The sequence below is a fragment of the Stegodyphus dumicola genome, chromosome 10, assembly GCF_044657685.1.
Source record: "Stegodyphus dumicola isolate Sdum_Otavi_A_Nest chromosome 10, ASM4465768v1".
NCBI classification, from domain to species: Eukaryota; Metazoa; Arthropoda; class Arachnida; order Araneae; family Eresidae; genus Stegodyphus; species Stegodyphus dumicola.
Window position 1 is genome coordinate 172870215 of NC_140777.1, and position 288358 is coordinate 173158572.

General features: G+C 33.6%; 1 protein-coding gene across 2 annotated transcripts; it reads right to left on the reverse strand.

Moving 5' to 3' along the window:
- Positions 1 to 56593: 56593 nt before the first annotated feature.
- LOC118193995 (POU domain, class 3, transcription factor 4-like) lies at positions 56594 to 213861 on the reverse strand. 2 transcript variants are annotated; one of them, XR_004759030.2, is made up of 4 exons: positions 213585 to 213861; positions 186446 to 186570; positions 180745 to 182627; positions 56594 to 64119 (listed from the first exon to the last, which is right to left on the reverse strand). XR_004759030.2 is itself a non-coding variant. In XM_035365167.2 (3 exons), exon 3 carries the CDS (start codon positions 182356 to 182358, stop codon positions 181150 to 181152), a length of 1209 nt encoding a protein of 402 aa, XP_035221058.1. In that variant the 5' UTR covers positions 182359 to 182627; positions 186446 to 186570; positions 213585 to 213861; the 3' UTR covers positions 180740 to 181149. The 2 variants fall into 2 exon arrangements, 1 of the variants encoding a protein (XP_035221058.1); XM_035365167.2 differs by lacking the exon at positions 56594 to 64119 and having other exon boundaries at positions 180740 to 182627.
- Between the last annotated feature and the right edge of the window lie 74497 nt (positions 213862 to 288358).

A 288358-nucleotide genomic window follows, 5' to 3' on the forward strand; every position in this document is an offset into this window, starting at 1 on the left:
ACTATTTTAAAATGTAAATGCTTGTCATCCTTCTTCCCAATATTATACATCTATACCCAATATTATGCTTATAGAACTTTAAGTGGCTGTTTAATGTAAAGAAGATGCATTAAAATATTGTTCAAGGAAATGTTCGAGCAACATTTTATTGAATATTTTATGCAATTTCTCGGAATTAATTTCGTTCGTAACATTTCATGTAAACATTTCATTGAAAGAATAATAGAATTAAAAATAACTTGAAATTAAAATATCAGGAAGTATAGAAATTGTGCCGTTCTTTTTACTTGTTTAATTATTTTAATACTGACGGAAGAACCAACACAAATTGATGCTACGAGGTTCTTTGTGATACCTTTATTAAGAGTGAATAGCGTTATTTAAATAAAAATTACTTCAACGTAATTTTTTGCATTTAATAAATAAAAACTTAATGATTTTTTTCCTTTTAAGATTTTATTTCATTTGCATTTGGATCATGATAGGAAACGAACTCATTAAAATAAAAAAGAATATTTTATTGTAAGCATTTCATTCTGTGAAGTTTTAATTTATTTAGATTTTTCTTGCAATGAAATGAAATACAAATATATTTCCTAAGAGCAGTAATTTGTTCTTCATACCTAATTTTTCTTTCTTAGGTTTTTCTTTATATCGATTTTGTTTTTCGCTGAGATTGAACAAACAAAGCTGTGTTGTACTATTATTCGCTTGCAAGCTGGAAGGAGATAAATTTATGCCTGAAAATCAAGTTCCCGTTATTAAACATAGCGAAATCTTCCTTAAACAACGACATCTGTAGTCATTTTATGCAAGTAAAAATATACCTTTTCATAAATTTTGTCTTTGCTTTCGATGTACTTAGGTATACATAAAAAAATGAAAGCTTTAGAACTATTTTTTCACTTTGTTTCGAGCTGTCTGCCGAAGAATTTGAGCAAAATTTTATCGATTTACTAATTAAACTTTGTTTTTCGTTCTTTGATATAAGCTTAATTACCTTGGTTTTAAAGAGCTTGCTAAAATTACAGTTCTTAACTTTGCTACTTAAATCCAGATTGTGTATTGCTGAATGATTGTGAACGTAAGACAGAGTTCCTAGATGGAATGAAATTCTGTGAAATTTTATGAAAAATACGCTCCTGGAAACTTTTTAACTCTATATTAAATTTTTAATTAAATTTTAAACAAAATATGATTTAAAAATAGCATGCCAGCTAACTATTAGTGGAGGAGTTAAGGCAACAAAAGTGAGCGAAATATTCATAAATTTGCAGGACTAGGTCCGAAGGTTTAAATATAGAACTTTCTTCTTCAGCTGCAGAAATGTGAATGACGAAAGAGAAACCTATGTTCAAGCGATAACAATTATTAATATTACGCTGCTTCTTGTTGCATTAACTTCTCCAAAAATCATTTTAAATGAGTTTTATTAGTTTAAATTTTCTTGAGAAATTTCTTAGAAACTATGCTGTAGAAACTGTTAGTAAATGTTGAGCTTTGCTATGAAATTTAACCAGAAATATGCAATTTCTATTTTTAAAAAAGTGTTGTTTAAAATTGAACGTTTGAGACGATTTTTAATACCCAAGGTTTTGGTATAAATAACTGATGCTTCATTGTACGAGTAAGTTTATAAGGAATCAGTCATAAGTGAGGAAAAATAAGTCATTGATCTTGAGACCACTCCCATTTAGAAAATAAAGCTTCATGATGCCGCAGATAGGAAATACAGATTTCTAGCACATACAAGATGTGACACAAAAGAACACAAATACAAGGTGTGACACATACAAGGTGTGACACAAAGAGTGGTCCAATTAATCATTGTACTTACAGAATCAGTTCTTCGTGACATTGCCACCTTCAATGTAGCTCCCTTCAGCATTCACACACTTCTGCATTCGGTGCTGCCATTGCTGGTAACAGTTCTGGAACGAGGGTTTTGGAAGGCCCTTCAGGGGATTCTCCGTTTTTGCCCGAACCTCTTCAGCTGAGGTGTAAACTGGGAGTCCCTTTAAGTAAGATTTAACTTTAGGAATTAAAAAAAAATTCGCATGGAGGCAAATCAGATGAATAAGGAGGATGCCCATCACAGTAATGTTTTTGCTGGTCAAAAACTACTTGACAGATAGAACCGTGTGAGCGACTGCATTGTCCTGGTGCAACAGCTATCCAGCAATCCACAACTGTGACCTTTCTTTTTTTCCTAATTTTTTCACGAAGTCTTTTTAGTGCTTCAATGTAGTAATATAGATTAACAGTTTGACCGCTGGGAACTTTTTCAATCATGATGAACGTGCTGGACTCATCATCTTCCACACTGTCCCTCCGCCCTGAAAACCCCTTATGTCATTCAAACACACGTGCATGAGACAAAGTTTCATTTCCATAAGCCTCGGTTAACATTTGAAATGTTTCTTCCGTGGCTGATTTCTTAAGTTTGATAAGAAATTTGATGTTGATTCGCTGTTCGGTTTTTACATTAGTCATTTTTCCGGCAGACTGCAGTTACACGTGTTAACTTAATGACGCAGTACTCCTCACTAGTGTGGTCGGTTAAGACGAAATTGGCCGTATGGATAGAGAAGGTGTGTGGCATGACGTCACCAAAACAGTTGTTGCCAACTCCGTTATGTTTTCAAGCTACACATTTAGTCTTCTTTTTTTTTTTTTTTTTTTTGTGTGTGTGTGTGTGTGTGTGTGTGTCACACCTTGTATATTTTGGGGGATACAAGACTCACTCCAAAATCTATGCAAACTAAAGTCCAGCAAAATGCAGTGTAGTTGAAATGACGCAGTTAATAGCTGATATGCTGTTGCGCCTACCGTGAACCCTAAGCTTTACATGAAAGACCTCTCTTATTGTTTAAAATTAATCTTAGACTTGAAGACCCTTAATATTTCGAAAATTACACCTTGGTGAGAGTTAATGGGAATAAATTAATCCCCCCCCAGGTTAGAAGTGTTGAAACTAGTTGCTATTGTAAGTATCTACTAGATCTTATACGCTTCTGTTATTATTGTTACTTACCTCCCATTCAGCATGTCATGAGCAGAATCTAGACCCCGTCCAAGAATTTATCATGGCCAAGATGAAGAAGCGATTTTCGTTGACTAAGCCTTGGGCACCTTTTAAGGTGACAATACAACTTTGCTGAACTCTGTCTCAGGTTTGGTCTAGACGGAATGGACTGCGACTTAATGCAAGGATCTCTCTATCCTTCTTTGCTTACCACTCACTGTCAAAGAACTTTTGGGGTACAGAAATTTCTAAGAATCTCTAAGCTGCAGGGCACAAAACATTTACAAACATTTATGCTTTTTCCGGCATTTGAAACCGAGCCCAACGATGCAACATCTGCCTTCGCTACCTACCTTACCGAATAGGACAGCTTTATGTTTATGAGACGTTCTTTTGTGATTCTGAAGCTTTAAAGGCTACAGAAATTTCCATTTGCAATTATCTGGATCTTATAAAACTGAGAACATGCTAACTCTATGTCTCATTCTCAACTCTATGTTTATTTAATGGATCTGTGGTGACTTCTCCAACCGTGGGATCTCGCCGGAAGTAGATGACGGCCAGACAGTGTAACTAAGAGAGCTCAAGAGATAAAATTCTGGGATAAATCTCACAAAGTTAATAACAATTAAACGTTATTGAAAATGAATCCAAAAGAAACTGATAAGTTACTTTTACTCCTAACTTTGGATCACTATTAAAGAATTCCGTACCCCCGTCAATGGATTTTTTTCAGCTTGTCAGAGGTTTTGGACAACGGTAAAGAACCGAACAAAAGCACCAGCGATCGCAAACCATCTGCGTGAGGTTAAAAAAAAAAGTTCGGAACGTTATTTCAGGACCCTATTTATCAAGCGGAATCTCCTTATCTGATCTAATATTTCCTACTGGAATGAAAGATAGTCATCGTAAAAGTCAATACAGTGTTTCAACCTGCACGTCGACACGCCAACCTGCGGTTCGCGTGAGGGCTTCTAAACAATTATTGTTATTTTTTTATTAGTTCTCTCTTTCCGGAGAATATAGGGAAAAAGAACTTCTTTTCCTGCTTCCCAAGATAAATAATGGGGCGACTGTTTAGGGACATATAACATTGTTTTATTTTCATAAACACGGTGAAGTGGACTGCTCGTGTGCTTAGCTGAAAGCGGAGGAGGGACTCTGGATGATTTATATGAAGTTTTTTTTTTTAATGTGCGTTTTGGTAATTCAGATGCGATAACAATGCATGGCAAATTTATCATCTTTTGAATAAAAAGTGTGAAAACGGATTAGCAAAGATAGCAAATTATAATATTTAACATAGACAGTGCTCCAAAACACGCAAATCAGCTTAGTAGATAATGGTCCAGTCCTCGTTGTCTTTTAATTTTATAATAGGATCAAAAATAAACCATTGAAGTTTTCCAACAGAAATATGTATATAATATTTGATTCCTTCGCGTTTCAAGTCCTGCTGATATTTTGAATTGTTTTTATGCATTTAAAACTGGAGCAAGTTTTGATATAAAGCAATAACAGGAAGTAAACGCATTCTTTGACGCTATTTCTCACCGGCTAAAATAATTGATTTATATGACCCAAAACCAATTGTAAATGTATTCTGAGATGAAGAGTGTTTTTAAAGAAAGAAAATACAACCATTATGAATTTAAGCATTATAAAATTTCGTTGTTACGAAATTAATCAGCACAAAGCACGGCTTAAGTCAAAATATTCGTTTCATTCACAGAAATCGTTTATTGGATTAAACTCCCTTGAAAGTTCGTTTATTCAAAACTTTTGACAGCAGTCATCGATAGTTTCATTGCACTTTTTTACTTCCTTGTGCGATGTAAAGCAAGTATTGCAATCGCGAAAAACTTTGGGTATCATATTTCAACAAAAATATCTGTTTTGACTTCTCTCGAATCAATTTGAAAGATGTATTTGCCTGACATATGTGCTTATAGACAGAATAAAGAACTCTGTAGAGTCATTAGTTTAATTGGAAGCAGAAAAGATGAAAAATATGCAACCGCTTTTGCCGGGAACCGAACCACGGACCTCTGGAATACCGGCCCAGCGTGCTACCGTTACACTACGAAGGCACGCTAGGGAAGTGGGAGAAATACCTTATAACTCTTTTTTCCAAAATAGATTCTAAAATGTATTTAAAATAGATTCAGAAGGGAATTTCTTCGGGACGTCCGTCCGTCCGTACGTATGTATGTATCTCGCATAACTCAAAAACGATTAGCCGTAGAATGTTGAAATTTTGCATATTTTATAACATGTAATTGTGTACCTCCCCCCTTTTTTGTTGCAATCGGCAGCAAGTAAAAAGTCTAAAAATAAAAATGAAAATGCGAAAGGGGCGAGGAATATAAGATAGAAAATATAGTAATTAAACTCCTTTTACTGAAATTTCCAATTCAAAACTCATCAGGGGAAAATGAATTAAAACTTCACAAAAGTCAATTAATAGGTTTCAAAAACATGTTTCGTTCTCTTGATTCATTTGAGATCAAAAACCGAAAAAAGAACGTACTAAATTTTCATTTAAGACACTAAAATTTATATAAAAGCAAAAAACTCTAATCTCAAATGTACCAGGATTTTCCCTACACGCCTTCGAAACACTTGATAAAATGCATAAAACATAACATTGTGCTAACTTTCAAAAAAACTTCAAAACTTTACATTGTGCAAAAAGACCATTAAAAAAATTCAGTTGGTCTAAAATCCTTATATGCAAATGCGAAATTCAAAAGCAAATAAATATGAGTAAAACTAATATACTTTAAACCAATGAAAAAACATTCAAAAATTGGATGGCTTCCGATTATGCTAAACTTTTAATGCCAAGAAAAGGAAAAACTTTTCGCAAGTATTCTTTAAATAATAAAATCAAATTTGAGCTTTATCAGCCAAAACTATATACATATATTTATAGCCCTACGAGACCGCCATTTGTTTATATTTGAAACTCTTAGTAGAATAGTGAATTAAAAGTAAGTTGGTGCACTAACTTCAGTATTTTTTTGCCCAATGGGACCAAAATTAAATTTTCATTTTTGTACACCGAAAATTTTGTATTCCATTCCGTTGGTCGAATTGCTTGTTTTGGCCTAGAAATTCTAATTTTAATTATAAAAATTGTGTATCTGTTTTTGACATAAAAAATACAGTAGAATTCCATTAGTCCGGCATCCAACAGTCCGGAATGCCCGATAGTCCGGCATCGCTCCGGAAAATTGTAAAAATTTTGGTTTTCTCCAAAAGTGTGTCTTTAAAGCAAATAAAACCGCTCGAGAGCTATTCGGAAGTTTTCGGGGTAGTTCGAGATCATCCGGAAGCGCTCGGTATTGTTCGGAAACAATTAGCGGCCGGCTAGTCTCAGCTGTCACAACAAATTCAGGTGCAGTGCAGCTCCGTTAATCAATCACGAAGCATCTTCGCCATTTTTTTGTGTGTTGTTGTTTTGTGTCCTTTCACATCGCAGTAAACGTAACTTTTGAAACTGTTTATAAAAAAAAGTGATTTTCGTTCTAACTGTACAGTGACCATGTCTTCAAAACCTAAGCCTTCGAGTTCAAAAGGAGAGAAACGAAAACACGTAACACTGACTCTCAATCATTAGAAATAAATTTTATACTAAACGCCAAAAGTCAAGAAAACAAAAAGACATTCGTGACTTTTTTAAATCTAAGTGAAATATGTTTTCAGTACGTGTACATACATTATATGAGTGAGTGAGTGAGAGATTATGGCGCAAAACCAGAGTTGATTATAGTGCGCCAAACGCGAGATGGGGTCATACATTATATGAAATGTAAAATAAACTTTCTTGTATGTATTTGCATACTGTATTTTTAGTTTAATTATTAACCTAATTGTTCTTATAATTACCGCCCGATAGACCGGAATTTTCGGTAGTCCGGCACCGAGCCGGTCCCGAACGTGCCGGATTATCGGACTTCTACTGTACAAGTAAATTAAATTGTAAAATTGTAAAAAAATGTAAAATTTAAATGTAAAATTAAAAATTGTAAAAATTAAAAAATACAGGTTGTTACTTCATTAAAAATTGTAAAATAAGGTTTTTCTGTATTTTACAATTTTTAATGAAGATGTTTTGAGTTTTTAATATATTTTTGACTTGCCACGAAATGAGGACTGAGTTAATTGAATGAGAAATATATCTTTAATGAAATTCTACTTTTTCAGATAAGTGAGACTGGTAACGACAACAACAACTGTTCGGAATTGCTATATGTTAGAACACATCCAAAAAATAAAAAATTGACTGATCTGCAAATTTTTATAACATGCTCATCATATTTAAAATGCACTGCGCATTGTAATGCTAACTATAGTTAGATAATCACCGCTGTGGTAATGCTTCACACATGTTGTTATTTTTTACTGAAATTATCTGTGGAATTTTTAGGAAAATAACTTGCAAATAACTAACGTTAAGTCCTTGAATTTCATCAAAGGAAACAATGGAAATTCTAACTTCAAAATATATCAACCCTTCTGTGTAAGACGCCAAAGAAAACACTTTGCCCACTTCCCACTAGAAAGAACGTAAGTTAATTAATGCTTTTTCTGGCCTTTTATATCTTCATGTACATTCCCTTTTCTTATATGTTAATTTTCAATTTTTTATCATTTGGTTTGTTTTTGCAAAGACTGCATTATATTTCTTATATTTCTTAATTTTCTAATGTTTTAACTTTGAGTTTGAAGAATTTGAGAATTCAATTACTTTGAGTTATATTTCATAATTTCAAATTCCAATGTTTAATTTTTTTACAAATAAATATGAATTAAAAAGAATAAACAAAAGGGTGTCGGGGACAATTACTCAAGTAATTTATCAATTTTACTGCATAAATTGATTTTCACTCAAAATTGTATTCGCGAAAATGCTTAATCAGAATGAGTTCTTTGGTGCTCTGCATTCGTTCTGGATCCCTTCACTTCACGGAAATATTTGGTCTAAATTAATTTGCCAGTTTGGCATCACCTTATTACTTGAGTAAACGACGAAACACCTTCGTATTTATTTATTAATTATTGTTCATTGAGCGGTGTTGGTTTGTTCCCCTTGAAAAGTCAACTAATTTCCGATCAATGGCAATGATTACTTGCTTTTAATTTAATTTCTTTTTCCAATTGAAATTTTGTTATTCATGATTTAATTCAAGTCCCCGTAAAACATTTTTAACAATTTACATTCAAGTTACTTTAAAACAATTTTCGGAATTAAACTTACTACCTATGGGTTCCCTCTTTTTAGATACTTCTACTAAAATTAATTTTAGGAGATAATATAATCAATATTTCTTTAGTAAATAAATTATTATTATCTTACTTTGCAGCTATTGCGCAAGTATTAGAAAAACTTGATTTCGAACTAAGTGAATTTAAAATCATTCTTATATGAAGATATATGAATTACGGAATAGCATAAAGAGAGGGTTTAAGCTTTTCTTAAACTATGTTTCAACTTTCTGATCTTAGAAAAAATTCATGTATAACGTCAGAATTAAGGAAAGTGTAACAGACCTAAAGATGATGCATCTTCGAGGCGGACCATAAGTATGCAATGAAGTACGCTAACATTCATGTGCACTAGAAACTACAGATTTCTGCGAGTGACCAGAAAATTGCAGCTTGGGCTGATATTAAATAATTTGTTTAATGTTTATAGGATTAAATAAAGCAAAAATAGTGCTATCTTTTTCAACTATTTAAATGATAATATTATTTACATGATAGAATTTTTTGTAAATTATTTTAAATTCGTATGTAAGCCGAATCCTAAACTTAGGTAAGTAAGATTTCATTTGCTAAAATTTCTCGGCTTATGCACGGAAATTATCTGGGTTAAGCAATACAAATTACTCCAAATTAAACTATATGAAAAAAGGTCGACATTTATATATGAGTATAACACAATACCTCATGTGGACACAAGACTTCCTTGTACGGCCTATTAAATTATACATATTTTTTGCTGCACTTCATTTAAATTTACTTCCTCGAATTTTATTAGAGATATATTTCTCATTAATGAGTTCAGTTCTATTTTGAGGCAAGGCAAAAATACGTAAAAACTCACATCGTCATTAAAAGTCCTAAAATACCGAATAACATTAAACACTAAATACAGTTAAAAAAACAACTTTGCAATTAAAATTAGAAGAGGAAGACAGATATTTCGGTGGACAAAATTGAAAGCTTACTTTTGGTCCCACTCATCAAAAAGACACTGAAGTTGGTGCAGAATCTGACTTAATTCACTATCCTACTAAGAAATTCAAATGTAAACAAATGGCGACCTAACGCCAAGTTTAAGTGGCCTAACGCCACTTAAACTTTTAAATTGTTGATAATTCTACAACTATTGCATGTGAATTAACGAAAGGCATAAAATCTTACCGGAACATAAGGACAACGAAATTCAATCAGTTTTAAAGCAAAAAATGCACAATTTACCAGCATATACGAATAGGAGCTCATCCAGCCGAATAATCGAGTGGGTATATATGTATATTTGGTATGGTCGATTGCAACGAAAAAGAGAGGTGCATAACTACATGTTATAGCAGTCTCATATATAAAATTTCAACGTTCTACGGCTAATATTTTTTGAGAAACATACCTACGTACGTATACATGTCAGTATTCCTTCTGAATCCATTTTAAAACCCTTTTGCAATCCGTTTTGGGGAAAAAAATAGACTTTTATTGTGTTCGTGCATATAGATTACAGGCAAAAAAAGACGTTTAAATGGATTTGAAATTGAGATATCCGTCGAAATATTACACCCAAAATTTTCGTAATTACAACACTTCCTTTACCTCGTACAAGGATATAAAAGAAAAATCCCTTTAGATACTTGCGATCAAAACTGAGGTAAAATATTTTCAAAAATTTGTCGAGTGCTTTGTCATAAGCAAAAATGCTCCTTGTACCAATATACTAACGGAAGCTATTACGCAGCAAAAGAAAAATGGACCAAACGAAACGATATGAAAAAAAATTCTGAAAGGCTTCACATATTTTTTAATTATTATTTTTTATTATTATTCAGACTTCATATTTTAAATGACGTCTAAAGGGGAGCAATATCGCAAAAGAATTTTAAAATGAGCATATCTTCAGAATTTCCGATACACAGTCTCGTTAAAGTTTTACAAAATAGTAAATTGATAATAAAACAAATTGCAAATTTCAAATTTGGCCTTCCAGATGCCCCTGTTAAGGTTGATTACGTTATTCAAAATCGGATGACTCTAGGTACCGTTGTTTTCTCACAATGCGAGAAACATACATACATTTTTGCAGATTCTTAATTATTTAATTTCTTCAAATATAATACAGGGCGATAACAGTTGGTGGCAACAATTTGAAAAGTGAAGCAACGCTTGTATTGAATCTACGCAAAATGCCGAAACGAAATTAATAGTCCTTCTGGGCAAATTGCAACTTTCTACTAACAATTTAGAGATATAAACACAAATACGTTAGCCCATAATTAAATTTACCCATATTTAATTAATTTTAATAACTTAACCCATTATTAAATCATATGTATCCATCTTTCTAGTAGTAACTCATTGCTTAAATGTGAATTACTATTCTCGCTATAAATTAAAAAAGGCGCCAGAAGTATTTTTTCTCATAAGTGAGGATATGTTCCAGAAGATAATTAATGTAGTCTCGTTGAAAACCGACAATCAATGATCAAAAGACAATTTGTTCTGAAAACAAAAGCACGCGCACAAGGAAACAAGAAAATATGTACAGAGTTCTACTTCGCGAAGTTCAGAGAGAGGGAAAAGACCACCCACAAGACAAGGATTCGGGACATCGGTGGCTAATTACTTCGTCATGGACGTCCGCACCAGGATGCGCCCTGGCATCGAGTGCATCAAGTCGAGGACAAGCGTCAACACTTGACGCCACTTGCCACCTGATCCACCTCCTTCAAAGGCCACCTCTGAAATAAAACAGCGCCCTCATGAGTTGAAAAAACGGTGGAGGGGGTATCTGAATGTTTCGAACATGGAATTCCCTCGGATAGGAATGCCTGCTTTGTGCCACCCAATGAAGAAACGGAGCAAAGAAGAAAATCCGTTAAGAGGATATTCGAAATGAATTTGGTTCCATGTACCCGCTGTAAGATTTTAAATACAGTGAAACTTCTCAGTGCGATCTCCTCTCTAAAATAAAAGCAACGGCATATTGCCGATAGTCAAGTTCTGCAAGGTGATCACCTCCACAAAAGTTCAAAATCGTCTAGAACTGCGATTGTCAACTGGTGGTACGCCTACCATGGGTGATACGCAAGAGAAACATAGGTGGCAAAGACACAAAGTATTTTTAACTATTAAATCCAAAATTCTAGTGAACGAAAAGAATAATTGATAGACAAACTTTCCACAAACACAAACTTTCCTGTGATTGAACTGTCCTGTGAAGACTCAAATTTTCCTGTGATTGAACTCTAACTATAGATTTCTAGAATAACACACTCGTTAGCTTTTGGCTGAACCGAAAAAAAGAATTTAAAGGCATTTCAAACAAAACTATTTAATTTACGGCTAAATCTAAATGAATTAAGGTTAGATATCAAGAAACAGATATCTCTTAAACAGACCCAAATTTCGTACTAAATCTATAACTAAAGTATTGTAACTTAAACTCTCATAATTAAAATGATAACCAATTTTTAATCTAACATTTTCTTATGTGTGCACATTTAATACAAATAGCCAATAGGTTGTGCAAATGGCTATTAAAAAATATGAAATATTTCAGATTTTAAATTACGTCCAAAGGGGCGTTTTTTTAACGTTTTGTGTGTTACCTTTATTTATTAAATATCGTGTTCTTTACACTTTTAGCTCAATAGCAATGTCACAAAATAATTTTAAAATGAGCCTATCTTTAGAATTTCCGATACGCAGTTCGACGCGCTGGAGATAAAAAGGTTCCCCCCCCCCCCCTCCGTAGAGTGTTGCCATTTCTCGCTTTTAAATCGCTCAGTTTGTTATTCAAAAATTCGTTAAAGTTCGTTTGTTATTCAAAATATGAAATCGATAATAAAACAAATACCAAATTTCAAATTTGGGATTTCAGATGCCCATATTCGCAGTAGGATTACGTCATTCAAAATTGGATGGCTCTTGATACCGTTATTTTATCACAATGCGAGAAATATACATACATTTATACAGATTTTTCATTATTTAATTTCTTCAAATATAATGCAGGACTGTAACATTTTTTGGCAACAGTTTGAGAAGTGAACCGAGATTTAAAGGAGTCCGACGCAAAATGCCCAATCAAAAGTAATAGTCCTTCGGGACTCAAATCCCTTTGGACTAATAATGTTTTTAATATTTCTATTCAGAAACTGGAAAATAATGATTGTAAAATGTAGTGGGTGGTACAAAAGTATTTCAATTTTTGTTTAGATGGTACGCGTTAGTCAAAAGGTTGAGATCCGCTGGTCTAGAAGATTGGCTTAAGGAGATTTCATTTTACTTATATCTGAAAACAATATGCTGGAGTCTGGAACTTATGTTCTTAATCTAACTGAACGAGTAATATGAGTAAGCAAAACTGTGAAACTTCTCGCGTAGACCATCATTTTAAGAAAATCACATATCAGAGTAGTCAGTATTTCGAAGATTATACATATCGGTATTGTACGTCAACATTGAGACGATCGTTTCCATAAAAATGCAAAATCCTCTGGGACACTAGTGGTCAATTTAGAGAGTATTCAACTGTGTCTTTATGCACTTGCTTATTCATGACATAGATATTTCCGTTTTTTATTTGTGCAAATAACAATGTTGCAAAACTGTTGCAAAATATAAAAGTAAAAAATGTCCACTGACATAGAGAATTTTAAAAATGTTTTAATCATTTATAAGATATTTCTCCCGCCTTCTTAGCATGCCTTCGCGGTGCGGTGATCCGCACGCTGGGCGCGTATTCCAGAGGTCCGTGGTTCGATTCCCGGCGAAGGCGTTGCTCATTTTTCATGACTCCTGCTTCCAAAAATACCTAATGTCGCTACGTATTAAATCACAGAAATAGCACGTTAGAACTAGTTCTTCCTTAGGTAGTTGTTTACCTTTCTAGTAATCTTCAGTTTTAAAAATAGTCTTCAGAATGTTGAGTAGTATATCCAAAGTGATAAATTGCTTAAAATTTTTAGGAGATAGCATTAGTACATGAGGATGATTTTATTTAAAATAAAAATAGTTATACTATATGGCATAGGCGGAGAAACATGATTTGGAAATAAAAGATGAGCTGAGTTCTGATTGCAAATACTAAATGTAAAACCTAAATTTTTGTGTTTCTTGCTATTTGTGAACAACAAGAAAACCAAATTTGTACTTTTTTTTTTAATATAAAAGCTGTGAAAGAACTCAATATGCATTCTCTCTATGAAACAGTTCAAAAAATGGATTAACATAATATGTAATTGCAAAATTGAAATCAAATAAGCTTCGAAATTACTCAAAAAAAATTAATGATAAATAAATAACAAAATAAAAACAAGCAGGCTCAGATGTCGTGTCAGATTTTAAATTTTGCATTTACCTCAGTCTATTTTAGACGAATAAGCTTTTAAACAAATGAAAAAATCTAGAAAATGCTCCACGAGGTAAAAAATCTAGAAGTATTTATTATCCCTAATTAATAAATATTTTATTTAATCAATAGTTTATTAACAGAAAGGACGTTAGTCCCAAAGTCCCAAACGAGATACTAGTCTTGAAAGGGCATTTTTTGCTAAAAACGGCGTTTCACTTTTCAAGCTGTTGCCACCAAATATTATCGTTCTGTATTAGAAAAATCCTTAAAGAAATTAAATAAAAAAGAAGCTGTGAATGAATGTATGAATGTTTTTTCGCTCTGTGAAAAATCAACGGTACCTACAGCCATCCAGTTTTGAATAACGTAGTCCTCCAACCGAACATGGACACATGGAAGCCCGAATTTTTAATTTCGAATTAGTTTTATTACTTATTTCATATTTTGTAAAACTGTAATGAATTCTTGATTAACAAACTCAACGATTTCAAAGCGAGCCATGACAACGTTGTACAGAAAAACCATTATCTCCAACGAGCGAGACTGTGTATCGAAATTCTAAAGGTAGGCTCATTTTAAAATTATTTTGCAATACTGCTCTTGAACTGAATTTTATGGTTCAAGTGCGAAGAACATGATATTTAATAAATAAAGGTAACACACAAAATGTTAAAAAAATTCCCTTTTCGACTAATTTAAAATCGGAAACCTTTCAGATTTTTATTTTATTTGCTTATTTTATCTTTGAACAACTTACATGAATCAAACTGTTTTAATGAAAAAATTAATGAAAAAGGGTCAGTTGTGGAATATTATCTGCATTATGTGTTAATTCACTGTAAAACTTGATTCTGCATTGCTTAAGTTTCTAGAGGTGAGGATGAGTTAATTTAAAACGTTATAAGTCGAAAGATGGAAATTTCGCAGGAGGCACTTGATCTGACTGAGACTGATTTTCGTACTCCATACATCTTTAACATACCATTCAATAAAAACAAAAAACCGAGAGATTAACAGAATCAATTCATGATCGACTCCAATTGCGGCACATTTTAATGCAAATATGGTGCTGCTCGCTGATACCTTCATGAAGACGCCACTGCAGAAAATGCCTGTCCCATCGTAAAACTTCAGATTTGAAGAAGAGACACATCCATTAAGGAGCTTTGATACCGCATGTAAGCGAGATTTTAATTTTGAACTCTGTGCCCTCATAAAAGATCAGATTTGAAGAAGAGACTCTTTCCTTAAGGTGCTGGGATACCACATGTAAGTGAGATTTTGATTTTCAACTCTGGCCTAATAACACAAACCAAGATCCTACTTGCATAACGGCGCCCTGCCATGAAGGCGCTTTCATCCTTAATAAGGTTTGCTTCCTTTAAATTCAAAGTCAATCTTCATGAAGGGTCGAGCGCTATAATGCCAGGACAACCTTTTGAAAGTTTCTTGTCTCGTATGAAGATGCCCACCATGGAGGTAGGAAGTTCCTTTCTTACCTCTGATGCCGACACCTTTCTACCGGGCATCACTGTAAACCACTGTAAAACGTCTTAAATGACGTTTATATATGCAGAGTCTCATCTTTGTCGGAAGCATACACTCAATCCAAAGCTCTTGATGATTTAAGCTGCTTATCGGTATGTCCAGTAAGAAAATAGAAAAACTTAAGAAGGGTGTAAAAGACCCTTTTATTCAGAAAACTCAAATAATTTAACAGATGCCACTTTTTGGGCTTACAAACCAGCCAGCATTTGTGGCGTAACTCAAAAGTGATGAATTTAAATTAAAACTAAGTTAAGTTGTAAGTTAGCCAACGGCTCACGGAAATGAATAACGCGCAGACCTACACAGGCGTGATTGGCAAGAATAAAGACAAACTGCTATCATACAAATTCAAATAGTAAGTGACCTTCAGCAAGCGGAACAAGCTCTGCTTAAAACGGTCTAAAAACCTTCCTTTAAATACTATCTTTTCCTATCTCATTTACATACATGCGAGCTAAAAATTAGCATTTTGGCAGGAAAACGAAAAGGGAGACTGACAATAAAGATATTGGACATCTGTTTAGATAAAAATAAATAAATACATATAGGTATGTATATAAATTTATTTATTTATTTTTAATATTTTCCTACTATTATTAATTTATTTGACGAAAATTAAAAATACTCGAAATTTCTTCAGCGAAATTGTAGATGAAAACCACAACAGACACAGTCTACACTCGCGTATTTCTTTCGTTTGTGTAGGAAGTGTGTGTGGGGGGGAAATCAGAGAGAATGCGATCTCCCAGAAATCCCCAGTCCACTCTTTAAAGCCGATAGACACCTGGCGAGAGAGAACAGTTCCCTCCCCTTCGAAAGAAAATAACTAAGGGGTGGTCGTCGGTGACGTAATACGCAGTGGGCAGCCGCAAGTGGCTTGGAGTGTTTTACCAAGATTAACTCAACCCGGTAGTCAGTTCCAGAACATTGAGCATTTACGGAGCGTTCGCGATTTCCCCCTTTCGAAGGGATAGAGAGACGGGGTTGTGCGATCGGCAACCATCCCTTCACCTATTAAGCAATGACGATGATTGTTTTTTAGCGGGACGACCATTGATGCAGTCGAAAACATGCGATTAAGGCAAAGTGCTTTAAAAAAAAGGTTATAGTAAAACCATAAATTTATTTGGATCCAGAGAATTTTACTTACACAATTACCAACAATGCTTTTAGCAATGTTCTCACTTGCTCAAAATGGTACAGAAATAATCCAGTAAGAACAGAGCCCAGGTATAAAAGTGACCGCACTCCTATGAAGATCAGTTTCCAATTCAGAAGAGGAAAAAAAAAAAGCAGTTTTTCGTAAAAGTCAGGCACCTTTCTATAAGAGGCACCGTTATCTAAGTAAAGATTTAGTTTGTTAGTCTGACATGCAAATTTAGGTAATAAACTTCCTCGAAACTAGCTCCCATTTCTGTCTCAACCATATGATGCAAACTTTCATATTCTTGCATGAACTCAGTTTATAGGCTAGGTTAGGTTATTCAATTTAATTATGGCAAAGCACACGAGGTCTATCTGCCTAAAGGGAGGGATACCTTCGTGGAGGATTTTCTAAGGAAACTGTCTCGTATACACGTTACACATGGGGAAAACCACGAAAACGCCCATGCAGCCAACCCGTCCGCGGGATTCGAACCTGGCACTGAACTACCAGTGTTCAGCCTCTTTACCGCTCGGCCGCCGAACTCAGTTTATAACACTTTCGTCAGTGTATTGATTTTCAGACGTCTCCGAAGCTAACGTCAGATGTCTTTAAACTTTTTAACTCGAGATTTATGGAGCATCGGATTTAATTGACGTTTATACGACAAACCGACAGTCGAATCTTCGATGGTGAGTCAGAACAAGGTATCCCTCACAATAAGAATGTCATTTTTCTTGTCATCTCATTGTTTATTTTCTTGAAGAATGGGTAAGGAAATTTGATATGTTATTCAAAGACTGAGGTACCTTCCGTTGCTTATTTTGTCAAAAGTCAGTCATTTCATTCTTTCTTTGTCCTGCATAAGCTTTTTATAAGAAAAGATTAACAAAGAGTTGCTGGTTTTAGTGTTAGAAGATCACATACCTGTTGGACGATGACTGCAACTATTGTTGCAGTCTTTTAGTGCCAAAAACTACAGCTTAACAAATAAAAAATGGAAATGTGAAGGATGATATTCGATACAGCTCAGACAAATACTTACATCCTCACAAATACCTTCGCTTGGAATTCACTGCTGTTAAGTTTAAGTTTCATACGATTTTTCTATATTTGCCAATTTTCCGCAGAAATGATCAGTACGTAAGGACAACCAATATTGTTCTTTAAACCCTCTCACCGGCCAGGGTTTTCGCTGAGAAAGCACAAATTTCCCAAATCTACTATGAGAAAAAATTATTTTCTTAATTTTAATGTAAAACTTCTCCTGGTATTTTATACATGGATTTGTGTACTTTTGTTATATTGCCTTGATTTCTCTGACATATTTTAATATGCACGTATATATACGTTCTTACAGATATCACAAAAAATATTCTAGGCCGTATTTAGAGGGTTAACTCGGAATCATCCGTGAATGCAACTGAATAGTTCACTATATTATTCGTGCTCATATCTATTTTTCAGTGAAGATGTATTTTTGCAGAAGGATGAAGTAGATGTCGATTTCTCTTTTCAAATTAATCCACAAGAATATGCAGGATCTAATACTGATGTAATTGTCTAAGTCGAGAACAGACACTAAGCCTGCTTTTTTCAAAGACTTTTAAGGATTGGGTGGATTGTTAAACAGGATACAAAATGTGGTTGTAGAAAATGTTCGAAAGCTTTCAGCGGGTTTCAAGGAGAAAATGCCTCTGAATACAGCTGAGCATTTTCTTTTGCATCATACAATAGAAAACACTACCATCATGCGATGAAGTTCTTTCTGCAATAGTGCAATACAGAGTTTTATGTCCATGTGGATATAATCCCCAAGACGAGTTTGGCATTCTTTGAGGAGCTTTCTCGCCTGCTGTTGTTTTGCTTTTAAATTTCTATCAAGCGCGTGATTCAATTTCTTTTACCCCCAGCTTGACTTCTAAGAGTTTAATTTTTTTACAGATATTTAAGTTTTCTGATTATATGAAAAATTGTTTTTCTTTTCAGTTTCTGTGAAGGTTTATGGAGCAATATTTTCCTTCTGTCGTAATTAGTAATTTTTGCTGTTTGGCTGAGAACATTTAACTTACAGTGGATGGACAAAAATATGGAAACACCTTGTGAAGTGCATGTTTGAAACGAAAGATTGATTTTAATGAAATATGTAGGTGGCGCTGGCGTTTTTGACTACTGACGCCACCTATACAACTTCGTAAATGTGCTAAACAGTTCAGTTGTTGTCGGAGTACTGTTATGTGAGGTTTTCATTGCATTATGTCAGAGTTAACAGACTTCGAACGTGGGCAATTGTTGGAGCACGTATGGTAAGTGCTTCCGTGAGCAAGGTAGCCGAGGTGTTTAGTGTTTCAAGAGGTACTGTATCGAAGATTTATTCCGCATATTTGAAAAGCGGAAAAACATCATCTGCTAAATCACAGCTCGGACGAAAGTGTGTCCTGAGTGATCGTGACAGACGATCATTAAGGGCAATTGTGACGAAAAATAAGAAGACCATAGCTGCAAAAGTTACTGCTGAAATGAATGTTGTGTTACCGAACCCTGTGAGTACCAAAACAATTAGAAGGGAGCTTCATAAACAGAGAATTGCTGGCCGTGCTGCAATTGAGAAGCCACTCATCAGTGATGCTAATGCCCGTAACAGGAAAAGGTGGTGTTTAAGTCATAAAGCCTGGACTATAGAGCAGTGGAAACGAGTAATATGGTCTGACGAGTCTTCTTTCACATTGTTTCCCACTTCTGGCCGAGTTTGCGTCTGGAGAACGCCATCTCAAGCCTATAATACAGACTGCTTGTTGCCAAGAGTGAAACATAGCGGGGGTTTTGTTATGGTTTGGGCAGCCATATCGTGGTTCTCTGCTAGCCCCATGATAACTGTGTCAGGGCACATGACTGCCAAGACTTATGTGAAAATTTTGGCCGATCAAGTTCATCCCATGGTACAAACTTTGTTCCCCGATGGTGATGGTGTCTTCCAAGACGCCAAAGCCCCTGTTCACACAGCTCACATTGTCCAGGACTGGTTTTCTGAGCACGAGGATGAGTTGTCCCATCTCCGCTGGCCACCACAGTCACCAGACCTGAATATTATCGAACCTTTGTGGTCTACGTTGGAACGGAAAGTGCATTCTCGTTATCCACCGCCAACATCGTTATCTGAACTTGCCACCGTTTTGCAGGAAGAATGGTATAATATTCCCTTGGCAAACATACAGAAACTGTATTTATCCATTCCGAGAAGACTGCAAGCTGTTTTGGATGCCAACGGGTTTCCTACACCATATTAAGCAAAGAAACATGTTTTTCTAAAGGTGTTTCCATATTTTTGTCCAACCCCTGTATTTAATATTTGATTATAATTTTCCTGTGATAAATCTTTCGCTTTACTATTGTAATGAACGTAATGTCATCAAATAAGGTGACCATTTTGTTGTGTGGGGACAGTCGTGAGAGGTTATATTATAGAACATGAGGCTCTGTAAGTCAAGACTTAAGCATGAATTCTATGGATACCCTGTTTTTTGGGCACATGTGACGATTTTGATATTGCTGCTTTTATTGTTTGCCCTATATCTAAGGTATTTGATGAGAATAAAGACAATGTTCTTGTGCATTGAACATCATTTAAAGATTTTAGAATAATAAGCTCCCTCATCGGTTCAAATGCATTTTTGAGATCTATGCACAACACTGCGTATGGTGTTGGCTGATTTTATTTCTTTGGATTTTATGTAAAGCTACATGTATTGCGAGTGTAGCCTTCAGAAGGCAATAATCCATACTGACTTTGTTTGTAGTATTATTATACATACGTCTAGCAAGCTGATGACGAAGACGTCCTGCCAAGTACTTTTCCAATTGCTAATAACAAATTAATGAGACAAAATGAACTTGAATATTGTGGTTTCTATTTTGTTTACGAAATAATAGAATTTGATCTGCTTTCAAGCAGCGCGGAAAAGTAGAAAGTTTGAGGCTTTTATTGAGCAAGTTTTTTGCAGAAACTGGATTAGGTAACCTGGGTTGATTTTATTTTTCTCCTGCTGATCCTATTCAGATTAAAAATCTTCTTATTATCCAGGAATCTGAGGATTTCTGATATTTCTTGTGCAGTAAATTTACTTCATTTTCTGTTTCTGAAAAGCGATTTTTTTTTTCAACTCTTCTCGAAAAGGAGTATCCTGTTCTCCAAAAAAATTATCTCTGATAAGACACGAGAAAAGGTTAAGAAAATCTAATCTAGCGGTTTTTTTATGGAGTAATCTGTAGCAGTGTCATTTGTTTTATTTTGGATGGATTATTTCGACTGAAGGGAAATATGAGGTGGGTCGCAGCCTTTCTCGTCGACATTTTATAAAGTTGGCCTAAGTATCTTTGCTATGTACAACATTTCTTCCAGTTCTGTAGTTTAGCTTTGGTGATTAACTTCTCTCCCTAGCTTTGGCTAGTTGCTCTTTGACTACGATCAACGTTTGTTGGTTATATTCAGCATAAGTATTAAATTTTACATCTGAGTGCTTTAGGGATTTTGCTCACTACAGAGTTCTTTGGTCCACCAATTTGTTTTTTAAATCTTGTTGGATATTTTGAATTTAAAAAGGATTAGTGCAATGTTCTGAATATTAAAGTTAGTTTTAAGTTAGGAAGCTCATGTTTTCTTTAGAACTGCTGCCTTATCTTTTAAATTCTGCAACACGGGAAGAATTAATTACAAAACTGCCGAGGTATATTTCTGTAATTTTTTGTTTTGTTTTGTTTTTTGTTTTGCTTATATATATCAGATTTTTCTTCTTCTGTGAAAGAGTTATAATTACGGTCGGAAAGATTAAAATCCTCTAGAACATTCCAATCGCTTATTGATTTGATAAGTTGTTGTGTAGGAACGGCGAGGTCAGCATTACGTGAGCTTCTAGAGGTCTCAAACGTAAGTATATCTGAAGATGAATTATGAATAAAAAGTTGATTTGCTACGATAAAACTCTGCATCATCTGTATCATTACAATTGCATAAATTATTATAAGTCTCATGTCAGCACAGGGGAAAACCACGAAGTGAGTTATAAATTTAGAGCTCTCTGTGGACAGTAGTAAGTTGAGGAAACAAAAGTTAACCATTACTAATGCTGATGGTAATTCCTGTGTCTATTGATAATTCTACAAACCAAGTTGTATTGGTGTAAATGATCATTGTTACTGGATTTTGTCATGGATCATTTTTTTCTTTTTGGAAGACTTGCCAATAAAGTAGAAAGGAGCTAGCTCTTCCTTGAAGCAGTAGGAATCTTGTGCCTAGATCAGATCATGATGATTGTTGGATATGAATTCAGCTAATTGTTCCGTAGCATTTTTCACTTTCTGCAAATTGATCTGAAAAATATTATTTGGGGCAAAAGATAGTTTTGCTGAAAGTGTAGTATCAACACCGGCATACTAGTGAAGCACAATAGATATTGTCATAGGTTTAAAAAAGGGAAAAACACTTAAAAGGGAAATAATTTGACTCAATTATAAATTTTAAGGCCCCCTACATAAAATTTTTATTGGTGAAGAATCGACATCGGAATGAAATCGATACTGGTAATGCATCGAAATCGATTTTTGAGTTGTCGTATCAATTGTGAGCTGGCTGATAGATTTTCGATCCTATGCAGTATCGACCTCTGTCACTTAGCCATTTAAAATGCTTGTTTTAAATTGGAATACTCAAACACTTTCTCCCCCAAAAGAATTCTCTCTCTCTCTCTCTCTCTCTTTTTTTTTTTTTTTTTTTTTTTTTTTTTTTTGTAAAGGACATGTCTTTTTAGAACCAAGATGGGAAAACAAAATGTCAGTTAGATGGTTTCTAACAAATGTCTCTGGTCCGCTGGTGCGTTTGCTGCTACGAGGGTGGAAAAGGTGTCAGAGTGAAACGTGGGGTTCTTCTCTTTCTACACGATTTAATTGCGGAATGGGAAGAGACGTTACTTACGTTAAATGGGTCGGCGATCCCGAGGCCCGTACTTCGCTTCGATGACCCTCACCCAAGGGACTCGCTGTTCTCTGAAGGGAAATCGTTCGCGAGCTGGCGCTGGAAGTCGTGGCGTTGAAATGTAATTAACTTAGATTATGTAGAGTTTCATTGGAGATGCGGTCGAAAATGAAGTTGTATTTTTCTTGTAGAACCTAATATTTTTCAAGAACATTTTAATTCAAATAAAAAAAAAATGGATAGTATCTGCAGCTGATTTCTTTTCTCATTTATTTATTTAATAATTTTATCATTAGTTCTGGAATAGACGTTATACTAGATCTCCAAGAAATAATTGTGGTATTTCACGAGGTTTCAGCGAATGTTGTTTTATAATGTGTTTTTACTTAAGTTGGTGAACCAAAGAGATAATGTGTGTAACTAGATGAGGCCATATTCTGTGTAAACAATTGTATAAATTTCTTCGTCGCTGAATTTGGAGTTTCCGGAAATCCGAGTATATTTCAGATTCTCCTATTATGGTTGATATATTACACGTAAAAAGATTTTTACCCTTTGTTGAAACTGATTAAAGCCCCAGGATGAACCTGTTCACGCTACAGATCTTTCTATAATCTCAAATCCGTAAAACAGAAGTGAAATCAACAGATGCAAGCCCACGACTTTGCGAATCACGTAACAGACAGCCTGAATTGTCGATTTCCAGCACCACAGAAACGGACCTATCCTATGACGGCCATTAATTAATTTTCTTACCGCCTAAACTTTTTCTTGCGGAGCTTTGTCGAAAATAAAATTCACAGTGAAAGAAAAGATAATCTTGACCATCATGGGAGACATCGAATACCACAAACATCTGCAAGCATTGCATGGTCTTATCAGAACTGAATATCGATATGACGTCTGCGTGCTGTTAATGGTACAAATACTGAAACTTATCGATTTGAGGGACAGAATTAAATCAAAATCCTTTCAGTTCATTTCTCAATAACACATACTTCACAGAAGCCGCATCATCAATTAAATAACAAGTTTCTGAATTACTGTTGTCATCAATATTATTTTCTTACTGACGCTCCCATTTTCCTTTTTTACAAATACACATGCCATTTTAATTAGGAAATGTTAAATTTCGATCGGCAAGAAAATTCTAAAATGTTGTAAGGATTATGTTAATTTTATTAACAGTTAAATTTTAAGTTTCTTTCCTGTCGATTCTTAACTTAAACTTACTACTTCCGGCCAGGACGTAGTTTTAGAATCACGTCTGAATACATAATGAGGAAGAACGGTATTTAACCGCGAAGTTCTTTGGTCTTAGTCAGAGAGATACCAGGTATTCTGGCTGCACGCGTCCGCCTTTTTAGGCTACTCTCTCGTAAGCTATGATTACGCTTGGCTGTACTTTAGACCCTTGATAGCTTCGCAGTCTATTAACGTTAAAAGGCCAACTCCAATCTGCGAATAATCTCCAATCTCCAATCTTAGAATCTTGATAGCTTTGGCTATATCTCTTAACATTAGTTTAGTATTATTCTTAGTCTCTTAAGTTCAAGGCCAAAGTTTCGGCTTTATTGTACACTCCAAGAAGGAGTTTTGTTAAACCTTAGTTTGAATAATAAAGGGTTCGTTTACCCTTCTATCTTGTTGTTTCCTGTCCCACGAACTCAAGCGATTATTCGCTTCCAACAGTAACTTAGAAATTACAAAGTGAGGAACTCTATAATTATGTTAGCAATAGATTCGTTCCCAATAAAAGAGAGAATAATTCTCTTAAAGGAAGATAACTTTTTGCATATGAATTATTAAAGCATAATGGACGTTTTATTGACTGCGTTTTTTTTTTTTTTTTTTTTTTTTTTTTTTTTTTTTTTTTTTGTCTTATGCGGGCTACGGAAAAAAAAAAAAAAAAAAAAAAAAAGTTAAATTTTATATTAGCAAAACGACAGGCGCATTTGACTCTTCACCACGAAGGGATTATGCTGACCGTTGTTAAAGAAATTAGATTGGTCACAATAGCAGCAATCTTATTTTGATAAACATGTTAAGCTAGTATCAACAATCAACATACGTAAATGAAGCTTCTAGGCACATTTTTCAAGCGGCTGAAAAATTTATATTACAGAGGAAAATAGAGATGAAAATTAATTAGTTGAGCTTTGTGGATCATCTACAGTGACTTCCTAAGGGCGAAACTAAGTCAGTATGTTTTGCCTGAACATTTCTCAAATTTTGACGATTCCGAAAGATATGAAATAACATACTTTCGGAGAACTTTATATATTAAAACTATTATATCATCAATAACGTCATTTTTTTCTCTTTTATAACTTAAGGTTTTATAAACTATAAATTCATTAAGAAAATATAATATGTTTTTGTCTTATAGTTGAATTAAACAAAAAACAATTTACATTTTTTGGTCCAATTTATTGACAATACGAAACAAAAAACGGAAAACGAGGGGGGGAGGAAATCAAATGATGTTTTCAAGAGGTCTTACATCGAAGATTTCACTCACTCAAAAAATTAACTTCTAACTATAAACATGGTGCCTTCCCACATGCGGTCAGCCTAGGTGCTTTCACGGTGAAGAAACACTGAAGCATCATAAATTGCATTAATGGAATGGTAAATTGCGGATGGTTCAAGAAGAGAGGAAAAACGATAATTGCTTTTACTTGCAATCAAGAGAAAGATTTTGAAGGGAGGAATCTGTTGTAAAGTTATTCTTAGATTATTTTCTCTATTGGAAATTAAACAAGAAAGCAAACTTTTTCACTGGGCGGAAACAAGAACAAGCGGGTTTCTGTTATTTTAAAAGGCATGATCTATCTTAATAAAATTTAGACCAAAATCAGTTATCAAAAAATATATATCTATAGTATATATGTAGTATTTGAATTGCGTAAGAGAAATCCGGTACTTTTAACTTGTGTTGTAGATATGGCTGAATGGAATGGCATATAGATGGTGATAACAAAACTGGATTTTAATGAATCACCAAACTTTATTTTCCCAAATATCAAATCATCTTGGTAGACATTTATCTAATCATAGTTAAAATACGATACTTTATATTTACACTGGTTTTGAAAGTAAGTCGAAGGCATCTTAGATTAGGAAGCAAAGCAGCGTGGATGTTGGCACGGCGGAAGCTAGGAAAAGGAATGACGTAGTTTTTTGGAAAGCAGTATTTATACCGAGTAGATGCATAAGTATATCTGAGCTGTGATTGGTTAATTTTAGGTTATTGCGTAACGTGGAAAGATCTCGAATTTGGGAGAACAGATGACCTTACGGGGAGAACACCAAATTTAGAATAGCTAATTTTGAGGTTGCCAATTACTTCTTAGAGCAGCCATCGTATTTTGTTATATCTTAGATAATTATTAATTTTTGAAAATACTTTATTCTTCAAATGAATATCAGTTCAAGCACATGTTTTCATATTTAGCCGATGTGTGCGGTATCATAGCTCAGTTTATGCATTAAATAGTTTATTACTGACACTCCAAAATTCAGACTCTTTGCTTTAGACACTTAATAGTCGCTAATAAAGTTATAGAATATGCACTAGTTTCTTGTGGGCCCAGCCATTGGTTTCACATTGAGGTAAAAATCAAGAAAATTGCCTAATTGATATTTTTTAAAAGGAGATGAAGAATTTGTTTTACAATATTTATAACTTTCATAATTTTAAAGACTGATTTAAAAAAAGAAAGAAAATAGCTTTTATAAAGAAGTCCAACGTATTCAAAAACGTTTTGGAAAAATTATTTATTTATGTTTTATTATCAATTTGTTTATCATTTATTTTTGTTAGAGAAAGCAAAAAGGGTTTTTTTTTTCTTCCCCTAAACCAGTTGAAATATCCAAAATTTTAAAACCGACATATTTTTGGATGTTGGAATTTTAAAATAACAGATATGAAATTGCAAAAAAATAAATAAATAAAAATAATTAAAAAAATCTCAAAGGTTTCAGATTTTAAATTACATGTAAAGGGGCGTTTTTTTTTACATTTTGTGTGTTACATTTATTTATTTCACGTTATTAAATTCACGTTCTTTGCACTTAAACGATAAAATTCAGTTCAAGAGCAGTATCGCAAAATAGTTTTAAAATGAGCCTATCTTTAGATTTTCCGATACAGAGACTCGCGCGCTGGAGATAAAAATGTTTTTCCTGTACAACGTAGCCATTGCTCACTTTGAAATCCTCGAGGATGTTAATCTAAAATTCGTTAAGTTTTATCAGATATGAAATCAATAATAAACCAACTTCCAAATTTCAAATTTGGGCTTCCAGATGCCCCTATTCGCCGCAGGATTACGTCATTCAACGTTGGATGGCTCTAGGTGACGTTGTTTTATCACAATGCGAGAAACATACATACATTTATGCAGATTCTTCATTATTTAATTTCTTCCAATATAATACAGGGCGATAATATTGGGTGGCAACAGTTAGAAAAGTGAGACGGGCATTCAGAGTGCTTGGACGCAAAATCGCAAAACGAAAACAATAGTCCCTCAGGGACAAAGCCCTTATGGACTAAAAAGATTGAGAGATTTTCAAAAAGTTGATAACATTAGCTACTACATAAAAATTTTTGGTACAAATATCATTTAAAAGATTTTCGCTGCTCCATCCAAAGGTGCAAACAACAAATTCTGAGATTTTTCAGTTTTTCGGGAGGGGGGGGGAATTGTGCATAAAATCGGCTTGAAATCATAAAACATTAAATAAAAGAAATCTAAACCAAATTTTGAGAAAATCGCTTAGAGGCTTACACCTTTATTGTCCGGATAAAATATGCTCCAAATTCCTATCCGTCTTTGCTCTAATGAACTCCCACATTCACAGATTCTTCATATTATAATAATGGGGATTACTAGCGTAAGAATCAACATGCTTCTGGAACGCTTCGTGGGTAATTTCCTTTCAAAACATTGATCTGCATATGGCAATATATTTTTAAGAAATGGTAATTAACAGGATTTTATATATTAATGCAGAAAGGCATTTTAAGTCGTATTAATCCTGTCGGATTCTAACGAAAGAAATTAACTAAAAGCATCTTTAAATAGGATTTAACGCATAACAAAAGCAGATAGTATTAGAAGAGTGCGAGTTAATGAATTAACTAGAGCTGTGGCCAAGTTCAGTGAATTATAGAGAAAACTGGGAAGAACGAAAAATTTTTCAAACCTTGCACGCAAATGGGAACGCTGAAGAGAGACGAACCTTCGATGATCTAAATGCGAAATAAATATTGAGCATCTGGGAAGAAACGCCTCACTTTGTAATGCTATTTATTCTTCGAGGAAGTTGAATATTTACGAAAAATTAAATATATATCCGTCCCGTCAAAAGAGCTTTAAACGGATGAAAAGCCAATGTTAAAAAGTAAGTTTATCTGACCGCAAAGAACACTACTCAAATCTTGCCATAATTGGTATTCATCTTTCGTTTACTGCCATTTTATTTTATTTAATCCTTCAACATAAGTACCCTTTTCTATGACGTTATCACACGCGCCGAGTCAAACTGATTGGTTATTTATTTATGGGAAAGGACTCGAGGCTATCCGCCTGAGCGGGGGATGTCTCCATGAAGGACTTTCTAAGTAAAGTTGGCTCGTATACACGCTACACATCAGGGAAAACCACGGGAGCCCATGGGGTCAGCTCATTCGCCGGGATTCGAACCACTAGACCGAACTACCAGTCTTCAGCAATTTTACCGCTCGGTCGCTGTGTGCCCTAAGTCAATTTGAATATATTTGCTGTCTTGCAGAAATTAAGTATATTAATAATTCAGTGCAAAATGAGTATTTAATTTGTATTCTTTCTGTTATTTTTCTGTAGTTTTGTTGATTTCTGCTCTGGTGCTGAAAACTTAATCGAGTGTATCATGGCTTCTGCATATTGGTTCAGGTGTTGTACAAATAATTTCTGTCTTCCTTTGTTTATTTTGAATCTGACGATTACGGTTGCTTGCTGTCGGTTCGTTGATGTCGAAGGTAACATATTTATGCTCGTATTCAGTGTGATCGTCTCGAAAGTATCTGTTGTGGACTTTATTTGTTAAATGTGGGGACAGGATGAGGAGATCAGTCCAGCCTTGGCTTCGCTTGTTGCCGAATTTTGTAAGTTTGATTGGTTGATTATGAAAGATCAGATCACTGGAATTTATGAATTCTTCCAGTTCCAAACCTCTTGGGTCCGTGTGTGAATAACCCAAAAGCGTACTGTGGGTGATGAAGCCTCCACTGATGACTAGGGGACAAATGAAGCTCTAAATTTGATGGTTGAGTAAATCAAGAATTGGGATGAGCTTTCCCGATGATGAGATGTAAATACTGATGAGCCCAAGGCTGGTTATCATTATTTGTGAGGTTTCGGATTTTATCGAAAAAGTGATAATATCTCGTTGACTTGTAATAATAGTTGGGCTTCGCATTTGCTGTTTGTGAATATGGTCTTTCGACGGGTTGAATTGTTGATACCCTTTTAAAGCATTTGGGAATTCTATCAAAGCAGTATGTCTGTTGCATACAGACGAAGTGTGCTTATTATTCATTAAGTGTTGAGTTAGTTGATCGGTTACGGTTTTAATTTGGTGGTGATTGATCTGTAAGCAGTTGATCGGTGTGTTGTCATTTTGGTGTATACTTGCGCTGTTGAAGAGATATTTACTTGTTTCCGTTGCAGCTACTTTTGATTTAGAATTTGTATGCTATTCTTGTTTTTACTTTCTCTGCTTTTTCTTGCTTTACTCTTTCACGGCACTTCAATAGCACTTCTTTCCGTTTACTTTGTTAGCGTCGTCCAGGAGTAGAAACAATGAAATATATTTTAAAAGACAAGAATTCTTAATTAGATGGTATTATATGCTTACATCTAATGTCCATATAAATCTCTTTTTATGATCATTCAGATAACTTCACTCACAATATTAGTGCTTCGAATTTTACTGGTCTTTGATACTGTTAACAGAAGAGCTTCGCCCACGCCCGCACAACGTCAAGAGGGAGTGTAGTTGGTTGTGGTAGTCGTGCCGAGACAGATAAGCATCGTTGTATTATATTGTAGCGTAGGGTTCAGTTGCTTCACACATGTCACCGTCGATCGACGCATAGATGACACCCATTTTTTGTTTGTTTAACAATAAACTTTAATAAGTAAACAATTCTTGATTATTATACATTATATGTACAAGCATGAATAGGTAAGTCCGGCATGGTCTCCGCCGGATGAGAAAAAACAATCTCTCCATGACGAAAGAAAATGGCGATTGTCATCCGCCCAAAAAAACTCCGACCGTCCCGTCCGACAACCAGGGCGCAAAGTCCTCTTCGCCCCCCTCGTCTTTTTGTTCGTCCTTTCTCCTTCCGTCCAACGAACCACCTGCTCCGTCGGACTAATTATTTCGCTGGCTAGGCTTTTCCTTCTCCTTCTCGGGTTATGGGCATTACACGCCCCCACCAAGATGAAGATTTGCCTCTTAAAGGCTAATTTTCACAACAGGTTCAACCGAACCGTTCAGCTTTCATTAGAAATAATGTAGAGTTCATTAGATACAAAACCCAGCGTTCATCCTAATCAATTCCGAGTTCGTCAGAATCAGAGTTCAGAGGTTTATTAGTTGACATACTTGATTTCATACAAAATGTCAAAGTTCCTGATGGCTGACATGGATACTGAAATTTTTCAGCCCCCTACCCGACCAGGTGCAGGGGGTACTTAAAAACCAAAATCTGATCAGGATACAAAAGTCTTCTTACCATGTTTTTTCGTTTAACAAATACAAATATTACACTAAACATAACTGCATAAATACATTCTACATTAGACAAACATTTTTTGTTTACCAACATCATTTAAACAAATTATCTCAAAAAGTATTTTAAGGACAAGAATTAAGAACCTCTGAATATCTGTGGTTCCCCCCTTATTCACACCAATCGTGACAACGCATCTGCGGCTCGATGTTGTACTCCTGGACGATAAGTGATTTTTAAATTCCATCTTTGTAAAGAGAGAGCCCAACGCGTTAATTTTGGACTCCTAGGTGTAATTTCAGTGAGATATTTCAAAGGATTATGGTCCGTAATGATTTCCACCGTCCCCCCGAAAATCCACTTATCAAATTTCTTGAGCCCGAATAACACTGCCCAACTCTTCTGAGCCCCAGAAAATTTTTGGGATGCAAAGGCTATTGGTTTAAAATGCCCTTGTGTATCTCTCTGAGTCAGACAACAACCGAAGGTGACATCTGATGCATCCGAATGCACCTGAAATGGTAAATTAAAGTCAGGCGTGGACAGAGACGTCACCTGACACAGCATATCTTTCAACTTCTGGAAAGCCGCGTCTTCAACTTGACCCCACCGTACATTATTCGGCGCATTCTTTTTCGTCAAATCCGTCAAAGGTTCAGCTATCTCGGCATAGTTCGGGATATATGTGCGATAAAATCTCATGAGACCCAATACCGAACGGACTCCCTTTTTATTCGTGGGCCTTTCTAGCACTTTAATTGCTGCAATCTTACTAGGATCTGGGCCGTGCTTGCCGTTTCCTATCTTATGTCCTAGGTAATCTATTTCCTTAGCTGCAAAATCACACTTATTGAGCCTGACAGAAAATTTTAACTGTTCCAGTATCTTAAGGATCGTTTCTAGATGCTTCAGGTGTTCTTCAAACGTGTTTGAAAAAATTATAATATCGTCTATATATGCTTGGGCGAAATCGCTGTACCGGAAAAGAATCTTGTTCATTTCTCTTTGAAAGGTACCTGACGCTCCTGCCAAACCAAACGGCATGACGTTCCACTGAAACGTCCCGTTGTGAGTTGAAAACGCTGTCAGTGGTTTACTTGATTCCTCCATTCCGATTTGCCAGTATCCTCTGCGCATATCTAAACTTGATAGCCATTTTGAATGCCCAGCCACATATATTAATTCATGCATATTCTTCATAGGAAATGCCGGCACTTTAGTGATCGAATTCAATGCCCTGAAATCAACGCACATCCTGATTGTCGCGTCTTTCTTGACCACACACACAACCGGATGGGCTATGTCCGCTTCCGACGGTTCAATGAGACCCAGTTCTAGAAGTTCCTTGACTTGTTTGTCCACCTCTTTGCGATATGCCATTGGAATGCCATAAGAATGAGGTTTTTTCCTGTCTGCTCCAGGCATAAGATCAATCTTATGTTGTCCTACTCTAGCAGGTTGAACATGTCTCAAAAATAAGTTCTTGTACTTTCCCAACAGTAGTTTTAGATCATTAATCTGCTTGTTGTTAAGATTAGTGGTACTTAGATTATTTAACATACTTTCAAAACTACTATCCTGGTCTAAAGTAGAGGGAATATTGTCTACCTCCCCGAACTCTTCCCCGTCAAACATTACATTGATTACATTTGACCGCACAATGAATTTCCTTATTTTATTTTGATGTACATGCTTAATGCTCCCGTCTGCCAATTCTACTAAAAAAGAGTGTGGGTTTTTCCTTTGCTTTATCACTGCAGGACCCTGCCAACGAGCATATAACCTGTTGCTTGAATCAGGTATGAGGACTACAACCCTATCTCCTATTTCAAAAGTTTTACTCGAAGAGCGCAAATTATAATACTGCGCCATCCTACCTTGTTGGATTTCGCTCGTAAGATCAGCTTGCTCAGCAGCACGTTTTAACCGCTCCTTCAAATCTTGCAAATATTTATGAATTGGCTTCAGATCGAATTTTAATTCGTCATGCTCCCCTAACCATGTAGATTTTAAAATAGATAACGGTCCTTGTGGGGGTCTACCATACAATAGTTGGAAAGGTGATACCCCTGTAGTACTGTTAGGTATTTCTCTGTATGCCCATAATGCGTAAGGTATTTGGACATGCCAAGCTCGACCTTCCTCTCTAATAATATGATGCAACATACGTTTCAAAGTCTGATTAAACCTTTCGACTAAACCATTTGACTGAGGATACATGGGTGTCGAAAATCTCGGACTGGATCCTAATCTTTTCTCAAATTCCCGTGTTAAGTCTGCGTTAAAATTGGTACCATTATCTGACGCAATCACGTTAGGAATTCCGGTCCTGGAGAAAATCTGCAGCAACGCGTCGCAGGTAGTTTTTGCCGTCAGACTGGTTAATGGCACTGCCTCGGCCCATCTAGTATGCTGGTCCACCAAGCACAAAATATATTTATGCCCCTTCGAACTAGGAGGATCTATAGGTCCGATTATATCTACATTGACAACCTGAAAAGTTAACCCTGGTCTTGCTACTGGAGTAATTGGCGCTCTGTCCTTCACTTTCACTGGCTTTGTTAATTGACAACTTTCACATGATTCGCAAAATTCCTGGACATCTCTTTTCACGTTTTCCCAATAAAAGGAATAACGAATCCTCTCTAATGTTTTTTTAATTCCCATGTGTCCTCCAAACACTGATGCATGCGCGAGCTCTAGAATTTCATTCCTTCTGCATTTAGGAACAACTAATTGCTCTGCACTCTGTCCCAAAATCTTGTCCCGATGAAAAAGAAAACCGTCCCTCACAAAATAATTTCCTTTATCCGTTTTCGCTCTTTCCCACATCTTAGATAAGTCAGTGCATTCTTTCTGTTGCTGACGAAACTCCGTTGTCTGAGATAAATTAGTTGTTTTCTCCACTAAGGGCGCTCCGACATCTGGGATAGCAGCTACGTGGCTTTGAATGTCCGTTTCTAACTTACCCTGAGGTGTTTCTGCCTCTCCCACGTTCGAGGAATCCTTCGATTCGCAGAACCAACCACTGCTACTTCCGTCTCCGTTGAACTGTCGATCTTTACAAGTGTTTTCGCCCCGTAACATATATAACACCTGTGGGGGTAATAAAACATCTTCAACTAAAGATTTTGCCACCGCGCAAAGTATCTCCTGATGCACATTTGTACCCTTTCCATTAATTAGTGCTAAAGGTAATTTTACTAACTCACACCTTCTCGGCGGTCCAAAAATCCCCTTCAAATAAATTGCCGATCCGCTTCCAGATCTAAAATTTGGAATTATACTTTTCTTTACAACCGTTATCTCATTGCCAGAATCGATTAATCCGTTACATATCCGACCGTTTACACTAACCTGCACTCTATCCAATTTGCATAACTCCTCTTCGAGATTGATTGTCTAGAAATTTCCTTTCCAAAATGTCCCGCTTTGGCAACAATAACTCTATTCTCTTGAGTTTCGCTAACCTCTCCGCCATCTACTGCACTTGCTCTGTTCACTTTCGCAAATTTGTCCTTCGTATTTTTATTTTGAGGGCAATCGCGTTTAAAATGTTCTCTTGACCCGCATTTGTAACATGCGAAATTTTTCTGAGGAGAGTTTATTTTGCCTTTATTTGACACTGTTGAAGCCTGCTTCTCTGGACCAAGTTTATAGCTTTCTTTTGGCTTTACTTTAATCCTCTCTGGTGATACTCCCTCTTTAATAACATTCTCTTTCCTATAACCCTTAGCGTAAGATTTCCCCGTAGCCGAAAAAAACATATCGCATTCCCTCGCTAACTCCTTTGGTTTCCACCAATTTTCACCTTGCTTAATACCAATATGAGTAGCAGTTTCCGTATCAAGCGTTTCCATTAATCTGTCCGCAACTACTAACTGATTGACAGTTTCCAGATCCGTCGCTCCCCTCAATTTGCAGTAATAACTCCACATAGAATTTAATCTTGTAGCAAACTGAGTAAAATTTTCATCCGGGTTCCTTCTAGCCCGTTTAAAATTTTCCAAACAAGCCTTAGGTGATGGTTCGTATTCCCGAAGTACTATGGTTTTCAAAGCCTCGTAATCCTCGTACTGTTCTTCCTCTAAATAAGTTAAAAGATGCGCAGCTTTGTCTCCTAGCAAACACATTAACACCTTAGATTTTAAATTATCCGCTACTTTCTCACTCGCGAGGGCCTTTTCTAAACTGTTAAAAAAATAATTCCAGCCTTCTGACCCTGCGGGAACCCTCACCGTCAGCAATTTTATAGTTTTCACAATTTCATCCAAACTTTTAACTCTGGGACTTATTGTCGAATCCACCGGACCTTCCGAATTTAGACTCCGTTTTTCCGCTTCGAGTCTTAATCTTTCTAATGCTATCCGTTCGCTTTCTATGCGTAACCTCCCCTCGGCTAGCTCCATATTTTCTTTCTCTTTTCTCTCGGAAATGATCGAAGTTAACAGCTCTTTAACTACATACTCTTCGTAATTTTTACTTCCCAGAATGATATTTTTTAATTCGATCATTTTTAAATCATCCGAGACAACTTCCCCTAATTCATCGGCCAGAAGTACAAGATCGTCCTTCTTTCCTTTCATTAAATATGCCATAATGAAATATTAAAACAATATGCACAGCAATAAAATCAAAAACTTCACTGATAATTATTATAACATAAGTCATAAAGTATAAATACAGCCACTTATTTTTGTAAAAGAGATATACAAAAATCAACCAGTTATTCTAAAAAAATTATTTTACCTACTAAAATTTAAATATACAAGCATATATGCACTCTAATCAATTATCTGAGCTTTTACATACTTTATGAGTTGATACAAAAAATGACATCTGTCAGTTAAATGTTACAACAATCCTTTTAACAAATTTTAGTACTTTACCTCAGAATAACTTTTCATTTGATATGAAACAGTAATAAAACCGTAAATAGTATTTGCAGTAAGAAAAAATATCACTGAAAATTACTCTTCACTAAATACACAGTTCCCTAAATTATTCATACGACAAAAACACATACAAAAGTTTACATACATAAAATATATATATAACACTTAAATTCTACCGAGCTTCCACCATTTCCGGAGCTCCAAAACCAGAATTTCAATTGACCTGTGTTATGATACCCCTAAACTTTTGTATCCTGACGCAGAATAATTTTAACTTAAAGAATATAACTTAAATAAACTTAAAGAAAAGTAATTTAACTTCAGATAAAATATTCTCCTACAATTTGCTTTACAATCTTGCACCTTTTAGCCGTACCCAAACAAAAAAAAAAAAAAAAATACCCTGCATCCGATCGAATAGAGAACTAAAAAAATCAGTACTCACCCCTGTGATGAAGCATTTGATCGCAAAGCTGCCACCATTGTAGTTGGTTGTGGTAGTCGTGCCAAGACAGATAAGCATCGTTGTATTATATCGTAGCGTAGGGTTCAGTTGCTTCACACATGTCACCGTCGATCGACGCATAGATGACACCCATTTTTTGTTTGTTTAACAATAAACTTTAATAAGTAAACAATTCTTGATTATTATACATTATATGTACAAGCATGAATAGGTAAGTCCGGCATGGTCTCCGCCGGATGAGAAAAAACAATCTCTCCATGACGAAAGAAAATGGCGATTGTCATCCGCCCAAAAATCTCCGACCGTCCCGTCCGACAACCAGGGTGCAAAGTCCTCTTCGCCCCCCTCGTCTTTTTGTTCGTCCTTTCTCCTTCCGTCCAACGAACCACCTGCTCCGTCGGACTAATTATTTCGCTGGCTAGGCTTTTCCTTCTCCTTCTCGGGTTATGAGCATTACAGGGAGCCTTCTATACACATCTTTTGGTAAGACAATATCTGCTAATACTGTGCTCTGGTGGCTTCGCATGATGGAACTGTACGCCCGAGTACTAAGTGTTTGTGTTCCACCAATCACGGCACGGCATTGGGTCCAGAAATGATCGAACATCACACATTCTGAGGTGGCAGCATCATTGCGTGGGCTGGAATTTCGATGGGATACTTAGTTGTACATATTTAAAGACAATTCTGTGACTGCTACGAGTTATCGGAATGAAGTCCTCCACCCCATTGTGAGATTCTATGCTGCAGCCAGCTGGTTCTGATTTCCTCCTTTTGAATCATAATGCCTGTGCCCATCGAACTAATATCATTCATGAGTACCTCGAGTGTGAAATCGCTTCTCGTATGAAGCGGTCGTTGCATTCTTCTGACCTTAACACCATCAAAAGTCTTTGGCATACCTTAGAGTATGCTGTTTGCGCTCGTTAACCTCCTCCAGCCTGTCTCAGATAGTGGGAAATTGAAATGGGCATTGCTAGCATCTGCGATCGTGTATCACTTCAATGAAAGCACCCTGTAAATTTTGCGTGAAAGTTCAATTTAGTTACATACCTTATAAATTAAGTTTTGCTTTTTTTTAAATAAATTTATTAATGACCCAAATAAGGCTCCGCCAATTAATTTACGAAAATTAAATATTTTTTTCATCTTTGTTCATTACTTGTTTTCTTTCATGCATAAACACGTTTGCTGATATTATGTACAATTGGGTGTCAATGAAAGTTTTACTTTTCCAGTTTTGTTGATTTTACCTCATTGTTGTTGATTTAACTCTTGGAAGCTAGTATTATATGCCTGCCCTCCAACATTTACCTTCTGTGTGTATGAATTTTCCCATCACACCCTATAAATGCGAATACAGCTTATACATACGAATTGTTCCATCACAGAACAATGTATCTAAATTTGGCTAAAAATATGCAAACAATGTTCGCATTCAAATGGCGTTAAAGTGATTGTGCTAAAGCACGAATATTATGAGTTAACGTAAAGAAAATAATAATGAATAAAAAAAAAAGCGAGACAGAGAGGACGCAAAATTTATCTTTTATGTAAATATTTTAAATTTTACCACGAAATAAAAGACAAGTGACACTTTTGTTATCATCAGACTAAAGGCAGTTAAGTTCTTCGCTTCCAATGTCCGCTAAAATTTAGTATTTGTACCTGTGAAGTTTCTATTTGTATCAATTCATCTTGTGACTTGTAAATAAATATGTAAGGTTAGGTTTATAAGTTATTTCTCCCGCCTCCTTAGCATGCCTTCGTAGTGTAGTGGTTAACACGCTGGACGTGTATTCCAGAGGTCCGTGGCTCGATTTCCGGCGAGGGCGCTGCTCAGTTTTCATCTCTTCTGCTTCCAATTAATCTGATGTCGTAAAGTGGCGCCTGAACTAAAAGGGTGGTGGATTCTCCACACCCAGGATTTGGCGATTGTGTCCCCTAAATCCAAGTCGCCCTTTAAAAGGAGGAGTATATAAGATATTTCTCCAGCCTTCTTAGCATGCCTTCGTAGTGTAGTAGTCAGCACGCTGGGCGCGCATTCCAGAGGTCCGTGGTTCGTTCCCGGCGAGGGGGTTGCTCATTTTTCATCTCTCCCGCTTCCAATTAAAATACATGTTATGTTATTTGAATACTAAAATACAAAGGAGGGCTATCTGCGTAGGACGCGGTATGCCTTCCTGGAAGACGTTCTAAAGGAAACTGGCTTGTATTCACGCTACGCATGGGGAAAACCAACGGAAAGTAATAATGCAGCCGCTCGTTTGCCCTGGAGTCGAGCCCAGGTCGAAACATTCCGAAGCCTTAACCACTTGGCCAATGGTGGTTCCAAATAAGCGTGTCTGTTAGAGATGAATTACTTATTTGTAGCTAAAAATTAATCTGTAAGTGTGTAAAACATTTCAGCGTACTCCCAAATACAAAGAAAGAGAATTAATAAATGTGTGCAATGTATGAGTCTGGCTTTAAAAAGAAACCCCACGTTCCATCAAGTAAAATATTATCAACTTCTTTATAGCTTTCATCGCCAGCCTTTTCAAATCGTGAAACTTACCCGGGCATAAGTATGCAATGAACAGTTCCATGTGAAGTGAGCAGTTCGCTCCGAAACTTATGCATGGGTAAGTGTGGTAGTTACTTCCAGTAATTGCGGAGGGCATCGCTGAATGCCGAGCGGTCGTCGGATGGCAGATTAATAATCGATCATCGACCGCCCTCGGTTCGAAACCGCACACCGCACATAATTCGCCCTCACCACCCGAATCGCCTGTTCGTTTTAGTTTTCTACCACCATTCGATGGATGGGAAGAGCTGCAGAAAAGAAGCCGTGATTCGCAAACTAAGCGTTTCGTACTTGTTGTTGAATCGTTACAGGACGCAAAACTCTGCGTGATTTCTTCAGGGACTTGCTGTTACAATACTCGTGAAGTAGTTCTTTCCAAACATGACTTCATGGAGCATAACGATGCATAGTTCTACCTTCCCTCCTATTTGAGATCGTTTGTACTCAAGCTTTCGTATTATATATTTTCTTGTTTTAGATGTTTTAGGCTCCGAAATGCGTTTATAATAACACGCATGTCAGCATTATGACAGTATGTCAGCATTTCTTAACTGTTTCGCCTTAGAGCAGTGATCTTCAGAATGTGTTCTTTTGATATAATCAATAAGGATAAATTTAAATTATTCGGTAACTTACATTTCCATTAACACGCAATTCGAAATATTTTTGGAAATTTAATCAAACATTTTTAGCTTGGATTTTTTCAATTCCAGTGCAGCACGCATCAAATAATTTTCTATAGAAAGATATATATATCAATTTGATACTTTGTAGAGTTATTAGGCTCTTTTTAGTCCAAAAGGGCTATCAATTTCGTTTTGTTCACCATAAAAGGCGTTTCACTTTTCAAATCGTTGCCACAAAATAATATCGCCCAGTATTATATTCAAAGAAATTAAATAATAAAGAATCTCCATGAATGTATCTATGTTTCTCGCATTGTGAAAAAACATCGGTACCTAGAGATAGCCACTGTTGAATAACTAATCATCCACTCGAATATGGGCCTCTGGAAGCCTAAATTTGGAATTTGTTTTAATATCTATTTCATATTTTGTGAAATTTTAATGAATGTTTAATTAACAAACTCAACGATTTGAAATCGAGCAACGGCAACACTGTACGGTGGGAAAAATTATCTCCAGCGCGTGAGACTGTGTATCGAAAATTCTAAAGATAGGCTCTTTTTAAATATTCTGTGATATTGCTGTTGAATTTAATTTTTTTGTTTGACCTCAAAGAACTTGATATAATTAATAAATAAAGGTAACAAACAAAACGTTAAAAAAAGTCTCTTTGGGCTTAAAGCTTTCAGATTTTTTATTTACTTCTATTTAAGAAAGATATGTGAAAAATGTGCACGGCCCTCGCCGGGATTTGAAACCTGGACCTTTGAATACGCGTCGAGTATGCTCCCAGTTATACCACAAAGGCATGTGGAAAGGAGTGGGGGAACTACTTTAAAACTTCCAAACTTCCAACGAGAAAACATAATTTAATCACCAATTCATTTAGACTCTAGTAATTACCCTCGACGGAAATATATCTCTTAGGTTAGTTGCTTCAATAAACAAAGAATGAAATAGTAGGACACACTAAAAACTTTTTATTAGTAATCTTCTGTTGGAAAACAAGAGCCCTCTCATCGGAAATATGTAGGCAGTTAATTTTAACTGTGGTTATAGGCAATGTTAGCTGATATATTTGTCTGCAGAAAACTGTTTGGCGTGTATTGTCTTACAATAAAAAAGATCCGGTGGTTTATCAGTGACCAGACTTATGGTGGATATGAAGATTGAGCTCACTTAGGGTAATGGGCGGCAGATTGGTTCGGAATTTCTTTCGGAAACTAGCCTGCGGGTAATTACATTAAAGAAAATAAATTTATTATTACGGAAATACCTACACCAAAATATGCGTATATAGTTGAAGTCATGCACTCAGCTTCAGGTACACTTGTTCTGGTACTTAGCTGCTCAGCTGTAGATCCTGTGGTTTCAACGTGCCTGGTGAAGCCTCTTCGCATCGCACAGCTGCACCACAGGTCCGGGGTTCGATCTCCGGACTGGGCAAGGTTGACTCAGCCTTTCATCCTTTGAGTGGGTCGATAGAAATGAGTACCAAGTTCGCTTGCAGACTAAACACCGGGAGGTCCTGTGACAAGCTGATCACTTGCCCAAGGCATATGCTGATGCACTCCGGGACCCAAGGTCAAGAAAGCAGATTTCAGGGCACTGCAGGCCATCGCCCACTAGGGCTGTTGCGCCAATGAGTATAGTATTAGTGAAGCCTCTTGATCTTGTCGTGATCAAACTGTCTATTAATGACTTTGAGTGGTGACCACAGGTAGACCTGTCGAAAGGCGTCATGAAGGTAACCGATTCTTTGAGTGTTCCGATATGTCTTTTTTCACTTCTTATATACCAACTTTTAATTTATATTCTTTTATAAAAAATGTTTACAAAACATAATGAATGAATTTGCTCATCAATAAACTGGCGCTTTTACCAAATCACGTGACTACTACATACTTGGTTATTATAAAATATCTGTTGAAAAGATAAAGTATATTTATCCATTATTTTCAAAAACAACTTCAAGAAAAATCTTACCGTGACGTAATAAGATTTGTGAGTCGAGAGCTGTAGGTGAAGGTAAAATCAAGCTTAACTCCGTGACCCCCGGAAACCAGCGCACCGAGGGCAACCCAAATATATTCTCAGACACCCCCTTCTTCTATACGCCCCCTCCTGTAACCCTCTGGGTGGCGTAGTAAGGGAAAGTAAAGAGGTCAGAGGTCGGAACGGTAGACTTTATTTATGGAGTGGGTCGGAGCTGTTGTTACAAGGTGGCTGTGAATCGTTGTTCCCCATAATTTCATCCTCTTTAAACGGTACAGGAAGTGACAGATGCGGGTGTTTTAGCGGTGGTGTTACACACTTCATTTGCGTAACGACCTCACATAAGATTAGAATGTTGAATATTATTTAGAGTAAATGAAATGATACTGATGCCCTGCTTATAACACAAGTTTCTTCGAACTTCGAAAGAATCTGAACCAAGGAAACCCACCCTTATAGTATGAGGTTCTTTATGATTTAAATCGGTAGTATTTCGTGTTTAAAAATGTTTACATACATACGGGGCATATATAAAAGAATTATACGATTTCAAAATTTTTAAAATAGTATTTCTTATCTTAAGTAGAACACATTTTACATAACGGTAGCGGAATTTGTCCAGATTTTTTTCATACTTTTATTATAGTGCTTTAATGCGTCCGGCTTGGGTGACACTACTTGCATTCAGGTGGGAACGAATTCATTCCAAACTCGGTGCACCATAGCTGCTGAAATGGTCTGCAGTGCAAACGTCAGCTGGTCACGAAAGTTCTTAGATGGACATCTGCAATGGTGGTACGTGAATGCTTTCAACTTACAGAAAAGAAATCGCATAGTATAAGCTCCAGCGACAAGGCTGGTAGTTGGCAACATTTTAAGAAGGCTGATCCGGAGCTGATGAAGAACACAACTGAGGAGTATTTCCATACTCCTGGGAGGGGGGTAAGAATGGAAGGGAGTTCGTCCATTTGTAAATCATGAGTAATGTATTCGTTTGGAGTAACAGTTAAACTTTATCAAAGGAATCGGTCATCAATCCCATTTGATTCAAGGAAGAAGTAGGGGTTTCCGCCGGAAACATCGCGGACGAAAACGTCGCGGAGAAAGCAAGCAAGGCGAAAATATCGTGGAACAAAACGTCGTAGGAGAAAATAAAGCAAAGAGAAAACACCGCAGTTCTAAAACGTCGTGGTACAAAATATCGTCTTCGAAAAAAAAAGCGGTTCAAAAACTTCGCAGTATAAAAACTTCGTCGTCGAAAATATCGTGGTAAAAAACATAGTACTTAGCAATCATCGCATGCCGATAACATCGCAGACATGCGTTTCTTTAATAATTGTAAAAGGATACTCTAATAATGATTTATGAGCGCAAGATGGAAAGAAGGATAATTTCTACTTTCATATTTTTTTATTAACTAATAAATGTTTGTTGAAAATGGAAAATGGAAACTTAAGCATAGAAAATTAATGCAACTTACAGCACTTAATAGAATTTTAAACTGACACAGTTAGCTAACAAAGGTCATTAGTAAATTATTTTTTTTATAAAGTTTTACTGGTAACTTTTCATGAAAAGTATAATCTAAAATGAATAGAAAAAGGAAGATAAGTAACTGCATGACCTTTATCTATAAAACAATTGCTAAGTTAATAATGAGATTGTGTTCTTCACTTTGTTAATCTGATACTCTTATATTGAAAATTACTTCTTGTCTTCTTTAAATTTCTTGTTCTGTTTTCTAGAAATTTATCAGTTAATAAAATATATGAAAGTAAAAATTATCCTTCTTTGCATCTTGCGTTCGCAAATCATTATGCGAATATCCATTTATAATTATTAAAGCGTGAAAAACTCACGTCTGCGATGTTATCATCATGCGATGATCTTTAGGTACTTTGTTTTTTTACCACGATATTTTCGACGAGGATGTTTTTAAACTAAGAAGTTTTTGAACAGTTTTATTTTCGACGACGATATTTTGTCTGCGACATTTTAGAACTGCGATGTTTTTTCTTTGCTTTATTTTTCTCCCACGATGTTTTGTTCCACGACGTTTTCACCTTGCGTTGTTCTCTCCGGGATGTTTTCGGCTGTAACCAGAAGAAGGACATTTTCTTTGGGGGCCACTGCACATATAGCTTTGATGTTTCGCAGTATCTGTTGCATGTTTTTTAAATTTGGAACTGAAATAATAGATATGAACACCTTAAAACAAAATAAAACGTCTTCTGCTGTGATACCACCTTGGAAATGGGCCCGACGATCGGGAAATGAGCACGAGAAGAGATCTACTAGCAGCACATGAGAAACGTGGACAGCTGCCACTGTTGAAGTTGTGGTTTGTGCTTACTCAATTTGAGAAATAAGTCTGTTACGGAAAATTTACGAAAGGTCTGTTACGAAATTTTAAAATTGTATCATTTTGAAATCCTAGAATTTTCAATCATTGAAATTGTATTGTTGCTATGTATAATGTGGTGTATTGGGAATGGCACACAGCTTTCAATGAGAAATACTATTGTATTTCATGCATCATTATAAACCTGATCGAGAGATTATTTCACGCGATACTTTTCCCGCTAATTTTATGTACGGAATGGAAATGTAAACGTTAAAGCATAAGAAAGCAAAGCTTTCACCAATCTACCGTCCTGTAGATAACATGTCATTTAGACAAAACTGTTCGCATTAACTCGTGAGACTCTATGTGAAATGTTGTTGCTGTTGTTGATTAATGTTCACTTCTCTGACCTATAATCAGCACAAGCCCTTGAAATTCCTCGTGGCAAGGAGCTCAAGATACGCTTGTCGTTGGCAACAGCCTTGAGCACCTTAGAGGTGGCAGGGCGATTTAGCTCCGTTCCGCCCTCAATTTTGAAGGAGAGCACAACTGGGGGACGGGTTCGAGGGTCTTTCATCCCTCGCTCCCTACCACCAACCTCTCGAAAAGACCTTCGGTTAGCCGCACATTTAGAGTGCCCTCATGCCGCACGAGCACTATACATTTACAAACATCCATGCCTTCTCCAGGATTCGAACCCGGGCCCTTCGGCACTACAGTCAGCGATGCTAAATACTATACTGGTAGGGTGGCATGTGAAATGTGACATATTTTGAAATTTTCGGACATGTTGTTACTCATCGATTGTTACTCATTGATCGTACGCGGAGTTGAGTGTGCTTCCGTTGCACCACGAAGACGTCCTGGAAGGAGGCAGAAAATACCTTATAAGGTAAATACTTAACTAAAAGATTTTGTTAAAAAGCTATGTGTTGTAAACGATTAAAAATTTAAATATGTACAATATAAAAGATAACTTTCAATACCCAAGTAATCCGGCTTTAATTTACATTGGTCAAACTAAGACAAGTTCTTAAACAATTTGCTTAAAACAATTTCGCTCTAAGGAATATGGTGGAATAAATGTAAAAGTTAGGTATGTATTCAACGCATCAGCAAGAAGACATGAATTTCACCATGTTTTGCAAATATACGAAAATAGCAAAGTAAAGGCATAGGAGTAGCAAAGGAAATAAGATACACATAAATCCTTTGTTGTCCAATACTGCTGGTCAGGAAAATTCCACTTTCCTTTTTTCTGCAGCCAAAATTATTCGGAAACCTGTTCCGTTGACGAATTAGATTTTCTAGAGGCGTTCCACACTCGTAAAAAATCTTTCAGTTCTAGTGTACGATCCCAATTCGTCTTTACTTTCAGCTTTTAAGAAAGTTATTCCATTAGTTTCATTTTTTATCAATACATGGCTTCAGTAGCTTGACTTCCTTCTTTCCGTTGTTACTGCTTCAGCGCAGACTTCCTTTTATTCATTTAGACGTCTGCAGCTGAAGAGGAAGTTTCTACATACAAATCTTCAAAGCTAGTCCTGCAAGTTTATGAATATTACGCTGATTATTGTTGCTTTAACATATCCAATAATCTGGCAGCGAATTCAACACTAGCATAAATTCGACATTAAAGTATATTAAAAGGCGTCCACAGCGAGGCTCTGACAGGCGAGCTGTGTGGCTTTATCCAAATAAACTTGTACGGTTACTATTATTTTGTTTTAAACGGTTATTTATAATTTATAATTTACCATCACTTCTCCTTTTCAGTTTTTTTTTTTTTTTTTTTTACCAGAAATATAAATGAATTAGAAAGCATTTAAGCTGATTTTTGGGGATTGTAAGACAGAGCATGTTACTGCCTCTCGAGACCATGTTGTTAGGTCTCGCCGGCTCTGATAAAACTAATTATTCGGCTTAGCGTTATAGCTGCCGTCATTTAAGTAGTTACACTAGTGAGAAGTTCTGAGCCGACTTATATTTTAAGCTAATTGTGTATTCTCTGACTACTAGCTAACATTTTTAATTTTGAATTTGACTTGCTTTCTGTTGCATCGCCCCAAGTGTTGGCTGATTATGTGAACACTAGATATGCATTTTATATTCAAGTTTTGATTTAAATAAGAAAAGCTATTTTAACCTTATTATTAAAATCAATCTTTTTTTTTTTTTATTTAACCTAAGTATCTGTAGCTATTTCAGACACAGTGATCATAATTATCTATATATATTGTTACGTAATGGCCAGCTGCGTTGAGATAGCTTTTCCGGAAAGTGGAGTTAGGGTTGCAGAACGTGGCAGGGAAAGGCAGGGTTGCCAGATTTAACGCGAAATCGCCCATTTGGCCACAAAATTTTCTATATACCATTGACGGAGCGAGAACATTCGAGAACGTATTCTTAGCTGTTTTCTCGGGAACATTCTTAAAGGTAGGTTAAAGCTATATGTACCCTGCCTGAATGAGTAGTATCTTGAGTTTAGAGATTAGCTTGAGAAGCGATCGACCGAGTCGAGAGCTGTACTTTAGTACTTTGTCGTGAAACTGTCTTCACTGTTATAGCCTAAAGGCTGTGTTGCTGATTGTTTCAGCGTGTTTATCGTAGTTTTTCGACTATTGTAAACGTATCTTTGGAACTTTCCTGTGAATTTCTGTCGAATAAATTGTGTTTTGATTCTTCATCAAGTGTTTTCATCAATTACTCCAAATCCATGAATCTTTAGAACGTAAAAATATAAAATATGGTAAGTTAAAACTACTCATTGTCCCAAAGAAAGTAACTAATTTACTTCATTTCTTTTTACAAAGTTAGCAGACTATTTTTCTTTTCGAATCTTGTTTCATTGTTGTTAAGTGATGTAAATATGGACTTGTGGCTTTTGGAAAATCAAGTTGCGGATCTCGAAATTTCATGAACTCCAGCATGCGGCTGATACTAGCATGAAGTTTGACCACGCCTGTTCTAAATCATCCTTTTGCTTGATATTAACTTTTTGATCTTAGTGTGAATTAAACAGGACAGTGAATTCGATACTGAAGTACATTCTAAACCATTTTTTTTTCGTTTGTTACTAAATAAAAATTTTTTCTATTTGGTAGTGAATAAGAACAAAATTCTGAAATATATATTTATGCACATTTAAACTGTTTTCTATTTGTTACTAACTAATTATATTTTGCATCTGAGAGTGAAACAGACAGGAACGAAAATTCGAATTAAAATTACATTCCAAATCATTGATTTGTTTGTTACACTTATATTCCGCATTTAAGAATGAATCAGACAGCCAACTAAGACATTACACGAAATAACCCTGATTTTATCGATACTTGATCTCGGCATATGTTGAGTAAGATAAATTGCAATAAATATTTTCACAGATGCCGACAGCTAGGAGGACACGTCGACGACATTTCAAGAATTTTTTTATCTTTATTTTTGAATTTCCTATTAGCATTCTATGTCCTCTCGGGGGATCTTCAGTTGATGATCTCCAAAATCCCTCCACAAAATTCCTCTGCACAGTATATAAGTGGTCGAGAATATGATAATATATTCAAGTCTTTAAGGATTTCATTTGAGAAGGGAGACATAATAGGTGATTAAGTAAGGTTATTAAAGGTAATTAAGGGGGCAACGTAAGTGAAATTAGATGATATATTTATGTTAAATAGCAAGAGCGGAACTTAGAAAGTGGTGACAATTTGTAAAGGTAAAAATAAATCATTGCTGACAATAGATAATAAATTTCCTGCAATTGTATTCATTTAAGTATAAATTCACAAATATACTAATGATATTTTGAAGGAATAGGAATAGTCGAGAATAATTTTAATGCTTATTTTCTGTACAGAAATACTTGATTTCTGCTGTGTTATTTGATAGTTGCTTACTTTTTTAAGAATCCCGTTTGTTATAATCTTATCATTATTCATTTTAATACTGTAATAAATTGCCTTTTAATACTATAAATTTGGGGAAAAATAAAAATATCGTTCATTTCAAATTACATGGCGAGACTATCCCAAAGGTTTTAGGACTAATTTTTTAAATAAATTTCTGCAAACTTGCCGTAAGATAATCAGCGGCATTTATTAGTATGAAACTAACTTCCTTTTTCCGAAATATCGTCTGTTTATGGACAGAATGTTCTAGGGTCTAGGCAGTGAATCGTATGCTTTCACCCAGTGAATAGCTGATCCCACTGTTTCTAGAAATTTTTGAGCCAAAGTGGCAAGAGAAGCATGGAAAATTCGCAAAAAGTTAGAAGGTGACGTCAGAGATCACGTGATTTTTCGACGTCACAGGTTCGTAAGCTCACATGACCTCTGATGTCACCACGGGTCAACCTCCAAGGGTTCCGTCGGTTGTAGATTATAATTCGATTCTTGGTTGTTATATTACATATATTAGTTTTGACAAAAATATCAAAACCAAATTCTTAATTTTCACTGTTTGAATTCCCCTTTCCTCTTTTAATTAGTTCTCAGTTAACTGTCGACCAGCTGAGCCCTATATTATAAGGTATTTCTCCCACTTCCCTAGCGTGCCTTCGTGGTGTAACGGTAGCACGCTGGGCCGGTATTCCAGAGGTCCGTGGTTCGATTCCCGGCGAAGGCAGTTGCATATTTTTCATCTTTTCTGCTTCCGATTAACCTAATGACTCTACAATATGAACGAGCATTAATAAGAAGCCAGGAACAATTGCGTCCCTGAAAAGTCGAACTTAAGTCTCTGAGTTTTTCTATATATACTTCATACCAGAGAGGAGACCTCTGTCAAACACATGCAGTGGTGTGCGGCCGTCCAACACAATGCTTGCCAAAACTGTTACCTATTCACCGCAGTAATATTCCTTTTCCCTGATGCGGGAGGGATTAACAAACTCTTTTGGGTGACCGTTAAAATTTAGAAACCTTTATTGGTCGAAAGGAGATTTGTCCCTGAAGGACTATAATTTCCGTTTTTCGATTTTGCTTCGAATCACTCTAAATGCCCATTTCACTTTTCAGACTGTTGCCACCAAATATTATCACCCTGTATTTTATTTGAAGAAATTAAATAATGAAGAATCTGCATAAATGTATATATGTTTCATGTATTGTCATAAAACAACGGTACCTAGAACCATCCAATTTTGAATGACGTAATCTTACTGCAAAATGGGCATCTGGAAGCCAAAATTTGAAATTTGGAATTTGTTTTATTATCGATTTCCCATTTCGTGAAACTTTAACGAATTTTTGATTAACAAACTCAAGGATTTCAAAGCGAGCCATGGCAACATTGTGCAGAAAAATCATTTTTATCTCTAGCGTGTGAGTTTTTGTACGGGAAATTCTAAAGATAGGCTCATTTTAAAACTATTTTGCGTTATTGCTGTTGAACTGGATCTTATGGTTTAAGTGCGAAGAACATATAATATTTAACAAAGAAAGGTAACGCAAAAAATGTTAAAAAACGCCCTTTTGGACGTAATTTAAAATCTGAAACATTTCAGATTTTTTTCTATTGTTTTATATATTTTTATTTTTTTAATTATAAGTTTGAGTACGAAAAGATTGTAAACATTAAAGCTTGGATTGAATCTTATTCAAACCCAAAACTTCTTCGTTTCAAGGATTGGATGTTGTCCACTGAGCTATCAAATCCGAGAATCAGCTACGGATAATTTTTGCTGGAAATTATTACTGGCTACCAAATTATTTCTCGTTTGAACATTATGGATTAGCGAATGGAATCTGAGGGAATACGGATTTAAGCTTTTACGTATCTTATTTTAATAACTTTATATGGTAGGTGAAAGTAAAATATCCTCTCTTTTTAAAACCAAAATTTAAAGCCTTTTTGTCAGAAGGAGCAGTTGAAGTAATCCTTTAAAATGACAGAATTTTTTTAATAAATTAAATTAAGAATTTTTCAAGGCGCACATGAACAATTTTTTTAAAAATCCTTCATGCTTCGCGTAGATCAAGGATTGCATGCAATGCTAGTTTAAAAAAACACTTGTTTGAACAATTATAAAACATTTAAAATAAAGATACTAAATTTCATCTAGCCTAGATATGATTAAATTTTAATTACATCTTTTCAAAACAAAAATCGTTCCAACTGTTTCATTATTCTTTAATTTACGTGAAAATTAATGCTGTAATTTACTCGTACACAGTTAAAGAATGCTTGAATATTCCTAATTAATACTCAATATGAAGGAAAGTATTATGTAAAAGTCCATTTGCGATAAGATGAATAATTAGTCTTTGATTGTTAATGACCAGTAAGCCCCCAATTCTCTAAGGAATTGAATGACGCTTTAATATAAAATGGCCAAAATGTGCCTACGTGTCCTGTCCAAAAAAACTCAACCCTTGTTTTCAATTTCCATTGATCTGTCTTGAATATGGTTGTGTTAATACTAACGTTAATTATTCCAGCGTACAGATAGAACTAAATTTTTTTACTGTTCAATGATCTCTCCAAAATTTTTAGTCTAAAGGGGCAAATTGCCCTGAAGGGCTATTAATTTCGTTTTGCCATTTTGAGTCAATTCACTATAAACGTTCATTCACTTTTCAAATTGTTGCCACCAACTATTAGAGCTCTGTATTATATTTAAAGAAATTAAATAATGAAGAATATGCATAAAAGTATATATGTTTCTAGCATTTTGATAAAGCAACTATACCTAGAGTTAACCATTTTTAAATAACGTACCTTTGCAACCGAATATGGGCATTTGGAAGCCCAAATTTAATTTGTTTTATTATCTATTTCATATTTTGTAAAACTTTAACGAAATTTTTATTAACAAACCCAACTATTTCAAAGCGAACAATGGCAACATTGTATGGAAAAAAAAAAAAAAAAAAAAAAAACATTTTATCTTTAGCGCGAGAGACAGTGTTTCGGAAATTCTAAAGATATGCTCATTTTAAAATTATTTCGCGATATGGCGGTTGAACTGAATTTTATGGTTTAACTGCGAAGAACATGATATTAGAAAAAAAAAAAAAAAAAAGAACAACTTTAGGCATAATGCAAAATCTCAAAGCTTTCAGATTATTATTATTATTATTATTATTATTTTGGATTACTCTTAGAGTGTTTCTTTTTACTAAAAGAAAGTGAGTAATTATTATTTTTTGGAATACTGCCAGCTGCAGCTGCAAGCCCACGCTACATACATTTTTTTTTTTTTTTTTCTATTCGCCCTTCTTTTAGTTCGCCTTTTTTTTTTCCTTTTTTTTTTTTTTTTTTTTCTCTTAGACTTTCTGAATTATACTCACCAAGATGTTGATGTCATTACTAATGCTAGGAATAATAATTAAATTAACAATAAATAATAACTAAATAAATGATACAATAACTCAAGTAAACAACTCATGCCTTAAAATTTATTTATCTCATATTATCTTAAAACTAACATCAAAAAAGTTCGCAAAACGCAAATAAAAAAATTAGATAATAAAAATCCTTATGACATCCTTATAACATCCTACTGGCCAACCCATCGAATTGCAGTTTATTTTTGAGTCGATTCTACATTCATTACATTTATTAGAGTATTATTTTATGTTTTTCTGATGCACTAGTAGATCGTGAAATAACCAGAAGAACTCGCACCATTCCGAAAAGACTGAGCGCCGCCTGACATAACCACTGACCTGACTTTGTTGTAAAAGTCTTACAGTGTTAGTAGTCATCCTGGCAGAAGGGAAAATTTCCTCCGTGTAAAATTATACATATAATACCCGAAAAGACTGAACAGGTTAACTCCCTGAGCGAGAGAAAGTTACTTTCTCTTCTTCCTCCCTTTTTAATGATTGGTAGGTAATATTTAGAGATGATATGGCATCTCCTTGATACTTTGGTTACCCTACTGTAATGTTAATATCAGAAACAGAACGATAGCTTAATTGCTGAAGGAAATCTCAAAACTGCGCCCCTAAATATATATATATATTTTATAATTTCACATTTATAGGTAACTTATTATATTTTAATTTTGTGCCCCTTTACATTTTTTACCTGAAGTAAGCACCATATTTTTTAAGCCCTCTTAGGTTTAAACGAATCGAAGTACAATATCCTCTAAATCCCCTTTAGTTAAAACGAAATTTGAGTCGCCTTAGGCTAAAACTCTATTTCATAGGGAAATGTTAATAATTCGTATCTGTACTTAATCTAAAAATCCTGACTAATATATTACGTTAAAAGAACTTTAATGATTTTTTAAACTTAAAGAAAATACTCAATTCACAAGTGTTTTGCACTCAATTTTTTTTTTTTTTTGGTAGTACTTTTCCTAGTTAATTAAACTAAATTTGTTAACTCAGCTTTCACTAGATGGCGCCAGTAGTACTTAATAGTTAACTGTGGCGTCTTAAAAGTACACCTAATACGTGAATATTTATCGAATTTTAATAGCTGTCTTTTCTAAAATATGATTAATTATAAAGAACTAATAAGGGTATTTCCTAACTTATAAAAAAATAACTAATAATTATGGGAAAGTAATGCGTAATTTACGGAAAAATTTGTACCTGGCCCTGCGCACTGACATTTACAAGAAGTGTTCTCGAAAAGAAACACTGTTAAAAGTTGAGATTTATTCTGTTTCGGTTTCATTCCATTAATATATGACTTTTTGCAAATTAAAAATTCGAATGAATAGCAAAAAAAAAAAAAAAAAATTGTATGATTTTGTTTGATAACCAAGCTTATTTGTTAACCATTTGTGACACTAATTAGAAAAAGAATAATTTATCCTTTGAAATTACTCCTTTGTATATTGCAATAACTTTAAACCCATGAAAAAGATCAAATTGTTGGATTTTTGAGGATACATATTTCTTTAGCACATGCATACACCTATGATTCAGATTCAGAAATTTGGTACTGCGTGTGCGTATGTCACGTAACTATTTTATGTACTATTATGTATTTTATGTATTATGTGTATGTGTACTATTTTAAGCATAAAATTATAATAAATAAATATTAATACTATTAAAATCTATGCGAGTTTGTTACATTATCATCTCTGGAACGGCGGTGAGCTGTGTTTCGAGAAAGGAAGCCTCCCCCCCCCCGACTTCAAAAATTCTTGGGAAGCCATTTCGACCATTCTCATTTTCGTATGACTTTAATCAGCCAAAATATTAATTAAAAACTCAGGAAAACGATAATTTTCGCCCTCATTTTTCCGAGTGGCAACAGTCTCGCACGCTGGAGATGAAAATCTGCTTTATTTCGAAAGTTGCAATGCTCTTTTCAAATCGTAGAGTTTGTTAATAAAGAATTTGTAAGTTTTACAAAACATGAAATAATAATAGCATTGTCAAATATTAAATATATTACTATAATATAAGGTCATGTTCTGACGTCGAAGAAATCACGCGATTGCATGTGACGTCAGTGTATGTGGAAAACTTTTCGTTAATATCAGCATTTTAAATAAATGTTGGCAACCCTTTTTGTTTCAGATTAAGATAACTGACACGCCATATTCGCAGTAGGATTACGTCATTCAGAATTGGTTGTCTCTAGATACCGTTGTTTCATCACAATGCCAGAAATATACATACATTTATGCAGATTTTTCATTATTTAATTTCTTCAAATATAATGCAGGACTCTAACATTTGGTGGCAAACAGTTTGAAAAGTGAACCGACATTTATAGGAGTCCGACGCAAAATGCCAAAACGAAAGTAATAGTCCTTCGGAACTCAAATCCCTTTGGACTAAAAATGCTTATCGAACCGAAATCAATATTGCAAAATTCTTTCCCTTTAAAAGTAGAAAACAAGTGAGTGGCAGATGCTGCAAAATGCACAACCTTTGCTGTGACACGGATTCAAAATTCTTGTATTCTTGTCTTGAGATTGTGATTGTGGATCATTGCGCGTTTTAATATTTAGTGATTCTCTTTCTTCGCTACAATTATTACAGAAAATTAGAGTTTCAAAGAAACGTGTTGTAATTCAGGTTATTATTAAGAACTTGCAATACCTTGATATCGACATTCATTTTGCTTACATTCGTGGACACTGTGGAAATTTTGGAAAGGAGAGATCTAATGTTTAGCATTGATTTTGGTTTTTAAATATACGGAAGATATATATCATTCTCACGACAGTTTAAAAAAGTGTTTTGCTAGTTCCCTATAAAATGTTTCGCTATTGTACCTGGGCCATCTGTATAGATAATCTCTACTGATACATCATATTAAACTTTAAAAACTTTTTTGGGGCGATCATTAAAAGATGAACACTTTCAGATTTGTTCACCCCTTTTTTTTGGGGGGGGGGAGGGGACAATTTTTTTATTAATGCACAACTGTTGTAAAAGGTAAAACATTTAATTTTGATATGTTGTTTTTATAAGATAGAATGTTAAAAATCTCATAACTTCATTAAAATTGTCATATTTGTAGTACCCCTAAAACTGTGGTCACGTGAGTCGTAGTGGTAACTAGTCTCTGGTTGTTGATAGAATGGAGCAGACATATAGTTTAATTTTATGTCCTTAATGTATACTGTTTTCTCTTTTCTGGAAGTTTTCGCTATCTTTTCCAGTATATCCAATATTAAACTATCAAAAATTTTCACGATAGTAGATATTGTAAGGAGCACTGAACACAATGTAAAACTTTTAAAAATTTATCTATGCCACATTAGCAATTAGTTCCTGAATATACAAAAGAAAGTTGACTCTTTCACATTGATAGGGGCAAAACTCTGTTCCTCTCAAAGATCTGAAACGCCCGTGTGTACACATTTCTGTTGCAGTGGATTTCCCTCCTCCCTGGCAAGTACACTCATGTCCATAAATTAAGGATAATTCAGAGTCACGCGGAAATCGAACTCTAAAATAAATATATCACCTGTAAATCACTACACACATCTTCAAGAATCATATGCAAATTTCAGGAAGTAACCAGATGACACCGATGGTACGTCACAATGACGAGAGTGTAAGAGAGTGATATATAAGGAATACAGGCAAAGAAGTAAAATTGTTTGCATGCGCTTTATAAGCATTTCAGTGCAATAACCGAATAGTTATGACACAAAGGACGCATTTGGATCATTTTTTACGTGGTAGAATTATCGGCTGTCTGGAATGTGGGTGTACCCAACTGGAAGTATCAGAAGCACTTGGGATTGCCCAGAGTGTCATCTCCAGGCTTTGGCAACGATTCCAAGATGATGGTAATGTGAGTAGACGTTACAGCACAGGTCGCCCCAGAGTTACAACGCCGAATGAGGACCGGTATTTGGCAGTTACTGCCAAAAGAAACAGGCGGAGCACAGCCCCAGACCTGTCTCGTCAGCTCTCTTCAGCCACTGGTACGACAATTTCAAGGCAGACCGTGTACAGACGCTTAGGGCAGATTGGGTTATATGCTCGTAGACCTGTCAGATGCGTTCCACTTACTGCAACTCACTGACGCCTGCGGTTAGCCTGGAGTAGAGAGCATGCATTGTGGACACCGCAACAGGGGGCTTGTGTGATGTTTTCCGACGAGTCCAGGTTTAGCTTGCAGTGTGATTCTCGCCGGACTTTCATATGGAGAGCTCCAGGTACCCGTTGCCACCAAGCAAACATCATTGAACGACACCGTTACGGTGGTGCAGGAGTGCTCGTTTGGGGTGGAATTATTCTGGGTTCCAGAACTGACCTGCATGTTCAAATTGGAACCATGACAAGCCAAATCTATTGGGGACTTCATTCTGGAACAACATGTACGTTTGTTTCGGGGCGTCATGGGCGCACAACTTGTGTTTATGGATGACAACGCCCGTTCTCACCGTGCAATATTTATCTGCGTCCTCACCGTGCAATCAACGTAAGCGAATGCCTTCAATCGGAGGATATCACACGTATGGACTAGCCAGCATTCTCACCGGACTTGAATCCAGTACAGCACGTGTGGGACATGCTTGGCCGAAGAGTTGCAGCCCATCAACCTCCTCCTACATGTCTACCGGAACTTCGGAGAGCATTTCTTTTTGAGTGGTGTAATATCCCCTAAGCTCAGATCGATAATTTGATACTCAGCATGCCTAGGCGTTGTACGGACTGTGTTGGATCGTTTGGGAGACGTACAATGTATTAACAGTCATACCAACCATGTAATATTGGTTTTTTGTTAAACAAAAGTCTACAAGTTATGAATTTTTTTAATATATATTTTATATTTTTATTACGTATTAAATTACTTTTTGAAGTAATAATGTATATTTTATTCATTCTCTTAAAGTTCAAACGAACTGTAATTAAATTTACTTTTCAGTGACATTTAAATAAGGGATAGCAACCGAAACTATACAGTCAGTTTTACTTTTACTTTTCATTAAAAATGAATGATAATAGAATAATCCCCTTTTACTTCTTTGTACGAAGTAAAGGAAATATTGTATTCGCGAAAATTTTGGGGTATCATATTTCAACGAAAATATCCATTTGAACAATGCCTTTGTGTGACATCTGTACGGACGGGCAGATTAAAAGACTCTTTTTTTCAAAAGGAATTGTTAAATGGATTCAGAATGGTTTCAGAATAGTTTTCTCCCGTGATATCTGTACGTACGTACTTACGTATATATGTATCTTACATAGTTCGAAAACGAATAGCCGTAGGACTTGAAATTTTATATATATGGAACTGTTATAACACGCAGTTGTGCACCTCCCTTTTTGGTTGCAATCGACCGCACTAGAAGTATATATATGTTGGTAAAGTGTGCATTTTTTATTTTAAACGTGATTAGATTATGTTGTTCTTATGTTCTGATTAAGGATCTTTTGTCTTCAGTTAATATGCATGCAATCGTTATAGAATCATCAACAATTTAAAAGTGATGCTAAGCTAACGCTACCGCCATTTGTTTACATTTGAAACTAATAGAAGAGTGAATTAAGTCAATTTGTGCACCAACTTCAGTGTCTTTCCGCCGCGTGAAACCAAAACTAAACTTTTAACTTCGTGCACGGAAAATTTTGTATTCCAATCCGCTGACCGAATTGCTTGTTTTTGCGTAGAAACTCTTAATTTTAATTGTAAAAGTTGTTTTTAAACTGATTTAATTTGTATTCGGTGTTTTTATGTTTTTCTGTGTTTGACAATTTTTTGCAATGATGTTTTGAAATTTTATGTATTTTTGCCTTGCCGCGAAGTGAAAACTGAATTGATTGAATAAGAAATATATTTCTAATGAATTTCTAGGAAATAAATTTAAAAGAAATGCAGCCGTGCAAGGCCTAATTTAATAGGCCGTGCAAGGAAGTCACGTGATGTCCACATGAGGTATTTTCTATTAAATAAGTACAAATGTCCCCACGTGGCTTTAATTATGATGTATTAATATCGTCATGTTTCTCTTTTATAAGATCTGGTATTGCTCTTTTAAGCAGCTATTTTCCCACCTCCTCCAAAGTACAGAATTTTATTCCCTGTAGGCTAAATTTCTGGGGATTAATTCTTAAAGTTGTTTTGTTATTTTAAAGGTGTTTTAGGATCCATGATTTTGGCTAAAGTGTTTCATATTACACGGATATATGTCGAAAAATGTTTTTACATAAATAAGTCAAAATCCAAAAATGTTTACAGGTTTTATTTATCAATAGCCACGTGCTGCAGCACGCAAATCTTTACATATATACATTCATGATTTTCAATTCTTAATTAATACAAACAGAAACATCAAAACAATTAACGAGGTTGAAAGCAAAACGGGATCAAACTCTGCAATGAATCCGAGAAAACTCAAAACACAGCGAGTGATTCCGTTGTTACAAATTTCCTTTGTAGAACATTTCATTTGTACACGACAACAAACTGTAAGTCCTTCTTCCTTATATACATTTACTCGCACTCGGAGCAATTTTGCTTCTTTTCTTTTTTGAGCACCAATAAAGCAAAAACAGTCTTTAAATGCATGGACCGGAATACAGATGGTTTTGGTGGGGATTTGTGCTTCGAATCTACAGATTTGATTAGATATAAATCCAGTAAAAAATACCCGTTTACAAACTTTAGCAAAATTCCGCAGCATGACGTCATAGTTGCGCTTCGGTTTGATTGGACAATCTGGTTTATTTGATCGGAGGAAAAAAGATCATCAATTCCGCCGACATAAAAATTGTTATTCTGCATAAGATTAACTGTCCAAACGCAAATTTTATTCTTAAAGGAGTCTTTTAAATGCCCGTATGAAAGTGAATTGGATACAAGGTTCTGAATCTAAAACTGTGTAGTATAACAGAAAAATTTAAAAATGATAAAACCTGTTTATAGCTCTTCCCCAAAAGGATTTTAATTGCTCAAAATACAGAAATCCTTTTCTTCAAGACTAGTTCTCTAAAACGACCACGTCTAAAAATAACCAGTATTTTCGAGAACAGGAAAAAAAAAAAAAAAATTGATAGCTATTAAAAAGGGCTTGTCTGAAATGACAGCTTCCACACAAGAACAAAATCATCTGGAACTATGGGCGGTCGGCTTGGAGAAGATTCACTCTGTTTAAAAGGAGACATTTCACTTCAGAAGTAGTATGAAATGTAAATACTATAGGAACATGTAAGTAAAACTCCAACTATCTGGAGATCATAACTCGTCCGGATAACTGGTAAATTCGGATAACAGGATTTTTACATCTCGAATATTAAATACATAATTATTTTAACGAGCATGAGAGAATTTTATTTTTTTTAAATGTTTTAATAGTTTATTTCTACAAAGGTTACATAATAAGAAAGAATAAGATACTTTAATTTAATACTAGATTTCCATGAAATTAAATTCAAAACATTTATTTTTATGATACTGATTCATGAAATTTAGATTTACCTAAGTGTATTTATATTTCAAATAAAATAAACCAGTGATATTAATTTTTATTATTATTTTATTTAATATTAATTAACGTTTCAGCCTTAAAACAGAACACATAATTTTGTGTTTCTACTAGCATCTGCTTTTAAAAAAGAAGCATTCGTTATGGTTAGGCAATGCTTTACAGAGTAAATAATATTAATCCTGTCATGCAGTATATTATTGTTAACTGTAACTATTTACAAACTGTATGAATTACAATTTATTAATAAAAAATATTAGTTAGTCATTTATTGAATTAGATGAGATGAGGTCTCGATGGAATTTAGTCGAGTTTTACTCCATTTTCAAAAGACATTTTATTGAAGAACATTTTTTTTAACTTCTAATAAATGAAATATTAAATGAAATAAAATTATTAAAACTCAAATCAACTAATATGAAAATATTGTTGACGAAGAATTACTGGAAACTAATTCAATTTATTAAAATAACGATACAGGTTCAAACTGACATAATATTTACAAACCCATTTTAAAACCAATGTTTGCAATAATTACATAATGTTTAATGATAAAAATATGTTTTTATTCTAGTTTCAAATTCCATTATATTATTAATAAGACATAAAATCTTAATGGACCATTCTTATCATCATTTATAATCGAAACAATACGATTTAGAACAAGTGCAATTTAAAATATTTAGCATAATACACACGTAAATTCCTTTAAAAGTTAAAATTATTACCTTCATCTATGCAGAGCGAAAAATGTAAAATTTAATGTGGTATAAGTATGAAATATAATTAGATGTAAATGAAAGAGGAACACTCTAATATAAAATTTGAAATCAAGCAAAAAAGTAACTTTGGACTGCATTCAAAATTAATGCCTATCCAAAACTGCCCCTTTTCCAAATCTTAAAATGTAATGAGGTTGTTTACTTTACTTATTGCATTAATATACTCGCTTTGAGCATTAGATATTCCTGTAAAATTTCTCCCATACATTAACTAAAATGACTTTTAAGAAGCAAACATTAAAAGAAGCACCACGATCTGACTAGCTACCAACTGGATGAGGCTCGAAAAATTATGGTGATGGAAAATTCGGCAACTATGACGTCATTTACTGCCTGACAAACAAATGAGAGTGAGACAAAATCATTAATATTATAAACCGCCAAGTCAAGCCAAGATAACTAAATTCACGTGCTAGGGAATTCAAAATAAACATACTTATATTTATTTAGCACACAATATTCTAGAAGCAAATTATTCGATTAATACAGACAGAAATGAACAGGCAGTAACAGATTTCGAATAAATTCTAGAACTGAAATCTTTTTTCATTTCTAGAATTAATCTTATTTAGATTTCAAAAGCATTTCAAACAATATTTCTCGTCAAGGTGAAATGAAATGTTTCTATTGAAATTACGCCTCAATCGACTAAAATAAATGCGGTTTTATAAACTCCATTTTAAGTAATCGAAAGAAAAGTTAAAATAGTTGCCTTGAAGATGCATCATTTGATGACACAGAAATAAAAAAAAAAGAATAGAATAATTTGAATCACAGTGATTTAAAAAGAACTTTATTAAAAAAGTTTTATTTTTTAATTAATATATTTTTGTGCTATATCATTATTAGGCCTTTTCTATATTATTCACAGTTATATTTAAGTTATGCGGCAATATTTGTAGTGTTAATTAGGACATTTACGTTAGTTATTGCCATTAATTTAAAAAGGTTTTAATATTTTTTACTTAAAACTGTAGAAGATGTAATATAATCTCATCATATTTCGGTATTTAAATTCCACTTAATTTCCATTAAAAGCCGATGATAACATTAGCAATTTACAATAACATTTTATTCTTAACTGTTTGATAAAAATCACATCTGCTTCCGTGACCAAAATATTAAAAATTTACTTTTCTTTTCACGAGTAAATTTATGTTTGATCTTCAAACTCTAAATGCTTATAATAAGGACATTTGCAAAGTTAAGTCACTTATAGAAATGCATAATTTTAGTCATGCTTTATAAGTTACAGCTTTTAATGTTAAAAATATCTGGAAATAAAAGTTGGTTAATAATAGTTGCTCACACAAATGAATACATAATTACATAATTGAGCCGAACGAATGATAAATATTTATCTGTATTGTCTATAAGGAAATTTGTACAACTATAAATACATTACTGTGATACATAAAATAGACGAAAATCTAAAAATAGAACAACTTAAAATTTTGTATTCCACAGTATAGAAATCTGATGGATTTGCCGATTGCTTTAGCAAACATGTGTTATGTCAAATACATATCAAATTGCATTTAAAAAAATAAATATATTTCTACGAAAATACGGACTTATGGGAAGGAATCGTAATTATAGTGGCAGTAAAATTTGTAACATTTTTTTTTCCTGTCATTGTTTGTGAAATTAAAATTTAAAAATATCATTAGTACGAATTCCTTTTATAATGGGAAATTTTGGCATTATTTATATGGGAAAAGACAGCTATCAACTATGTTATGCTTGAAATTTTAGTTACCATATAATGGTTTTGCTTAACCCATACAACCGAGCCGATATCCGTGTGCATTACATTTGTTTTCCTTCGTAGGATTTAAATGAAATGGTGTAGAATTTTGAAACTAAAACTATGAAATTATATTGATTTGAAAATCGCCATTATGATCTGAATTTATTAAGAAAATCTAAATTTTACCGGCTATGATCGAAGTTATTAATATTTATCAAATTTTGATGCAACTACCATGCGAAAATTTGAGGAAGGGTCAGAAAAAGAGGGAAGAAAAGATATGAAAAATTAAAACTGTCACAAAAAATTATAAGTATTAAAATTGTTATGAACAACCAGCAAAAATATGATATAATAATAGTTTCATATAATAAATTATAATAGAATTATAAATTTTTAGGAAAGAAAGATTATTCCATAATGAATGATCAAGAAAATTAATCATTGTTATCCGGAAGTAAAATTTAAAGAATTCAGAGATTTTTGATTTTATTTTATGTGAAAATATTATAATTAAATATTATTTTTTAAACAGAAAACTGCTATGGTGTTCGAGTTACATGAATTTCAAAATACAGAAATTTATTCGAATGTTCGTGACAACATTGTTATGTATTTAAATGTTTCCAATTCATCATGTACATGTATGTCTACGTTTAAAATTATCATATTGTGGTGCATGCCAATTTTTGTTTTACCTTTTTTTAAAGTAATATTACTCTGAAATAGTATATAATAAATTGTATTTCCATACAAATAAATCTGCATTTCTTTTCATATAAATAAATTTGCATCAATAAACGCAAATCTTAAGTTTATATTACTTCCTTATTTCTATTAATATTTCCTTTACTGAATAGTATTTAATCTATTTTTACAATAAAAATATCACATACTCAAGTCGTATGATTCTGGCCTTATACTAGAAAACAAGAAAACAAGCTTCATTAAAAAGTAGTTATTTTGCTAACATTTACGGTAAAACATTTTTTTAGCTTCGGGGTTTCAGCAATGAGATAATATTACAATAATTCAATTTATTGTAACAAATTGTTCAAAAATTGCATTTAAAGAAATTTTTAAAAATCGAATTTTTTATTCCTGCTGATTTGTATCCCAAATAGCAATAATTTATAAAAGGATTCTTATTCCAATTATAATTATCGTACGCGAAATATTTATGCAATTAGAATATTTCTAATTTCATTAATAATATATGGCAAGAAAAGAAAAGAAGCTTTTTTAAGCCAATAAAATATGTTGTCGAATTGTTTTTTTTTTAAATAAAAGACAACTTTTTAATCATATCTCTTTTAAATAATTACAAAGCTAGCAAGCATTTTTTTAAAGAAATCTTTCGTAAATTAAGATTAATAATGCATTTCAAAATAATACTGAAATTTAAAGGCGCTAAAATGACCTCAATATTTTACTTTAAAAAGTAATGAGTATTGTATTATTTTTATACTTTATTTTACTTTTACTTTTTTACTTTATAAAGGTGAGGAACAACAACCTCGTTTTTAAACAGATTTAAAGCTTTATTCCATTACGTGATAAATTATAAAATTTCCTGAAAACTGCTGCCATAAATATTTCGTAAAAATGTCTGAAATTAAAGCTGATAAAAAAATATTGTTATTACATAAATCTGTCTTCCAGCACTTCACGCATGTATTACGAAAGGCTCTTATTAATTAGGAATTACTTTAGTGTATTTTCATTCTCTATAATTATATTTTTTATTACGTACAGTAGTTTTAGGATATTATGTAAGAAAGCAAAAGAATTATTTTAGAATGTCTCCTGAAAATTTGGAATGCAGTTTTATAAATAACAATTTCCGCCCCTGTTTATACAAGTCAAAAAATGTTAATGCTATGTAACATTTAAACACTTTTGTGACACGTTCAAGTAAGCAGAAATACATACTACAGGCAAGCAAGATAAAGTAGAAACAATACTGAGGTAAAAACTGCCTGTAAAGTTTATGAAACACCATATTACATTACCGGAATGTTTTGCTTCACAAACAAAAGCAGTTTAATCCGCTTAAAAAGAATAGAGGAAAGACTTGAAATACAACCAACACAATTCGTTGCGAATGTAATTATAAATTTAAGACAATATTCCATATTTTTATCTTTTTGCTGTACAGAAAACATTATAAAACTTTGAGTTACGATAATAAAAAATAAAATGTTAAAAAATTATGAAAAGAAGAAAATTACAGTCAACTAGTTTCTATTAAATTAGCGAACTGGAACATTTTAATCGGTTAGAATAATTTTATATTTTATTGCTGTTTTCAATAGATTTTATGAAATATTTCTTCAGTAAGAACAACTTAAGTAACTTTTAACTTAAGAATTCAAATGACAAAATTATACGCTAAAAAGCCATGTGTAAATTATTTAATTGTCTCTAAGACTGTTAGGTATAATTCAGATGATAAATATAGAATTTATTAACCGTAATTAGTTTGTTGACTGTAATTACTTGTAATTGTAATGCATTTTACATTAGTGCACTTTCTGAAAACGAAATACGATAATATTTAAAACTTTATCAAAAAGATACTAATTATTCAAAATATATTTTAATATATTAAAAATATAATAGAAGCATATTTGGAATGATTATTTCGGAAGAAAACATACTTTTATATAAAAAATAGGAGCTAAAGAAGGAATGCAGTTAAGTTTAAAACTGACATATATAAGTTTTATAAATATTTCAACCTCCGTATCTTTACAACTTATTTAAAATTAATAAGGAGGAAAATAAATATTCCCTATCAAAAACTCATATACCAAAAAAAAAGAAATTTTACACAACTGAAGTATTTCACCGCAAGTAATGGTAACAAGTAGTGCAGTTAATTCTAATTATGTGCCATTTCATCTACGTTTAAATATTCTCAGGATATTAATGTACAAATATTAATTTTGACGTGAATTCAGCCTTAAAATGCGTTTCATTTTAAATTCGTTTCCCTCAATATTTTTATGCAAATAAATGTAAATTTCCTATATGCAATATTAGTAATATATGCTATATTAGTAAATTTCCTATATGCATCTTTACAAAAAACGATCCATCTGCAGGGAATATTTAAAAATTTCTTGATAATATTATATTATTTGAAGGGTAGTATCTGTTTCATAATGAAATATTTCGAGTTTATTTTTTTATTTTTTAATTTTTCAATAGTTTTAGTACCATGGATATATATAATTTTACAGTAAAATACTATGTTACATACATAAATTTTAGTTACTATTTATATAGAGTAGTACTTATTAATAGAATAAGTAAAACTGCACGAACTCATAAATATCACAACTTTTAAATATTCCAAAAAAGAAAACATAAAACTCTTGGACTGGATCCAGCAATTAATCTTTTGTATTGAGACATTATCCAAATTATCTGTAGCCACACATTCACTTGTAGAAAATTCACCGCCGTTTAGAACATAGAATAAGATAAGCCTGCTTGGCGTGAGTGCTCAAAGAGTTTAAAAAAAAAGGCGAAAACAAAAACAGAAGGGGGACGAAACTATGTAGTTCATGAACTGAAATGCAGGCCCTTGGAAATGTCTTTAGATGAAGTAAAAATGAGCAGTAAAACAAGCAACACAGCATTTGATGACACTGAGTAGATTGACTACTTGTTTCTCAGAGACGTTCTGGCAGTGTTCTTGGCCAGTGGAATGAGGAACTTTGTTTTCTAACCTGAAAGGAAACAAAAAGAGGAATAATTATTCATCTGATAGTGTGGACTTCCAAATGCATCAAATTAGTAATAAAAAAATCATAAAACATAAAAACTATGCATACTAAATACATGAGGCTTTTAGTAAATAATTTTTAAATAATTAAAAAAAACCTTTCAAAACAATACCAGATAAGTGAGTGGCATAAGTATTGGTGAATAACGAAATTATTTGGGACATTACCTGGAAACAGATTTATTATGGTTTTATAGATAAGCAAGGAGTGCAAATAAATATGAGGTATTAAAGATTCGGCTCCATTTCACAGGAATAAAATGAATTCAACAATAAATATTTGATGTGGACATCCCACGACTTTCTTGCACGGTCTTATTAAATTATACCCATTTTTTGCTGCACTTTATTTAAACTGATTTCCTAGAATTTCATTACATATTTCTCATAAAAACAGTTCAGTTCTCACTTCGCAGCAAGGCAAAAATGCATAAAAACTCAAATCATCTTCGTTACAAAATTGTAAAATACAGCGAAACTTAAAACACCAAAACTGCAATTAAAAATCAGTTAAACAATTTTTAGAGTTAAAATTAGTGTTTCTAGGCAAAAAGAAGTAATTCGGCCAGCGGGGAGGAAGACAAAAATCTTTGGTGCACAAAATCGAAAGTTAACTTTTGGCTTCACAGGGCAAAAAAGGACACATAAGTTGGTGCACCAACTGACCTAATTCACCAAGAGTTTCAAATGTAAACAAATGGAGGCCACTTTTAAACTGTTGATAATTCTACAACTACTGCGTGCAAATTAACTAAAGGTATAAAAAATTGAACCAGAACATAAGAACAACATAATAACTTTTAAAACAAAAACTGGACAATTTACCAACATATATGAGAATAAAAACACAAAGTTTATCAGGTATTTCTGCAACTTTCTTGGCATGCCTTCGCGGTGTGGTGGTCTGCACGCTCGGCACATATTCCAGAGGTCCGCGGTTCGATTCCCAGCGAAGGCGTTGCTAATTTTTCAATTCTCCTGCTTCCAAAAATATATCTAATGTCTCTACAATAACGCCCGAACTAAAAGGGTTGTGGATGATGATTCTCCTCACCCAGCATTTGGCGATTAGGTCCCCCTAAAAACCCCAGTCGCCCTTTAAAAGGAGGAGTATATACGGTATTTCTCCCGCCTACTTGACACGCCTTCGTGGTGTGGTGGTCTGCATACTGGGCGCGTATTCTAGAGGTCCGCGGTTCGATTCCCGGCGAAGGCGTTGCTAATTTTTCAATTCTCCTGCTTCCAGAAATATACCTAATGTCTCTACAAGCTCACCAAGCAAAATTTCAACGCTTTAAGGCTAATCGTTTCTGAGTTATGCGAGATATATACATACCTACGTGCGTATATACGTAGAGACAGCACGGAACAACACCCTTCTGAAACCATTTTAAATCCATTTTAAATTCCGTTTGAAAAAATAGTCTTTTATTATGCCCATACGCACAGATATCAGAATAATTATTATCATTAATAATAATTATTATTATTTATAGTAATAATTATTATTATAAATTATTATATTATTTATTATATAATAAATATTATTATTATTATGATTTATTATGAATAATATTTGGTGGCAACAATTTGAAAAGTGAAACAACGCTTGTAGTGAGTCAACGCAAAATGCCAAAACGGCATTAATAGTCCTTCTGGGAAAATTCCCCCTTATGGAGTACTAAAAAAAACTTTCATGTTGAAGGCACTGTTCAAGAAATTTTAAAATTTCAATGTTTTTGTTTAGCTATTAAATTTTAAATTTCTCTGTATTCTTATATCTTACTAAGTACTTAAAGTTGTATCAGAACTGCAAAACATTAGTTTATTCGACCTGCATTTTGCTTTCTGTGTGCAACTTTTATCCGTTTCCGTTCTTGGACATAAGTTGTTAAGCTTTTGTACTTTTCCACCATCCCCTGACAACACTTTCATTCGTATTACTTATTTTCCACACGTTTTGTGTTCGGAAACAGGTAATATCATGAGACAACTTGCAAGAGTATCTTTAAGTCGTTCCTCTACCGATCAGAAGTTTACTGCAAAGTGAGTTGTCAACACACTGAAAAGCGTCACATGAAAATGAAGTGTGCCGTCTCATATGTATGCATTTCACATCAAACGTTTCCGCTGGTGTAAAAACAAGTAGCAGATGCGACGTCGAGAGGAACAAAATAAATAACAAAAATAAAGGAGTCAGTCATTTGGGGACGAAAACACGAAATGAAGAGAAAAGTTTTAGGACAGCGCATCATTAATCAAGAGCGAACAGAGCGTTTTTACGAATCGATTAATTTCACCTTTCCGTCAACTTTCGATCCATCACAATTAAACGATATATATCGATAACGTCTCGTCCCTCCCTTAATAGAGCGAGAAGTAAGCGAGATGTTCTTTGGGGAAAAAAGATATTCGTTGTACTAAGTACACCTCAGAGTGGTTCGATGACCCAAAATCACTACTGCCCAAGTAATCGTTGGCAGCGAAATTGCGTATCAGACGACTGTTTTAAAAACTTGGGAATTTTTTTTTTGATAGAGATGCAGATTCAGATAATGATTTTAATTGGTACAGACGCACATTACGTCTGTAAGTTGCTGCACCTACAGATTCGTTTTGTAGTAGTTCGCTCACTACAGACACCTTTCAATTACAATAACTTTCAAATTATGAACCACTTCAGTTTACATCTTAAGACAAAATATCCATTAAAAAATTATTTCTGTAAATTGGGAATTGGGATGTTAACAATTCGAAGGATTCTTGTTAAAAGGAGATATATAATAATGTTTCAGAGAGCCATTTATACAAAAGCTGCTTCAGTTGGAATTGGTTAACTGTTACACCCAATAAGAACACGAAGAATAAGGTTTTTGTGATCGAAAATCATGCAAAATTTTGAGATATAAAAGATATCGAGGTTAATGCATAGCTTTCTGACAATAGATGTGGTTTCCTAGAAAATTTTCCAAAAACAAAACTGTCTCGTATTTACGATACACATGATGAAATCCACCACAAAAACCAACCCAAATCATTCTGTTCAGCCAGGATCGTGAATTCAGACCGAAATAATTCTAGTTCACGGTCAGATCACTTAGCCACTGATGGGAATCAACTTGGGCACTTCTCTTTGAATTTGATGATGTCCCCTAACTGTATTTCTTGCCTTCAAAGTACTTGGATGGGAAAGGACCATGGAATTACTTTGACAACGTAAATGTTTGACAAATGGCTTCCGTTTGGACAGATGATTATCCGACAACGTTTTCACCGTCGATAAAAAAATTTTAAATATACAGTAGAAATTCTATGATGCAGATAGCTTGTCCTATGAAATTAAACTCATTTATATACATATTTTTTATCTCACCTTTGATTTAAATAGCATAAAATGATAATATAGAACAGTGCATGGTTTAAAGGAGCCTTTTAAATTAATTTAGGTGCAGAATATGCAGAGTGGCTCGTAATAGGTAACAAAAATGTAGCCTAGGCACATAAATATGAAAGAAATTAGATATTGTATATTGATTTCTGCTCTTAGCATATTCAGCGAGTCACTGTATAACCATAATATGCTTCTCGTTATATGTATATACATTAAAAAAATCTGTTGATATAGAATTTACTATAAGAACAACAAAATCTGAAAGTTTCAGATTTTATATTACGACCAAAGAGTTTTTTTTAGTAAAAAAGGGGCTTTGTCCCTGAAGGACTGTTGTTTTCGGTTTGCGATTTTGCGTTGAATCACTATAAATGTCCGTTTCACTTTTCAAACTGTTGCCACCAAATGTTACAGTTTTGCATTATATTTGAAGAAATTAAATAATGAAAAATCTGCATATCTATTTCTCGCATTGTGATAAAACAACGGTACATAGAGCCATCGAATTTTGAATGACGTAATCCTCCTACGAATATGGGCATGTGGAAGAATAAATTTGGAATTTGTTTTATAATCGATTTCATATTTTGTAAACCTTTAACGAATTTTTGAGTAACAAACTCAACGATTTAAAAACGAGAAATGCAACACTCTACAGCGGGGGAAAAAAAGAAAACCTTTTTATCTCCAGCGGGCGCGGAACTGTGTATCGGAAATTCTAAAGATAGGCTCATTTTAAAATTATTTTGCGACATTGCTACTGAACTGAATTTTATGGTTTAAGTGCAAAGAACATGATATTTAATAAATAAAGGTAACACACAAAACGTTAAAAGAATGTCCCTTTGGACGTAATTTAAAATCTGAAACCTTTCAGAATTTTTTTTTTTGGGGGGGAGGGCTTGTATTTTATTTTATTTTATTTTTTAAAAACCTTTTTGTGTGTTACCTTTATTTATTAAAAGCCATGTTCTTCGCACTTAAACCATAAAATTCAATTCAATAGCAATATCACAAAATAATTTAAAAAGAGCATATCTTTAGAATTTTTCGATACAGTCTTGCGCGGTGGATATAATTTCTCCCACCCCCCTCCTACAGTGTTGCCATTGCTCGCAATCATTGACATTGTTAATTAAAAATTCGTTAAAGTGTTACAAAATATGAAATAGATAATAAAAAAAATTCAAATTTGGGCTTCTAAATGCCCATATTCGGGTGGAGGATTACGTTATTAAAAAATTGATGGCTGTAGGAGCTGTTGTTTTATCACAATGCGAGAAACATACATTCATTTATGCAGATTCTTCATTATTTAACTTCTTTAAATGTAATGCAGGGCTCTATTTGTTGGCAACAATTTGAAAAGTGATGCGCCGTTTATAGTGTTCCGACGCAAAATGCTAAAACGAAATTAATAGCCCTTTGGACTAAAAATATGCTTAAAAACAATAGATGCGAAAGTTTAATAGTATTTTATAATTAGTATTATTAATTTTATAATTTAAATCAATAAAAATAATGTCTTAACAGTGTTAGCGTACTAAAATAAATTATGTTTATCACTTCACCCCCCCCCCAAAAAAAAAAGGGAAAGAAAGAAAGCTTTCATATTTTATATTACGCCCAAAAGGACGTTTTTTAATTACCTTTATATATTAAATATCATGTTCTTCACACTTCAAACACACAAAATTCAATTCAACAGCAAACACAAAATATTTAAGAACAGCAAAACAGCATATCTTTAGAATTTTACGATACACAATCTCGCACGCTGGAGATTTCTTCGTACAAGTGTTGCCATGGCTCGCTTTGAAATCTTTTGAGTTTTTTTTAATCAAAAATTCGTTAAATTTTTACAGAATTTGAAATAGATAATAAAACAAATTCGAAATTCCAAACTCGGTTGGAGGACTACGTTATTCAAAATTTGATCGCTCTAGGTTGTTTCTTCACAATGCGAGAAACATTCAGGCAAATTCTTCATTATTTAGTTTCTTTCAATATAAGATATGGCGATAATACATGGTGGCAACAGTTTGAAAAGTGAATCGACACAAAATGCCGTTTTGAAATTAATAGCCCTTCAGGGCTAACGCCCTTTGGGCTAAAAAGGAGAAAAAAAAAAAAAAAAAAAGAAAAAAAAATTGTTTTATTTTACTAAGTAAAAATATAAAATAATATTATATACGTAGTTTTATAGCCTACACAAATAAAAATTTCATCATTTTATTTTCGCCGAATCAGGAATGATGTATGTACTCAGACAAATAAACAATTTCTGCTTGCTTAATTTTCTTTCCCAATAAGAGCGCATTTTATTATGTGTTGCTGTTGCGACTAATCTCACTTGTCATCTAGCTTTAAGCGCCTTTACAAGTTGCGTGAGTTTGTACTCATTGGCATTGTTTAAGATCTCTTGTAAAATACTGCTCTTTAATGCCGTTTATGACTTAAGTTTCTTTTTTTTTCAATAATGCTTATTTTTTTACATTTTACAGTTTCTTCATTTCTAATGGTATTTAGTCTTCCGTTATTTACAGTTTTTTCGTCTATAACGATGTTTATTTTTCCGTTATTTACAGTGTATTGTTATTGTTCTGAACATACCGATTTAATTTATACATTATATTAAGCGAATTTTTTCGTTAGATTTAATTTGTTTGAAAATACCGATAAACTGCTAATAAATATTTTTTTTTTAGCCCGAAAAGGGGCTATTCGTCTCGAAGTGGGACTTTGCGTAGGTTCACTATACACCGGCTTTTACTTTTCAAATTGTTGCTAACAAATATTATCGCCTTGTTTTAGAAGAAATTAAATTCCGAATGTGTTTTATTATTTATTCCCCATTTTGAGAAATTTTCATGAATTTCTAATTATTATACTCGACGATTTTAAAGCATTTGTGATCATTTTCGTTTGTGATTTTCATTTCGAACTACCTTTTTAAAATTCCTACTATTCCCTATGTCTTGTTCAAATTATCAATCTTTAATGATAATTTAGACTTTTTATTCATCCACTCAAGTTCAAATACATTTTTTTAAACTTGTAGTGGATGATACTTGATATTAATACAGTTTTTTCATATATTAAACATTCTTTTAATTTTTAATTTAATTTTTTTCCTGTATTTTTAAAATTTCTCTTTGTTGACCTAAGTAGGAATTGACTTTAAATTTTTTTTATTTAATTAATTAATTTTCAGTCGTTAATAAAATACTTTTTATTCATCCACTTAAATTCAAATAGATTTTTGTAAACTTGTGTAGTGGACACTTGATGTTAATACAGTTTTATCACATATTAAAATTTTTAATTAATTTTTTTTTATTTTACTTTATTTTATTTATTTGTATTTAAAAAATTTTTTTCTTTGTTAGCCTAAGCAGGAATCGACTTAAAATTTTTTTTATATTACTTGTTTTAAATAAACTCAGACATTCTACACCATTAATTTTTTACATAATAAATTGTTCCTATTATACGCTATTTATAAAAATAATTCAAGCATGATAATTGTACTAGCACTGTAAAAAATTAAAAATACTTCACCCTTCTGTTAACATTAAGGAGTTCCATTTTCATTATAGTTGTTATATTTAATTGATTTAACATTTTTCATCCTTACAGTGACAGAATGAGATAAACAGCTGAAATATTAACTGTAAAAAGTTATTTTGTCTAGAATTATAACTTACCACGAAAGTCTTAAAATGTCAAAGGACAGAGCACAAAACTAAAAAATTGCTGGGTTCTTGTACGTTTTCACGCCGTTTTAAAACTTTCAATTTTGAGGAAATATTGTTCACCTTAATCAATTATGGTTTTAGAAATATATCTTTTAAATGTGAAACAAAATACGTGTTTATGAAATTGGTCGACTTTGAGTAATGATTTTAGTTCTAATTATCTTTCTGGAATGCTTACAGATCTTCGTTTCCTAATTAAACCTTCACTACTTCAAGAGATTGTTTTGTTTGATAATTACTTCAACAGGTGCCGCTATAAGACAGCTGGATGTACAAAACTCGCTGGATGAAAACACGACTCGTCTGCCGCCCAACCTTGATAGTGGTTAGTGACCCTGATTGCGGTATCGAAGGGCCCAGTTTCGAATCTCGGAGAAGTCATGGATGTTTGTAAATGTAAAGCGCCCGTGCGGCATGAGGGCACTTTAAATATGCAGCGAGACGAAAGTCCTCTCGGGAGGTAGGTGATAGGGGAAGAGGGGTAGGAGACCCTCGTACCCGTCGCCTTGGTGTGCTCTCTATCAAAATTGGGGACGGAACTGAGAAAAGTCGTACTGTCACCTATATAGTGCTCAAGGTGCCAACGAGAGACGCAGTATTTCACTCCTTGCCACGATGAAGTGGCATGGGCTCGTTCTGATATTGTTATCCAACATCAGAAGGAGCCCATGCCACAAGGGCTATAAGTCACAACAACCCGATTCGTCTTTTCAAAAGCACTTCTAAGCGAAGTCTACGTGACTTTTCTTATACTATAGATTCATCAAGCATTTTGAGCCCATTGCCTAACGACTAGGTCTCTACAGACTTTGAATCTCAAGGTTCCACTTTAACTATACTTGATAATATATGTGCAGTCACCTTATGACGCTCCCCACCTTATGAAAACTTTCCCAGATACGAACGCACCTGTTCTCAAAGAGTGAAATTTTTTCGGAGTCGAAAAGTTTTAAAATCCTAATCAGCATGTCACAGGTGCCTCTAGTTTTTCCATATTTTTTAATTTCTTAACGACGGCCCGTCTGCTTGTTGAGGAATAGCTTTTACTAGTAGTTTACCAAATTAAATAAATGTGGCATTGGTCCACTAGGCTTACCGAAAACTCGAAGAATTATTAATTGAACAAAACAATAGAAAACCCCATCTTACAAAGCTGCAAAGTAAATTTCTAGTACGTAAACATACTGGATCTTACTGTATATTTAATTTGTAAAAATCTCATTTATATGTTCTTCATTTGATTACTAGGTAGATGAGTAGGGGAGAAAAAAATTCCACGCAGTCCGCAAGACTGCATGCGATCTACGAACTTCGCTACGTCATTTTATTTGCAATCAGCATTAAATTAAAATTTAATTTTGTTTATTTTTAAAATTAACATGAATCTGTTACATTTGTTAAATAATATTTTTAGTAAACAAATAAATGGGCGCCCTATGATGGCTAATTATTCTAAAAATATCACACATCAAAATAAACAAAAAACAATCATTTCCATTTCGGCGGCGGATATATTTTAACGTTAAATTTTCCAAGCCTCTTCAACACCACTGATTAAAGGTGAGATACAAAATCATCATGCGTACACAAACCAATTCACAAGAGAGAACGGCACCTCCCCTAAGCCCCAAAGTACTCATCCCCACCACCCCTTTCCGCAATATGCTCGTCTCGTATGATGGCTTTTAAAACAAAACGCAGACTGGAGTAAAACCATTTTATTTGGGTAGCATCGACGGCGATTTACTGCCGCCTGACTCATCCATTCGGAAGGGAAGCCAACTTCATGAATATGCATGAGATCCAACGTTGACCTCAATTTGTTGTATTTTATTTAGTTCTCCCCCCCTTTTTTTATTATTATTATTACTCTTCGCAACACTCTCTTTTTCGTTTGTTTCTTTTTTGATTGCTCTTTTATTTATTTATATTTTTTTTTCAGCAATGATTTCTTTTTCACTATATGCATTTCCGCTGTCTATATCTTCTTTCGCCATTTTTTTTTTTTTTTTTTTTCCATTTTAATGTTCGGGTTGTTGATTATGCATTCGTTTTAACTCTCTAACCCCCTCCTCCAACTACCAAAAGCGCAGCAGCCACGCTAGGCAGACACGTGTACTATTTTGCATATTTGCCCAGAGATGTAATTTTATCATCAGCGAATGGCAACCACGTGCTTTTCTACGTATATTCATCTTTCTCGGCGCATTCATTTCGCCGCGAAAGGTATAAAATTCACGAACAGGAAGCCTTTTTTCTGCAAAGAGAAGGCATACGCTAAGTTAATCATAAGGGATATTGCATTATATTGCTTTCAAGGAGCAAATGTATATATTGAGTTATTTCTGTACGCGTTGGTTTAAAACTCACTTTTGCGGATTTCAACTAGTAGGTCTGCTTACATGCTTTTTTTTTAATAAATACATCCGAAAATGTTTTGTACAATAACAGCGAATATTATACTCGTATAAGCTAATTTTATATTGCAGATTTTAACTAAAAATAATAGTACATTTAGCATACAGCAAGCAATAATAATTATACAAGTAACTTAATTGTAACATAAAAGTATTACATAACGCATATATAACATAACGTAAGATACAAAAAAATGCAATCAGAATTATAATTTAAAATGCCTCTTAATTGCTCATTTTTAATTTGGGTACTTTGTCTCTAGTAATAACTTTCTCTAAACTGCGTCATATCTGGAAACGTATTCCGCATTATGCCATCTTGAAACCTCTGCATTGCCTATAAATTTAGGCGAATCAGATTAAGGAAAAATTTTACTATAAATATTGTTGCAATCCTACGATATTTTCAGTGACCTTCAATCCACTCGAGCTTGCAAAATAATGTCTTCCTTACGCAAGCATTGATCTTTCATCAATTTACTGCATTTTACTTACTAAATCTTATCATATATATAACTACATTATATAATGTTGATTTGTATTATTATACTTAGTATATTGTAATTGCAAGTATAAGTAATTAAGTTAATATATATATATTATTTTTAATATGACTGAAACTCGCATTAAAATTTCCAAAGAATGTACAAACAATTATATATTAATATTTTTGTTATTGATAAAGCATGCAATCAACTTCCAGTTATTAATAATTACGCTTGGGGGAAGGAAAATATTATACTCGGATTCACAAGTGTGGTGCATGTTACCGACCCAAATTCCAACTTCATTGAAGCTTCAGTAGTCATTATTAATGCGTGTTCCTTGGGTTCGTTTATTTGACTATGGCAAAACACGCGAGAGCTGTCTACCTAAAGGAAGGAATGTCTTCGTGGAGAACATTCGAACGAAAAACCAGCTCGTATTTAAGTTACGTCTGATGTGGGACCTTTGTGAAGATGTACGACGACGAAGATCCCCACCACTGGCCTGTTGAATAAGACCACTGAGCATTAAATAATTCGTATCGAGTTTTGTATCTGGCAATTGATAAACGGGCTACAAAACTAGCTTTTTGCGCTTATGTAACGTGAATTATTATTTACGTGTTCCGCACTACATGAAAGAGAAAGATGCCTTAGTGGATGACTTTCTAAAGGCAATTGGCTCGTATTAACATGTTACACATGGGGAAAACCACGAAAATGTCCATGCAGTCAGCCCGTTCGCGATATTTTAACCTCGGAGCGAACTACCAGCGTTCAGGGACTTCCGCTCGCCTATATAACGTGAATGAGAGCTAGTTCTTTAAAAAACTTCAACGAAACATCTCTTCTAAAGTACACAGCTTTCGAGTACTTTTTCAAAATAAATAACACTTTAACCTAATGACGATTCAGGAGGGAGCCTTTTACCTTACTAAAGATTTTACTTTAACTGATCGTTACTGTGAAATCTGAACTTCGACAGGAACAAATGACAATGATGATCCGGCAGGTTGACAATGATAGCTAGAAAGTTCCTTGTCACTTGAAAAAGGCAGTCGAAACTTCTCAGAGTTTCTGAGGTGTAACTGAATCATTCATTCTAGAATTTGGAATGATATCGGGCAAAGTGGTTCTTCGCATCTTACGATCTAGGAAAATGATAATCGATAATAACTTTTCTAAAATGTGACGGAAAGCCAAAATTATTTTGATTAAAATAAAATTTCTGAGGAATTGAAAAACCTTCAATTCCTTGTACACGCTCTTGTACTGCATGAAATATTTAATACACAAGGGTGATTATTCGAAGGCCCCCAAATTTGACTCTGGCAAGCATACGGTGAATTTTTCACAGAATCTTCCTCTATAGTCCTGTCGTCTACACGCCATATGTAATAATTTCATTTATAGAAATTATGCTGAATATAATGCACTAACAACAACATGAATCAAGGAATTTGCAGAAGAGCAGGAATTCCGCAGAAAGCTGTGCATATATTCTGTTTTTATTGCTTTGCCTTGAAATAGTGATTCAATTAATTGTCAAATTTAACAAACATTTCTTATGTTATTATTAATTATAAGAAATATTAAGATAACTTCTATATTAGCGAAATTATTCTGAGAAATTGTAACTGAATCGAAGCATCTCCGTTACAAAATAACGCATGCCAAATTGTATTCTGTAGAAATACATGCCGCAATTTGAAACAAGTGTACCGTGTTGCTATTTTATTTTATTTTTTGTCGTGTGAACTCATGTGGAAATGTTACAATAAAGTCAAAAATCCCTTTGAATATATTTTAGCGACGTTGTTACCTCTGGCCAACACCTTAAGTTATTTTATGTTGTTCTCTTTTTAACAATCTTTGTTTTTAATGTAAGATTTGTCATTAAAAAAGATTTTAAGTGTGCCATTCAATATTTTAGTTCTTTGTTATTGAAATAATTAACTTAGGAGATTTAAACAGGAGCACAACACTTGGCACATTAATTCACTGCTTGATTCCCTCGTAGAACTTATCTTTTAGAACACTGTTTAAATCTGTGGTTACGCTTTTGTGAATCTCTTCAATGGTATTACAATAATCACCTTTGAGGTGAAGCTTTATTTTAAGGAAGGGAAAGTAGTCTGCTAGTTCCAAATGTGGCGAATGAGGGGAGAGGGGTTAAGAATAGTGATACTTCTCTTTGCCACAAACTTCTTGACAAGAATAAAATTGCATGACGACTGTCGTGCAGTAGTAACCATTTTTAATCAACTAGCCTTACGCGCTGAATTCTTTTCAAAAAGTCTGCCTATTACATCTTTCTAAAACACGGAGTTAATCATCTGTCCCTCAGAAATAAATCCCTCGTTAATTATCCTTTTACAATCAAAAAAGATAATCAATATGGTCTTTCTTTCCAACGGCGAAGTTTCTGTGGCGGTGGTGGACCTTCTCAAACCCAAGCAATTATTACCAATTTGCCTCAGGATTATTAGCAAAACGTCAAGTTTCCGCCTCACTCACAATCTGTTTGAAAAAAAATCGGAGACGTTCTCTGAATCGAAGTAAACGGTTAACTGCATAGAAAATTTTATCCGTAAGAAGCGATATTTTTGAAAAGCAATATGACACGTCACGGTTATAAATGTTGTCATTTGGCAAGTTTGCTGGAATTTGCTAAAAAAAATTAGTTCTAAAATTTTGTAGAAGAACTGTGTATGTTTTACATCTACCAAAATTTTACCACCCTTTTGTCCTATGACAAAAAGAATTCTCTGATAGACTCAACAATTCTCATTTGAAGGCATTTTTTTATGATAATTTTTTTCATCATTTTTTTATGATGAAAAAGGAAGAATAAAATGGCAACTTTAAATTTAAAAAAAATCAAGATTTTTTTGAGCGATATTTTTAAATTCATCGGCTAAAAATACATTTCCGTCTCTCGGAAAGGTGAATGTTCATGAAACAAAAACAAGCTCTAGCAGCTGTTCTGAGTCCGTCCTTGCACTGCGTTGATCGTTATCACAATATATGCGTTTATAAGAAACTGCAGTCTCTAAAAGACAACTTTCAGAATGTGATAAAAATATATAAAAGAACATACGTAATAAATAATTTCGGCTCCCTTTATCTGATATATTCTAAACAGCTGATGGTAACAGTTTCATTTTTATATGTATATTTCATTTTTATACAAGCCGTAAGTCCTTTTCAGCTTTTACACAATTGAATTAAACACACAATTGAGCATTAAACTGTCTTATTACTCATCTCTTGCAATAGAATTAAAGAAGGGGGATATTATGCGAGCACGTAATATGCTTTGCGTAATTCAATGAAATAGTTTTATATATTACAGAATCAATATGATTGAGATTTGGCAAATCCGATACATTACTCCGCTTACGTGACTTCGACTTGCCAACTAATTAATTTTCAAAAACTTCCGAAGTAATAAGATTACAGTTACGACAAGTAAAAATAACGTGATGATGAGTAAGCAGCGACTGCATATCTGCGTTCGTAATTAGTTAATCGTTAATTAGTTTCTATAGCAATTTTGCTTCCCATTTGGAAAAGTCAATTACCCAATCATACAAATGTCAAATTTAAATCTTATTTAGTGTTGATTTCAATAAAATGAGACTAATTAAACATAGCACAGTGCATTTTCAGAGTCTAACACTTCATCAGAAATTACAACCAAAAATAAAAAAAAATTAAAATTAAAGATTAAAAAATAAAAAATCTGAAAGATTTCAGATTTTAAATTACGTCCAAAAGGGCCTTTTTTTTAAGGTTTTGTGTGTTACCTTTATTTATTAAATATCATGTTCTTCGCAGTTAAAATATAAAATTCAGTTCAAGAGCTGTATCGAAAAATAATTTTAAAGCGAGCATATCTTTGGAATTTCTGATACAGTCTCGTGCGCTGGAGATAAAAATGTGTGTGTATTTTTTCTCCTTTGTACAGTGTTGCTATTCCTCGCTTTGAAATCGTTGAGTTTGTTAATCAAAAATTCGTTAATGTCTCACAAAATATAAAATAGATAATAAAACAAATTCCATATTAGGGCTTCCAGATGTCATATTCGATGGAGAATTACGTTAATCAAAATCGGATGTCTCTAGGTACCGTCGTTTTATCACAATGCGAGAAACATACAATCATTTATGCAGATTCTTGATTATTTAATTTCTTTAAATATAATACAAGGCTGTAATAGTTGGTGGCAACAGTTTGACAAGTGAATCAACGCAGAAAGTGAATCGACGAAAAATGCCAGAACGAAATTAATAACCCTTCTGGGCTAACGGTCTTTGGGCTAATAAAAGAATGTACCGCAAAGATGTAGTAATAGTACTGAAGTAAAAAGGAAATGAATGTCGTCAGTTTTGTATGGGGATTAGAAGAAAGTTTTCTCTGCTAACTGACTCAGGTTCGAATCTCTGGCACGTCAGAGGTTCTCGTATTTGTCACATCTGTACCAGCAAGTAAAATTAGTCTATTTTGAAAGTCATGTAGGGATGTTATTGACAAAGAAAGATGATTATGACAACGTCTTCTGAGTGGTTTTGATCCAGACATGGAACCCTAATTGCCATTAGTATGTGCGTCCTAACTGCCATAAATGGTGCCCTAAATCTGGGGCCAATAACAGTATGAATTATTTCTTCCCCCCATGATTTTTTGCGGGCTACTGAAAATTTGACAGGCAACGACAGTAGTAGAATATTGATAATTTATTTATGTATATTTGTGTGTACGTAAGTACGTATGCATGCGCTTTCAAAATCAATTAATTAACGTCTTACATTTAGAATCACAATTTCCTTCGAGGCCCTAGTTCTTGCCGCATAGCGTCAAAAATAAATATATAAATAAAAAATAATCAATCAATAAAAATAACTTCAATACTTCAATATGTGGAAAAGACAGCTACAATAAAGTAGTACTGAATACATGCAGTGAAAACAATATATGCATTCTTTATTCATCCAAATAAGTCAAACAAGGAGAAAATTGGGAAATTCAATAAAATTACGAAAAATTATTAAAAATCGGAAAACAATGGTATTTAGCCTTAAAATCAGGTCAGATTGACTGATTGCGTTTTTTAAAATGCTCCAAAATAAACAATTTTCTATTCATTAGACTACTGCTTTTTTTTTTTTCAAGAGAGACGATTGTGAATTTTGAAAGATAATTACGAATTTTTATCAATGATCTACTTACTTTACACAACTAAATCATTGATAGTCTTATCCAACTTGTTTTCTAAGTACCGAAAATAACCTATTATAAATATTTCTGTAATGCATTTTTTATTTAGCTTTTGTCAACTAATTTTGACGTTCTTTTTACTGCAATATTGTATTAATAATGCGAGCTGTTATATTAAATATATTGCTCTTGCGATGGAAATTGTATAAATATATATATATATTTGTATTTTTCTTATCCATATAGAAAACAGGAGCGACTTTACCGCTCGGACGCTGGCGGGTTCAGCAATAATACATTGGATGCGATTATTGGAAAAGTTGAAGAACTGCTTTTTCTTGATGTAAGCAAGAATATGTCGTAGAAGAATATGAGAAGCGAAAACAAAATAATGTTCATGCTTTTATGTGACCATTCTATGCTATTGACAGAAATTTTCAAACTAAAGAAATATATTTAAAATTTATAATTGAAACATGAAATTTTCTTTGGAATTTACAACCACTTTTTTCTGCCCGACTATAAGAGCTGCCGAGGTTGTTGGGTGCAAGCAGGTGGCAACTGTAATAGCTTCACTAAGCGATAACATGGTTCCTCCCAATTAGAATAATCGACGTATCGGGGAGGGGGAAACCAAACCATCCAATATTCTGAAAGTTACAATGACCGGAAACACGATGATTTGAATCAAGATGAAGATATTATCAAAACAACAGTGTTATGTTCTTTGAAATGCAAAGCACAGCTCGTGGCCCTAAACACAGAACTTCTAATAACTCACAAGTCATGGTTTTTTTACAGGCACGATTCGCAAGACATGACTGATGACATATTTGCAGTCGGTTAACTACATGATCTTCTCACAGTTCGATCGATCTGAACAAAGAAACCCTCTCTCACCTTTAAAAGGGCGAGAGCGTGTTCTCTTCAGGTTCGAATGTGAGGAAGCCAAGCTGCTAGATCTCGATCTTGCTCTGCATGCGTCCAGCATCGAAAACCGAGGATGGGTGTCGACTGGCGGGAAATTGCTGTCATATTGGATGTCCGATCGTGATCTCGCACGCACAGAATGAGAAACACGAGGACGATTGATGCGAATTGGATAAGCTGGTGAAGAAGAATTGCTTCAGGCAAATTTTTAGTTAGCATGGGAGATTATTTTCCGGGTGACGTGCAAATATGGCACCCGACAGAGATTACTGTGTTTCTTGTTACATTGCATCCATTCAGGATGAGAATAATTTGAAATTCAATTACAAATATTTATTTTAAGACATACATGATTGATGCGTTTGGAAGTAATTAATTTCAAGGGATCTCCATTTACATACTATGTTATCTGTATGATATCTGTTCGAGGCTACGTAGTAAGGTTGGTGTAATTCTTCTTGGTAGTTAAATCGTCAGTTTTTTTTTTTAATAATTCTGTGAGTCCACTATTGAATACTTAATAAGATATATCTTTGTGTGTTAACAATATTAAAAATATACGTGATTAGAACGCTGCGTAAAAATATATTCGTTTTTTAAATTGGCATATATTTTCACACGAGCATCATACTTTTGCTGGACTTCCTTTACAAGAAGCATATGATTTTTATTAAAATGGTTGTGAGGAATTATCACAACTCCATGCGCGTTTTTGTGATCTAAATAATTGTACCAAAGTTCATAGTACCAAATGAAACATCCGAGTTTCAAATCCGGGAAGGACACGGTTCATTTTTCATGTTTAATAGCTTCGAAAAACTTAATAGCTTCCAACTTCGTTTGATTTTCCTCAACATTTGTATATTAGTTCTGTCTAATTCTTGGTTATATACATTTATGATTCGTACATTTACTATATATATACGTGTGTGTAAGTAAGATTAAGGTAAGAAAGAAAACTACTAATTTTAATTTAGCCATAATCTTCTTAACTTCTTTATTCTAAATTCTATGTATTAAATTGGCCATCTTCCCTTTCTATTCGAAACTGTTTATAATAACTTTTTAAAGCTAATTCTTTCTTGCTTGCTTACGTAATCCTCCTGCACTGCGGATGCCTCTCAGTCGTACAGCTCAAAAAATTTAAACAAATCAATGAAGTATTTAGATATCACTGCTACTAAGTCGCTGAACGGAAAAGTCGTTGAATACTGGTCTTTCGGTCCAAAGTTCGAATCCGGGCGAATGGGCTGGCTGCATGGGCGTTTTCGTGGTTTTCCCCGTGTGTAACGTGTAGTCCTCCACGAAGGCATCCCTCCTCTCAGACAGCCCTCGTATGCTTTGCCGTTAATTAAATAAAATAAACCAAACTAAATTTCTTCCTCCCTACTTTGCCTTTTTACTAGCCACGCAGAGATTGATTTCTGCTTTGTTCTTCGCGAAAGAAAATATAAGCTGTTCAAAATTGTAGAGCGCATTTCTCACGCATAAAATGATTTTTTTTTTTTTTTTTTTTTTTTTTTTTTTGGGTTTGGTTTCGTTGATTATGGCAAAGCACACTATGGCTATCTGCGTAAGGGAAAGTTTGCCTTCGTGAGGGACTTTCTGATGGAAAATGGTTCGTATACATGGTACGCACGAGAAAAGCCACAAAAACGCCCATGCAGGCCAGCCCGTTCGTTTGGAATCGACTCCACATCAAAGATTTTACAGCTCCGCTGGTGGGCCTCCATAAATCATATTGTGTGAATCTGTTTGTATGTATAAAGGCTCTTTTTTCCTCCAAAAAATAGAATTATGTGTTTAAATTTGGGGCTACATCTGAAAGATTTTCTTCTGCATTCTCTCATCTTAAATATCCACGCAGCTCTTTTTCGAATCTTCAGAGTTTTGCAGCTGTTAGCACATCTGCTGGATTTATTTATTTTTTAAAACCTCATTTATATCATTATAAGGTGGTTAACTTACTAATTTGAATTCTAACATTTGAGTTGATTATCTTACAACAGATTAGACTATCTCGCTATTTACTTTTATCACATTGATCAGTTAAAAAATATATATAGTGAAATTTCATAATCCCAGTTGTTTGGAAATTAATTTTAAAAATAAATTATGGTTGTTAAATTCCAAATTTGGAAACACATCATACAAATTTTGCGTTATATACAATCCAACTGAATTAAGGGAAGAATTAATAATATTAATTATATCCTCAAAAGAGCTAAAGTTTCACAGTGTTATGTACATTGATTTGTAACATTAAAATATATTATTGGAACTAACATACTGATGCTCATTTAAGCTTCTTGTAACGAACTGCATATACTAAACCTGCCTAAGAAGCACTGCGTTACCATCCATTAGTACTTTTCCACTGTCTCCCTTTAATCTAAACTATATCTTTTACATCTCTTCGGCAAGCATTCCAAAGTCCACTAACTGGGGAGACACAGTTGCCTAGAGTTTGTTGCAGCAAGCTTAAAGAAGAGGAGCACAGGCAGACTAAACAAAAATGTTCGAAAATGAAAATAACTAAGTTATAAAATATCACGCGTTTCAACATGTTAGAGAGCTGCGTTTAGAACTTTAAGAAAGTCATCGCTTGGAAGTAATTTGGCATTCGTTTAATACATTTCAGTTAATTTCAATGCAAAAAAAAAAAAAAAAAAAAAAAAAAAAATACTAATCCAGAATTAATGTTGATTTCGATATCACTATAAGCCGGGCCCGAACAGTGTGTTGTCGAAGAGATATTTATAATTAGGTAGTTTTATGCATTGACATCAGATTATCTCGTTCGTTATCATAATTAATGCGAGGCTAACATAAACTTTATGGAATTAAAAAAATTACATTATTTTTAACTTATGAAGGAAAAGGTTATGAAGGACTTATGAAACTTATGAAGGAAAAGGTATTGCATAGATTTATTTTTAAATAAACTTGTTTTCATATCCGAAATATTTAATATGTGTTCCTTAGTTGCTGTATAAAAATTATATCATGCAAATAGAGAACTAAACTAATGTATATACGAGCCAGTATTCCTTAGAAAGTCTCCACGAAGGAATCCTTTCCCTTAGGCAGATAGTCCTAGTGTGCTTTGACGTGAATTTTTATTAAAAGTAATAGACATATAAGGTAGCCTTCGTAGTGTAGTAGTCAAATACGCTGGGCGCGTATTCCAGAAGTCCGCGGTTCGATTCCCGGTTAGGGCGTTATTCATTTCTCATCTCTTCTGCTTCAAAAAAATCCTAATGCCTGAGTTAAGTTTGGAATTGAATGGAGACGATATGTATTGCTTCAAAAGTGTTGCATTGGCCGAAAATAATTGTCTCTGCTATCATGAAGTAATAGTATCACCTTTATCTAATGAAATTAAGGCAGTGGTGCACATATGAAGGATGGACACATCTCTGGATTTCTTATCAAGTATTTTAGATGAAATAGCTCTTGAAGGATTAGATGGAATTACTTTGCCTATGTTATGGACGAGGCTTGAAAATCGCCCTCATTTTCCAATTGCACTTGATGATGATTCCAGGATATTTATGTGGGAATGTATTTCAGTTGACTAAGATATTGAAATATATGAACTTCCAGAGCCACGAGAATTTTCACCTATGTACAATAGATATGATCACTTAGACCCAGAACTTGGAATTGTCCTGGAGCCAGAAGAAGATATTAAAGATTTGCATCCAATAGAATTTATAAATGATGGTGAAATTAGAGGATCTTGTACCACTTATGAATCTAGAAAATGTATTACATCTGATATAAGATATGATGATGTCTTGTTGATTTGAGTGGCGCCCGAATTAAAAGGGTGGAGGATGATGATTCTCCACCTCAAGGATTTGGCAACTGGGTCCCCTTAAAAACCCCAGTCGCCCTTTAAAACGGAGTATATAAGGTATTTCTTCCGTCTTCTTAGCATGCCTTCGTAGTGTAGTGGTCTGCACACTGGGTGCATATTTCAGAGGTCCGTGGTTCGATTTCCGGCGAGGGCGTTGCTCATTTTTCATTTTTCCTGCTTTCAAAAAATACATAATGTCCCTACAGAGGTAACGAAACAGACACGAGAAACATAATCTAGTTAATAAGAAAATTGTTAAGACGTGATATTAGGGGTATTGGGACCTATACCTTAACGTTAAAGGTTAAAATTCAGAGAATTACAGGCTATTATAGAGAAGAGGAAGTAAATGCGAACCATGGGGGGAAAACTTTCAGTGCGCCATTTAAGAACAACATAACGAATAAGACAAAGCAGGCAGACTAAACAATGAAAAGAATGAGTGCCATCGCAAAAAGACAGTATTCGGGAGGGAAAAACACTTATTATTAAATATTCAGTACCAAAGATGAGAAAATGCGTTTTGAGCGATACAATCAAGCAAATGATTTTAATGATGATAAAGCAAATGATTTTTGCCACTGATGCCAAGTACTGTAATAACTACGAAAGGTGCCTTTTAATGCTCGAAATTGCCAAAAGAGAAAATAAGCAATTCGAACAAATACTATATATTTATATATTTAACAGCTCGTAAGGTATATATTTATATTATCTAATCAGTTATTTAATGTTCAGAATCTATACCATCATTTCACCCTTTACGTTTTCCTGCAAGAAGCTAATGAATGAATGCTAATTTTAGTTCACGCGTATACGAATAAGGTAGAAAGAGATAATATTTAAAGGTAGTTTTTAGACTGCTTACGCACAGCGTGTTCTGTCTGCCGAAATCCACGTTACTAGTCGAAATTCTACGATAGCAGGCTGTCTTTATTCTTGCCAGTACTGCTTGTCACTTCGGTATAGGTTTGAGCCAACTTTGCGTGTTAATCATTTCTTTAAAGCCTTTGGGCTAGATTGAACTTTTTTTTATTTAAATTCCTGATTTTTGAGTTACGCCATAAACGCTGGCTGGTTTTGTAAGCACAAAGAGGTGCCTTCTGTTAACTATATGAATTCTCAATAAAAGGGTCTTTTACAGTCTTCTTACGTTCTCTATTTTCTTACAAGAGATTTCAATAATTCGCTTAGTTCTTAAGAATCTACTCAAAAAAGGTAAGATTCTATAAGCTTAAGAAAATAATGATTCTATCTTGCACTACACAGATAGCGTATTATTCTGCGAAATTAATTAAATAATCAAGAGGAAATCATAATTAAATCAAAAATTAGATCACGAAAGGGCTTAACATTCTAACAGGAAATATACGCACGAAAACTGAAATAAAAACAGTTTAATAAAATCTAAATAATATAACAAAATTAATAAAAATAAGCAAAACTGTTGATATTTCTTGGTCTTTTTCCATGCGCAGCTAAAAACTTTTCAAGAGCCCCATTCCTGAATTATATATGAATTATTTTTAAAGCCATCCAAAATAAATTTAAAAAATTGCCAATTAAGATGAATTTGATTAAAATAAAATTTTCAGCTAAAGTGCTCTAACCCTAAAATAAACACGAAAATTCTAGAGTAAGAAACCAGAAAAACCATCGGGCAACATTCCGGTTGAAAAATATGTACTGCGTCACTGACATCATTAGTTCTTCTGCAATAATCCGCAATGCTGCAAACTCTTGCCCCGATCGCTGTTGAGGATTTAAACAAAGGATTTCGAGCTCAATTGTAGGCCCTGCTAAAGTACCCAGTCACCTTATTTCCCTGCTGTCGCCACGCAAGCACGTAATTAACCGTTTGGCAGTTTTCATCTATTGTCTAAAAATGTAATTTATTGTCTAAAAATATAATATTCTGGGGTGCAGACTGCATCCATTGTGCTATGCCAAACCGGCAGATGATTATGCTGTGAAATTAGTCGCCCAGAAATAAAATAATGTTTTAACTAGCAAGATTGTTATGCTTTCCAGAGTTTCAATCATCGACTACGCTTCAACTATCCCCTAACTCCATCCAAGATTGAAAAATAATTGGTGCCTTCTTTAGTCAGTTCTCTCATCGTACTATCTAAAGCCTTAGAATTATAGGTTTTTTTATAATATTTGAGCCCTAAAATTGATAAAGAAAGAAAGATTCTGTCATTAACATACTCCAGAGTATAAAAACAATGGAAAATCACGCTACACATCTGTATGTGCATAGCAGTTTTCTTAGGGCATAGACATTTCCCAAGGACTTCCTTCGGTTAAAGTTAATAAACTAATCACAGTAATATTACTGAAGTTTATCTAGTACTATTTAGATAATTTTGATAATGTTCTAAAAGAAAATTTCTTTTACTATTATGTAATCTTACATCAGCGGCAATTTTATTCTCTGTAACTAAATTTAAGGAAGTAGTCAAGAATATTTTAACTGCTTCAGAGCACCTCTAAGCGCAGTAGATGAATATTAACTAATCAAAGCTAGATAATAACCAGGCATCGTGTGCAAAATAAAAAGGAAGAGGGAAAGATTATGGAGAACATTTATCAGGAAACGACAAGCTGCAGAATATGATTCATTTTAGTTTATTTTCATTTGACTCGCATTTAAAATTCTAATAAGGAAAGATAGTTTTAGAAGTTATTTCTTAAGCATATTATTTGTACGAAGAACAGAATATGCACTGTTAGTCTTTATTTAAAGAGATACGTTATGCGAAGGAGTACTAATACTTAAACAAAATGAAATAAAATAGATGAGTATGACTAAGTAATAGAAACCAAGCGAATGTATGGCTTGAATTTCTTTTCGTACTTTTCCCGTATTTATCTTTTTGTTATCCAATATAATACTGCTCCTAAAATTTAATCCATAGGGTCCTAAAGGTTCCCTTAACAATAGAGTTAAATTATCATATTTTGCACCTGTTTTATATATACGATAACTGATACTATACCATTATATATATATGTCATAATTTCGAAGCATAGTCGCGATAACTGAGTGGTACGAGTTGATACCAAACTAAATTCAGCCAATTAAATCATCTTTATTTGCAGATTTCCACGCACACTAGAATAATTCCTTGTAGACAATATACTCTTTAATCACAGCAATTACGATAATTTCTTATATGCACGTTATATTATCTTAGAATAAGAACAAAGGGGGCATAGCGAAAATAGAGATGCTGGCAAGGCGGAAGCTACGGAAAGGAATACAGCACAAGAATAATGACGTAATTAATCGCCAGCGGTATTTATACCAAGTTTGATGTATAAGAACAGCTAATCTATGATTGGTTAGTTTTAGTTTTAGTTGCCCTTTTCAAGCAGCATTACATAACGATCGAAAGATCTCGAATTTAGGAGAACAGATGAATTTAGGGGGAGAGCACCAAATTTAGAGTGTTCTGAGGTCGCCAATTATTTTTTTAAGCAGTTATCGTATTTTGTTATGTCTTATATGATAATTTCGATGTTTCTCACTCCTCTCCCCTTACCCCCAACCTCTAGAGAAGACTCTCGCTGGCTGAGTATTTTGAGCACTCGCTCGCTGCACAAACACTAACTTCTCAGAGATATACATGCCTTCTCCAGGATTCGAGTCCGAGCCAATCGGTACGGCAGTCAGCATACCGGCTGGATGGCACAAAGGGAATCCAAGCATCACTAACCACTATACCGGCTGGCACAAAGGGAATTCAAGCAACACTAACCACTGTAGCGGCTGACACAAATTAAATCCAAGCATCACTAACCAATAGACCGGCTGGCATAAAGGGAATCCAAGCATCACTAACCACTATAGCGGCTGGCACAAAGGGAATCCAAGCATCACTAACCACTATAGCGGCTGGCACAAAGGGAATCCAAGCATCACTTAACCACTATACCGGCTGGCACAAAGGGAATTCAAACAACACTAACCACTGTAGCGGCTGGCACAAATGAAATCCAAACATCACTAACCAATAAACCGGCTGGTACAAAGGGAATCCAAGCATCACTAACCACTATACCGGCTGGCACAAAGGGAATCTAATCATCACTAACAAGTATATCGGCTGACACAAAGGGAATCCAAGCATCACTAACCACTATACCGGAAGTAGAATTTGTTGAAACTTCACTCACAAGTGATCCAGTGAAATGAATGAACACTTCTGTCTTGAATAATTGTTTCCTTTATTAAATAAGTGCACAAGTTTCTACGTGATTTACCATGAAATAAATCATAAAAACATTTCTTTCCCTACCATTTGATTAAATCATTTTGAACAGCTCATTTGAAATATAAGATTTACATTATATAATGCAGTTTCTGGGGGATTAATTCTTAAACTATCAGGCCTACCGTAACTGTTAAGTTCAAAATCGTTTTAAGTGCTAAAAGGAGATCTGCGTATTAAGAGCAGATAGAATTTTCTTTTTAGACTTCTGGATCTACATTTTAGTTTTTGGGAATTTTAAACCATTCAAGGTACAAAGACTGTAACGTTTTGGGGGAAAATAGTTTAAGATGGAGACAGAGTGATCTTATGAACAATTTAAATAATCAAACAATATATTATCTTCAGCGAATTATGATGACTTTTTACTGTTCTGCCAAACGTTTAGCTGAAAAATTCCTGATTTTATCAGATTTCCAAATTTGAAGTTTGGAATTTGTTTTATGATCGATTTCCTATTTTGTAAAACTTTAACGATTTTTTATTAACAAACTCAAGGATTTCAAAGCGAGCCATGGCAACGTTGTACAGAAAAAACATTTTTATCTACAGCGCGTGAGACTGCCTATTGGAGATTCTAAAGATATGCTCAATTTAAAGCTATTTTGCGATATTGCTCTTGGACTCAATTTTATGGTTCACGTCAGGGCTGTGGAGTCGGGCAAATTTTTGGGTAAAAGGAGTCGGAGTTGGAGTCGCTAAAAAACACGTCGACTCCGACTCCAGTTTTTGTTGAACAGTTTGAATTTGAAATGAAATTAAAGTGAATTGAAAAAAATTAATGACAAACTGAGTTAATATTTTTATTTATGGACTATATACATTAATAAATAGTTATTTTCTATTTTTTGGCATATTAGTAAATAAGTATAAGGGAGCAGGATGGACGTGATATTTGCCATTATTGATTAAACTGATTCATTTAGTTACTAATCTCATTGGTGAATTTAGGTAAGAAGCAAGAACTCCCAAAATAGATGCCATTTTTAGGAAGCGAGCAGGAAAAGGAGCAACGCGATGGAGAAGTCCATATTTGATGATACAGTGGTTGTTACGATTAAGAACTTTTCTCAGAAGATGTAAATAATCCTAATATCTCACTAACAGAAAGACTGTGGAATGATCTTGCAAAACTGAAAACCCTTCTTTCAACACCGCATATAGCCACAAAAAAGCCACAATCTGAAGAATTAACAGGAGACGAGAATGTTGGAAGACGTAGATAACCCTAATGTTTTACTAATAGAAAGACTGTGGAATGATCTTGAAGAATTGGAAACTCTTCTTTCTATACAGTATATAGCCACCAAAAAGCTACAATCTGAAGAATTAACAAGAGGCAAGACTGGAAGAATGCGATGTTTGTTCTTTCTGAAATGAAGGGCTTATTGCAGAAGGAATCGTTTCTTCAATGAGGAAAAGAGAAACTAGTTTGCTAGACAATAAGATCGCGCTGGGTTCAATATATGTAGATCAAAAACGCCGAATTTTGTTGGATGACAAAAAAATTAAAAAGGCAAAGAAAGCCATCTATGAACTTTCATTAAGAATGAAATTATTGTCAGAACAACTGGAGTATGGAGTATTCAAATCAGGACAGTCAAACTGCAGATATTGCAACTGAGTCTCTATCATCCTCTTCCACTGATGAATTAGATTTTGAGAAATATTTGGATAATATTGAAAAGGCTAAGGCAAAGAATGAAAATAAAGAACCAAGAGCCTTTAGATATAAAAATGAAAAAATACAAACAAAATTTATACACGGCCTTTGAATAAATAGAGAAATATGATTGCGCTTGCAAGACACCTCTTTTAGAACTTATAAAAATCTATCCTGAAAAGTTGAAGGAAGTAGCCCTAACAGTAACAGCTCTTCCTCCTACTCAAGTCAGTGTGGAAAGACTCTTCTCAGTTCTGAAGTTTATAAAATCGGATCTATGGTCCTCCATGATTTGGCGGTTGTTTGTATTTTATTAGTAATTTTTCATTTTAGAAATCAGTGGAAGCTTTCCAAATTTCTGCTATGCCATTTATTATCTAGCTGACTCGAACATGTAGGTTGTTTCGAAGGTGTCCGCCGATAACATCGCGGACGAAAGCGTCGCGGAGAAAACAACGCAAGGCGAAAACATCGTGGGAGAAATCATCGCAAAGAGAAAACATCGCAGTCCTAAAACATCGTGGTACAAAACATCGTCGTCGAAAATAAAGGGTTCAAAAACTTCGCAGTTTAAAAACATCGTCGTCGAAAATATCGTGGTAAAAAATAAAGTGTCTACAAATCATCGAATGACGATAACATCGCAGACATGCTTTTTCCATACATGCTTTAACAAATGTAAATGAATATTCCCATAAAGATTTGTGAGCGCAAAATGTAAAGAAGGATAATTTTTACTTTCACATTTTTTATTAACTAATAATTTTTTTCTGAAAAAGTAAGAAGGAAATTTAAGCATAGAAAATTAAATGCAACTTATAGATTATACTTTTCACGAAAAATTACCAGTAAAACTTTATAAAAATTATTTATTAATGGCCTTTGTTAGTTAACTATGTCGGTTTAAAATTCTATTAATTGCTATAAGTTGCATTAATTTGCTATGCTTAAGCTTCCTTCTTACTTTTTCAGAAAAAATTTATTAGTTAATAAAAAAATGTGAAAGTAAAAATTATCCTTCTTTCCATTTTGCGCTCACAAATCATTATGGGAATATTCATTTACAGTTATTAACGCATGTTTGCGAAAAGCATGTATGGAAAAAGCATGTCTGCGATGTTATCGTCAAGGGATGATTTGTAGATACTTTATTTTTTACCACGATATTTTCGACGACGATGTTTTCAAATTGCGAAGTTTTTGAACCGCTTTATTTTTGACGACGATGTTTTGTACCACGATGTTTTAGGACTGCGATGTTTTCTCCCACGATGTTTTGTAGCACGACGTTTTCGCCTTGCGTTGTTTTCTCCGCGACGTTATCGTCCGCGATGTTTTCGGCTGTAACCGTTTCGAATGCTGTCATGAGTAACTAACGTAAGATATAATAATTTATTTTTTTTATAAATTATGATCATATTTTTGAATAATGGGATAATAAGATATTCTAGCAGAAATAAAGTGTGCCCCGAGTTCCAATAAAGACCTGAAAGTGCCATCTGGGAGAGCTGAGAAAGGAGAAAAGAGCTGGCTTTAACCCGAGTCTAGAGATACATATACGTACAATACAGATAGTGTGAGTCAACTGGTGCACTTAAATCTTAGCATAGCTTATAAAGTACAGAAAAGAGAACAAAGAAGATATTGCCGAAGTTTTACTGTTTCTTAGAAATTACTAATGTCAGTTTTTGCAATTCATTATAAATGCTAACTCATACAAAAAATTGCTATACATCAATTTTTTTCTGTAGCATCTATTACTTCTTTTATATAAAAAAAAATAAGCTGTACCTATGTGTCTATGTTTACATATATTCATAATTTTTTTCTGTAGCATCTATTACTTCTTTTATATAAAAAAAATAAGCTGTACCTATGTGTCTATGTTTACATATATATGAAGGAGTCGAAGTCGGAGTCATTAAAAGTCCAGGAGTCGGAGTCAGAGCCAGAGTCGGTCATTTTCCCTACCGACTCCACAGCCCTGGTTCAAGTGCGAAGAATGTGATATTTAATAAATCAAGGTTAAAAATGTTTAAAAAACAAAATGTTAAAAAAATGCCCCTTTGGACGTAATTTAAAATCTGAAACCTTTCAGATTTATTTTTTAACATTATTTATTTATTTATTTATTTTAATATTTTGATTCTAAGATTATGCCAAAGTGCCAAGTTTTGCAAAAATCGCACATGTATTTTTTTTTTTTTTAATTAACTCTAAAAATTTTAGCTCCTGAATGTGAATTGACTTTGGTATATCTTTATTAAAATCTCTTTTCTTATTAAACTTATTTGATTCTTCCTTTCACAGTTTGAAATTTAGGTTCAATCCAAATAAAATTCAAAGATATTTTCTGATTTATTTTAAAAATTTGTATTTTGTATTTGTATTTCTATAATGTATTCGAAAAGCATTTGAATTACAATCAATAAAATTTTTACCATAACCTTCAAGTAGACGTAGTTCTACTAGTTCTTTATTAAACATTTCTCGAGATACACGTGAATTTATTTACTGGCGCGCTCTGAAATTTTGACATATTTGCGATAGGCGATGACAACGCCAAATGTGGTTTACGCACTTTGTTAAAATTATTTCAAAGAGTGAACGGTGCATTTTTTACTTGTCGCGCACAGTGAAAGGGTAAGGAAAATAGGTTACCATAAATTAATAATTTTGTTAAGATAATTATTCTTAGCGCAAACCGAGGAAAATGCGCCAAGATAATTTTTTTAATTTCTCGGTCAGTTTATCGCCCAGTTTTACAATATGTAATTAGTAAGCATAATTTGTGCCGTAGAATCGAAATATGAGGAAAAAAATCAGTATGTCATTTCAGTAAAAGTCCGATTTTGTGTCAAAATATCTACGTTCGAACAATGTTATATATATAAATCTAATATATATACTAAGTTACGCTTTCGAGACATGAAAAACGCAAATTAAATTTCTTCGATCCACTTAGTAGAATGGGAGATACAGAACTGAAACCCCCTTTCTTTGGTGTAGAGTGTACCTAAATAAAACAATTTTCGAGCAATAAATTTTTGTAATCAGTGTAAGATTTTATGCTCGCTCTGTATTATTAAGGTACCGTTACATTAATGTTAAGAAATCAATTTTGAGCATACTGCACCTCTTTGAAAAGATGAAATAATATAGATTCCACTAACTAGCGATATTTTGCATAGTTTTCAAATTTTTATAAAACACCTTTTTCAACACATAAAACCGTTTTATTTCTTGGATCGAATTTCAGATGTACCCGATTGATAGAAGGTCGGCATACTTAGCAGTGACCGAGCAAAGACAAATTACGTTCAGTTCGGGTCTTGTTTTGAGAATCATAGTTCGACGCATTTCAACTGCGCAAACGCGATGCAGAAGTTCAAGCCACGGCCAGAAATCAAACACAACTCAAAGTTCAAGGAAACCGTTCAAGGAAATTCGCTGCGTATACAAATTTCAGCAGCTCTCGACTCGTTTACTCTATGGAGAGGAAAAAAAAAGCAGCAAAGAAAAATTTAAATCAGGCAAACTTCCGCATCCATATTTCTGACATTTTGATAATGAGCAGTAACAGTTTCGTTCTGTAATAATGTATATATATGGAATGATAAGGAAACTGATAAAAATCATTTCTGATAATATTACAGATAAATAAAAGATTAAACATTCATGAACAAAATGGGATAAAAGGCCAACAAAACGCATTCAGGTAAAAGTGCAGCACAAATATAACGCAAGTAAAGACTGCGATATATAAGAATGAGAATACAGTAGAACTCCAATTATCCGAATCAATTGGGACCGGACCCCATTCGGATAATTGAATTTTTCCCGAAGAAAAGGCTTACGTACACTTTACTTAATTACTGTATGTTGAAAACGAGAGAAAAAAAACTATTTTGAAAGAAAAAGTGGTTTTAATTAATTAAAATTGAAAAGGCGGCACTTTTACGTACGTGTTACATAGCTCACTGTACAGTACTGCTAAAAGTCATTGCGTGTTGAAAATCGCGGTCAAATTAAGCTGTTTGGCAATTAAGCAGACACGGTGCCTGCACTTAAAATTTCGTAAGCAGCTGTTATTTGCTTTAAAGGATGAACAACCAAGCTTTTGAGCTAAGATCTTTGCTTTTTCACAAAGACTCGGACCCGAGATTGGGTTTCCCATAGAAAGTTGCTGCAAAAACCACTTGAAAACGACATCTAAGTTTTTGTTTGTGGCTGCCTTCATTGATTTTCTTGAAGAACTTCCATCTTCGTTTTCAAGCAGTTACACGAAATTTAAAAGTGTAGTTTGCTCCTTTTAATGTCTGAAATCGTTGATTGTCCAACACTACGTTTCCGCCTTAATTTTTTTTCTTAAATTCTGAAAGCGATTCGGATAGTCGGAGTTCGGATAATTGGAGTTGTACTGTAATTACATATGAGAATAATTACAAAAAAATGAATTGTTTGCCTAAACCAGGTGTTCTCCAACCTTTTTGTCTCTAAGAGTGTATTCTAGAATACCTGCTTTACGGCGGGCACCGTTTTCAAGGTGAATTTATTGTTGGATAGAGTTAATAACACATGAAACATTGAAAAGAGATCGGTCGCGTATCTCTTTGCGCTGGTATTTGTTTACGATGCAATTTCTATTTCATTAAAAATGTGAAAACTTTCACATAGAATTTTAATGGTGCCCGCGGGCATAGGGTTGTGAAGCTTGGCCTAAACGTATCTCGTAAGAGGACAGAAAGGAGTCAGAAAATTCAAAGCTACAAATATGATCTTGCTTCGGTAACGATTAGATAACAAGTAGGGGAAATTAAGTTGTAAATAGCATTGAACATCTCAGTATCAAATAATCAGGATCTTAAAGCTGCTGATTATGTTGACTGCCACTCCATCAGTGGCCGAGTGATTAAGAACGCTGACTACAGGTAGTTCGACCTGCCTTGGGTTAGATCTCAAGCGAACGGGCTGGCTGCATGACTGATTTTCGTCCTTTACCGCATGTGTTACGTGAATACGAGCCGATTTTCCTTAGAAAGTCTTCCGAGAAGGTATCCCTTCTCTTACGCAGATAGCTTTTGCCGCTTTGCGATATTCAAATAACCTAACTTAACCTAACCTGTCAGATTCTACAGAAAAATTATACCCGACAATAATAGCATAAAACTGAAAATTATCTGTTTTAATAAAGGCACAATAACATTATAAAAAAAGGTAAACATGATTGCGCAATAATAAAGAAAATTAGAATAATGAATAATAAATAATTACTTATACGTGGAAACATAAATGTGCTCCTATAAAAGTAAGAGCACATTCATTCATTTTGTTGCTGTTAGGAGTCAAATGCGCCTGTCGTTGGCAAGAGGATTGAGCACCATATAGGTGGCAGCCCGACTCAGTTCCGCCTCCAATTTTGACAGACAGCACCCCGGGGAGGGGACGGGCCGAAAGATCCGAGGATTTCTCACCCCTCTTCCCCTACCATCAACCTCTAGAGAGATCTTTCGGCTCGCCGTATATTCAAAGCGCCCATATGCCGCGCAGACATTATACATTTACAAACACCCAAACCTTCTCCTTGATTCGCACCCGAGCTCTTCAGTATGGCAGTCAGCCTCGCTAACCGCTATCCCAGTTAGGCGGCAGTCAGCCATTTTTATAGAACTAATTTGAAGGTGTGGAAGAGCTTTCAGAGAATAGATTTTGAAATGAAATAATGAGTTCTCTGTTTTTTGCTTGCTATTATTTCATATATATATACATACATATATATGTTTGGTGCGGCCGATTGCAACCAAAACGGGAGATGCACAACTACATGTTATAGCAGTCCTGTATACAAAATTTCAATGTTCTGAGTTTACTCGTTTTTGAGTTGTGCAAGTTACATACATACACACGTACGTACAGACGTCACGAAAAAAATGTCTTCTGAATCCATTTTAAATCCTTTTTGCTTTGGAAAAAAGAATCCTTTCTTCTGTCCTTATATGCAGATATCACGCAAAAACATCGTTAAATTGCATTCGATAGCGGTCAATAGATATTTTCGTTGAAATATAACACCCGAAAATTTTCGCAATTACAATACTTCCTTTACTTCGTACAAGGAAGTAAAAAATGCAGACAATTTATTTCTATTATCATTTATGAGTACGATCAAAACGAAAGGGAATTCCCTTGGAATTCCAGTCAATTATATAAACTCCTCGGTCCTCACCCACGCGTTAATTCTATCGCCCTTTCAAACAAAAGCCCGCAGTACAGGATACAAATCCATCATAAACCTGTGACATCGTGTCCTCATTATGCGTATTAAACGTAGTTTCATACAAATTAGCTGCTCTAATAAACAAAAAAACGGGGGAGTCAAAGACCTCAGTAATAAACCTAATGTCGTTAGCATTTCTAAAAACTATTATTCTAAACCCATTCATTGAAGGCTCTCTCCAGTTAATTTTGAAAAATGAAATTTGATTTGCAGATCTAATCCATCAGCTTGAGATAATTTTATTCAAAATAAACTGGCCTCGATTGTCAGGGCGATGTAGGAGTTCTAACCTTTTTTTTTGTTGTATATCTACAATGCAAACTCTTTCACTAAGCATTAACACTTTAATGGCCCAAATATACGACGGCGTGACATACAAAAGTCTCTGGATTTGTTTAGACGTTTCATAAAAGAAAAAAATGGGGGGGGGGGGCGGTTGTGTATAAGACGGTCTCATTTGAATAAGCTTAACAGTTAAAAATATTGTACAAGAATGCTAATTAAATGCTTTAAGTACCACCTAAGGCAGTGCAATGGTTAGCGAAGGTTGACTAAAAATTCGAACCCAAGAGTTAAGTTATTCGAATACGGCAAAGCACCAGAGGTCTATCTGCCGAAAAGAAGGAATGGCTTGTAAGGACATTAAGTATTTTTTGGAAGCAGGAATCATGAAAAATGAGCAAAGCCTTCGCCGGGAATCGAACCACGAACCTCTGAAATACACGTCCAGCATGCAGACCATCACGAAGGCGTACATTACAGGCTCCGTGGAGGGCTTTCTAAAAAAAGCTGGGTCGTATTCATGTTACACATAGGAAAACCAAAAAGGCAGCAGGCCGTTCATTTCTATTCGAATCTAGATCCAGCTTCCAGCATTAAACGATCTTAATTCTCGGCCTCTGATAGGGCTCTGAGCCCAAGGCTTTGCGAGTTCAAATTCCGCGTACGGCTTGGTTATGCCTGCAATTGCTCCTTCACTTTTTAGGCAGGGGGTGTAGTACGTATTAGCTGCCCCTTATGGTGCACATTGGTTAATACTAAAGGTTGTGAATGGTTAAATAATCGACGATTCTCGTTCAATGCTTAAGAAGCAAGTCTGTAGCCATTTGAGGTAAGAACATACCCTGATACAAAATTAAGTTAAAATTGTAGAGGAATGGTAGGAAATTTTGGAAGCACGAAAGATAAAAATGAGCTATGTACTCGCCGGTACTCGAACCATGGACCTCTCGAATACGCGTTGAGAGTGCTCACCACTACACCACGAAGGCATGCTAAGAAGGCGGTAGAGATACCTTATATACCCCCCTTTTAAAGGGCGACTGGGGATTATGGGAACCAATCACCAAATCCTGGTGGTGAAAAATCATCACCCACCACTTTTTTCCGTTCGGGCGCCACTGAAGAGTCATTAGACCATTTCGAAGGTGAAAAGATGAAAAATGAGCAGTGCTTTTGCCAGGACTCGAACTATGTACCTCTCGAATACGCGTCGAGCCATGAAGGCATGCTAAGAAGTCGGGAGAAATACGTTATAGTATGTTATAAGTGCCTAAGAAAAATGATCGAAACATTTTTCTTAACTAATAGATTGCCTACATAAGACAGGTACGGTATCCAAAAAATTACATCTTATATTCGAGTCAATGCAATGTTTGTCCATGTTAAGCTGTTGGATGTGTTCTTCGTGGAGGACTTTCGAAAGGAAACTGTCTCATATTCACATTAAACACGAGGAAAATCAGGATAGCAGCCCTACAGCTAACCTGGCCGTTGGAATACGAAAGGGGGACTAATTTCCAGTGTTCATCTTTCTTATTTATTCGAACATTAGTAAGCAATTATTAAAAGGTGAAAGTATGCGTAACATATAGATTAATCTAATAAAATAAATAATTTGAAAATAAAATTATTCGTTGGCTTTATCTGGATACATCTAAGAAAAATTTGTTTAACATTTTCTTTTCACATTCTTTTATTAATTTCAGCATTATTAAGCAATGATCGAAAGCAAATTAGGCTTAAGCAAATTAGTTGAATAGCTTTATAAAATATTAGTTGCAATAAAATAAAATCTCTATAAAACGCACAAAACTACATTGAATAATGCATTCCTCAATTTTAATTTTATGTGCTCGAATTAGCAAGTTTCACCAGAAAAATTAAGCATATTAGTGCTGCCGAAATCTTAGAATAAACTGGCAAAGTGGCCCACCAGCGGCCTCTTTGGCATTTACTTTTCGTTTTTCCATTCTAGGTTGCGTATTGGTTTTCTTGACTTTTTCCAAGTAATAACTAAGTGGTAGAATTTGGCAAGTTCGCGCCATTTTGGTAAAACCGCTTCCTAAAGTACTTTGGCTCGGTAAATCCGTTGTTGAAATTCAATTTTAAAATTCATAGTCAATGCACTTAGTAGTTAATTTAATCATTTGATCTGATTTAAAAAATTTTTAAATGCTCATTATTGTAGGTTATATAAATACATGCTAGTCTCCATTTAAAATTTTTCCTTTTAAGTAGAGGGTTTTTGTGTGCTATGCCACGCACAGAACTATCATGTGATTTGCTCAGATTAAGTAATCCAATCCAATCGATTTATTCATACACTTAGAAGGATATCAACATACTCTTAACCCTTTCCGGAACGCTACCTTTTAAAGTCGGAGTTTTGATTTAAAAAAAAAAAAAAAAAAAAAAGAGGTCGGCAGTCTAATTAGGCCTAGAGGAGTACACAAGTAAAATTTTGTGAAGCATTTATCGTTTTAATTCTGTGGGTGTGCCCAAAGTGGCACACTGATTGAATAGAGCTAAGAAAAGAGTGCTGAAACGAGCATTGTTATCAATGGACTGACTGATGAAATGCGGAGAAACAAAGAGTACAGACTCTCAGTTGGCCTAGATTATCGGTGAGCACGGTCTGGGCACATTTAGGGTTCGCCGTTTGATTTTAGGCAATATTTCAAGGCAAAAAATTTAAAACTAATATAGAATAAGAAGATTAGCATACTTGTTATATATTATTTAATAGAGAATATTAAATAATTCTTATTCTATATTAATTAATATAGAATAAGTATTTATTCTTATTCTATATTAATTAATGTAGAATAAGAAGATTAGCAAAAAAATAACATAGAAATTTCTTTTCAAGCAATTCCTTTTATACCCTAAAAAATTTGGAAGATTTCTTTGAAAAATGAGGGTCTTAAAAAACTAAACATGGCTAAAATATACGGACTGGTTTGTGTTGAGCTGCCATCTACTATAAATAAAAAGGTTCAGAGTAACCTAAAGTAACCTATTAATCCTTTTTCATTCAATTTTTCTGTGCGTACAGAAGGAAATTTTTAGGTGTGTCCAGACTGAGCACACTGTGCCGCAAAGGGTTAAAGTATAGGTAAAAAGTGATCATTCCACAGGGTCCAATCGGCTGATATCATCGAATGCTTTATCCACTTAATTACCAAAAGTAGTATTTAAAACTGCTTAATTTTTTATTCGTAGAGGGCTTCGCAGTAGCATATATTATAACTTCATAATTTTTGATTTAATTTTATTTATTAATAATTATATAGTTAATTTTTTATAATTACCTTCATAATAAATCATGTTAAAATATTAATTCTTTACATTTATAGGATAATATTCCTTAATATTGCCATTGTCGTATTCATCAAAGTAATCAAATCATGTCTGGAGTATGTCGAACTCCCGTTTTCTTCATGATTTAGCATTTCTCAAAATTCTTCATGCGAGCGATTGAAGTTAATACTTTCATGGAAACAAGAAACTAGAACTTAATGCAGCTGTATTTTTATTCAGTTACCTTTTCATTAGCAATCCAAAAATGATTTCAAATCTCAAAAAGTTTTTAAGTCATACTCAGAGGTTTCTCGGAGCGCTAAGCGTTTAATACCTAACGTAAACAACACCATCTCTTCCCGGATGGTTTCCATGCTTCAGCATGTTTAAGGCATGTTTTCCTGGTCATGTGATATTAATGTGTTTTAAAGTTATTAACCAATAATTCAGTCAAATAATATTCGTAATTAATATAATTGTATGTTTGGCTATTTAATACCTATTATATATTATTATTTCACCAATGCATTAAACTAATGCAACTATTTGTTTGTTTATGCACAGTTGTAGCATTTTAGACATATCTCACTTTTTTCTTAAGAACTTCAAGGTTCCTAATTTTGATTTTTCATTAGTTCACTTCGATGCATTTTTGATTGGATATTTAAAATGGTTCCAAAGGTACCGATTCTGTGATTAGATAATCGATATTTACTTAAAATTCTGGAAATAATAAGACTATAATAAGACGGATAGATTTTCATTTAGCATGAGTAGATTATTTACGGACGGAAATTTCAAATCACCAGAACCATCATGATTTATTGGTAATATGTGACGCGAAAAAAAGGGAAAATGGGAAAAATGTTAGCCAGATTTCTATTTAATTAAGAAGAAGGGACGTCACATGTAACCATAAATAGAGATATAATTTCGAAAGGATTTTACTTTCCAAGTATGGCATCCACGAACTATTCTCAGCCTTCTGAATGAAATTGCATCTTAAAATTAATATTTTGATGGCATTCCAGATATTCGAGTAATGTAACAAGGACATCTGAATCTATCAAGTAACTGACTATTACAATGCAGCTAGCAATTCTGCGAACGTGAAAATTGTATATAGGAGAAAGCAATTAGCAGAATCAGTGTCAAAGGCTGAATAGTGATATTTTCTTTAAATATCAGTTTCTTAGATGGACGCTATATCAGACATCTCATTCATTAATGCACCTATCATCCATGCCTATCCAGAAGTACAACGCATGAAAGTGGCAACAGTTTTGGTGAACACCGTACATGCATACAATCATAAAACAATTAAAATAAAATGAAAAAGTCTGAAAAGTTTCCGATTTTAACGATTGTCCGAAAGGGCATGTTAAGGTTTCCTACGCTCTGAAAGGACCGGAGTCTACAAGGTTGTTATTGCACTCACTCCTGCTAAACTATTTTTGTCTTTTTAGTTTTATTATTAAGCGTCATTTTCTTCGCACTTACGTCATATTACAATTGAATAGCAATATTACAAAAATTTTAAAAGCAGCATGTTAGAATTACCGCTGCGATGTTAAGTGTTGACATACATTTTTCTATTCTTTTTAATCTTTTCTCAGTTCTTCATATTAATGTTCAGTTTTCTTAGTAAGTAGGCTTGCAAAACTCTTTATTATTATTATTATTATTAACGTGTGTTTACTTTATTTACGAAATTCCTGTAGTCTTCTTCAATGAACTCGGCGGAAGTTAAAAAATATAGACAGATATTTATTAAATACTATGTTCTTCGCATTTATATTACTAAAAATTCAGTTCTACAACAAAGATCACAGAATATTTAAAAACAACATATCTTTAAATCTTTTAATAGGTAGTCTCGCGAAGCTGGATTGCGTGTTTGATTTCGTTCAGTGTTTCCACTGCTCGCTTTCAAATCGTTGAGTTTGTCGATCAAAAATTCCTTAAAGGTTTACAAAACCTGAAATATAAAATTCGAAATTCAAAATTTTATATTTCAGAAATTTATATTCAAAAATACAAGTGCATATGCTAGGTGTGGAGGACTATGTTATTCAGAATTTGATGGCTGTATATACCGTCTTTACTTCACAATAAAAATAATACAGGCCAGTAATTGGTGGGAACGATTTGAAAAGCGATACATCGTTTATAGTGATTCTACTTAAACTACCGTTTCCAAAATTAATAGCCCATTTGAGCCAACGCTCTGTTGGGTGAATAAATTCAAACTCCAGTTTTAACACTAAGCAAGCTTTCAAAATTAGTTATAGCTAATAATCTTAGAAATATGCAAACGGTCGTACAGACAGATAATCATGATAATCGCGATCCAGTCTAGTAATCTTTCTATTCTGCACTTATCTTCGAACTTAATCATCAGATGTTGGGAAAGAAAAGAAGGGAGATTTATTCATAATTCGCGGTGTTCCATAACGTTTGCTGATTCTAGTTGCATTTGCATAAGCTTCACTTCAATAATTTTTTTCGCTCATTTTTCACTTCGTTTTCCATCTTGAGTCATATGAAATATCTAGCTGTCTTTCGTCATGGCCTGAAGTCAGTACTGACGTGAAACTCATAGGACTGAAATAGGACTTAAATGTAAGTTCTCTAGAAAAATTTTTATACCTACTGATGATGCTAATAATCGTCTAATTGGTGTTATATCTTAATGTAATGATAACTACTGATGATATAAACTACTTACTTAATTTTTTAAGAGGAAAAAAGGCATTAAAAAGTGCAATAATGTTTTTAAATAGTAGCCCCCGATATTGTGTACAACCAGTGAAGTAAAATAACGCTATTGCTACAGTATTCTGATTTACTGACATCAAAAGTGCAAAATAACGTATGTAAGCATTATTCTGCACGCTGAGCCGGTATTCCAGAGGTCCATGGTTCGATTCCCGGCGGAAGGCGGTTGCATATTTTTCATCTTTTCTGCTTCCAATTAACCTAATGACGCTACAAGTGGCGCCCGAACTAAAAGAGTTGTGGATGATGATTCTCCGCACCCAGGATTTGGCGACTAGGTCCCCTAAAACCCTAGTCACCCTTTAAAAAGGGGAGTATATAAGATATTTCTCCCACTTTACTAGCGTCCTTCGTAGTGTAGTGGTTCTGCTGGGCCGGTATTCTAGAGGTCCGTGATTCGATTCCCGGCGAAGGCGGTTGTATATTTTTCATCTTTTCTGCTTCCAATTAACCTAATGACTCTACAAGTGTTTAAACTGTGATAAAGCTATAAGTGAAATTTTCTAATATAACTGCAGATGGTCAATTTTCTGATGAATGATGCCAAACAGCCGGTGGAAACTATATTGGCTGGCTGAAACATGTAGTGAGGTTCAAAGACTTTGGAAGTAAACGCAAAATATTCAGATTACATACTGAATATATAGTGATGGAATGTTTAGACCTAAAACTGCAGAGAATAGCTGATATCTTTGATTTACAATCGAAGGTGCTAGCTATTCACTGTAGAGTTGCCATCTTGCCCAAGTGAATACGTAGTTAGCTAACAGTTAGTCCGATTTCAGTCAACTATTTGCTCGGTAGAACAGGACTAGCTACTCCAGTCCAGCTGAAATATATATCTGTTGTTGTATAATGTATTTATCCTAGCTTCTTAGCATGCCTTCTTAGTGTAGTGGTCAGCACGCTCGGCGCGTATTCGAGAGGCCTGTGGTTCAAGTATCGGCGAAGGCGTTGCTAATTTTTCATCTTTCTTGCTTCGAAATGATCTAATGTCTCTACAGTTGTTGTTGCTGAAGCTCACTTGTTTGACGTAGTCACCCCAAGCTCACGAAATTCCTCGTGACAAGGAGCGTTAGATCACGCCTGTCGTTGGCAACAGCCTCGAACATCATTCATGTGACAGTGCGATTTAGCTCAGTTCCGCCCCCAATTTTGATGGAGATGGGTCTGAGGGAGATGCGCCGGGAAGATCGGCCTAAGGGTCTTCCAACCCTCTTCTCCTACCACGAACCTCTCGAGAGGACTTCCGGTTCGCCGCATATTTAGTGCCGCTATGCCGCACCGACACTACACATTTACAAACATCCAAGTCTTCTCCGGGATTCGAACCCCGGCCTTTCGGAACGGAATTCAGCAACGCTAAACACTATACCGGTTGGGCAGCGAAATATATATCTATCGTAACCAATGAATCCATTGGAACTTTCGCTGTATGCTACAGAAGACTCCATGAAGGAGATATTTCTAGAGCTAATGATAAATATGAGTATTTCTCCTTCCTCCGTAAGTGATCGTTTAAAATTTACGTCAGGTGGATTTTGCATCAGCGGAAGTCTGTATTATGTATAGATGAAATCATAATAGTTTTGCAAATGATTCCAGTGTAGTGTATCAAAAGAAAACTTCCTGTAAGTGAGCGTGCTAGAGTCATATTTAGGAGTGTAACTAGTTAAGAGGAATAGGTTATTTATGAGACAAATAAAAGGTAAGAAATTATCGAAAAATTACCAATGGTCAAAATGCAAATTCCCCCTTTTCAACATACCTGTAAATGCTAACAACATTTTCTTCTTATATATATATATATATATATAATCTGAAACTTTTTCAGATTTTAAATTAATCCAAAGGGGGCGTTTTTTTAGCATTTTGTTTGTTACCTTTATTTATTAAATTTATTAAATATTATTTATTATTTATTAAATATCATGTTCACTGCACTTAAACCATCAAATTCAGTTAGAAGCTATATCGCAAAATAATTTTAAATTGAGCCTATCTTTAGAAATGCCGATACACAGTCTAGCGCGCTGGAGATAAAAATGTTTTCATCTGTACAGCGTTGCTATTGCTCGCTTTGAAATCCTTGAGTTTGTTAATCTAAAAATTCGTTAAAGTTTTATAAAATATGAAATCGATAATAAAGCAAATTTCAAATTTGGGCTTCCTGATATCCATAGGATTTCGTCATTCAAAATTGGAGGGTTCTAGGTACCGTTATTTTATCACAGTGCAAGAAACATACATACATTTATGCAGATTCTTCATTATTTGATTTTTTCAAATATAATACAAGGCGATAATACTTGGTGGCAACAGTTTGAAAAGTGAAACGGACATTCTGAGTTATTCGACGCAAAGTCGCAAAACGAAAACAATAATCCCTCAGGAACAAAGCCCCTCCTTTTCTCTCTGTCTCTCTCTCTCTCTCTCTTTTTTTTTTTTAAACATACAGAGACTTCCCATGCACCACATATGCCCAATACGGGACTTACAGAAGGAAGTTAACTAAAACATTTAAAGTTACACGCATAAATAAAACGAACAAAAGCAGAGAACAGCAGTCTGGATTTCACTTGGACTAAAAAAACTCTCAAAAATTCAGAATACGCATTGAATACATGAGTTCTGGTCAATACTGCTTCAGTAAATTTGAAACTGCTTCTTAGAAGTACAGATTACTTGTAAATGGTAGAATGAATTTCTAGAACTCGAAGTTCTCGCGTATACAGGCGCAGAAAATTCACTTCTTTTGCAACACAATAATAGCTGTCTTCATTGAAGTGGTATGAATGGACTGGCCATCCAAATCACCTAACTTTAATCCCATCAAGCTTCGTAGGATGCTCTAGGGAGAAGCATAACTCCTTTTCGTACCTTTTTCTAAACCTTAGAAAAGCTTCGAAAAGTTTTGTAAGGAACAATGGTTTAAGCTACTATTTAGGATTTTTCGAAAATATATCCTTGTAGCGAATAAATTTTCCAGAGCATACAGTTTATAGAAAGGGTTTTCATCAAATCTTATTTCAATTATTTTATTGTTATATCGGTATTTATTCTTTAATTTAGGGAAAACAGCGCAGTCCGTTACTTTTTTATCAGCAAACTATTACTCTTTGAAATTATATATAAATGACTTGCTAGCCATTTTTAATAATATGATAAATAAAATACAAGCCCCCCGAAAAAAAATCTGAAAGGTTTCAGATTTTAAATTACGTCTAAAGGGGCGTTCTTTTAACGTTTTGTGTGTTACCTTTATTTATTAAATATCATGTTCTTTGCACTTAAACTATAAAATTCAGTTCGGTAGCAATGTCGCAAAATAATTTTAAAATGAGCGTATCTTTAGAATTTCCGATACGCAGTTCCGCGCCCGCTGGAGATAAAAAAGGTTCCCCCCCCGACCGTAGAGTGTTGCCATTGCTCGATTTTAAATCGTTGAGTTTGTTACTCAAAAATTAGTTAAAGTTTTACAAAATATGAAAACGATAATAAAAAAAATTCCAAATTTCATATTTGGTCTTCCACATGTTCCTATTCGCAGGAAGATTACGTTATTTAAAATTCGATGGCTCTATGGACCGTTGTTTTATCACAATGCGAGAAATAGACATACATTTATGCAGATTTTTCATTATTTAATTTCTTCAAATATAATGCAGGACTCTACCATTGGGTGGCAACAGTTTGAAAAGTGAAACGGACATTTATAGTGATTCAACGCAAAATCGCAAAACGAAAACAATAGTCCTTCAGGGACAAAGCCCCTTTGGACTAATAACTATAATTACTAATGATTCGGAGTTCTATATTAATTAAACTAATCATTTGTAATATTACATTAACAATGTAATTACCTGGAATTATTGAACGCTTCTGCTACTAAAAACGTGTATAAGGTATTTTCTCCTTTTTTTTCGCATGTCATCTTGGTCTAATTGGAAGCATACTCGACATATATTTGAGAGATCCAGGATTCGAGTCCCGGCGACTGCACTGCACATTTTTCACGTCTGCAATTTAAAAAAAAAACCTAATGACTCTGCAAGTGCCGCCCGAACTAAAAGGTGGTGGACGTCACCGCCCCCCCAGGATTTGGCGAGTGGGTTCCCTAATCCTTAATCACCCTTTAAAAGGGAAAGTATATAAGGTATTTTGTCCCTTCTTTTCGTTTGCTTTTGTGGTGCAATTGGAAGCAGACTCGACGCATATTCGAGAGATCCAGAGTTCGAAACCCGGCGAGGACCTTGCACATTTTTCACGTCTCTTGCTTCAAAAAACTTAATGATTCTGCACATGTGTTTTGCTCATCACATTTTCTTAATCTTTCTGTGCACATGTTTCTTACTCATTTTTCTTACTCTGAACATACTCCTAATCATGTTGAGATAACAGCAAATATATTTTATAAATATACTTAATTTCTTCTGACCTTTTATTTAAACAATATTTAGTATTGATTAGATAGTGCTTTTGCATTTTTATTTTAGCGATACTGTAGTGCTGACTAATAGATTTGTTTCTCTTCTCTGTTTTAAAATGCACATTTACTTGAAAAGTTTTATTCATGTAGAGAAATGTAAATATTTTTGTACTTTGATATTTCATTGCTTTTTAGGAAGTAGGTCAATCTTTTATATCTCGAAACTAATTTAAAACTAAATTCTGAGCCCGTTATTGCAATGCTTTTAAAGCCTTTTTTATTTTAAAAGTATTCTATAATTAAAAATTCTGTAAATCTATTAATAACATTTGTTAGGATATGTAGAAAATTCCACGGAATATCTTTTAATAAAATTAATAAGTTTCTGTATTCCAATTATGCTGTTATCGTTCCTGTATGAACACTGCAGACCTAAAACTCAGTGCTAATCTTAAAAATGCCTTTAAAGTATTTGCTTCATTATTAGTTAGAAAAAGAGTTTGCTTGTAATTACTTAATCTGGGCAATTTGCAATGTGCATCACGTAGATATGAAAAGGGTTTAGATACGCTTTGCTCATTCTTCACTTCACTGACTTGCTGTCTGATATTATCAAGTATTGCATGCAAATATTTAAATAAAAATGAAATAAGGTCATTACTTTTCTTCATTTTCTTCTTCACATACAGAATAATTCAATGTCCTCAGTGACATTGTAGCTGCAAATCAGTGCATGTGTTATTAGTATCTTGCGGATTTATTTGTTAAACATGATTTACAGTTTTAGATACACACGTCTTTCGTTTTATTAGACAACACATTAAAAAAACTAAAAGGGTTCAAAATTTTAACGGTCGCCTGAAAGGATTTGTTAAGGTTTCTTAAGCTCTCGCTGAGTCTGCTGTCAAACTCACTCCCGCTAATTCATTTCTTTTTGTCATTTTAGCTTTTAAACATCAATCTCTTCCCACTTTTTCCATATACAATTCAACATCAAAATTACAAAAATTTTAAAAACCGCTTAGCAGCATATCCTTAGAATTTACGATGAAGTATTGGCATACATTTTTCTTTTATTTATTTCTTTTTTTTTTTTTTTTTTTTTTTTTTTTTTTTTTTTTTTTTTCAGTTTTTCCTCAGTTTATCATATTAATACTCAGGTTTCTTACTAAGATGGCTTGCAAAACTCTTTTTTACTTCCCTGTACGAAGTAAAAAGGAAGTATTGTAATCCCGAAAAGGTTCAGGCAGCATATTTCAACGAAAATATCCATTTTGAACGCTATCGAATGCAATTTAACGATGTTTTTGCGTGATATCTGTACGTAAGGACAGAATAAAAGACTCGCTTCCTCCAAAAAAATTATAAAATTGCTTTAAAATTAATTCTGAAGAGAATTTTTCGTGACGTCTGTACGAACGTATGTACGTACATGCGTACGTACGTATCTCGCATAACTCAAAAACGAGTAGCCTCAGAACGTTGAAATTTTGTATATAGGACTGCTATAACATGTAGATGTGCACCTCGTATTTTTGTTGCAATAGGCCGCACCAAACGTATATAAATATATTTATATATGTATCCACTCTGTTACACGACTCAGTAATCTCAGTTACTGTACTCTTATATGTTTGTAAATTGTACATTTTTTGCTTTAAAAATGATTGAATTATGTTGTTTTTATCTTCCGGTTAAGGTTTTTATGCCTTTAGTAAATCTGTATGCAATATTTTTAGAATTATCAACAATTTTAAAGTTGTTTAAATGCCGCTAAGCCTTTTTTTTATGGCGGCCATTGATTGTTTACATTTGAAACAGCAGACTAGTGGATTTGTTGCCAATCTAGAAAAACTTAGCTTTGCAACAACAAAGATAACGCCTTCATTTATTATTGTCAATTAAATCATGCTTAATCCTTTCTGGAATTTTTTCGAGGAAATAAGTGTTTAAGATTTACTATAATAAATAAGTGTTTAAGATTACGTAATTTTTAATATAGATATTTTGAGTTTTTATGTATTTTTGCCTTCTCGCGAAGTGAGAACTGAATTAATTGAATGAGAAATACTCAATCGTCTGTGAAAAACTGTTTCTTTTTTGTTTTATTTGCTTAATTTCTTTTATACATCATTCTAGCTTTATTATTTATTATAGTATTTGAATAGAACATGTGGCAACGATTAGATAATTCTATTCTTTAAAAGATATAAATTTTGTGCATTATGAGTTATAATATGAACGAAATATAATACTGTTAAATGAATCTAGCGCTATGGTAAACAAATACTAGAGTGAATTTTAAAGAATGCATTTATTCTATTGTGATTTATGCGCTGTCGGCGAAGTAGATTTAATTCAATCCAATAAGTTTAAATGAAATGCAAGAAAAAATGCGTATAATTTAATATTCCGTACAAAGAAGTCATGTGGTGTACACATCAGATTTTTATCTTTTAATTTTTATAGCGCTAATACCAGGCTCTTCTCACTTACGCCACATAAAAATTCGATTCAACAGCAAAATCACAAAATATTTAAAAAAAGCGTAACTTTAGAACCCTGACAGATACTCTCGCGCTCTGGAGATAAAATTTGTTCATTCCGTACAGTGTTTTCGCAGCTCGCTTTCAAATCGTTGAGTTTATTAATCAAAACTTCATTAAAATTTTATAAAATATGAAATATAAAATTCGAAACTCAAAATTTGGCCTTCCAGCTGCACGTGTTCGAGTGGAAGACTGCGTTCAAAATTCAAAATTTGAAACGGTCCTAAGTATCGTCGTTTTTCCACAGTGCGAGGAACATACATACATACATGCAGATTCTTCATACTTAATTTCTTTAGAAATAATCAGGGCGATAGTATTTGGTGGCAACTATTCGAAAAGTGATTCGCCGCTTATAATGGACGACGCAAAACTCCGTTTTGAGACTAATAGCCCTATCGGGCTAACCATGGAGGTAAGAAAGTTACTTCCTACCTCCATGGGGTTTACGCCTTTTTGGGCTAATAAAGATTAGACCATGTTCTGAGAAATTGTAAGAACACACCAAGTACAGAAAATGTGTGTGAATTGTGCGAACGTCACGAGGACTACCTGCCTAAGAGGAGTTGTGGACTTTTTGAAGACAACTGGTTCGCATTCACGTTACACATTGGAAAAACCACGAAAATCAACACTACAGCCGGCCCGTTTGCCTGGACTCGAGCCCGAGTGAGGTCGAATTACTCGAATTCATCGGTCTTAACTACTTGTGCAGCCTAATGTTAATACAATGAAAAAATTGTGCTAATGCAATGGTAAAAGTACTAGTAGCAGTAATATTAATAATATTAATGAAAATGAAATTTAGAAATCCAGATCTCAATGTCGCAAGGTCATATATCTGTATGTACCACGAATGAAAAACGGCAAGAAATTACTAAATATATGACCTCCATGAATCTAAATAAGCTTTGAAAGGCTGATTTTCGTAATGGCTTGATTAGAAGAATGATTCTTAACGGCTATGATTAGTATCCTGCAATACACTATAAATAACTTGGTTTATTTTAATGATAGCGAAGCACAAGAGGGCTCTTTATATAACGGGAGGAATGCCTTCGTGGAGGAAGTTTCTAATGCCATCGTTTCTGAGGGAAGCTGGCTAACTTTGACGTTACACATTGAGAAAACCGCGAAAACGACCCATGCAGCTAGCTTATTCGCCTGGAATCGAACCCAGGTCGAACTAAGTGTTTGGCGACTTTACCGCTTGCCACTAGTGGCCTACACTCTGATAAATGATCTTTATTTCTCTTCTTAATTCCAACAAAACTTAAGATGGCCACATATTTCAAGGAATCTTCCCAAATCCTGAATGCGACATAATTCGTTAAGCAATGACTGCAATTTATTCATTCATAGAATGGTGTATATAGGATAGTGAATGTTAAGTTGGGAGGGGGTAAAATAGGGGAAGAAATACAAAGAATGAGATATCGAATATATAAGGATAAAGATTTATCGAATATATAAGGATATTTATTTATATAATATATAAGGATAAAGATTTCGAAGAGCCTGAAAAAGTGAAAGAAGGATTACTTTTTCCTTTCGTCTGATTTAAGGCGATAATTGTCTCTTTCAAAGAGTCATTTAACATGCATGCAAGAACAAGTTTTGCATATTATCATTAATTATTTCTGAAGTCTGACTTCAATTCGTTCATTCACGAGCCAAAATGTTTGTCGATTGCATAACGCAGCCCTTTATTTAGGTGGACTCACTCTCACCAAATGAACTAGTAGTAAATACCGCTGTAGTAACCACTATTTAATATAGAAAGTAAAATCTTTAATAAGAAGGACATCACAAAGCATTCATCGCGAACGAAATATCGGATTACTCTCTCAGGAAATGATACTGATTAAAGTAATAACAATGACATTAATGAGATAATGGTGATAATGATTTTGTTGAAATAATTCAAAGCAATAATATCCATCTAAGAACAGTATAATAGCAGATAGTAGATAATAGTAATATATAAAGTTAAATAAAATAATAATAGAAATATACAGTTTTTAAGCCACACGGTTTTAATTATCTGCTAAAATATAAAAAAATAATTTGTCTTTTTTATTACGTGTTGTTCTTAGTCTTATTATAAGGTTTATTTTAGCTGTTTTTTTTTTGTATTAATTCTTTTTAGTACCTTTTATTTCGTCAGACGGCCTTCACTAGAACTTAAATTAGTTTGAATTTAAACATTAAGTGTATTTCCACTTTAGAGAGAGTGCTGTGGCAAACACCCACTTCATACACCCCTGTGGCAAACACCTGCACAAGTTGACTTTGAAAGTTAGCTTTCGTAATTTACCGCTTAACCTATGTGAATTCCTAAAACCCCCCAAAAAGCTGTATTTGTTGATTTTTCGTTGTACTACAAAACAGAGTTTTTATAAAATTAACATTATAATAAATAATAATTAATAAATTAACTTTTAATTAAATTTTATTTCTTGTATGCGTTACTGTAGTTAAGTTAAATTTGTGCTTAGTGTGAAAACACAATTTTTCACAGCAAAGACACAGGTTAAAGAAACGCGAAGAATAGTTAACAAGGTTTAACCTTGACTGAAAGTAAAACCCTAAAGCTGCTAATAAAGGTGAATATTTAATTCAAAATGTTAAATTCGGATGTTGGCTTTATTATGTAAGTCACTTTTATAAAATTATTCCTACTGTTCCTTAAAATTCAGCACAAAGAATGACAATATTTACCATATATTTGGCGCATGATAACCTTCAACCTTATACGGCTAAAATTTGCAACCAACAAACTAACCCACAGGAAATTATTTCTTTAATCAGTTATCTATTGTGGTGTCACTTTTCTTTCAAGTTTCTCCCATCTCTCCAATGATGTAAATTTACATTCAATTCCTTTATAGTTTTGTTAGGCTTAAAAATTTGATTTCATCATCAATTTCAAATCCTGAGGATACCAAGGTATGACAAATTAAGTCTTTGGTGTAAAGTCTGTGATTGTTAACAACTGGACAACTGATAAAAAAAAATTATCATTTTTAAGAAACTCGTGCATTTTAATAACCTTCGTTTAGAAGGTCATTTTTCTATATAGCTTAGAACTCAATGTGACAAACATTAAACATGAAATAAAGAAAATTCATCCTTAAATTAATTGTATATAGAATTCTGAAAGTCATGCGAGATGTATACAAACGAACACTATGGGTTTCGGCTTCCCTGTTCCGAGTAACTAAATCTCACTACAGGTCGACTCTGCCTTTGGGCACGTCGTGGAGGTTCAACCTCCACTATTACCCTCCAGCAGAGCCGCGCACCACCTGGATACGTCACCAGGCAGCACCGGTCGTCAATTGCTCCTGCCGGTCGCTCGGGCGAGCCCGTCGCAGCGGGACATTACCCAGCGACCCCGGGGGAAAACCCCACGGGTTACTAGCACCACGCTGCGCTAGGACGTGCCAGACTCCGAGGCCGGCCAATAAGTGACCTTTCCCAGAGCCTTCAGAACCACCAAGTTCATAAATTTTATACCCCCGTGGCCGAGACTGCCTAGGTACAGATCCTAGCCAGTAGCTTCGCAGAGTTCTCTACGTCGACCCCCGGGGGGGGGGACAAACGAACACTGCGGAAGGGATAAAAAATGGAATAGTTCATCTGCCTTTCTACTGCGCCGATTGACGAAATTCAAATTCCATGTCTCAAAAGCTCAGCTTAGGATATATATTAGATTTATATATAGCTTTGTTCTAACATAGGTATTTTGATACAAAATCGGATTTTTTCTGAAATAACAAACCATTTTTTCCATATTTCCATCCTACGACTCAAATTATGCGTGGATATTAAATTTTGGAATTTCTGGTGAGAAATTTATGGAGAAATTTTAAAATTTATTTTGTCAATTTTTTTCAGTTTGCGCCAAGAATGATTCTTTTGGTGAACTTCTTAATTTATAGCAACCTAATTTGCTTTTCTTTTTCTTCATTGTTCACGAGCGGAAGAAGTCATCGTTCATACTTTCAATTAATTTTAACTAAGTGCGTACACCACATTTTCATTATTATCGCTTATAATAAATACGCCAAATTTCAAAATGCGCCAAAATGTAAATTCAAGTATATCATAGGAAATTTTTAATAAAAAAAATCTATTTTCTGCAGCCATATTAAAGTAGAAATACATCCATCTACTTTAATATGGTGGAAAAATTTTTGTAGATTATAATTCAAAATTTTTTCCGAAAAACTATTATTTAAAAATACAAATTTTAAAACTAAATCATAAAATATAGATGAATTTTATTTGGAACATAACTAAATTTCGAAACATGAAAGGAAGAATCAAATAAGTTTAATAAAAAAATATTAATAAATATATATCGAATTTAAATAACATTTTGGAGCTAAAATTTTGAGAGCTAATTTTTTAAAAACTACTCGTACGATTTTTACAAATCTTCGTAGTTCGACATAATTTGAATCGTAGAATCGAAATATGGGAAAAAAATTGGCATGTCACTTCAGAAAAAGTCCGATTTTGTGTCAAAATACCTGCATTAGAAGCATACTATATATAAATCTAATATATATCCTAAGTCGCGCTTTCGAGACATGAAAAACGCAAGATGAATTTCGTGAATTGGCCCATTAGAATGGGAGATATAGAACTGCCCAATTTTTTTCTTTCGAAGTGTACGTACGTATGGACATCACGAAAAAATCCGTTTGGAATCCATTTTAAATCCATCTTTACAACCCGTTTGGGAAAAATAGTTCTTTATTCTGTCCACACGCGCCTATGTCACGCAAAAAATCGTCTAAATGGATTCGAGAACAGTCAAAATGGATATTTCCTTTGAGACATGATACCGAAAAATTTTCGTGATTACAAAACTTCCTTAATTTTATACAAGGAAGTAAAAACAAATAAACGTGTCAGCAAGTAAAATACGACAGAAAATATTATTTATTTCAGTGATAATAAAAGAAACATAACAAAAATTAATTTCTGCAGAAACGAAACGAAATGTAAAACAATGTTCTTCCAATAAAAAAGAGATAAAAATCAGTTACAAAACTCTGAAGAACACTTAAAAACACAGAAAGAAAAAGAAGTATTTAAATCAAGTCATAAACTAGTGATGAAACATAAATATGAAAAAGCAGATGATGAACATTCTTTCCTTTAGTGACTTGAATTGTGATTAAGAGAAAACTCGTGTTTCGATCACGGTTTTGTAAGTTTCTATTAAAGAAAAAATAAAAACGTCAAGTTTCCGAAGTAAAGAAAAATCGCTACAGAACCACAACTCACTTCTTTCCGAAAGAAAAGTCACGCATAGATAACTAGTTATATTTAATAATAGATTCTTAACAATTCTCCTGATAATATTATAACACGCAACCCGCTATTGAAAGTAACTAATCGTTCTCGGGAAAGAAAGAAACTGCAACGTGAAAGCATCAGGGAATTAAGGCTGAATGCTGCATGATCGTTGAGGTTTTTTGATGATAATCTTGACGTCAGACAGCTTATTAAATAAATAAAACATTTATTACTATTATCATTATTAATATATCATGACTACCTATTTGCAAACCAGAAAAATGGCCGGGAATCTGAATTATGGAATCACTTCGGACAGCTCTTTTCTCCACAGGAATTTATATATTTGTTAACGAAATATAACATTTACGGATGCGAAAGGAGCTTACACACTTACTAACAAAAAATAAATGTTTTTAAAAATTTTGTGTCAAACTATTCAGAGGGGTCGCCCAGACAGAAAAGTGTTTAGTGATTCTGACTGCCGTACCGAGGGGTCTGGGTTCGATTCCTTGAAAACGCATGGATGTAATTTGTCCGTCCCTTTATAGGAGGCAACGATGTCCCACTTATTAGGGTAGTTCCGACCTGGGTTCAAATCCAGACGATAGGGCTGTTTGCATGGGCGTTTTCGTGATTTTTCCCATGTTTAACGTGTATAGGGGCCAATTTTCTATGAAGTCCTCCACGAAGGCATCCCTCCCCTTAGGCAGATAACCCTCGAGTGCTTTGCCATAATAATATAAACCCAAACCAAACCAAAATAAAGAGACAACCGCTTCCAGCGCTAGCAGTGCCAACGCTTATAAACAGCTAGAGGCCGCCACTGGAAAGAAAAAACAAAAGACTATTCAACGGAAATCTGGACATTCTGTAAATGACTGCGGCGACTGGGGTTTTTAGGGCACCCAAATTCATCACCCACGACCGTTTTAGTCCGGGCGCCACTGTAGAGACATTAGGATTTTTGAAAGCAAGAGAGATTGAAAAATGAGCAACCGCTTTCGCCGGGAATCGAACCACGGAGCTCTGAAATACCGGCTCAGCGTGCAGGCCACTACACCACGAAGGCTCGCTAAGAATGCGGGAGAAATATCTTATATGTTCTTTTGGTTTAACGGTTAGGAAATTTGACTCAGGTTCATTTCCCGATTATGCCAAGAAATCCCGATGGTAGATTTTCCAAGTTTCCAGCTTCCAGAAGCTTAATGACTAAACAGTGGCACTAGAATTAAAATCTAGGTGATTAAAAACTCCTCCGCACCTTGATTTCGCAAGCTAATTTTCTTCCTCCTTTTCAGCAATCGCTTTTTTGATATAAAAGGTTGGTATTTTTAAAAATTTCGCCCCATGTGGCCCAGCTTACCTAAGAATGTCACTTCAAATGAAAGCTTTTGGGTAACAATAAGGACTCGTTCTGCAGCCATGGTTGAAGATAGGCTGTAGAAATTAAAATTTTTTGCACATCCGTCTAGCAAATGAAGGGTCTCACTTTCGTTTCTCGGCGAACGCAAAGCTGAGTTTTCAAGTTTTATGTTCCCTAAAACCTAACGGTTTCATGGTTCTAAAAATTTCCACAAGTACCAAATTTTCATGAAATTTTTAAGCTTGTGGATATAAATACTTGAGGTGTACGTTTAGCGTAAAAGTACAAATATTGATATGTCTATAAAATGGATGGATATGACGCATAAACATGCGAGACGCCTGACATATCTCGTGAAATCTTTAAACAAATCGCTTATTGAGAGAACAATTTCCTATAATACCGTGGAAGAAACTCATCAATGACTTTGTTGGTGGGCCATTCGGTTGACCGCTGGATAATGGTAGTTCGCAACAGGTTCAAATCCCAACAACAGGGCAAAACAGCATAGGTGCTTTCGTAGTTTTCTATATGCGGAGAGTAAATAAAAGACAGTTTCCATCGGAAAATCCGCCACGAAGGCATTCTGTCTCTTGGACAGATTAAGTGCGCTTTCCCCTACTCAATCAAATATGCTCAAGACACCAAAATCTTTTACGCAATACACCCTGACCTTCAGTTACAGGGTGAATCATGCGCCATGATGATGATGATTTGTATTTATAATGATGATTTATACATGCTTGAAAACAGAAATATTTTGAGCATATATTAAGTATAAAAAAATTTGTATCATACTCAGATTTTCATAGACATACTTTATATATTCATAATCTTTTATTAAGAGAGAGAAGCTCATTTAAAGGAACGAGAATCAGGCTTCATGATCAGTTAATAATCAGGCTGAGATAATTAGGAAAAATAGCGCCAGTACAGATGAATTGATAAAATATAGTATTTATAGAAGATTGAAACAAGCTTAATGTTCTTCATTCACAATATATTTTGAATACTGGCAAATTAATCTTTACAACCGAATTTTGTTCATTAATAACCTTGACTTAATCAATTACATTCCTTTTTAATTGATAAAATAAATCTTTTATAATTTTGTATCTAATTAGTATTATTTAAAATTTTATTTTTGACTTTTCCTTCGGCTTATGTTTTCACGGAGTGAAATGTTACAAATTTTTATATATTATACCCTTTTTTTATATTCAATTAACTGGAATCATTTTATTAGTTTAAACCACTGAAGATTTATTACATTCCTGATTTATTAAACCATTTAAACGAAAACACGACGTTAAAGATTATAATTAAATATACATTTAAAAAATGGCTTTTATTTTACATTCGTCAGTAATAGCCATATTTAGAAATTAAAAGTGCAGAAAGTGTCTTCTATCTGGAAATTATACTTAGGATGAGAAGAGAATTTAATGATATTAATAGCCTAAATTTATATTTATTTAATTTTATTTATACATTTTTTTATTTATTTTTATTTAATTATTTTTTTACCCATTTATGGATAATTTATTCCCCGCCGTGGATAAATCCTATCGTTTACTACTAACATCAAGAATGGTACCTACTTTGAACCATCAAGAATACTTTGTGTGTTGATGTTCTCCAATCGACTGTGTATTCAGAAAATAAAAGTATCTGCGCTTTAATTAACTTTAAAATTGATTAATTATTTCCTTTTCATTTTATTCGACATCGTGAACTCATAATTCTATTTGTAATTCCAATAAAATTATTCAGATTTCAGTAGTGTTTTTTCAAAATCTCAAAATATTCGAATCTTTAAAATGCCAGAAGGTTTTAAAATAAGTTACCTGTTAAAAAAGTTCTTAAAATGCCTGGCGTTATTTTATATGACCAATGTGAATAAATAAATAAATTTCGTTTTTGTTTGACCTGAACAATAAAACTTTTAACAGAACCGTCGGAGCATGTAAATGACGTAAAGCACCTTCCCACGCATAACGTGTTCATCACGACATTCAACAGCGGTTAGACACCTTTTACAATACTTTCCACGCTTGTGCTAACTGCAAGAATTGCGTCACATCCCTTCATTCTGCGACATTTTTGACATGCCCTTTTCTGGGTAAAACAAAGAAATTAATATTTCGGCCCCCCCCTTAAATCAGTGATAATTTTACCCCTGTCGGTTTCTTTATAATTTTAAATTTACAGTCTCAAAAATTCAAATTACAGTTTTCACCTTCAGGTAAAAATTTATCCTTAAAAGTTTAGAAAACTAAAAAACGAAGAAAATGTAAAAACGGGTACAGATATTTGGCTTCGTTTTTTAAAACGCAAATAATACAGGGCGGCCATAAAAAAATCGAGATAGTGATAAAAGAGTATAATAGTGAAAACTTTCCGAAATTTTCGAACTGCAACAACTTTTTTTTTTTTTTTTCTTTTAATTCCTACTATTAGCTCACTCACTCCCTATATCTTGTTCAACTTTTCAATTGTTAATAAAATACTTTTTATCCATCCACTCAAGTTCAAATACATTTTTTGAAACTTGTAGTGGATGACACTGGATGTTAATACAATTCCTTCACATATTAAAGTCAGTTCCTACTTATTGATTCCTGTTTATCGGAACTAAAGGTATGCTGTTTTTATTAAATATATTATAAGACTTAACAAATAATGACCGTTTATTAGGAATTCTCACGTGCTGTCAAAATTCATTTTATAACAACTTATAAATAATAGTACGTGACTGTGATCAATGGGACTGTAATATTTAACAAAAAAAGTGGCAACAGTAAGACGGAGTTCTAAAGATTTTTAAAGTGTACGGAATGAAAGAAATTGTAGTTTTATAGAGTCAGATGAAGCGGATGGAATGTTCCACTATGTAGCGAAAATTCTCCCCATATTTCCATATCAACGTGATAATAATAAATGCTTAAAATATAAACCTTTAAAATAATGTCCCTCGCTTATTAAAGTAAATAAATAGCACTGTGGATTATGCAGTAATATATCTAGGACGAAAACTCTTCGCAGCAGGTCGAGCATATGTCGCCTCGAGTCGTGTGAAATCATTAGATGGAATATTAATGGAAGAACTGGACTGCTCGAGATTCACTGGAAAAGTTCCTTGCAATAATGAAGTATTACAAGAGATGGATAGAATGAGGAATTATAGACCACCATCCGCTTCATAAATTAGAAAACGAAAAAATGTTAATAAAAAGTATCTAAAATCAAATTTTCTTTGTTGATCTAAGTAGGAATTGACATTAATTTTTGTTTTCTTATATTACTTGTTCCTGCGCAAATCGGTCAGAGCACTTAAAAACCATAAATGGCGTTGGAATGATACACGTAATGGCGAAAATTACGAGTGTAAAAGTTTGCAAAGAGCATTTTAAAGGGCCAATGATAGAACAAGGGGAAAGGTAAAAAACGTTTATTGGAATTAAAAGTTTTTCCAACGTTTTAAGATCAGAGTCATCTCTTGTAACTTTACAGTAACCACAGCGATCTCCCGACTTCAATCCGATGGATTTCCGGTTCTGGTTTTTCCTGAATCTAAGGTGCACGTATGAGATCCATGAGATTGATCAAAACTGCAAGATCCCATAAGCCATGAAGTTACACAGATATTTCCTGGGATGTTATGTTGTCAGCAATCTCCTGCATTATTGCCTGCGGAGATGGGCACACTGAAAACCTGTAATTCAATAAAAGTTTTCTTCCCTTTCCGTTCTTGTGTTCTCATTAGTCTTTAACAATGCTTTTCTTTGCAAATGTTTTATGACTGCAATTTTCGTCATACGTGTATCATTCCAACGCCATTTATGGTTTTCCAATGAGCTGATCAATTTGCGCAGAAAAAAGGTGGGTGTTTTCATACGACAATTCCTTCACTGTAATCATAAATCATCACAATCTCGAGCGCATACCTTCAAATAACAATGTCTAAAATTTCATTTCAATTGGTTGAGGGAATAGGCCGCTAGGAGTTTATGCATCGCAGAAGATTTTTTTATGACTACCCTCTATCTACTGTTGTCAACTGAAAATAAATCTTTATTATTGGACAAAATTAAAATTAAATTTAAAAGTTCCGGCGGTGAATTTTCGGATTATGGTAACTTGGCGAAACTTTGGCGACCAACCCTGCTACAGCAACCTGCTAGTTTTTCCCCCCCCCCTCAATATTTTTTCCAACAATCTGCTAGCCGAATTACGCTTATGCTAGAACTTTTACGGAACAAAAGTGCTTAATCATGACGAAGATTAGGTGCGAAATCGGGAGAAAGTGTAGAATCGCCCACTGCTTGCCGCGTTTTTAAGAATTGCATATACACGGTATTCATGTACACGTCGACCTATTTTCACTTAAAAAAAAAAAAAATCCCAGAATTGTACAAAAATGGCATTGCGCGCACTCTTGACTTTATCCATGTACACATCGACCTATTTTCACTTGAAAACTCAAAGAAAATTGACAAAAATTCAGTTCTTAATCTTGTAAAAAGCGCCAAACAAATAAGTGGGCGATTCTGCACTTTAGCAGTGACATTGTTTCTAAGTGCTTATTAGCTAAAATCCCGATTGGAATTTTCCGGAAAATGTCATATTACATGTCTCATGATTTCTAATTTCTCTGAGACAAAATAATCTGTGATTCGAACTGTGTACTTCTCAGATTACTGCTAGCTAGTAACCTAGATCGCCTTACTAAAATGTCGCCAAACTACCCACCATATTCCAAAGATTAGCCGTTCGGGCATTCGATTTTAAAGTTCGGGTTTATACATTTATGTTTTGAACGTATAACAGTATAGAGAGAAGAATATTAATATATTAAAATAAAGTACATTACTGCCTGAATAAAGTAAGAATCATAAATATACACATAGACGACTGTAAATTATTCAAAAATGTCCTTCAATTCAAATTCAATTTCGTTTAAAATGTTCCTTATTCTTATTTTACGTATTACAACTCATAAACATTCCTCTTCCTGAAAGAACCCCATTTCGACTCGAAGATTTCTTTGGAGTTTTGAAGCTGTTCAAGTTCCCAGCGTATTTGGTTCTCAAATAAAGTGAGCCGTACACTCGGGAAGAAATATCACATATTAGTATTTTAATTACTAAAAGCTATTCTGCATTAATAACAAATTTTTGAGTATAACTGAGATTCAGGTATATAGGAAAGTGCTAGAGCTAATCTTAACGGACTTCGGCGGAATTTAACCTGCATAACATAATACATGTATTTTCTTAACCGCTACCGATAGTTTTTAATTTACTTCATAGTTGGGTTATCAATATTAGTTTCTAGAATGGAAGACTGTTTTAGCAAAAATTAAAGACCTCATGGAAAAAAAAAAAAAAAAAAAAAAAAAAAGACAAAATACTTTTGTTATGCGTATTATGCATTTATAGTTTAAATTAACTTGAGCCGCCCAACGGGTATAGTGGTTATCGTCGCTGACTGCCGTGCCGAAGGGCGCGGGTTCAAATCCCGGAGAAGGCATGGATAGTGTCGGTGAAACGTATAGTGTCGGTGCGGCATGGAGGCACTCTAAGGATTGGATTTGGATTATTCAATTATGGCCATGCACACGAGGGCTATCTGCCTAAAGAAAGAGATGCCTTCGTGGAGGACTTTCTGAGGGAACTGGCTCGTATACACCCACATGGGGAAAACGCCAATGCAGCCAGCCCTTTCGCGAGATTCGAACCTCAGACCGAGCTACCAGTGTTCAGCGTCTTTACCGCTCGGCCGCTGGTGGGCCTATGAGGCACTCTAAATATGCGGCATTGGTGGAAGGAAACAGGGGTGGGAGATTTCTCAGACCGGGGTGCTCTTCATGAAAGTTGGGGGCGGAACTGAGCTAAATCGCACGGTCACCTGTATGGTGCTAACAGGCCTGCTGTTCCCAACGGCAGGCGATCAGACAAGTCAGCATAAGTAACAATACAACAAATTAGCTTGAGATTAAAACAAACTAAATAAATACAAACTTTAAAATATATTTTACACTACATTCTTTATTTTTTCAATAAGTCTGACTAATTATTATTATTCATAAGGTATGTTAAGTCATAAACCTACCTTATGAAAGTCATAAGGTAGGTTTATGACTTTCATAATTACACTCTAATAATATACAGTACCCTCTTCATAACTCACTTTTCTGTGTAGTTCTGAAACTTTCGGAATGATAAATAAATTGGTATTTGAATATTCAGCAAAAACGTAATTTTTTAACCTTACACTTCCAGTATGACAGTCTTAAGCAGTTTGTAGAGACTTTGAGACATTACGTACTAGCAAGTACGAGAAATCTGCTATGCTTTCACCTCATTTCGAAAAACGGATTTTCTTAATGCTAACAGGATATGCTAACCATTTACACACCGAAAAGCACACAGAGTGCAATATTTCTATTCTCAACCAGGATATGAAATTCAGGTATATCAAACACAAAAATTACACTTTTCATCCTTTTCTTTCTTTCCATACAGAAACTCATAATCTCTGATTTACAAATTTAAATTTATATTTACAGTTTCCAGGGAATATAAAATTTAGGAGAAATAACCGACTAAAAAGGAAAATCTTAATTTTCATCCTAGAATTCCCTTCACATTGTAAATAACTATTAAACTTGTACTATTAAACCTTAATGATTAAAGATGAAGATGATTGTCAAACATTTTAACTAAAAGTAACTATACTCGAATATAAGTCTGACCTACTCCATATTTTAAAACTACCGGGAAGTTTAGAGGACAGGGTCGAAAAAGAATAACATGTCCTCCAAAAGCCAGGCATCTTTGTAAATCTGGTCTCAGGACTTTACATTCATTTTGATCAAAATGACTGTACAGTTTCATTAGAACGAAAAGCAAATATGCAAAGAAAAGCATTACAGACATTATCATTTAAAACAGCGGTTCTCAACCTTTTGACTAAGACGTACTATCTAAACAAAAATTGAAAATTTTTGTACTACCACTACATTTTACAATGATTATTTTTCAATTTCTCATTAGAAATATTAAAAAAAAAATATATTTTGCCATTTGCACTATTGACTATTTGTGTTAAATATGAGCATATAAAAATATTAGATTAAAAATTGGTTACCATTTTAATTATCAAAATTCAAGTTATAATACTTTAATTCTAAAAATTAGTGTGAATTTTGGGCCTGTTTAAAAAAAGAGAGATAAATTTCTTTATGTCTGGTCTTATTCCATTTAACTTTAACCGTCAATTGGAATCCAATTAATTTTTGTTCTGTATTTATTTTTCAAATATAACTTGGAAGAAAAATCCTTTTTCACACAAATAGGTTGAGCAAAAAAGCAATAAAAATTTGATAGCTTTATTTCAAATGCCTTTAATTTTTGTTTTCTTTCGTTCAATCAAAAGTTAACAAATGTATTATTTTTGAAGCCTTCTGTTAGAGTTCGAACACAGAAAATTTCTATCAATTGCTCTTTTTTTTTTTTTTTCAGGGGATTTTTTTAAAATTTAATTGTTAAAAATATTTTTTCTTTGTATTCCACCTATTTTTCTCTTGCGTACCAACAGTGGTACGCTTACCATCGGTTGAAAATCGCTGATTTAGAAATTTGTATGAAAGGAGCAACAAAATTTTGCTATTTTATTTTTTAACAAACAAACAAAACACCGCAAGTAAATAAAAAGTATGAACAAAATTTCTAGCAAATTGTTAATGATTCCTTTTTTAAATTTTCAGATTAAAATCCTTTTGCATTTTAAGACAAAAGTTAAAATTTATTAACCAAAACTCTGAGAATCTGATATTTAAATAGAAGCTTTGAAAATACGAATAACGTGATAACTTTTAATAAGTTAATCAAAACAAAAAATTCCTCAGGAGCTTGAGCTTGTGTATCGATGCAGACTTTTTCTCTTCTTTTATTTATATTCTGGAGCTTGTAAGGTATTTCAACGTAACAATTTTAGCAACTGAAATCAAATAAACTTTTTTATTCAGATTATACATTTATGAATCTTGTCAAAGCTATATTTTAGTCATCCCCCCCCCGATGCACGTCAATTTCTTTTTCCAGTACTTTTGCTGTTTTTTAGGCTACGATCTATTGGAGTTTCTCAGCTACCCCAATACAAGACAGTGGTTCATCACACGTCCAATATGGCACTCCCTACGTTTTAGTATTGTGTTTTTCCTGTTGCCATTTTTATTTAGCAATGAAAAGTAACAAAACAAAAAACCGGTTTTACCTTCTTTGGAATTTTATCGCGGTACGGCTTGAAGATTTAAAACTTCGGTGAAGGGCATAGAGTCGACTCAAGATATAAGAACGATGAGAGAACCTTCAACCTTTATTTCACCTCTCGCCCCCTATTTCTGTCTACTTCCCGAAAATTTATCAAGAATCTGTTTTGTTTTATTACCCGAGAACAGAGTTCATGTGTCAGGTGGTTTGGGAAGGGAAAAGTTCCACTTACAGAAACTAAGTGATAAAACCGCGTATATTTGAGATAGAAGACATCACTTAGAAGCATGTTACCTCCTCTCTGGTTACAGTGAAGCTATAAGTGAAGTGAATAACAGCAAATATCTGGGATTCTATTAGATATAAAACATATAGATAGAATAAATTTTCACTGTTTCGTTATCCATTATTCCGATTTATAACTAAGATTCTTTTGGTTGTCTGAGTATGTGTGCCAAAATAAATGCGATTGAGTAAAACTGAAATTCATAATACTACAATCCATCTTTTCGCTTCAAAATTTAACCCTAAAGTCAATTCCATTTAAAAAAAAGATCTAAAAGTTTAATATTTTTTAAGGAATAACAGTTCTGTTCTTTTTCAAATGATACTATTATTCTGAGCGACTGGCCCGAGTTGATTCTCGTAAGATAGCTAAGAAAACGTTACCAATTAACGTTACCAATTTATATATATATATATAAAGAACAAAAGTCTGATGTGTGATCGTGACTTTTTTGTGCGGCCTATTACATTGTACACATTTTTTTCCCACTTCATTTCCGCGAATTTCATTAGAGATATATTTCTCGTATTGCATCCTTTCAGGGATTCACACTATAAATTTTGCAACTAATAGCTGGCTAAGATAACCACTTACACCACCATCGTGCGCAAGGAAGAACATTATAGTTACATACCATTTCCTCAATTAAAGAGCAACCAAGGAAAAGCAAAAGGCTTAATTGACCAAATCGAAGTTACGAGAAATTTCCGTTTACGTAATCACCGTCTTATACCACATTTTAATTTAGATGCCATCATACAGAAGATTAAGTTTTTTGAAACCGGAAAATAGGAGAAATCAAATGTGCCTTTTATGAAAATCGAATCACGGATCTCCCATTTGTTACCTGTACCCGCTAACCTCTTAGCTCATGACAGCACGTATGGTAAAGTGTATATCTTACATATATAGTCAAAGTAATTATCGTTTTTTCTGTAAAACAGAGAGACTAGAATAGATTGCAAGCCTTCACTTAAGCTGACAGTTAAAGCAATATCTTTAGTTATTTATTGCGTCCGGGCCACATATAAAGCTGGTATTTTGATAATGTCTATGCACTGATATAGAGAAATTTCTAAAATATGATTTTCAAAGCAGCATATTAAGAAAAATGTGAAAGCATTTATCTCTTTGATGGATAACTTTTTAATAAATTGATTTGAGATGTGCTACGTTGTCGTCAAATTTAGAGCTATGTTGTCTCAAAAATAATTAAATTGTAAGGTTAATGTTTCTGTCAACCCTACCGAACTGTGGGTTAATTGTTTCATAGCTAGAATATTTTACGGTCTCCAAATAATCACATTTATGTTCTGCAGATTAAATAGACAGCAGGTTGCAGAGAGTATGTAGACACAAAAGTCTTTAACTGTTGCTTGAGATCTTTAAAGAGAAAAAATAATAATTAAAGACGAATAATTTACGATGTTCCTAGGCAATGGCTGTTACATGTGATTTGCAGAAAAAGGGTATTTTTAAATAACATCTCCATGTAATGTTATTAAGAACAACGATTTTGCATATTCAGCTACTCTGAAAGATAAGAAAAGCAAAACAAAAGCAAGCCTGTAGCATGCACGTAAGAAAGATACCATGGCTTACTTCCTACCTCCATGGCCTGCACAGAAAATTAGTTTGTACAGAAAGGAAACAGAGGTTTGGTGCGAAGATTCTTAAGGAAAATTTTATGCAGAATTTGTCTTTGATTGACTTTTTATTTTCGATTTTAGCCTTTACTCTCATATCGCTCTTGGCAATTGCACAGTCTATTATTAACACAGCCAACAAAGAGAAACTGATTCAGAACATAAAATACAATAAAATGGTCTTACCATAAAGAGCACTTATAAAAATGTAGACAGTAATGGTCAGGAATTTGGTGTAACCAATTTTAATGCGAAACAACGAATGCATTGAAGCCAAAATTATAATCAATGTGCTCTGACTTCAAACTTAACGAGATAATTATATCAATACAAAAAACTAATACACAGTAGAATTCCAGTTTCCGAGTCATCTGTTCTTCATTCGAGGTCACTTAAAATTATGCTTACTTTTTAATTTATTTAAGTATTTCTAATTTTTTCCATTGATTAAATTATGCAGAAAGATGAAATAGTAAATCATATACTTTTAAGAAGCTATTGAATAAATTTGGATAATTCTACGTGACATATTTATTAATTTAGGAAAAATAAGCTAATAAGCAATGACATTTCAATATTTGTCAATAATGTACCACAGTTTATCACTAGGCAAACTACAATTTTCCAATAATTCTTTCAATACACATCCTTTAGTAAATGGATAGTTTATATCGATGGGGCACATCCTGAATTTTCTCGTATCCTAATTTTGAAAGTTTTTTCAATCTCTTTAATTCAACATATAACAATAATAATAAGAAAAATTAAATAATAATAACAATAATATGAAAATTTATCAACTCAAACAAAATTTTAATCTACGTTTAAGAAAAAAACAAAATTCAGAATCAAAATTTAAAAAAATATGTCTATATTTAGTAAAACGATACAAATGATATTTTCTAAATGAAGTAATTAATTAAAATTCTAAAATCTTGATGTTAATTTCTCAATATAGTGATGCAAAAAATATTTAATAACAACTCAAATTACTTACATTTCCTTAAGCTGTTTTTAAATCAAGGCAAGTAAGTTTACACAGAAGGGGATTATTTGAAAAGTTAACATAAACAATTGTCACGATGTTATATTTATTATCTCTTTACGTAAGCAATCTTACATTATTCATCTTAACTACAGTGCTCTAGCCTTTTGTAGACAAACCACCTTCATGTGCTTTGTAATAATAAATTAAACAAACTGCTAGCCTTCTCATGCACTTGGCACAATTCTTTTCCTCGTCGATATTTTATTCTGGAATTCAAAATGCTATGTTTTCCTTGATAGTAAGTAATATGTAATATTGAAAAAAAATTTTGAAATAAAAGAAAAATTCCTTGACTAGTATTTAGATAATTAGGAAACCCTCTCGTGGGAGCTACATTTAAAAGTGACCAGTATTTCTGAGAAGATGAATAAAACATCGATATTAAACATTACCTCTCTGAAATTTCCATCTATACATCTGTAAAGAGGTCATCTGGTAAATATGTGGTAAACAAAATACATGATTATTTGTTTTCCAAGCAAATACCTTCCCGGGACCGAGGCGACAGACTAGATAGTACTCATTAGCAATTTAAAGGAAAAAGTTTACAAGAACGAATTAGATCTGCATCTGAGTTGCTGAGTTTGTGACGTATTCTTTGTCTAGGTTTTTGGCTTCAGCTGACCTGCTAAAACACGTACCTCGATCAAAGTGTGGGGTTTATCTATTTTTTTTTAACGTATAGTTAATTTTAAGTTTTAACTACTTTCCTGTCATTCTCTTTTCACTCACACGTTTCATGCCAAAATGTAAATGAGTTAACGAGAATTTATTCAATTATTTTATAAAGAAGTGCTATTTAAGCAAGCGTTTCGGAAATTAAGTTTTAGAGAGTGTCTACCTAATCCAGTCCACTTTGTGCCACTTTGAGTGCTTCTAGCCATTTAGCTTTATCTCGCTGGTTTTCTTCAAGTCAGAGCCTTGCCTCCGCATTAAATTATCCTGTGAGCTGTCAGGCTAATCTAACACATCTTGAATTTGTTCAACGTTATGTATTTCTGTTAAGCCAGATGTGCTTGGCTTGTGTAAACCCAAGTTGGGGAATTGTTAATTTTTTGTTCGAGTAAAAGTGTTTTATACACTCCTCTTCTGACTTTTGTTTTGTTTCAGAAGGCTAGAAGATAATTCTTCAATAGTCTTTTTTTTAACTCTATAGCAGCGGTTATCAACCTTTTGACTAACGCGTACCATCTAAACAAAAATTGAAAACCACTAGTACCACCACTACAAAGTTCTACTATCACCACCACTTTTGAACAAAGCTCAGATTGCATAAATTTACAAGTGTTAGAGAAAAAAACTCAATCAGGATATTGGGGTTTTAATTTTTGAATTTAATAGTTAATAGTGGTACGCTTCTTTGCGTACCAGTATTTTTCTCTTGCGTACCACCGGTTGAGAACCTGTGCTCTATAGTATATGCTCCTTAAGAGAACCAGACGTCATAAAAAACCAAAATGATCTTAGAAAAGGTTCACTGAATTTAACTGCAGAAAAAAAAAAAGGCAACCGACTTATCCCGAAGAGTTGAATGAGGTCCTCTTTAGTTCAAATTACTGAAGTTCTACTGTGCTATCGAAGATGCCCCAATAGTTAAATGTCTCTCGAGACGGTATGGAGAAAAAAGCATATTTCTGTAAATAAATTAGAAGTCATCATCAAGCTTTAAAAAAAAAGTTTCTTTCAAAGCAAGCGAAAGACATTACCTTCACCCAGATGCCATTCACGCGAAAAGTCAGCAGAACGAATATGCAAACTCCTTTCCTTCACCATGCTTGGATTCTAACCTAATTTTTTTTATTCCCAGTCATAAAAACGTGTAACTGTCTCGCCTCAGATCTCATTTGAATGGAAATGAATCTCGCCTCACGGAAACCCGAGGGTGAGGCATAATTTCACGCGCTAGCACGTTGAGGACACATCCTGCGGTCCATTATTTGCCCATGGATCTGACAGATATGGTTTTCTGTTTACAAGTCAGAACATATGGACATTACTCAGATCAGACTTCGACCCATTAAGAAATCGGTTATTACTGTTCGCTTGCGGAGTTTTGTGTTTATGGTGTTTACAGAAACAGATCATAATATAAATCGAATGGATGTGTATAAAATTCCACTTTCCTCCTTATTACACAGATCATTCGGGCTCTTTATTTGCATCCCAGAAGACATATGCTCGCAATTATTTGAGTTACGGAATTATTTATTGGTAGACAAAAACAGAATAATGAATTCACAATGATAATGTGAATAATACGAACACATGCGATGAAAGATCATTCCATCTGGGAAAGATAGAACGCATTTCGAAAATAGATCAAATTACACGCTTTGACAAGAGAGCATTTCTGATTCACTCGAAGTGGGTTTAATGCAACGTAATGGGGATTACTAATCGGTCTTACTAAATTTAACATTTCGTCATTATTGGGAAACAACAGTAAAGGAGGAAGTGCTGTTGTGTTGTGCAAAACAGTATCGCATATAAATGGATCTTTTTGAAGGAAAAAAGAATTATGCTACAGATATAACTTACTCTTTTCTGAAACTTTAATTCAGAATCTATTTATTCACTTCTTGAAAGCCATCATGAAATATAGGCAAGACTTCTCTCACCTCATGAATTCTACGCGTACATTTCAATATAAAAGCATTGCCAGGAGTTATATACACCAAAAAATGTCTTTATTCGAGTTCAATTTGTGCAGAATATTTGCTTTTATAAGGAATTTGCAGACACTCTTATTTTTTAATGAATAATCCCATCGAAATCAATTATGCCCTCTGTGATATTCGAATCGAGGAAATTTCACTTCTTAGTTGAACGTGCTGACCAGTTTACACCAAATATATGTATTTACATTAATGAAATAGTTAACAGCATTTGTTAATCATTTAGAAGCTATTTCAAGAAGGATATAAACTATTAACAAAATTATAATTTGGGTAAAATTCAGAGGCATCTGGAATTACCACAAATATTTTGGACACAAAATTCTGCATTCTTGATGCAGGTGATCTACCGTCCATGAATTTCAAATTCGACCACGGCACTTCCGCCCGGCAAGATGTTTAAATGCTATACAGCACACATTAAGATCCTTAGATAATTTTCATTCTACTTCGATCACTTTAAATTAAAAAAAAAATAAAGTACTCTTATTTCACGTTTGTCGTAGTCGTTATTTTACTATTTATCATCACATAATAGCCACCTAGTTCGTGTTCACACAAACATATCTTCGTGTTACATTTCGCTAACCATCTACAAATACAATATCCGATGCGGCAATGCCACTGCTATCCGCAAGTTACAGTATTCAAATGTAAATACTTGAATGCAATTACACATATGCATTATTGACATGGAATCTGGACTCCCTTATATTTATGTGATTACGTGCTTATAATGAACATACTGACGCAATGGAATTTCCAACTTTTCACAGAAACCAGAATGGTTTATAAAAGATGTTCAACTTTTCGCAAAAGTTTATGTGCATATACTCTTGTTATCCCCTCTCCAAAAAAGAAAAGAAAAAACAAAATTACGTCCAAAGGGGCGTTTTTTTAACGCTTTGTGTATTACCTTTTTATTTATTAAATATCATGTTCTTTGCACTTAAACCATAAATTTCAGTTCAATAGCAATGTCGCAAAATAATTTTAAAATGAGACTATCTTTAGAATTTCCGATACACAGTTCCGCGCGCTGGAGATAAAAAGTTTCCCCCCTCCCGTAGATTGTTGCCATTGCTGGCTTTCAAATCGTTGAATTTGCTTACTCAAAAATTCGTTGGTTTTACAAAATGCGAAATAGATTATAAAACAAATTCCAAATTTCAAATTGGGTCTTCCACATGCCCATATTCGTAGAAGGATTACGTCATTCAAAATTCCACAGCTCTATGTATGTATGGCTTGAAGCATAATAGCAAATGAGCCAGTAAATGCCAAAAAATATTTTCAGTATAATTAGAGGCTTAAACATTTTATACTTAATATATAAGTTTCGTTATCTGTGCACAATCATGATTTATCATGTTTTGTAAGCGGGATAAACATTTATAGACACCCTGTATTACTAGTCACTTTTCTTTCAGTAATACAAATAAAGAAACTTAAATAAATAAAAAAAAAGTCTGAAAGCTTTTCTGATTTTATATTACGCCCAAAGGGGTGTTTTTTTAAACGTTTTGTGTGTTACCATTATTTATTAAATATCATGTTCTTCGCACTCAAATTCAATTCATCACAAATATCACAAAATAATTTAAAAGAGCATATCTTTAGAATGTCCGATACGATACACAGTCTCGCGCAATGGGCATAAAAATATTTTTTTGGGCTTCCAGATGCCCATACTCGAATAGAGGACTACGTTAATCAAAATTTTATGTTTCCAGGTGCCGCTTCCTTTAAATATAATGCAGGGCTCTAATATTTGGTAGCAACAATTTGGAAAGTTAAACGTCGTTTACAATGTACCAACGCAAAATGCCAAATCTAAACTAATTGCCCTTCTGGGCAAATGGCCGCTTTGGGTTAAAAAATTGCTCAAATCCTTAAATGCATAAGAAATCGTGTTTAACCATTGTATAAAATTAGTGCAATGAAGAAGAAATGCATCTGTAATTATAAGAATTAAAAATAGCTTAATATTAAACAAATAGTGTTTTATGCCCAACAATTATTAATTTTTGAAATAATTTTTAAAAATTCAAGTTCTGAATTAACAATAAATTCTTAAATGCATTGTTTAAAAAATTCATTTCTTAAATACTATATTCGATGAAACGTTAAAATAATCAGTAATAATAATAATATTATTACTGAATTAATGATGATAGCTCGGTTTCAATTAATACATAGCACTATTGTCAAAATATATTAAAAAAGCGAGTAATGTGCCCCTAATGGAAATTTTTTTAATATAAATATTTATTATTTTTTTTTACCACATCTGCCTTTTTCTCCCACGTTATGACGGAAATGAACATTCAATAAAGTATAACTTAATCTCCAAAAAATTCCCATGTTCTTGAACTTCTTCAGTTCCGCATGCAAATGAAATAATTTAAGCATAAATTGAACGCAACTAACATATGACAACTGCCGACTCAACTTTTTAAACCATCTAAAGATGCTTAAGTGATGTTTTAGTTTAAATATGAATCAGAGGAATGTAGATAAGAAAAAGGAAGAAAATGCGACAGTAGGTATTAAAAAAAGCTTAGTAACTATATCTGCATTTTCAAGTAGTTTTCAACTCGAAAAAGCAAACGACAGACTTAAAATCTCTTTTTTTTTCCAAGATATCTGTAATTTAATAATTTCCCCTCTCTGTTTTGATGCATTACAAGTAACGTCATAATTTCGAGATTTCTGACCGATATCGTAATACCGACAAGTTAGTAACTAGTTCAAGAAAAATATCCAAGATTTCCAAGAAAATGAGCTGAAACTGATTGTTCGAATACTGGTATTACGCAAAAAAAAAGGCTTTCCTATCTCAGTTTTTTTCCAGTAGCTTTTTACGCGTGTTAAGTCGTGATGATGAAATACGGCATTTGAGCTAATAAATCATAAAACACAGTTTACGAAGACAAATTAATATGGAAAGGCAAATAAACTACAGTTGTAACGCATTTTTGAAAAAAGCTTTTTGTTTTCATTTCGCAAGAAATGAAATTAACTTCGTGCTTTGCTTATATCAAATTTTATAAATGCTTTCAAATTAATAAAAATAAAATAAATGCTCAGATGCAAGATTATTAAAGTAATCAAGAAACTTATCCAGAAGTTTTTTTTCTTAACTTCGTTACCTATATAATTCCAACGTTTTCTCCCCCCACCGACTTACTCAAGAATTTTTTCTTTTTTTTTTTCTCTTTTAACAGCTTAGGCAGTTTTTCTAAAATTCGTTTTTCTTTACTCCCTTTTACGAAGTAAAAAGGAAGTATTGTAATCGCGAAAATTTTCAGGCATCATATTTCAACGAAAATACCTATTTTGACCGCTATTGAATGCAATTTAACGATGTTTTGGCATGACATCTGTACGTAAGGACAGAATAAAAGACTCTTTTCCCCTAAAAAACTTATAAAACTGATTTAAAATGAATTCTCAAGAGAAATTTTTCGTAGCGTCTGTACGTACGTATCTTGCATGACTCAAAAACGAGTAGCCTCAGAACGTTGAAATTTTGTATATAGGACTGCTATAACATATAGATGTGCACTTCGTATTTTGATTGCAATCGGCCGCACCAAATGTATATAAATATATGTATATAATTGAAAAAGAAAATGTAAAGTGAACTGGTAATTAGACGATATATATCCCCTCTGTTACCCGCCTCAGCGATCATAGTTTCTTCACTCTTATATGTTTGTAAATTGTGCAGTTTTTGCTTTAAAAATGATTGAATTATGTTGTTCATATCTTCCGGTTAAAGTTTTTATGCCTTTAGTAAATCCGCATGCAATATTTTTAGAGTTATTAACAATTTAAAAGTTGTTTAAATGCGGCTAAGACTAATCATTTTTGCGATGGCGGACATGTTTGTTTACATTTGAAATTTGACAGAATATTGGATTTGTCGCCAATCTAGAGAAACTAAACTTCGCAACAACAAAGATAACGCCTTCTTTTATTGCTACGAATTAAATCATGCTTAATCCATTCTGGAATTTATTCGAGGAAATACGTGTTTAAGATTTACTTCGTAATTTTTAATATAGATATTTTGAGATTTTATGCATTTTTGCCTTGTCGGGAAGTGAGGACTGAATTAAGAATGAGAAATAATGAATCGTCTGCGAAAAACTGTTTCTTTTTGTTTTGTTTGCTTAATTACTTTTATACATCGTTTTAGATTTAATATAGTATTTGAATAGAACAAGTAGCAACGATTAAATAATTCTTCAAATGATATAAATTTTGTCCATTCTGAGTTATAATATGATTGAAATCATGTATGCCATTTACGATCTGTAACTTTCCTAAGACTTGCCACCTTTGACCAGAATTTCGCCTGCGGGCGCGGTGTTCTACGCACCACTGATTTATTAAGCAACCGCGAACTGGCATTGGCACTATTTGAAAGAATGGTAAAAACTCTTTAGTAGTTGACACCATAATTGAAGTGACGATTCCTAGATTATAATATGAACGAAATGTAACGCTATTAAGCCAGCGCAGAGTGTCGCTGTGGTAAACAAATATGGTGAATTTTAAATAGCTCATTTATTCTATTGTGGTTTATGCCCTATCCACGAAGTAGATTTAATTTAATCCAATACGCAGGGCTTAATTTCTAAAATTAGAAGTGCAGGAGCCCTATGGAAGACCGTCAGCAAAGAGGAACAAGAGTAAATAAATAAATAAAATGACTATTAAACTCACTAATAATTTTAAAATTAAATAGTTAATTATTATCAAATAAATTAATAGTTATTTAATTGTTATTTAAACAATAATTATTATATAATTAATTATAATTTTATTGGTAATCATTACATAATTAATTAATTATTTATTTGTTGAAATAATTAAATAATTAAAGATTAAAGTAATTAAATAAATAAAATAAAATAAAAAGTAAAGAGGTAAATTAAAATTTAATAAGCGATTTTTAATATAATTTTATTGCTAAAAATAAAATTTTTGAGATAAAATTTCTACTGAAATTGTTTTTCAATTACATAAAAGTAGCAGCCTTCTTCACAGTTGTACGAGCGAATACAGAGTATTTAATAAGTATGTAAAATCAGTTTTTTTTTGCTGATAGACTTAAAGAACCGGAAGCACCCCTAACAAAACACGATAAAACCTAAATTCATACCTAACATAAAAATGACTATGCAGCTAACAATATGTTGCACTTTACAAATTACACATATATTTCTTTGTATTTAGATATTCTAGCTGAAGTATTTAGATATTCTAGCTGCATAAAGCAACATTAGATGAATATAATAGTAATTAAGACTAATATGATAATGTTAATTTTTTTTTTTTTTTTTTTTTTTTTTTTTTTTTTTTTTTTTTTTGTATTCACTACAGGTATTCGTTGCATATTTTTATACCTATCGAGTAATTTCAGCTCCTTAGATTTTTATTTTAATATAAAAGAGTCTAAAACTATCTCGGAACACTTAACAGTATAACTAAATGTGATTCCTTTATAAAGAAAACAAAAAACCTTTTCTAAAATTAATAAATTATTTTTTGATGAAATGCATGTTATATTTTTTAGATCTTAATCTTTTCAATTTAAGTAGCCTTTCAAGATAATGAACAGTCAACACATTTTAATGAAGATGTTTCGATACTAAATAAAAATTACGTACTGATGTCACATGCACTAAAGCAATGTCAATATATATTACTTTCTCCTCTTTACTTGTAATAAAATGTACAAACAAAATTAGGAATAATATTAAAACGATGAGTCAACTAAATGGTACATGCAATGGCTTTCCAGAAGACAAACCTTACTTAATCGCTTCAGAATTATACGTGCTGATTGGCTTAAAAGTCACTCTTGAGGCGGGTATTTAATTCGCTGATTTTAATAACCACAAGAACGAAATAATCTTTTGTGATAAATGGGGCAGAAAATTGACTCACCGAAATGAAGATTTATTTCAGTACTTTCATGAAAGTTTTCGTGAATTTTAGAATATACGTCATACATTAGACGTATTCTAAAATTTCTACACTCTCATACAAATATTGCGAATAGATTATAATGACAAATCTGAATATTCGCACACTCTAAAATTCATGTGTACGTATCATATGTACGTATCGTGCATTGCTAAGGAATGTAATATATTTTGTGTTATTTTGAAATCGAACATCTGATTCATTGTAAGCAGAGCAAGTTTAAAGACGGGATTAGTTGAATAATTGCTTTCAGAGATTAGTAGGTAAAGAACAATTTGCCTATTTAAAACAATTATTTATACAGTATAAAATACATACATAGTAAAAATATGATCAAATCCAATATTTATACATTTAACATCAATATACCTTATTAACAGTTATATTTAATTTTTTCCAGTTTTATAAGTATGAGAACAAATTTACTTTTGCGATATTTGTCAATGTGACAATTTTGCAAGATTTATTTCACGATATATACAAAAACATAATGAATCTGTTTTCTTGCACAAATTTTAAAGACATTCGAAATGTCGGTATGTAGAATCAATACGATATAAGTAAGAGGAAATTCACATTTGAAAATAAATTTTCATCAAGGGGGTTTTTAATACCCTTCGAAGCATAGTACATTTCGTTGCGTTAATATTCATGTAAATTTGCAAGTCGAATACAGATCGATGGCTGCGGGTGGTCAAAACCCACGATGGTCAAAACACTGATGGTTCGAATCTCAGGTTCCATCTTCGGCATTTGATTCGGCTATGCGATTTTCGTGGCAAATGATTGTCAGTTTACTTTAGAAAGTGATCTAAGAAGGCATCTCTTTCAAAAGCAGACACGCTATCATAAGCTTTGTTCTTAATTAATACACTATAAAAAAATCACAAAAATCTGAAAGGTTTCAGATTTTAAATTACGTCCAAAGGGGCGTTTTTTTAATGTTTTGTGTGTTACCTTTATTTATTAAATATCATGTTCTTCGCACTTAAACCATATAATTCAGTTCAACAGCAATATCACAAATTAATTTTAAAATGAGCATACATTTAGAATTTCCGATACACTGTCTCGCGCGTTGGAGATTTTTTTTTCCCCACAGTGTTGCCATTGCTCCCTTTGAAATCGTTGAGTTTGTCAATCAAAAATTCGTTGAAGGGCTATAAAATATGAAATCGTTAATAAAACAAATACCAAATTTAAATTCGTGCTTCCACATCCCATATTCTATCGAAGATTACGTTATTCAAATTTAAATGGCTCTAGGTACCGTTGTTTTATCACAGTGCAAGAAACATACATCCATTCATGCAGATTCTTCATTATTTAATTTCTTTAAATATAATACAGGGCGATAATACTTGGTGGTAACAATTTGTAAGTGAAACAACGCTTATCGTGAATCGACGCAAAATGCCAAAGCAAAATTAATATTAAGTTCTTCAGGACAAATTGCCCCTTTGGACTAATAAAACGTAGAGTTCAATACAACGCTATGAAATCGTACAAGCCCGCATAACGCAAAGAACTACATAAAAATCTTGTAGTAGTAGCAGAATGTAAAAATTCTCAACTAGCCTTTCGGAGATGAAATCCAGGTAGCGAAGAAGGTCAGAAATTCTGAACAAATGCTAAGTCATGGCCCACCAGCGGCCGAGCAGTAAAAGCCGCTGAACACTGGTAGTTCGGTCCGGGGTGCGAGTCCCGGCGAACGGGCTGGCTGCATTGGTGTTTTCGTGTCTTTCCCCATGCGTAACGTGTATACGAGCCAGTTTCCCTTAAAAAAACCTCCACGGGGCGTTCCTCCCTTTCCGTGTACTGCCTAAGGGCGGAGCCCGTAATAAGAAAAAAAAAAAAAAAAAATGCTAAGTCATTATTTCAGCCTTTCAATACTTTGAGTTTCAACAAAAATGTTCCAAGGACTATACCACAGATAAAACCATTCTAAGTCCTGCATTGAGAATTCACTATTTTTTAAAGATAAAAGACTAACTTATATTACTATGCAAGGCGATAAAATTGTATTTATATTTTAATTCTAAAGATATTTTTTAAAGAAATTTAAAACCATGTAACTTTAAATGGTACCATTTAAGCAGCATATGTCTCATACTATAGAACGCATACATTTTTTAAAATCAACCTATGTCTAAGAAAATGTCTTTAGTATGGAACATACGCTGCTCATTATATTCATTCATGCTGTCTATTCTACTGAATACTGAGACTAGCTAGACGTGGTAGCGATTGCGAAAAATACATTCAAAATGCTTGTTAGAAATTGTTAGATATTTATGTTTTTATTTTCCTTCTATATGTTTCACACGAGAAAAAAGGTGCTTAGGATTATATATGTGTTCACAAAAAGGATATTACGGATAAGGAATATTCTTTTTTTTTTTTTTTTTTTTTTTTTTTTAAAGGTAGGAACAACTTATAAAAGTCCCACTGGATATCTAATCCCACTAATAAATTATCTTTAGGCCCCACTAGTGGCCGAGTTAAGACAGCTGAATACTGATAGTTCGGACCGAGCTCGAGCCCAGGAGAACAGGCTGATTGCATGGCTGGATTTCGTAGTTTTCCTCATATGGTAATGTAAATACTAGTAAGTCCTCTACGAATGCAATTCTTCCCGATAAAGTAGTAACGCTAGAGTGGATCTACCTTTAAACGAACCTAAAATTATTTTACATTAACTTTATATATTCCATTAGCAAGTTTATAGGTAAGTTTAGTATCAGTTGAAAACTACAGCAGCAAATATATCGAAACGCATTTGGTGTTTCCTCAAATGTCCATCTATGCCACATATTTTTCGCTTTTTAGATGCTTTTATCCAGATGGACTTTCAGAGAGAAACAAGTAGTTGCTTTTAAAACGAGACTACTGCAAGTTCAGTTCGTTTGAATACGTAGAACATGAGGTTTAATAAATAAAGGTAACACACAAAACGTTAAAAAAACGCCTCTTTGGACGTAATTTAAAAGCTAAAACCTTTCAGTTTTTTTTTTTTTTTTTTTTTTTTTTTTTTGTTTGTTATACGAGTATCAACGAACTCTTAAGAACTGCGGACTAAACATTACCAGAGTAAATGCTTTTAAGAGGAAAACATTAATCACGAATTTCTAAGACAAGTTTAATTCATTTGTTAGATTATGGTAAATCATACTAAGACTATCTGTTTAAGAGAATGGATGTCTTCATGGAAATAGGCTCATATTCCTGTCGCACATGGAGAAAATAACGAAAATGCACATGCAACAATTCTACTCCCAAGGATTTGAATCCGCACTGAACTGTCAATGTTTAGCAGCCTTATCTGCTCAGATGTCAATTTAAACATGTATTCAACTGCACTGGTGAAATAGACTGGTGTTAACCAAATTGAAAAATTGCGATACATCGAGTAAAACGTAGTTCGAAATTCTTAAAATTTGGATGTGTTATAAATAAAAGCGAGCAGCATCGAGTAGCATTATGCAAAAGAGTGACGCTGTCATGGTTTTACGTAAATACGATACAGCTTATAACCAACTGTTTAAGAGGAAATCGCTATTCCAGCGATATGGCAGCTGGCACCTCCGACCATCATATCGAATACGTCGCTGTACCTAATATATGTAAAATTCCAAAAATCTTAATGTTTCGTTGAAAAAATAGTTAAGATTTCCTCCATTGCTAATTAGATAGTTAATTTTTGAGAATTAAAGTAACATTTAATATAAATAAATTTTATTCTTAAATCATTATTCAGTATGCAATATTTTTAGTAGTATATCAGAGGAAAAACAAAGCCCTCTTGGGGGGGATATGAGAATTAAATAACTTTCGGTAATAAGCAGTTAATTTACAATCGACAAACTGTTAGAGAATTATACGCTTAAGAATGTTTACCTTCCTGAAAAATTCATACAGAATTTGTTTCATATGATGTGATTGCACGTATAAAATAATTTATGCGGAATGAACAGATATAAACGGTACTGCGTAACTCAAACGGTATCTTATGTAAGTTTATTATTGACTTAATTGATTGTTAAGTATTAACATATAGCTTATGATGATGATGTGGATCTGTATTTGTGAACGTATCCATGATGAAAGTTTCCACTGAATTGGCAATCTAGTTGATGCCACAGGTTTCATTTAATTAATTCTCAAATTGAAGGATACCTTGAAATGAAACTCGACACAGATTAAGGCCGATCGACTAAATTCTAAATTGAAGGATATACTATAAAAACCGAAATTTATTAGCGAATAGAGTTTTGTTTTTAAAGGATAACAGAGAACAACGTTGGAGGACTTTCTACAAGGGTTATTTATGAATTATTTACCTATCTTTACGATTCACGCAGGTGAACATAAACACATTAATGGCAGTCAACGCCGAAACACACATTGATATCGACAAATTCTTTATCGTCCTGCCTCAATCGACCCTTATCTTCTGATGTCTACGATAGATAAGATGGTAGTAACTATCGTTCAGGTACTTGGGCGACACTATTAGCTTCCCGATCAGGCGGCTCGGTTCTCGCGCCCTGATGAGGATTACGAGGGGGAAGAGACGGCGTACACCAAGGCGCGGATAATCTTTCGATTTCACAAGCGATAGCTCTCCTGTTTCCCTCCGTTTACCTGATTCGCTCGACCGTGAAAACAAAAAGATATCGAACAATTTTTTGAGATTCGAAAGGAGGCACGATCGCTCACAATGAAGACTTTCTCTTCTACAATGAGATTAGCTCTCCAGAAACGAACCAAATTCGGTTAAGTAGTCGTCCCCTTCTACTAAAATACCGATAAAAGTGACTCGGGCAATGATTAGGTGGATGCGTGTTATTAGTACGGAAAACACATTAAAGGTTTAATGGCAGTTCTAGTTGGAGCACAGGTCAGTTGGCGCTCGCTCTTAGAGTCCTTGTCCAACTTAGAAAAGGTCGACTCCATTCAAATGACCAGATAGTAGGTGGGGGAACATTCGCCTCGGAGTCAATTGCCAAGACTTATCCGTACTCCTTTAACCTTCATCTCCATTTCAGTGTTCGGAGTTGTAAGTAACATGTAATTTAACTACACACAAAGAAGAATATATTCGGGGACTAAATTTCAAGAAAGCAGTAATGCAGCTGAACAGAGGAAATGTCGCGTTTACTGTATACGAGTTAAACAAAAGATTCTTGGATCATACAAAAGAGTATTTTTAACATCAGAATCGTATGGAGCGTGGTTTTGACACTGCAGAAGATAATACGGACAAAGTTAAAACGGTAGCAATAATTGGATGTGTTACTTTATCCACCATGGCAAAGAAATTTTAATGCATTCTTTCGATATATTAGATTTACACATGCTGTAAATAAAGAAAACATTAAAAAAAATCTGAAAGGTTTCAGATTTTAAATTACGTACAAAGGGGCATTTTTTAACGTTTTGTTTGTTGCCTTTATTTTTTAAATATTATGTTCTTTGCGCTTAAACCATGAAATTCACTTCGACAGCAATATCGCAAAATAATCTTAAAATGAGCATACCTTTAGAATTTCCGATACACAGTCTCGCGCGCTGGAGATAAAAAGGTTTTTTTCTTTAGAGTATTGCCTTTGCTCGCTTTGCAATCGTTGAGTTTGTTAATCAAAAATTCGTTAAATTTTCCCAAAATCTGAAATCCATAATAAAACAAATTCCAAATTTTTAATTTGGGCTTCCAGATGCCCATATTTGCAGGAAGATTACGTTATTCAAAACTGGATGGCTCTAGTTACCGTCGTTTTATCACAACGCGAGAAAAATGCATACATTTAGACAGATTCTTCATTATTTAATTTCTTTAAATATAATACATGCCTCTAATATTTGGTGGCAACAATTTCAAAAGTGATTCACCGTTTATAGTGAATCGACGCAAAATGCCAAAACGAAATTAAGAGCCCTTCTGGGCTTTAAAAAATTACAGTACACACAAATTTATGATGTTGGAATAATTTTGTAAGCTTTCGCAAGAATTAAGCTATTGAAATTACCTCTACCACTAGTTACATGTCACTTCCTGGTATTTTTCAAAACCTGTAAGCATGCGTAGATACTTGCTGTAATAAAACTTAGTTTATATAAAGTGGCAGGTATTATTGTTTCCGTTATTATTATTATCATTATTACAGTAAATAAATAAAATAAAATGAAAGTTTAAAATGGATAATAGTAGATATCTTTACATCTAATGATGTACGATATACTATTTATGTAATCTGTCTTTCTCTGGGAGAAAGGAAAATATAGCGGTGAGTCTCGCGTACGTATATTCTTGTGTTTTGATTTCAAGTACAGTGTTATAAATTCAAGCATAAAATCTCCCCGGAATCGCTTGATTGTTACTTCAAAAACAATTTCAAGAATATTTATAATATATTTATATTGTTGATTATATGATGTCTTATTCATAAATACAAACATGCACAGAACCTGTTCTTTGTGACTTAACTCTTACTTCTCGGCACAGAAATATGGAGATTACGTCACGCTCGAAAGTATTCAAACTGTGAGCGTGGAAGTTTGCACGCCACTTATTTAAATGAGTAAATGGAAAATGAAAAAGATTTTAGTATTTTGTTATTACCTAATCGTGCTGCCAGCAATACACCATTTCAGCCTATAGTATTCATTGTCAGTATTCGCAGGTAATGCAGAGAAGAAAGTAGAAATTCTTGTAATTCTTTGAATTCTACGGAGTTTGCATTATGGTAGTTTCATGTTTCATGAATGAACGAAAATATTTGAGGAAATGTTTCATGAAGGACCGATGTGCCATTGCTAAGCTTATCTAGTTATTGTACCGATAAAATTAGAGTGCAAGAAGAAAAGCCCTGGAACAATTTTGAAATAACAAAATATTAGTTAGAAAATATTTGAAAGAGCATAAAAAGTTAATTTTTGTGAATAAATATTCCATAAAAAATGAGTTAAGTTGTAAAATTTGACCGAAAAGTGTCTAAAGGGCGATTGTCCTTGATTGGATATAATAAATCGATTATAAAAGTTGATGTGGTTCCACATGACTTCCATGTACGGCCTATTAAATTATCGACATTTTTTGCTGAGCTTCATTTAAACTTATTCCCTCCAATTTCGTTAGAGATATGTTTATCATTCAACTAATTCAATTCTCACTTCGCGGCAAGGCAAACACATATAAAAACTCAAAACATCTTCATTAAAACTTGTAAAATACATAAAAACCTAAAACATCAGATACAGTTAAAAAAACGATTTTCACAATTAGAATTAGAGTTTGTACGCAAAAGCAAGTAAATCGGCAACGGATAGACAGACAAAACTTTCTGTTTACAAAACTGAAATTTAAGTTTTGGTCCCACTGATAAAAAAAAAAGGCACCGAAGTGGATACACCAACTGACTTAATTTATGTATCATTCTTCTAAGAGTTTCAAAGCAAACAAATGGCAGCCTTGTTAGTTCTAGCTCCACTTAAGTTTTTAAACTGCTGATACTTCTACAACTATTCCATAAATATTATCTAAATGTATAAAGCCTTGACATGGAACATAAGAACAACGTAACTTAATCACTTTGAAAGCAAAAACTGCATAATTTACCAACACACATAAGAATAAAAACACAAAGCCGCGTGTATACATATAATAGCATTAAAGCTAACTTTAAATTAAGTTTTTTAATATCCTTTCTTTTTCTATAGGAGATAATACAAAAATTCTTTATATATAAAGAAATATAAAAAAGGCTAAAAATTCGAATTAAAAATTTTTTAAACCCGTCCTACGCTATAGAACGAAACATATTAATCGACTTTTATGAAGCTTTAATTCATTTTCTCCTGATGAGTTCTGAATTGGAGTGTCAATAAAAAGAGATTAATTTTTATTTGTATATTTTCCATTTCGCATTTTTATTTTCATAGATTGTACTACTATTCTTTCTTTAATTGGATTTGTTTTGATATTATGTCAAACCTCTTATACACGGTTGCAATTATTATATTATAGAGGAATCGCCTTGCTTTTATTCCAATTTACTAATTAATTTAGATGCTTTAAGTTTATATATATATATAAAAGAAAAGAGAACAAACTAAAAAAGACCTTTGTGGTCATATATATAATACAATTTATATATATATATAAATTTCAACATTCTACGGCTAATCGTTTTTGAGGTATGCGAGATGCATACGTGCATGCGTATGTATGCATGTACGTACGTATGCATGTACGTAGAGATGTCCCAAAAAAATCCCTTCTGAGTCCCATTTTAAATCTATTTTACAATCCGTTTTGAAAAAAAAATAGCCCTTTATTCTGTCCATACGTACAGATGTCACGCAAAAACATTCAGTTGGATTCGAGAGTTGTCAAAATGGTTATTTTCGGTGAAATATTGTACCCAAAATTTTTGGGGATTACAATACTTCCTTTACTTCGTACAAAAAAGGAATTGAAAAAATACCTATTTCCAGAAGACAGGTTTATTTATAGTTTAGAGATAGTAGATTTCTGAGCGAACTAACTGCTTGCTAACTTTGCTAAAATACTAAATAAACAAAAAAAAAAAACAAAAAAATAGTCGCGAAAATATACTAATCATTAAAAGAAATGAGACAAATGAACATTTTCAGGCTGTTTAGAATACATTTATTAGTCAGATTTGTCTTTTAGAAATACAAGACTAATAAAGAATGAAAGCAGCTGCTTAGAAAAAAAGTAAAATCTTCTCAACTACTGTTCGAATCCCGCGAACGGGCTGGCTGCATGGGTGTTTTCGTGGTTTTCCCCATGTGTAACGTGTATACGAGCCAGTTTCCTTTAGAAAATCCTCCACGAAGGTATCCCTCCCCTTAGGCAGATAGCCCTTGTGTGCTTTGCCATAATTAAATACACCACACCACTTCTCAACTACTATCATATTCCCATCAAGCGACTGAATTCTGAAGTTTGTGGAGATCAAAGTTCTTCTCTAAATATAAACATTCTTAGATGACATTTTGAAAATTAGTAAAGAATACACTTTTGACGAAATTCTTCCACTTTTTATTTATATTTTCAAAACCTTACCTTTTTTTACTTTTGTTAAATATATAGTATTTTTCCTGTATTGTTTCACGTTACTATATTCTATGGTGCGTGTCCGGTATTGTGCTGATATCCATGAAATGTAGAATTGCGGTGTCAAAAATGTGAAAGTAGAAGAGAACGGAAATTTTCTGTAAAAATTCAAAGGACATTCCCCATTTCAAGATTATGTACGGATTAAACATTTTCCCTTCTGCACGCTAATAATTTTTCGAGTTTTTCCCTAGGCCAACTCTGATTCTGACATCATTACTGATTAAATACTAATACAGACATATAGCATACTCTCGCATCCTTCCAACTGGAATTCTTTGCGGCAAATCATCGATTTCTTGGATGTCCAATTATAATCTTTGCCACTATGAATAATAATGCCTATTCATTACTTTAGCACTTGATAGCGTGAATACTTTTTTTATTATAGTACTGATCTTTATTATTTTTTAGAGAATAAACACCGAAAGTTTACCCAAAGTAACTTTCATACACAATAACAACAACAATACAACATAAAAACGATCTTTTTTATAAGATTTTAAGTTTCTAATCGTGTTTGAGTCAGTTTCCTCAAGATCACGTCACTTGTTTCTCTACTGAACAGGTAAATTGATAAAGTTTTTATGTATCCATGCTAAAACAGTTACTTTTCAAAAAAATGATTTATCGAGAATTTTAGCGAGAGCTAGTGTTGTCACGCCAGGGGTGACGCCTCTGTCAAGAGTCGATACAGGGATGACGGATGGGAATTTCAAATTATCGAGTACAAGATGAAACTAAAGCTGGATCCCCAAACTGTGTATTCTGGAGAATTAAGTAGATATACCTTTTAAGACAAAACATGTTAATATCGATAATTTTCGAAGGCATCTGATAGGTACGCGAGTGATGATCACTCAGTTCCTGCCATGTATTGATTAAACCACTTTAAGACCTTAAAACAGTTTTCTTTCACGGGCCTCATATGTTCATTTTCTTGCTCTGTAAGAAGGAAATGGATTATAAGGAAATATAGAGTGATTCTGATATGAAGCGCTAAACGGTAATCAGGACCTTATCTTGTAGCCTCTATAAAGAATTAAAGAAACCAGATAAATCTTTCAATTGGTCCATCAACATAAAATTATTAATCACATACAGCTCGATGATTTCTGTTATAGAATGAATTGATAATCTAAGATTTTCATAACTTTTCTATTAATTGTTAATTATTCGCTTCTATTAATTGTTTTTAATTAAAATTATTCTGTCTGATGTCGATAATTAATTTTTTGTAATGGCTTAAAAATAAGAACCAACGAAAAATCAGAATTGTAAAATGATCGTGAGTAAAATAACGATTGAAGTTGAAACGAGATTCAATCTATAGTTATAAAACTTAAAAGTGAATTCTGCAGAATCATCAAATGAAACAAACGTGAACAATAGACTCTCTCAGAACTGGCCCAAAAATGTTTAAAAAAGCTATTTATCGACGTCATTTTGAACTATTTTTATGTCGTTTAGCAGCAAATCTTATATATTTAGGTGGTTAGAAACTTCCTCTATTCCTTTGACGTAACAGAATAAAACTGAGATAATATAATTATTTCCTTAATATAATGAATAAATCGTAGAAGTGATGACGAAAGAAGACCGGGTACCATACCTGTACAAATGGTTGCCAGTACCTCATCACATCTAGCTCAATACCTAAGGCACAGTCCCAGTTTTAACAAAAATACTTCCAGATGATTCAAGGGTCTAGTTTCATCTTCTGTTGTCTCTATACGTAAGATAGAACTTTCGGATAACATATAATGAATCCTTTCTAGGCCACCACCAAAGGATGTAGATGTTATTGGTCTTTTAATAGAGGTGGTCATTTTAAATATGTCACTTTCAATACCACTAGTTATTTAATTTCTCAGAAATGGTGGTCACTTTCAGATATGGTCTTCTTATTGGTCTCATTTTATATGTCCTGTCCACGTAGAGATTATGATAAAAAAACATCCAAGTCTGACTATAACTCGAGATTAGATCCTTTAGATTGGTAACTGGCTATGATAAACATGATAACGATCGAACAGCCAGACATCAATGTTAAAAGAATTTAAACAGCAACACTTGAAATAAAATGTTTCAGATTCATGTTCAGTCATACAATAATGCATTTTGATAAAATTAGTTTTTACTAAACTTATTTTTAGAATGAAAGATTTTTTAGCACAGCTAACGGATTCACGGGAAGACATGAACGAAAACGAAAGTGGTTTTATTATTCCAACTTCATTCTAAAATTTAACGTCATTTCTGTTGAAAACGAAAGTTTAATAGAAATTTATAACGTATGCCTCAAAAATTCATAAACTTTGTAAAGCTAAAAAAAACAAGAGTAACTAAGAATCCATAACTAACGCATATAGCTAATTACTTAAATTTCTCTTTCCTTTCGGAAGGAAGTTTGATTCCTAAGACATTTTAAACAGGAAAAGAGATTTTTTTTTTTTTCCCCTATATCAAATTTTCTTTACCTTTTATGATAAAAACTTCTAATCACTTTTATTATACAATGAAGAATCTGTATGCATGTATGTTCTTTCTATTGCCGGAAAATGGCGGCACCCATAACCACCAAATTTTTAATTCAGTAGTCCTCTATCCGAACATGTCCACATCGAAAGCCGAATTTTGAATTTATTTTTGATTTATTTAAATTTTGCTTAAAATCAACGAATTCTCGGTGAACAAACTGGACGATTAAAAAGCAGTGTGTTGCTATCCTGCTAAGAGTGCGATATTTATGTTTCAAATTTAATTAGAAAACTTAGTGTTTTAAGAGAAATGTGTTGTCTCTCGGAGAAACATAAGATATTTCTCTTTCTAATTTAATAAAAGAACTGAGTGTGCCTCTGCCCAAAAATAGTTTTATTTTCCAAGCAACATTTGGAAAAGCGAAAGATGTTTAATTTTTCTTTTAAAAATTTTCTATCTATTACTGATTAACAAACTAAGCGATTTAAAAGGCAATATACTCAGTTCTTCATCTCGATTATTATTAATTACTAACTGGTACCGTGAAAATTCACTAGCTGAATTTGTTAAAAACATTACCTACTTTTTCATTTCTGTAGTATTTAATTAGGTGACTAGCCGCTTCAACGGTTAGTTCATCTTAAAAAAAAAAAAAAAAAAAAATCTAAAAGTTTCAGATTTTAAATTACGTCTAAATAGGCGCTTTTTTTTTTAACGTTTTGTATGTTACCTTTATTTATTAAATATCATGTTCTTCGCACTTAAACCATTAATTTCAGTTCAATATCAATGTCGCAAAATAATGTTAAAATGAGCTTATCTTTAGAATTTCCGATACACAATTCCGCGCACTGGAGATAAAGAGATTTTTCCACCCGTAGAATATTGCTATTGCTCGCTTTCAAATCAAATGAAATTAACAAAAACAAACAAATGAGTTTGTTACTCAAAAATTCGTTAAAATTTTACAAAATATGAAATTGATCATAAAACAAATTCCAAATTTCAAATTTGGACTTCCACATGCCCATATTCGCAGTAGGATGACGCCATTCAAAATTCGATGGCTTTATGTACCGTTGCTTTATCACAATGCGAGAAATAGAGATACATTTATGCAGATTTTTCATTATTTAATTTCTTCAAATATAATGTAGAACTCTAACATTGGGTGGCAACAGTTTGAAAAGTGAAACGGACATTTATAGTGATTCGACGCAAAGTCGCAAAACGAAAACAACAGTCCTTCAGGGACAAAGCCCCTTTGGACTAATAATAATGTCAGAAATTTAAATTTTCTTTTTATCTTTCTATATTCCTGAAAAGAGCAAATATTTTCCCGAGATTTTATAACCTTTGTTAAAAGAGATATTCTACAAAAGACTAGGGTTTTTAATGCGCCACAAATCAATAAATCCACAAAAAATATAACCCACTGAAATAAATATTGGCGATTACTCTATCCGCAATTAATTATTGAGCGAGCTTATGTACTGTTAGATATTTGGATGGGGAAATGGTGGTTTAATATAACGCAGGATTTTCAAAATCTTGCTAGCAGGAACTAATTAATCATAATTACTATGGTATATTTCCGTGCTATGTTACAGTCATATTTATTATGATGAAAGATGAAATAATCTTGAAAGAAGCAACAGGAACATTCCCTTATAATAAAAACTAACTACATATACTTTATGCAGATGCTGAGTCATTTTGAAATCATTAGGAAATCAACGCGATGACATACATTTCTCCAAAATCTTCCTAAGAACGGATTATTTTCTGCTTCCTCATGCAGTACAGTACTGGCTCCTAACTTTCTTGTTATCGCATCTTATTTGACTTGTACAGTTGCAGTTGTTTTTTAATACAACATCCTTTTTTTTATTTCTAAAGGCAGATTACAAAGAAAACTGACAGAACAAGCAGTCATGGCCATGAACAAGATGAAAGACGGCAACAGATTTCTTTCTGGGCCATAACGAATATCGAAAATTCTGTTAATTCACACTTTATGAATGTTCTTTCAGTAATGTCCTTCAGAAGATTACTGTACTCTTTTGGCAGTATAAAAATGAGGTGTGGCTGTCAGTTATTTGGAGAATACTGGCCCTTTTCTCTGACAATACATCTACTTTATCGTTTCCGTAAAAGTCATTTTTGCATGGAAATTTCTTTTCCATCCCTAGCTAAGTTGTTTAGACTGCTGACATTAAAAAAAATCAACAGACATTGGTGATGCAAAAGAAATGGCTAGAAGATCAGCATTAGAACAAGAGAATTTTAAAATCAGAGAATATGATAACCTTTAAAAAATGTTGAAGGTATAATTGGAGTTGGGATAAGTCTATGCGGGTATGGATATAATCTCAACAATAAAAGCAGTCCTATTCCTTTTGATATGATACGCTGCTTGCAATACACTACCATTTTGTGGTTGAGTGTCAAGAAGGCTACTGTGCTTGTCTAACTACTTAACAAAACAAAACTTATTTTTAGAACAGGAAATATACAATTACTTTAATGCTCCGAACTAATTTGCTCATAAAGATACAGCGACAGTCGATATATGTTTTTTTTATAGGTACAAAGTTAATGGGAGGTACCATGTACTTATTACAAAATACATACCATGTTCATTTGCATTTAACCAAAATTTAATATGAATAAATTTAAAATTTAAGCAGAAAAGATTATTAATGTTTACAAATCTATTACACCTCAAATATGAAATTAAATCATTTTGTTTCGATAAATAAGCCTTCGGAGGCAGGAAAAGGTCTCGTATTGAAGTTTAGACCATCGCTACCAAAAGCTTAGTTTATTCTTTTCCTTGTTGTTGCTATTGGCTATATCTGCGAATTAAAGTCCTTCAAGGATTTTCATCTCGACTTCAATGAGATTTTACCCTTCTTTTTATTTTAAATTTGCCATTAAGGTCAGTTTCTTTCTTTCCCCTTTTCCCAAGAATGTGTTGGTTTGAAAATTTGATTCCCGCAGAGCATTTCCTTGCATATGAGCATAAACTACGTAGAATCCCCCCTTTTTTACGTTTGAGATATGGACTCATAAAAGTGGATTGATAAGATCGATGTATAATCGTAACATAGATCATTCACCACGAATTTAAGCATGGGTGTAAGATCAAAGTAATTAACAAATATTAAACCAAAATTACAGTTCATAGAGTAGTGACCTTATTATTATACTAACTTTTTCTAGCATTATTCAAAATCCATAACTTTTATGATTTTAATCATCGTCCGTATAGATATTCAATTACAAGTTTACACTAGTTCAGATGCACAATGGATTCAGAGAAACTAATGTTATAATTTTCTCATCTATACGAGAAATTTATAGGGGATAAAACTGAATCCTAATTTTATAACAAATCTTTTTTAGTTTATTAAATTGCCTTAATTGTCATAACATGTTTTTTATTGACATGCTTATGATAAAATGTGATAACATGTTTTTATTGCCTTAATTGTCATAACATATTAATAACTTCATGGAATAGTAGATTCCTAGCCAAGAATACTATTAGTTGCTTAAGCAAGCATTAAGTTTCAATTTCTAATCTTGAATATTTTCCCGTAATTATCTAACCTTTATTTCTAAACTATAATTTGTACTTTAAATTAATTAGTTCAAAGCCGTAATGACTTCTCCTCGTTTACGAACGAGACATACGTCATCATCACCGCACAGAAGGAATTAAGGGATTTTAGCAAATTAGAGGATTTAATTGTATTCCGAAATAGTTGTTACCTGGTTAAGAGGCAACCTTTAGAAGGAGAAAAATGACCTCGAGGCGGCGATTCTAAGGAAACAGACTATACTGCCTTTGAAGAAATTTCAACGCTGCGAAATACTTATAATTCTTTTATTCGTTTTTTGATCGATGAATACGTTGGCTGATGGAAGGTTTTGTGGTTTTTCTCATGTGTTTCTTCAGAAAGTCTGCGGAAGAATTTTTCTCATTAGGTAAATAACGCTAAAATATTTTACAGTAGTAAATTACCTAATCTTGAATTTCTGTTTCTCAACTTTTTTCATTAAAATAATACATTTCTTAAGCGTCTCAAAAACTCATAAACAGAAAGTTTTTGGTATGCATAATGCAATCTTTCGGTATGTTCCTAGATTCAATAATCTACTGTTAACCGTTCATTAAGAAATTACAGATTTATCAAAGGGCTGGCTGTCTACATGAGGGCTTCCCCGTGCATTAATGCGTAATACAAAAATAACATAACATAAATACAAGCTAGTTTCTCATGGAAACTCTTCCAAAAAGGTTTTCTAGTTGCCCAAACAGACATAATTATTTAACTAATTAACCTTATAGGTTATTATCTTCCGCCCTCCCTTTTTTTATTTCATTAAAACGTGCTTAAATGTAAATTTAAAACTCCGCGAATCAGAATGTTATTGCATAAAAATTAAATTTTTTATAGTTTTTTAATCTTACTAGTAGCTAAGTGGATAAGACCGCTGAACATGGCCAGTTCGACCCGTGCTGGAATCCCAGACAGGCTGCAAAAGTATTTCTGTGCGTGTGTGTTTTCCCTTATGCAGTGTTAAATAATCAAGTCATCCCTTTCTTAGGTAGATAGTCCGTATTTGCTTCAGTGAGTCCTATTAAATAAACGTACTTTATGGCTTTTAATAATCAGTCTGTACCACATTATGTTTCAATTTTCGTTTAACCTTCAAATGGAGCTTTCTGTTTCTAAACTTTTTCCCAACCAGAAATTGAAATTAAAATCATTTAGAATGCGAAATAAATGTTCTCTAAATTAAAATAAGTAATCAAAGTTTCTTTTCTCATTTAATTAAATCTTGAGAAGCTGATGCTAGCGGAAGTAAAGCCTCAGATTCTCAGCCGCTAGGATGCCCTCTATTAGAACCGGGATGAAACTTAATGGAATAGTCGCCATTATGTTTCACCCCATGTAAATAATCCAGTTCAATTTAATGAAGTAATATAAATTTAATATTTAACTAATAAGTAATTTGTTAAATATTCACTAAGGCTCTCCATGTTTGACCACCGATCAGACACATGCCGATGAAGACGGTGATTTACGATTACAGATATCCTAGATCAGGCTAAGCCTTAAGCTCGGTCGTTCCCTCTATCTTCGTCTGCATCGCTATCTGTAACGATTTAGGTCAAATCTCGTTCCCAAGAACCTTTGGTTGAGGCAAATTCCAAATGTTTTTGCAGACCATGACGAGTAAAATGTACTGCCAAGCGCTTTGCATTTTTAAATTCTCCGCCTTCGCACGGTTACAGTGGGGATGGGGGGATGCAGTTTCAAACGCTTTGCAAGTTCAAATTGGCGGTTCAGTGATTTAACACGAAAACGCTACCGTATGCAACATGGAGAAAAGAAATTACTTTACGGTTGCCATCACTAGCAATGAATTTGTAAAATTTCATTACCATAATACTCTGCTTTGGAAATTTTCCACACTGGTAATTATTTTACAGCTGACACCATTATTCCAAATGTTTAAACAAAAGTTCTTGGACGTTCAGCTTTTTACATTTTATTGGCAGAGTTACATGCTACATTAGATGTAAAAAACAGAAAATGTTATCTAGTACATGAATAAATTTATAAATCCGTACATATTATTTTTTAATTTTTATTCACATATTAATAAACGTGTGAAATAACAGAAGAAACTGACGTAGAACCTAAAGCTGAATATTTAATGCTTTTTTCGCCTACTAACTATACAATCGCGGACTTGCAGATTATCATCTTTTCTGAAGTAATACAAGACCCAAGATTTGTATAAAATATTCAAGCAAACGTTTGCCGTTACAGTATTCTACGATCGGAATGAATGATAGCTTGCAAACGCTCACGAAGCAAAAGGCAAGCATAAAAAGCGTCAGATAAAATAATATCAGATGAAAAGTCCCCCTTGAATTACCGTTAAGTCAAGCACGTAATTATTTCGTTCTTAATTAATTAATTAATTACCTACCCGTACTTTCTTTTTCTTTCTCGAATTAAGTAAAACATTTTTCAGTAAAACTCTAAAATATTTGCTTCTTTGTATCTGTAAAATTAAGATCAACAAAAAGAAAACGAAAAGAAAAAAAATTCTTCTTATGTATAAGCTTTTTATTTATTAATAAATCCAAAGTATTTTACCATAATAAGTGGGGACCTGAGACTCATATTTTCGCAACGATTATTTTCATTTGCAATTTGTGAACTTCCGGTCCTCTGTGCAAACAAATATGGGTGAAGAAAATGCCTTAAAAGTTTTCGAAAAAAAAGCACTGAACTAAGAATTAAAGAATAGCAATATTTAATCAGAAAACGTCTTAAGTTAAAAAGTCATATACGAAACATGGAATGAAAGACTAAAGTTGACTTATTTAGGCAGTCTAAAAAACAACAGTTGAAATTAATGTTAGTTCATATGGTAATTAACTTTACGGAATGCGCTCTGAAATATATTTATTGCTAGCCAAAACAGATCCCGAAAACCATTACGACGTTTTTATGTAGGAACTTTCTATAGAACTACACACATCGAAATGATTATCATTTTAATTCCATTGTCAAACACAAGTGTTTGAAGTTAATGTTAATACTGATTCCTCCCCCCCCCCCCGCTCACATGGAAAGGATCCTCTATTATTTTACTTCAGATGTGTTTTGACGTGACTTCAAAAGAAAAACCAACTGGAGTAAAATCCAAAATTCGTGCTGACCAAGAAGTCGGTCTAATTCGTGAACACATGTTCCTGAAAAACGGATGTTTGCCAAATTCTGCGCAAGTAATTGACTCCCTGTATAGGTGAAAGGCGATGAAATCGGATTCTTCTACATCCCCGATTAGGATAATAAAAATTAAACAAATATGCATCTATATGTCACATTAGCAGCAGCTCAAAATGTCATTCTATATAGCGGCAAAGCTATGAATAACCTGCATAGCACACAAATGCATAGCCTTCTATGTAGATAGAATAAGCGCTTACGAGAGTGTGGTGTTTGTACGGCGATTTTACGATATCTTCTATAGAAACACTGCGAAAAGAAAAAGGGGAGCAGTTCTATACCTCCCGTTTTACTGGGCCGATTGACGAAATTCAACTTGCATTTTTCATGTCTCGAAAGCGCGACTTAGGATATGCATTAGATTTATATATAGCATTGTTCTAATATAGGTATTTTGAATCAAAATCGGATTTTTTCTGAAATAATTTTTTTGATTCGTTTTCCATATTTCGATTCTACGACTCAAATTACGCCAAACTAACAAGTTTTGTAAAAAATCCCATGAGTAGTTTTTAAAAAATTAGCTCTCAAAATTTGAGCTCCTCTATGTTAATTGAGTTTGGTATATATTTATTAATCTATCCTTTTTATTAAACTTATTTCATTCTCTCTTTCACATTTCGAAAGTCATTCCAAATAAAATTCCCCATTTTTTATGATTTATTTTTTAAATTTGTATTTTTAAATAATTTTTCAAAAAATATTTTGAATTATAATCTATAAAATTTTTACCATCATCTTAAAGTAGACGTATTTCTAAGCATACCTGCAAAAAATTACACTATTGTATTCAAAATTTCTGAAGATATACGTGAATTTATATATTGGTGCGTTTTGAAATTTAGCATATTTATTGAAAGCGATAAAACATCAAATGTGGTAAAACACGAAAAACATCAATGTGACAAAACACTTTTCTAAAATTATTTGAACTTAGGAACGATGTGACTTTTTTCCGTCCATGAACAATATAAAAGGTATAGTTCGACCGTCTCAAACGCAACCCTGGCTGGCATTCTGCCAAAACACATAGACTAGTCCAAAAGGGGCGTTATCACTTGCTGCGACGTGAAAGGTCATGCGAAAGTCTTCTCTTCTCCGGAAAGAGATATGCTGGAGGAAAAGAAAGTCCCCCTTCTTCCACCCTATTTTGAGAATAATTTGTTCCGAATGGCGCATGCGTGTTTGCGCTGATGGTTGCGGATGAGGCGGTCTAACTATAGGTACGAGGTGTCTTTTTTCCGCTCCGGCATTATGGAAGGGAAAGGAAAATTGGTTGCTATATATTAAGAAGTTCGCCAAGGGCATGAAAAAAATTGCGCCAAAATAAATTTTTGAATTTCTCCGTAAATTTCGCACCAAATTAATAAAAATAATATCTAGGCATAACTTGAGTCGTAGAATCGAAATATGGGAAAAAATTGATATGTTATTTCAGAAAAGTCCGATTTTGTGTCAAAATACCTATATTTGAACAATGCTATATATAAATCTAATACATAGTATAATTCGCGCTTTCGAGACATGAAAAACGCAATTTGAATTTTGTCAATCGGCCCAGTAGAATGGGAGATGTAGAACTGTCCACCCCCTTTTTTTTTTCGCGCAGTGTATATGGAAAACAATTGACATCAGAAAAAACCTGAAACAGAGGACAGTGAATCCCCCAATTTTGTTAAAATTCTTCAGAAAAAAGATTTATTCCCCTTCTTCGGAGTACGGTTGTAAAGGTGAATATTTCCACTAAAAACATCTCGCCACTTTCCATTCACTGCTTTACAAAAGAAAAAAAAGTGAACTGTTTCTTGGTTCGTTTACTGCATGAATCTTTTCCATGTCAGACTTAAGAAATAAATGGTCCTTGGCAAACTAAAGAGCGGTTTCCGACCTGCCGCCAGTAAATCTTGCTCGTGAGCTATATTTTGCGTTTACGGATACGTGTCCGTACATATTATGTATCATTACTTGCATGTTATTTTATTGCATATATTTAATTTAAGGTTTACACGTTATTTTGTTTGTTCTTGTTGGGTAGTGCTGTGCTACGCAGTAATATTACTTTTCCTTTGTGTTCATAAAAAGAAGTGACATGGAAATGGATGTTTGAACTTATTATTCCATTATAAACTTCCGCAATAAATTGCCCCATAACACTAAATTTAATTATTCTATGCATGTATTACCATTTCTTTTCCTCCACATAAGTCTACGTTTTTCAGGCGAAGAAAATTTCAAGTTAAAAAAATATTTTAATCTATTAACGTTTTTAAAAATGCTTTAGGTTTTGCACTAACCACTTTATGTGCACTAAAAATATTAAACTGAACCGCTTTGAAACAGATTAATGTTGTCCCTATTAACAATAAAACACTTTTTCGTTACAAGAGTAGTACTTTTCCCAAGTATCAAATGGTCCTTAACGGAAAATTTCGTTAAGCGCTTTTCAACGGCTGAGGAATTTTAATAATCATCAGGTTTTGAAAAATATGAGAAATTTTACCACTCCTTTGCAAAGCCGATGAAATGGTCTCGTTCTATTAGCACGAACCAGAAACTTTGCTCAATGTAAACAAGAATTAAATAGATCATAAAATAAGAAATGCATACAGTTCTTCGGTATTAATAAACATACATCTTTACCAGACAGTTTCAAAATTTTGGTTTCCGGGTTTTCCTCTTGCGCCTCATTTAAGCCAAGCCCAAATTTGCTAAATTCTCAGACATTCGAAAGATCTCGTGATTACCTCAATACAAAAGGTGAACTACGGTATAGTGAAACTAAATGCTGAAGACTACGTCGTTGTTGTTTGAATTACTCCACGATGAAATAGTTGATAAGAATATTAAAGGTAACGCATGTGTGCCTCCATAAATTCGGAGTTATACATGTTTTTGTTACTTCTATATATCATATAAAGCATGTCAATTTTTGGCATTTTGAATGTCGAAGTATATTCGCTTGTTTGTGTATGTGTTTTAGGGTAACTAAAATTCACTAACACATGATATACAATTCGCAAATAGTTACTCTACCTGTAATTCAACGGACACTCGATTTTAATGGATAATTCTTACCAATGGACTGTTCCCGAAACACCGAACCCTCAGAGTAAGAGGCCTTTTGTACCGACCACAAACGATCAGTCAGCTGGGGTTTTGAGTATGTCGGCTGTCGAACCCCGTCATTGGATTAAAATCCGTTCCAATTTTAATGGCGAACTGTACCAGAGATAAGAACCGAAAAATCTCTTACCATCAACCTCTCGAGAGGATTAACAGCTCGACAGTATTTTAAATACCCCCATGCCGCGAAGACGCTATGATGTAAAAAACCAATTTAGAAGACATTTTCTGATAAAGGACAAAACTTACTGCAGTTCTCATTAATCGCAATTAATATGCAATAGCACGTAAACCTCGTAGTAAGTCACTGTCACTGTAAGTGTTAATCAATGGTAATCAACATTTCAACTATTTCTCTAAATAGAGTATAAAATTTTGAATTTAGAACAAGTCTCAAAATTTATGACTAAAAGTGTCCTTGGATTACAATTGATTTTTGGCTGAGGAAAATAACAGTATAAAATTAATAATAAATAAATGAAAAAGTTAAATGCAATATAAGCACATATAAGTAATACGGTATTCCTGAAAGCAATACGTTATCTCTTTCTACGCTAATTATTACCCTGAAATTTTAAATTCATAATCTAATTTATACTTTTAAAATGTGCACATTATTAGAATTTAAAATCTATATTCTTGTCTCTTGAAGCTTTCCGCTGGTTACCATCCTCTTTCCCTATAATGCAGGGACATCTCTATATAGCTGAGCAAGAATTCTTTATTTTAATTATTAAATTATTGCAAAGCCTATAGAGACATTAGGTTACTTCGAAGCAGGAGAGATGAAAATTGAGCAGTGCTCTCGCCGGGACTCGAACCATGGACCTCTCGAATACGTGCGGATTGTGCCGACCATTACTCTATGAAGGCATGCTAAGAAGATGGGGGGAAATACTTTATACACTCCTCCTCTTAACGGGCGACTCGGGATTAGGGGACCCAACTGCCAAATTCTAGTGGTGGAGAATCATCATCCACCATCTTTTTTAGTTCGGGCGCCAATGTAGAAACATTAGGATTTTTGATGCTGAGAGACGTGAAAAATCAGCAATGCCCTCGCCGGGACTAGAACCTCGGGCCTCTCGACTTCGCACCGTGTGTGCTGACCACTACACCCCGAAGGCTTGCTAAGAAGACGCGATAAATACCTTATAAGCCAACAAAGGTTATTTTAGAGGGAGATACGCTTTAATGGAGGATTTTCTAAAACAGTGGTCTTCAAACTGTATTTTACGGAATCTCAATGTTTCAAGAGTCAAACCCCAGGGTTGAGACAAAAATTCGAAAAAACATTTTTAAGAACTCACACTAGTTGACTAGTGTTTATGAATAAAAAAATATAAAGATACATTACTTATAGAATTTGTTTTCAGAATTTGTCATCCTATTTCAAAGATGATGATAAATTTTGAAACGCTTTTCAGAACTTAACAGATTTCTGATGAAAATGAACTGAATGTAGACGACACAGTTAAAAATTATACAAGGGAACACCTTTATCAATTGAAAAAAAGTTTAAAAGAATATTTCTCAGTAGTAGAAAAAATTAAGTATGACTGGATAAAAAATTCGTTCGAGAACTACAATACACCATACCGCATGCCAATGAAGGAAAAGAATCAATTTATCGATATGTCAACAGATTCGACTTTAAAATCTAAATTTCCAGTAACAGTTCTTTCTAAATTTTTGGTTGTAGATTCATGCGGAATACCTCGAAGTTTCTCACACGGCTATAAGCATTTTTATGCCATTAGCGACATCGTATTTAAGGGAAAAATCTTTTTCAATGTATGTGGCAACAGAAAAAAATATAGGACCAAATTAAATACAGAACACGAAATGCGACTGCAGATACCACAGTTAGTATAAGAAATGCAAGTGCATCCCTGTTAGTAAACATAATGCAAGGGCAGAGGACACCTGAAGTACGAGTTAATGTTATTAATGAGTAAATTAGATTAATTTTATATTAAATTTTTTAATAAAAAATACAGTACTTTTCTTTCATTGACCCTATATATAAAGATGTAGAGACATTAGGTATTTGGAAGCATGAAAGATGAAAAATGAGCAACGCCTTCGCCGGGAATCGAACCACGGACCTCTGGAATACGCGCCCAGCGTGCAGAGCACCACATCACGAAGGCACGCTAAGAAGGCGGGAGAAGTACCTGAAACATATTCATCTGCTTTAAATATTATTTTAAGATATATTTTTGTAAGGGAGGATGTGGTTATTCGAAAAAAACCTTACAGTTCTAACGGTGCCGTGAGTCGACAAAGTTTAAGATCACTGTTCTAAGGGAAAGTCGTTCGTATTCTTGCTACACTTAGGGAAAACGATAGGAAACTCATTCAGGCAGAGAATCCAATTCGCCTGTTCTGGATGAATAGTTCGCAAGTTTAACGCTTACCATATATTAGCTAGCAATTAAAAAGAGCTAAATCCCATATCCTGAGCAAGGTTATCAAATTCTCAATTGAATCTCGCTGAAGGTTGCATTCATACCATACACAGGCTGTTGGATAAAGCGCTTGGAATAAGTGCGCAGTTAGCAAAGCCAAACATTAAATCACCTCGTGTCTAATGTACACATTGCACAAATAAACAGAGGGAAAAGTTCTGTATCTCCTGTTTCTGGGCAGATTGACGAAATTAACTTGCGTTTTTCACGTCTTGAAAGCGCGGCTTACGATATATATTAGATTTATATTTAGCATTGTTCCCAAAATCGGACTTCTTCTGAAATGACGTACCTATTTTTTTTCTCTATTTTTCGATTCTACGACTCAAATTATGCCGAGTGCTAAGTTTGTAAAAATTGCTGTAGTAGTTTTTAAAAAATTATCTCCCAAAATTTTAGCTCCTCAATGTTAATTGAGTTTGCAATATATTTATTAATATCTCTTATCTTTATTAAACTTAACTGATTCCTTCACACCACGTTCCACGTTTCCTTTCGCAGTTCCACGTTTAGGTTCAATCCAAATAAATTCGCAGCTATTATTTGATTTATTTTTAAAAATTGCATTTTAAAGTAATTTTTATAAATTGTTTGAAAAAATTACTAATTATAAACTATAAAGTTTTTTGGCATTGCCTTAAAGCAGATGTATTTCTAGGGATAACTGCAAAAAATTAGTTTTTTTTATTCAGAATTTCCCCAAACATACGCGAATTTATATACTGGCGCGTTTTGTACGTAATGTCTAGTTTAAGCACTTTGTTAAAATCATTTGAAAGAATGAAAAATGCACCCGTTTTCACGATTATGCACATTGAAAAGGTAAGATAAATAGGTTACCATAAATTAAAAATTTCGCGAAGTGAACTATTCTTGGTGCGAACCTAAAAAAGTGTGTCAAGATAATTTTTTTTTAATTTCTTGTTAAGTATGCCGCCCAGACGGTATAGTGGTTAGAGAAGCCTGACTGCGATACCGAAGGGCCTGGGCTCGAGTCCCGGAGAAGGCATGGTTGTAACTGTGCGTTCCTTCATAGGAGGTAATACTGGCCCACCTATTAGGAGCCTCCATAATAAAGGGACCACCACATCTGGCCTTAGTATAGAATAATGTAATCTATTATAAAACTGCAACTGTTCACAATCTGCCATTTGGAAAAAAAATCCTTTTAAGTTTCTCACCAATTTAATATTTTGGGCATAATCTGAGTCGAAGAATTGAAATATAGAAAAAAAATCGATGTGTTATTTCAGAAAAAGTACTATTTTAAGTCAAAATGCCTATGTTGGAATAATGCTACATATAAATCTAATATATATCCTAAGTCGTGCTTTCCAGACATGAAAAACGAAAGTTATATTTTGTTAATTGACCCAGTAGTACGGGAGATACAAAATACAAAAGAACCTTTTTTTTTCAAGGTCTGCCCAGTGACACTTCTGGAGATAAAGTGATTCAGAAAAATCAAAACATGAAAGAGCACTGTATCTTAAAAAAAAAATTAACTGGTTAATTCAACTCAAAATAAAGAATACACAATTGAAGAAAAAGCATATTCTTACTAAAGAAAAACTGCTAAACAACACACACATGCACAAAAAATGCAGATATGCATCGGTAACAAAAATCCTTTTTATCAAAACTAAATAAGAAATACGATATTCTTTACAAAGAAGAAGTTTTTCTTTTACTGAAAATCAAAAGAAGTGCGTTTATAATTTAAAATAAATGCCTGTTCACAGGAGACGATGTTAGAATGCATTTATAAATTTTTGAACAATGCCCCGAATGACTCTCCTGGGGCTTTAAATTAGAAGTTTGTAGTGAAAAAGAGGAAGAAAAGTACAACTTAAAAAAGTCTCTCTTAAGTGATAAAAATAGAAAATACTCTTGAATTAAGGTAACTGAAAACATAGAAAATTTCAATAGTGAAACTTAAGATGCAGCCCTAAATATAAAATATTTAAAATTTTAGCACATGTCTGAACTGGATACGTTTTTAATAATTGTATTTATGATAAAATTTTCTACGAAATTCTCCCAAGGACTAATAAAATAAGATTTTCGAATAATATTAGAGTTCGCTAAACAATCCACTTCTCGTAAATGTTCTATTTCAATTTTAAAAAAATGAATAAATAAATAAAAATTAAAAAATAATAATTGGATAAGTTCATATCTTTTTAAGTAGAACGTAAAATTCTTCTTCTATTCATTTTCAGTAAATGTACAAATCTAGCATTCTGAAAACTGTATTGGAATTACAAATATTATTTACCCCACTTTGCTGAGTGTTAAGGAAATAATGATCGTCATTTAATTACTTTAATATATTGTCAGTGAATCTGACAGCAATCTTATAATTGTCCCTTAGGAGCATTAATAATTCTTAATAACCATGAATTATTATTACTATTACTTGAATTCTGACAGAGAGCCACAGTGTTATCTGCTCTAACGGAAGAGATTACATTTCATGGGAAACTGAATCATATTCATATTACACATCGAGAAAACCTCCAACGCTCTTATGCAGCCAGTCCGTTCGCTGGGATATTAACCCTGGTCGAACGACCAATTTTTAGTGGCCTAAGCACTGAGGCCTTAATGGCCACGAAAATCTTCACATAGTTAACATGAACAAAACTTTACTACAAGTACAAACTAAAGCTTTTTTTTTCCTGTAGCAATTTAAATGATTTTAAGAGTACGAAATGTAATAGAGGCAATAGCAAAAATTTCGTTGATGTTTGCAGTTCACTTTTGGATAACGGGAACATTTTTTAAGTGTTTGCAAAGATTTTCATCTATCTCCTCAATCTGTGGATATATATTATTATTTGTGTCCACATCATGAATAGCTACACTTACAACAGACATAATAAAAGCCACAATAGTTTTCTTACAGCATTTACTTCATAGTTTCTCTTTCACTAAACAGCTTACTAAATTGGCAGAAGTATTTGTGAAGTTGCATAAGTATTCTTATTAAAAGGCTTTCAATTTACTAGAAATGTAAGTCGTCCGAATATCTTTACCTTTTAGTAAGATAAAGTAATAAAAATGTTCTCCCACTCTTCATAAGCAGATAGATTTGGTGTTCTTTTCCATATGTAAACAATCCAATATGTATGTGGTCAACACCGATATCTAAAGAAAAACGCGAAGAATCAGCCAAATTGTGGTTTGGATGTTTAAGATAGTTGATACATAATAGGATTTTAGAAACATCTAGACTGGAATTTTACATAATAAGAAAACTTTTGTATGCTTCTCTAAGAATATGCATCTTTTTCTTTTGGAATTGCATAAAACATCGGAAAGCAATCTAGGAACGCAAGCAGGAGCAAATGCAGATTCACAATCTAGTATGATATACAGCAATATACAAATTTAAAATAATTTCCATTTCAAAATCGTAAAAACAACCTTGTATTTAGCGTAGGTATAATGAAACACTCAATCGATTTCGAGGGCAGCTAAAGGTCCCTTCTCATCAGGAGAGGTACCTAGGTATTTCTAAATACAAGGTTGTTTTTACGATTTTGATTGTCACATTAGCGTGTTTCTCTTCTAGTCTAATTTCCATTTTTTGAGGAAAATTATGAATCTGCATCTCGCATTATTTGTCAAATTCATTGTTACTCCTCGTCTTCTGTATCTACTTGAGTTATGCAATTCATAAATTGAATTAATTATTTAAGAACCTCTAATTAATTTTACTTCACGGGGTTCTCACTTTTTAGCATTCCTAAGACATCATAATTTACTTCATATACCTGAAATTTCATTCATTCATTTCTGTTATCGTGAACCAATAATCTCTAGTGACTCTCATTACAAATATAGAGAATACTAAAAATATAAATTTTACATTTTCTAGTAAGATTTTAAGTTTCTGATATATCCCATATATCTATTACCTCCTGAGGACAACACGGAAGAAAAAAACATATATATATATATATATATATATATATATATATATATATAAATAAAAACCGAACAACAACAACCAAAAAAAAAAAAAAATCTGAAAGGTTTCAGATTTTAAATTACGTCCAAAGGGGCGTTTTTTGACGTTTTGTGTGTTACCTTTATTTATCAAATATCATGTTCTTTGCACTTAAACCATAAAATTCAGTTCAGTAGCAATGTCGCAAAATAATTTTAAAATGAGCCTATCTTTAGAATTTCCGATACACAGTTCCGCGCCCGCTGGAGATGAAAAGGTTCCTGCTCCCCGTAGAGTGTTGCCAATGCTCGCTATTAAATTGTTGAGTTCGTTACTCAAAAATTCGTTAAAGTTTTACAAAAATTGAAATCGATCATAAAACAAATTCCAAATTTGGGCTTCCCCATGCACATATTTGCTGTAGGATTACGTCATTCAAAATTCGATGGCTCTATGAACCGTTGTTTTATCACAATGCGAGAAATAGACATACATTTATGCAGATTTTTCATTATTTAACTTCTTCAAATATAATGCAGGACTCGAACATTGGATGGCAACAGTTTGAAAAATGAAACGGACATTTATAGTGATTCAACGCAAAATAGCAAAACGAAAACAATAGTCCTTCAGGGACAAAAAGCCCCTTTGGACTAATAAGCGCTAAATAGAATTCCCGCAAGTACTCAGAAACATCTCATGTTTCAATAAGTCAATTATCACTATACATATTTTTAGGCTGATTACCTAAGGGAATAAAACATCCATAAAAAGACCTCGTCGCTTCCAGATCATGTGTGTGATCATGTGTGTGATGTTCCAGATCATGTGATAGATGTGGCCATTTTAGACAAGCTATGCTCAAAGCAGATGCTTACTTATGTAGTCACCTTCTGTCTGCTTTCAAAACTGTCACTTTCAGATGTCATCATCTAAGAGCAGGAGAATAAAATGAGAAGTTACATTGTGTATTGTGTGCGTCCCTCTCTCTCTCTTTATATTAATATACTAGCGGAAGTACTCGAAGCCAGTTAAGTTAGATTGAGAGTAATGTATCTAACAACAGAAAGAACGATACCGCTATAATCCTTTTCTAATAACAATGCGAAAAATATGATTCATAGTCATACATTTTTTCATTCTGATGCGATATGGAACCCACATAAAGTATTTGGATGGAAAAATAAACAAATTCTCTCTCATTTTATCAGCAACAATGGCACCAGTTTTTAATGATTTTTGTCTTTCTAATCAAGTGGTCGTAAAAGCTCAAGTTCCAGCCAATATTTCACCTCTAATCTATTTTAATCGACTACATGTGGCAAAAAACTGATCATAATTAATCAGAAATTAATAAAGCGAACAGACATTCTTCTTTATATTTCTTCTTCTTTAGGCTGATTAAAGTCGTACGAAGATGGGAATAGTCGAAATGGCTACCCACGAATTTTTGGAATCGAGAATAATGTATAATGTAATGTTTGGCAGCGCTATTTGTATTTCATTGTAAAACTTATAAATTTGTTGTTAACAAACTCTAGAATATGAAAGCGAGTAGTAGCAACAACTTTCGAAATAAAAGCAGATTTTCATCTCCAGCTTGCGAGACTGTTGCCACTCGGAAAAATGAGGTAGAAAAGGATCGTTTTTCCGAGTTTTTAATTAATATCTCTGACTTTAGCTTGTTTTTTTTGGGGGGGGAAGTGAACGTTGACCTTTTCCAAGACCCAGAAAAGAATCGTAGAAAGTTTGACGACGATAGCTATAGTTGTGACTGAGTGATTAGAGGACAAACACACAGACTTTCTTCTTTATATATATAGATAAATATACACATATCTTTATATATATAGATATATTATATATCAGACGGTAGGGAAAGAAATAGGAATACCCCATATTATAATTAATAAAAAATACTATTAACAATTTAACAGTTTTTTTTTCAACTAATTTAATCTAGAAAAAAAATTATTTTGATTATGTTAATCAAATCAAGATTAAAAATAAACATAGATAGACATAAAATAAAACTAAGTTATAAATGACATGAAAAATCAAATTAAGATTAAAAATAAACTGTTAATAACGGAAGAATAAACATTATTAGACATAAAATAAAACTAAGATATAAATGACATAAAAAAACATTTACAGAGAACTTAAATAATGTCATTGAATTCAAACTCGCATAAAAAGGCTCACATTTATTATTATTTTTTTTTGATTGGTGATATTAAATTTTCCATCCTTCACTAATAACAACTTAACTTTTTTTACTTCACTTAACTACATTTTTTTTAGAGAGGGCCTGTCAAATCTTCCCTTGGTAAATCTAGACTTGATAGTATTTAGAAATGGTCCGATATTAGAAATTTTAGTTAAAAACAGGGCTGAAAGTACTAAATATTACTAATATAATTATGCTAGGGTACTAATAAACAACTAAAATTCTAGTATCAAACTGCTAGGGTACTAACAGCTATACCTAAGGGTACAAGGGTAAGATAGTTTAGCCTGCAATGGAACCAAAAAACCACAGCTTATTTTTAATTTTTATAGAAAATTTTGCTCTTCAAGGTTTATGCATGAATTTAAATATTGTATATATGTATATTTATATCTATGCAACGAGAGGCTATGTTCACTGTTATTCTCTTTGTATTAGATATTACTAAGTGGTTGCTTTAAAAAGAGTCAACAAATAAAAACAAAATGACTAATTTTAAAAATAAAATTTTCAAATGGTATGTCTATGCTCGAACTCATTATTAGAATAACTAATAAATGTAGCTAAAATGTCACAGCATTAAACACATTTATCACGCCCGAAACCGGACAAAATTCCAGTCATAAGTCACAATTCCTCATTTTCTGCCTTAATTTTGATTTATTACTCCCAACTTTAACTGCTGCATGAATTTCTGTAAAATTTAAATGTGTTTCGTCGTTTTATATCTAAAAATTCCGAAGTCACTGTATGTTCTGTAAAACATTCCCACTTGTTAGCCACAATAATATCGAATAGCTAAAAAGCAATTCATTAAGTAAAAAACAACATCAAATCAATAATTTATATTGCTAAGTATCTATTAATTTATTCTTAGCTCCTCAAGAATTTACTTAAACTTCTGTTTCTTTGTTTCCAAGGCTCAGCGGTTCTACAATTAATATTGTGATTATTTAAATTTGATGTGCTAAATAAGAATGTTTTCTCAAATTCTGTTCGCTTCATCATTATAGCAAATTATTTCGTCGCAAACGCACATTGCTGTTTAAGAATACACTTCGTGAAAATGCATATTTTTCTAGCACATCCATTTGAAATCAATTTTCATTTCCACAGATCATTTTGAAATGCTTGGGGAATGACTAAAGTAAAATCACATTTCTGACCAAATGACAAAATAAACAATTCATTAAAATTTATCATTTACAATTGAAGTCTAGTTTTGTGGCTAAAGTACTTAAAGTTTAATGCCTAAGATAATTTTTGGTAAAATTGAAGGGGAAAATTGCGACTTCATTCATCATGATTTACATTATATTCAGCTGTTCAGAGGAACTGAATTGCTTTTTGAAAAACAAAATAACAATTTTCCATTCGAAGTAACCATGTCCCTTACAGAATTTCTAATTTCCATTCAGATAATTTCAAAGGAATTCTTAGACTTAAACGTTTTGGCAATGTGTAAACTACTATTTGAATCACAATCGAATGATTCAACTGTATATATTTAGAGCCAGTGGTTCGCAAACAGCGCCGGTATCGCCTTGCGTTATCTTCTGTGGTCGGCGCGGATTAAGACTTTTGTGGGTCCGGATTAAGACTTTAAATCCTTAGGGACATGAAAAGTATATTTCGGATTTTAGTACTCAACATACATTCAAAGGCTATTCCTCCCCAATCCCTTCTCTCTTGTTCTTGGTTTAGGCGCAACATACATCCTATTATAAAACAAGCTATGGGGAATTTTTATGGCCGCCCCTTTTCATGATGCCCTAAGCACGAGCTTATTTTGCTTAATGGTTAATCCAGCTATGTCAGTCACTTATTGGGGCGAAGTGAAATATTCTAATGCTTTCATAAAAATGATATTTAGTCCACGTGCTTTTAGAATCAGAGTATTGCATGGATGTATTGGTGTTGTGATAGGAAAAACATACGCTACATTAAATTACTGTTTGTGAATATCACTATCAGCTAATGCTTAAATATTACTTTGGATTCAAGGATCCTCTAGGTTGGTTTGGTTTATTGAGATTACGGCAAAGCACAAGAGGGCTATCTGCCTAAGGGGAGGAATGCCTTCGTGGAGGATTTTCTAAGGGAAACTGGCTCGTATGCACGTTACACATGGGGAAAACCATTAAAACGCCCATGCAGCCAGCCCGTTCGTGGGATTCGAACCTCGGACCGAACTACCAGTGTTCAGCGACTTTACCGCTCGGCCGCTGGTGGGCCCAAGGATCCTCTAGAGGCAAATTTTCATCTGAATGTAGGGGGAGGAATATCGATCTGTTATGTCGCTATGTACCGAAGACAAGTACATTGCCGAGTTGACTGACTTCTGGCTATTTATTAATATGAAGCGTCCATGTGGAACATCATGTTTGTGCAAGTGCAAGTGTGTTTTATGACCCCTTCCCCCAAAAAAATGTGGAACAGGAAATGAAGCGGTTATGTCCAGTTTTCTATTCCAAATTTAAAACAAGAGGGGGTGGAATATTCCATTACTTAGTATTAATTTAGTCAAAATATGTACCATTACCATTACCATTTAGTCAAAATATGTATGTAATAAGATATGATTGTTCAAAATATGTACTTATTTTTTACATTTTACATAAATCATACCTGAATTTGAAGTATGAATTTCTTTTTTTCTAAGCCAGTTTTAGCTTTAACTGTTACATAAACTTAAATTTAGTTTGGTTTGTGCACTTTAAAATGTGGAAAATTCTGCTATTCCAACAGCACAGCGAATCAGAATCGAATAGAATATCTGGATTTCTGCTGTGATCGGAACAGTTAATAATTATAAATCAAAAATACATTCGTAATAACAATTCACATTTTAATATACTATCACATGCTTAAAGATTTTGAAGCAGGGCATCCGAATAATAATATACGGTTATGTAATATTATCAACAGCATAACACATACCTAGATAAGATAAACTTCCTTTATTTCTTAACACAAATTCGGAATTATCTGAATGTATCATCTTTTATCAGGTGCAGAACCATCGCACGATATAAAATATATCACGATATGTGTGAAATATTCCTTTAAGGGGACGATGAGCTAGATAAAACGGCTGTTTGTTGGCCAACACGTAGGCTAGATCTTGCTCAACTGATTTCTTATTTTCGAATAGTTTTAAAATATACGAAGTCAGAAATCTTGTTGATGCTCACCTACGGCTGAGTGGATAAGACTACTGAACTCTGGCAGTTCGACCTGGGACGTGATTCCTGGGGATAGCTGGCTCATGCGGCTGTTCGGCTGCCTGAGGTTCTCAAAATTTCCTCCCGTACGTAACAGAAAGGAAAATAAATTTTCCTTCGAAAGCCCTTTACGAAAGCATCCTTCTTTTAGGCAGATAGCACTCCTGCTTTGCTATAATTTATTTAAGATCAGCATCATAGTCTTATCCATATAAATAATCTAAAGGAAAATTTGAGAGTACAATAAAACTCCTTCTCTCTCTCTTTCTCTCAAAAAAGAAAAGAAAAGAAAGGAAAAAAAAAAAAAAAAAAAAAAAACACCACCTTTTAGCTTTTCCCCGTTTGTGTATATTTGCAAGCACTTTAACAGCCTTTCAAAATGAAATAACACTTTTTAATCGATTAAAACATTTATACTTTAGGAATCGAACAAAAAAAGGAAATATACTCAGTGCAGCAGAATTCATTTTAAACTTTTGATTCAATCTCAATATAAATAGAAATATTTATAAACTTGGAACTGAGCAACTAAAGGCCCAACTTTAGTCAAAGTGTCACCAGAATAACCAATTTAAACAAGTGTCACCAGAATGCTTAATGGACTTATGAAATTTACGCTAATACAAGCAGCCTCAAAAAAAAAAAAAAAAAAAAGTGAATTAGCACATAAGTTCCAACCATTCCTATTTATGGAAGGGGGATTACGTTTCTGCAATGTTTTGGCGGAATTTTACTGAAATTTAAAAATCTGTATTTTGCATTATTGCTACCTTTCTGGAGCTGTATTTGTAGCGAGTTATTTAATCAGTTCTACCTGAGTTTTATATGATTTGATTTTTCTCTTTCCACATACACGTGTTACTTCAAAAGTTCTGCTAGATTTCTTAACGCGTAATGAAATTACATTAAATTGGTAACTTTATATAATTTCATAACGCATTAAAAGAACTTAAGCAACAATAATATAGATAATGATGGTACTACATGCAAATAACTTTCGGTTTGATGAAATGCAACAATATTTATATTATTTTTAGCTTACAAATGCATTTTTATCACACACACACACACACACACACACACAGGGAAAAAAAATGTAACGTACTATATATAATTATCCAATACACGTGAAAGATAAATAAAGGAACTTGGTAAATTTGGGCAAGAAACTTCGCAACTTCTTGTGCAAGAATATTTAAATCTTAAATTAAGTTTCTTCTTGATTTAAACTACAATATATTTTTCGACATTTTTGGTTTTTTCTTTTTCGGCTTGATTTGGTTTTTATGTTTAGTTCTTGCATAATAAGACGACGAAATACATTCGCTTCAATTAATTACTGCTGTGATTTAATTGGAAGTTGATTTGTTCCCCTTGAAAATTCAATTAATTTAAAATCAATGATTGTTTCAATTTTTACTTTTATTTACTGTATTTTTATAAAATTCATTAAGTTATTTTGAAGCAGGACACATGAAAAATGAGCAGTGCCCTCGCCGAGTCTAAAACCCTGGACCTCTCGAATATGCGTCGAGTGTGCTTCCAGTTACACCACGAAGGCATGCGGAAAGGAGGGAGGAAATAACTTACAAAATGACTCACGTTTTAATTTTGCCCAAATATTACTTCTAGTGAATCATTTTCATTCGATAGACAATTCTAGAATTTCAATGAATTTTTTCATAAAAATGGACATTTACTAATTTTACTCAACTATTTATTAACTAATTAAAGAAATTACTGTAAAGAACATTTTAAAATTTTTTATTTATTAAACAGTTTATCTTATCTTAAGAAAAACGGCGTAGGGTAATAATACTATCTCTTAATTGGTAGTGACTAGTTAAAGTTGGAGAAATTTTTTTCTTAAAGTGTAATTAAAGTTTACACTTTAATAAAACTAATTTTACTCAACTATTTTATTAACTAATTAAAGAAATTACTATAAAGAACATTTAAAAAATTTTTAAAATTTTTTTTATTAAACAATTTATCTCATCTTAAGAAAAACGGCGTAGGGTAATAATACTATCTCTTGTTAATTGGTAGTGACTAGTTAAAGTTGGAGAAATTTTTTATTAAAGTGTAATTAAAGTTTAAAAAATATATTAATTAGTAATTAAAGTATTAATGGAGAAACAAATAAAAAAGTATTAATCACACTCCGTTTAATGTTTCAAATAGAACTTTTCAAGGGGTTAGCATTTAAAATATTAAACCTGGAAAGAGTGTCGAACACACGTTTCGTTCTTGCTGTCATTATGCGGAACAATCCGTTGCTAATTGATAGTCTTAAATTGTTAAATAATTTTTCTACTTATTCCATAATGACAAGAATAACTCCTACGCGCGTTTCGGCACCGTACTATATAAAGTTATAGTAAGTTCTATATCAAACGAATTGGAATGAAAAAAAAAAAAAAAAAAAAAAAATTGCAGCTCAAAGAAAGAGAGAAACATAATTGAAATAAAGGAAAAAGTATAAAAGTGTACATAAATTATTCATAAATTTTACTCTTTTTAGATAATTATAAAAACGCACGAAGGAGTCTTATAAAATTTTTTTATAAAAGTGAAGCTCAATTAGAAGGCTTATATTTTAACTCCTAGAAAGATAGCAAATGTACTGTTTTTAAAAGAGCAAAGCGAAATTTAAGTGCACAAAAAACGATGAATTCATGAGTTCCAGTAATATATTGAAAGGATCTGTGTGTGGGGACATTCCATAAGAGGAAAACATCTGCATCGCAAAAAAATACTAAAATATCGAACATTTGAGAGAGCACCGCAATAAAGGAGTTACTAATTAATTTTTTTTTAATTATTTTTATTGTTAGTCCAAACGAGCAATTCTCCCAGAAGGATTATTAATTTCGTTTTGGCATTTTGCGTCGATTATTCACTATAAACTCGATTCAGTTTTCAAATCGTTGCCACCAAATATTAGAGTCCTGAGTTATATTTAAAGAAATTATATAATGAAGAATCTGCATAAAATGTATGTATGTTTCTCGCACTGTGATAAAACAACGATAGTTAGAGCTATCAAATTGTGAATAACGTACGTTTCCACCCGAATATGAGCATCCGGAAGCCCAAATTTGGAATTTGTTTTATTTTCTATTTCAGAGGTTCTCAACCTTTTGACTAACGCGTACCATCTAAACAAAAATTGAAAACCTTTAGTACCACCACTACAAAGAACCACTACCACAAACACTCTTGAACAGAGCTCAGATCTCATAAATTTACGAGTGTTGGGGAAAAAAACTGAACCAGGATGTTGGTGTTTTAATTTTTGAATAGTTAAAAATACGTCTTTTCTTTGCATACCATATTTTTCTCTAGCGTACCACCTGGTCTATGCCATATTTTGTAAATCTTTAACGATTTTTTGTTTAACAAAATCAACAACTTCAAAGCGAAAAATGGCAACACGACGTAAAAAAAAAAAAAAAAAAAAAAAAAAAAAATTATTTCTAGCGCGCGAGACTGTGTATCGGAAATTCTAAAGATATGCTCATTTTAAAATTATTTCGCGATATTGCTGTTAAACTGAATTGTATGGTTTAACTGAGAAGAACATGATATTTAATACATAAAAGTAACACACAAAACATAAAAAAAAAAGACCCTTTGGTCGTAATGTAAAATTTGAAATCTTTCATTTTTTTTAATTATTTTTTTTTCTTTTATTATATTATTATACTTGAAAGTGAAAAGCGGAAGGTTCAATTTTAAATCTAGTTAAATAAGCTTCAAAAGTATTTTTAAAGTTATTTTAAGTGTCAACAAGTCCAAATATATTTTAAATTTAAATATCAGTATACGCAAGCATGCATTTAAGTGAAACAGGCGCCAAATTTCGTTAATATATCTGCATAATCATTTATGAAGATCAGTAAAACTCGTTCATTCACCTACTTTGTTGTCGAAAAAATAGTAAAATTCCATGACGTAAAAATACGACAATATAAAATAAATAAAATAAAACCTCGCTATTCTTTCAAACCTCTGCTTTTTTCATTCGTTGTATTTTCTTTCCACAAAAATAGCACTAAACTAATTCTGGAAAATGGTTCAAAGAGATCAATATACTACAACAATTTTTACGAGAATCCAAACGTATTTGTCATTTAAAATGATTACGCTGAATAAATGCCCGGACGTTGGCAAATATAATATTCAGGAAAAAAATTGTAACAAAGCCAACGGTGTATAGATTTCTTAATGTACTGCTTCAAATCAGCATATACTTAAGGTATTAGCATACGTAAACATCGAGAGGAAATAAAAAACGCACGCGCTTGCATAAGTTCATTTTTTCCATCCGCAATGCTTCGCTTCGGGTTTTTAAAAAGAATTCTTCAAAAGTTTGGCTTCTGGAAAATAGGGGCAAAGCATTCTTTTTGATTGTATGATAAAATTGAATTCTTAAAATCCTGAAAATAATTTTTAAAAAAAATTTAATTTTGTCAACAGAATGTCTAGGATTTCAAATTGTGCTCTTCGTTTACAACAGTTTTTATTCCGTCCGTTCCTCTAGCTCTCAACAGAGTTAATAAATTTGATTGGTATTTAGCATTTTATCTGTTTTTAATGTAAAAAGCAGATTAAACATGATGAGTGTTCCTCGCCAATCTGTATTTTAAAATTCCGTGAAATAGAGCGATGAGTTGAATCATACGGTATGTACTTTCAAATAAGAAAGAAATTTAGCATTTATTAACTTGAAAATGTTACAAAATGTTACAAGTTTGATGTTATATACTAAATGCGTAGTGCAGAACTTTGGATTTGCCAGGTTTTCTTAGAAATTTCTTTATGAAGACATCTCTCTTATTCTTAGCAGAGAACCTAATAATGCTTCGCCATTAGCTAAATAATCAACTTCTAGCCTTAACAATCTTTATTTTATATCAGCTACATTCCTATACATTTATTCTGTATTTATCCTCTATAATTGCTTCTGTGTTTATCGTCTTTTGCCAAGATTATTACCTTCGCGTTCATTAAAATTTATCTACTTGCGTTTATAACCATCCAAAATCTTAAACTGGATAATTAAAAGATAAAAACGAAAATCTGAAAGGTTTCAGATTTTAAATTACGTCCAAAGGGGCATTTTTTTTTTTAACATTTTGTATGTTATATTTATTTATTAAATATCAAGTTCTTCGCACTTAAAACATAAAACTCAGTTCAACAGCAATATCGCAAAATAGTTTTAAAATGATATCTTTAGAATTTCCGATACACAGTTCCACGCGCCGGAGATAAAAAGGTTTTTTTTCACCGCTAGAGTGTTGCATTGTTCGCTTTGAAATCCTCGAGTTTGTTAACCAAAAATTCGTTAAAAGTTTTACAAAATATGAAATGGATCATAAAACAAATTCCAAATTTGGGCTTCCACATGCCCATATTCGCAGTAGGATTGCGTCATTCAAAATTGGACGGCACTAGGTACCGTTGTTTTATCACAATGCGAGAAACATGCACACATTTATGCAGATTCCTCATTATTTAATTTCTTCAAATATAGTAAAGGGCGATAATATTGGGTGGCAACAGTTTGAAAAGTGATAGGGACATTCAGAGTGATTTGACGCAAAATCGCAAAACGAAAACATTAGTCCCTCAGGGAGAAAGCCCCTTTGGACTAAAAATGCTGCTTTCACGCACACACATATATATGTATCTATACTTGATGAAATTTTAGAAAAGTTTGTTACATTTATTTTCGTTCATAAATTCTCTAAATATGAGAAACATTTAACGGAATCCGTGACATAAAAATTCTGTTAAATAATCTTCCAGAGCTTCTTTATTTTATAAGGGGGAAAAAGCTGTAATTACTGACAAGACAATGGCACATAAGCCAAAAAAAAAATTATTTGAAAACGTTAAATGCAAATAATTTTAATAAGTATGAATATGATACACAATTAGGCAAGGTATATAAGAGAAATGTTGCAGTTATCTTTTATTACATTTTCATTCTATCCAGCTCATTTTTTATGGAACATCTTAAGAGCCTTTTTAGCATCGCAGTATATTATGAATAAAAACGCACTCAACACGCGAGCTTCACAGAGCTTAGATGAGAGCCTGCCAGTGGCCGAACATAGGAGCGCTAAACACTGGTAATTTGATCCGAATTTAAATCCCGGACAACAGAGCTAGCTGCGTGAGAGTTTCCATCTTTGCCACCATGTATAGCATGATAGTCAACTAGTTTTTCTTGAAAGATCTTCCAAGAAGGCATCGCTTTCCTTAGGTAGAAAGCCTTCGTGAGTTTTAACATAATCAAAATAACTAGCATAAAAATTGCTGAGGCTAAATCTGTTACTAAGATTTCACAGGCAATAATTCTGTTATCTGTAACAAACGTGACAATTCTTCTAAATATTTAAATAGACATTTTGGTCTCGTACTTTTTTAATGCTGTCACATATATATCTGAGAGACGAAACACGGAGAATAATTTGTTAGAAAAACAAGCGTAATAAAAGCAAAAGCATTCATAAAAGAAAATGAGATACAAGTATAATGCTTTATTTTACTAAAAGCACACAGCCATGTTTGAATTTTGAAAACTGCTGCCATTATCGGAGTTAAAAAAATGTTTTCTTATAGTTTGAAGCAGCGCTTCTCAACCTTTTGACTAACGCGTACCATCTAAACAAAAATTTAAAACCTTTAGTACCACCACCAACAACACTCTTGAACAAAGCTCAGATTGCATAAATTTACGAGTGTTAGAGAAAAAACTGATTTAGGATGTTGGTGTTTTAAATTTTGAATTTAATAGTTAAAAATACTTTGCTTCTTTTGCGTACCACCTATTTTTCTCTTGCGTACCACCGGTTGAGAACCCCTGGTTTAAAGGATAAATAAATTTCGAAAGGCCATGGCTTTTTAATAGTTTATTTTTCCTTTAACGTCCAAAAGTTGCCACAGTTCTGTTGAACGTTCTGAAGTTTAACTTTTGACATAGGCATTAAAATACTTCAATTTTTCCCAGACAAAGAACTACATTTCATGTGACTATCTATCTTCGTTTTACAGGCTTTGTTCCTTTACAGGTTCATCGAACATAAGCCGGTGGGCTCAAATCCAGCCAAATTAATATTATTTGAAATTTTTTTAAAAAGTCCGAGATTTAAAAAGTGAAGCATATTTACAAAATAAAATTTTCAAAGTACAAAAATATCACTGGACACTGTCCTTCCTAAGGTGAGCTAACATACAAAATTTTTTTCGGAACATAGTTGATGTCGCATTTTCACCGCAACTCGAAGCTTAACCGCAGAAATATGAGCTGCATTTCAAAAGCAGCGATCTAAAATTCTCACCTTTAAATAGAGAACAAAAGATTTGGTTGCTCTGCGAATAACTGTTTCTAAAAAATGGAAAACCTTTAAAAAAAATCTTCTGACAAGCTGAGTATTTTACCAGAGATTCTGCACATTTCTGCATCAAATACGAGCAGACGCTGAATACTTAAATACGCAAAACATCCCTATCTAATCGTTAAATTGAGCGTTTAGCCTACAGACGAAAAATAAATTAGTGTGATAAATGACTTTTTTATTAATATTAGCTTGTGTATTTATTACGTCAAATTTTACAGTTCATTAAATAAGCTTATCTGTGTATAAATTTGGAAAATCTAATCATACAGCTCTTTTTTAATTTTTCTTTAAACAAAATATGTAACAGCAGTTGGGCCACTAATTAACCACGTTAAAGTGCCCCATGGCAAAAAGGGTTTGGGCATTCCAGTTCCACATCATATCAAATTATAAAATTAATTTAAATAAAAGGTGCATAACCATTTTATGAATCCGAATCACTGGAAGAACAATTTTTTTGGGGGGGAGATATCTGACACCTTCATGTAAATATAACAAGAAGTTAAAAATTATAATTAAATCTATATTTTTAAAAAGACATTTATTTTACATTTGCCAACACTAGTTACAATTAGAAATTTAAAAGTGTCAGAAGTTACATCTTCGCAGGAACAGTATGTAAGAGGTACTTGAAGTAAACATTATTAATAAAAAGTTTAGGTGATTTCTAATAAACACTTGTCCTCCAAGATGGTAGAGGAGCCCAAGAGGCCAAAGCCTTGGGCACCATTTTTGATTACATTATTTTAAGAATAGAAGACATTCATTTATTTAATGATCATTATTTTTACTGAGACTGCTCAGTATTTTTAAACGTAACAGTAATATTGCTTATTTATTTATTTATTATAATTAAAAATTAGTATTACTTTCACAATTCCTATTTTCTTTTAAGATTAATTTTGAGATGTGTTTTTTTTATTTATCACAAATGATCGAAATATCGTAAGGAAATGTCAGCAAGGCACTTTATTAATGAGGCAAATTTACAACCTAAATTCATCAAGATTTAGATTTATATCTTCAAATAGAATGCATTTTTTACGGACATCTTGAGACGTGACAGATATAATCTATTCCATAAGAGAATTTATCCTCATAGATATTAATAAAGGACAGTGATATGATCTAGAACAGCACATATGATTAAAGCGTTGCCAGGTTTAACGAAAAATACAAAAGTACATGAAATACACTAGCTCACTTCGAAGATCATCTAATTTGGAAATGGAACTTTCTTATTATTTTAGATCGAAGAAATCTATTACTCTTTTCCAGTGATCGACACAATGATCGATAAGATGCATTTGAAAATTCAACAGATTTTAATCAGGATTTTACAGGATTGAGGTTTGACAAAATCACATTTATTATGTAAATCTTTTAAACAGCTATAATTTTAAAGACGCACATAATCTCGAAAAACAAAAAAGAAAAGGAAGAATTTTAAGTCTTTTGAAATTATGTGGAAGTTAATCATAAACTGGAAAGTCAACTGGAAGTGAAACGAGGGCTTTTATTTTTTTATCTTACGTATTGGAAATCACACCAATTAATAATTGTCACACAATTCAACTACCAATTATACATTTAATAAATTAATAAATGCAATTCAGCAATCAGTTATTCGTTTAACAATTAACTGCCTAATGTCAAAATCAAGATACATTTTTATTTTGCTTGTGTTTTAAGATATTTTAAGACGCTAGAAGTCTTGAAATACAATGATTTCAGGTTTATTTTGTACTTTGTAATTAAATTGTTAGTTTTTTAATAGAACAACATTTTAATTGAATTATGTTATATTATTAATAAATAGAACAATTAGAATTGTTAAAAAATAGAATTCTTGAAATACAATGATTGCAGGTTTATTTTGTATTTTATAATTAAATCATTATTTTTTATTAGAGCAACATTTTAATTGAATTATGTTATATTATTAATAAACATAACAATTAGAATTGTTAACAAATAGAAGAATTCTTGAAATACAGTGATTTCAGGTTTATTTGTACTTTATAATTAAATCGTTATTTTTTTAGAACAATCGTTATTTTAATTAAATTATGTCATATTATTAATAAATAGAAGAATTGGAATTATTAATGAATAGAAGAATTAGAAATCGAATTTACAACAACTAAGTTCATAAATTATTTTAGTAATGATACTTATTTATATACCTGTCTATATACAGTATGAAAAAACCCTTTACGTAAGTGACAAACAATACAAAATATTTGATTTATTTATTTATTTATTTTCGGAAAAAAATAAGGATTCGTGATCATTCAAGTATAAAATATTACCTTCAGTTACTTCGAAATTTCAGACAATTTTCCGTGTTTGAAAATATTTTTGTAATTATGCATATATTTTATTAATTGACTTCTATATAATGCAGTATTGTTAATGGTTTGATATCTACAGGATATTTTTATATAAAATAATTCCAAATTGTTCTATTCCAAAGAAACTTCAAAAATATATTAGATGTAAGAAAGAAATTCTTCTACTGGTGATATTGAATTCATTTGTAGTTGTCATTAACAGAATATATTAGATAATGTATAAAAAATGTTGCTTCTTTAAACAGAGTTGCAGAGCTCGTTTTTCTAAAACAGATAAAAGCAAACTTTAAAAGTTAGCAAAATATTTTCGTTTATATTATCAGAATAATTTCAACAGAAGGAGAATTTACCTCTATAATATGCAGTGTCCTACTATTTTAAAACATTACCCTATTCGAATATGAATTAACTACTGCGTTAATAGGAATCAATATTTTACTTTCTATATCTTTTCATTAATCTGAAGCAACGTTTTACTTTCGATTCCAATATCTTTCCACTTTTCACATTCTACTAAAATACATCTTTCTTGAACAATACGTATTGTTTATTCTCCACGTTCTCCCATTACATCAACACTTGCAATTCATAAGCTATATTCTTATAAAGCTTATCCAATATTTGCAGTTTCTATATATAGTTTGTCACAATACAGAACATATTTTCAGATGTTACACATTCACAATGATCCTAGGACATCTATAACAATACCCATAGACTTCACAGATTATTAAATACGTATAAGCAAATAATACAAAAACAGTGCAGCCGGTTGGCTAAATACTATTCACTACAGTATTCACATGTTCGTAAGCTAACAACTGACCAGTACAGTGGTTTAGAGGTGTTTGTTTACACGGTTATTTTTACAGTCTGTTTAATTCTGTATGCACATTTCGCTCTTCGCTAAAAGCAATTTTCTGTTAGCAATCGCAGTCAGCAATTTTAGTATACAGTACTATTCAGTTAGCCGACAATTTAATCAAACCACCAGAATAATTAACTAAGACTTAATTACATGACACTCGTATAGATACACATCACATTAAATGTAATGTTATACTTTGGTATATAGATTAATTTTACTTAACAAAATTTAATAATTATTAAAAAGAGCAACTTACCTTTGTGAGGTGGATGTCACCGCAGTGATTTAGGTCCGATGCCATACACTGAAAACGAGGGGGTTGAGGATCATTTTGCTCGAAGCCGCCCCTTCTGTACAAAAAAAGAGGACCGAAGATTGGCACACAAAAAAGATCATGAAGTTTATTTGTTTTTTTGTTTTTTCTTTCCGCTCTCTTCTCTTCCAGAGAGATTCAGTATTCAAAATGGTCTATCGGAATGAAGGAAAAAAAAAATAGTATTCGAATTCATGTACACTTGTACGAGGCAGGTTCCAGGGCGGAACCTCTGAGGAGCGAGAAGAAAAACTGTGTAGTCGTCGGTAGGGGCTCGCGGTCAGGCGGGAGGTCGTCCGTCGGCTGGCCGGCGTAGTGATGGACGGAGTCCGCGGCCCCGGCCACGGGTCAGTGGGCCGCCGCCATGGAATGCGGAGGCGGTGGTGGCGATTGCATGAGGTTGTTGGGGCTGTGCGCGTGCAGGGGAGATCCCCCCATCATGAGTCCGCCATCACCTCCAGGCGGCATTTGGCCACCCCCACCACCCATATTCATGGGAGGTGTCATACGTTTTTCCTTCTGGCGACGATTGCAAAACCAGACCCTAACCACCTCTTTCTCTAGCTGAAGACTGTCCGCTAAACTGGCAATCTCTTGAGCCGCTGGCTTAGGTTGTTTGTGGAAATGATTCTCTAGAGCTCCTTTCACAGACACTTCGATACTCGTTCTCTTCTTCCTTTTCCGCCCCTGGGCGGCTATCTTATCTATGGAGGTTGGGGAACCCGTAGTACTGTCTGCTTCTTCCAGCCATTTAGCCAGTAATGGTTTCAGTTTGCACATGTTTTTGAAACTGAGCTGCAGGGCCTCAAACCTGCAGATAGTAGTTTGACTGAATACATTTCCATATAAAGTGCCCAAGGCCAGTCCGACATCTGCTTGCGTGAAACCGAGCTTGATGCGACGCTGTTTGAACTGTTTTGCGAATTGCTCTAGATCGTCCGAACTAGGTGCCTCTTCACCACCACCTAATGGCCCGCAGTCATCAGGATGTCTATGTGGATGATCCATTGGATGTGGATGCTCTTCGTGAGGATGGTGATGGTGGTGGTGGTGGTGTGGATGCTCCGCATGTTGCATTTCTCTCATTGCTGGATGCAGCTGGGAACCATGACCTCCTAGCATGCCATTCATGCCATAGTGCTGTAGGTGATGGTGGGGTGATGCTCCATTACCACCATGGCCTCCCATGCCGGACATGTGCGAAGAAGCAAGAGACGAATGGTGCCATGGATGAGATGCAGCCATGTGTTGGGGTGGACGATGGTGGACGCTGTGCAAATCTGGAGGCTTCACATCCTGAGCAGCATGAAGCCCAGGCGGGGGCATTGCTGCCGACCAAGCATCGTTATGGGGCGGCAAGCTGACCCAGTGGTGCTGCGGTGCAAGCGCATGATGTCCGTTGTGACTCTGGTGCTGGGGCGGCATATATTTCATCTCAGGAGGCTCTCGGGCGTAGGCGGCCTGCGAAGTAGCGACCTGCATTCCTGGGCTGTCGGGACCGCTGGCAAGTGCGTTCACCAAGCCGGTGGACGAGAGGTACGGGCTCGAACTAGCCATCGGTGTAAGAACATCTCAACTCGGCGAGCGACGCCGCGTGTTGTGAAGACAGGGGAGAGCCGAACGATCATCGAGCGAGGAGCGGCGCGCCGGTCGCTCCGCCTGGTCGTGACGCGGCAACCAGCCATTGGGCGATGAGGGGTGTTCGCTGTCACAGGTCGTAGAGCTCCAAGGTCGTCCGGGGCGGAGTCACGCTCGGAGATGGATGGCCCTTCGTAAACAAGGGACCGACTTCACCTGCTGTCACGTGCTGCTCTCTGTTCTGTCTGCTGCAAAAGAAAAACCCCTCGTCAGCGAATGTCGATACAGGGAAGCTACTACACAAACGCTTCCTCGCTGAACCTAATAAAGAAACTACTACCTCTTTCTTATCCATTCAAACCAGGTTATCCTCACAGGAATTTCATTCGATTTAACTACTATACAGTTCTTTTGAGCTAATAATATTATATAAATTATTCCTGTTTAATGAATGAATATTTGATGTTGCTTAAATGTTATCATTACTTCTCACAAATGAAAAATTCTCTTAGATTGAAATAGCTTTCAATTTTAAGCCCATTTATTGATCCCCTTTCTGAGCAAAACTTTTTTTTTAATTGCTTATATAGTTTTACCTGAGAAGCTTTACCACCATGACCTGCCTATATATCGTATCGTACTTTTACTGCCTATATATCGTAAAACTGGATAAAAAAACTGTAAATAAAATAATTTTTTAAATATATGCTTTCATCTTCACCTTTTTCAGTCGATGATTTCTCTTTTCCTCTGCAAGTATCTTATTGCACGCTAAACTGTCAATAATAATACAGAAAATGAAAAATTAATTTTGGAAACTATTTGATTATAATGAACTGCACATTCTACTTTTAACTTTAGATTAAAGTGCATATGTACTCTGGGGTTTAACGTAAGGATAATAACTGTAAAAGCGTTTATAATTATATAATTTTATCTTGCTAAGTTTCGGGATGCAGTTTTGAATCAGTAACAAATTTATCTCTTCTTTCATATCACGCAAAATTTCCAATTATTCATGCATGTAAATATTGCATATAAAATAGAGCAAGAAAATGTTGGTTTACATAACATTTTTTTAACGCTTGTTTCAAAAGAAGCATGCGTAGCAATCTGAATATCTAAATGTATGCTACTATAACCGCGTCTCAAGTAACTGTTTAGCAAAGAAAAAATAAACAAATAAAATCTGAAAACTCTCAGACTTTATGTTGCGCCCTAAGGGGCTTTTTTTAACGTTCTATGAGTTACCTTCATTTACTATAATATCATTTTCTTCGCTCTTAAACTATAAAAGTCATATCGACAGCAATATCACAAAATAATTGAAAAAGAGCATATCTTTAGAATTTCCGATGAAAAGTCTAGCACGTTGGAGATAACTCCTTTTTTTTCCCTCTCTATACAGTGTTGCCAATGCATGTTTTGAAATCGTTGAGTTTGTTAACTAAAAATTCATTAAAGTTTTGCAAATTATAAAATAGGTAATAACACAAATTCCAAATTTGGTCTTCCAGATATTCGAGTGGAGGACTACGTTATTCAAAATTTGATGTCTCTAGGGACAGTTGTTTTTTACACAGTGCGAGAAATGTACTTACATTCATGCAGATTCTTCAATGTTTAATTTCTTTAAAACGTTGTTTATAGTGAACCAACGCAATATGCCAAAACGAAATGAATAGCCCCTCTGAGTAAATTGCCATTTTGGGCTAAATATCGAATTTCCTCATTCTTTGAATTAAATAAGTAAATTGTGCACTTCAGCTAATAAAGGTTTACCTATCGATTTTTGCCACGTTAGAGAAAAATAATTGATTCGCCAAAAATTTGCTGTCTAAGATTATTGAAAATCGCTTGGGGGAAAAAAAAAAAAAAAAAAAAAAAAAAAAAAAATTCCTTTTGGCATTTTGCGTCGAAAAATTTAAATGATCGTTTCACTTATCAAATTGTTGCCACCAAATATTATTGCCCTGTGTTATATTTAAAAAAATTGAATAATGAAGAATCTGCATAAATCTATGTATGTTTCAGCATTGTGATAAAACAACGGTACCTAGAGCCATCCAGTTTTGAATAACGTAAATCCTCCACCAAATATGGGCATCTGGAAGCTCTAATTTGGAATTTGGAACTTGTTTTTACTATCGATTTCATATTTTTGTAACACTTTAAAGAATTTTTGATTTACAAACTTAAACGATTTCAATTAACGAGCAATGGCAACACTGTACGGGAAAAAGAAAAAAAAAAAAAAAAATCCTTCTATCTCCAGCGCGCGAGACTGTATATCGGAAATTCTGAAAGTATGCTCATTTTAAAATTATTTTGCGATGTTGCTGTTGAATTGAATTTTATGTGGTATAAGTGCGAAGAAGATGATATTTAGCAAATAAAAAGTAAAAACGATTAAAAAAAAAGCGCCCCTTTGGGCGTAATGTAAAATCTGAAATCTTTCAGACTTTTTTTTTTTTTGCTTTAAAATTTTACGAAAATTCTAGAAATTTTTTTAGGACGATTCAATCTGCTATTAATTCATTATTAATCTGCAATTAATTCATTATTTAGTACATTTTATTTGTAAATTACCAAAGATTATGATCTAACTGAAGGAAATTGATCGCTGAAATGGATTAATCTCTTCAAAAGGGTGCATTTTTATTTTCTATAATGCAGTATCAGAAATGAATTTACTTTTTCCTTTCCCCTCTTCTTATAAAGAAAGAAATATTTCGGAAAATTTAACTAATCTCTCTCTCTCTCTCTATTAAATAAAATTTAAATCAATCAATCAGAAATCAGAATTATTATTCTACTTAAAATCTGTAAGGCACTAAATTATGAAAATGCACTAAATTATTGAGTGAAATAAAATATAAGAAATATCAAAGTTACACGAAATTGTAGAAGAGAGGAAAATTATAAAATATATTAAATCAAACTATATATCTTCAAATATCATTACACGAAGACAAATTAACCTCGAATATAAAAGAATTAACATGTTACGTCTAAAAATTATTTCTTCGTTAAATTTAAAGAATAAACATTTGTCATGTTAGAGAAAAATAATTTTTTCGCCAAAAATTTGCGGTCTAAGAAACAGAAAATTTTGCTGCTACGATTTTTTGCTCTCCCTCCCTTATTTATTTATTTTGAGAAACTGTTCGAAAAATTATTAGATGTCACATGATAAAAAGCTACTTGACATTAATATTAAAAAAGCATTTTGAAGGTACGAGTAATTTATTTATATTTTACACGTTGTTTATTTGTTTTATTAAATTGTTTACTTAATCATTTTACTACTTACTACTTTACTTACTTATTTGTATTTCTTGATGCTTTATAACGTTTTAGATAAATGAGGATTTTAAATGTAGAAGCAAAGAATCTGTCTTCGAAGAAATAAGATAATTCCTTTTTCCTTCTCACTTCTAAGATAGTTGTGAGGCCTAACGAACACTTTTTACGCCTTTCTTTTCTTCTTTTCTTCTTCTTCTTTTCCCCTCCATTTTACAACCATGAAATGCGACTTTAAAGTTATTTAATAATTACTTGTATCAGCGTGTCTTGCCAATTGTTTAAGGCTGCGTGTCATAAATAGTTAAGAAAACCTTATATTTGTATTAAATTGACAAGATTCTTTAATATTAATAGATTATTTTCAGAAGATGTTAATTTTAAATTAAAAAAAAATTTGTAAAATTCTCAAATATATATATATATATATAAAATAATGAGCAACGAAGAATGAATTTCGTCTGTACGTACACCAATAAATTAATTTACGGGATAGAACTTTATTATAGTTTTTACTGATGTATTTCATTCATTGCTACGTGAAATCCCAATTGTTATTTCAGTTGCTGTAAATTATTAGCCACACTTTTAGCCTGTTCTATCACTATCTTCAATTCCGCCTAATTTCTTAAAATTTTGCTAATATGCGTATGTATTTTTTTCAGAAAATAGATAATTATTAATATGTTAATTAATTGATTAAAGCAAAACAAGGTATGATTATTTTCCTAAGAAAAAGATGCCTTCGTGGAGGACTTCTTACTTGAAATCGGCTGATATTCATATTAGACCGGAGAAAAATCATGTCAACCCCAAGCAGCTAGCCCATTTGGAGGGATTCCAACCTGGGGCGGATTGCCAGTGTTCACCAGTCTTTCACTGATGAGGCTAAAAAGAAAACAAAAATACTTGAGAACATAAATATACTTCCTGAAGTTTTTACTCCTCTCAACATTTATCCGCTCTACCTATATACTGAGTGGTTAAGACTGTTGAATACTGTTAGTTCGATCTGGATTAGGCTTGATCGCACGCTACGCGCTTGCCTGCATGGTTGGTTATGTGTTTTTTCTCAATGTAAATACAAGCCATTTTGTTCCATAAAAGCTTCCATGAGATCATCTTTCATCTTAAGCAAATAGCCCTCGTGGTTTTGCCGTTTCCAAATAACACCTAACCTACACTTATCTGAACAATTATCCCTTTTTTCATATTTAAGTAGAGGGCAAGCCCGCCACATAAGCAAGCTGCGGGGCCAAAGAAAAATTTATAATAAGTTCTATTACATAAAATTTGTTTTCTCTACATCAGCTTAGAAGAGACGGATGGCATTTTTAAAATTTCATCTCGTAAGCACTTCGATAGAGCACTCCGAACTGCAATGAAGTTCAGGGAAAAAAGCAACTTGCAGGGTGCGAAAATTAGCGGTTTTAGTGTTTTTAATTAATATCTCAACGAATTAAAGTCGTACGACGATGGGAATAGTTGAAATGTCTTCCCACGATTTTTGGAATCCGGTGGTACTTGTCTTGAAACTCAAGTCCGCCGTTCCGGATGAGATGATATTACAAACAAACAGACAGATGCGAACAGATTTTAATAGTATTAATTAAAGTTTATGATATCTTCCAAAGCGTTTACAATGGTTTCTGTTTTATAACTCGTTGGCAAAATTAAAAATTGGCAAATATTCCAGTTAATTTTAAATTAAAGTTAATTTTAAATTTCTATTAAAAAAAGTAAGGTTTCCGACGCCGGTCCGGAACCCACCAGCAGCAGAGCGGTAAAATCGATGAAAACGGGTTGTTCGGACATAGTTTCGAATCCAGGAGAACGGCCTGCATATAAGCATTCTGCACCGCACCACGCGCATAGGGAAAAATCTGTACTTGTGATTGGACATACTTTCAGATGACATCATTTCTTCTTGGCCTAATGACGTTTAGGAGGGGTTCTTATGGTTTTGTTTTCATTGAATAACGTGCCTCAGTGACACAGAAGCGGGAAAATTATTATTTTTTTTTCCTTTGAAACGAAAAAATTACAGATGGCTTCCTGTTGAAACGTCCTTCTCTGACAAACGCTATTTTTATGCAAAGGTACAAAAGATGTTACACATTAAAAATGGGCTATTTTCATAAAGTAATATCATTCAATTTAAAATACGTATCTCTATTGCTTTGTTGCAAATCTTTATTAGTTTAATTTCAAAAATAAATTTTACTTTTTAAGAATGATTATAAAAATTGTAAATTTATTGTGTGCTTGTGTAATGTTAGCTTCCAACGTCGTATCTGCTATTTCCGAAAACTGACTTGTCTCATGCTTTTGCAGATTGCATCAGCAGACAATGGATGTATAATGAACGTGAAATAATTAATTAATAATCACAACACTTTTAATATGAATGGTTTTAATTTAAGACTATATTTATTAAAACTCTGCGCTAATACACATTTACGGAGTTAGCACAAGAAGAAATAATACTTTTCCTCTCTAGGGGGAAAAATCACTACATTTTTTATATTAAATTCACCCCACTATAGTGTTGTAAGAAGCATAATTTCATAGCAACAAAAATACAACGCACGTAATAATCCTTTCGGTACTGCTACCAAAATGCAAACAAACGGTATAGAGGTGTTCCCTTGAGCTCAAGCAAAGTCAAGGCATTCCTAAGCGTAGAGAAAACGATGCCATCAGAAGCCATAACCAATCACGAGGAGGGATTTTTCGGAATGTGTGTGGCGCGGTACAGAATGCTTATATGCAAACGGACTGGCTGCATGGGCGTTTTGCGGTTTTCCCCATGTGCAACGCGTATACGAGGCAGTTTCCCTTAGAAAGTCTTCCACGAAGGCTCCTTAGGCAGGTACTCCTAGTGTGTTTTCCCCTAATAAAACTGAACCAAACGAACTCCGACCAATGTCAGTGAACACTAGTATATTCTCGAGCTTTGCCATCATTATCAGACTGCCACCAAACGAGTAATGTCTTTTAAATAAATTAAATATTTCACCAATGGACAACAAGCCTGACAACATTGATAATTTGCACAAGATTTCTCTGCCAGATGTGTCCAGCTACGATCGAAGAACAAATACCACGACGCTATCTGTTCGTATGTGTTCGTCTTTTAGCAGCAGAACAAGCTAGCTACTTGAGATTTCCCCTTAGGAAGTCATCAACGAAAACATACTTCATTTTAAATTCACACTTTTTTGCTGTAATTTATAAACATAATCCTGTTCTTTCTACCGGACTGAGTTAATGTGTTAATTTTTTGCAGTTTTCAGTCACCATCCGATGCAGCTTACTTTCCGAAGAGCAAACACTTTTGCATAAATTAACTTTTCACAAGCGCCGGAGAAACCTTAGAAAAGCACATTTTGAAAAATCCACTTGAAATATGTTTTAGCTTACTCGAAGATTTGCATAAAAATACACATGTCTACATCTTATTCATTAACAGGTTACTGCATTTAAAAAAAAACCAATAGTCATTGGTAATTATTATATTTTGAATAATTAGAGTTTTTAGAGTTTTTTTTTTTAAATGTTAGATTTCTTTATTAGCCCAAAGATTGTTAGCTCAGAAAGGCTATTAATTTCATTTTGGCATTTTGTGGGGTTTCACTATAAACGGCTTTTCACTTTTCAAACTGTTGCCACCAAATATTATCCCCCTGCATTATATTTAAAGAAATTAAATGGTGAAGAATCTGCATAAATGTATGCATGTTTCTCACACTGTGATAAAACAACGCTACCTAACATAATCTTCCACCCGAATATGGACATCTGGAATCCCAAATTTGGAATTAGTTTTATTATCTATTTCATACTTTGTAAATCTCCAGCGCGCGAGACTGTGTATCGAAACTACTCTTTTAAAATTATTTTGTAATATTACTGTTGAATTGAATTTTATGGTTTAAGTGAAAATAATAATAATAAATAAATAAAGGTGACACACAAAACGTTAAAAAATAAGCCCCTTTGGACGTAATATAAATTGTGAAAACCTTGAGATTTTAAAAATTTTCTACGCACTTTTAATTTTGCAAATTAACTTATCATTCATAAAATCGTACTGAGTGAATTTGAATGGATGACAGGTTAGACGTCTATCAGCGTTTGGACTTGAAAACAGGATGAATACCAGAGATTGTTACTGAATGCCAAATAATTCTAGATACTGTTTTACAATACGCATATTTAAGATTTTAAGACCATATTTTTTAATTTGCAATTTGATTATTAAAATTTTAAAATAACGAATAATTTATCAATAAAATTTTATTAAAATGAATCAAAATCTGTATGAAGAAAAGTTGTCTTGACCCTGGAAACTTTCCGGAATTTCTGTAGAAGCCATTATAATTATTATTGCCTTGAATGCTCTAGAGTAATTAATTAACCCAACAAAAATTTAGATTTATAACTAAGATTCATATATTGTATTTCAAACGGAAATTTTATTTATGACGAATAACAATGGAAATTAAGAATATTCAGCTCCAGTCTGAAATTGGTTTTGTAAAACTCTATACTTTTCGATGGATGCTAACAAGGATCCCTCATTTTCAGGAAGCAACGGATTTTGATGCAGGAAACGTTGAAAATGTGCAGTGCCTCTCGCCGGAACTCGAACCCTGGACCTCTCGAATATTTATTATGCTTCCAATTACACGACGAAAGCATGCGGAAAGGAGGGTCAAAATACCTTATGTACCTTAAAAGGGTGACTGGGAACTAGGGAACTTACTCGCCAGATCCTGGTGGGGACGAGTTATCATCCAACAACTTTTAACTCGGGCGCCACTTGTAGAGTCATTAGATTTTTTTGAAGCAGAAGACATCAAAATGTGCAGTGCCCTCGCCGGGAGTCGAAATTGGGACCTCTAGCATACGCGTCGAGTATGCCTCCAGTTACACCACAAAGTCATGCGGAAAGAGGAAGAAAGTATCTTATAATAACCTTTTTAAAGCTGAAGGACAAATGTCGGTGCCCCTTGAAATGTTTAGTTTTTTACATAAAATCAACCTCAAATCCGTTCGCAATTTTTGTGATGTAAGTGCCTTGATGCTGTAGCTATGTAAAAAGAGTAATTTATTTTTTTAATTTTCATTAGGCTTAAAAACTTGAAGTAAGCACCAATTTGTACGTTACTGATGTAGTCGGTTTCAGCATATGATCATCAATCAAATTAAGCCTTTGTTTTCAGCCTTTGTTTTTTTTAATGGTTATCAGTTTTTGAATCATAGCATTGACATGTTGCAATATGTATCAATCGACACAATCCTCAAGAGTGAGTTCATGAATAATGTACCATATTATTGTACATTATTTAAATAATAATTCAGAATTCTTGCTAAAAAAGATAACAGGTACGATAAATACACCATCGATCATTTTTTGTATAAACCTTCAAGAACGCTGTCAATTATTACCAATGAATTATGCCGTAGATAGCGTTAAGGCGATAGTGAAAGTTTTCAAAATATACTTAAATTTAATGTGTTAGAGAGAGAGAAATGTAGCCTAATTCTAAAGAGCTAATTATTTTCTGCAATTTATATTTCGTTAGGAGGTGACAGCCTGTTTACCCAGCTCCTGATTTAGTAGAACTGTCAAAGTGAGCGGGAAAAAAAAAAGTAGCTACAGTCGAATGCTATTAATAAAGGTATTTATTTATTTTACCTAACCAGTTATTTTATACTCAGTACCTTTACTGTCATTCCCGATTTCTTTTTTTTTCCTGCCAGAATACTTTAGTTCGTGTTTATTCAAATGAGGTAGTAGGAGATAGTATTTAAAGGAAGATTTTAGCTTACTTAATCAGAGCGTGTTCCGCCTGCTGAAGGCCACGTTACTAGTTGAAATTCTACAGTAGCAGTCTATCTTCCGCATTTCTTTTATTTTTCTCAATAGTGCTTGTCACGCCGTCCAACCTTCTTGAGGCTCTGGCAAGTATTGTTCCATGAAATTCATTGACAAAACAACAACAGCAACTGAATGCATTTTCTTGCGCGTGCTGTCATGGAGTAAGTAATTAGCATGTGCAATTATTAAGTGGAAGACCGATAATTAGAATCCCAACGAAGGCACGGTTCATTTTCTGCATTTTATATTCTGTACAGTATTTTTCCTGTATTAGGGGTATTTATCAATATTTTTCCCCCATCGACAGTTATCCTATAATCGCCGAGTGGATAAGGCTACTGAACACTGGTAACTTGTCCTCCTTTCAGCTACTGACGAATGAACTGGCTGGTTGTATAAGATTTTCAGTGCTTTTCTATATGCAGTGATCCCTCGTTTTTCGAGGTTAATGAGGACCAGAATCTTCCGCGAAAGCTGAAAAACCGCGAAGTAGGATTTGCCCCTAGGAATTTTCGCGTATGCGGGTACAAGAATGTTTTAAATATGTAAACAGTATTTATACTTTACACATTTAAGACAAAAATTACAACATTATACGTATTTACTTAAACGTGTCAGTGCTAATTAATAAGATTAATTACAAAATCCTATACAGTAATGAACATTAATCAACATTGCTTTCTGAGAGAGGCGAAGAGTCTTGTGTTGGTGGCGGAGTAGAGGCTTTCATTTGACTCGTAGAAGCTTTAGGCCCACTTGGAGACTCTTCTGCTGGAGGCGCTGACGGTAGAGCCGGGGGCTTTACCTCGGAGAGAAACATGGTGATGGGTAGTTGTTGTCTTTGTTTTTTCTTTTCCTTTAAAATTCCCCTGTACAAGGACATAACCCCGTCAACGCGATTGCTGAACTCGACACCTCGAGCCATATTGTCGGCAATGTCTTCTGCAAATTGTTGCATCGCTCTTGCCATGTTGCACAATTGTTGCAGATTCTCCAAGGTAAGGCCACGCTTTTCAGTTTCTTCTTCGTCTTCTTCTTCGTTTTCTTCTTCACTTGCAAACTTTGTCATCTCAAAGGAGGTCTTCATCGGTTAGTGGGTTCCAGTGGCAATCGGTAAGGGCGCTAATGTCTTCTTTTGTCATGCCGACAAATTCTTCATTCCTTATGATGTGAGCCAGCCTCAACGCCTTCTCCACCGCTGAGTGATGAACTTCTTCAAGAGTGAAGCCTGGACAGTCGTGCACCACGTTCGGCCATAATTTCTTCCATCTAGAATTTATGGTCTCACTATTCGTGTCTTTTAATGCTCGCTGAATATTAGACAAACATGAGGCAATGTCGTAACTGCGCCAGTATGCTTTTAAGGGGAATTTGTCATTGCCATCGTCAACTGCAAAGATGGGGCCCTCCATCGTGGAGCGAGTGTAGAGTGCCTTAAAGGCACGAAAGACACCTTGATCCATCGGCTGAATTAGAGATGTAGTGTTAGGGAGCAGAAACTCTATCTGTACACCGTCATATTGCAGGTCCGTTGCATGCCTCCTGCACACTCCTTCCAGGTCCACTCCCTCCAGGAGAAGGACCTTAAAGGGAAGGCCCTTTTCAGCCAGATACAGCTTCACCTGGGAAATGAAGCAATGGAGGAAGAGTTTTCGTTATCCAGGACTTGGAGTTATGCATCCAGAATACAGGCACCAGAGCCGTATTTTTGTTTTTTAATGCCCGTGAATTTTTGGCTTTATAAATAAGGCCTGGCTTAAGCATAAAACCTGCAGCATTGCCAGCCATGATGACAGTCACACGGTCTTTGTGAGCTTTGAAGCCTGGCCTCTTCACTTCGTCCTTGAAGAGGAATGTACACGAAGACATCCTCTTCCAAAAAAGGCGTGTTTCATCCATGTTGAAAACTTGTTTAGGGAGGTAGCCTCCCTTACTGATGAGGTTAGGAAACTCTTCCTCCACGTAACGACAAGCAGCATCGTTGTCAGCAGAGGAAGCCTCACCATACAGAAGCACGTTTCTGAGGCCGTACCCGTTTTGAAATTTTTCGAACGCCTCATCCTCGAGGAGGCGAATCACTCTTGGCAGAGCTATTACTGGATTGAGGTTCATCAGTACCTTCTTCAGCCTCTTCATTGTTGTCATCTGGCAAGATTTGATCGTAGGGAGCTTTGGCCTTTGTCCTGATCATATTAGTGTCCAAACTCAATGTCGTTTTCCTGCAATCAGCAATCCACAATGCCAGTGCAGCTTCCATTTTCACAATTCTGTTATTAAACGGAGTTACCACACATTTCGCTTCTTTATTGAAGGTTATTGAAGCAGTTTTCCGGATGTTTACTTCCTCTTTCTTGGTGTACCGCACTGTAGATTCATTCACCCCGTAATGCGTGCCACAGATGCATAACTTCTGTGCTCTTTGATCATATTTAAAAGTTTCACTTTTTCGCTGACGGTCATCATCTTCTTCCTCTTGGGCGCCCGGAGGAAGCTTTCGCAGGGACACAGCGCTTAAGCTGAATTATAAGGGCTTAATTAATAAAAAAAGTTATCGCTTAAACAAAAAAGTTATCGCCAACATAACACTAAAATACAGTATGCGAGACAGTTAACATCATGGACAAGACCGGCGAGATACAGCAAGAGAACATGCTAGGTGAGGCTACGATGATGCGCAGACCACAGGGATAAATCCACTCGTACTCTCATTGGTCGATGTCGCACCAGAAACGAATCTCGCGCCTTTGTGAGAGCTCATGTTATGTAGTCTGAGCCAACTCATCTCTTTGACATACATGGATCCTTCTCTTTCGCGCATCAACATGAAACAACGCTCCTTTCCGCAGTGTGGCTGGCGACATGGTTGTATTTTTTCATTTTTATTTTTTGATGAATATTTTGGAAAAACCCGCGAAGCACTGAAGCCGAAAAACATAAAGCGCGAAGTGGCGAGGGAACACTGTATAAGGTAAATATAGACCAGTTTCTTAATCGTTGATGAATTAATGCTTATTTGAGTAAATATTCCCTCCCTCTCAGCATTGTGGATTTAAAATTCCGTATGGCTTTCGTATTCATTATTTAATTTTAATGTATTCGATTTCGGGTTGAATGTGTGTTGGGAGGGATACAAAGTGAGTGAGTCATTTTAAAATTATAACGAAGAAAATACCACATATTCGTGACATTTTTAAGAACTTTGAAATTTTAAGGACTAAACCCGTAACGCGCGGAGGATCAAGTGTTTTTGTTGTAATGAGTTAATTGATGGTCAGTTAAAAGCGGCCGGTAGACTAAACATTCTCTATGTATTCTTCAATGAAAATTCATTTGAGGAAAATACCAGCAAGTATCCTAATTGAGATATGTTTCAAATACGTGAACGATTATTACATAAATTAAAAGTTTAAAATCAGACATTTTCTCAAAATAGTTGGTATTCTGTTCTAAAGAGAATGAAAAAAAATTATGTAAAACTACAAACCTGTAATATCAAAATATGAAGGAAAAAGAATGTGTCAAAGCTTCAAGCCAAAGAACTCTTACGTTTCAATATGTAATTCCCCCCTTCTTACTTCCTTGTACGAAATAAAGGAAGTATTGTAATCACGAAAAATTCCAGGTACCATATTTCAACGAAAATATCCATTTTGACCACTCTCGAATTTGTACGTAAGGACAGAATAAAAGACTCTTTTCCTCCAAAAAAAAATTATAAAACTGATTTAAAATGAATTCTGAAGAGAATTTTTCGTGGCGTCTCTACGAACGTATGTACGTACGTATCTCGCATAACTCAAAAACGAGTAGCCTCAGAACGTTGAAATTTTGTATATAGGACTGCTGATTTTGTATCAGTAATATTTTATTTACAAAATGTAAACTTCTCAAAAATTTAATCAGTTTTTTTTTTTTTTTCATTAAGAGAGACTCTTTCATTAAGTTAAAGAGTCACGCTCATAGAGTCAAGAGGGCTGTAAAAATAGAATTAAAAAAATATTTATGATATAAGAGAGCATATACTTGCACAGGTATTTTTGAAATTTTACCGGATTCTATTACATAACCAAAGCATACATAAATAACAAATTGAGCTGCCGCGTAGTAGCTAGAAAATTTTATTTTAACGTAACAGAATAAACGTTTTTTAATATTAATCTGTATTGCATTTTTTACATTGAAACATTAATAAATATATTTTCCTCCCTCTGTTAAATCCTGCTCGGCCGCTGTCAGTTAAAGACTTGGCCAAATCAGTTTCTTGATGGATAAACGGATAAAGAAAATTTTATTCATGCCTTTTTAATTTCATTACATAAGAAGAAAAGTAACATTAATCTGAAAATCTTCTGATTATAGTCTAATAGTTTAAAGAAAAATTTATCACCAATAATTAAAAAATGTACATCAAGAAAATTCCATTGTGAAGATTTCAAAAAATAATCTATGAGTTTGAAAAACCTAGAGTGAAAACCTAGAGTGAAAAATGGAAGGGGAAAAGGAAATTAAATTTGCAAATTATCAAAAAAAATTTAAAGAACTTCTGTAGCAATTTACATAATACTTACTCCCTTAAAAAAATATTTAAAAAAAAATTTAAAAAAAGAGAAAGAAGCACCATGAAGAAAGTGACTGTTTCTATTGAAGTTAAATATGCTTAAAGCTTATAGACAGATAATGAAAATATTAATAAGTTCCCATTAAAGGACCCATCAGAGACTAACAATTGCACATTGAATGCTCAAATCATTAATTGGTTAAACCCACCTGGCGGCGATGCGTGCTAGTAAACACTGAAGTAAGGAGTAATAAAGATTCCTAATCTCATCTTGCGATACATTCTGCCAGGTATTACGAAATTATCGCTATAGATCTGAAGACATTTTGGAGTGTCAGGATTTCGCAGCCAACCATATCCCAAACATGTTCGACTGACGAAACATCTGTTGGCCTTGCTGGGCAAGGAAGAGTATTGACGGCTCGAAGGCAGTCCAGAGATATGCGATTTATATGGGCTCTAGCATTATCTTGTTGGAAAATGGTTACAGGGTGGGATGCCATGAAAGGTAACACAAACGTTACAAAATATCACTGAGCTGTTGAAACTGTACTCTGGTTAGAGGTCGATCAGCTGTCGTAAAATATAGCAATCCAACCATAGCACCAAGCGTAATGGCTGTATGCCTCTGTAAGACAAAGGCTGACTGCAATCTCTTTCTCTGGCCACTCAAACACACGGACCAGATGGTCGTCTATTCCAAGACTGAAATGGGATTAAGCACTGAACACTACGCGATAAAACTTTTACAACAAAAATTTAGCTAACCTTTGATTCTAGAGAAGGGTTAGTATATTTTACCTTTCTTCTTTTCTCGAAAAGCCTACAGCCCACCAGGGGCTGAGCACTAGAAGTTCCGTCCGACTTTCGAAGTCCTGCTTACTGGCTGACAGTATGGGCTTTTTCGCGGTTTTTTTTTCATGTGTAGCCTGTATACATTGCCCCTAAATGCCCTCTACAAAGGTATCCGTCCCTTAGGCAGAGAGCCCTTGGGTGCTTTACCATAATAAAATAAACCAATCCGAAAACTTATCCTTCCCTTCAGCGGAAACTTCCTTTAAAGTTTTAAAAATCCCCGATATTCCAAGAGATTCCAAGTTTCAAATTACATAAAGGACACCTATATAATAAGAGCCTAATATATTATATTCAGAAATCCACTGTTATTTACACTCATGTGCAAAATGAAGAGAGTCTGAAATTTATGTCTGTTTTCAAGAAAGGTACGGCTGCACACCCTTATATGTGTTTGACAGAGGCTTCTTGACTGCTGTGAGGTATACGGCGGAGATCTTTAAGTTCTATGTTCGACTTTTCAGGGGCAGAGTTGGTCCTGGGCTCCTATTAACGAACGGCTACGCTCGTTCACATCAGCTCAGTCCATCGATTATTATTATTTTATTTTTTGCTATATATATATTATTTTTCATGGGATAACGTAAAGTGCTTCATAGACGTATTAATGCATATATTAATCTGGATGTCATTATAAAATTCTGGTTTGAGGAATGATCAAAATACTCATTTTTATCAAAAGCACAAAACTAACATTGTATCAGATTTTCTGAAATTTGTATTTTTCAGTTGTAAAAGTGGGAGAAAAGGAAGGAAAATTCGGAAAATTTCTCAAAGAAGCTGGTTTGTATTAATTCTTAGCTTACAGAGTTAATTTCTATTCTATAATTACAATAATGTTCCTCCATGTGGAACATGAATACGAGTCAAAGTATTCATGTTCCTTACGAAGTTCTCAATGAAAGCATCCCCCAAATCAGATAGCTCTTGTGTGCTATGCTTATTCCAATAACCTAAACTATAGTTACAATTCAGAAAATATCTGTGCGGAGAATTCATCCTACCTCCAGGAATGAAACTAAAAACTTATTACCAATTTTCATTCCTGCGCCGTCCAGACGGTATAGTGGTTAGGCGAGCCGACTGCGATGCGAAAGGGTCCGGGTTCGTATTCCGGAGAAGGCATGGCTGTATTTGTCAGTCCCCTCATAGGAGGCAAAGGTGGCCCACCTATTAGGTGCCTCTATAATAAAGTTATAATAGAGCCCGCAATCTATTACGTTATACTGGGAATTTTTTTAGATGTATTGGGTGCCTACTCAATTAATGTTCAAGTCATACAAAGCAAGAATTTATATTTTGATCAGAAAAAGTAAGTTGCCTCAAATTTTCTGTACCTTCTGCAAAACCTTTTTCCACTCGCAAAATTTATTACTTTTCTTTTAAAAAGGGCGGTTAACTCATTACACGGAAATAAAAAAATACCAAATAAATAAATAGAACCTTCTACGCGCTACACCGCCGCTAAAACAAAGCATCAATTCAGATCCTTTTCATTAAACTTTTTTTATTAACTTTTCTGAAAGAATTTTTTTGTTTCTCTACTCTCAGTACGCATCCTCCGGTCCCGAAAGTATTAAAGTCGCAGCTGTTACACGACACGGCACCGAATGTAATAATAAACACGCTTAAAAATGAGATGGGGGGCTGAGGTAAGGCGAAAGAGAAAGAGAGAGGAACGCTGCTAAATATGCTCCCATAAAAACTTTCGGAGGTACCCGGAAAAATTTTACGACTCTGATCCTTTTGTGGGAACACAAAACCCCCCTAAGGCCGGAAGCTCTCGAGGCTTCATAATGATGAGATCTGGACGGATCAAATTTGGCGCTCAACTTTCTTGGACATCAAACGAGTGGCCTCTTTTAGGAGTTTCTTCTTTCTTTCTTTTTAACTCCTTTTTGTGTTTTCTTTTCCTCGCAAAAATATAAATTCCGTCTTTATTAGATTCTAGATCGTCAGTTTCCTAATATCACAGCGTAATTAGTTCGCATTAAACTTACATGTATACATATGTATACCAAATTTTAAGACAAAGCATGTGGAATAATGCAATAAAGTAAGAATGATTACTCAAAGGTTTGCGCATTAGAAAGGAGATAAAAGTTATCTTATAAATTATGTACATACATGCACCAAGTTCCTTATGTTTTCTGAAAGTAGAACGTTCCCACCAGGCCCCGCTACAGGCATGGGCGATACAGGCAGCCGCCGATGGCACCGATTATCAAAGGATTTCTTCTTGCGTGCGACAACTAAAAAAACATATTTCGCATTGAATTATTAATATGATTAATTTATACATAATTTCAACTATAGTAATCGCCTAGGGCATCGAAAATGCGCAGCCTGATTCTTATGAAATCTTGAGAAGCCTAAAAGTGTGTAAAAAGGGACATTTACTATGAATTAATGTAAAATGCCCCAAAAGTAATAGTTGTTTGGAAATTTAAAAAAAAAAAAAAAAAAAAAAAGAGAGATTCTTTCCATACTTTAATTTTGATTGTGCTTGAATTGAGTTTTTGTTCCATTTCAGCATCCAATAGCACCGATTTTACTGGAAGACAATTTTTTACATACTTTCGTCATGCATTTTTCCTTCCAGTCTACTGGGAAAAAAAATAAAAACAGTTATACTTTGTTGGATTGTTTTGTTGTCAGCAAATTTCATTCCACCCAAAAACTCTTTAAGAAGATCATAATTGCTGAAGTCAAAATTGGAACTACAGTGTTGGGTATTTCTAAACCTCTTTTCAAAAAACTCAAAGCAAATGCTATGCGAATATGATGTCATCAGGCCGACCTCTGCAGCAAGATCAGTTTTAGGTAGAAAGAGCCTCACTGACTGCAAAACCCTGTAGTAAATGTAACTGCATTTCTCAATGAAATGGTTGCAGAAGTGAATGTCAAGAATACATAAAAACTTGTTTACCGGGATGATAAACATTTCCGTGGTGCCTGATTGTAGAGTCATTTGGTTATTTTGAATCAGACTTGAAAAATGAGCAATACCTTCGACGGACTCAAACCTGGTCTTCTCGAATACGTGCCGAGTGTGCCACCGTTACACCATGAAGGCATGCTGGAAGGAGGGATAAAATACCTTATATACTCCTCCTTTTAAAGTACGACTAGGGATTAGGGAACCCAATCGCCAAATCCTGGCAGTGGAGAATCATCATCCACCACCCTTTTAGTTCGGGCGCTACTGTAGAGACGTTAGAATTTCGAAGCAGGAGACGTGAAAAATGAGCAATGCCTGGACGGGAATCGAAACACGGACCTTATTAGGGAGTAAAAACACGAATTTTCAATTAAAGTAAATACGAAAGTAACATAATGGTGTAAAAAGCAACTCTAGTTAGAATTCTAAGAACAGGAATTAAGGAATTAATTAAGGTAATTAGAGCTAATTTAGATGCTAAATCTAATATAATATTCTGTCAATAAGATAAAATATTTTCTGGCGATTTCGTATGGAAAAGAAGAGTATGGAAAAGAAGATTGAAACCAACATGTCTAATACCGGTCTTAGCAAAAAAATTCTGATACTGATTGTGCTTAGTAGATAACTGAAAATTAAAATTTTCTAGCACAGTATTTTTAAATTTAAAAACTATGAGATGTAAATAAATAGATTCCTAATCGTATTCTTCCACTAATAAAAGACGAGTTGATACTCTTTTAAGTTGTAGTTCTATAAATGAATCTCCAATTTTACTTCAATTGACAATAAACGCATCAATCCAGCAGACGAAAGTTAAGATCAGAATAAAACTGAAATAATAATTAAACTCAGAACTCATAGCCTTTTTTCTTCTCTCCATTGTGAGCAAACAAAACTCTAATTTAAAATTCCGATAACGATTAAGATTACACTTCCTATAAGGGAGTGAATCGAATACATGCTTTGAATAATCATTTGAAGTGTTAGTTTTATTGTGAGTGAACTAACCGAAAAAGATTATATTTACATCACAACTAAATCTCCAAATGGGGAAAGGTTGTGGTGTTGCATATGGATGTACTCGTATATCTAGCAGACTGTGGCGTAAAAGTAAGAGTGTTATCTATATAGCTATCCTCTTATCATTCTGTTTATCTGTGCACTGCTACAAATTAATCAGTTTTTCTTCTTCATTTATATTGAAGAATATTAAAAACTTGGAACCGTTTCTTCACTAATTATTATTTCAAATTCTTACGTAATTTATTTTTTATTAATTTAGTCTGATAAATACGTTTCCTCATAATTCTAACTTCAAATATTTCTAGCTTTTGCTTTCCAATACTACCTGTTTTTGATTTGAATAATTTTTAGAAGTTCCTTTTTATCTTTGGTTCGAAATTTAATTAATATTTATTTAGCAAATTGGTTTTTAATATTTGTTTAGTACATTATTGCTCTTGTTTTACCGAATGGCAATTCTTTCATGATCTTTTTATTATCTTTATATATATATGTATATATAATGATTTTGAATGCGCAGTCGAAGCCTGGAACTCTTAATAGCTTTCAATATCCGTCATGGCTGTGGTTAAGGCATACAAATGAATATAACGACTTGGATTTCGTTAAATCCCCAGTCTTTATACTCAAACATATCCAATTAATTTGTCAGACACTTTATTCAATCACAATTAAATATGATACACTGTAGGGACATTAGGTATTTTTGGAAGCAGGAAAGATGAAAAACTAGCAACGCCTTCGCCGGGAATCGAACCGCGGACCTCTGGAATACGTGCCTAGCGTGCAGACCACCAAACCACGAAGGCATGCTAGGAAGGTGGGAGAAATACCTTATATACTCCCCCTTTTAAAGGGAGACTGGGGTTTTTAGGGGACTCAATCGCAAAAAGCCAGATGTGGAGAAACATCATCCACCACCCTTTTATTTCGGGCGTTACTGTGGAGTCATTAAATTTTTTTTTTGAAGCAAGAGACATCAAAAAGGAGCAAAGCCCTCGCCAGGACTCGAACCACCGACTTCTCAAATACGCGCCAAGCGTGCTGACCATTACACCACAAAGGCGTGCTAAGAAGGCGGGAGAAATACCTTATATACTTCCCCTTTTAAAGGGCGACTGGGTTTTTAGGGACTTCGGAATTTAGTTCGGACGCCACTGAAGAGATATTAGGTAATTTGGAAGCAGGAAAGATGAAAAATTAGCAACGCCTTCACCCGGGAATCGAAACGTGGATCTCTGGAATACGTGCCCAGCGTGCAGACCACCCCACCACGAAGGCATGCTAGGAAGGCGGGAGAAATACCTTGTAACATTTCTATGTACATTGGTTTTTTAATCCTAAAACATAAGCATTTGAGAAGCAAAGCGGCCCGAGGATGACAGAGCAGCAGTTAGGGAAGGGAAGAATGATGCAATTACTTGGCTACGGTACTTGTACTAAATCTGAGGTATAAAAGTAGAGCTAGTCTGTGATTGGTTAATTTGACGTTGTTACATAACATAGAAGATTCTCGTATTTGGGAGAACAGATGAATTTAGGGGGAAAACACCAAATATGAATGTAAATTTTAAGGTCGCCAATTATTTTAAAGCAGCTATCGTATTTTCTAATATACATATACATATCTATTTTTTAGCTCATTGCGTTCGATTTACACAATAGTTGTTCAGGCTTCTTACCCAAAAATTTAACTAATGATTTTAACACGTATTTTTTTTTTACCCAATAGTTTTTCTAGTTTTTTTTTACTCGAGAATTCTTTTTTACCTTTTTAAAATGCTTCTAATTTTTATTTTGAAGTCAAGTTGAAGCAGGCTATATTTTAATCATTAATTAAAATAAAAACTTTTCTAAAAATTATTTTATTAAAATTTTAAAGTACTTTAAATATTTTAATTTTAACTAAATATATCAACTGACATTTTCTTTTTTTCTTTTCTTTTCTTTCTTTCTTTCTTTTTCTGAACAAATTTCTAGAAATGATTCATTCTGCATCAAAATTTTTGTCAAAAGTGACACGCAATGACAGGCAACTTTATTTAACTTTGAAAACCTACATTTTTCTGCTGTTCCAGAAATCCAGCAAAATTTAAGGTAATATAAAATTTCATTCCTCTAGTTTGGACTTCGGAATTTGATAACTAAACAGTGAAATTTTGTTAAAATATGGAAACATATTTTCATGCAGAAATGAAATGACAGTTATAATAGTTACTAAAAATAATAAAGGAGAATCCGAAATTCGCGAAATCTTAAAAAATCACCTAAAATTTGCGAAAAATAATCAGGGACATAAAATTCCTGTAGCCGTCCAGACGGTATAATGGCTATTAGGCACCTCCACAATAAATGGGCATCAGGTCTGGCTTTAGAAGTGGTCAATGCTGAATGGGAAAGTGCCCGCTGTTGGATAAAAGTTGTTACCTTAACCATGACTGATTATCAATCACTACGGTATTATTCTTCTCTACTGTAGAAAAATTCGATAAGTTGGACTTTGGGCTTGATATTTTGGGGTGCAGAGAAGAACAGAAAGCTTATTATTATGGAAACTGTTGCAATGAGTAACTAAGCCGACACGTATGCATTTCTCTGCGGCTTCTTTGTAAACGAGTAAACAATGACAAGCGTAAAATTCGCATGCACATGATGAATTCACGAATATGACATAAGAGGCGGAAGTTTACTTAAATGGGATGTATGTTAAATGCTAATACAGCTACTTTCGGCACGTGCGGTAAAGTTTTCTTCAAGGCAAATTAATAAAAAGACGTGAAAGAATAGTATGCTGATAAGGATTATTATCTAAAATTCGGATTAATAAAAAGAGAAATTTTTGTAAATTCATACACGTTTTGAATCAAATAGATATTTTAATGAGATCTAGTGTAATATTTCAAAAATCCGAAAGAATTGTCAAATCAAAGACACATAAAGACTGCAGATAAAATACTTTGTTCTTTTCCATATTTAACAAATGTATTTGAGCCACTTTGTTGAAAGAGACATCAGGTTATTTCGATGCCGGAGAGATGAAACATGAGAAATCGTCTTCGCCGGGAATCGAACCACGCACCTCTGGATTACCGGCACAGTCTGCAGAACCACTACACCACGAAGGCACGCTAGAAAGGCGGGGCGGGAGAAATACCTTCTATACTCCCCCTTTTAAAGGGCGACTTTTTTTTTTTTTTTTTTATATATATATATATATATATAGGGGACCCAATCGCCAAATCCTGGGTGTGGAGTGTTATCATCCCCAACCCTTTTAATTCGGGCGCCACTACAGAGACATCAGGTTATTTCGAGGCCGGAGAGATGAAAAATGAGCAATCGTCTTCGCCGGGGATCGAACCACGGACCTCTGGAATACCGGCCCAGCGTGCAGAACCACTACACCACGAAGGCAAGATAGGATAGTGAGAGAAATACCTTATAACTTCATAAAATGTTTGCTAAAACAAAATTGAAATTGCATTATTTTGTGAGGAATATACCTGGAATTTAGGATAAATTCTTACAAATTAGCGTTTGAAAGTCAAATGTATTTATATAATTTAAATACACATACACAATCAGAAAATAAGGTAAATATGCTTACGTAACCCAACGACTTTCAAGCTCGTGGTCACAGCAAGACATCGTTAAGAAAATGGTAAAAGTAAGAAAAAATTGAAAAACCAAATTTAGAAAACCGGTAACTGGGGCAAGATATAAGGATAAATAACGTTTTAAAGATGTTGAAGAGGACAGACAGTGAAGGATAGCTGTTAAAGATGGGACTGGAGTTCTGTGGATGTTTTATCTCGGAGTTCTGTGGATGTTTTAAGCATGTATTTTGTGTCTAATTTGAGAATACATCTACACAGAAACAAGAAATTTATAGGATATGCTCACTAAACAGTTCTTTAATGAATGCGACATAGAATGTTTCTAAAATTCAACATATACATGAATTAAAACAAAAAATTTCACTCTTTGCAGAGAAATCCAGTCTTTAAGAAACAGTACATCACAGTTTTTTGAAGAAAAATGCAATGTTAACATGACAAAAATGGGTTCTAATACAGAATGTGTTCTACCCCTAGCTGCAATTCATTGGCAGCAGTGACGTTCCATGCTATCAATTAAGTTGCTATGCCCAGTGAAATGGGAAGCATCCATCAGATAGGGCGTAATCTCTATTCAAGCTCATCTAACGATCTTGAAGGAGGACTTAAAATAGCAACCTGTTTCCCAAGGTAGTCCCAAAGATGCTCTATCGGATTTGGGTCAGGAGATTGAGATGGCCATTCAATGCACTGATCCTCAAGATATTCTTCTACTACCTGAGCTCGGTGCGGTAGCGCATTGTCTCCCATCAGAAATCCAGGACCAATAGCAGTGGTCCAATAGCAGTAGTATATATATATGATAGTGGTTGATCAAGGATCTCGTCTCGACATCTCACACCGATCAAAGTTCTTCCATGGAATACATGTAGGTCAGTGTGATCACGAAGAGAGATCCCAACCCAAACTCTTATTCCATCACCTCTGTAACTGTACTCTTCACAATATGGGATTAGTTGTATCTGGTGCGTTGTTCTCTCCAGATTAGCTGACGACCTGAATCATTCTCCCGTGTGAACATGGACTTGTCTGTGAATAGAACATACGCTTATTGTTGACTGGTGCAGGAGATGTGTTCTCTTGCACAATATAAACGGGCACCTCTGTGTCCTCGGGTCAAGAGGACTTCGTCGTCAACAACTGTTGTATTGTATAGGAGTCTTCACACTGTAGTAGCTGAAATTCTTGTTCCTGTTGCCACTAAATGATCTGCCATGAGCTGTGGCACAGAAATGTTGCTCCTCCTTCGGGCCGAAAGAGCGAAATAACGATCTCCCGCAGGTGTTGTAACTCTTGGTCTGCCTGAATAGAAAACAGAATCCTCGGGTTCAAACTGATTCCATACTCGGTGGACCACATTACGAGAGACATTGAGACGTCTTGCTAGACGTCTCAATGGACTTTTGGAGGGCAGTGTAGCTCTCAATTAATATGCCGTACAGTATTAGGAGCAGCTTTAATTTAATATACTTATAGCTAATGACTTACTTCATATTTACTAGTTACACTAAGTCATCACTTATAGTTAATAACTTCACACGTGTGCAAAATTAAGAGAATTCGCAAATTATGTTTATTTTTAGATAAGTATTGTACGATAGGTACTAATTATACGGCCGAAAAATTATGAAAATATTCAGAGTCGAATACATAAGCGTACACGCGCGTGTTTGCGGAGCTGTGATTGTGGAGAAGGTTTGAGCGAGAGAAGCGGTTTCGGCGATTTATGTGCTCATATTCCTTCACGACATTCGCCGTTTTTCTCGTAAGAGTTGGGTAAATTTTATAAGGTATCAGATAAAATTAGTGACCACGAGCGTATGGATGACGGAATGAGCTGAAGGAATATCGGTAGACTGGAGGCAAGCCAATCACAAACGCAGATAGTTACAGAGTTCAATGTAACACCCAGCGTCGTCTGCTATTCGTTGAAACAGTTTCAGGAAACTGGATCCATATTGAGAAGACCTGTGCATTGCACAGTTCTCGATATTGATCCAGATGACCTGCAAGGTCGACTAAGAGCCATAACGAAGAATGAGATCATTACTTGGCACTTTCAACGCGGCTACACAGGACTGCTAGAGTTTCACAGCTCTCACGTGAGCTGTGTACTGACACTGCAACTTGAATTTAACGATATACAGCTGCCCGAAGCCTTAATAAAACAGGGCTGTATGCCAGAAGATCCGCTGTTTGCATCCGCTTGGTGCAGGACACACGAGAGCGTGTTTAACATGGTGCAGAAAACATGGGCCTTGGACCAGACTTCCACGGAGCACCGTGCGTTTTACTGATGAATGGAGATTCAACCTGGACCTCTGAATTTTGGCATACTTGTATCTGGAGAGAGCCTGGAACAGAATGCTAACCCGACCTCGTCAGGGAAAAGGATCATTACGATTGTGGAGATGCCATAGTTTGAGCAGGCATTATATTGGATAGACGTACATATCTACTTGTATTTAAGAAAGGCTCTCTCACTGGTATGAGGTATACAAAGGATATCCTAAAACACTATCATCGACTTTTTGAGGCGTAGTTCGTCCTAGGTTCCTGATAATGAACGAGACTGCTCATGCACGTAGGGCTCAACTGCTCGACGATTAACTGTAAAGCGAGGATATTCGCCGCATGGATTGGCCGGCCAAATTTTATGACTTTAACCCTGTACAGGTCTGGGAAGGTCTTGGGAGGGCAATTTCATCTCGCCATTGCCCTTCGAAATCCATCCCGGAGTTGAAAACCGCCTTGCTACAGGCTGCCTAAACTGCCTTGCGTGAGATCGATTTCCACAGGGACTTCCCAACTGCCTCTTGCCCAAGGTGCCGTCACGCTTGCTCGTATACGCGTCACATATGGGGAAAGCCGCGAAAACGCTCATACAGCCAGCCCTTTGGCTAAGATTCAAACCCCGGACCGAACTACCAGTGTTCAACGACTCAAGCGCTCGGCAGCTGGGAAGTCCGATTTAAGAAGGACATACCTGTTGTAATAACTGCGAATACTGTTTGTTTATGACACGCAGAGACATCATGCAGGTTGGGTTATCATAAAAACTCTGATTGCATCTATAAAATTTATTACATTTACATGGTTAATTTATATAGGCAATTAGACATTAAAGACCAGAAAACGTAAAAATCAACTTAATATGCCTTCGTTATTCCCATCTGGAAGTGCTAACCATTTACACTAAAAACTACGGGGGAACGCTATAATACTCCCTTTTTAAATTTCCTAACATCCAATTTTTAAAAGTTTTCTTTTTCATTTGTAATATTTGAATTAGATTTTAAATATAAAAACTGTGATTAAGATTCCTCAGCTTTTAAACAATACAATAAAATTCGGTGGTAATATTAAACTGCGGCTTTCTGCGTATTTTCGTTTCGACTTTGTATCAAATTATTTGAAAGTTTATATCAGAAGCAGCTAGGGTGACAGGAGTGGTCTTATTGTTCAAATGACGTCATTAACTAAATTTAAGATTTTATCCAGCCGTCTATCCCGCTTATTGTAGTGAAAGATCGGCATCAGATTAAGAGACATCAGAAAGAGACATTCTAATTTTGACAGTCATCATTGTTCCCATGCTGTCATATATTTTAAATGTCTATGTCGTTTTGCATTCACTGAGGCGAATGTATGGAAATCAAGTGACTTACAAAACTCAAAAATTTTCTCAGCGAGGATTTCTTTTTCCTTTTCCAGAAATATATCTAAAAAGAGATCGACACGAGAAAATATTCCTGAAATATTAAATAATATTCTCAGATACACGAATAAGGTATATAGAAACCTGATTATGAATTTCCGTTTATCTCAATCGTCTTGGCCTAAATATACGTAGAAAATGTTTAATACAAAATTGCCGTTATTATTAGCTGTATGCGATGAAAAAAAATTCTTTATTTTGAAGATAGAAATTCGTCTTGAATAAAATGGTGTTCAAGAACTGAAAATTGTAAGAATTTGTACAGTGTGCATATTAGCAAATTTAACGAACGTAGGACGCATGAACCAGTAGGGAAAAAAATCTGGTTTGGACAGCACATTTGACTTTCTTGTGCGGCCTATTAAATTATGAACATTTTTTTGCTGCACTTCAATTAGAGATATATTTCTTATTCAATCAATTCAGTATATATATATATATATATATATATATAAAATGTTGTATGAACTTAAATCCATTTAGTGCGAATACAAGTTATTATTACTTGCGCAATTGCTGCAAAGTTAGTTAATAATAATTTATTTCCTAAACAGTATTGATTAATTGATTATATTATCTCCTAAGTTTAATTAAAGTAGACTTATTTTAAAAGTGTGCATCCATACTGGTAAGTTATATTTTGAAAGATGTTTTGAAGTAATTTGAAAGCAAAATGTTAATAATGTTTTAACGGGGACTGGAGTTAAATCATCACGAAGAATAATATTACAATTGTAAAAGTAAAAATTAAAACATGTAATTATTGTCATTGATCGGAAATTAGTTGACTTTTCAAGGGGAACAAACCAACTCCCGTTCAATGATCAATAATTGATAAAAATACGTAAATATGAAAGTGTTTCGTCTTTACTCGAGTTATAAGTTAAAGCCAAATGTTTAGGAAATAAATTATTATATATATATATATATATATATATATATATGTCTGATACTACCGATTGCTACCAAAAGGGAGGAGCACAACTACATGTTACAGCAATCCCATATACAAAATTTTCAGCGTTCTACGGCTATTCATTTTGAGTCAGGTGAAATGCATTCATGCGTACGTACATACGTCACGAATTTTTTTTTTTTTTTTTTTTTTCTGAATTGATTTTAAATCCATTTTCAATCCGTTTTGGAAAAAAGAATCTTTTGTTCTATTCGTACGTACAGATGTCACGGAAAAAAAAAATTGTTTAAATGGATTGGGAGATCAAAATTGTTTTTGTTGAAATATGATACCCAAAATTGTTTGCTATGGCAATACTTACTTTACTTCGCACACTTCAGTAGAGAAAGTGCTTCTTAAATAAATTAACGTATTCAATTTTACTTGGCTGAAAAAAAATGTGTAGATTTCTGAAGTCCAGATAAGTTAAACTACTACTAACTGAAGTTCTACCGCATTTTTATTAAAGCTTTAAATGTTTCCTCCCCCCTTACCAATAGAAGCTTTCCTACGCATCAGTTTTTTACACGCTACCTACTAGCAAAATCATAAACGCGTTTAACAGATATACGAAAACATGATTTGCTATTTCTAGCAAAAACATCGCGTCTTTCGGATTAACTAAAAACTAAAAAACTTCTAAATCACTGAGTTTCTTTCGACAATAATTGAGAATTTTACATATTTTGATGTCTTAGTTTTCCCTTTCTCATTTTGCTTTTAATTTCGTTTCTATCCAGAATGTTTGCTGCTCTTTTCTTCGGGTTAAGGAAATCTACAGCCCATAAATAAATTTTAAAAATGTTGTTTTTTTTAATATGGTAGGCAAAAAAATTCTAAATACTGCATTCATAAATATTTTAAAAACTTCAAAAGTTTCATGAACTGACAGGCATAGAAATTTACGTATTTAACGATATGTGATATGACAGGAAGTAAAAAAGATACTATTAGAAATGGGAAGATTTTGCAGTCGTAAGAAAAAATACTTGGTGCGTCGAAAATTGTGTTTTTGGTCTTTAAAACTCCAAGAAATTCTGCTTACTAGAATCGCAGTATAAATAATTCTATTTATTACATTATTTTTACTTGGAACCGTTTTTACACTGTCATGATTTAAATCCAACTCTTCACAAAGAATCTTGATATACATCCTTTGTCAGAAAGGTTCCAGAACAATTTTTTTTTATTTCTCAGTTCGCAGTACTAAAAAGGAACAAATGTTGTTTTTGTATTACCTGATATGTATTTTTACTTGACATGACCTTGACCATGTTTATACTCAAACTTAGTAGGTGGTAGAGCTGTGCTTAGCAACACACTGTTCGGATTGTTGTCGCAATCGTTGAGTTGACATAATGGATGCTGATTGTGAGCAAAGAGCGAACATTAAGTTCTGCATCAAGCTCAGAAAACCCCCTAGTGAAACGTAGAACATGATTAAACAAGAATATGCTGGCAAAGCACTTTCAAGAAGTCGTGTTTTCGAGTGGCACAAAAAGTTTCGGAAAAGCAGAGATTCATTGCAAGACGATCCCAGAGCTGGTCGCCCGTCTATTGCACATACCGATGCGAACGTGGCGCGTGTAAGGCAGTTATTGCAAGAAGACCGTCGCGTAACTGTGTGTATTGTATAAGAAGAACTCAGTTTGAATCGTGATGATTGTGTCATCAGATTTTACGTGAAGTTTTAGGGTACCGGAAACTTTATGCAAGAATCGTCTCTCACAGATGAACAGAAAGAGGAAAGACGAAGAATTACAACTACTAAACTATTGGATAGAGCTAGACCGTGATACCACATTTCTATCAAAGGTTATTGTGATTTTTCTTGTTCTTATGAGTGGAAAGGTGACTGAAAGGAAAGATTCATTAAGACTGTTGCAGAAATCCAACGGGCTGTGGGAAATGAGCTTGCAAGCATCGCAGTTGAAGATTTCTCCGTTTGCTTCCAAGACCTCCAGAAACGTTGTGTATAGCCAAGAGAACTACTTTGATAGCAAATAGAATCATTACACGGTAAATGCAATTTTCCATTTTTACGACCTTTGTCTTGGAACATTTCTGACAAAGGATGTACTCTACACGTAGCTGTGAGAATTTCAGTCATTAATTGCTTTAAAATACTTATAAATGTTATTAGAGCATAAAGCATATCAGTCGTTTAGTGCGCGACCAAAGCTCACTTTCGTTTTTATGAAGGAAAAACACGATATGAAGAATAACAGGAAGATTTGGGAATGCCCTAAAATTTGTGGCCCTGAGTGTGGGCCTTATAAGCCTAGGAGTTACTCAGGCCCTGAAAGTTGTGAAGATATGGGTCTTATTTCTTCTGAATTTTTCTACATTAAGCGATTCTATACAAGACCTAAGTATAAAGAATAAAAGATGATAGGACCAGGTAATGTGTCTAGTACACACGCACATAAAAAACAACAAAAAAATTCTCAACAATAATGGCAAATTTTTAGCATTCGAATAAATAATTAATTACTAAAATATAACCTTGACTAAATTATAGAGTAAATGTAAGAAACGTAGATCTGTCTCTGGCAGACTGAAAACACAGGATGTCCTAAAAATAAATATGAGTGATTTATGTCAGTGTTAACGGTAGCTCTTATCTAGATATGTTAGAACCTTTTTATTCCCGAAATCGGAGATATGGACGAATCCAACCGCATCCATGTTTCACTTGGGTGGAGCGTCACTTCCCTTTTCATTGACTATTTAGTATAAGAAAGTCGTTTCCCAAGGTGGTGGATTGCAATATTCCTTGCTGCCCTCTTAATCTCAAATATTACGTTTCACTGGATACTTTTTTGGAAGGAAAACACAACTAGTGAAAAAACTCAGAAACTTGTTTCTATAAAGGGTAAATTTATTGTATTAATACCATAAAGTTTCTCCTTCACTAGGAAACTATGGTACTTGTCTTTTCTTTATTTTTTTTTCAGAGCATTTTGTTCAATATTTATTAACTCGTAATTTACAATAAACAGCATCATTATTTTTGTAGCATTTTATTTATAAGCTCAACTTAATATAACACAACTCGAGAATTGTAATCAAACGAGTATTTTTTACCATTGTCTAACATTTAAGAAATTACTTTACCATTTCTGTAATTAAATCAAGATTAAATTACCAAATCTGTTACATACGCATGAATACGAATTGATGCATCAGTCTGGACGTTTTCTAACGATACAATATTTGGACACGATGTCATACTAAATTCAGTTTGACAGAGGACGTATAATTACTCGTTTATTTAACTAGAATTTTTTTTATTAATTGGACTGAATGACTTTCTACTTTAAGACGAGTGGTGAAAGTAAATGGTTAAAAATGGGAATGGCTAGTGTTGAAGTCTCTGCTTTGTGTTGGATGTTCTGAATATACAAGGCATTTCAAAAGGTTGTTGCCAAACTTAACATGCTGATCTGTCATACCATGACAAACAAGATTTGCATAAGAATTTGTGTCCGAAAATGCGAACTGCGACCGCTAGAAGGAAATGTTCGCAAGCGTAGAAAGGAAGAAAGAAAGGATGTCAAAAGATGTGTTAAGAAGACCTTTATTAAAGAACATAGTTCAGTCACAGAAGAGGTTGAAAATTCCGTCCATTGAGTACAATGCATGCCTCACACCGTCGACGCAGGGATTCACGGACCCCTTCAGAATGGGCAGCTGTGTCACGGACATGTGCTGCCGCATCCATGATCCTGGCGACGAAATACATGTCCGATGTTACGGTCTTCTTGTACATCATGGATTTCATGTATCCCGCCAGGTAAAAATTCAAGGAAGCCAGTTCGGGGGATCGTGGTTGCCATGCGACTGGTCCACCTTTGCCGATTCAACAATCAGGATATGTCCTATAGAGGTATTCACAAGTAGTGCTGCCAATGTGCAAGCGCTCCATTATGCTGAAACCAGATGTTTCTCTGTTTAGCTGCTGGTACGTCAACCATAAGATCTGGCAACACTCTTTTCACAAAATGTCACACAAGATGTCCATAATGATCTGAGTTAGTAAACCGATTTATCCTTCTCCTGTAACGTCTTCACCTAAAATAGTCACACTTCCCACTCTCCCATAAGCCTACAAACATTGCCCTCTAGCGATCGACGTTCCCATTTCCGGACACAAGTTCCGATCTAAATCTTGTTTGTCATAATATGACAGACTAGCATGTTAAGTTTGGCAACGACCTTTTGAGACACTCTATTTAACTGTATATTACAGTATATTCTAGTTTAATTATTAATAATAGTTAAAATTCAGAAATAATCATAACTAGTTGGAAAAAAAGGAAAAATAATGGAGGTATTTTCTTACCCTTCTAGTTAAGTAATTGGTTACGAGGCTTGACTAACTGGATTTGCATTCGATTATTGTCGCTTATCTTCCATCTCTCGAATCTTTTATAATCGGATCAAAATAGTGGAGCTTACATCTCCTTCACACACGTCCACTGAGATAAAAATCGTGTAGATTTTTTATTTACTTGCAGAAGAAATGTAATAGTCTTCTGATGTTATCCTTAGTTGTGTTGACTTCCTCTAGTTTTTAGCTGCTTTCCTTGTGTCCATTTTACAGAAGGCCCTGGAAGAACTGAATGATTGCAATTCATCTTTGATTTTCAAGACATTTCGCATGCAAGACATTTTTTAAAGAATACTGAAAAATACTGTGTAGATTAGCAACAATTTTAAAAACGTGCAAACGAAGTCGTCTTCTATAATTCTAGAAAATGTGGGAAAAATAATGCAAATTATCAACGCGAAGTGCAGGACTATTTATCTCTAACTCTTAGAAGAACTGGAATAAAACTATTACGAAACTTTTAATTTTGAATATCTCCCTGAATAATGCAATATTGCCATAAAAATGTATTTACTATAATAACGTAATATTTTGGATATCTACCATAATTGTAAGTAGTATGGAGTAACATATTTGATGCATTTTTCATCATGGGAAACAGTATAGATACAGCTATTGCAAGACAGAAGATTCGTCTTGTCGAAACGCAAGATTGAAAAACATTTTGTAAATAAATTTTCTTTCTTGTAGCACAGTTTATTTAAGAATATAGTATATAATGTGTACAGTATATGAATTATGCATTAATAGAATGTTCATGTTATCAGTAAGGGAGAGTGATAAAATGTCATAGATTTTAAGAAAAGTGGCTCTGGTTCAATAAGCTCTTTGGCGTCACTCGATTCATATGGGAGCTCAAAGATCCATGTTCATATTATGAAGTCATCATATAAAGTATTTTCTCTCTCCTTTCTACATACCTTCGTGGTATAACAGTAACACTCTCGGCGCGTACTCGAGAGGTCCAGGTTCGAGACCCGGCGAAGCCGTTGCTCATTTTTCATGTCTTCTGTTTCAAAATAACCTAATGATTCTGCATTGGCTACCTTAAACTAAAAGATGGTGAATGATGATTCTTCATCAACAGGATTTGGCGAATGGGTCTCCTAATCCTCAGTCTCCCTTTAAAAACGGGGGATATATATAAGGCATTTTCTCCCTCCTTCCAGCATGCCTTCGTGGTGTAACGGCAGCACATACGGCTCGTATTCGAGGGGTCCAGGTTTGAACCCTGGTAAGGGCATTCTTCATTTTTTATGTTTTATGCTATGCCGTATGCTGTTGTTATTCCTCTTCCGAGTTAATCCTATGTCATCATAAGTTCTATGCAGCATTATTGGAACTTATTACACGTGAACTCTCTAGAGAGTTCACGTGTTACAAAATGGAAAGATACAAATATATAGTATACATTTCAAGTTGGAATCTGAAAGATAAGCTTGCAGAGATTTTAAAATTTTCGAAACTGACCTGAGAAGACTCGTTTTTATCCAAGAGTCCATATTGCTTTAGTTCATATTTTAACATACTAGCTGTCTAAAATAATTATCATAAAAAAGAAAAATTTTCATTTATTGATTTAAAGGAGTCCAGCTAGTGTAATTTCATAAAAATATTTAATATTTCTAATTAGACATATCACGATATTAAGACATTTTTATTTGAACCAATCACATTAAAAAGTAGCAAAAATATTAAAAACTATGTTTATTGCTTCTAAATCAATTAATTCGTTACTAATTAATAAAATGATTTAATTTGAAAGTTAAATATCTTACGCTTTACTGAATAGCAATACGTCGCCACTTGGAAGATAAAATTATTTTATTTAGGACAGTGGCCAATACACTACTTTTAAATAACCAAGTTTGTTGAATAATACCTTACATTTTGACGAATGTCAACAGTCAGGCCTTGGAGATAAAAATGCTTTATTTCGAACATTGTTGCTGCTGCTGGCTTTTAAATCGCGGAGTTTGTTAAGCAAAAATTCATTAAATTAGTATAAAATATGAAATAAATCAAAAACAAATTCGAAATTCAAAACTAGTGTTTAGAGGTGCACATGTTCGGGTGGAAGACTATGTGCATTCAACAATTTTGTAGCTGTAGGTGCCGTCGTTTTTTCACAATGCAAGAACATGCATACAGGTTTTTCATTACTTAATATTACTATTACTACTATTAGGTAATGAAGTAGTAGTAGAGATTAATAGTAGAGATATGTATTTAACTAGTACTTAGTTATCCCACCACGCCGTGAAAATTTGATCACGCTTAGTGCATCTCAATTGTTATTAATGATCATTCTGTCAGAGGGAATTGAGACATTGTGCATTCATTGGAAACTGTCCTCTGTAAAGCCGACAAACAAAACACAAACGATCAGATAAAATTATCCACGCTTTACCACTCTCATTTCACGTGAGAACTATTTCTCAGCTATTTTAGGAATATTTTGCATCTGCATGCATTTCACAACTTTCTGTGCGCCGCGTAGCTCCTAACTTACTGTTTTATTTCTCCTAACTTACTGTTTTATTTCTCCTAACTTACTGTTTTATTCTTTACTAGTCTTTACTAGTATTTTCTCACAAACCTATTTCTTTAAAAATTATAATGAATAATTTCTACAATGAAATTTAATATTAGGATCGTATGGGAGAGAACATAGTCTACGTAAATATCTTTACTAGTGTTTAAAAATATACTTTTGCTGGGATATTTCACCATTTTAATACCGTCGTGATCGATACAAAGCATGGTTATCAATGCTGAGTGCTGCATTGAGCTCGGGTTTGAATCCCGGAGAAGAGTCGGATGTTTGCAAATATTTAGCGTATCTGTACGTATCAGTGTATCCTTAGTATCTAAATCCATGTCCACAAAAACGCACCAGAGCATAACAAAATTAACAAAACTTATAACAAAATTTTGTTTTTGTATCAATGTAGAATAGTTTGCGTCCCTGCTTAAAATCAGTGAGAATGTTTAAATATCGATGTAAAATATTATTTTAAATGCTTATGTATGCACAACAATGTACGCAACAGTGTCAAACAAATACGGATAAGTTGTAGAGACATTAGGTAATTGCTGGAGATATGAAAAATGTGCAATGCCCTCGCCGGGATTCGAACCACGGACCTCTTGATGCGCACCGAGCGTGCTGACCACTACATCACGAAGGCATGCTAAGAAGCTGGGAGAAATACCTTATATACTCCCCCCTTTTAAAGGGCGACTGGGGATTAGAGAACCCAATCGCCAAATCCTGGTGGTGGAGAACCATCCCCACCTCCTTTTTTATTAGTTCGTACTGTAGATACATTAGGTATTTTGATGCTGGAGACATGAAGAATGTGCAGTGCCCTCGCCGGGATTCAAACCGCGGACCTCTCGATACGCGCCGAGGGTAATGACCACTACATCACGGAGGCATGCTGAGAAGGCAGGTGACAGGTGATGGAAGACGTGGACGCCTGATGTTTAACAGAGGTAAACAAGCATGTGTCCCACGCCCTCCCTTACCTAGAGGCAACAACTCCCTGGAGCCGCAAGAGGCCCGCCCCGGAAGTTTATTGAGATATTAAAATGAGTTTGTTCACGTGGCCAAGCAGGGGCGTCTTAAGTGTACAATGAATACTTGTTAGACATACGATTTGGCATCTTAATGCTAAGTCATACATGCACTTAAGCATACACATTTGAAATACATGACAGATAAATAGTCATAAACACAGTTAAACACACCATATACAAAACATAACAGTACACGATACAAAGTACACACAATACGACATTAAACAACATAAAACATATATAAACATGACGTTAAACACACACATTACATTAAACCATAAAACTACTTATGTAAGAAAACGAAAAATACATGAGAGCACGGGAGAATTAAAACGCACTATGTTTAACATGAACGCACCTAGGCATATTATGTTTAACATGCGGAACAAAACACAATGCGTTAGTCATACATGGGCAGTTGATATTTACATTGATGTTGATGCTTATTCGTATTGATGCTCAGAAGGCAGGAAAAATACCTCATAAGATGTATCCTCAGTGTCTAAACCTAAGTGCCGATAAAATGCACCAGGATAATATATGTTTAAATATACGCGCTAGCGCAGAATATTGATATATATCATGGTAAGTTCAGTTTAAAATGTTTAATTGTCATTTTAAAAATTCGTTATTACATGTGTGCAACGACGTATATGCATCATTGTAAAATACATGTTTTGTATTAGTGTATTCTCATTGGCTAAACCTATAAAACGCACAAGGGCATTTTATATTTGTAAGTGCGCAAATGAGAAATTTATATGACTCAGGCTATAAAATCAGTATGAAATGTCTAAATATCGATATATAATGCTTAAATATCAGTAGAAAATTTTCAAATATCAATGTACAGAGCATAACAGCATTATTAGTGTAAAATATTTCAGTGTAGCAGCAAGTTGTATCGTGTATGAAATGTTATGGCTATATATCGTGTATGTTATATGTTTGTTATGGCTGTACAGACAAAAGTTTTTTATTAAACCTCTGACGCAGCGCTCCTGAGCGACAGGGAGTTCTTCCTGCTGCTGATTACGGACGATATCCGAATAGTCCTCATAACCCGCCAGTGTGTCTGCACCCTCTCTCACCTGTCACCTGTAAATATCTAACGTATGTTCAGCACAGGAACACTTAAAAACAGCAAGCCATAAGTCTTCTTGGCAGGTTCGATAGTACCCAAGGACCCGTTTCCTAAGGGATTCTCCTTCCAAATTAGAAACGAGCTGGGGTGACGCAATCTCGAAATTCTCGCTACGATAAACTTCGTGGACTTATTCTGATGTTACGTCAGATAAATGAGATAAGTCCTAACTATATGTTTTAAAAACCTAGATCGGCCTAACTCAGCTGAACTGTTTTTAGATCTAAATTAAAAGGCTTCCTGATTTAAACCTAAAAATAAAAGGGCTTGAGTATTTTGTAACTTTTACCACTGATAGTAACAACTGCAGTGACACAGCTTTAAGTTAACTATTAAACAAACATCACAGTTTACGAAGCCTAATCCTGTCTGAGAGAAGTCACATCCAAAAACTAGACTATTTTTCAGTTACAGACGTAATTTGATTACACTATTTCAATCAATTCCTTGTCATTTGCGTCGTGTATTTTTACTTTCTTTGTGTAGATGAATTGCGTATTGTCTTTCCTGTTGCATCTCTTTAGAAATAAATAACCTCACCTTGGTACAACTAAGATAGCATTATTATAAATCTATTCCTGTTATGAAATCATACACACATATAAATTAAAGTTCAGCTGGTTTAACTATCCAAATCCACTAAGTCAACTAATATGTATAATAAAATTTCCTTTCACCAACTTCAGGCATATCCGAGGTAACTTCTTTGTACATATTTATTATCAGGAGCAAAGTATTTCTCAAAAGCCTTTTGGTACGTAGGCGTACTGTTAAAAAATTAAAATGCTTTCAGTCCTCCATTTTTCTTCTTCTTTTTCTAACTTTGTTGATATTAATTGCCAAATTTAGTGTGTATGTAAAGGCCTATATTTGTTTTAAATTTGATCTTTTGTAGCAGGAACTCAACTGATGAAACAGTACACGAGATTTGTTTTTTTTTTTCCTTTGTTTTTATTATCGCAAAGCACTCGATGGCTATCTGACTAAGAAGAGGGATGCCTTCGTAGAGGATTTGCTAGAGAAAATTGCTCGTAAATACCTTATACATAGGATAAAAACCACAGAGACGCCCATGCAGCTAGCCCGTTCGTCGGGATTCGATCCTAGACCGAATTACCAGCGTTCAGCGATTTTATTGCTCGGCCGGCGGTGGGCCCGGAAGCGAAGGACTCAAAATTGAAAGCTTTATTACCTGCTAATTCAAATAATAATTTTAACCTCACATCTTCCAGGTAGGCTTCACATCCTTACTATTTCTCCATCACAGTTGCGAATCCAAGAAATCTTTTTATTTGTCATCAAAGGTCATTCAGTGCATACATAGTGAGTTGTCTGTAAAACCCAAAAGTGGCCCTACAGAATGAAAAGTTATCAAAAGTTTACTTCTCTTGCGCTTGTATATATCATTTCTATAATTCATTTGTATTCTACTAACTGTAATAAGACGCGAGGGGAAAACTGCAATGCAACCGAAATGAATTTTGTACTTTGCCAAACAGTAACAACATGTCTTGATGTAGATATATGTCTTAACAATGAGTAAAAGGGTGATCTATGATATCTCCTGCAATTTGAGTCTCATATTGCAGATTAACCGCAAACAATGAAACACGATCTTGTCTCAAAGTAGTTTTGCAAGTCGTTTTATATATTTAGAATTGCCGAAAATGAGTAATAAATCAGAATTTTAATTTCAACATGTCAACAATTCTCATATCGTCTTTCATTTAGGAGTTTTTATCAGATACATGATTGATTGATTTAACTTTCTGTTGGCATGCTTGAGTAGAGCACAGAGTTAGAGAGCCTTTGAATTCATGCCATATTTTTATCTTCCAATACAGACATCTTTAACTTGCAGGTTGGAATTCAGGCCAAAAAGCACTTTTTGGGGGAGGGAAAATGGAAAATTTCTGTGTGTTGTAACTATATTCATTATGTTTAAAATAAATAAAAAGTAAATAAAAATAAAAAGAAAATAAAAAGTAAATAAAAAGTGAAATTTCATCATATTCATAAATTAATTCTTATTTATCAGTTTTAAAGACTCATTTATAGAAATTTAACTCAGTTTTTATTGTCTCGTATCGGCCCATTTCTTTAGATTAAATGTTTGATAAAGAATATACGCATATAAATATTTAGATAAAACTTTTCGAAAGTAATGCATACAATGTTTAAATTAAAATCACTTAATCAAAATCTTAGAATGTAAAGTAAGAAAGCGTTTTCAAACAGGAGCATTCAAACATGTAATTTTGCAGAACCATGAGCACTTTTTGCAGTTATGATTGATTTATTTTACAACAATACATGAATCGCGGAAACTATTCTCGGCAAGGCAGCTTCAAAATTTCTTAGCCACTCTGCCTATATCTGAAAGATATAGTATTCTGTCTAAATGTAAAAACGAAAGCCTCACCTTGCCTTTTTCTTTCTAGACATCTTTTTCGAAGCCTCCTGCTGTGGTGTGAAGTGATTTCCAGCAGGTTTAGAGATAGCTGTTATCTAAAAGATACCTTTAAGACGTCCAGATGTATCCTACACCTATAAAGGCTTCCTATCAGATAAGTTAGAGGCACAGTCTCGGGCCATTGTCCTGCTTTCACAAGAGGGCTTCCTGTGCTGTAATCAGATGCCTGAGGAAATGTTACCCAATTCCTGTTTAGTGATGCGGTACTGCTTCGAAGCTTTTTCCAGCTTTGGCTGGTTACGCCAGACAATCTTAGTTTAGTGTTTAGCATTCAAAGCATACGGCAAACTACATGAAGACAATTCTGGCAGAAGAGAGATTGCTTTGCTTTCGCTTTGGTGTACCAAAAAGGCCGGCGATGACATTGAAATGAATTACTTGTTAAAAAAAGCAACTTAAAATGATTTGCGTCTTTCGTTTCCATAAAATAAAATTAAAAAAAAAACTTTATAGATTACTTTGTTTATTTATTTAATTCTATTTTCCATGGCATACGAAATGAAGCTGTATCTCCTGGCTTCACAGGATTTGAATTATTGAACCGTGGCTGGGAGGGGGTAAAAACTGAAATATTCCTAAACATGTATTAATTCTTTTCTTCTAAAAATTATTCAATTATAAGTGAAATCAAAAATTTTTTTTCCCAAACGCCATTTGCTTTAACAAGGACAATTTTGAAGAGTATTTGAGAACTCACCCTTTGATTACTTCAAAGGTAATTCATTGCCATCGTTGTAAGAAAGAATTAAATATTCAACATGAATTAAATATTCAAACTTGTTGATGTTTGAATATTTAATGCCAGAAAGCATTAAATATAAAATATCGGGTGATCCAAAAGTACAAACTTAATAACTGGAAAGTAGCACAATGTGGTTTTCACAGAATTCCAAAGAACGACATTGGATTTTATGATGGATAATGAAAAGCATTTTATCGCCAAAATATCGTATTTACTCGAGTAATAGTCGCCCTTTTTTTGCCAATTTTTTATTGTTAAAGTCTAGGTGCGACTGTTATGCGGGAAATCTACTACACAATATTGTACACTTTTGACTTTTTTTTTTTTCTACTTCAAAACGGGGGTGCGACTATTACGCGAGTAAGCACAGTAGTTATATTTTTCATTGACAGTATAAGGCATTTCTCCAGCCTTCATAGCATGCCTTCTTGGTGTAGTGGTCAGCACACTCGGGGCGTATTCGAGAGGTTCGTGGTTCGAGTCCCGACGAGGGCATTGCTCATTTTTCATCTCTCCTGGTTTCAAAAAATACCCAATGTCTCTACAACAGGTGGTACTTCAATTATGTCAAAACTTTGCACAGTGACCCAGCACTCAAAGTAGTTAAAATTGCAATGTTCAGTGTGACTGCTATCGTTCATGAAAATAAGCTCAGACGTAGCGCGACACTTTGCACAGCATGGAAGAACATTCCACAGCAATTCATGTCATATGATGGTGAATAACGAAGAAAGTATCTCCTACCTCCTTTTCGCATGTCTTTGTGGTGTAACTGGAAACGCGCTTGTCACGTATTCGAGAGGTCTGAAGTTCGAATCTCGATGAGGGTATTGCTGCATTCTTCAGTTTTCTGATTTCGAAAAAAAATCGAATGACTCTACAAGTGGCGCCGCAACTAAAAAGGTAGTGGGAGATAATTCGTCATGACCAGGATTCGGCGATTCGTCTTTTTGTCTCCAGTCGCCCTTTAAAAGGGGGAGTAGATAAGGTATTTTCTCCCTCCTGTCAGCCCGCCTTTCGTGGTGCAACTGGAAGCACGCTTGACGCTTATTTGGGAAGTCCGGAGATCGAACCCCAGCGAAGGCACAGCGGTTTTCTTCAGTTTACTGACATCGAAATTTTCTCAAAGATTCTACAGACTTCTTCCAATCTTTTCAATGACGACGGCCGACCTCTGCATACATGTGACTTCATGTAGTTCCATAACCAAAAGTCACAAGGTGTAATAAGCACTGGGTACCTTGGAAGCTATTCATGCGGGAAAAAAGGATTGAGGAGATGGTTATCGTCAAAGATGGATTGCTGTAGATGCTCTCCATCCTGCATGAATGTCCAACTTGCGTGAATCGGTTGGACACTTTGACAGATTTTGTCATGTTGTACCTAAGAAGAATTCTATATGATATATAGTTATACGACTGAAGTTTTTCATGCGAAATTTAAGTTTTATGATAAACACTATATTTTCTATAGATCATGAAGCATAACTGGTTTTGCTAAAATTAGTTGTAATATACGTGCGAGTGACTTCTGATTAGGAAAGGTTAAAAGATGTTTTGCTTTAGAATATAAATAACTGATTTTCTTTAGGTAATTTTGTTTCAAATTATGTTACTTTTCAGTAAGGGAATTTTTTAATTATGGTACAGATAAAATGAATCAATATTAGAATATGACTTCTCAGTGTTGTTATATAAATAATTTTCTTCTAACCTTAAGCAACTTTTCATATATTTCCTTGTGTTTCATTGAGTGCAGTGCTACAAACCTGCCATGTAAAATTCTAATTCATAAAACTGTACATTTAAGAAAATTTAATTGCCAATTCTGTTTTCTCTTTCCAAAGATTCATTAGCAACAAAGCATTTAAGCTAAAATTCGAGAAAAATATAACAATTCTAACATATTCGCCTATTCTTTCTTCATATAAAGAATAGGCGAATTATAAAACATATTCGCCCATTATGCCTCTTCATCATCAGTATTCGCCTAACAGAGTGAAAGGCAAAGGTGTGATTTAAAAGAAAGCGGCAGATAATACTGTAGCAGATGAATGTGAATGAACTGTGGCGTAAAACATAGAATACAGAATAGTGCGCAATCGGGTCCTCACCATTTCCTGCTACTTGATAATATGATCATTGTTCAGGTCATCATTGCTTACGGATTCAAGCTGCCCATTTATGAATTCGATTGGAAAAAAATATTCAGATTTTATCGTGATGAAAGTCTATTCTTCTTACTCGAATAAGAAATGAGGAATGAATAATTTTTAAAACATGTCTTTAAATTTGAATTTGAAGAACCTTTCTTCGTTAAAAATGTTTCAGCAATAGTCACGTTTTGTATTCAAAAGAAGTAACTAATCTTTATCTGTGGTTGTTACGTACTTTTTGCTCTAAGTCAGGCTTTCTTAAGCTACGGTACATGTACCACTAATGGTACATTACACTATTTGTGATGACACAGTTTTTACCCAAAATATTTAAATGAGTTTTCGAAATTAATGTAAGATGGCGACCTTTTTGATTTTTTATTTTAATCTTTGTTACTCATATACACATTTTGTTGCGGGCTGTCGGTACGATTGTATTTCTCTGAAGAATCATTCCCTATGAAAGAATCAACAAGTTCTTTTAAAAATGAGTTAAAAACAGCACAGTAACTTTAGCAGAACCCAGATATAAAATTTTTCTCTTTAATACTCGAGAAATATTGGCATTTATCAAAATAATTTGCAGCATATACTTAAAGTTCAATCAAATCTAGCAGTTGGATAACAATCAAAACAGCAACAATAACATATAGATTACAATATCATAGACTTTTCTGCTTTTCGGTGCCTCGCTTATATTGGCACTTATAGCAGCGGCCGCATTGGCCATATGCTAGTAACGGCTGTGAGGTTAATACTAAAATGAGCAGTAGATTTTCTCAAAACTTGTCGAACTGTAATCTCAGTCAAATTCACCTTTACCCTTACCTCGCATTTCCATAGCTAAACGATGTAATAACGCGAATATGATTCAGTTACCCTCCAAGTTCTTCATGAAGGCATCCGTCCGCTCGGGCAGATAGCCCTAGTGCGTCTTGCAATGTTCAATTAATCTAACCTATATCCATGCGCACAAACTTAGGCCTGAATCTGTTACTGACTGAGCAACTATTTGAAGATATAGAAAAACACTTCATAGGACCTATTGAACATTTTCATTTCTGTTTTCCTGAGAGTTTAGAAAATGAAAGTTGTCTAAGAGACTGGACTAGATAGTATTTCAGTTCAAGAAAAAATCAGCTTTTAGGTATTTCATGTGAAAAAAATCGTATGAATAAGTTGGATAAAAATAGCTCATGGTATTTTTAGTTAAAAAGAAGAAATGAATATATTTCTGACAAGGCGAGAAAAATTTTAATGCCTCATAACACATGCTGTCTTTAAATGGGATTTTCACCCACGCTTTTAATTTAAAGTAAATGCAGACATAGCTGCACCTTCGCTTATGCTGGAAATTAATGAAGATAGTGTCACGCATATCAAAACAATAAAACGGGCTCGTTCATCGCGTTAATCCTCATCAAAAATAATCTTTACATTTACTATTATGTATTATTCCCTACTGTTTACAACAATATATAGTAAAAGTGAAACTTTTATATTATAACAAATATTTAATTATAATATAAAAGTTTCATTTACGAATATAATTGAATAATATAAATTTTAAAATTTATTAAGTATAAAATTTATTTAGGATGGACCGACTGTTAATCGGAGAATGCTTTTATGATGTTATATACATATAGTTCTTATTTATGTAGTAAAAAATTTAAAAAGTCATACATGGACATCACATGATCTCCTTGTACGGCATTTTTTGCTGCACTTCGTTTAAACTTATTTCCTTGAATTTCATTAGATATGAATTTCTTTTTCGATTAATTTAGGTCTCACTTCGCAGCAAAGCAAAAATACACAAGAACTCAAAGCATCCTCATTAAAATTTGTAAAATACAGAAAAACTAAAACACCAAATGCAATTAAAATGAGTTTAAAAAAAAAATTACAATTCGAGTCTCTACGTGAAAAGTAGCAATTCGGTCAATGGCCAGGAAGACAAAATTTTCGCTGCACAAAATACCATTCAACAAAAAGACAGTGAAGATGGTGCAGCAACTGACTTAATTTACTATTCTACTAAGAACTTCAAATGTAAACAAATGGCCTAGCGTTAGGCCTAGCGGCCTTTAAACTTTTAAATTGTTGATAATTCTATAATTTTAGAATGTGGATTAACTAAAGGCATTAAAACCTTAACAGGAGCATAAGAAGAGAATAGTTCGATCACTTTTAAAGTAAAAAGTACGCAACTTATCAACATATATGACTAAAAACACAGATATTTTCGTTGAAATGTGACACCCGAAATTTTTCGCAATTACAGCACTTCCTTTAATTCGTGCAAGGAAGTAAAAAGTCTGAGAATCCCTGCTCAAAATCAATCGTAATTTAATAGGAGAAATGCATAAAAGACTCTTATTGTCTTAAAATTAGTAAATATTTAGTATATTTTCACTTAGTAGTAAAGAAAAGATAATAATCGGGTAAATTTCCGTATTTTCTAAGAAATTACTGGTTTTTACTTTCAGAATGTTCCTGTATTTAAAAGCGTAGCCTTAGATTAGTGTAGATTTTGAATTTATAACTAAAACCTACGCTAATTTAAGGTTGCTTTTCCGCCTAATTTATAATTTTACATTGGCGCGTTTCTTTCCTAATTATATTTATATATTTGATTTAATGAATTAATTTACAGGGCATAAAATAGTTTCCAGAAGGCACAGGCTCAAGATATTATAACTGAAACTACTTTAAAAGGAATTAAAATTCTTTAGTCTTTCTGTGCTTTATTCCATTATATAACAGATATCGTTTTACCATTTCAGGGTTGTGTTTTGAATTCGTTGGGTTTTAAACGTTCCATCTGAATAAGCCTTATTCTTTACTATCTTTCTACACTGTTAATTTCCAAGAAAATAAAAGACTTTTGTAGTATCGGAAGAGTTATTTTATCCCAGTCCTCTTGAACAGCTATCCAAGTCCAAGAAGGATTGTAGATCGATGTTTGGACAATCCGCTTTTTTAAAAATCCAAAAGCGGCAAAATCCACGGATGATACATCAGGAGATTCAGTACGGATGTGAGTGAAGGGCTATGGGCTTAATACCCGTTTCTTATTCCGTTTTATCTAGGAAATAATAGGGGATTTTCACATGTGGTTGCCTGCTTTATCTTGATGCAGTTCTACTGATTGATGGCACTGCGGGTAAAGAAAAGGTATTTCATATTTAAAAACTGTGTATAAAATATATTTCTAATAGTACGTGAGGTTGATCTTAATATTTTCGCCACTCTCTTTATTTTTAATTGGCGTTATAGGAAAAACATGCAACAGCTATAAATCCCTTTGAAAAGCTTGTAAGGATTATGTTTATTTATCTAACAGTTAAAGTTTGAGTTAAAGTCCTTTCCTATCACTTCTTAATTTCAACTTACAACTTCCGGCCAGAACGTAGGTTTTAGAATCACATTTGAATGCAAATTTAAGAAGAGAGGTATTTAACCATGAAAGTTCTATTGTCTTAGCTAGAGAGAACCAGAGATTCTGGCCGGCACACTTCCGCCTTTTTAGGCTACTCTCTCTTAAGCTGTTATTACGCTCTGCCGTACTTGAAGCCCTTTATAGCTTCGCAGTCAATTAGCATTAAGGGTCATTAGCGTTAGAAGCAATTAGTTATTCATTAGCGTTAAGTCAATTAACGTTGGAAGTTTGATAGCTTCGACTATGTCTTTTTAGTTAAGATTAGTTTAGTTCTTAGTTTCCTAAGTTCAAGCCCGAGTGTCGGCTTTATTGTACAACTCTAAAACAGAGTTCTGTTACATCTTATTGGAATAATAAAGGGTTATTTCAGCCTTCTTACTTGTTGTTTTCTATCCCACGAACTCAAGCGATTATTCGCTTACTAAGAACTATAGTTCTTAAGATTCTTCGCATTTAACTATGACTTAGAAGTACACAGTACAGAATCTTACAAACTATTTTTTTAAATTCTTTGAAACGTGTTTCAAAATTCTTTTCTCCTTTGATGATAGCAAAGAGATCTGTTTTTATTGCAGTCATTTAAATACACCCGAGACTCATCTTCATCTATAGTGACATCCAGACAACACACGAGACAGGAAAATAGACTGTGTTTAAGAATTTACACCATGAAGCCTAACACATAGTTCGGCTATGTGTAGGTGAGGTGTAAAACTGCACGTCAGATGACAAAACTTAACTGCCGTAAAAGCTGTGAACTGCCGTAAAAGCTGTGAAACGTACGGACGAAAGAAAAAAAAATCACCCAAAAAGATTTCCTAATTTACAAGCGCAGCGAAGTTTACAGTAGTATATTTGCTGCTCCTTTCCTGTAGAATTTCATGTGAAGGTTGTTTAGGTGATTCTTTTATCGTGTCCATTTTCAAATCATAGTACAAATATTTATTTCGTTTGTAGTGAGGGGCCCCAGTGATAATTTGCAACAACTTGTTTTTCAGGACTTGCAGTATCTTGAGTTCATTTTCTTTCGCACTTGTCCATACTGGTGATGCGCAAGTGAAGATCGGGCGGATGTAGACATACAAAGATGTTACTTATGTGCAAGATTGAGTCCAGGGTCGAATTCACTGGATATATATGTAATTAATATTAGTTTTCAGCGGTTTACAGCCTATTTTAATATATTTGGTCATGAAAAAAAGTAACTAATAAGAATAGTTAAGATTAAGGAATACAGATTTGTATTTCCGATTGTTCATGATTCACTATGATTTAAATAATGCGATTTGACGGTTTCTACGTAGGTCTCATTAACTAAACAAAGGAGGTATTTCAAATTTTACTTCCTTTCACTGAAAGGTTTTTGAGTTACCAGATGCTAAGATGCACGTCGATTCACATACGCCAAAATTTCAGATGTGCGATATAATTAGATACGCAAAAATATAGTTGCGTGCATACGGGTTCGTAATGAATTGAATGCACGCAGGACCGACGATAGTTGATGAAACTTGTCTTCTCAAAAGAAACATTTTTCAATTCTAGAACATTTCACAAAAGTACTCGTACAGTTCTTCTCGGTATGACATACCGGAATCAGTAGTCATTACTTTAAACTACTAAGAACGTTAAACAGAACGCAATGCAAAGCACACATAAAGAGCGGAGCTCGCACGAAGATCTAACTCTGAATTAAAAACTCAGAACTGATGCTCTAACCAGTCTTATAAAGTTTTCACTGGCCACTGAGAAATTTCTAATATTTCCATTCTACAAATTACTAGAAGGCATGTACGGTTAAAGTTACATACAAGGGCCGGATACGGTTACATTTACATACATGGATCAATTACAGTATCGATAACAGTTATACGGGGAGCGGCAAAATGTTGCCAAATGGAAGTCATGTTTGACGACTTTTGGCGATTTCTCGCCAAATTTAGCGACAAAAATTATTCGCCAAAACCGTCTCCATCTCGGCCGTCCCAGACAGCCATTTTATATCAATGTTAAATAGACCTGTAATCTTATATTTTATATAAATACAAGAAGTTTTACTCACAATTTCATTAAAATTATTTACATATATATATCAAATTTGTAAGAATATGCATTTTAGCAACAAAATCAGACGTGCAAAGCTTGTAAGCAAAGTATTTTCCAGGGTAAATAAAAATAATAAATAATAATATACTGAAAATACATCTGAAATGGTAGTACCCAAGAATTGTAGAATATTATTCTAACTTTCTGATAACTTAATAGTAGTATATATCATATATGTATACCCTAATGAAATTGGTTGTTCATCATGCTATTTAAATTACTAATTGCAAAATTATAGTTTATGAAAACGAGGAAATCGTTTGTACCAAATAAACTACGATTCCCTCCTTTGTATTTACCAGAATCCCTCCAGAAGTACTTCGCGATATTTAAATCCAGAGGTCGTGAAATCAAAGAACACCGACTCTCCGTTAGTATTCAAAGGGCACATTTTGTTCAAGCTGCATTTCCATACAAAATGCGAGACTGTCCACCACAGCCTTGACAATGAGACCAAGTGACTCCCCCCCCCGTCTGTCGATTTCTCGTCGCATTAATGATGGTGGCCAGATATCCATCTGTGAATGATTTATTTCAAAGTGCTGCTCACTCGCTGGGGAAGCCATTAGAATGTGCAATTGCAAAGAAAGAATAGCGTGTTGTCGTCCATCCGTCACGCGAGGTTTGGGCCATGCCTTGCTACAAAATACTGGCACGAGAAAATGGGATATCATTGTGTGATACGAAGTTTAGGGCACATAGAAATTGATCTTCAATGATGTTGAATCTTATTTTCAGCAAGTATTCATAGACAATTTATAATGCAACACTTTCGATGTTGTTGAGTACAAAATGGCCATAGAAATATTCTTTACCGTGAAACCAATTTATCACAAATTAATGTTAATACATACAGATTAATAGCTTGCCAATTCCTACAGATTAGTAACCTGAAATGAAATTAAAGAACAAATGAATTGTAAATTATCGTAATCCAAAGAATCGTAATGTCAAAGAAGAATATAAGGGGATCTGTGCTAGAAGGAAAGAAGCTAAGCAGTAATGTTAATCTAAATGTCGTTCTCAGAAGTTAAAGCTAAATATAATTGAGTTTTACGTAAATTTTTATATACTACTTATTCTAAATTAAAGAAGAACGTAAAGCCAGTTCTCTTCTTTAAAGAAAGTGAAAAAAAAAAAAAAAAAAAAGGTAAAATGGAACGTGGGTTAGTAAAGAACTGGGTTTCCATCAAATAAGCTACACTTTTGTTACAGTAGAGTGCTTACAATGATGTATAATGGAACTGTCAGAATTTCAAAATATACTTTTCACTGAAGTGTTTAGAGGCATTTTTGATTTCGTTTAAAAATATCTGATGTGAACAACACATGACTTCCCTGTACGGACTATTTAAATTTACACATTTTTTGATGCACTTCATTTAAACTTATTTCCTCGAATTTCATTAGGAATAGGTTTTTACTCAATCAATTCAGTTCTCACTTCGTAGCAAGGCAAAAATACGTAAAAACTCAAAATATCTTCATTAAAATTTGCAAAATACAGAAAAACCTAAAACATCAAATACAGCTATTTTTTTTTTTTTTTTTTTTTTTTTTTTTTTTTTTACAATTAAAATTACTTTACAGAAAAACAAGCAATTCGGCCAGCGCGCAGGAAAACAAAATTTTTAGTGCACAAAGTTGATTTTTGATCTCACTTGTTAAAAAAGCACATTGAAATTGGTGCACCAACTGACTTAATTCGCTATTTTGCTAAGAGTTTCAAAAACATATGGTGACCCTGTTAGGCCTAGCGCCAATCAGATTTTTAAATTGTTCATAGTTCTACAATTATTGCATGTAAATTAAATAAAGGTATAAACACCTTAACCGGAACATAATAAAAATATAATTCCATCAATTTACCACCGTACGAGAATGAATAAATAAAGTCCGAGCCGGGTAACATATACGTTTGGTGCGGCCGACTGCAGTGAAAAAAAGGGAAGACCATTTTGGATAAGAGAGTCCTTTGTTCTGCCCATACGTACAGATGTCATACAAATACACCGTTCAAATGAATTCATCAGCAGTCAAATGGATATTGAAATATGATACCCGAAATTTTTCGTGGTTACTATACATCATTTAACTTGGTACAAGGAAATAAAAAGGGACTAACATTCAAGCTGTAAATTGCACAGCTAGGCGATAGAGGATGGACGGTGACTTCGTGGGTTCCAGCTAATATGATCACATAGCGAAAGGGATCAAGAATCACATACAGGAAAATATGTTAATAGACATTTATTAGAAGCCAAATTTGTTATGCAAAGCTGAATTAGGGGTATTCTTGAGGATGCATCAGAGCTTCGAGGGCAGTTTAATTTTGCTAGCTGCTACTAATGTGTATTGAAAGTAAAAGGTTTACGTATATTTTTTAATACGTTAGAAGTATATGGTTTCTAAAATTTGTTCACTAAATGCCCCGAGTGTGCTACACCGCGAAGGCATGCTGAAAGGAGAAAGAAAATACCTTATAAAATGTTTTAAAAAGTTTAGGAAAAATAGCTGTTCTAACGATTAAAATGGAAATTTTCAACAAAATCTTGCGGCATGTCATAAAATCCATACGTTTTCGAATTCTTCACAAATACTTTTCTTGTACGTTCAGAATACTTTATTTCCCTCAATCCGATGGAGAATCTTTGCTTCTTCCTGAAACGAAAGCTGAAAACGAAAGCTGAAAACAAAAGGCAATACTTCAATGAATCTCTTAATTCCAAGTATCGTTTAAGGTCTAGTTTCATGATGATCAGGTGAGTTAGATAAGTGATAAGTGACGGAGGGCATGGGCACCATCCCTCTACACCGATGGTCAATTGGTATAGCGTCACGTCCTCTCTTATCTAGAGTCCGGCTTGAGGGGCCACACGCGAGCCTCTCACAGGACGCCCTGTTCCAACGCTCGGACCGTACAGTCAGCAGTCATGCCGACCAAATGCCAACGGGGTGGACTCCCGTCCAAAGTGTCCGGGCCCAGCGTATTTTGAACTCTAATAAAAAGTTTACATGGCCGAACAGGGGCAGTAATACATTCGTTTGATGTGAAAAACTGGTGAAACCAGTGTCAGATTGTATAAAGTAAGTACCCCTCTCCCTAAATCAAAGTCAAAGGAGTTTCGCAATAGCACTAAATTTTGTTCATATGTTTTACCAAAATTTTGCGTTTATTTGATACATTCTGATTAGTAAGTAAACTACAATACAATACAATACAATATTAATTAAAGTGCGTAAATATGAACAGTTTTATAAAAAAATTGCTTTCGGTAAGAATTTTTAAAGTAAAGTAATTATGTCACATGTAGAGAGCATTTTCCCTTTTCCTTGCGATCTCACCAGTGGCCGAGTAGTTAAGACTATTAGATATTAGAAATTCAGCCTGGTTTCGATCCCACGCGAACGGGCTGTCTGCATAGGCGTTTTCATGCTTTTCCCCGTGTGTGACGTCTATACGAGCCTTAAAAAATCTTCTACGAAAGAACGACCCTCTCCTTAGCCCAGCTAGCCCTAGAGTGCTTTGTCATGATTTGCTGAAATGATACCGAAAATTCTGTGAGACTTGTAATGCAAGAAGACTGTCCATACGTTCGTGAAGGTTGTTTTCCACAAAGGCATCTTCTTAAGAGTAAAACGCCTTTATCATAAAACAACTTATAAAAGTTAGTTTTTTAAATACTGGTTGCTTGCTTACAGGTGTCGGCACTTTAATGGCACAAATGAGTAATGGGGCAATGATATGAAGCGGTTCCTTGGATAATGTTGTGCTCGATATATATTATATTATTATTGGGCATCATTACTGCATTCCACACGGTCTCTACTATTTTTTAAATGAATGTTTGTTAACTTATGAAACATTTATTAAAAAAAAAGAATGGGGTAGTAGTAAACCTTCGGCTATATATAATGTAGAAAGAGAGGCACGGATGTGGTATTATTAGCCCAAAAGAGACGTTACTTCCGAATGGGATATTAGTCTAAAAACGGCACTTTGCGACAAAACATTTAAATGCATTGTCAAATTGTTGCCGAAACAACGCCATCAAATTTTAGCCATCAAATTTTGAATAACGCAGTCCTCTACCCGAACACGGACTTGAATTTCGAAATTGTTTTGTTATCTATTTCATATTTTGTAAAACTTTAAGGAATTTTTTATTAACAAACTCAACGATTTCAAAGCAACCAATGGCAACATGGTAAGAAATAAAACATTTTTATATCCAACGCGTGAGACTATCGGAAATTCTAAAGATATGGTCTTTTTAAATATTTCTTGATGTTGCTATTTAATAAAATTTTATGTGGCGTAAGCACCAAGAATTTGATGTTTAATAAATAAAGTAAGCACACAAAACGTTAATGATAAAAAGACACACACACACACAAAAGTTTGTAATGCCATTTTAGCAAGAAACCTGAACACTGATACGATGAACTGAGAAAAGACTGTGAAAAAAAATGGTATGCCAACACTTTACGCTGCATCGGGAATTCTATATACTGCTATGCTGCTGAGCTGTATATGGCTTAAGTGCGAAGAAATTGCTCAATAATAAAGCTAAAAAGACAAAAAATAAAAATAAAAAAAATAAAAATAAAAAAAATAAAAATAAAAATAAAATAAAATAAAATAAAATAAAATAAAATAAAATAAAATAAAATAAAATAAAATAAAAATTTAAAAAAAAAAAAAAAAGGTGGTTAGTACGAGTGAGTGCCACAGCAGACTGGTAGACAGCAAGAGCATAAAAAACTTTAACAAACCCTTTTGGGTGACCGTTAGAATCTGAAACCCTTCAGATTTTTTTAAAAAATATTTTATTCCCCCCCCCCTATTACACTAGGCATTCTAAAATTGAACTGCCTTCATTCATTTGATAATCATGCTGTTTTTAACTAAGAAGAATCATCACGCTGTTCTTGCTCAGATAGCTTAAATACTCTCTGACCACATTTAATAGACGAATTTTTAACCCAGTTTATAAAAACTATTCCAGTAAATGTTTCAGTTGTAGTGAAGTAATTGAATCATCTCAAAAAGACTGTTGACAGGATAAGGAAACAATCGAAGGTTATTGCTAACAAAGCAGGTGTACCTGAATGGCAGGAGAAAATATACTATAAGACCATTATCTTGTAGTTTTAGTAGTTACGCTAAGAACCACAATTAAGTTTAGAATAATTATTCAATAGCAGAGATTAAATCATCAAACTCTTATCGTTGATCTAAGTATTTAAATAAATATTATTCCTTTGAACTCCTATCAGGCGTCTCAGACGTCGTTTTTGGTCACTTCTGTCGCAATACTGATAATACGACAGTTTCAAATACTTCATTTTCTATTTGCCTTTTGATTTTGAGAAAATGACAGAATAAACTGATCTAATCATAGCAAAATATCAATCTTTCCATCTGCTTGCAATTCAAAGAAAGCCTGATTAATATTTAAAATTTAATTTACATGCAAGCGGCGAATTTGTTACTTGCGACGAAGCAAAAAACGTATCTGCTAAAAAGAGTTATTCTTTCTTATCGAAAATGTCTGGATAGCTTCCTCAATTACTTTCGGTAGCCAAATTAGTCCGGTTAAGGGCCTAAGTTGAAGGTATGGTATAAGAGTTCGTGTTTAGAATACTAGAAATACGTAATAGTAAAATCGTTATTGAGAAATACAGAATAGTAAAGAAATAGCTCCTAATATTCTATAGACCGGCAACTAAAAATTATAAAAAATAATGACATTTGGGATGCAGTACAATTCGGCGAATTTCTAAATTTGAAAAGTCGCCAAGCTTACCGATTCAAGCAAGTGAAATATAAAATAATGAATGAAGAGATAAAAAGCGAAAACAAACATATTTTGGCTGACGACACACACAAATTTAAAATAAAAGATTTTATAAGGCACTGATTAGAAAACTTAAGTCAAAATTTAGCAATTCATATTATTGGAGTAAGATGCTTCGAAGTTTAGTCATTGTATATGTGACTAAAACTGGACACTGACATGGTAAACTGAGAAAACACTCGAAAAATTAGATAAATGCAGAGGCTGTTCGCACATTTTTTAGACGATTTTGGTAAGCGGTAATAAAACATCGTTTGCTGCAAAAGACGTAATTGCAACTGTACTATTTTTTTAAAAGTCAAAATTATCGTCTGTGGCTTGAAAGTTTTGTTTTTATTCAAAATAATGAATTTAACAAAGCAGTGTTTCGAAGGCTACATTTACGCTCTTTCCGATGAGAAATATGCATACTCCGTTATCCAAAAACAATGTGAGAGTCATTGTTTTGTGATATCTAAAGCGTCGATAGGTAATATCATCAACAAGAAAGGAAAAAAACGTCAAATTGGAGCTTCAAGTGGGACAAAAATTCCAAACAAGTATCCAAGGAAAAAACGGACATCTTCGACTATTGCAAAGGTACGTTGTTTAATGTTAAAAGAAAATCCAAATAGTCAAAGGACAGTTGCAAAATCATTAAAATGCTCGGTGTCCACGGTAAACAAAATGATAAACGTTGATTTAAATCTTAAGAAAGCGAAAAAACGCAATGTGAATCGTCTTCTTCCAAAGTATATCGCTCAACGCAGGACACGCTGCAGAATTCTATATGAGAAACACTCATCCACAGAAAAATGGAAAACAATTGTCACAATAGATGAATCATGGGTGTATTTAAATGACTGTAACAAAAAAAGAGCCATTTATTATCATAAAAGGGGAGAAAAAATTTTAGTACATGGTTCAAAGAATCGAAAGAAAGTTTTTCTAAGGGATTCATGATTGTTGCTGGTTTTTCTTATAATGGCAAGTTAAAAATAAAGAGAGTGCAAAAAAATGTCAAGATTAACTCCAAATACTATCAGGAACATATTTTATCGCCAATTTTTCTGAATGAAATACCATCGCTTTACCCACAGTGCCATCAATCTGTGAGACTCCATCAGGTTAAAGCTAGCAGTCACACATCAAAATCCACTGTAAATTTCCTAAAAGAAATGGAACAAAAAACTGGTATCAAGGCCCTTCAATTGAAGGTACCCTTCAATGATATCATTACTAAATCTCCCGATGTGTCACCTATGGATTTTTGTGCTTTCGGACTTTTAAAAACTGCATTATCCAAACGTTGTACCAAAACACTAACAGAACTCTGGAAAGCTGTTAGTGAGGAATGGGATAGAATACCTCTTCTGTCACTTCAAAAGGCATTATTATCCTGGAAATTCCGGTGTCGAAAGATAGTTCAGAATAAGGAATGTCAAATAGAACATTTAAAACACAAGAACTTTATGAAATTTAGTTTTTTTGAATACAATATACATCGTCTAAAGAATGTGTGAACAGCCTCTGTATATGCCAACACTGAAACGCTGCATCGGGAAGTCTAGACATACGCTGCTAAGCTATTGAAATTTTTGTAATTTTGCTGTTGAATTGTGTACAACGTAAAAGGGAAGAAAATGATGCTTCATAATAAGACTAAAAAGTCGTCTGAGTTAGCAGGCGAGAGAGTAACTCAGCGACAACATTAAAAAGAAAAAAAAAAAAAAAAAAAAATCTGAAAGCTTTCAGATTTTACATCACACACAAAAGGGCGTTTTTTTAACATTTTGTGTATTACCTTTATTACCTTTATTTATTAAATATCAAGTTCTTCACACTTAAACCATAAAATGTAATTTAATGGCAATGTATCAAAATAATTTTAGAATGAGCATATCTTTAGAATTTCCGATACACAGTCTCGCGCGCTGGGGAATTTTTTTTTTTTTTCCGTACAGTTTCGGCATTCCTCACTTTGAAATCGTTAAATTTGTTAATCAAAAATTCTTTATTATCTGACAAAATATGAAATAGATAAAACAAATTCCAAATTAGGGCTTTCAGATGTCCATATTCGGTAGAGGATTTACGTTATTCAAAACTGGATGGCTCTAGGTACCGTTGTTTTATCACAATGCGAGAAAACATTTATGCAAATTCCTCATTATTTAATTTCTGTAAATATAATACAGGGGTGTAATAGTTGGTGGCAACAGTTTGAAAAGTGAATCAACGCAGAATGTGAATCGACGCAAAATGCCAAAACGAAATTAATAGCCCTTCTGGTCTAACGCCCTTTGGGCTAAAAAATCTTAACAAATCCGTTTAGTAACCTTTAAAATCTGAACCCTTTCAAATGTTTAATTACTTATTTATTTATTTATTTTTAGCTTAGATTCTTCTCGCTGTTAGATAAAGTTGATTATTTTCCCCTCGTATCGAATCACAATCGAAATAAATGTAGATAGCGAATTAGTTAAAAACACCGCTCTAGTTTCTTTTTTTTTTTTTTTAATGAAAATATTTTTCCTCACTTAGAAGATTTTTCCTTATTATATTATAAAAAATTAGTTTCTAATTCCATGTGACTAGGAAATTGGGAATTTACAAATCTTCTCCATTCGGCGATGCAGCGCTGTTTTAAAGATTACAAGCAATTTTAAAATTTCGTCAGAAAATTCTCCATATGTGACCAAATTCATCAGAAAATTTGCCATTTTTGCTAAAAAATTAAGTTTTTAACAGTTTTTTGCTGAATACATATGAAATAATAACTGCTATTTTTTTTTACTGATTTTTAGATAAATAAATTCATATATATTTATGAGAAATTTCAGAGTTTAAGTTTAAAAGCCCCAATCTAAACGCGTCCAAAATTCTAAAAGTTAGGTTATGCACTCAAGGGCTTTCTGGTTTAGACTGGATACTTTCACGAAGGAATTTTGTAAAGAAGTTTTGTTCATATTCACGTTACAGAATGACGGAAACTAAGAAAGCGCCAAGCAGAAAGCCGGCTTAGATTTACAGGATTAGAAATGTTGCTACCTAGAATTCAACACTACATAGGACAGGCGCTGTGTATAATTTCCTGTACAAAATAGAAACTAGGTGTTGTCGATATTGCGTAGAATGGACACTACACAAAGTCGACATCGCATAGAAATGACACTGCATAGAATATAGACCGGCATAAATGACTGAACATCTGTTACTTGCATATACGATAGACAAAATAAAAATGAAATGTTAAATAACGATGGGAAATTGATTAAGGGAATCACTGCACACATTTCACACCTAACGCAGAGTTGTCACAGTGATATGATTGACAGTCTAGTCTACTGCATTATCCGGGCACCTTCGACTCAGGCACAGGACTGATAATGTGTAGATCTACACATTGAATCAACAATAGATACGAGCGACACCGCCACGCAAAAAACAGTAACATAGCGTAAGGCAAGTTATTAAATAGCAACAGCTTATAATCCCCCCAAAAAAGATTAAATTACGATCCCCCCTTTTATTTTAGTCATAGAATCAACAATAAATACGAGCAAGACACCATCACGCAAAAGACAGTAGCATAGCGTAAGGCAAGTTATTAACTAGCAAAGGCTCATAATCAAAAAAAAAAAAAAAAAAAAAAAAGATTTAATTTCGATTCCCCCTTTTTTAGTCCAAAGGCTACACTGACTACCAATAAGTATTTGGATACCTATGCAAATGACAATATCTGCGGTCCTAAGGTACGTCACGGACTCCGCCGTATATATCGTGTAGGAGACAGCATCGGCTTTAGTCGCATGCAAGATGCCTCGCAGTTCCGAGCTCTCTGATTTCGAGAAAGGTATAATTATCGGGTATCACAAATGTGGCCGATCCTTAAGAGACATATCTAGCGATCTGAAGTACCCAAAATCGACAGTGGTCTATGTGATTAAGAAGTGAGCGGTGATTGTCGGAATGTGCCCCGAATCGGCAGACCAACGAAACTGGGAGATAGAGAGCGACGAGTGCTGTCCAGAGAAATTCGGAAGAACCGCACCCAACCGATGGCCCTCATCCACGAGGAGTTTCAACAGGCATCCGGGAGTATTGTTTCAATGAATACCATCCGTAAGGAAGCCCTGGTTTTCATTGTCGTGCTGCTGCCCATAAGCCTTTGATCACAAAGTCCAACCGCGCCGCTCGGTTAATGTGGTGCAAAGCACATCGAAATTGGACCGTAGATCAGTGGAAACGGGTTCTTTAGAGTGACGAATCAAGGTTCACCCTTTACCGTTCGGATGGCAGGGTCTGGGTCTGGCGTCTACCTGGAGAAAGTCTCCTGCCAGAATGCATTGTGCCAACAGTCAAGTTCGGCGGAGGTGGAATTATGGTCTGAGGGTGTTTCTCCTGGTATGGGCTGGGACCCTTAATCCCCATTCATGGTAAGCTCAACTCCGATGCCTACTGCACTATTTTGGATGGCAATGGGCTTCCTACGTTGTGGCAGTTTTACGGGTTGGACCCCTGTTACTTTCAGGACGACAATGCCAGCTGTCATATTTCGACGTTAACCAAGGCTTGGTATGGTGCCAATGGATTTCATCGAATGGACTGGCCTGCCCAGAGTCCAGACCTGAACCCTATCGAGAACCTCTGGGACGAGTTGCATTGCCGAATTCAGGGGTACACTACCCGTGCAAAATCGATGAAGGAACTTCTATGTCTTCTCAAAGCCGAGGGGAAGAAAATACCACTAGCTGTCATACAAAGACTTGTGGAAAGTTTCACGCTGTAATTACCTCTCGTGGAGGTTCTAACAACTATTGATTTTGAATAAAGTTAGTTTTTCTTTTCTATCACAGGTGTCGAAATACTTATTGGTAGTCAGTATTAGTCTCCAAGCGGCATTTTGCACCCTTTCACTTTCTGTGTTAATTCACTTAACCATAAAATATTATAGCCGTGTATTATATTTAAAGCAACATATGCATAACATAATTTAAAGAAACACATGCATACTGAAGAATATGCATGAATGCATGGAATGCAATGTATCTCGCATTGTGAAAATATAACGCTACCCAGAGCCATCAAATTTTGCATAAGGCAGTCCTCCAGCCAAACATGGGCATCTGGAAGTAACATAACATATAACGTAATATAAAAGAAAAAGAACTGAGATTTGAGGGGTAAAAAGGAAACTGGTAACAACTATAGCTGCGGGAAGCTTTACACCAACTCGAGTAGAATTAATAGGTAAAATTCTGCTTTTGTTTGGTTTTGAGCAAAGTGTTCAATGCATTTCGAGAGACAAACGCAAGTAGTCTTCTTTGTACCACAGCAAATTTTTTCGGTGAATTTTCAGAGCCAAATTTCCGCATCAGATGGAAACTTTTAATAAAATATTGATTTCGTATGCATTATTATTTAAGTCTATTGTATCATGATCTGGTTAATATTGCAGCATACGTCACTTTTAATTTATTCGCGAGAAGACGCAAGCAGAATATAGAAGAAATATGCAGTACTCTTCACATGTACTGCAAGTGGTTATTGTTGAATCTGCTTTCTTTCTTTGTAATTTAAAACAGATTAAAATTTGCTTGTGAAACTCATAATATGCAGTACAATTCTAACAATCGGCATCCAATAGCTCAACACTCCGATTATTCTTGCCGTATAGTGATGTCACTGGCATTTTATTCGGCAATATTCGAAAAGACTCCGCAATTGCTTAATGTGTTTTCGGGTTACTCAGTTAGGCCTTTGTTTAAAATGTACCCTTTCACGTATCGTTTGCTTTTTTGTTTATTTAAAATATTTTAAAATATATTAAAAATGTTGATAAAATAATGAAGCAGAAGTATCTAACTTTAGCAATTTCTTAAAAGATGAATGATGTTACCCCCTTTCTACCAGCTGCTAAATGATTTTGAAGAGTGTGACTTTTCCAGTAGTTTTCAAGCCTAGCACCTCTAAGCTTTTGGTCTTTTTTATAGCAAAATTTACAGAATCTGAGCTCGTACTGGGAAACATCAAAGTATTATAACTTTCTCCAAAGATAGTGGCTTTCATACAGCCTATGAATCAAGGATTTATTCGAAAATATGACAAAAAACATGGGGCAGTCGTAAGAAAGGGAACATGAGGTGACCAAGAAAGTGTTTAAAAAGAGAAAAAAACTGAAAACACGAGTTTGCTCTTCTCAACAGATTTAAATAATTGAAAAAAAAAATATGGTAGTTAAAAGTCCAGTTTTCAGACCTAAATCAAAACAAGTGGCAAAAATTATGAACATCAAGTTTTTTTTTTCTCTCATGTAGGGGTTAGCAAGATTTAAAAATGTCATGTTAGCTCGTTTTACGCAATGAACGAAAAATTAAGACCCAAGACCTGTACTCGCACAAGAAGAAATATAAATATATTGGACCCTGCCTTGTTGAGGACTATGACGCAAGAAACATAGGCAACGTGAATGTGATTAATCTTGTTTACAAGATGAATAAGAGAGACCTTTTTTACAAGAGACAAGAAATATTCATTAGTGAGAAGAAAATTGCAGAGACGAAATGCATTACAACCGATTCATTTCCGTTTTTGTTGAGAAACAACTTGTGAGAAACGTGTAAATCTTTTTTCTTGTGTTCATTAATAAATCTAAGAAAACTAGATGCTCTAAATTCGCGATTAATTTTACCAGTCAGATCCAAAAGGAAACATAAAACCTGGGTGGAAAAATATGTTCACGAATAAGACAAGTATTTCTGGACAAAGAAAGGACAGACGTTATTGTTAATTAAAAACTGACACATCCTTCAAAGATTCCCCTCCTGAAAGTAGTGAAAATGTTTTTTTTCCCAGCCAAACTATTTCAGTGCTTTAGCCAACGGATCAAGATATTATGAAATCTTTGAAGCTCAATGCCTGGGGGATTCTTCTGGAAATTTATTCGAATACTCATTACATTCGAGCATTCCAAATCTTCAACTGCTTCCATCATTAGAGAGGTAAGGAAAAGGTGACAGACTAAATCGGTCACAACTTAGCCTTTATACAGCATACAGTGCAAGCAACAGTTGCATATAGTATAAAATGCTAGAGTCAGGATGACACCTTTGTCAGCCTAATATGAGATTAATGAAATTATCCTTCCAAACAAATAGCTTGGACCAAGGACCTAGTAAATCAATAACAAAAGTGCAATAACAAGAAGACTCCGTTAATAGCGAAAGTGAAGAACATTGCACTTCTAACGACATATAACATTCAGAATATGCTCAGACTTCTGCGACAATATCGTTAGCAAAGTGAAAATTTTGCAAATAAAACGTTAAAATATTCTGCAGAACTCGATAAGATGCTAAGGAAAAGATGATCGGTTTTCTAAAGAAAATGGTTTTCCTTTTTAATCAAGAATTATGAGCGAAAAATAGAAAATTATGTTCGTTCTTTAGTCGGCATTAAAGAAAATTAACCTTATTTAATCTTGTTAGTTATTATTAAGCTTATTAATTTATTGCTTTGCATTCTTACTTGCATACCACATAATTATGCAATTTATTTCTCAACAGTATGAAGTTTTAACTTTTAAAATATAGTACGTTCTCCTCTTATTGTAAACTTCTTCCTCTCTTCTTACTCTATTCGGACATAAACCAATGACTTTTGACTGAGGAACGAAAATCGTTTCCGATACATTTTCGCATGAATTTTCTAACTGATTTACCAGATTTGAGTGGATACTGCTTTCATAAAGGTTTAGCTACCTCAAGTCACACTAGTAGTGATTTGAGATACGTAAATTATATTATAAAACTTACTGAGATGATTTGAAAAATATAGCTGCTTTTGAGAAAATAATCTCAAATTATATAACTTCTTTAGGTTCTTAAAACCATCCATAATCACAAAGGCGGAGGGATTTTACCATTGTCGCACCAACAATGTGCTTTGCATAATTGACAAATCTAAACAGACCGAGTAATCAAAGAAGAAGCTGTTTCCTTATAACATAAAACTAAAAATAGTAATCCGCCTCCAACTGTGTAATCACGAGATGTGTAAAATATTTATCACATTATCTGCTGAAAGGTGTTCAGACATAAACACGCTCAAAACTCGTTTCTGCAAGTATCGGAGGTAACTCTGCACATCATTTGCAGTGCTCGTTCTCAATAACCTTTCTCTCAAAATAAGAGATATTATCTTCATTTGTTTGAGATCTTACGGTGGAGGTGGATAAGGCGGATTCGTCCTCAAGCCTCCCCTATCATCATCACCAGTGAGGCGCGACCTCTTGTCAACCCGCTCACGCGCCCGCACTGGAATTGCACCCATTAGAAACGTCGGATCTTTGCCAATCACTCATTACCTTAGACAAAAGAAAGATTGTCGCTTTCAGTGAGCGTGAAACATCGAACAATAAGAGTGGACTTTGTTTCTGCCGAACATTCTCTTTTCCACATCGTAAAGGTCAGGTTCATGCGACCATCCGAATGTTTGGTGAAGATGACCGATGAACCTGAGAATACTGAGATCGTGACCTAACGCTCTTGAAACAGCGATAAATTTGCTCGAAATCACGATTATTACCGTTGTACTTGTGCTATTAGTAGAGAAGGCGGCTCGCATTGTGGTTTCGGTTTATGAAAATAATAATATCTTTTTCGACAAATGAATCTTGGCTGATTCTGTTTTTCTTTGCGTTATATCTTTGAAATATGCTTTAAATGGTAATACAGGATGTAGTTATGTTATTAATTCAATGACTTCTGTGGTCAACGAAATGCAGTCTTTACGATTACTAACAATTCCTGTAGTTGTAAATAAATATTGTTTGACAAACAGGCGGCTTCTTCAAATAAATGTAGCGCAAGTTACGTTGCAATCTTTATTGAGTTTCGTAATAAAACTTTCAAAGGGTAGTATATGGAAATACAAGTAGTTACTTAATTAGGAAATACTTAGGATTTTAGCCAGAGGAGGTCAAGGAATCTTTACTGAATTACGCAAATAATCTTTCAAAGTGCTGGCAACTGGGAAGTTTTGAAATTTACGTTGGAATGAGCTTAAACATAAATTAATTTATAAATTAATTTGTATCCAATATTTAAATATATTTAACTCTTGAACAGTGAAGGTTCTGTATCTATAAAAGTACAGGGGTTTTATAAAATATTCCTCTAGTTATAAAAGTTCATTGCATTAAATATGTTGTAACTAGATATAGATGGTTTTTCAGAATGATAATTTCAGTAATTTTTTATGAACTACATTAATAAGCTTAAACGTGTGCTTTGCAACGTTGAGTATATCAAGCAGGTATTCAAGTTCTTGCCATGTGTTTTTCAATATTTTCTCTGTAACATTTGATACAGCGTTTGTTATTCTGGATTTTAAATGTCGATTGCACGAGATGGTGTGGCAAAGATTTGGTTCTTGGTATGTCTTCCGATTAGCGAACGTTGTCGACAATCTGATCAGTCTTAGTAAGCCTGCTACATCTTAGAATGTCGCTAGTGCTACCAGAAGTTCCATAATGAGTTTTGATGCTCTTAACATCTGGAGGATTTCTTGAACTTCTAAAACTCCTCCCAATGGCGATTTAGTTTCAGACTGCCACAAAATATACTTCCGAGATTTTTTTTCCATTATCGCCATTTAATTACTGCGTGTCTTTGGCGTCATCTATTTTATGATAAAAAAACCATAGCAGTAACATTATGTAATAACAAAAGTTTTATTATTTTTAATCTTCTTTTTATGCTGAAGTCTATGAAACTAAGACATCAGCTAAAATTGTAGGATAGCATCAAGAAGAAACAGTGGAAGACTTAAGATTACGTTTGCCTTGCCAGAATATCCCTTTTTCGGCTACGTACAAGCCATGACTGCCTAGGCGAATATTTTTTCCGAATTGGTGCATTTACGCGACCATCTTGCCCGCTCTGCGATGTTACGGAATCCATGAACAGAGCCTACCTTCGTCGCTGTAGGGCACTTCTTGGTTATGACTCCGAAACCATCCGATACCTTATTCTGTGACTTTCGGTCACTTCTGTTATAATATATCTTTGGACTTCTTGTTGCATTTTTTCTTGCCATTAGAAATAAAAAAAAATTCTATGGTTATTTCATGTATTTTTTATTAGGAAAAGGTTATATGCTCATCCTGTATAGTTTTAAGCATTAATATATTAATATTTGTATTAATATATTAATATTCATATTTGTAAGGAAGCAACGGATACCATAAAAGGGTGGAATTCTTTCTTTGTATCATCTAAATTCTGATCATAGATTTGCAGACTGTTATGATAATTACATATTATTTTTTTTAATCTATTACATATTATTTTTTTAATAAGTCAAATATTTTTTAAACTTTTCCTAATAAGTCTTTAAATTATATACAAATTGAGCAAGCCTATAAGTGTAAAATAATTTTCATAATCATCGTATTATACTTTGTCTTGATTCGAAGCACAACACTCTTGATGTGCTTTCAAATTTGCTGTTTTAAAAAACGTGTGATCTTATTTTTCTTTAAAATAAACTATATATATATCTTTCAGAAAATAAGATAAAAATATTCATTCTTTCACGTACAAAAATGTTATATAGCGCTAATTAGACTAATTAAAGCTCTTTCTTTAAGCTTATTGGTACTGCAATACCTGTAACTAGTATAATCTAGTATAATGTGCGGTAAGAAATGAGTATTTATATGTGCGTTATTATTATATTTTTCTTTCTTAATCAGAAATGTAAGTTTTTGGCATTCACTTTCAGTTTTTGGCAGAAACGTTTTTCAGGATTTGCTACGATTTTCTTTGAGATCTGACAACAATCTGTATTTCATTTCCTTTTATCGTTTGCAAAAAAATTCGTTTTCAATGCATAAATAGTTTTTCTTCGGCGATTTTTCAAAATTGCAAATGTAGCTGGACAAAGAACGCTCTTTATATTTTGTTTCTAGTGAGATTTCATCCATAAAACTTTATAAAATATTACAAAACGTCTAAAAACAATACTTTATTGAAAACAAGGATTTCTGTGTGGTGTGAGATGCTTAAAGAAAGCAGCCAGAGCATCTTAGATCACACTCTAGTAAAATATTTTCTACAATTAATCATTAACCCGTCAATCAAGTCAGACATTTGGCGTTTAGCGATCATCGTTCAATATTATTGAACAATTTCCTATATCATTTGGATATGTTAAGCAATTTTTGAAAGCTCATTTGAACTTGCACTGCTTTGCATTTCGAGTTATTCCAAAAATAACGAATTTTTTCAAAACACATAACTATATTCGAATGGTACAGAAGATGCTTTCTTACAGCGAATACTTCTTAAAATGCATTATTTTCGATGATATATTAATTTACTTACGAATGATTGACTTTTGGCATATAAGCTATTACCATCTTACTTCCCAACTATTATTATGCTTTAGATTGCTGAAGTGTTCTTTCTCCATGGGTTCTCTAGCGTTACAAAGAGAACATACTGGAGAATACCTAATTCTAATGTAAAAGTCACAAACACTTAGTATCGTGTCGAGTTAAAGATGGAATGACGTCACAGCACTATCCCAAGAAGAGTCTTAGATGTTATATCCTCTGTTCAGCAGAGATTACCAAGCCTTTTTCGTAGCTTTTACTCAAAAAATTTAACTCACGAAGCTTGCTGTTTTTTACGTTTGTTAATCTCTTAACTCTTTGAAGGGCGGTGGTTATCTACAATAACCACTCGTGTGAGTTCCCTTACTCACTCTGAAGTTCCCTTGGCAATCAAAAAGATGACACTGTAGGCAATCAAGAAACATAAGCCAATCAAGAAACATAAGCCAGTAGTTGATGCAGCAATTCGTCTTCCAGAAAATAAGCATCAGCCATCGAAGACAACATCACGATGATGTGCACTCTGCAGCACCAAGAAAAAGCCTGTAAGAACAGTGTGGAAATGCAGCACATACAAAGTTGCACTCTGCTTGAAAAAGAAAAACTGTTTCCATGAGTACCATAGAGGCTGAGTTGTAGGGATGTGTTCTGTGGGCGGTGGTCACCGACACTAACCACCAGAAGTGGTCTTTTTTTCACACGTCTTGGACAAGATATGTGTAATGGTCGCAAATAATTTCATTGTAACACCTGATATAGTAAATGAAACAAGAGTTTTACTGAAAAAGTTAATTGCCTTTTCCTGCCCCTCAAAGAGTTAACAGAATAAAAGATAAATAAAGTTCTGGCTTTTTGGAAGATAGTGGTTCCTTTCTTTGCCAGAAAATCTACACTCTCATTTCCCTCTAGTCGCAATAAGCTGACACCAATTATAATGCTGTTGAGTCAACAAGAGAGTCAAGTCAATGTTGAGTCAATAAGAGAATTCATAAGATATTGACTTTCACAAGTTCTGCTACTAGCAAGAGCCCGGAGGACAGATCTAGATTCTGAAAGGGTGTTGCCTTTGGGGAAGAGGTTTTACAACAAGAAAGACCAAACCATGTAAAATCGCTCTTAATTCATCATCAAAATTATAGTATTAGCATAGGCTGCTTTATGAAAGGAAAGAGAGTCTGCTGTGTGTACCAGCACCAGCGTCTCTGCCCTTCGTTGAACTGTCAATATAAATGGGAAATCCACTGTTTCTCAAAAAATGGCTTTCGATGGTTTCCAGTGAAACTGACAGGTTTGATGAATCATATGTTCAACTGTCGATGATGAAATATTAATCTAAGCAGAAAAAGCTCAATAACGAAGTAAATGACGCTAGAAAAATTTTTTAAAAATGAAAAGGTCATGCAAAATCAAAATAATATTATCTAGTTCTTCGACTATCACAATATGTGCATAAGGATTAACTTAATGATGGTTAACAGACTATTATTTCAGCGTTTTGCAGTATTTTAATGAAGCAGTTCACAGAAAATGACATGAATTAAGTTATTTGAATGAAGTAGTTCACAGAAAATGACATGAATTAAGTTGAAATAGTTTATGAATTTTGCACCACCATAATACACCTGTTCTCAATTACAATGCTCTTGTTGTTCGGGAATTTTAGGTCAAGCAAATAACACATGTGGCTTCAAAATTTCCGTGTTTACTTCATATGGTACCGTCTGACCTCATATTATTTCCAAGGTTAAAACTGACACTTCGTGGTCATATTTGGAGTTTGTTGATGCAATAAAAGAAAATTCTCTGCGAATTGTGAACAGGTTGCACGAAACGACTTTAGAAAATGCTCGAGGCCTGAAAAAACATTTCCATATATGCACTGAAGTTAGAGAGTATTGTTTCGAAGAGGATGTACTATATAATGACTAATAAATTGAAATCTTATTTTTTATGGAATTACTTTTGATTCTTTTTTACCACTCTAACTCTGCATAACTGTAAATCTGCTTTTTTCTGGAATTAGAACGAATAAAATCGTAACAGTATTTTGAATAGTAATCCTTACATCTTGATATGCATTTCTGATACTGATATAAAGTGTTTTGTGAAAATGATAGTCTGATGTTTTTACTGATAGCTTTCTCTTTGCAGTTTTTTTTTTTTTTTTTTTTTTTTTTAAATAAAGCTCGTCATAAGAATATTCAAAGGATTTTAGTAAATGCAGTTTCTAATTTCTTTCCTTTTCTTCAGTAAAAGGGAATTAAAGGGAAAAAATGGGTCGCTTATAAATCTGTAAACTGTCATCAAAATTTCATGTAAATAGACTAATCAGTGCTATCACTTTTAATACAAATTACCAATCAGAGTAAGATTTCTTACAGGGTGCAATTATGAATAACAATTAAAGAAGGAAAATTATCTCCAAAGCAACATATCTGTCATTCCAACAACAGCCTCTTTCATTATAATTAAATCGAAAGCTGAATCACGACAATAAATGTGTACATAAATGTGCGAATGTACAGTTTTCTAAGTTTACATGATAATAAACATCCAAATAACAAAGAAATTGAATCTGTTTTGTAGCTCGTTTCATATTTTCGTTTAACTTTTCTTCAGAAGCAAGTAGAAAATCTGCAGAAATTAATTTCCCCATTAAATTAATTTCTAATTAATTTTCCTCGTGATCTTTATGACATCAAAACAATAGTTTTCCCTGATTAGCAAGAAAACATCATCTGTGCCGAGGAGGAGAAAAGTCGCTAGAGTAAGTATTTGTATTTGTATTTATTAGATTACGGCAAAGCACTCGAGGGCTATCTGCCTTAAGGGGGGATGCCTTCGTGGAGGACTTTCTAAGGGAAACTGGCTCGTATACACGTTACACATGTGGAAAACCACGAAAACGCCCATGCAGACAGCCCGTTCGCGGGATTCGAACCTCGGACCGAACTACCAGTGTTCAGCGACGTTACCGCTCGGCCGCTGGTGAGCCGCTACAGTAAGAAAAGATACTGAACGATATTTGTAAAAAATTTACTACAGTAAAAGATATATTAATTTTGTATAAGCTCCTATTACTATATTTTAATCTCAATTTAAAATGAACATTTCATATTAAAATATGACAATCGTAGTACACATTGTAATTGTTAAAACTGCATATATGTGTTATTGAAGAGTATGACGAATATTTCACGAAAATAAAATTTCAAATTGTTACGTTTGAACAAATGATTTAGTACTGAGGTTCATAAAGAATCCGAAGTCCAGATAGTCAGATGGATACAGAGACTCCAGGAATATGACATCATTGGCCCAAATCAGAAAAGTTGCTCAAGTTGTACGCACTAATGTATGATCAATGGTTGATATCATGACATAATGGAACAACGTAGGAAGTATGGAAAGACTATGCTATAAACATATCTGACGTAAATTTAAATATTAGTGTGCGTTTTGCTTTGTCCCATCTCTGATAACATTTAATTCATTAAAGAAATATGATTATTGTTCCACATAAATCAGTGAAAATTATTGTATCTATCATTGTCTCCCAAATAGTTATTATCTTTCGTTTCATCCATTTACATAATTTCATTTCTTAGTCATACGAATAGTATCGGTGAACACCACTTCTCTAATTGTTGGAATAATTCGATAATTATCAGAGTAATTGTTTCGAAACGGCTTTTTATTGTCTTACGGATAAATTAAAAATATTGTTCGTGCGTACGGGTTCGTAATGGATTGAATGCACAAGTCGATAAAAAGTGAATAAAATTTATTATCACAAGAAATAAAACAAAATGCTGAAATTTTCTCAGATATATTCATACAATATCTCACAATAGTTAGAAAGTTATTAAAAAAAATAGTTACTAAAAACATTAAATTCAATTCAAAGAACACAATTCACAGCAGAGAAAGCTAATCCGATCTCACCGCGAATTCGCTACAAGCGACAACAAGAACTAAGTAAACAACTGAATTGAGATGTTTTGATCCTGCTCTCATAAGCTTTTTATTCATGCACGAGAACATTCTAGTATTTTCTGGATTTTTCTGTATAGCAAAAGGGTGCAATTACGAGATATATTTTTCTTACAATGTTAAACGCGCGTGCTCCTGTATTTTAATTTTTCTGACGTAGCTTTCTCTTTAATAAATCTCGTGCTGCATTGCACGGGAATATAAAACAATTGTAATTACAAATTCTACTAAAAATAGCTAATTAAATACAAAAACTGTAACACTATGTATTCAACGTAACAACTGCTGTTGAAATGATAGTATGATATTAACTGTTCTCATTCATTTCAGACACTGAAAAAAAATATATATGAATGTAAAAGTTGTTAGCATTTTTCACGTGTAATTTTAGACTTATTAATCAAACGGATTTGGTTTTGTAAAGTTATCTGATAATCGTGTTAAAAATCAAACAGTTATCGAGTTTTCTTTTTTCAGTTTTTTTTAGGACTTCTCCCCATGTTTGTTTGTTTACTTGGCTATACATGCCGTTTTTTGGACTCATTTTCCCTTTAATTGGTAAAGTCATTATTACTGAAATATATCTAATCCTTTAGCAGTTAATCGTTCTGCAGATCCTTCCTTTTCTGTGTCTACTTGATTTCTCTGATCTTTCATTTGTTGCTGAAAAATTAATGAAATTTAAAAATACTCAAGGTAAACTACCGCAAGCTTAAAGGCTACTTCACTCAGAAAAGCGAAATCAAGTACTACTACTGCCATCTATTGGTCAAGAGTTGAAATTTACAAATATTGTTACAGTTAGGATATCTCATTGAACTAAGAGGTGTTTGAACTAATTACGACCCAACTGTTGGGATTAACGGAAGAACCGAAAAGCAAATCAAATGTGTATTTACTTATAATACAAGAAACAGGAATTTACTTTTTCGTTTACCTTCTTCCGTTTCAGTAAGGATTAAAAGAATGCATCAAAGAATCTTATTATGATGCTATTTCATCATAAAATTAAAGCTACGTGAATTTTTGGATTTATTCCCCCCACATTTTTTAAAGTTATTAAAGATATGGTTAAGCTCTTTTTTTTCCTGTGTTGAATTTCAATTTTACATGAATAGAAATTTGCATAGCGGAAAAAAATAAAAACAATAAATCATAATTTCAACTATTGATAAAATAAATTTCTATTTACACAAAATATAAAGCATTTTAATTTCCACTAAGCTGAACAATAAAATAATTTTCTTATTACCTTAAGCCCTAATTTCTATACGTATATTGTTTTTTTTATATTTAGTGTATTTAAAAAATATTATTTTCTATTTGTAAAACAGGATGCATAATCTACTTGTGTTCAACTAAATTAGATCAAGTTATTGCTTTTTTTAATTTAATTTAAAAAGGAAGTTTAAGAGAGAATTAAGATGTTAAGTTTAATAACTGATATTATAAAACCCATTTCCTTGAAATATGGAGGTCTAGGCAACTCACATAAGTACTTGCTTTGCTCTTAGTTTTATAAGGTGAACCCTCTTTTAGCCGATAACTCATGGTTCTAGAAATTTTCGGTCTTTTGTGGAAACTATCTCTCAAAGAAGTAAACTGACGTGATGGATGTACAGTCGGGATGAGAGTTACCGACTTGCGTAAAATGTTTACCTTATTCAAAACTCATGGAGTCCGTTAAGAAAAATTATTGAAATAGAAGCGCAATATATCGTTTTATTAATAAGATCATATTCATAAAATTACAAAATAATCGTATAAAATAATGTAACAGAATAAAAAAGAAAAAAATCTTAGGAAAAGACTATTAACATTTAAGTGAATAATTTCTTTAAAATATGGAAAATAGATCTTATATGTTTAAGAAAACGTTTACATTATAAATTTTATTTAATCGTTTTTAAAAATACTCACCGTTCATATAATGAAATTTGACTACTTGATTTTTCTCTCTGTCTTTTAACCTTCTAGTCCAGTAGTTCCTAAACTTTTTTGTCCCATGCACCCCTTTCGCCATTGTTAGACGATCACCCCCTTCCTTTTCCAAACTCGTAAAATAGATATATATATATATATATAGTTACAGTATTTAGATTATTTCTACTGTGTTTTAAAAATTAAAAATATATAGAAAATATTGATAAATACCAAAAATTAAACAAAAGTATTTTTGTATACATAAAATAAAACAAAATAGCAGGTATATAAAAGACTGATCTCAATCCTTCCCCCGAGATTATGAAATTCCCTCAAGGGAGGAATTCTTCCCTGGTTGAGAACCCCTGTTCTATCTTTTTCTCCATTATCTTTTTTTTTTTTTTTATTATTATTCATAATCAAATTAAATTCCATAAGTAAATCAAGCATCTTATTATTTCCTAAATTAGGACTAAATTACTTTAATTTGTTTAACAGAATTTAAATTTTATAAAAAATTATTTTCATCATCCAAAATTAAATAGCGCCTGTCATCCAGATTTTTGATTTGAAAACATTTTCCTTCCACATTGGACTACTAAAATTTTTTAATCATCTCAGTAGTAATGAATTATTTGTTATTAATAATGGCCTTTTCCCACCTAAAGCATTGATTTACTTGCATTGATTACTGTTAACCTTTGTTTTCCTTTTTAATTAAATTAAACTAGACATTTCTACAACCAGCCATCAGTCTGCCGAGCTACGCTGCTCAAAGAAAGGTTTAAAAAATTCTTTAATTTTTATTTTTTTTTATCATTTATTGCAAAGAGGGCAAATAATTTGTTTTATAACTTAACAAAATTTCAAAACTTTATATCAGATACATGTTTGGATACTGTTATTTTAAAATCCTAAAAGAGAATTTGATATTATATATCACAGTAGCATTAAGGAAATCCATTTTTAAAATGAAATGTTCAGGAAAAAATTATATAAACATATAAAATAGAAAAATATAAATAACATGGCAGATTTCGTTGCAACTAATTTTAAACCCTTGTCAATCCTAAAACTGTTGTGTTATACAGTAAATGGAAAAGAAAAATTATATTAATAAAATAGTGCTCTTTACGGTTCATAGGTATTATTCTGTTCTTAAATAATAATAAAAAGGTCAACTCTATAAAAAAAATAAGAAATTTCACAAGGAAAAGGAAGACTTTTTGCGGGCAATACTTAGATTTTTATAGCTGGTACATACTTTTCAGGAATGCAGATAATCAGAAAGCATCTCTCCCCTCCCCGCCAAAAAAATATGAAATATCATAAGATTTCTGTAGTAAACAATAGTTCGGCAGCAGTCATTGAAAATAATTCTTTTTAGCAAGGGAAATACAGACTAGTAAATAAAGAATTAAAATAAATGTTAAAAAAATGTATAGCAGAAAATAAATTATTCTAAATATTCAGTAGAAACTTCATTAAAATGTTCTTTCTCTCTATAGCCAGTGGTGACAACAGATTTTTTAATTCGTCCATTAAGTAGAGATATGTGCGAAACTTCGACAAACGCATTTATTACGCATTTAAATATTAGTTTTCTTTACATAAAAATATGACATATATAAAAATTAAATCGTTCAGATAATAATATCTGTGTTCCAATGTGTGCTGGTGCACGAAACTTTCACGAGATAACTTAGGTTTTAAATTTCAAATGCCAGAAAATTTACAAACCTATGAATCATAAAATATACCTGTATAAATAATTTTGTTTTCATTTTAATACATGGTACTTCTAATAGAAATCTGAAGCTTCTAGTTTCTTATCTTTCACGCAATATCATGCTTAAAAGGTGATTGGAGTACACTGTAAGCCAAACAATAAACGGTGAAATGTCAGCTCAAGAAAAGATTTTTGACTATGTTCATTGGTATAGAATAAAGTCCACTAACATTTGTTCTGTATAAAAAGATTGATTTAAGAGCCAATAAATGATCAAAAAATGAAAATAAAAAAAATACAGTGAATTACAACAAAGTTTTACAATGCATTTCAAGTGAATCGTTGCCATTCTCTAAAGAAATTTATTACTGGACTGCTACTGAAGTTCACAATGATACAGAAAATGTTTTGGCGGTTATTTGTATTTTATTAGTAATTTTTCATTTTAGAAATCAGTAGAATCTTTCCAAATTGCTGCTATGCCATTTATTGACTATCTGACTTGGCAAGGGTTGTTATTGTACGAGATATATGACCTCTAAATTTTCTTCCATGTGGCCAGGTAAGTATTCAGTTTCCAGAGAAATGTCACTGAAACGTGATATTAAATCTCTATCTTTCAAATTATAATTGCAATTCAAAACAAACTTACTTAGAAGCAACTTAAAAGCGATGATGACTTAGCGACTTAAAAGTCATGAGTTCAACGTGAATATTAGTCAGTTTCTTTAGAATGTCCTCTACGAAGGCATCCCTTCGCCTACTTTAAATTTTTATTTTTCATTTTAATATTGTATCTACATAATTTGAAAAGCATTTAACTTATAATATAGTTAATTTATATTTCTATGCATTTGCAGAGTTTTGTAATAAATCGTATCAACCAAGTTCCGGATTTTAGAAGACCAGTTTAAGTTTTTGAACCACGGGTCTCATTATGTGTTATGTATATCATATATAATGAACCCTCTCTAAGATGACCATTTATGGTTTCAGATGATTTTATTTTCTGTGGAAGTAGTCCTATTAAACGGTTATTTATAAATACCGATGGTTATTTATGTACTAAAAAATGTTGATCACATCCAAAGGTCCAAACATCTATGAGAAATGGTTGCCACTGCATTTAGAAATATGTTGAACTTGATAAGTATGCTCAAAAATCTTAAAATCCATTTGAAGTATATCTTTTAGGAAAAAATAATTTCGCTTTCAAATTTTCATTGAATATATAGTGAAATTAATAAAAAGACGGTATTCTTCTATTATCAAGATCGGATTCAGAAATGCAAATATGTATTGTATGTATGTGATGATGTGATTTTTGGGAGGAAGATGAAACTCAAATCACGTTTTAGTCTTAGTTTTAGTTTTAATGTATAGTGTCGGTGCGGCATGACGGCACTCTAAATATGCGCCGAGCCGAAAGTCCTCTCGTGTGGTTTGGTGGAAAGGGAGAGGAGTGGGAGACCCTCGGACCGTCCCCCCGGGGTGCTCTTCATCAAAATTGGGGGCGGAACTGAGCTAAATCCCAATGTCACCGGAATGGTGCTCAAGGCTGCTGCCAACAGCAGGCGTAATCTAGCGTTCTTGCCACGAGAAATTTCCTGGGCTTCGGCTTACTATGTCAGACAAGTAATAAGCATCAACAGCAACATACTGCCTAGGTTATTGCCACAAATTCAGGACTTTGTTGAATTGCTGAACTCCAGTACATTAGAATAGTTATTTGAGCTAGTAGGGAAGTTTGAAAGTAGGAGGGTATCAATATGTACACGTAAAGCGAGGTACAAGCGCAGATCGAAAGGACATTTTAGTAGGCCTTTAGCTCAAGGAAGTCCAAGGTTTGACTGCGGTAGACGTTTTGATAACAGGAAGAAATTTTCGCCAAGATAAATCAGAGAAAAGAAAAACAGGGGGAAGGCAATAAGAATTTAAAGTTATCAGGGGTATGGGGAATTTACAGAGGGTATAATCATCCCGCAAGGAACCAAATCCCTCCTGGATTCAAATGAATACTGTCGTGATAAAAAATTTGCCCTTGACAGTCATTCACATTCTATCAAACAACATACTAACTGATGCATTATTGGATATAGGGCACTAAGTAGTTTCTTAGCAGAAATCTTTTTCGGAAGAACTTTAAACGGTACAGAGTATCTGGTGTTGAAGAAACGAAAGTTCTTGCCGCCCAAGGCAAACAGTGTGTCACAAAACACATACAGGTGAGCAATGAGAACCAGAAGGTGGTTTTCATTGTTGCGAAAAATTTGCAAGCGCAGGTAGTATTGGGAATGGATTTTCTTAAAGGCGGAGAAGGCAAAAGTTAATTTTTAGGAAGTTTTAGTTCAGTTAGACATGAATAAACCGAAAGAAAAAAAAACAGGCTTCAGCCTTGGACCTGAAAGAAGTGAAGCCGGATGAAGCTGAAGCTGGAACAGTTGGTAAGAAAATTTTAAATTTATTTGGCGACACCCCAGGATTAACTCAAATGGTAAACCCTGTACTGACACGGGAAATAGCTCCCTCATTCCGCCGAACAAAACCTTACCATTATAATGAAGTTGAAGAGCAGATCATTGAAGGGCATGTTGAGGAAATGTTAAGAAAATTATAATTCCCATAAACTACTCCCCTACTACTGGGATAGCTTTTACGCTACTCGGTAGTAGTGTGCCGAAAGAAAAATTATCTTCCACCAAGGAATTAAATCATGGTGCTTTGCAATTGATTATAGAAAGCTCAGTAGCATGAAAAAATATTTAGTTTAACAATTACAAATAATTGAAAAAAATCATCCGAAAAACTACATCCACAAAATACCTACATGATGATCCTAGGTCTCACCTCTGTATATGCCTAGATATATGTGAAACTAGAGGATGTGCCAAAAACCGCGCTTTTTGCAAATCAGGTGTTTATGTCTTCTTGAAAATGCCGTTTGCTTCTGCGGAGTACCAGCTACGTTTCATCATACAATCTGGATATCATACTAAGACCTGCCTTCGGAAAATCGAAATTTTTTTACTTAGATGATATAATTGTTGCTAGCAAAATCTTTTCGCTTCTAAAATAAGCAGGGTTAAAAGTAAATGTGACCAAATGCAAATCTGCAGTTAAAGAACCTCGTTACTTGGGATATAAAATATCTGAAAAGGGTACAGGGGCGGAATTCCAGAATTACTGACAAAAAGTTACCTTCCACCTAACAAAGAAAAAACATTGGCCTAATTTTGGACTTGTACTCTTATTATACGACTTTTATCAAAGATTTTGCTCGTATAGTAGAACTATTATTAAACTTAAAGCCAAGTTTACCTGCATGGCCAAAACAAACACAGCTTTTGAAAGACTGAAAGTGACTTTAATTTAAAACCCAGCCTTAAAACTTCCTGAAACAGACGGCAAATTAAAAATCGCCGCAGAGTCATCAGATTTTGTGCTAAGGGTCGTGCTTATGCAAGACGGACAGGCATCTGTGTATTTTAATAAGACACTTAATCCAACTCAAAAAAACTATACATCTATAGAGAGAGAAATGTTAGCGGTTAATTTGTAGGTTCAGAAATTTGAGTTTATTTCGGGAAGACACCCGTAAAGCTTTATGCAGATCATACGGCCGTGCTCTGTTTGTATTCCGGGTATAATGTATAACCAACACTCATAAGATAGGTATTGCAAAAATACTGCTTAATAATTAAACTTACTCCCTCGAAAGAAAATAAAGTAGCAGGTGCTCTATCCAGAATAAAATTAGATGATGATGGGAATGAAGTTAAATGTGCAATGTTAATTTTAAAATTATGGATTCTCGCGAAACATTTTTTGCATGGTTACAAATAGACCCAAAATTTTAAAATATTTATGAATATTTAAAAGATCTTGATCATTTTGAACACCAGAATATGAAGGACATTAGAAAATTGATTATGAGAATATTGAAAATTGTTTGTTTTATTTAAAATAACAAGCAATAGTAACGAATTAGGAACAGTTATCCCAGCGAGTTTAAGAGTTATTCCAATGAGCTTAATGTCCTCGAGGGAATACATTAAGAGACATCTTAGAAGTATTTTGCAAGAACTGCATGATGCAGCAATTTCAGGCTATCTGGAATTCGGAGCATTCGAGAAACTGTTTATTTTCCACAGTTACACAAATTCGTTACTGAATATACCAGGTTCTACAATATTTGACAGATAGTTAACGATATTAATTACAGCCCGGCCGGGTATTTAAATAGCGTAAAAGGCACCTTCCCTAATGAATTGATAGGAATTGGTTTACTAGATCCCTATACATGTAGTGTAAAAAAAGTACAGATACATGTTTGGATCATTTTTCGAGATGAGTAATAGTAGTTTCCCTTAAAACAGCTTCTGCTAAAATAGTTCAAGATGCTTTTCTAAATAAATTTATTCTAAAATGGAACTTCTCTTAAAGTAATATCAGATAACGGAAAACAGTTTATTAGTCAAATCTTCAAGGATCTATGTTCAGGGCTTGGCATACAGCATTTTAAAATGGTTCCTTATTGACCGCAATCTAATATTGCGAAGCGTATGACTAGAAATATAGTTAACAAACCTCGACACGGCACCGGTCACAGGTAGATCCTACAATTACTAAATTAGGTTACTTGAATGTGACAAAGTATATAAGAGCTACTTGCTTCAGGGATAGGATGCATTGCTGAAGGAGTTTTTAAGAAAATTGGCTCATGTTACACTTTGGGAAATTCTCAAAATCCAACCCTACAGCAGCCGTTCGCCTAGACTCGGAGCCAGGTCGAATTACCAATATTCAAACGTTTTAACTACTCGGCGAATTGAGAAACTCTAAAACTAATAAACTGCATTATTTGCATTCCAATATGCCTTTATTCTATAAGATGGGTTCTCCTTCTTTTCCGCATGCCTTTGTGGTGCAATTGGAAGCATACTCGACGCGTATTCGCGAGGTCCAGAGTTCGAATCCTGGGCTGGGCACTGCACATTTTTCACACCTCGTGTCAAAAAAAACTCTACAAATGGAGTCCGAATTAAAAGGTGGTGGACGATAATTAGTCACCACCATGATTTGGCGATTGGGTCCTCTAATCCCCAGTCGCCCCTTAAAAGGGGGAGTAGATAAGGCATTTGCTCCCCTTTTCTGCATGCCTTGGTGGTGTAATTGGAAGCATAATCGAAGAGTATTTGAGAGATGTGGAGTTCGAATCCTGGGGAGGGCATAGCTCATTTTTCATGTCTCCTGCTTCAAAAAAACATACATTATGTACATTATGTGTACATAATATATGAATATGTATGATACATTATGTACATCATGAATAGTCTGTCACGAATTAATGCGGATTTTATGATTTACTTGATGAAGTTCATTTATTGCAAAGTCACGAAATGTACCAGGTGATACAAAATTGTGTATGGATAACCTTTAATTTTTGTGTCACTGCATATTTCTGTGCCATATATTCGTTGCGCACGATACAAGGAACGCGCATGCAGACCAAGAAGTGTTCTGCAATCTCACACTACAGACCAAGAGAAATTTGCTATACATTAACACGAGGAACTAAGTTTGGTTTGCTTTTTGCTTGAATGGCAGGAAAAAAAGAGAAAGGGCGAAAAAAAATCTGTGAATGTTCCATCAGGAGTAAAAATTCCATGAATATATCAAAGATAACGGTGAAGGGGGCATTCAAATGAGAAGAATGTAAGGAGTGCATGTTGCCAAACTCAATGACCCTGTAAAGAAGAAGTTATTTGACTGGTTCAATCATTTTTTAAAACGAAATTGTATTTCATTAGAAGTGGGAAAAGGTCCAGATGCTAACGAAGCGGTGGTATCCCAGTAAACGAGATTAACAGAGTAGTTAACCTGCTCAGTGACCGTGTCATGCACTACATCAGGTTCTTGCCGAAGAAGAAGGAAATTAAGTTAAATAATTATAAAGACACATTAGAAACACAATTTAAACACTTTAGAAACTTCTTAAAACCTGGACCTCCTGCAAAACGGCAGGAGTGTAACGTAAAAACCAGCTGAATATCTCACCTTCAGTAGAAAATTAAAAAGATTAAGACTATGAGATGGTGTAAATGTATAGTGACGGTGAGTACTTTAAATACTTTGCATCGGCAGAGGCCAAAACCTCAAATATCAAATACCTGAAATGCCGTATATACGAATTTTTATTGGAATGGATTTCCTCTCCCCCGCAAAGCAGAATGCTACAGCGTTAACAATAACCTATTTAAGAGAAACAATTACTTCTCTCTTGGGGATCTTTACGCGGTTTCACCCACTGTGTGTTATTTCCTTTATTGATAAGCAAATTCTTATGGCAAACTTATCTAGAATCATTTATAAAATGAGATCACTAACAAACGAAATATTTGCTTTCGAAGACTGCTTGACTGTAAAACATCTTTTATTGCTTGTGCGCTGAATGAAATCAACATTGCAATCATTGCCGCAGAGAAAGTTTTTCATTGTATTGCGATACCTTTGCCAGTTCTTGAGAAAAGAAGTAATTCAACACACAGTATATGGCTACTAATACATGGAAGTGAGGTTTATCATGAAGTTAGTTAAATTTGCTTTAGCATCACAATTATCACTATTCCAATTTCTCGTAGTAACAATCCGCCTCCATAATTGATTAATTCGGCGATCAAAGTTTTCCTTTTCAATAATTACGAAAATACATATACGTATAAAAACATGAACTTATAAAAACGCGTGCGATTTTAGATACGCCAAATTTAGGAATTTTGTTTTATTGCTGTTAATGTTCCTGGCCTTTAGTCAGATTCCAGATCTGATCGAATAGTTCAGCACTGCCAAGAGAAACGGTGGAGCGATGTCTTTGGTCAAGATTTTAGGCACGTTATTGGCGACAGCATGAATTTCAATTTAGACTTTATTCGCAGAAATTTAAAATTTCTATGTTATTTAAAGAGTCGTTAAACGTTCTCTAATTATTTAATACATTTCTCAACGATGTTCAGGTACAAAAGCCAGTTTGATTACAATTTCTGCATACACTGAGATGACTTTTAGACTTTCGACTTTTAGAAGTTGATAATCCAAAGTTATTGATATTGATACAACAATGTAGTGAATAATATATTTCCTTTTGATAATGTTCATTCCCTAAGGATATCACTTAAGCTGTTTAAGTATCGATAACAGATGCAGTTGTTGTAAAAATCTAAATCTGAAATATTTGTGAAGGTTTTTGTACCTCATTCTATATAATACTCCGTAAAACTACAGTTTTGTAATAATTTTATGCCCAACCAATTTTTATTTCCATTGCTAACTTTTTCAGCTGTTACAACAATCGAAGAATCTGATCACCTTTCTAGAATCTAACTCAAATTTACTGAATAAACCTAAATAACTAAAAGGTTATTAGTTAATTAATGTTCCACCAGTCCTACAAACTTGATAATTACAATTAAAATTCTGCTTCTTGCATAGAAATGAATGTTACAAATTTAGTAAGAAATGCAGCACGTACCATTTGACAACCCTCTGAAGAATTAATTAACTATTTTTCCCTCACGAAATGCTATCCTATCAAAAATTAAGTCAGCCTTTAAAAAATACCACCCGCGATAATACGAGGCAAGGCATTTTAGTAATTGCAAAAATGTTGAAAACAATGAGAAATAACAGCTGCTGTCAATTATAATCTTTCAATCGGAGTAGCATCTTCTTTTATTAACTCAGTTTTAATCTTTTCCAGAGTCTGAAATAATTTTTAAAAATGGGAATATTTATGGTGGGATAATATATTTTGAAAATTTAATTAGTTAATTTCACTCAAAATAAAAGCAAATGTTTTAGTTCTTCCACTGAATGTTCCTGCGTATTTCAAATTCGAAGAAAACCTTATTCAAAGTTCTTTTCATGCGTAGATGCTCCGAGATGGGGAAATTCCCATACAATAAAATACATACTCCAAATCTGAATGCAATTCTTTTTATTAATCTGCAAAACCACTATTTTCTCATCCAAGTTTTCATCCTATTTTAGCCTGAAGTTATTTTTCTCGTTGAAATTTCGTGGATGAGCCATGATCTCCATTGGCTCGTATACTGTATACTTGGGCCCTGTTTTCATCTATCTGAACAGTTCACTGGCTTCAAGCACTGTCTGTCTGAACCCGCCAGGTACTCCTGTAGTATCCATTTGGACATTTTGGTCGCTTCGTATACTATCTGCTTGGACTGTATTGGAACTTTTCTTCAAGTTCTTAATCTTATTAAATTAGAAAATGATAAATGCACTTCTAGGGTGACTGGTGCGAGTCCCTAAAAATGCCCGGAAATTTTTTTTAGACCCAATATCAATTTAGAGTTAAATTTGACCTGATTTTAAATAACCTATAAAAGTTACTTTAAGTATATTTACCGAGGAGTCCTTCTCGAAATAATCATTTCTCCTTGGATACCTGAGCTTTTTCAGCTTTATTGTGCTTAAATGATAAATGATCATAATCATGGTTTCACAAACACATATATATGTGTATGCGTGTGTGGAAATAGTACGATAGAATTATTCTTAGTCGGACTAATTAGATGAGTAACTGGATTGGATGGATTATTGGATTACTTGAATAAAAATTGTATTTACTTGCAAATCTATTCGAATGGTCGAATTGCCTTTTCCCACCAAACCAAATGCGAAACTACTGAAATGTAAGTGAGAGAGCACGGATTCGTTTTTTATTCTATTTTGTATCAACTGTGATTAGGTAGTTTAATAAATATTAAAAATAAACGCTCTAGGAGAACAACTGCATGACTGAACTTCTCCTTTCGTATTGTAAGATAAAAATGCCTTGTCTGGAGAAAGAATAAACATAAAATCTTCCCCATTATTTAGTTTATTCACAGCAAAAAAGCATAATAAAGCCGTGATTCACTGAGTAAATGTAGAGAAAGAGGCCCACATACAGTGCAAATTTCATTCCTGTTAATACTTTTCAGTTGTTTATTTGCTGAATGATGCGTCATAATATGTCATTGAATTAATGGGATAAATGCATATGACTTGCTTATTGACTTTCAATAGATAACGTTTTATTGCAAGCAAATAAAAACATCATATACATCCATATAAATAAATTTAATAGTATTCATTCATATTTATTTGTATAAATTAATTCACATAAATTCATTTAAAAGCCTATATGATACTACTTTATTTTGTATTATTTTAATGTGATAATATTGAAAACATGCGAACAAAACATGCATTCTTCCATGAGTGCTTGTATGGTATGGGTGCTTATCAAATCCATTACAATTCGAAAATCAGTTTCGAATTGATTCCCAAATTTCGTCCAAGGCACATTTGATTTCTCAAGGTTCTTGATCCTAAAAATTCTAATAGTCTTTATACAGCGAGTTCAATTTTTAAATGCGCTCGAAAGAAAAGCAAGCGATATGGATGATCGGAATTCCTAAAACTGAAATTCTACTATAATTATAGATTACTGAAGTAGATGTTCACTTTGCAAGAACTTCGAAAGGGAATGTGTTGAACGTAATTGCATGTTAGAAGCAATCCACTATCCAAAGAAAATTAAGTTATTTAAAAGCATCATTTGACTTCAAGAAACTGTCAGTTACTTCCAAAAATTCTCTAATAAGGAATCTCTAACAATCTAGAGGGATAAATTATTTTGAATGATCTACTAATTAATGGCATACGCAAGTTTCTTAAGGTGCATTGATCGAAGATAGACAATTTTTTTCTTATCATCTACTAAATCAACGATGGATAAATTACTTCATAAAACCCTCTAACTGATAAATTACTTTGGAAAAAGATTTCTACAGAAATCAGTGAACTTTACAACTCCAGCCAGATTGGCAGTAGTATGATAAATATAAACGCTTGTTTTATAAAGACAACCATGATAGCCTCGCGTTCTTTGCCGTAATTTAAATAATCCAATTCATACAAACCTGCTGTTGCAGCAGATAGATACAGCTAAATTATATTCAGATGAACAAAAAAGATCGAATATTGATCAAAGCAGATATCCTCAATTTATACAGATACTTTCGGTGTATAATTGGATGTACAAAAGCAAATATTCAAAAACAATAAAATTTCACGCAACTTTTAAAGCGATAAGCAAACATATGCTGAATGCATAAATCGATAATTTTAATCCTAAGATACCGAAAATTTTTCACTTTATTTGCTTCGTAGACTTCTAGTTGCACAATTGCGCTCTCTTCAATCATACTCCTTTCACTGACGCAGATCAAGTTGAGATTTTATTCTGACAACTTCATTCCCGTTCATGGGCTACACAGAAATATTTGTCATGCCGTGCTTCATCAGGCAGATGTTTCGGTTAGCTTTCAGTGCTAGATTTATATTTTTAGTTCATGTTTATTGGATGGATTTTTTTTTCTTTTCTTTCAAGGTACATCTTCATCATTATTGTACACTCTTTATAGCGTGACATAGTTGCATTTTGAATTCGTTCCTGCTTTGTGATTTTATCTGATGAATGAAGGAAAATCTGTTTGCATTATCTTTTAAAGTTGCGTAAGAGATTATTAATGAAATGCTATTGTACTTTGTTTGATAACATTTTGAAAATGAACATAAAATTCTAAAAAATAAACTGAAATGAATATTACAAAAATTTTTCTGAAGAATTACCGATTCTTTTTTAGAGGTTTCTAAACTGTTTACGTTTCCTAAAATTAGGCAAAATACAAAAATCTAGCAAAAAATAACGCTAATTTTACATTAAAAAGCTTTTGGTATATTTACTTGTCAGAATAACATTGTATTTTATGTTTTCAAAAGTGTTATGCATGCTTATTATTTTGAAAGTACATTTTTGAACATTCGTGTTTAATTTAACTAGACTTCCATAGTTTACAAAATTTTTTCTTAAAATTCGTGAGAGTAAAAAAAAAAAAAAGTAAAATAGCATATACGAATCATAACGCACTAAAATTTAGTTTGCTTTATATTTTTGTTTGAATCTACAGTCTTGCAGCTGAGTGTATCTAGATTTCGAGACTTTAAAACGAATTTAAACGCAAACAGATTAAAGTTCTAACGCAAACAGATTAAAACGCAAACAGATCTAAACGCAAACAGATTAAAGTTCTTAAAAACGTTGGTTCTAAAGCATAAATTTTAAACTTCTGTATTTTCAACAGAAGGGAAAGGGGTAATTGAAGAAAATGTTTCACTTGAAAGCAATACAAATTCTAAATTACATAACAGATTTAAAATGCAAAAATTTAAAGCACATCAAAGTATAAAAATAGAGAATGGTTAATGATGGTATAAAGTTTTTGTTTTATAATGCAATTATAACCCAAAATTCTTTTGCATTTTAATCGACGGTTTTTGACTCAGTAAACATAACTGAAAATCTCTATAACAAAATTAATTTTTTAAACAGAATATTAAAGAAAAATTATGAATTCGCAAGAATGCGGTTATTAAGTTCCTACTCTTAGCTCACACTCTCCCTATATCTTGTTCAAATTTTCAATCGTTAATAAAATACTTTTTATTCATCCACTCAAGTTCAAATACATTTTTACTTCCTTGTACGAAGTAAAAAGGAAGTATTGTAATCGCGAAAAGTTTTAGGTAGCATATTTCAACGAAAATATCCATTTTGACCGATATTGAATGCAATTTAGCGATGTTTTTTGCGTGACATCTGTACGTAAGGACAGGACTCTTTTCCTCCAAAAATAATAATAATAATAATAATAATAAAGCTGCTTTAAAATGAATTCTGAAGATAATTTTTCGTGGTGTCTGTACGTATGTACTTACGTATATATCTCGCATAACTCAAAAACGAGTAGCCTCAGAACGTTGAAATTTTGCATATAGGACTGCTATAACATGTAGATGTGCACCTCGTATTTTGGTTGCAATCGGCCGGTTACAGCCGAAAACATCGGGGCAGAAACATCGCGGACGAAAACGTCGCGGAGAAAACAACGCAAGGCGAAAATGTCGTGCTACAAAACGTCGTGGGAGAAAACATCGCAAAGAGAAAACATCGCAGTCCTAAAACATCGTGGTGCAAAACATCGTCGTCTAAAATAAAGCGGTTCAAAACCTTCGCAGTTTAAAAACATCGTCGTCGAAAATATCGCGGTAAAAAATAAAGTATCTACAAATCATCGCATTGACGATAACATCGCAGACATGCTTTTTCAGGCTTTAATAACTGTAAATTTATATTCCCATAACGTTTGTGAGCGCAAGATGGAAAGAAGGATAATTTTTTCTTTCATATTTTTTATTAACTAATAAATTTTTGCTGAGAAAATAAAAAGGAAACTTAAGCATAGAAAATTAATGCAACTTACAGCACTCAATAGAATTTTAAACCGACATAGTTAACTTACAAAAGCCATAAATAGATAATTTTTTATAAAGTTTTTACCAGTAATTTTACATGAAATGTATAATCTATAAATTGCATTTAATTTCTATACTTAAGTTTCCTTCTTACTTTTTCAGCAAAAATTTATTAGTCAATAAAAATTTGTGAAAGTAAAAATTATCCTTCTTTACATCTTGCGCTCACATTTCCTTATGGGGACCATATTTCCATTTACACTTATTAAAGCCTGAAAAAAAGTATGCCTGCGATGTTATTCGTCATGCGATGATTTGTAGATGCTTTATTTTTTATCACGATATTTTTAAACTGCGAAGTTTTTGAACCACTTTATTTTCGACGACGATGTTTTGTACCACGATGTTTTAGGACTGCGATGTTTTCTCTTTGCGATGTTTTCTCTTTGTGATGTTTTCTCCCACGATGTTTTGTAGCACGATGTTTTCGCTTTGCATTGTTTTCTCCGCGATGTTATAGGCGGACACCCAATCGGGCGCACCAAACGTATATAAATCTATTTATATATATATATATATCCACTCAGTTACCCCGATCAGTTATCTTAGTTTCCTTACTCTTATATGTTTGTAAATTGTGCCTTTTTTGCTTTAAAAAAGACAGAATTATGTTGTTTTTATCTTCCGGTTAAGGTTTTTTTTCTTTTAGGAAATCTGCAAGTAATATTTGTAGAATTATCAACAATTTAAAAGCTGTTTAAGTGCGGTTAAGCCTAATTTTTAAATAACATGGAAATATTTGTTTACATTTGAAACAGCAGAATAGTAGATTTGTTGCCAATCTAGATACACTAAACTTCGCAACAACAAAGATAACACCTTCATTTATTATTCCGAATTAAATCATGCTTAATCCTTTCTGGAATTTTTTCGAGGAAATAAGTGTTTAAGATTTACTTCGTAATTTTTAATATAGATATTTTAAGCCTTTTCGCAAAGTGAAAATTGAATTAATTGAATGGAAAATACTGAATCGTCTGTGAAAAACTGTTTTCTTTTTAGTTTTGTTTGCTTAATTTCTTTTATACCTCGTTCTAGATTTATTATAGTATTTGAATAGAATATGTGGCAACGATTTGATAATTCTTCAAATGATGTAAATTTTGTAATGAATGAAATATAATATTGTTAAGTGAATCTAGCGCCAGTGTCGCTATGGTAAACAAATATAGTGAATTTTAAAGAGTGCATTTATTCTGTTGTGGTTTATGCGCTGTCGGCGAAGTAGATTTGATTCAATACAATAAGTTTAAATGAAATGCAAGAAAAATGTGTATAATTTAATATTCCGTACAAGGAAGTCATATGGTGTGCACATCAGACTTTTTTAAACTTGTAGTCGATGACACCTGATGTTAATGCAGTTTTTTCATATACTAAAGTCAATTCCTGCTTATTTATATATACTACTTATTCCATAGCTGCCAATGAGAAACGAATAGATGCTAATAATGTTAATAAAAAGTAAGTAAAATAAATTTTTTCTTTGTTGACCTAAGTAGGAATTGACTTGATTTTTCTTAATTTTTTTTATATGTATTACTTGTTTTTTTTATCCAGATAGGACACGATTTTTCATTAATTTTACTTTCAAGACATTTTGCTGAAGACGATTAAATTTAAAAGATTAAGTTTATTATTTAGTTCTTTACATATCTTCTATAACTAATGCTAATTTCTTTTGTGACTTTTGTATAACAAAAGATGTGAATTATTTTACAGCCAAAGAATGTATAACATAATGAAGATTTTTCTTACATCGAAGTTTGCATTCGAAGGAGTGATTTTGTTCAATAAATTTTTCTAGAAAATTCAGCTTGTAAATTTCATTTACAAAAATTGAGAATTGATTATTTCACTTCACTTCACTGTTACAAGTCACTGTTACAGCTGTGTTGCAGGTCAGTACCTGAACATAAAGCTGAAATAAACTTCAGTTAAAGCTGAAAAACATTCTAATCACGTAATTTCGCATAATTGTATTACATTTTATTTTATATAAAATGTTTTTATCTGAAATCATTGTTTTTTTAATTTAGAGTTAATTTTAGCTGAATTTTATTTGTGCGAACTTAAGTGCGACAATTATAAGCTGAAACACTTTAACAAAAGCATTTAAATTAGTTGAAAATACACTAAATGCATTCGACTATGAAAGACATAGATATGTGATTACTTTTGAATTTAAATTATTAATTATGAATATATACTTAGGCATGATTATTATATTTTTTAATCTGTATTTAAAAAAAATTAGTTGCTACTATTTTAGACGCTTATTTATTTGTTTTTATGTACTTGTACGAAGTAAAGGAAGCATTGTATTCGAGAAAAATTTCGTGTACCATATTTCAACGAGTATATCCATTTCAACCGCTCTCGAAACTGTTTGAACGATGTTTCTGCGCGACATCTGTACGTACGGACAGGATAAATGATTATTTTTCCCAAAAAGGATTGTAAAATTTATTCAAAAGAGATTTTTTATTGACTTCCGTATATATGCATCTCGCATAAATTAAGAACGAGTAACAGTAGAACGATTAAATTTTGTATATGGGACTACTATAACATGTAGTTGTGTACCTCCCGTTTTCGTTTCCCGTTTTCGTTGAAATCAGCTGTGCCAATCGTGTATATATATTCCCAATCTGTAACTGGCTCTGGTTATAAAAAAATTAAGCTCACAAGCTTAGTTTTTATTATTATTATTATTATTATTATTATTATTATTATACGTTGGCAAATTGTGCATTTTTTGCTTTAAAAGTGATTGAATTATGTAATTTTTATGTTCCGGTTAAGGTTTTATGCTTTTAGTTAATCTGCATGCAGTTGTAGAATTATCAACAATTTAAAACATTAAGTTGCGATTTAAGCTAAGCAAACCGCCGTTTGTTTATAATTGAAACTCAGTAGAATAGTGAAATTAAATCAGTTTCTTTACCTTCAAAGTCTTTTTGCTGAGTGGGAGCAAAAGTGAACTTTCATTTTTGTGCACCGAAAATCTGTCTTCTTGCACGTTAGCCTAATTACTTGTTTTAGCGTAGAAACTCTAATTTTAGCTGTAAAAATTGTTTTTAACTTTCTTCATTGTATTTGGTGTTTTGTGTTTTTCTGCATCTTACAATTTTTAATAAAGATGTTTTCAGTTTTTATGTATTTTTGTTTTGCCGCAAAGTGAGAAATGAATTAATTGAATGAGAAATACGAGGAAATAAGTTTAAATCAAATGCAGCAAAAAAAAGTGTACAATTTAATAGCCCATACGCAGAAGTTATGTGACGTCGACATTAGATGATTTTTTTCACTTAGAAAAGAAGAAGAAAAGGATTTATTTAATTATTTACCATCGCCTTTAAGACATTCAGGTTTTATGCTCAACTGATGGAATCATCTACCAGCTGTGTTGTTATATATAAAATTCAATAAAGTTTTAGAATTTTGATAATTACATAATAAAAATTAAATATCAAGAAATAAATATATACAATAAATAAAAATTACAAATTTAGCATTACATAAAAGCCTAAATACAATGTTGTTATGTATGAAGTCAATATAGTATTAGAACTTGAGAATTATATAATAAATTAAAAAAAATTAAATATATAAATACATAATACTTAAATATAAAGAAATATAAAGAAAGAAATATAAAGAAAGAAAAAATAAACATAATATAAAATCTAAGTAATACCTTAATAAAAGAAAAGGATTAGAAGAATGAGAAACCGGGAAATGTTTTTACAATTTGCATTCATACTCCCGCATCATTATTTTCAAACATGCGTTATTACTGGCAGCGAATAATTCACATTTTATGTATTCTCATTTTTCTGTTCCTTTAAAAACAGAGAGAAATAATCAGTCGTTCTTTTTTGTTGACTAATTTACATTTAAAAACTATTATATTTAAGCTCTTTATCTTTTGATTCGAATAGTTGTCAATATTTATTTGACGTATGCCTGTCTAGAAAAGTCATTCAATCGATGGCTATAAATCGTACGTAATCGAGACCTACTTTGATGTTTTGAGCTGACTTAGCGTTGCTTACTAATGTGGCTATTTTAACCGTGATTATGTTCCCATCAACGGATATGAATAAGTAATCAATGGTAATTAATCGAAATTTATTGATTTTACAACAGTGGTTACTATTTTGGCTCAGTAACAGTGATTATTTCATGAGCTTTTAACTATAATGATGCTAGTTATCACAAAGATACAATTATTTACCATTTGAAATTCTAAAATAGTGATCACGGCAATACATAATACCCAAGCAATAGTTTTCTACCTTTATGCCATCCTGAGGGCAAATTTTTTCTAGAAGCACAACGGCTACAATAATCCTTATTTTTGTTCCTAACCAGAACACAAAAACAAGGGGTATAAAACTCCAGACAACATCCTACTCTTCCACGAAGGAGTGATAAAAATTCTTTCTTATCCCACGAAATCAATAAAGTCTATCTCGATCAAATTTAAAAATAGAAGACCACAGGCAATAAATAACGCTTGCAAAGAAAGAAAAAAATTTCCACAATGCGAACCAACAGCCACGTTCAGAACAATTCAACGCCAGCAGGAAATAATCCAAAGCTGACGAATGAGACTTCAAAAAAATTTACGTTCCCGAAAATTCTTGCATGATCGGCTGTTTTCTCCATCAATCTCCGAGCCATTCCTTTCAATTGGAGACAGCTTGTAGACACTCAGAGAATGCCAGGAACATCGTGCGAGTATAAAGCATGGAACAATGAACAGTAGTACAAGGACATTTTCTGAGCATTCCTAATTTAATGCTTTAGTAAGGGAGGAGGACTTATTGTTCTCCAAGTCAAAATTCGTTGACATCTGCGAATGAGGTTTTCCGTGTGACAGTTTTAGAGGATGATGATTATGAGAAGCTTGCACAATAGTGGCGTTGTTAATATCTGAAAATTCTGATAGGTATGAAGAAAGCAGGAATATGATTGCACACAGCCAATGTCATAACGACAAAGCCATAACTTTTTTCTCATGTCATTTCTATAAATTTTCGAAATTCTATTACTTTTTTCGACCTTATTTCTAATTTTTTTTTTTCAATGTAGCTTCACTCTTAGCAATCACCATATATATTTGGACTCTAAGGTTTTATCTGCTTTATTTCAGCTTTACTATTATATTAATCATTCTAGGGAAAAAACAGGCTGAACAGATAATATTATTAAACATTAGCAGCTTTAATTAAAGTTGTATCCCACAGGACATGCTATTACGGCTCACGACGCTTTGCAGTTGCTTCAGCGTGTGATATATATTTATGGGCGATCGCTTTAAGAAATCTTTTGCGGAAATCGATTTTTGGAAAAGCAGAAAAACTTTGTTAAGGGAACCTAACGCAAACTTGCAACTGTACTTTCATAGTGTTTCGCTAAAAGCTATATCACGGATCGATTAAAAATATTTAGATTATGATAGAGTACTGGAAGGCTAATGGCTTAAGGGGAGGAATGCCTTTGCTTAGAGTTTGCTAAGTTTGAAGTTACTGTGATAACAACTGATAGATTTGTAGAGACATCAGAATTATTTATGTATTTATTTATTTATTTATTTATTTATTTGAGGGCGGAAAGATGAAAAATATGCAACTGCTTTCGCCGGGAATCGAAACACAGACCTCTGAAGGACCGGCTGAGTGTGCTGACCACTACACCATGAAGGCACGCTAGGAAAGTGGGAGAAATACTTATATACTCCCCTTTTGAAAGGGCGACTGGGGTCTTTAGAGGACCCCAGTGGCCGAATCCTGAGTGTGGAGAATCCTCATCCAACACCCTTTTAGTTCGAACGCCACTGTAGAGACATTAGGACTTTTTTGGAGACCGGAAAGATGAAAAATATGCAATTGCCTTCACCGGGAATCGAACCACGGACCTCTGAAAGAGCGGCTCAGTGTGCTGACCACTACATCACGAAGGCACGTTAGGAAAGTAGGATAAATACCTTATAGATTAAGTTAATACTGTTCGTGTTTCGGAAGATAAGGTGATTTGGGATCATTCAGTAGCTTAGGATCCAATGTATTGCATAAAAATACATGCAAAACGCAAAATGTGAATGCGTGCAAAATGTATGTTTTCTATTTAAGAAATAAATAGATGCATGTTTTATATTATTATTACCGCAGTTTTACAAAAGATAAGTAAAATTTAGTATTATGCGGGGTTTAAAAACTGAAGAGAGGATAACTCTCCCTCTTTTCTAATAGACTAAGTATTTTAAATATTTTTAAAATTACTATTTTTGTTTCATTTAAATATGCTTTTCTGTTATGCTTTTTACACTAACACTGGTTAGCTTTCGCCGATGTTTTTATAGAGGGGCAGAAAGTTCATAATTTTTTTAATTCAGAAAAACAATGACAAAAATTAATTACATTGCACTGTTTTCTCTTTCAAGGTAGTCTTTTTTTATGTAGCTACATTCTTTCGTCAACATTCGTAAAGTTGCCGGAAATAGTTCTAGGACTCATTCATTATTATATTTAAGATGAATTTGCTATTATAAAGATCATAATGCACTTTGAGTTAAAGACAAATTTAAAATTATCAATTATTAAAAAAATGGAAGCAGAAGCATGTTAGCAGTAAGTTCCAGTTTCGGAACATCAACAAATGCGTACTCTTTTGCAATATTATATAATTTTGTCTCTGTGCTAAATTATCAGGCTTATTACTGAAGTTAAAATAAATTCGAGATTAAATGGTTTACAGGAAATGGCTCCTTTTGAAACAAAACTGATCTTCCGAATAAATTGATTTTCCCAATCCATCCTGATCCTTTTGAATTCAAATGATCGAAGGTTGTAACTGATTCCAATGTGATAATCATTGAATTAGAATTGTAGTTTTGTTAAACTGGACAAAGTAACATATACATTTTGAACTATCTTTATCACCAAATCAAAAGATTCCAACAGAATGAAATCTAGCAATTTTATATTTGGTTTAACCGAAATGGAAGAACTGGTTTAAGTTTACTCATCCCTATCCACATGCAAAGAGCCGGAAATATTTACAGAACAAAGATTCTGATAGCAGACAATGTGTGGAATTTATTAATAAAATTACGTTTTATATATTTTATGGGGCCAAATATAATGAAATTTTTTTAATTCGAATTAGACAATTTTTTGCCACTCATATTTCCACTGAAGACGTCTATGTATTAAATAACTTAAATTATTTAAAATTCCCCCCCCCCAAAAAAAAACAATGTAATGCTGAGAGTAGAAATCATTACTACTGCGACATCCATTCCTTAAATTATTAAAAAGGAAGTGTTTATAACGACATTGACCACTCTACTTGCATGGAATTATGCATGTTGTTTCTTCGTATCAGGAAGAAAACACAATTTTAAAGCGCAAAATTTAAAATTCCGTAGAAGAGAAACCGCTTTTCTACTCAACAACAAAATTTAAGTAAAATAACTTTTTAATTTAAAAGTTAAACACAAATCTTCACCACAGAACATTTTAAAATAAATATTTTTCATTGGGCTTTGGAAAATGCCAATGAACAGGCAGCAATATCTGTTTTTAAAATGTTATTTGAGTAAAAAATTCTTACGCACCTTGTCATGATAAAACCTTCTTTAGTGAGATATTTCCGATACGGAAGATCTATGAGGATTTTTGCCAGAAACATTGCTAATCTGCATATCACTGGATCTTTAAGTCAGCAGTCGAACTATGGTGACCGATTTGAACCTCGTAAGAAAGACTTTTGCATGGGCGTAGTCTTTGTTTTCTACATGCTTAATTTAAATATGACTTAATTTTCATTAAAAAGACTTCCATAAAGCATTCAATCTCTGAGACAGATATCCTTCGCGGACTCTGCAGTAGTCAATCAAACAATCAAGCATAACAACATATTTCTTGCCTCACAATGAACATTTTGAAAACAGTATATATCTCAAAAATATTTTGCTACATTAAAGATGACAGCAGAAAATATTCCTCTTCAGACAATGACTTTCATTCAGTGGTTTTTAAAGTCAAACAAATTGCACTTCAAATTGTGAATAGCGATTGTTGGCAGCGGAAAGTTTTCTCTTCCTCTACGATTATCTACCTTTACATGTAATTATTAATTACTCTGAAGTAGTAATTAATGCTTATTTTAGGTCATTATTACACAATTTTCATTTTAGTTTTCTCTTCTCTCTTTTTCTTTTCTTTATTTCAGAGCAATAATAAACATAATTTTTGTCAAAGTTGGTACTAATCTGCTCGTCAGCTTATTGCTAATCTTTGAGTCAGAGCTGTTGCTTATCTTTGAGTCATTTAAAATGTAACTACTCTACGCACTGGTGGCCTTTCAGGTGGATCACAATAATTCGCCGCCAAATGAATGTGGCTCACGAGGGTAAAAATTTTAGGAAAGACTAGTGAAATTGATAAAAGACGTTTATGATGGTATTTATTATGTACTCAAGGCATAGAATTTCTATTTTCCCATCAGTCTAAGCTCTACATATCATTATTGCAATATAGATTAAACCATCTGTTATACAGATTGTTTAAAAGAAATTACATGGATAATATCTTGGTTGGTCGCAGAGCTACGGTTCTTTGTAAAAAATTACTCAAATATGGTAAACTTTCAGATTACGAAGACATTAGTCATACTTCACCTTTCATAAAAAAAGATAAGAAGCTTAAATTTCTAAATGAGGCCCCAGAAATAACAAAACTAATGAGAAAAAATTTTTAAAAATTAATGAGAAATATGCTCTTCATAATCAAAGTAGAGGAACGAAAATTATGTCACATGATCAAAATTAGTATAAAAATTCTTAGTCAATTTTTTTTAATAACCCATATACATGTTGATAAAAATAGCAAAATATTTTAAATCTTCATATTTAAATTTGTAAGAAATATATTTTATGTTAGATAAACATTAATACAGAGAGATGACTTTCAAGATTCAGCTCGTAGAAATAGTAAAATTAGAAACTTTGTTTACCCCGACATACCATGTGCCCTAAAACTAGTATTTCCCTAATCGAATGGAGATGGTTAAGGTCATGTATTTTTGAAAAAGATCTGATAATAATATGCAATTGGATGAAAGTTTCGTCCATTTTGCTATTCCATAATATCATCAAACTTGTCTAGCTTGAAAGAGGTCAAAGCGAACTACATAAATCTGCTTGAGCAAAATCCTTCACAAACTTTTAAAGTTTTGGATGGAACACACAGACACAGATCTACAACTATCGAGGCCTAGGGCAGAAATTTCCCTGGGGTCCTACTTGTTGGAATAATCAATATTACATGTAATATTGATTACTTGTTGGAATAATAAAAACATCCTACTTGTTGGAATAATAAAAACATCAACACAAATATATAATTAACAGACGTCCAGATGGGAAAGTGATTAGTGACACTGACTGTCGTACCGTAGAGTCCGGGTTCGAATACTGGAGAAGGCATAGATGTAAATCGGCTGTCCCTTCATAGGAGGCAACGGTGGCTCATCTATTAGGTGCCTTCATAACAAAGTGACCATCGCTTCCAGCTTTAGTAGTGGTCAATGGCTATAAAGGTTAGCGCTCCCCATTGGAAATGTATAATTAACATTTAGTTAATTAAAATTAAAAAATTAAAACGATGTGGAAAAAAAAATCTTAAGACTAAAGAAAACATTACTTAATCTAGCAGCAAACATATATTGTAAATCATATTTATTTCCTATTTTCGATTGATTTCAAAAAATGTTTTAAACTTTACTGTCAATAAAAAAAGCTAAATCTTTTCGCGAATTTTGATTTCTGAAAATCTTCTACAGCTTCATCAAAATTAATGTTTTCAGTTACTGCGTTTCATAACAAAGGATTACCAAACTGTTAAGTCTTAGTTTGCTCATTGTTGATCGAAAACAACTTTTGATCAACTTTGAAAAGCTGTTCTCGCAAACAGCAACTGAAACACACGAAGCCAAATATAAATTAGGAACTGATTCTTGGAAGTCCATTTCCAGAATACGCTTTAACATTTTCAATGCAGACTATTTTTAACTTCCTTGCTTATAGGTACATATAATTAAAAAATTATATGTACCTATAAGTAGAAACATAAAAAAGGTAAAATAATATATTCATAAGTTCTTCTGTGCTCTATATTCATCAGAAGCCCAGAGCTCACCGCCACCCCCAACCGGTTCGTCCCCTGAGTACATAAGGTAAGATACTTTGGAAACTTTGGTAAGATCTCTGGCTCTTGCAGACAAGTGAGCCAAAAAGTTTTTCTCGAGAATTTCTCGGTTCCTTGAATATTTACAGATATCCAATACCAAACGAAAGATATTAATGTTACATGTAAAAGAAAGTTGCAAAAATATTCGATGCAACTGTGATACAAAGAGCGACCTTCTACAACAATTCTGCAACGAATATTCGACTGGTAGTAAAGACGGCCGTAGGTGGGGGCAAAGGAGGCGTGGACAAAGGCATTTAGTCGTCTGTGACAAATGACAGTCAGCTATGCGAAGCATGTGCCATTGGAGCCCGGGGGAAAATATCCAGCCCCTCCGAGCTGTAGACTATCATGTATTTTTGTGTTTTATTTATTTCTGTTTTAATACTTTCTTTTGTTCCCTAACAGATGACACGATAGTCTTTTGTCGATCTTAAGTGCTGCATTTAGATAACGGTGATCCGATACAAATCCGTTTAAAAATACAGAAGCAGTAGGAAAACTTTCTGCGACAGATTTTGATCGTGCACTACAATCGTGATTACGAACTAGCGTCGGAGACTTTGTGCTAAAGAATATAAAGCAAATAACTGTGTATGATTGATTAGTTAACAACTTTGTGAACAGAATATGAATTTGAAATCGGTTTCGATTTAAATACAAAAGACGTCAACTGAAATTTATGAATAGATAAAAGTTTCAAAATTCGAAAAATTACTTAACTGTAAAATATTGTCCGAAAGATACATGAGTGTTAGTAAGGTTTAGTTATCTGTTTTACGTAACAATATTCAGAAATGAAAATATTAATACTTACTGATATTTCTATGATGGAGAGGTAAAAAAAAAAATTAACTCTCAATAAAATTCTCTCAGCATCTTTAGGGCGTAACTGATAGAACATCTAGAAATGTGTTTATGAAAGCTAGTTTATGAAAATACATAAAAGGTCTTTGATCAAAAATCAGTTTTCAGAGAAACTTTGCTCGAAAAATTAATGGTGATGCTATAAAATATAATTGTCCTATAAAGCAAATTAAGGCAAAAATAAATTCTGGGAGAACATCAAAGAAGCACTCTTCCTTTCAATACCGTTACAAGACAAAGACATTCAAAATGAAATCATTTGTTAAAATACAGCTAAAGTAAATACGTTTCCAATAACCGATTTTAATTTATTTATAACCATAGCATTACTATTTAAATTAGTAATTTATAAAAATTGACTAATGCGGAATAATTAGCACTCCAGAGAAAATGAATATTTCGTCATAATCAACATGAAATTAATGCAGTAGAATATCTAAAATATAAGATTAAATTGCAATATTTTTTCTCTCTGTCTAAGAATGACACTTCAAACAAAAATTATTTCTTAAATTTATTATAATTATTACTTAAAGTTAAAATTATTTCCTCCGAAATTGAAGTTAATATTAATTTGAAAGCGCAAAGAAATATTGCATAAAATCACATCAGTTTTCTTTATAAGAAAAGTATGGTCTGCAATAGACTATTTATTTGAAATGACAGGGAATTTTTAATACATATTTTATCAAACAAAAAAGTCTGATGTAGATAACGCATGACTTCCTTTTTAATTTCCTATTAAATTATGAATTATTTTTCCTGAACTTCATTTAAACTTATTTCCTCTAATTATTTCCCCCCGAATAACCGATCCCTCAGGAAAAAATGAAAATGATATAAAAAATTACATATTTGCAAATTAAATACCCAAAGAATTTTTTTCATAAGGGAGTCAAACTTTTCGCAATGTTATTTTTTCATAATTAGTATAAAACTTTGCCAAATATAAGTACAGGAACCGAGAGACCGCATTAAAAGTTAGGTTTTCTTATTTGTCCAAAATTAATTTTTTTTAATTTGCTAAAATATGAATATTTGTTATTAAAAACATTTCTTATTTATTTTAAATTTGTTTATTTATTATATTATTAATTTTGTCATTAAAAACATTTGTCTTTTAAAACATTTCTGTAATTGGAAATATGTGACTATATCCAACGATTGCGAAAATAAAGGCCGAGGAAAGACTTAAATCGGGTAAGAGCCGCACAGACGGTATAGTGGTTAGGGGAGCCAACTGCGATAACGAAGGACCCAGGTTTGGATCCCGGAGAAGGCATGGATGTAAATTGTCTGTCCCCTCACAGTAGGAAACAGTGGCCGCCTGTTAGATGCCTTCATAATAAAATGACCACCACCTCTGGCCTTAATAGTGGAGAAAGCCTAAAAATGTCTATGGGGGCCTAAAAATGTTTATTATGGAGCCACATATTAAGTGCCTCTATAAAAGCAAATGACTACCACTTCTCACTTCCCTTGTAGTGGCGAAAGCCTAAAAATTTTTAGCGACGGCCTTAAAAAAATAGGGTAAGAGTTTTTGGTACTGTCAATTGCGATAAAAACCATAACTAGATGTTATAGCTATCTCATATACAAAATTTCAATGTTCTAGTACTAAGTGTTTTTGAGTTGTGCGAGATACATACTTGCATACAGAAGCCAGGAAAAAAAATCCCTTTTCAATCCAGTTATAAGGTATTTCTCCTGCCTTCTTAGCATGCCTTCGGGGTGTAATGGTCAGCACACTCGGCGCGTATTCGAGAGGTCCGAGGTTCCAGTCCTGCGAGGGCATTGCTCAGTTTTCATGTCTCTTAGCATCAAAAACCTAATGTCTCTACAAAGTTTAGATCTATTTTGCAATCCTTTTTGGTAAAAAAAAAAAAAAAAAAAAAAAAAAAAAAAAAAAAAACACCATTCATTTTGTGCGTGTGTAAAGACGTAACCCCCCCCCCCCAAAATCGTCCCAATGAATTCGGAAATGTTCAGAATAGGTATTTCCGTTAAAATATGATACCGGAAACTTTTCACGATTACAATCCTTCCTCGTGATTTTTTTTATATTAGTCAAAAATCTTAATATTATAATATATATTTGAAAAAACGAAGGACAAAACTTAAGAAATTTAGACATTGCCATTTGTACTCTTATACAGTATTCTACAAAACACACGATTTCGATTTAATGTTGATTATACCCCTTTCTCCTCCGACTGAAAGGAAGAAAGCATAGTGTTTTTACTAACCCAGGAAACATGTTTTAGAATGGTTTTCGTGAAATTCGTTAAGGATTCGCAGCGAATTTTCTTTTCTTACATCAATAAACTCAAAATGGTGACTATGAAGAGGCAGTTTTATTTTGCGGTGGAAATAAAAATAATACTAAAAAAAATCATATAATATCGTATTTGATAATTAATCAACTTTCAGAGCTGTATTTATTTAATTTTTTCTCAAAAATTTACAAGCAATAAGAGCACTGTGAAATTTCTTGGTGCCAAATCTATGAGAAAAATTCAAGTCCTTTCCTTTGAGCTGCTTTATCCAAACGCCATAGAATACTCAAATAATATTCTTTGTTAACATCTGCCGACTTGCAGAAATATAAGAGAAAAGCCAACATTCCCTTTATTTTCGACTGATATTGCCGTAGTCTTTACAGTTTTGTTTCAGCTTTCGAGCTCCTTTCACTTGATTATTGAGCAGTTTCTAAATCATAAATTCATGTGTCGTCACTGAATATTAGGCACTTTCAGCACTTCAAGAAGCATCCTCGGGACCACTTGAACATGTTATTATTTTTTGAAAAATTCAATATTTTGGGAACAACCCAAGAGGTGTCCGCCGATAACATCGCGGCAAAAACATCGCGGACAAAAACGTCGCGGAGAAAACAACGCAAGGCGAAAACGTCGTGCTACAAAACATCGTGGGAGAAAACATCGCAAAGAGAAAACATCGCAGTTCTAAAACATCGTGGCACAAAACATCGTCGTCGAAAATAAAGCGGTTCAAAAACTTCGCAGTTTAAAAACATCGTCGTCGAAAATATCGTGGTAAAAAATAAAGTATCTACAAATCATCGCATGATGATAACATCGCAGACATGCTTTTCTCAAATTTTAATAATTATAAATGGATATTCCCGTAATGATTTGGGAGCCCAAGATGTAAAGAAGGATAATTTTTACCTTCACATTTTTTTATTAACTAATAAATTTTTGCTGAAAAAATAAGAAGGAAACTTAAGCATAGAAAATTAAATGCACTTATAGATTATACTTCTCATGAAACATTACCAGTAAAAACTTTATAAAAAATGATTTGCTAATGGTCTTTGTTAGTTAACTATGTCAGTTTAAAATTCTATTAAGTGTTATAAGTTGCATTAATTTTCTATGCTTAAGTTTCCTTCTTATTTTCTCAGAAAAAAATTAATTAGTTAATAAAAAATATGAAAGTAAAAATGCCATGCTAAAGCCTGAATAAAGCATGTCTGCGATGTTATCGTCATGCGATGGTTTGTAGATACTTTATTTTGTACCACGATATTTTCGACGACGATGTTTTTAAACTGCGAAGTTTTTGAACCGCTTTATTTTCGACGACGATGATTTGTACCACGATGTTTTAGAACTGCGATGTTTTCTCCCACGATGTTTTGTAGCACGACGTTTTCGCCTTGCGTTGTTTTCTCCGCAACGTTTTCGTCCGCGATGTTTTTGCCGCGATGTTTTCGGCTGTAACCACCCGAGAAGCCACGTTCGGCAAGCCTAAATGATATTTCAAAATGCTTCACAAATGGTATACGAATTTATTCAACAATCAGAGACTTTCCTAGGCCATTGGCTGCCCGCGTACTTTCCTAAGATTGCAGTACCAAATTTAAAAAAAAAAAAAAAAAAAAAAAAAAAAAAAGTTCAATGATTAATAAAATTTATATTTCATACTCACTAAATACTTACATATGACGAATTGTATAAAAAGTACTTACATATGACAATTGCTTACAATGAATTTAATGAATTTAAAATATTTAGGCGTGGCATCGCGAGAGTCAGGCCTACCCTGATTTTGGCCCCCCCCCGCGTACCTTTACGCGCTGCACCTCCACTAGGAATGGCACTGTCCACAATATCCATCACTCCTAACATCAACAATCTTAAACTTGATCGCTATCTTGTTCACTGAAACAATATGGAATCAACATAGTTCATCTTCGAACGTATTCTCTGCCGTTCTTGAGCATTTTATACTAATCAAACTCTTTTTTATTTTTTGATAAAGTGTTGCCTTCAAAAGCTTTGTGCAATATTTCATACACTTTTATAGCAAATTTTCTATTATGAAACGGTAAAAAAAAAATATTACCGGGTATAAAAGAAAGTCGGAATAACTTCTGAAAAAATTCTGACGTGGACACAACCTGACTTGGATACTGGAAGGTTAAACTTCAGATATCTCTTTGGGAGTCTCAGCCGCACTTTTGTCTTTATGAAAATAAAAAGTAAAGTATGTCAAAAATATTAATTTTTGCACCCCATGTTGAAACTGACCGTAAACTTACATTTTCCAACAGAAATACAGAGAATTTGTTTCTGTAGCAATTTAGCAATTTAAAAGTAGTGAGCTACCAAATCTCAAAAGGGAAAAAAAAAAAAAAAAAAAAAAAAGAAAGAGTAACGAAACGACATAACATTATCTATTTCTGAAAACCCAAAATACTTTCTGTATATTCTATATTTTATAGTGAATAACAGCAAGTGTAATCAAATATTATTTAAACCACTTTAATGTGAAGTAAAAATCGTTAATACCAAAATAAAATTTTTGAAAATAATAATAATATAATGGTTTATTAGTTTTTAAGTATTTTATGTATCTGTATAAAACGCTTTCAGTTATAAAAAACTACACAGAATCATCAAAAAATTTCTTAATATGCAACAAACCCAACTCTCGATTAACAGAAGGGTTGCATTAGTTTCTAAGGATTTTATCTATTTGATATGAGTACCTCAAAGATGATCAAACAGTTTTAGATTTTGAAAATATTTTCAGAAATCTTAAAAGTAACAAACTGAGATTATAAAGCATATTTTGCTTTGAGCTAAACTTTTAACTAAGTATGCGTCAAAGAAAAACGTATTTCGTGTTTAAGAAAAGGGGGAGATATTTTTGAAAAGAAAAGCATTCTTCTTTAAACACTAAGTACTTTTTCTACAACTCTAAAACTAATATCATCTCTTTTAATGAAAAATGTCTTGTCAAATAAGTCTTTGGACAGCACACAAAATTATCTGCAGGAAAAAACAATGCTTAAAAAGTGTGCTCACGTAAATTATAGTGATGGGGCAATGTATAACTCCTTATGGGACATCCTTTCAAGTTATGGAATATACCTTCAAAATAAATTTATAATTTTATTTTGCATTTCAGTAATAGACGGTATATAAAACATTTGACTCCCAGAATTCCCTCAAAAAAAGCTTTCTAAAATTTTGACATATTTCTCCCCCCCCCCTTATTTATTTATTTATTAATATGGGTGCTTTAAAAAACATTTGCAATAATAAATTCGTGACTAACTTCTCGATTTGAAAACTAGTAAAAAAGAGAAATTTATTAAAAGATTTGCTGAGATTATTTAAGTTTAAAGATTTAACAGTACTTGATAGATTATAGGGAATTATAAAACTATCTTGGAATACAAATACTGTCAAAAATATTAAAATAATTTAATACTGATACACCAAGTCTTGCAGCAGATTGATGCTAATGGTATGAAGTATCTGCTAATCTACAGACTGTTAAAATGTTAATATGATCTGAAGAATATACAAGCGGATGGCAAGAAAAAAAATTATATTTAATGAAAAAGCAAAGTTCAACTTGTTTTTTCAAATACTTTGTGAAATACAAACTCTGACTGCTTTAATAAGATAATTTACTAATAGAAGCTAATGTAATATTTCTGGTAAGATGGTCATTTTATAGCATGACGGAAATCTAACGAAGCATTTAAAATCAGAAAATACTTTTAATAGTGGAGTATTAACAATAGATTGTAGCTTAACAGCAGAACAGAAATGGAGGAGTTAAAGTATAAAGCGCATATCGTCCTTTGATATGATAAGTTTATTGATAGTGTCATGAATCGATGTAAACATATTGATATTTTAATATAATTTTGAAATCCTCAGCGCAGAAACGTAACATGTAAAATAATCCCAATTTTTATCGAGGTGATAATTTCATGCATACTGCAATGAATGTGTAACTTTTAATGCTCATATAAAATTGTGTTCTGAAATTACCAAAACACATTTTGGATCTCCAGATTCAATCCTATCGAATATAAAATTCGAAAACAAATCATTTCTTCAAAATGCTAACTAAAATTATTAATTGAAAATAAATGGAGCCCAATAAGGCCAATAACGAAACATCTTGTAAGGCAGGGCTGTCCAATTATTATTATTATTAAAATTATTTTACTATGTGAAAATTTAAATCTAATTTGAATTTAAAGTAGGTAGTGTTTAGTTTGCGTAACTTCACTTATGCTGGCTGAATACAGCAGCAATCCGTTTAACGTCTGATGATGGTTGGCTCAACGTTGGCGCCACATATTATATTTGTGGTTGGTTGTTGTTTATCTATGGTTGGTGCACGTGATGCGCACACTACCCTGCGCTATTTGGTTGATTCATGCAATTGTGCGAGTGCAGTCTTGTCTAGAATTTGTTGAGGGGTGACTGTGTTGTAATATTATTAACTTAATTTCATATTTATTTATTAATTAAAATAATTATTGAATATGAGTGCTACCAATAAAAGAAAAATAGACCTCGAAAATCGAGAATTTCAAGATCGCTGGGAGATAAATTATTTATTTTTTCTCAACAAGAATGGTAAACCACAGAGTTTAGAAGGTTTACAAATCATAGCTGTGTGTAAAGAATATAACTTGAAGCGCCATTATCTTTCCATGCATGAAAAAATGTATCATTCGTACACGCGAGATTGAAAATACAACTAGTGAAAAAAATGAAAAAGCTGCTGGATCATCAAACGATTTATTTTAATTAAGAACTCAAATTTCAAGAAGCATCTGTAGCTGCATCGTTTGAAGTTTGTTTAGAAATAGCAAAGACAAAGAAGCAATTTTTGGATGGAGAATTCATTAAAAAATGTGCCATAAAAATGGCTCTAGCATTTAACGACAACGAAATGGCAAGAAAATTTCAAACAGTATCACTTTCTCACAAGACTGTAAGCCGACATGTAAACGAGATTAGCATGCATGTTACTAATAAATTATAAAACCTAATCAATAGTTGCTGCTATTTTTCGATAGCATTGGATGAAAGACGGACATTTCCGATACAAGTCCAATGCTTATCTTTATAAGAACTGTAAATGAAAACTATAATTATTCAGAAGAACTTTTAAAATTACAATCATTAGATGGAACAACAAAAGATGAATATATTTACAAACAATTAAAATGTTCAGTAGAGCAGTACGGCGGATTTGACAAGTGCACTGCTATTGTAACCGTCATAGCTAGAGCTATGACGGGCAAAAATATTGGGCTCGCCGGAGGACTTTTGCAAAAAGAAGGAATAACATGTCGTATGTTACACTATATTATTCATCAGGAGGCATTATGTGGTCTATCCCTACAACTAAAAGACGTAATGGACAAGGTTTGCAAAATTACTAATTTAATTCGCGGCGGAAATCGCTCTCTTACATGCCGAAAATTTAAAATATTTTTGGATGAATTTTAAACTGAGTATGGAGATCTGCTTTTACATAGTAACGTTCGTTGGTTAAGTGCTTGAGGAGATTCTTTACACTTCGAAAAGAAGTTCATCTTTTTCTCACAGAAATTGCCGTCGATGAAAAATTGACAGCAAATTTAGTTGATAAAAATTTTATTTATTCACTTGCTTTCCTAACGAACATTACAAATTATTTAAATATTTTGAATAAATCCTTGCAAGGACAAGATCAAAATGTGTGTTGCTTTTATAAATATGTTACTGGATTTAGAAACAAATTAAAATTGTTACGGTTTAATTTGGAACAAAATAATTTATTTCATTTTGAATCTTGCAAAGAGATCTATGAAGAAGAAGGAATGTATAATAGAAGCGAATTTTAAAATATTTCTACCAAAGGCTAATTACAGATTTCAAAAAAAGATTTTCTCAATTTGATGATCTTAAACCGTCTATTTACTTATTTTGTGATCCAATTAATATTGATATCAACTCCGTTGATCTTAAATATCAAATAGAATTATGCGACTTGAAGGCTGAGCCATTGTTTACATCTCGTGGAGTAACCGGAATAGAAATATTCAAACTTTTAGATAAAGAGAAATATCCAAAACTGAGAGATTTTGGACTTCAAATTGTATCAATGTTCGGAAGTACATATATCTGCGAGCGTGCATACTCCGATATGAAATATATAAAGTCAAAATATAGAAACAGTTTGAAAGATTAAACTCTTGGAGATATAATTAGACTTGCCACAACAAATATTGATGTGGACATAAAAGATATTGTTGCTAAACAATTGCGGCCACAACGTTCTCATTAATATATTACGAATATTTTAAAGTTTTCTTTTTAGTATAAATAAAATATTTTTTTAATTAACATAAACTGACTTTTCATTTATCAACCTTCTTGGCCCCCCGAAATGTTTGGTGAAAAAAATAGGGCCCGCGGGCTATGATAAGTTGGACAACGCTGTTGTAAGGTATTTCTCCCTCCTTCCTAGCGTGCCTTCGTGGTGTAGTTGTCAGCACACTAAGCCGGAATTTCAGAGGTTCGTGGTTCGATTCCCGGCGAAGGTGTTGCTAATTTTTCATCTCTTCTGCCTCCAAAAATTACCTAATTTCTCTACAATCTAATTGACTACACCCCAGAAATAATTAAACAATGTCTTAAAAGATAGTTACAGTACAACGAAGACATGAATTTTTAAGGTATTTTTTATATTAATTGGATGAAACAACAAGTATTCGATTATTTTTATGAGCGCAACGTTTTACTCTTATTTGTATTATATGCAATTTATAATCTATTATTTTTATGAATGTATATAAAAATGGAACATATCTTCAAAATTAAATTATTAAATGCAAAATTATTAAATTTTATACATTGTATTTTAGCTAGATTTTTTTTTTAGAAACATCAGTGTCCTGTCACCTTTTTTATCATTGTATATGACCTGAATTTGAAAACTGCTTGAATTCACTCTTCTTTTGCTCTCTAAAGCTGTAGAGACATTAGGACAGAAAGAAACAGAAGACGTGAAAAATGAGCAGTGCCCTGGACGGGAATCGAACCAGGGACATCTCAAATACGCGCCGAATTTGCTGACCACTACACCACGAAGGCGGGAGAAATACCCCTTTTAAAGGGAGACTAGGGATTAGGGGACCCAATTGCCAAATCCTGGTAGTGGAGAATCATCATCCACTACTCTTTTAGTTCGGGCGCTACTGTAAAGACATTAGAATTTCGAAGCAGGAGACGTGAAAAATTAGCAATGCCCTGGACGGGAATCGAACCACGGACCTCTCGAATAGGCGCCGAATGTGCTGACCACTACACCACGAAGACATGCTAAGAAGGAGGGAGAAATGCCTTTTGAAATATCTTAGCTTTTCCACATTTCAATTTTAACTTCTCTTAGTAAGAATGAAATAAGTTCTTAAGATCGCTCTAAAATTCGTAGAAAATACCTTATTGTGCAGTCTTTATGAATAAACTTTATTCTTCAAATTTCCATATTAGCATACAGGTAATGGAAGTAAAATAGGTTATTCATGTTACGTTATTATTATCTAAAGTGTTTCTTTTGTAATCTTTTTTAGCAAACTTTGTTTCTATAACCTTAGTCTGCTGTATCAGATTGCAGAACACTTTGTTTGAGTTCTTGATACGTGTTTTAACACCTGCATATCTTTTCCTTGCTCGGCCTACTTTATTTTAAATAGATACTTAAAACATATACAGTGTCGATGCTGATTTTAACCGATGGATACATTTAAATACAGTATCTAAAATCTCAGTTGCAATAGTTTTGAAAGTAAAATATTGAAAAATTCACTTCATAGGCAAGCAATGGTAAATCTAAGGGAAGGAAAGGAGGTTTCCCCTCTGTCCCGCTCCTTCTTCTTACTTTTGATTTACTTGTATTTTCAAAAAGTAACTTTTATCAAATCTTTTTCAATATTCAAAGGATTTCTAAAGGTTATAAATAAATTCGTTCTTGTACATGACTAGCTGTAAATTTAAAAGTTTATCAAAAATCTCTATTTCTATTCGCTTTCTTCTGTCCTATTAGAAATAAAGGCATTGTTTAAAGTTAAGTTTTAAAAATTTTCTCAAAAAGATCGTAATGACAATTAAAAAGTAATAACTATATAGGAACGGAGCCGAATGATACGAAATCTTGCATTTGTAAAAGTGCATGCTTGAACGATATGTCGTTTTGCTTTGAGCATATTTTTCTCTATGCCTTCCATTACTCGAATATTTTATAGTATAGAAAGAATATTTTATAGCATTATTATAGTATAAGAGCATTCAT

What these genes read in the sequence shown, in the direction of transcription:
- LOC118193995 (XM_035365167.2), bottom strand. Translation starts at nt 182,358, where the DNA reads ATGGCTAGTTCGAGCCCGTACCTCTCGTCCACCGGCTTGGTGAACGCA.